General features: G+C 52.0%; 26 protein-coding genes, 2 long non-coding RNA genes and 2 other non-coding genes across 52 annotated transcripts; 17 read left to right on the forward strand and 13 right to left on the reverse strand.

Moving 5' to 3' along the window:
• Positions 1-2849: 2849 nt before the first annotated feature.
• GADD45GIP1 (GADD45G interacting protein 1) lies at positions 2850-4916 on the forward strand. Its single transcript, XM_031689788.2, has 2 exons — positions 2850-3222; positions 4556-4916. Exons 1-2 carry the CDS (start codon positions 2873-2875, stop codon positions 4872-4874), a joined length of 669 nt encoding a protein of 222 aa, XP_031545648.2. The 5' UTR covers positions 2850-2872; the 3' UTR covers positions 4875-4916.
• Positions 4917-5436: 520 nt separating this feature from the next.
• Positions 5437-10299, reverse strand: RAD23A (RAD23 homolog A, nucleotide excision repair protein). 2 transcript variants are annotated; one of them, XM_006206233.3, is made up of 9 exons: positions 10020-10299; positions 8473-8634; positions 8119-8300; positions 7925-7980; positions 7675-7802; positions 7332-7410; positions 7082-7212; positions 6278-6442; positions 5437-6197 (listed from the first exon to the last, which is right to left on the reverse strand). In XM_006206233.3, the coding sequence occupies exons 1-9, from the start codon at positions 10089-10091 to the stop codon at positions 6084-6086; spliced, it is 1089 nt and encodes a 362-aa protein (XP_006206295.1). In that variant the 5' UTR covers positions 10092-10299; the 3' UTR covers positions 5437-6083. The 2 variants fall into 2 exon arrangements, with proteins under 2 accessions (XP_006206295.1, XP_006206294.1); XM_006206232.4 differs by having other exon boundaries at positions 6015-6197; positions 7082-7215; positions 10020-10204.
• Positions 10300-11876: 1577 nt separating this feature from the next.
• On the reverse strand, positions 11877-15828 carry CALR (calreticulin). Its single transcript, XM_006206235.4, has 9 exons — positions 15655-15828; positions 15186-15287; positions 14797-15000; positions 14260-14354; positions 13961-14170; positions 13766-13879; positions 13542-13685; positions 12743-12835; positions 11877-12657 (listed from the first exon to the last, which is right to left on the reverse strand). Exons 1-9 carry the CDS (start codon positions 15743-15745, stop codon positions 12457-12459), a joined length of 1254 nt encoding a protein of 417 aa, XP_006206297.1. The 5' UTR covers positions 15746-15828; the 3' UTR covers positions 11877-12456.
• A 266-nt stretch (positions 15829-16094) lies between these two features.
• Positions 16095-26251, forward strand: FARSA (phenylalanyl-tRNA synthetase subunit alpha). Its single transcript, XM_006206236.4, is given in 15 exon segments — positions 16095-16248; positions 18761-19097; positions 21021-21158; positions 21249-21347; positions 21437-21555; positions 22493-22585; positions 22669-22797; positions 22874-22989; positions 24174-24258; positions 24350-24449; positions 24541-24709; positions 24814-24891; positions 25052-25166; positions 25859-25964; positions 25966-26251. Coding segments are annotated over 14 exon segments (1527 nt in total). The 5' UTR covers positions 16095-16248; positions 18761-18950; the 3' UTR covers positions 25999-26251.
• A 2739-nt stretch (positions 26252-28990) lies between these two features.
• On the forward strand, positions 28991-40994 carry SYCE2 (synaptonemal complex central element protein 2). 3 transcript variants are annotated; one of them, XM_015240997.3, is made up of 5 exons: positions 28991-29061; positions 29695-29810; positions 38168-38375; positions 39411-39599; positions 40688-40994. In XM_015240997.3, exons 1-5 carry the CDS (start codon positions 29047-29049, stop codon positions 40733-40735), a joined length of 576 nt encoding a protein of 191 aa, XP_015096483.1. In that variant the 5' UTR covers positions 28991-29046; the 3' UTR covers positions 40736-40994. The 3 variants fall into 3 exon arrangements, with proteins under 3 accessions (XP_015096483.1, XP_006206524.2, XP_072803687.1); XM_006206462.4 differs by having other exon boundaries at positions 38204-38375; XM_072947586.1 differs by lacking the exon at positions 28991-29061 and adding an exon at positions 29127-29305.
• GCDH (glutaryl-CoA dehydrogenase) lies at positions 40058-46377 on the reverse strand. 3 transcript variants are annotated; one of them, XM_006206237.4, is made up of 12 exons: positions 46247-46377; positions 46017-46146; positions 45892-45927; positions 45447-45590; positions 45209-45271; positions 44794-44964; positions 43875-44004; positions 43577-43793; positions 42951-43054; positions 42548-42673; positions 42045-42205; positions 40058-40603 (listed from the first exon to the last, which is right to left on the reverse strand). In XM_006206237.4, exons 2-12 carry the CDS (start codon positions 46105-46107, stop codon positions 40530-40532), a joined length of 1317 nt encoding a protein of 438 aa, XP_006206299.1. In that variant the 5' UTR covers positions 46108-46146; positions 46247-46377; the 3' UTR covers positions 40058-40529. The 3 variants fall into 3 exon arrangements, with proteins under 3 accessions (XP_006206299.1, XP_072803685.1, XP_072803684.1); XM_072947584.1 differs by having other exon boundaries at positions 46017-46164; positions 46247-46300; XM_072947583.1 differs by lacking the exon at positions 46247-46377 and having other exon boundaries at positions 46017-46219.
• A 198-nt stretch (positions 46378-46575) lies between these two features.
• Positions 46576-54064, forward strand: KLF1 (KLF transcription factor 1). Of its 2 annotated transcripts, XM_006206238.3 has the most exons (4): positions 46604-46699; positions 50458-50664; positions 51322-52162; positions 53401-54064. In XM_006206238.3, exons 2-4 carry the CDS (start codon positions 50578-50580, stop codon positions 53574-53576), a joined length of 1104 nt encoding a protein of 367 aa, XP_006206300.1. In that variant the 5' UTR covers positions 46604-46699; positions 50458-50577; the 3' UTR covers positions 53577-54064. The 2 variants fall into 2 exon arrangements, with proteins under 2 accessions (XP_072803104.1, XP_006206300.1); XM_072947003.1 differs by lacking the exon at positions 50458-50664 and having other exon boundaries at positions 46576-46699.
• Positions 54065-54709: 645 nt separating this feature from the next.
• Positions 54710-57185, forward strand: DNASE2 (deoxyribonuclease 2, lysosomal). The gene is made up of 6 exons (XM_006206239.4): positions 54710-55020; positions 55132-55312; positions 55404-55482; positions 55774-55938; positions 56034-56231; positions 56638-57185. The coding sequence occupies exons 1-6, from the start codon at positions 54926-54928 to the stop codon at positions 57021-57023; spliced, it is 1104 nt and encodes a 367-aa protein (XP_006206301.2). The 5' UTR covers positions 54710-54925; the 3' UTR covers positions 57024-57185.
• Positions 57186-57431: 246 nt separating this feature from the next.
• MAST1 (microtubule associated serine/threonine kinase 1) lies at positions 57432-82369 on the reverse strand. 2 transcript variants are annotated; one of them, XM_072947587.1, is made up of 27 exons: positions 82275-82369; positions 79307-79338; positions 77264-77352; positions 76718-76793; positions 74716-74794; positions 72597-72757; positions 72375-72450; positions 71992-72201; positions 70235-70336; positions 69973-70105; positions 69826-69893; positions 67201-67280; positions 66903-67111; positions 64584-64722; positions 64337-64469; positions 64035-64200; positions 63832-63933; positions 63531-63653; positions 62900-63009; positions 62030-62208; positions 61705-61952; positions 61165-61371; positions 60763-60992; positions 60330-60452; positions 60075-60211; positions 58869-59056; positions 57432-58770 (listed from the first exon to the last, which is right to left on the reverse strand). In XM_072947587.1, exons 1-27 carry the CDS (start codon positions 82311-82313, stop codon positions 57515-57517), a joined length of 4695 nt encoding a protein of 1564 aa, XP_072803688.1. In that variant the 5' UTR covers positions 82314-82369; the 3' UTR covers positions 57432-57514. The 2 variants fall into 2 exon arrangements, with proteins under 2 accessions (XP_072803688.1, XP_072803689.1); XM_072947588.1 differs by lacking the exons at positions 76718-76793; positions 77264-77352; positions 79307-79338; positions 82275-82369 and adding an exon at positions 76407-76460.
• Positions 82154-88560, forward strand: RTBDN (retbindin). Its single transcript, XM_072947589.1, has 6 exons — positions 82154-82192; positions 85872-86167; positions 86701-86767; positions 86881-86991; positions 87512-87608; positions 88138-88560. The coding sequence occupies exons 2-6, from the start codon at positions 85993-85995 to the stop codon at positions 88363-88365; spliced, it is 678 nt and encodes a 225-aa protein (XP_072803690.1). The 5' UTR covers positions 82154-82192; positions 85872-85992; the 3' UTR covers positions 88366-88560.
• Positions 88561-93774: 5214 nt separating this feature from the next.
• RNASEH2A (ribonuclease H2 subunit A) lies at positions 93775-97744 on the reverse strand. The gene is made up of 8 exons (XM_015240999.3): positions 97612-97744; positions 97326-97397; positions 97073-97199; positions 96891-96978; positions 95397-95534; positions 95203-95290; positions 94082-94205; positions 93775-93971 (listed from the first exon to the last, which is right to left on the reverse strand). The coding sequence occupies exons 1-8, from the start codon at positions 97736-97738 to the stop codon at positions 93836-93838; spliced, it is 900 nt and encodes a 299-aa protein (XP_015096485.1). The 5' UTR covers positions 97739-97744; the 3' UTR covers positions 93775-93835.
• Positions 97745-97898: 154 nt separating this feature from the next.
• Positions 97899-100513, reverse strand: THSD8 (thrombospondin type 1 domain containing 8). The gene is made up of 3 exons (XM_072947591.1): positions 100179-100513; positions 98862-99067; positions 97899-98036 (listed from the first exon to the last, which is right to left on the reverse strand). Exons 1-2 carry the CDS (start codon positions 100327-100329, stop codon positions 98868-98870), a joined length of 351 nt encoding a protein of 116 aa, XP_072803692.1. The 5' UTR covers positions 100330-100513; the 3' UTR covers positions 97899-98036; positions 98862-98867.
• A 25-nt stretch (positions 100514-100538) lies between these two features.
• PRDX2 (peroxiredoxin 2) lies at positions 100539-103398 on the forward strand. Its single transcript, XM_006206242.4, has 6 exons — positions 100539-100662; positions 101117-101228; positions 101324-101477; positions 102085-102207; positions 102380-102510; positions 103083-103398. The coding sequence occupies exons 2-6, from the start codon at positions 101126-101128 to the stop codon at positions 103166-103168; spliced, it is 597 nt and encodes a 198-aa protein (XP_006206304.1). The 5' UTR covers positions 100539-100662; positions 101117-101125; the 3' UTR covers positions 103169-103398.
• Positions 103399-105537: 2139 nt separating this feature from the next.
• Positions 105538-107387, reverse strand: JUNB (JunB proto-oncogene, AP-1 transcription factor subunit). The gene has a single exon (XM_006206464.4). It carries the CDS (start codon positions 107086-107088, stop codon positions 106045-106047), a length of 1044 nt encoding a protein of 347 aa, XP_006206526.2. The 5' UTR covers positions 107089-107387; the 3' UTR covers positions 105538-106044.
• Positions 107388-118276: 10889 nt separating this feature from the next.
• On the forward strand, positions 118277-128013 carry HOOK2 (hook microtubule tethering protein 2). 5 transcript variants are annotated; one of them, XM_072947593.1, is made up of 22 exons: positions 118278-118459; positions 118981-119066; positions 119136-119208; positions 120163-120213; positions 120302-120434; positions 120529-120596; positions 120953-121015; positions 121333-121413; positions 121509-121669; positions 121753-121893; positions 122890-123091; positions 123385-123495; positions 123605-123692; positions 124039-124108; positions 124774-124911; positions 125001-125088; positions 125287-125321; positions 126780-126862; positions 126944-127047; positions 127235-127345; positions 127411-127485; positions 127564-128013. In XM_072947593.1, exons 1-22 carry the CDS (start codon positions 118415-118417, stop codon positions 127711-127713), a joined length of 2157 nt encoding a protein of 718 aa, XP_072803694.1. In that variant the 5' UTR covers positions 118278-118414; the 3' UTR covers positions 127714-128013. The 5 variants fall into 5 exon arrangements, with proteins under 5 accessions (XP_072803693.1, XP_072803694.1, XP_072803695.1 ...); XM_072947594.1 differs by having other exon boundaries at positions 127414-127485; XM_072947595.1 differs by having other exon boundaries at positions 126947-127047.
• Positions 128014-129588: 1575 nt separating this feature from the next.
• Positions 129589-134530, reverse strand: BEST2 (bestrophin 2). The gene is made up of 10 exons (XM_006206245.3): positions 134408-134530; positions 133387-133637; positions 133135-133229; positions 132087-132320; positions 131846-132000; positions 131422-131499; positions 131091-131243; positions 130924-131004; positions 130593-130747; positions 129589-130115 (listed from the first exon to the last, which is right to left on the reverse strand). Exons 2-10 carry the CDS (start codon positions 133536-133538, stop codon positions 129668-129670), a joined length of 1551 nt encoding a protein of 516 aa, XP_006206307.1. The 5' UTR covers positions 133539-133637; positions 134408-134530; the 3' UTR covers positions 129589-129667.
• LOC140688456 (uncharacterized) lies at positions 130606-143581 on the forward strand. The gene is made up of 3 exons (XR_012063171.1): positions 130606-131023; positions 136212-136313; positions 143106-143581. It is a non-coding gene; the product is annotated as an uncharacterized lncRNA (long non-coding RNA).
• GET3 (guided entry of tail-anchored proteins factor 3, ATPase) lies at positions 137405-144727 on the reverse strand. Of its 2 annotated transcripts, none has more exons than XM_006206246.4 (8): positions 144601-144727; positions 143246-143453; positions 142258-142405; positions 139499-139647; positions 139257-139407; positions 138398-138505; positions 138109-138306; positions 137405-137740 (listed from the first exon to the last, which is right to left on the reverse strand). In XM_006206246.4, the coding sequence occupies exons 2-8, from the start codon at positions 143404-143406 to the stop codon at positions 137609-137611; spliced, it is 1047 nt and encodes a 348-aa protein (XP_006206308.1). In that variant the 5' UTR covers positions 143407-143453; positions 144601-144727; the 3' UTR covers positions 137405-137608. The 2 variants fall into 2 exon arrangements, with proteins under 2 accessions (XP_006206308.1, XP_072803698.1); XM_072947597.1 differs by having other exon boundaries at positions 144624-144705.
• A 137-nt stretch (positions 144728-144864) lies between these two features.
• On the forward strand, positions 144865-147981 carry TRIR (telomerase RNA component interacting RNase). Its single transcript, XM_031689536.2, has 3 exons — positions 144865-145316; positions 147186-147263; positions 147557-147981. The coding sequence occupies exons 1-3, from the start codon at positions 144966-144968 to the stop codon at positions 147662-147664; spliced, it is 537 nt and encodes a 178-aa protein (XP_031545396.1). The 5' UTR covers positions 144865-144965; the 3' UTR covers positions 147665-147981.
• A 2134-nt stretch (positions 147982-150115) lies between these two features.
• TNPO2 (transportin 2) lies at positions 150116-167011 on the forward strand. Of its 9 annotated transcripts, none has more exons than XM_072947602.1 (25): positions 150116-150137; positions 153850-153961; positions 154609-154684; positions 154767-154916; positions 156833-156939; positions 157024-157157; positions 157247-157328; positions 157402-157524; positions 157620-157738; positions 158574-158634; positions 158729-158894; positions 159099-159251; positions 160521-160746; positions 160943-161114; positions 161591-161677; positions 161756-161863; positions 161964-162122; positions 162647-162734; positions 162919-163017; positions 163592-163687; positions 164007-164112; positions 164387-164486; positions 164566-164640; positions 164751-164878; positions 164960-167011. In XM_072947602.1, the coding sequence occupies exons 2-24, from the start codon at positions 153863-153865 to the stop codon at positions 164856-164858; spliced, it is 2694 nt and encodes an 897-aa protein (XP_072803703.1). In that variant the 5' UTR covers positions 150116-150137; positions 153850-153862; the 3' UTR covers positions 164859-164878; positions 164960-167011. The 9 variants fall into 9 exon arrangements, with proteins under 9 accessions (XP_072803703.1, XP_072803702.1, XP_072803699.1 ...); XM_072947601.1 differs by lacking the exon at positions 150116-150137 and adding an exon at positions 150149-150171; XM_072947598.1 differs by lacking the exon at positions 150116-150137 and adding an exon at positions 152409-152562.
• LOC116285135 (small nucleolar RNA SNORD41) lies at positions 160801-160869 on the forward strand. The gene has a single exon (XR_004194817.1). It is a non-coding gene; the product is annotated as a small nucleolar RNA SNORD41 (small nucleolar RNA).
• Positions 162776-162850, forward strand: LOC140688550 (small nucleolar RNA ZL2). Its single transcript, XR_012063286.1, has one exon. It is a non-coding gene; the product is annotated as a small nucleolar RNA ZL2 (small nucleolar RNA).
• LOC140688458 (uncharacterized) lies at positions 166858-168412 on the reverse strand. Its single transcript, XR_012063173.1, has 2 exons — positions 167983-168412; positions 166858-167111 (listed from the first exon to the last, which is right to left on the reverse strand). It is a non-coding gene; the product is annotated as an uncharacterized lncRNA (long non-coding RNA).
• Positions 168217-173462, forward strand: FBXW9 (F-box and WD repeat domain containing 9). The gene is made up of 10 exons (XM_006206248.4): positions 168217-168703; positions 169847-169986; positions 170063-170191; positions 171150-171262; positions 171348-171439; positions 172311-172459; positions 172548-172661; positions 172791-172880; positions 172967-173032; positions 173106-173462. Exons 1-10 carry the CDS (start codon positions 168295-168297, stop codon positions 173178-173180), a joined length of 1377 nt encoding a protein of 458 aa, XP_006206310.1. The 5' UTR covers positions 168217-168294; the 3' UTR covers positions 173181-173462.
• Positions 173463-174044: 582 nt separating this feature from the next.
• On the reverse strand, positions 174045-177426 carry GNG14 (G protein subunit gamma 14). Of its 2 annotated transcripts, none has more exons than XM_031689537.2 (3): positions 177300-177426; positions 174304-174396; positions 174045-174216 (listed from the first exon to the last, which is right to left on the reverse strand). In XM_031689537.2, the coding sequence occupies exons 1-3, from the start codon at positions 177381-177383 to the stop codon at positions 174094-174096; spliced, it is 300 nt and encodes a 99-aa protein (XP_031545397.2). In that variant the 5' UTR covers positions 177384-177426; the 3' UTR covers positions 174045-174093. The 2 variants fall into 2 exon arrangements, with proteins under 2 accessions (XP_031545397.2, XP_072803708.1); XM_072947607.1 differs by having other exon boundaries at positions 174298-174396.
• Positions 177427-177912: 486 nt separating this feature from the next.
• Positions 177913-181643, forward strand: DHPS (deoxyhypusine synthase). The gene is made up of 9 exons (XM_006206250.4): positions 177913-178119; positions 178741-178905; positions 179117-179238; positions 179321-179417; positions 179499-179585; positions 180114-180219; positions 180296-180399; positions 181222-181347; positions 181432-181643. The coding sequence occupies exons 1-9, from the start codon at positions 177913-177915 to the stop codon at positions 181525-181527; spliced, it is 1110 nt and encodes a 369-aa protein (XP_006206312.1). The 3' UTR covers positions 181528-181643.
• On the reverse strand, positions 181540-185616 carry WDR83 (WD repeat domain 83). Its single transcript, XM_006206249.4, has 9 exons — positions 185293-185616; positions 185096-185216; positions 184908-185013; positions 184586-184634; positions 184377-184503; positions 183299-183366; positions 183082-183190; positions 182887-183001; positions 181540-181836 (listed from the first exon to the last, which is right to left on the reverse strand). The coding sequence occupies exons 1-9, from the start codon at positions 185393-185395 to the stop codon at positions 181687-181689; spliced, it is 948 nt and encodes a 315-aa protein (XP_006206311.1). The 5' UTR covers positions 185396-185616; the 3' UTR covers positions 181540-181686.
• Positions 185617-185681: 65 nt separating this feature from the next.
• On the forward strand, positions 185682-193812 carry WDR83OS (WD repeat domain 83 opposite strand). The gene is made up of 4 exons (XM_006206252.4): positions 185682-185838; positions 192600-192705; positions 193208-193305; positions 193398-193812. The coding sequence occupies exons 1-4, from the start codon at positions 185789-185791 to the stop codon at positions 193462-193464; spliced, it is 321 nt and encodes a 106-aa protein (XP_006206314.1). The 5' UTR covers positions 185682-185788; the 3' UTR covers positions 193465-193812.
• An 807-nt stretch (positions 193813-194619) lies between these two features.
• On the forward strand, positions 194620-208675 carry MAN2B1 (mannosidase alpha class 2B member 1). 2 transcript variants are annotated; one of them, XM_006206465.4, is made up of 24 exons: positions 194620-194848; positions 195552-195654; positions 195828-196001; positions 196353-196546; positions 197193-197325; positions 197550-197695; positions 198237-198353; positions 200831-200916; positions 201000-201120; positions 201200-201278; positions 201471-201580; positions 201825-201932; positions 202237-202353; positions 202990-203163; positions 204263-204360; positions 204443-204560; positions 205731-205849; positions 205940-206041; positions 206195-206282; positions 206461-206541; positions 206959-207186; positions 207597-207752; positions 207845-207947; positions 208435-208675. In XM_006206465.4, the coding sequence occupies exons 1-24, from the start codon at positions 194687-194689 to the stop codon at positions 208542-208544; spliced, it is 3027 nt and encodes a 1008-aa protein (XP_006206527.2). In that variant the 5' UTR covers positions 194620-194686; the 3' UTR covers positions 208545-208675. The 2 variants fall into 2 exon arrangements, with proteins under 2 accessions (XP_006206527.2, XP_015096490.2); XM_015241004.3 differs by having other exon boundaries at positions 200834-200916.
• An 11079-nt stretch (positions 208676-219754) lies between these two features.
• Positions 219755-247097, reverse strand: LOC102531786 (uncharacterized). Its single transcript, XM_031689540.2, is given in 7 exon segments — positions 219755-220024; positions 220026-221357; positions 221748-221808; positions 221999-222125; positions 242466-242510; positions 243213-243449; positions 246994-247097. Coding segments are annotated over 5 exon segments (1671 nt in total). The 5' UTR covers positions 242484-242510; positions 243213-243449; positions 246994-247097; the 3' UTR covers positions 219755-219891.
• Between the last annotated feature and the right edge of the window lie 6009 nt (positions 247098-253106).

The raw sequence follows: 253106 nt of genomic DNA on the forward strand, positions 1-253106 counted from the left end.
CATTGACAGATGACCAGATAAAGAAATTGTGGTATACTTATACAATGGAATATTATTCAGTCATAAAAAAGAATACAATACTGCCCTTTGCAGCAACATAGATAGACCTGGAGACTGTCATTCTAAGTGAAGTAAGCCAGAAAGAGAAAGAAAAATACCACATGATATTACTGACATGTGGAATCTTAAAAAAAAAAAGACACAAATGAATTTATTTACAAAACAGAGATAGACTCAAGACAGAAAACAAACTTATGGGTGGTGGGGGGAGCGGGTGCAGAGGGATAAATTGGGATTTTGGGATTTGCAGATACTAACAACTATATATAAAATAGATAAACAATAAGGACCTACTGTATAGCACAGGGAACTATATTCAATATCTTGCAGTAACCTCTAATGAGAAAGAAAATTAAAAGAAATATTTGTATGTAAAAATGAATCACTTTGCTGTACATCAAAAACTAACAGTGTATACCGACTATACTTCAATTTAATTAATTAATTAATTAATTAAAAAAATAATGCATCCTGTGACTTGGAATGTGAAAAACCTAGCTACACTGTATGTTCAATAAATCTACAGGGATCCACCTTCCCAGGAATATCTGGAAACCAAGAGGTTGAGAGAGAAAAGTTGCAAACTCATACACTCAGGATACCATTTACATAAACTATTTAAAAATAGATATATTGATACTGTTTCCAGACTCCAGATAAGAAGGGAATGCAGAAAGACTAGTCTTGGAAGAACAAGCTAATTTCAAAATAACTGTTACTCCTGAGAAGGATGGAGGGCAAGGGGGAGGGAAAGGGGTGGTACCTGCTGGTGGAGGCCTTACTGTCACTGGAGGCTTTCATAATAGAGCCCAATTTTTATTAGAAGGAATTAAATATATATATGTATATATTTATCTGAGGCAGTTCAGCCAAAGTGTGACTATTTGTTAAATCCAGATGATGACACAATGACTGTACCCTTCTGTCCTTCTGAAATAATTCACTAACACTGTAAATGAGAGTATATAAAGCAGTTCTCTAGGTTATATACAAAACTACCACCAGTGGGGGTTGAGGGGCACAGACAGGGAAGCGGAGGATGGGAGGGAGAGAGGAGTAAGACTCCTCTCTATAATCCTTTCTGTTGCTTGTATTTTCATCTTTTAAGTTGTGAAATACAATAAATCTACAGGAAAGTGTGCAACCCACACATAGACAGTTACAGACAACTGAACGAATCATTATAACTCAGCCATTGCTGAAGCCCAGATCAAGAAATAACATTGAATGGAGTCCACTTAGAGAAAAGCTAATCGAATGGAAATGCCCAGCTCAATGACCTGTCACAAAGCAAACCCCTCCCACCCTCTGCCATGTGACCACCATCCAGATGCCCCCTCATCCCCACCAGAGGTATCTTATCCTGACTCCTAGAATGATCACTGCTTGGTTTTTCTTTATCGTTTACCCCTTAAGGCATGCATCCAGAATGACACCAGGATTTTTCGACTTTGTATGAAAAGGACAATTTGTGTAAACCTTACACAAGGAAAAATGTTCCTTTATGAAAAGGAATCATTTGAGTCCTGCTTCCTTTGCTGCATAAGAAGTCTGTGAGGATCATCCACATTGTTGTGATCCGCAGTGAATGCTCTTGCAATCCCGTGTAGTATTCTGTTGGCTGAAACATCAAAATTTAGGTATCCAGTCTACTGCAGATGGACTCTGGGGTGGGTTGTTTCCAGCCTGAGACTAATTTATATGAGATATATGGTATTGCTGTGAACTGTGAACATTCTCATCCAGGTTTCCTGGTTCACTGAACAAATTGCAAGGGTTTTTTTTAGGGGGATGGGGTGATAAAATATACATGACATAAAATTTACCATTTTAATCATTTTTAACTGTACTGTTCAGTGGCATTAAGCACATTCACAATGTTGTGCAATCATCACCATCCATCTTCAGAATGTTTTCATCATCCCAAACAGAAACTGTACCTATTAAGCAAAAACTCTTATTCCCCATGTCCCTGCCCCTCCAACCACTCTATGAATTTGACTACTCTAGGGGCCTCATATAAGTGGAATCATATAATCTATGTCCTTTTCTGACTGCCTTATTTCACTCAGCATAATGTCTTTCAAGTTCATCCATGCTGTAGCATGAGTCAGAATTTCCTTCTTTTTTAAAGTGGAAATCCTTTTTAAAAAATAATGTTTAATTTCTGCATAACGATCAAACATTTTAAGATACAAAAAATTAAATTAAAAGGCATAAAGTAAATATTTACAGTAGAATTTAAAATAAAATTTCTACATAAATATCTCCAATAATAGTTACAAATTTAAATGTTTTAAACAGAAATATAAACATTTAAACGTTAAAGTTTTAAATAATTATTCAAAATTAAAATGTTAATAAAGATATTAAAATCAAACCTAAAAGCATAAAATGTTATGAACAATACTTAAACAAATGTTTAAATATTTAAATACTTTACCGTTTTAAACAGATTTAGAATATTTAAATTAAAATATAAATACGTACGACAAAAAAATTGAAATGTTACGTGAAGGTTTTAAATAAATTTTTAAATTATTGTTCAAATTTCAAACACTTAAATTTTAAACTAAAAACTAAATGCTATTTTTAAAATATAAATTAAAGAGAAGATTTTAATAAATTAACTGGTACAATAAATTTAAAATTATACGTGAAGACGTGTAAAAACTACACTACGCCGCGTCTTCTCCCTGCTTGGCACTGAGACAGCCGGGAAGCCCCTCGCGGGCCCAGGTCCCCAGCAGCCCTCAGCGCAGGCAGCGCCTTGGCCAGCCCGGCCAGCCCGCAAGGACCCCGCACGGCCAAGATGGCTGCGCCCGTGCGGCAAGCGCGCGGCCTGCTCGGGCTGGCGTCGACCCTGGGCCCCGGCTCCCGCAGCTACCGGGCGCCGCCGCCCCCGCGCCGCTCGCCGGGACCCTGCTGGCCGGACCCGGACGACCCGCTGACCCCGCGCTGGCAGCTGGGGCCACGCCATGCGGCTAAGCAGTTCGCGCGGCATGGCGCCGCCTCCGGGGTGGCCGCCGGTTCTCTGTGGCCGTCGCGGGAGCAGCTGCGTGAGCTGGAGGCTGAGGAGCGCGAATGGTACCCGAGCCTGGCGGCCATGCAGGAGTCGCTGCGGGTGCAGCAGCTGGCCGAGGAGGAGAAGCGTCAAGCCAGGTGCGTACGTGCGGTCGAGTAGGAGCGGGGCTGCAGGCCTTGGGTGGATTGTGCCCCAACAGTGCTTACTTGATCCGCCGCTTATCGCGGCGTCTGCGTGCAGTATTTATGTTCCTGCTCACCAACATGCAAAACAGACTTATGAATAACGGTTCATTTAGTCATTAATCAACAAATCTTTACTGAACGCCTGCTGTGTGCAAGACCTTGTCCCGGGTGCTGAGGACACAGCAGGGAACAAAGATTATTTCATATGGCGACTGAGAGCCATTAGGTAAATAAATTGGGTGGTGAGTGCACGCCCAAAGGCACCTTTGGTTTGGTAGGCCTCAGGCCGCTCTGTGAACTTGATGTTTAAATGTTTAAGCAGACCCCTGAATGGCCAGACATAACCATGGGAAGATCTTAGGGAGAGTATTCCTGGTTGAGGGAGCAGCTGGTGCAAAGGCCCTGGGGTATAGGAACGTGCTTTAAGGAACAGCCTGGACATCAGTGTGGCTGGGGAAGAGTTGGGGGTAATGGGGCATGGAGTCAAGGGCAAAGGTAGGACTTGGAGACAGGTCTGAAGGATTTAGACTTGAGGGAAGAATGACAGCAAGACCAGGGAGGTGGACATGCCACCACTTACTGGAGGGAGGGGCAGCCAGAGTTAGGCAGGTGTGTTCCTGGTATTTGTTCCTGTCCTCACAACAGCTCTAAGAGGAACACTCTTTATAGATGAGGAAACTCATTCTGGGAGGAAGTCACTTGTCCAGTCACCCAGGCAGTGAACAGTGGAGCTAGGATGTGACCCGTCTCTCATAAAGCCAGTTTTCCCAGCTGGATAACCATGCCAGGGGGCTTTAGTTCTTTCAGCTTCATGTTTCTAATCCTTAAAATAGGACTGTGCCTAGCACCTAAAAACTCGTAAGATTGAAGGGAAAGGTCCAACCCATTTCTTGCCTTGACTCTTGCACCTAGAACTGGGCCTGGCATACAGTGGGTGCTCAGTGACATCTGTAGGATGGAGTGAGCTGTGGGAATGGCCCCACATAATATGCAGCACTTGAATGGCTCAGCAGACAGCTTAGGGAGATGTTGGGTTGACTTGGGGTCTGCTCCTTGGGGTTACTGGGGTTTGGCTTTCTTGTGCTCAAGGCCACACACAAGTTAGTTTCTCTCGCCTACCTCTTTCTTCACCTGTCAAGGACTTTTCTTGACAGTTTTAATGGCCACCGTTAAGTTTTTCAACTTGGAGAGGCAGGATGTGGGCAAAGGCTTGGGGTGGGATGTGGATGAGGACTGCTCTGGCTGGGAGTGGCTGCCCTCACTGACTACCCTTCTACCCCTGCAGGGAGCAGCTCATTGAAGAGCGCATGGCCAAGATGCCACAGATGATTGAGAACTGGCGGCGGCAGCAGCAGGAGCGTAGGGAGAAGGAGCAAGCAGACAAGGAGCGGCGGGCCCGGCTGCAGGCTGAGGCCCAGGAGCGCCTGGGATACCACGTGGACCCGCGGAGTGCCCGCTTCCAGGAGCTGCTGCAGGACTTGGAGAAGCAGCACCGCAAGCGCCTCAAGGAGGAGAAACAAAGAAAGAAGAAGGAGGCACGAGCTGCTGCAATGGCCGCTGCTGTAGCCGAGGACCCAGCAGCCTCTGCAACACCCAGCTCTTGAGCTGTGTTCTTTCCCAGTAAAACCTGCTGCTTGATAGCCCCACCCTCAGAGAGCTGTGTCCTCTCATTACACCCCTCCCTGGGCACCCTGGTTCTTTGCCCAACACCTGGAGCCAGGGAATCCCCCACCCTTCCCTGGCTCTGCTCACTCAGGGACACTAGGCCAGGCCAACTAACTCTGGGGCTTGGGGGGAGAGAAAGGGGGATGCAATGGGGAAATAATAGAGGAGCAGATGGCAGTGGAGAAGAAGGCTTCTGTTTACCAACATTAATCTCCAGTAATTAGCCAATTACCAGGGGGGAAGTGTAGCCAAAACAGACTGTGGTGATGATGGTGGGGGGCAGGGAGAAGCAGCCCTTCCAAGGCTGAGCCAGGGCTGGGGCCCACTGCCTGGGAATGAGACAGCTTGGGGGGAGGGGGTGGAAACACTGGGTGCCACAATTTGCAGAAGCCGACAGAGCCCTCTGTCCCTTTGTGGCATGCCTGCGTCTCCTGGGTCCAACCAGCCCCCAGACCCAGACAAGCTGGAGTGGGAAGCCCCAGCAGGCACAAACCACAGGACTGGCTTTTGAAACTTTATTCACTTCAAAACCTTTATCAGAGACACGGTTCTGTTCTGGGGTGGGGGGTGGCCTTGACCTCCAGAGCAACTCTGATGTTTCCCCTTCCCCAGGTGGGACAAACCAGGCTTCCTCCTCCCCAGCAAAGGGATACAGGATGGAGGCCAGAGCCAGACCAGGGAGGGGAATCTTGGGCCTCTGAGTGCTCACCCCAGATGGAAAGATTTGGGCCACTCCAATGGAGGATCAAAGTTTACAGCTCCAGCTTCCCCTCGCCCTGGAAGAGGGCGGGGGGAGGTCTCAGGGGCTCTTTGGGGGATGGGGAAGCAAGCAGCCGCCTCTCCATCTGGCTGCAGGGAGCTGGGACAGAGGCCAAGAGGGGCCCATCTGTCACCTCCAGTCCTGCCAGCTCCTTGGAGCAGGCTGGGCTGGGGTGGGGGAAAGGGGGGACAGCTGTCTGGCCCAGGTCTTCTCAGGCCAAGATAGGAATAGGGGCCACTTTAGGAGGGGGAAATTGGGGTGGGGTTTTTTTTTTTAGGTTTTTGATTTTTTTTCCACTTCTTAAATAAACGTGAATATATATATATACTTTTTCTTTTATAAAACTTTTGTAGAAGGAGGGGTCGATGGGCGGCCTGGCCTCCTGGCATCACTCGTCATCAAAGTTCTGACTCAGGAGAAAGTTGGCAGCCAAGTTCTCATTTTTTTCACAAGCGAAGTAGGCCTGGATCACCAGGCTCTCTGGGAAGCCCAGGGCCTTCAACTGTGGGAAGATGGGCAGGTATGAGCAGGAGGTGGGGGCCCTGCCCACCCATGAGGTCACCCCGCAGCCAGGCCTCTTACCCTCTCTATAGCTTCTTTTTCCTGCGGTGTCACCTGGATGTAGTTCATCTGCGGAGCCTCTTCGCCTATTGCACCCACCTCACCCTCCACATCTGAGATGTCTGCCAGCTCCCCAGGGGGCTCATTCAACATCTGGATGAACTGCTCCTGATGCCGGCTGATTTGCTGTGAAGACGGGTGAAGGGATGCTGACCCACAGCCCTTGTCCTCCCTTCCCTAGGTCCCAATCACAGCCCTTGCTTTCTCATTCACCCAGCAGATATTTAGAGGGTGTCTATTCTGGCCAAACAGCAACAAAAATTGGGGGGTAGAAGCCTGAACCAGGAGAGACAGGCCTTCACAGAGGACCTAGAGGACCCTGTCACACCCTAGGGCCACTGCCCCTCTGCCCAGGAACCTGCAAGGGCAGGATGGAGCCCTACTGAGCACAGTGGTCCTGGGTGCTGCCATGCAACCCTATAGACAAAGATGAAGCCGACAGCTAAAATGCAGAGCCGAGTCAGAGCAAAGGACCCACAGGCTGGATGCAGACACACACTCCACCAGTTGCCAGGCTGCTCCAAGCCTCTGGCATCTTCCTCCAGAGATGGTGATGATGGTACCACCCACACCTTGCAACGTGGTTGGGAGCGTTACAAAACCACGTAGGTCATTAGGTCGCAGGGAGGCTGTCTTCCAGTCTTGCTTTCCAAGTGTAGAGACTCCTACCTACCATGCTGGGCCAGGCTCACTCTCTAGGGCTATGGTACCCACTGGGGAGGGCAGGGGGTACTGTACTGACTCACTCTGTGCCCCGGGCCATACCTGTAAAAGCTGGGGGTTCTCCTGGCCCAGCTGCTGGAGCAGAGCAGGCAGCAGCGCCGGGTTCTGCTGAATCACCTGCCGCATGTTCTGGAAGTGGGGCTGATCCCGCAGGAATTCCAGGGGGTTCTCTCCTGCTGGCAGAAGGAAGGTGTGTGGTCAGACACCAACCTGGGCTTCCTGAAGTATGGGGGAGATGAGTCAGATGCCTTGACAGCAGACACGCCACCTGCACACCTCCCAATCCACTCACCTGCTTCTGTGGCCGGCTGCTCGGACACTTGGCTTTCCTGGACAGAACCGTGTTCTGGCTCGGGGCTCCCAGGAATTCCCTGTCAGGAGTCCTATTTAGCTCAAAGCACAGACTGCCCATGGCCTCCCTCCTGCATACTCAGCCCTGGTAGGAGACAAGTGAGACCTCCGCTCTGCCCTCCACAGGCCCACCCCATTGCTCAAGTCCAGGCTCCCACAGGAAGTCCTTCCTGGCCAGAACCATAACCCAAAGTCTCTGAGAGGGAGGTTTTGACCACCCAGCAGGGCACTGAAGCCCACATGCTCCCCTGAGGACTCCCCAGGAGGCAGCGGCCCCACCTCACCGTGAGCAGATACTCCACGGCTCGGTGGGGGTTGTTGTAGCTGGCTCTCAGGGCGGCCACGACCCGCTCCCGCTCATAGCCCATAGACATGATCTCCGTCAGCATCGTCTCATACTCAGAGCCAGTCACTGTGGAGGGAGCAGCAAGAGCTGGGTCACCAAGGAGAGGGAAGGGCAGCTCCCAAGCCCTCCCACGCCCAGCTGATGGCTGGGGCACCCAGTCGTTTCTGCTCTGGGGACCACCCACCCACCTAGCGTGGAGGCCGCGTCTTCCTCTCGCCCGCTGCTACCTGAAGAGGGAACAGAGCTGCAAATTCAAGAGAGAGAAATCGGACCCTGGCTTCTGGTGGCTGGCCCTCCCCCAGGTGTGTGGAACCACAAATGTGGGTGCTGAAATGTGCTGGGAAGACAGGGCCCAAGCTGGGGCTGCTGTTCCCCACCTTACCCTGACACAGACTCTGGGGACGTCGTGGGGACTGATTCCTCCGATGGGCTCTTGTCCTCTCTGGTGGTAGGTGGGGGATGAGACATGCCTGAGGCAGGGGCTGATGGGAAGGATGTGGAAGACTCCGGGGCAGCAGTGGGTGAGGCCTCTGGGGGTACTGAGGTGCCTGGGCTAGTTTTGGCCTGTGAAAGCCAGAAAAATGGAGCAAGCATCAGTATTTCTATCTAGCCCCAACATCCCACTGCAGCTCAGCCCCACCCCGTTCATGGCTAATCTCTCTTGGACACACAGGCTCTTTGCCAGCTCCCCAGCTAATCCACCCACCCAGTGTCCCAACCAGCACTTTTCACCCACCTTGGTCACCATGACAACCACAAAGTTCTTCTCATCGATGCGATAGTCCCTGATGGGAACATCATCACTCAGGATCTTGCCAGCATAGATGAGTTTCTGTCCAGCCACCGGGAAGGCATCTCGACCCTTCTCAGCTTCTATTTTCTCCTTTAGCACTTTCACCTGAAGGGAGGGGTACACAGTCATTGCAAACCCCAAGATTCTCTCTTCCCTTCTATTTTTCTTGGGGGTGACTGCAAGACCTGAAGGCTGAGGAGCTAAGCTTCAAAATCAAGCATAGGCCATTCCACCATTCAACAAATATTCACTGAATACTTGTATTGGCCAGGGGTAGTTTTAAGCATTGAAGACTTAGCAGAAAATAAAACAATATTAAGTCCCTGGTTTCATGGACATGACACTAATTTGGAAGAAGAAAAAGCAAATATGTATTTCAGATGGTGTAAACATGATGTTAAAAAAGAAAGAAAAAAAATAGAATTACAGAACAAAAAGGAGATACAAGGGTTCCTCACTTCAAGCTGCCAACAGTGGCTTTTACTGAGAGAATCCTAAGTTGACAGTCTTATTGTAAATGTACATGTGTCACAAGTTTAATGCCTTATAACTGGGTGAAATAGTTATCATTAGCATCAATTCATATTTGAGAAGAGAGGAACAGAGAGGTCAACTAATTTGCCCAAAGTCAAACAGCTAGGCTGGTCAAAAAATCTGAGTATGTTTCTTTTTCTACAAAAGTGAACCTCAATGTCTCCCTCATGGGGGAAGTTGTGCAAAAAGTACCAAAAACATATGTTTGATAGGTCCTAAGTAGTCTCTTTTCAGCTAAAAACACAGCATCATGTTTAGACTGTGAACTCTCACTTAAGATAAATCCGAATTGAATTCCAGCTCTGCTATTCTTTCCTGTTTGGGACTGTAGCAAACTTCTTTTTTTTTTTTGGTAGCAAACTTCTTTAACCTCTAAGTTTCCACATCTGTAAAATGGGGAGACTCGGAGTCTCCAAATGACAAGCCTACTTTGCAGATTTAGTTAAGATACCACTAACGCTCAGCGACTGGTGAAGAACAAACACAGACCACTGAAACTCAAGCCGTTTTATTATCATTATCATCGTCGTTGCTGTCATCACTCGGCATATCCTGGTCACTACTCCCAGATTCAGCCACCAACGTCCTGAGGAGACGCCTACAAAGCTGGCAACTCAGAGGACCCGTCCCAGAGAAAGCGACCCGGCAGGGAATCTGAGCCTGTGGCTCCCGCGCCCCGCGAGGACGCTGATATTGGAGCCGGGGCCTGGCGGGCGCCCCGGGGGTGGGGCCTCGCCCGGAGACTGACCCAAGAGCACCGCCTGAGACACCAGGGGCTGGGCCGGGAACCGTCGGGGTTGGGGGTGGTCCGGGGAAGTAGGGCAGATTGAGGGAATGGGCAAGGCCCGTCCCCCCGCTGTCTTCCCCGTCTCTCCCATTGGGATGTCGGCCTCCCCGCCCCCACCCCAACCCCAGCACCCGTCGCTCCCGCTCCCGGGCTCCGGCCTGGCTCGCACCGTCTCATCAGGCTCCATGCGGATCTTGAAGGTCTGCTGCTGCAACGTTTTGAGTGTGATGGTGACGGCCATGGTGGGGCCCGAGCGACACGGCGGCCCCGGGATCCTCACACAACATGCAACTCACGCCGCCGCCATCTTAGCGCCCAGCCGCGCCGCACGCAGACCGCTTCCGGGGCAGGCGGTGCGCGCGCCGACCACCGGAGCACGTGACCTGCGCGCGCCCCTCTTGGCCTTCGTGAGCGTGCGCAATTGTGGCCTCGAGCGAGGCATGCGCAAACTTTGCCCCTTGGGGAGGTGGCTTCTCACTCCGCAAGCACAACCATCACGTGGCTTCCTGCGAGTGACGCCATGCCCGTCAGCGGTGACGTCATGCGGCCACAAAATGGATCCGGTGTCCCCAGTTTCGCGCCCTTAAGTTTCATTATTTGCTGACGTTGAGCAAAATTTTCATGTACATGTATCGATACTTGTATTTCTTCCATTGAATATCTTGTGTTCATTTTTTTTGCTCGTTCCAATTGAGGCTTATTCTGGTCTGCCCACTCTGACAGGAAGCCTGTCAAGCCCTGAAAAAACTATAAAGGATACTTGAAAGCTTACCAACAATTAAATATAAATCCCACACACTAAACATGTTTGGCTGTGGAAGCAGGGACACAAGGCCATCTTGTGGACCCATTCATTCGTGAGGCAAGAGCTGGATTTTTGGAATGAATCTGCAGTTCTAATTCCTAGGTCTCCCATCTCTCTGCAGCTCCTTTCCTGACCATTTGAAGTATTGAAGGAAGATGTAACTTTCTAGTCTTCCCTACATTGAATACGAAATTCCCTCCTTAAACTTTCCCTAGATACACAATCCTGGAGGCTTCCCAGAAGGCTAGGGATGGGCCACAGGCCATAGGAGGGAAGCGTGAAGTCCTATCCAAAGAACAAGAATTGAAAGGTTGGTTGGCCAAAGCAGAAGAGGGTGCTGTGGCTGACTGGATGGCGATGGGCTTATCTTCCAGTTAGTGGGTGGACTTCCCCATTCTCCAAAGTCCTCAACTGACCATGAACTTGCCTCCAAACCTGTTCTCACCATTCCCATCCAAGTAGGACACCAGGCAGTTACCTGTCACCTCTCGTGCATTACCCAATTCTAACTTGGTTCTGCTGCTTCTCCCTTCACTGCACACCGTAAGCTTCCAGAATAGGCCAGGCTTCATTGATTGTTACCTCTCCTGCAGCAAGGCACATCAGTTTCCAACTACCTGCTGGATTTAAGTGGCAGCCTCATGAAACCCAACAGAGGTGGACCCAGACCCTCTGCATTTCTGCACCTCCCCTTGAGGCCACCTTTTTCCCTTCCAAAGGTTCAAATCCCAACTTGGCCAATGAAGAACGCAGGCAAGCTAAATACCATCTCTAAACCTACTTCCTTGACTATTAAAAAAAAAAATCTTTTAACACTGGCTAGTACTAAGAAGATGTTTAAAACTCTCCAATAGCTCTATGCAATCTTGTTCCTTAATAGGTAAAAGAGGTACATATATACTAAAGAGGTTCAGTATAAAACAGTCAGTATGAGATAGTGGCTAAGGTGTGGGCTCATATCCCTGTCCCACCTCTTAAAGTCTGAACCTCAGTCTCCTCATCAAACTGGTACTAAAACCAACTCACCAGTTTTACGCAAGGACTCAAAAGAGTTAATCATGGAGTCTCTGTAACAGTACTTTTAAGTTGCTCTTTCCCACTCATTTGGGATTCTAGGGGTAAACAAGGGCCCTTGTAACCTTAAGGGACATTCAGCCAACACTTTAGTGGCTGAAAAATGAGCCTCACTTAAGTCACCTCCCACAAAAGGAGACACAGGAGGAAGACACAAAACTTAATTTAATAGAAATTTTGTTTGTAGTTCTTACATTCTCAGTATGAGCCGAGCTAGAACCCGCTGCCCTACTCAGAAGTGGCCCATTTCTGGGGGCAGGGAAGAAAGCGGGGGTGGGTCAGAGCCCAGGTCCTAAGAGCCCCATTCTTCCTCAGTGCTGAAAGTCTGGGGATACCATCCTCTTCCCCTACACCCCTCTGGGATCCAGGGAAGGCGAAAAGATGGAATCTTGGGCCTGGGGCTTCTCCTCTACACCATATCCCAATCTACCCTGAGTCCCCAAGTTGGAGGGGAACTAAGGGATCTGAGAGCAAGGGACAGGTGAAAATGTCAAATTAAGAAAGATGAAGGCCAGGGATGAGGGCTGAAGGAGAATCAGAGACAAAACACCAGTTAAAAAAAAAAAGGGGGATGGTGGGGGGACAAAACCAATATCCACCCCTAATCAGAACCCGCCTGGAAAAAAAAAAAAGTTCTCCAGTCTCATAGAGACATTATTTGGCGCGGCCTGCTCTGCAGCAGGAGCGCTCAGGCCTCAGTCCAACCCTGGAGGCGGTGGTGTGGCCCCTACAGCTCATCCTTGGCCTGGCCAGCGGCAGCATCTTCTTCCTCGTCCTCCTCCTTGTCATCCTCGTCCTCCTCGTCCTCCTCCTTGTCATCCTCATCCTCCTTGTCTGCCTCCTCCTCCTCCTTGCGCTTCTTGTCCTCCTCCTCCTCCTTTAGCCTCTGCTCTTCATCCTGCTTGTCCTTCATTTGCTTTTCTGCTGCCTGTGTGCAAACCACACACCTCAGGGCCTGGACTCCCCTGCCAGCCCTGCCCACCCCTCAGCCCAAGACTGGACCCTGGTCCCACCTTCGTCACGCCCCATGTCTCGTTGCCGAACTCCTCAGCATAGGCCTCGTCGTTGGTGATGAGGAAGTTGTCAAAGATGGTGCCAGACTTGACCTGGATAAGGCCAGGGTGGGGGAGGGTGGAAGAGTGGTCAGAGGGGGATACGTGTTGGCCTTGGCAAGGGCTCCTGCCCATGTTCCCATAACCACTACACAATGCTGCATCTAATGCTGCAGGTAAAAAACAGGCTGCCTGGGTTCAAACCCCAACTCTGCCATTTCCTGCCTATGCGATCTTAGGCTGGTGACTTCACTTCTCTGCACCTCAGTTTCTTCATCTGTAAAATGGAGTCTGACTCCCTTCTTCAAATATTTTCCCAGTACCTACTATGTGCCAGGCACCATTCGAGGTGCAGAAAGTACAGCACTGAACAGAACAAAAATTCAGTCCCTAGATGGGTAGGGAGGTATAGTTCATTGGTATAGCGTGCAATCCCCAGTGCCTCTGTTAAGGGGGAAAAAAAAATTTGGTCCCTGTGAACCTAATTTTCTAATGGGGTTATCTAATTACCGTCTAGGTTGTTAGGAGCAGTTAAATGAAGTTGGTTCCCATACAGATACTTAAAAAAGTACCAGGCACATAGTAAGTACAATTTCAATGTGGGTGCCGTAAGAACTCCACACAGATCAGGAATTTCTTCAAAAAAAAAAAAAAAAAAAAAAGCACCATTTTGGAGTCAGATCTCTCTTGTCCCTTTCCTCTTGGGTTGACCCTGAGCACTTGAGGTCCCTTAGGGCACCTCCTCTTCCCTGTGTCTCACCTGCCAGAGATCCAGGCCCAGCACAGCGAAGTTTTCATAGGCGTAGATGTTGCTATCAGGGGAGTACTCAGGGTTGTCGATCTCTGGGTGGATCCAAGTGCCCTTGTAATCCGGGTTGTCAATCTGCCGGGGCTTCCACTCACCCTGCAAAAGGGAACTGGTGGGTGAGCGGAGGGGAGTGCATTCCCCACTGTACACCATCCTGCTCAGAGCCCCAGGCTCACCTTGTACTCTGGGTTCTGAATCACTGGTGGTTCCCACTCTCCGTCCATCTCTTCATCCCAGTCCTCAGGCTTCTTAGCATCAGGGTCAGGAATGTGCTCAGGCTTGTCCCAATCCTGAAGATACACAAGGAGGTCAGAGTTGGCCCAGTCTCCTCCGCACCCTTCATGGGGGGTAGCCCCTGCCCACAAACCAACCTCAGGTTTGGAGTCTGTAGGGTCATCGATCTTGGCTCGCTCGTCCCAGTCTTCAGGCTTTGCAGCATCAGGATCCTTTATCTTCTTGGGTGGCAAGAAGTCCCAATCATCCTCCAAGGAGCCTGACTCCACCTGACTATTATCAATCTTCACCTCATAGGTATTATCGGGCCGCACAATCAGCGTGTACAGGTGTGTGAATTCATCATCCTGAAGAGAGTGGAAGTTGAGCGGCCCCGCCCACCAGACCGGTCTCTGAACCTCCCCAGACAGCCATTTGTCACCACCCCCAGGCACACCTTGCAACGGATATCCTTGTTGATTAGCACGTTCTTGCCCTTGTAGTTGAAAATGACATGAACCTTCTTGGTGCCAGGGCCACAGATGTCCGGGCCTAGGTGAGGAGCAGGTCCAATCAGAGCTGGAGGCTACCTACCATTATAGGCCCCCCAGTCCCTCTAAAAAAAGAAAACTTAGTTCTTAAAATTCAGGTCTGTAAAGCTCAAAAAAGAGAAGATCTTGTCTCTAAGGTACTGTAGGTAGACATTTAAAAAAAGAAAAAAATCAGTGCTCTGGAATTCACATTATCTTCACTTGTAGAAATGGGCAACGCCTACATAAAATCATAGAAATGACCAATCTTCAACCAATGATAAAATGCAGTTAAGTTGCTGCCAACTTCAACTATTCCCTCAGCTTCCCCTCCAAAGAAAAGCCAACCTATTTAAGCGTTTTCTGTGCTCTGAAGACCCCCTTTCAAAGGCTGTGAAGAACTTACGGGGTTTCAGATTCCCTCTAACTAATCAGAAGTCAGCACCAGGGTGGGGCCCCCTCACCAAACATTATGTTGTATTCAGAGTCTCCGTGCATGTCTGTCTGGTCCAAACCATCTGGAAATAGCTTCACATAGCCGCCCCCACAGTCGATGTTCTGCTCGTGTTTCACGGTGAACTGCACCACCAGCGTCTGACCCTTGTTGCTGAAGGGCTCGAATCTGGCCGACAGTGCATAAAACCGGGCATCCTGGCTTGTCTGCAGCCCTAGCAAGGGATGGTAGTAAGGTCAGGGCTCGGCCACAATCCCCGGGGCACCCTAAGGATGAGAGATATAGACGACTCCCGCTTCCTCCACCTGCCCTGCTCCTAGAGATACCCAAACTGTGTGGTGGCTAGGGCTTCCTCCAGGAAGTCCTCCTGGATCTGAGCACCCAACCCTGGGCTCTTACCTTTATCTTTCTCCTGGTCACCGTAGAACTTGCCGGAACTGAGAACGAATTTTCCAAAATCCGGTTTGTGCTTGGATTCAATCCAGCGATCGGTCCACCCGTCTAAAGGATGAAAGGGGCAGGTCAGCGCCGCCGTGCTGATTATCCCCCATCAAACGTCTACCAGGAGCCACAAACAGGTAGGAGCAAGAAAGGAGATTCGCCCCCCACCTCGACTGCCCCCGCCCCAACCTCTAATTTGACACCTCCGTAAGCTTAAACATCCTCGGGTGAACCCTAATTCCCGCCGCGGAAGGCCACTGCGCCCTACACGCTCCCCAGGGACGCAGAGGGAAGGATCGCCTGCAGCTCTAGTCCCTGAAGGGCCACCGTGTTGGCCCGCTGAGCAGTAATTACAGGCGACACGCAGATATGGAATGGGGGACCAGCCGCGTCGTTAGAACGGCCTCGAGGCGGGACTAGGCGTTACCTCCGTCCAGAAACTGCTCCTTGAAGTAAACCGTGGGTTCAGCGGCGGCCAGGCTGATAAGGCCGAGCAGCAGCGGCACCGGTAGCAGCATGGCGGGCCGAGGGGGCGGCGGCGGGCAAGCCCTTTAAGTCACTTCTTCAGCAGCTGCTCTGCAGTAGGGACGGACGCTGCTGCCGGCCGCGCACTTTTATACCCGACCGCCTCTCAAACCAACCTGGTCCGGCCTCTTGGCCCGCCTCCCCCACCTTAACATTGGTCTGTGAACATAGCCGTGCCTTTCCATTGGACCTTTGTCGGCTCAGCATGTTAGACTGTGCCTCGGAACGCTGGGTTCCCAGATGGCCGATTTCTATTGGCCGCAACACTGGCCAATGAAGGTCGACCACGCGTTGTGGGGGACGCCCACCGGTGGAGTGGGGGCCTGGAGCGCCTCAGGCTAGGTCATGTGACCAGACCTCGGCCCAACCCCGCCCTTGCCCGCGCGCCTCGCTAGAGATCTGGCGGTTTAAAGAACCCGCGCGAGAGCAGGTGCTACAGTGCAGAACTGGGGATCTGCCCCAGCCTCTACTCCGCTCATCCCCTCTACCAGGACGGGTAGGCAAGGTTTTCGTAGCCTTTTTCTACCCTGAATTTGGGGAACTCCTCCCACTCCGACTCTCCCCACCCACCTCCCCGCCTAGAATGGAGCAGATAGCATCCAGCCCTGAGATTAATTTCAGCCCAGCACCAGAGCCATGCAAGTCTGCTGGGAGAGTGCCGCCTCTCCTCCGTGCGGCCCCTAGTACCTTGGCAGCCTGTCAGACTGCTGCTGTGTGACCTGGGGCAAGTCACTTAGCCACTCTGAAGTCAGGGGAGTTACTGAAAAGCGAGAAGGAGCGACCCTGGCCAGCTGCTGCCCGGCAGAGATGCTGTTAAAGCTTTTAGAAATGTCCTGGGACAAGGAAAAGGAAGCCCAGACGGCTCGAAGTTGTGGCTATAGGCTGGTTGTTCCCCTTGTTAAAGCCTCTCTTTCACCCCCCACCGCCTCCTCGTCCTGTAAATGAAAGGGGTCGCTATCTTGTGGTCTCCCACAAACGGCCTGCTTTTGCAATTAAACGGCTGAGGATGAGAGGGCAGGGGGTTCCGTTGGGGAGGAAAAAAAAAAGGGACAGATGGTCGGGAAGATAAGGTTCAAGGGAGATGGGCAGGACCCTTAAGCCTAGAGCCTTCTTCTGAAGCCAAAGGCACATGACTGACAGTGACTGACACCAGCTGTCTTCCCCTAGGCTGCAAGAAGGAGGAAGGAAAGCTGGGGGTTTCCCAAACTGAGCACATAGGCCCTGGACCTGGGAAGTGGGAGTAAACTGCGGAAGCAGTGAAGGAGGGGGGTCCTAGACAAAGGGTGGGAAGGAAGTGCTTCCCCTCTAGGGGTGGGGACTTAGAAAAGGGAGGAATGAGGAGTCCTGGAGATGTTGAGGTTCTGCCCCTTCATGAGGCAGTATCCGGTATTGCCCATCCTGGTCCACAAGGACCCCCAAGTCTAGGATGACCACTCTAGGCCTTCCCCTGACCTTCTCGCCTTCCCTTCTTTCCACCATGTGTCATGGACACACGGGCTTGGTGCTGCCTGCCCACGGGTAGATACTATACCTGTCTTGTTCACCCCACCATGCCCCAGTGTCTCCTGCAGCACCTGGCACAGAACAAGCTTAAAACCTACTTGATGTGTGACAGAAGGAAGGAAAAAAAGACTCCTGTAGGAAATACATAACAAACAAAAATGAGGAAAGTGCTTTGAAGCTAAGAGGAGACTCTGAGGGATGCATTCTGAATTTTTATCAGAACCTCACTGTAGACTTAGGATCAGGGATATTAGTAACCCCATTTTCCAGGCTTAAACAACAATTGTGATGGCTAAATGAGTAAATGTTTACTGCTTGGAATAGCACCCATCACACAGTCCACACTCCGTTCAGTATCAGCAAATATGGTGTACATGTGTGGGCACTATTTCTCTTAATTCCCACAATAACCTGGGCTTGCAGACATTTCCATCCAAGCGAGAAAGCTGAGGCACAGAAAGAATTTGAAAACTTAGTATGAAAAAGGATGTATAATATTTCACTAGTACTTTTATACTGAGTGTTGAAACAATAATTTGGACATTTTAGGTTCTGTAAATTCTGATTAATTTCACCCACTTTGTTTCTAACATTGCTACTAGAAAGTGTAAAATTACATTTTTATCTCAAATAATATTTCTATAGGACAGCACTGATCTATACTATGAGTTATATCCCTGACATTGAGATTCCCAAAGCATGAGGATGAGGGGAGAAGTCAGGCTCTGGGGTATTTATAATTTCTGACACCGTCTCCACCAACTCCTTACAGTAGCTTGGGCAAGGCATATCATGCTCTAGGCCTCTATTTTCACATCCGTGAAATGGAAATTATATCACTATCTACGTCATATACTTTTGGGGAAAATAAAATAACACACCTGAAGAACTTAGCACTGGGCTGGGCACACGGGAGAATGTCCATAGAGGTTGGCTGCTACTTTGACTGTAACTATTATTAAGTGAGTACTTTTCCCGTATGTAAATAGAGTTGAGTCCCTACCCAGCCTTCCTTTGAAAATTTTAAAGTAGTTGACATTAGCAGAATGACCATCTCTGGAGCCCACCACCCACAGCCTTCCTGTGGGGTAAAAAAGAATCTTCGAGTGGGGTGGGAAGGGACAGACTGGGATTTCTAAGTCTGTAGATACCGACAGGCATATGCAAAATAGAAAAACAAGATTATACTGTGTAGCACAGGGATATATATATATAAGATCTTGTGGTAGTTCACAGCGAAAAAAAATGTGACAATGAATATATGTATCTCCATGTATAACTGAAAAATTATGCTCTACACTGGAATTTGACACAACATTCTAAAATGACTACAACTCAAGAAAAAAATGTAAAAAGAAAAAAAATCCTCGAAGGGTGTACTACTCTGGTCCAAAGAGGGGGAAGTCCAAGGTCACACAGCCTGCTGCAGGCGGGGTAGGTGAAGTTTAAAACAATGCTGTGAGTCTGTGCTTGATGGCATTAATTTGACCTCTCTGGTCAACCAGACACCACCAGTCCAGCTAGGACTGGGTCCTTAACTCGCCTGAAGTTCAAGTGACACACTCAAGATGGCGGCACTCGAGCCCTCAACGTGATACACCACAATCAAGATGGCGGCGCACGCTCCCGGCGCCGGTTCCGGTTCCGGTTGTCCTGGTCGCCGGCAGGGACACGCCGAGCGCATTGGGAGCAGCCATGGCAGACGGCCCCGTGGCAGAGGTGCTGCTGCGGCGGCTGGAGGCGGCTGATGGCGGTCTGGACAGCGCAGAACTGGCGGCCGAGCTGGGCGTGGAGCACCAGGCCGTGGTGGGCGCCGTGAAGAGCCTGCAGGCGCTGGGCGAGGTGAGCGGGGCCCGTGATGCCGGGCCTCCTAGCTTTTTCATCTGTGGGTCCCTTGCCAGGAGGGCTCGGTCTACAGGCCAAACTCTCTGAGGCCTGGATGAGGGTAATGGTATATGCGTCCAGCCGAGGGTGCGCAGGCGGAGAGTCAGGAACTTGTGACGGCCCGGGCGCACGGACTTTCCTCATATAGTAAATGTCTATTGAGGCATGATCAGTGTCAGGGAGTGGGGAGTATGCTGGTGGACAAGAAAGACGCAGTCGCTGCCTTCACGGAGATTGTAGTCTAATGGGGGATACACCCAAGTGACCAGAGTGGTGAAAGCACAGGAAACTCAGAGGTGACAGTTGACCCCGACTTGGGGATCATCCCAAAGGAGATAACAGCTGAGTCGGGTTTCTGCATTGAGGAGGAAAGTCATGGCACTTTGGGGATCGGTAGGGTGGGAAGGCAAGTGGTGAGAGAGACCAACAGAGCCAGAATTTGCAAGGCATTGTAGGTCTTTATCTCACCGAGGTACTAGGGGGCCGTGGCAGTTGCTGGAGCCACTCAGATGTGCAAACTGCCTCCATCACTCTTGGGAAGCATTGGCAGGGGCAGGACTGGAGGTGAGGGGACAAGGGCAGTGGTTGGCACATTCTCAGACTAGAGGGTGTGGTCTCTGGCTATAGGGAGGCAGCTGGAATGGAGAAAGGATTCAGGAGAAGGAATGAAATGAAATTCATGGCAAGGTAGGAGGAGCACCCACTGATGAAGTCCAGCCTTCTAACTTGAACAAGTGAAGGGTGATGAAGCCAGAGGGAGAGGATGCTGAGGGACCTGTGGCTCACCCAGGAGGCTGGATCCACGACTCAAAGAACAGATCTGGGCTGTCTATTCATCAAGCTCATGTTCTGTGTCCCACTCTAGTCTCAGCTTTATTTGTTATCCACTCTTTGATGTAACTTTAGGATGATGATGCTGTTATTATCCTCATTTTGCAGATGTGACAACTTCTGAGCACTGGTCAGACACTTGATCAGTGTCAACAGAAGGAAAAGGCTATCCTGGATTCGAAATTAGGTGCTCAGGCTGCAAAGCCTCAGGTCATCAGTGCACAAAGGAATTGAAGCTATGTTGTATGGGATGACAATACCTTGATTGAAATTGACATTTGTGTAGGTTACAGATGGTTAAGTAGTGATAATTTATTGTAGTTCAGTCTAAGAACAGTGATGGTAAAATAATAGTAGTAGTATCAGTAGTTAGAACTTATGCAGCATTTCTTGCATGCTAAGCACTCTACATCCTTTCTGTGTATTGATTTAGTGACTCCTGAAAACAACTTTCTGAGGTAGAGTCCACCACACCTTTCTCTCATAAATAAGAAATTTTGCTCAGGGAGGTTCAACAACTTTCCCAAGATTACACAGCAAGTGTAATAGGAATTAGAATGAAAGGGGAGCTAGGACCTGTGGGTCCCACCCAGCTTTGTCTTTTTCCTTGTAACCCAAGCCCATCCTCTTCGTGGAGCTTAGGGTTCCTGCGTGTAATGTGGACATACACACCCCCACTCCCGTCCTTCTCTGACACTCCAGGTACTGGGATGCAAACTTGTAAGTGTGCAGATAAATCCTTTCACCTGAGATCATAAAAATCTTTCCCAGGTTCAGAAGTGGTAGGAAGAATTTGTTCTTTGTCAGGCAGGCAACACTGTTAGTACTTTACCTCACCCTGGGAGGTGTGAATAATTTTTATCATTATCCCTAGGTCACAGAATATCAGCCCAGGCTCAGGAGGGGGAGATCACTCAGCTGGGAAATGGTGCAGTTGGGGTGTGAAGCTGGCTTCAGAGGCTGTGCTTTCAACCATGTACCCGGTGCTATGGCAGAGGGGTGCCTGGATCTGAGCCTTGTCCCTGCCTGTGTCCCCCTATTTTCCTGCAGATCATCCAGGCCGAGCTGCGCTCCACCAAGCGCTGGGAGCTTACCGCGGAGGGTGAGGAGATTGCTCGGGAGGGCAGCCATGAGGCCCGAGTGTTTCGCAGCGTCCCCTCAGAGGGCCTGCCCCAGAGCGAGCTCATGGTAGGAGCCGGTGGTGGGGAGCAGGGTCTAGAGAGGTGATGGGGTAACGGCAGCCCTTGAGCCCCCCTCACTGCAGCCTTGATCCCGTAGCGACTGCCCAGTGGCAAGGTGGGCTTCAGCAAGGCCATGTCCAACAAGTGGATCCGGGTGGATAAGAGTGCTGCTGACGGGCCCCGGGTGTTCCGAGTGGTGAGTCCCTGCCAGGGGATGGTCGAGCAGGGTGGGCAGACTGGTGGGCCCCTGGCCCTCGCGGCCCCTCATTCCCATCATCGAGGCAGGTGGACAGCGTGGAGGATGAGGTGCAGCGGCGGCTCCAGACAGTCCGGGGTGGACAGGCTGAGAAGCTGGGAGAGAAGGAGAGGAGCGAGCTCCGGAAGAGGAAGCTGCTGACTGAAGTGTGAGTGGGTGCCTCCCCCAGGTTCGCACCCGTGTCACCTGCATGGCCCTGAAGCAGGGGGAGGGGAATGCGAGCCGTCCCACCTGCCCTGGGCCATGGTGCTGTCAGTCTCCTCCCAGCTCTCCTTCACACTGTGCATGTTAGGCACACGTGCCAGGCTCATGCCAATTCAGGGCCTTTGCCTGTGCTGTGCCTTATGCCGAGAAGGATCTTCCTGCTATTTTCCAATGCAAGTTCCGACATCCAGCCTCTGCTCATGTGTCACCTTAGAGAGGCCACCCTGATACCCTTCCTCCCTTTGAATTCCATAAAAGCGCCTCACTTCTAGTCTCCATCCCTTGTGCTCTTGTTTATTTCCTTTGCAGACCTAAGCACTGTCTGAAGTTTAGTGAATGTTGGGACTCGGACAGGCTGGGGGCTCTGCCCTCACTGGGCTGACATCTCCTTTGAGCAGACGTAGCAGGAGCATGGCAGTAAAAAGAATGCAGACTGGAGTGGGGCTGCCCAGTTTCCAGCTCTGCCATGTACTAGCTGTGACTTTTACCAAGTCCCCTGATCTTTCCAGGCTTCTGTTTACTCCTCTGTAAAATGGTCCCTTTTCACAAGATTATGGGGTGATTTCAGTGGAACAGAGCCTAGCATAGATTAAATCCTTTAAACTTGACCTGTTGTTATCACTCCCAGCTATATGCTTAGTGCCTTGAACAGGACCCGGCACACAGTAGGTTCTCAGTAAATGTTTGTTCACTGAATAATCGCCAGAACATAGGGATGTAGGTGGGGGTCAAATAAGAGGATTTCAGGTGATGATAAGTGTTGGGATGAAAATACAACAGAGTGACTTAGTGGGTGATGTTGGTGTCAACATCAGATGGGAGGTCAGGGGAGACTGCTTGGAAGAGGTGACAGCATTGCCTCTCCCCTCCTCTGGCCTCAGGACTCTGAAGACCTACTGGGTGAGCAAGGGCAGTGCCTTCAGCACCAGCATCTCCAAGCAGGAGACGGAGCTGAGCCCAGAAATGATCTCCAGGTAGGGGGCAGCCCCAGGGTTGGGGGCCAATGGGGGTGGTAGGCAGCCCCGACCAGGCCCATGTATCCTGCATCTCTCCATAGTGGCTCCTGGCGGGACCGGCCCTTCAAGCCCTACAATTTCTCAGCCCACGGCGTCCTCCCTGACAGTGGCCACCTGCACCCCCTGCTCAAGGTCCGCACCCAGTTCCGGCAGATCTTCCTGGAGATGGGGTGAGCACAGGGCCCAGGGCGGGGCCAGCCCAGCTGCTGGACACAGGCAGGGCAGTCAGGCTGCATCTCCCACCAGGTTCACCGAGATGCCGACTGACAATTTCATTGAGAGCTCCTTCTGGAACTTTGATGCACTCTTCCAGCCCCAGCAGCACCCAGCACGTGACCAGCATGACACTTTCTTTCTGCAAGGTGGGTGAACCCCGCCACACCATCAGAGGTGCTCAGCCTAGGCAGAGCCTTTCTGGATGGCATACCATTTTACAGGGTAAACTCTATCCTCAGTGCGGCTAGCAAAGCCTATGTGAGCCACCATCATCAACTTCTGTGACCTCCTTCCACCTCCCTTCCTGGCTACCTCAGGGCTTTTGCTGATCTGTGCCTTCTGCCGAAAACTGTCTTCTCCCAGATCTGCATGGTGGGCTCCAGCATCAAACCTCTGCACAGGTGTCACCTCAGAGAGACCACCCTGACATGCCGTTGCCTCCCCAAGTTCTAAAATCTGCCACCACTTGTCTTCCATCTTGGTCTCTGTTTTTTCTTCCACAGCCCTTGGTACTTTCTGAAATTGAATGACTTTCCAACAAAGGTCATTGTCTTCCCCACCAGGAGGGAACGGGAGGCTGTTGGGTGCCCATTACCTGGCCAGGGACAACAGCGTCATTGTCATCACCATGGCATCCAAAACTTACTGAGCAGTCACTATCCTAATTTTCCAACCAACTATAGGAAGTAGACTGTTAACCCCCTTTTGCAAATGGGGAAATTGGGGCTCAGAGAGGGGACATCACTTACCCAGGGTTACAGCTTCTAAGTAGTAGAGTTGGGATTCAGTATCAGGCTTTTCAGACGTAGTAAAATTGTGTCTGGAAGGAAACATAAGAACTTGCACATTCAAGCAGCATATGTCACTGAGCTGCTACTGTGCGCCGAAGTCTCTGGTAAACACTTGGGTCACAGCCATGAACGGCACAGAAATCCTTGCCCTGGTGAGACCTGCATGTTCTGGTGGGGGAGACCTGACCCCTGAGGCTGGCACATGCCTGGTGTGCTGACCACTGAGCAGGGAGGCCCTGTGACTTGGGGAAACAATCAATTAGGAGTGGGAGGAAACAGGAGCAGTGAGGTAACAGGACAGCGTGCAGGGCACTCTGGGCCACAGGGAGAAATTTGGCTTTGGCTTTTTCTCCAAGTGAGATGAGAGCCATGGAAGGTTTTGGGCAGAAGAGACATGTGACTGACTCAGGTGTCCTCAGGTGCCCTCTGGCTGCTGTAGGGGTAAGGGAGGGAGCTGCACATGTCACTGTCTGTTTTCAGTGTAGTGGCTATTTGAGAAATGTTCCTTGACTGACCAGATGTTGCTCTATCCTGCCCAGATCCAGCCCAGGCCCTGCAGCTGCCAATGGACTACGTCCATCGGGTCAAGCGGACTCACTCTCAGGGTGGCTACGGCTCACTGGGGTGAGGAAGCATCAGGACTTTGGGGTGTCACAGGGAAGGAGGTTGGGGGCCCAAGAGCTATTTCATGGACTTCCTGCGTGTCTCCCTGAAGGTACAAGTACAACTGGAAGCTGGACGAGGCTCGGAAAAACCTGCTGCGCACGCACACAACATCAGCCAGCGCCCGCGCCCTCTACCGCCTGGCCCAGAAGGTGTGGCTGGGCTTGGGCAGTGCAGGGGGACGGGGGCTGTCATACTGACCTTCTCACCCACACCGGGGCCTGGCCTGCCTGTAACCCCTAGAAGCCCTTCACACCGGCCAAGTACTTCTCCATCGATCGTGTGTTCCGGAATGAGACCCTGGATGCCACACACCTGGCTGAGTTCCACCAGATTGAGGGCGTCGTGGCTGACCACGGCCTTACCCTAGGCCACCTCATGGGCGTCCTGCGGGAGTTCTTCACCAAGCTGGGTAAGCAGGCAGGCTGGGGCAGGCAGTGTTGGTGGGCAGTGGGATGATGCCTTGATCATCAGCCTTATCCTCACTGTTCTGCTTGCCTGCCTCCCCTGACCCAGGTATCACCCAGCTGCGTTTCAAGCCAACCTACAACCCCTACACCGAGCCCAGCATGGAGGTGTTCAGCTACCACCAAGGTCAGGCTAGAACCCACTACTAGGGCGGGGAAGGAGGTCTCAGGCTGCCCCACCGCTCAGCCTCAGTCCCCGTCACTGCCAAGCCCACAGCCCACCTCCCAGGCTAACTGCCAGGCCCAGTATCACCCACACGAGCCACCCCACTCTTCTGCCTCCACAGGCCTGAAGAAGTGGGTTGAGGTGGGAAACTCTGGGCTCTTCCGCCCCGAGATGCTGCTGCCCATGGGGCTCCCCGAGAATGTGTCAGTCATAGCCTGGGGCCTCTCCCTGGAGCGGTGAGTACCCAAACCCCTTTGGGTGTCTGGCTGCCTCAGTTGGGTGACTTGCCAGGCATGGGACCTGCACACTTGCAGCCCCGTCCGTTCGTTTATTTATCTGACAGACCATTAGTGAGCTCCTTCCATGTGCTTGGTCCTGTGCCATGATTACAACACACACATCTGTGTCAGGGGTGTCTGGTGGAACGGGAAGGATGATAATTAGCAAGATAAATAAGTAAGTTCAACAAATAAAGCCTAAAGTGTAGCCCAAAACAGTAACTGTTACAGAGAAAACACAGCAGAGAGAGTTAAGGAAACATAGTCAGGGAAGGCCTCATGGAGGAGATGACATCTGAACAAAGACTGGAGGTGAATGAATTGATAAGCTATGTGGTTATCTGGGGAAGGATGCTCCAGGCAGAGGGAATAGCCAGTGCTAAGGCCCTGAGGCTTAAACTTGACTGCTGTGTTTGGAGAACACTGAGGTGGCCCTTGTGGCTAGGAGTGAATGATTGAAGGCTGAGAGTGGGAGGAGATGAGGGTGGGGAGGTGACAGAGAATATTGTGCAGGGCCTTGCAGGCCCAGGGCAGGACTTGGGCTTTTACTCCAAGGAAGGTGGGAGCCCTCAGAGAGGGACTGATCAGAATAGAACATGACCTAACCTTGTGTTAAACCATGTCCATCCCATCCTCTCCCCCCACCCAAGGCCAACAATGATCAAATATGGCATCAACAATATCCGGGAGCTGGTGGGCCACAAGGTGAACCTGCAGATGGTGTACGACAGTCCCCTGTGCCGCCTGGACAACGAACGGGGGCCCCCCTCCAACACAGGAGGCCGCATGACATGAGCCACCCTGCATAGGCCGCCTTCCCCAAGACCCTGCTGCCGTTTGCATCCCTGCCAGTGACCCCTTATATTTACAAGGCCTCTGTGAGGCCATCCCCCTGCCCCTGGTATCTCCTCTTCCCCACCGGCCCCAGGGTCCCAGGGACAGGGGAGTGGGTAGCAGGTTCATTCTGTTGTCCACCTGTGAGGGTGGGCCTTGAGGGGCCCTACGGGCCAGCTGCTGGCTAATAAAGTGGGCAGTTGCACTCATCTGGTGCCTTTCCTTAGGGGTGACAGGGTGCTGAGCCCCAGATGTGGGGTGTGGTGGGTTGGAGGTCTTAGATCCTCGGGAGCTCCTGGCCCACCTAAGCCAGATCCCCCCAGGGAAGACTCGCTCCATCAAACATTTACTGATCACCTACTGGTGCCAGGCCTCTTCTAGGTGAAAGGAACAGAACTCCCTAGCCCTGTGGAAGGGTCATGTGGGAAGGGGAGGCCGAGGCGGGTGTTTGGGGCCCCCCAGGAGCCAGGATCCCCACTAACTGGGAGCCTTGGGGCATTGGTGGGCTAGGGCACATAGCAAGGTAAGCCTGTAAAGCTGCCCTTTTTTTTTTTTTTTAAAGAACGGTTTTAGGTTTATAGCAAAATTGAGCTGAAGGTACAGAAATTTCCTGTATACCCCCAGCCTTGACACATAATCACCCAGGTCCATATTTGACATGACAGTTGACGCCCCGTGTTGTACGCAGATTTAGACAAATGTATGGTGATGTGGATTCATCATTAACGGTGTCATAGTGTTTTCACTGCCCTAAAAGTCCTCTGTGCTCCACCCATTCATCCCTTTCTCCCCTTAAAAAGCTACTCTTTAAAAAAAAAATTCTCATAAGGATTTCACATGAGCCCAGAATGGAGAGATGAATGGGTAGGTTAAAGCTCCATGAATCCACCACTCACGGTGAACGGTGAGATCTCACACCCATATCTGTGAGTTGCTCCCAGCCACCATGTCACTCCACGTCTTCAAGGGCAGTGGACTTGGGGAAACATGGATGGTTTCTTAAGTAACTACAAGGCCACTCATACCCAGCGCAGTTGGTAGGCAGCTAAGGACATGGGTTTTGGTGGTCCCAGAGCCTGTAGGCACCAATCTTCCAGGGGCTCCTCACTCAAATCTTTTGCTTATTTATTTCAAATTAAATAATCCAGTCATATAGAAAAATACTCATGCAATAAGTATGCACCTCTTAAGTACCAGCGGTGTTTATGAACTGAAGGCTCGGCAGTGGGCAAAGCTGGCTCTGGCCCTTGGCTTCAGGAGCTGACACTGGTGGGTGGGGAGGCATGGAGACCTGATGAACAGACAAATACAGAAATGGAGGGAGGGGTAGAGGCCATGTTAAAAGTAAAGGCTGGAGAGGGTGAAGCATGTATAATACAAAGTATAATACAGCGATCACCCAGGAATGCACCCCTACTTCATTCAAATCTGAGCATAGATTATACTTGCTTTGAATCTTTCACTTCAGATCTATGTGACTAATAGTTTGAAGACCCTATGGGCTTGTCCTAGTTTCTTTTGCCTCCACCCCACTAAGGTTGACCTCCAGAATTTGGTATTTTATCATTCTCAGGTGTTTTTAAACCTTTGCTACTTACATGTGTTACTTTAACAAGACATAGTTTCATTTTGCATGTTTTCAAAAGTTACACAAACCCTTGCACCTAAAAATTCTGCATTTTTGTTGCCTTTTTTTTTTTTTTTTTGGTGTGTGTGTGTTGGTATGCATGCTTAAAGGTAAGTCTGAGATTTTTCTCAGTAGATAATCCTCCAATCTTCAAATCTGATGCTGGAGTAGGATGTATCTTGTTTAACTTGGAACTTTGCCACAAATTACTAATGTTAGCTACTGTTTATTAAATGTATTCCAGATGTCTATCCCTGAAGCCCTTACAATAGTCTCATGTTTTAGGTTTTATTGCCTCAGTAATAGACAAAGATGAATTTTGAGAGTGAGTGGCAGTTTTCTGATTACCCCCATTGGTAAGAGGCAGCCCAGATTCAAACCCATGTTCTCCAGAACGTTGGTGTAAAGGTGTGTGCCCTAGTGTGTGTGCCCAGGGACAGGGCTCTGCACAGAAGGGGTTGAGCAATGTGAGCAGATTCCTGCTGGCTCTATATAGAAAATATAGGTGTCCCGGAGAGGAGCCCCACCTCCTTCCCAGTCAGTTGGAATAAAGTCCAAACCTCTGGCCTTGGACCCCAGCCCAGCCCCTGTCCAGTTCTTCATCTGTCACCTACTGCCTCCCCCAATCTGCTCCCCACCAGGCCAGGCTGCTCCTCAAACATACTGAGCTTATTCGGATCTCAGGGCCGAATCACCATTTCAAGTTGTTTGCCCATTTTAAAAATGAGTTTTCTATCTTACTGAGCTGCAAGAGGTCTTTGTAGATGCTGAGCACAAGCTCTTAAATATTTTCTCCCAGTCTGTGGCTTCTCGTGTGTCAATTATTATTACCGTTTTCACTATTAATTCATTATTGTTACTATTACTATTATTATTAAGCGGTATGGGCCTAACTTTTAGGGCCAGCCCCGCCATGCTTTCAAGGAACTTCTGGTTTTGAAGTGCAGGTAACTGATTCAAGGTGGTAATTGCATAAATGTTTTCACTGAAGGCAACAGGTTGTAATCAAGGAATAGCAACGGTCAGAACTTTTTATTGGAAAGATTCCTTTGGGAGGAGCAGAGGAACTGAAACGTAAACGATGAAAGCAAGGTCAGCAGGATTCCCCTCTTACATTGGACCCTCCTGGACCCTCACACGTGTGCACACGCACACGCAGAGACCACCGGCTCCTCCCAGCTGTGAGGGCTGCGCGCGCAGCCCCTGGAGAGCCTAACCGCCGCTCAACGGCCAACCCCGCCCCGCTGCGCGCGCAAGTTCCCCTAAAGGGGCGGGGCCAGGAGTGCGCGCCTCAGCACGTGCGTGGGGGCGAGGCGTTCCAGGGGCGGGACCGGCGCGTGCGCAGTGGGCGCAAACGAGAAGGCGGGAAAAGACAGGATGGAGCGACACGGGGTACGCGGCGCTTGTTTCCTTCGCGTGGGCGGCGGTCAGACGGACAGGGAATGGCAGTGATCTCATGCTTCCCTGGCGGACCGGAGCCCGGTCGCCTGTCTCTTGCCATCGGTGGCTTCTCGTCCGGCTAGGCCCCGATTTCCTGACTGACAGACCTGGCCCTGACTAACAGACCAACTGTGTGACTGACGCGCTCAGCCCAGACGAGGACTGACTTACACGCTTGGCGCGTGGAAGGAGTAGGGTAGAGACAGACTCAGACACTCAACGCGCCTCACCCATTTCTTTTCTTCTTTTTCTCTTACCTCTTCTCCCTCCTCGAAGGATTCAAGCCGACCAACACCCCAGTTAGGAACCCAGCCCCTCCAGCGCCCCATCCGGAGCCCCTGCATTCACCCCAGCCCCTCTGGGTCTCCCCATCCCAATCCTGTACCCCTGGCACAGGGTCCCCCTACCCCACCGCCCCAGTCCTCATGGTGCTGCCCCAGCTCCACCCGTCTCTTCTGGGGGTCCCCACCATGCCGCAGAGGCACACAGGGTTGTCAAGGGTTGAAGGGGCGGGAGGTGAGGAATCTGACTACTTCTAGCCCTCCCTCCCTCCTTCGACCTCTCAATTGCTGGCTATGCTCACAGGTGGACATGCCCCACATAGAGGGCAAGGACCAGGAGCCACAGCTGTTCAGGGAGAGCAAGGAGCAGCAACAGGGCGAGGAGAACCGTGAAGAGGAGGCTGGTCGGGGACCAGCTAGGTGAGGAAGAACCAGCCCAACGGGTCCAAACAGACCCCTGAGTCCTCATTCACCCTTTTCTTCCACAAGACCCTACCAGTGTCTTCTCTTGGTGTATTTGTTGCTCATACTTGTCCAGCATCTCCCATGTGCCTGGGATATAAGTGCTGGGGACACAGCAGTGAGCTGACATTCTGGAGGAGGAGAAGGTCTATAAACTCAGAAATATACAGTAGTCAGGGGAGGGGGAGGGAAATAGGGGTAAAGCACATGCTTAACATGCATGGGGTCCTGGTTTCAATCCACAGTACCTCCATTTAAAAAAACAAAAAGAAAAAAGTAGCCAGGGGATGCTAAGTGCTATGGGGGAAAAATAGGGAGAGAGTGACAGGTGGCCAGTTTAGATCAGAGGGTCGAAGAAGGCTCCATGGAAGAGGTGACAAGTGAACCATGAGGGTAGAGACAACTATGCTACAGGCAGAGAAACAGCAGCTTCAAAGGCCCTGAGGAAGAACTATGCTAGAGCAGCCTGAGTAAGAAGGAGGTAGGCAGACAGGTAATGGGACTTTGGATGATAATTACCCATGAAAAAGTTTGGAATAGAGAAGTGACAGGAAGTGACTACAGCAGGGTGAGGTCTGTTGTTAAAGTTTTATTGGAACAGGGCTGCTTCTGCAGAGGTGAATTGTTGTAACTGAGACCATATGGCCTGAAAAACAAAAGATTCCTATCTCACCCTTTGTAGAAGTTTGTAGGCCTCTGGACTAAAGTATTAAAAGGCTCCCTCTGGCTGCCATGTAGAGAATAGATTATTGAAGGTAGGCTTGGAAGCAGGGAGGCCAGTGATAAGGCAATTGAAATAATTTAGGTGCAAGATGACTCTGACGTGGATCCCAGGTGGATCCCTGGAATTGATGAGAAGTGGTCAGATTCTGGATAGATTTAAGAAAATAGAACTAACAGAAATTGCTAATGGAGTCAATGTTGGAGTGAGAGAAAGAGCAGGGTCAGGGATGACTTTCAAAAGATGTTTTTGTCCTGCACATTAATTTACCAGATATTTATTGATAGTCTCTTTTGCCCAGGCACTGTTTTAGATGCTGGGGGTACAATAGTGAACAAATCAGAATTCCTGCTCTCTTGGAGCTGATTTTCTTTCACGTATCAGTGTGCACTTAAGGTTCCTCCATGTCTTTTCATGGCTTAATAGCTCATTTCTTTTTAATGCTGAATAATATTCCCTGTACCATGTGGTACATTTTCACAATGTACCACAGTTTATCTACTTGCCTATTAAAGGACATCTTGGTTGCTTCCAAGTTTTAGCAATTATAAATAAAGTTGCTATAAACACTCACATGCAGGTTTTGTATGGATGTAAATTTTCACCTCCTTTGGGTAAATATCAAGGACCACAATTGCTAGATCATATGGTAAGAGTGTTTTTAGTTTCATAAGAAACTGCCAAAATATATTCCAGAGTGGTTCAGCCCTTTTACATTCCTGTCCTCAGTGAACGAGAGTTCCTGTTGCTCTACATCCTCACCAACATTTGGTGTGGTCAGTGTTTTGGATTTTCCCCCATTCTAACAGGCGTGTATCAGTATCAGTGTTGTGTTGACTTACAACTTCCTGATGAGGTATGAAGTTGAACATCTTTTCATATGCTTATTTGCCATCTGTATATCTTTTTTGCTGAGATGTCTGTTCAGATCTTTTGTCCATTTTTAAGTTGGGTTGTTTGCTTTCTTATTGCTGAGTTTAAAGTGTCCTAGTATATTTTGTATATCAGTCCTTCATCAGGTATGTGTTTTGCAAAGATTTGTTCCCAATGTGGCTCTTGTCTTTTCATTCTCTTAACAGTGTCTTTTGCAGAGCAGAAGTTTTAAATTTTAATGAAGTCCAATTAACCATTTTTTTCTTTTGATATTGTGTCTAAGAAGTCACTACCAAACTCAGGGCCATCTATATTTTCTCCTATGATATCTTCCAGGAGGATTAGAGTTTTTTGTTTTACATTTAGGGCTATGATATCGATTTTGAGAGAATTTTTGTGAAAGGCGCAAGGTCTGCGTCTAACCAGTTTTTCTGCATGTGTGTGTCCAGTTGTTCCAGCACCATTTGTTACAAAGACTCTCCCTTCTCCACTGAATTTTCTTTGTTCCTTCGTCAAGGATAAGTTTACTATATGTGTGTGGGTCTATTTCTGGGCTGTCTGTTCTGGTCCATTGATATGTTGTCTATCCTTTCACCAGTACCACACTATCTGGATCACTGTAGCTTTGTAGTAAATCTTGAAATCAAATGGCATCAGTCTTCCAACTTAATTCTTCTCCTTCAGTATTGTGTTGGCTATCCTGGGTCTCTTGCCAAGCTGACTTTCTAAAAGATAGACAGTATTTTTAATGTGATTTTAACTGGTGGCAAAGTGATGTGAAGAAACAAAACAGAGAAGGAGCAACTAGAGGGACAGGGAGTTTAGTTGGAGATCTCTAAGGAGGTGACATGAGAAGGAGCCAGCCAGGAGGTACCCATGGGCCCAAACATTCCAGGCAGAGGGAGCCCCCGTTACAAGTCCCTGAGGCAGGAGTAAGCTTGGTGTGCTCACAAAACAGTGGGAAGGCCAGTGTGTCAGGCATTGTGATTGGTACTAGGGGTAACTTGGGCACATCGGACAGAAACCCTCATACCCTTCCAGTGCTCCCATCTGACTGGAAGGCATATATTGAACAAGTACTGACAGAAGAGGTCGGGGTCCTGGGAAAACATTTCCCCTGTGGTCAGCCAGCACTAAATGAGTGCCCTCGAATAGGTGATGCTAAGTCATAAGGTGACAGAGAGTCGGTGCTGAGTAAGCTTGGGTTTGGAAAGAGGAACTGAGAGAATAGCTCATGCAAAGCCCCTGCCCATGGCTTCAGGGAGCTGAAGGCAGGCCCGTGTGGCATGGGCAGGGGCGTGAGTGCAGGAGGAGGGCTCAGCAGGGACCAGGTCACGGCATTTTGTTGGCTATGAACTTGATCCTGAGGATTTTTTTTTTGTAACAGCTTTATTGAGCTGTAATTCACATACCATACAATTCACCTACTTGAAATGTACAATTCAGTTGTTTTTAGTATATTGACAGAGCTGTGCAACCATCACCACAGTCAAATTTATAACATTTTCATTGCCCTAAAAAGAATCCTTGCACCCCTTAACCATCACTGCATCTTTCCCAGTCCCTGGCAATCACAACTCTACTTTCTGTCTCTACAGATTTGCCTCTGCTGGATATTTCATATAATACTGGAGTCATACCCTTATGTGGTCCTTTGTGACTGGCTTCTTATTACTGAGTATGATGTCTTCAGGGTTCACCCATGTTGTAACATGTATCAGAACTTCAGTCCTCTATGTGGCCGAATTATATTCTATATTATGGATCTACCACATTTTATTTATCCATTCATCAGCTGATGGAAATTTGGGTTGTTTCTGCTCTTTGGCTCTTGTGAGCAATGCTGCTATGAACAGCCATGTATTAGTTTTCATTTCTCTTGGGTAGATACCTAGGAGGGTGAGAAAAGTGACATGCATTCCTGTTATAAAAAGACACTGGCTGCTTTGTGGAGAATGCGTGAGAGAGGGCATGAGTGGACCTGGGAGGGAGGTGGGAGGCTCCTGAGAGGGTGGCATCTAGCAGGGTAGATGGAGAGAAGATGCAGGGGGCAGTCATTTAGTGAGGCATGAGGAAGAGGATGAGCTGAGGTTGTCTCCCAGCTGCAGTGTGCTGGAGCCAGCTCCTCCCAGCAAGAGCCAGTTCTACTCATCTCTTCTCAACCTGGCATTTAGTGACTTCATGTTGGTAGCTTGAAATTGGCTATAGTAGGAGTCTTTGCACCATGGAAATTGGCAAACACTACAAATCAAGGCTTCCCCGCTCTCCCCACCCAGAGAGCCAGTTGCTAAATGCTTACCAGCACACTGCTGCTCCTCAATTTCTGGCTTGAGGTGGCTTGCAGCAGGTGATGGTCTCCCTGGCAGAGGTGAGAACACGGGTTCCATTTTGCCCTTGTTGAGTATGAGGTGGCCGGAGACATGCACATGAATGCGTCCAGGACAGGGTTGGACTTTCTGACTCGGAACTCAGGGTGGGGCCAGGGCTGGAGATGGGAGTCACTGTTCCAGTGAAGCACCTCACCTGGGGATAGAATGAGGCTTGGGACAGGGCCCTGGGGACTCCAGGCAAAAAGCCAGCTTTCTCTGGCCTCCCAGCTTCCTCAGTTGTAAATCAGGCCACAGGGTGGAATGGTTTCCAGGTGTGTGCTGTCAATTGGTGACCAGAAAAAAAGAAGGAAATGGCTGAAGTAGTTTGTTTGATAATGTCTTCCTGCAAGTAGCACATTTAGACCAGGATCTAAGTGGTGAGGAGACAGAAAATTGCAAATCATTCAGAGACTTCAAGGATTTCCAAAAGAGCTCTGGGCCTAGAAACAGATGGGTTAGAACCAGTGCAGGGACCAGTTAATAGATCCAGCAGCAGACTCTCAGTGACATGATTAAAATGTGAACACATTTCGGGAGAGAAAAGCAGAGGGTAAAAGGAACAGGCTCGGCAGCTTCGATTCAAACCTTCCCCCTTCCTGGCTGTACTTCAGCAAAACATCATTTTGCTCAAGCGCCAGAGATTCTGTTGTGTTTCTCCTTGAATGTTTGATTAGCTTGCCTCTCCTCCTGGGACTGCTGCCTGCGGTGGTCATAAGTGGCTGGCGGATTGTTTACTTGTATATCTGTTCGAGGCCACAGAGGGAGGGCTCCACCGGCAGGCGGCTCTGGCTCACACGCCTGCCAATCACAGCTTTACCTGGAGCGAACAGATGGTCTCTTCACTTAGACCCATTTCCTCTGCCGTTCCCGGGCCCCCTGCCAGGCTGGGCCCGGCTTGGGATCTATGTCCTAATCCTCAAAGCCGAATTACGGACTCCTTAGAAGGACAGACCATCATAGATGAGCACAGGGATGTGTTCACAGCCCCCACCCCGACCCCCCCACTGCCCAACCCAGAGCACAAGGGGCCTGCTGTGTTGGGCCAACTTCCACTCCCTGGCCTCCAGCCAGGCTTGGGCAACAGAAGCAGGTCCGGGAATGGGGGAAGCCAGTAGAGAGGACACGGTGCATTTTGTTTATTAAAGTTAATTGGTGAATGCAGGCCCAGGGAAGCCTATGATTCATTAGCATCCTGATTAATATGCAGCTGCTGAATATTAAGAAAAATGAAATAGAAAGGAATCAATCCCCAAAGGAGAGGTTGGGGGAAATCAAGCAGCTCTCTGCAGACATCTGATGCAGGCCTTTGTCCCACAACGAAATTGGAATGAGCTGAATTCAAGTGATTTTTCACCATTTGTGTAGCTGCCACAAAGACCAGTTCCAGCCTCATCCCTTGAGCCAGAGAGAGGAGTGACTTTGAACAGTTAGCAACTCAAGCAGTTTGTGAGCAATTACACAAAAAGAAGCACCGGGTTCTATCATTGATTTTAATTTCAGTATCCTTACATTGTTGGGATAACAAAGCAACTGCAGGTACAAAGTGGCTCAAGAGCAAGAATGTTACACCAGGCTCCGAGGCAGTAGTTCATTCATTTAGGTATTCCGGGAACATGAACATTTGCGATGCCTTTGGAATGAGTGCAATGCAGTCCCTGCCCTGAGCATACACGGTGACCTGGGGGGAACTGACATGTACAAACTGGCAGTGCTGTGATTAGTTAGCAAAAGTATGGTGGAGATGCTCAGAATGTTGCCTCCTGAAGTTGACAGAAAGGGAAAATCATTTCAGGTGAAGTCTGATGGGTTTGGTGTAACTGTGGAAGGTTCCAAATCACTAGGGGTGGAGGGTGAAAAGAAGTGGGGGCCAGGGCCCTGAAAAGCCTGCTGTGCTGTGCTAGGGAATTTACTTGATCCTGTGGTTGGTGGGGGCTCTTGGAGGCTGGGGAGCAGGAACAGGAGTGCAGTATCAGATTTCAGGTCTAAGGTCACTAGGGCCCAGATGAGAGTGATAGGCATGGAGTTGTAAATGGTTGTAAATGGGGGAGATGATAGGTTTGGGAGAAATAAAGGAGGTAGAAATGAGACTTTGTGACAGGATACAGAGGAACAGAGAGAAGCCAGGCTCCAGGCTGACTGCTAAGTTTCTAGTTGATAACCAGTTGGCTTTTGGTGTCATTCAAGGAAATGAGCAGGGAAGACAATATTGGGTTTGGGGGGAAATAATGTTGATGTGCAAATTTAGAGGCATTTGAGATGCCTCTGGGACAGCCAAGTGGAGAAGACCCAGAGGCAGTCAGGTGTGTTGTTGGGAGCTCGGGAGTTAGGCGTGGGCTAGCGATGGTGTTTGGGAGATGTGGAAGTCTGGATGATAATGAAAGTCCTTGCTCGTCATTCATTCATTTACTCAATGCTTTCATTATTCTTCACGTGAGGGATAGGTACTTGGGACAGCAAAATGTTTTTTAACAAGAATGCTCAGGGAGCCTTTAGTTGGTCCATTGTTTTCTACCTGACATGTCTTTGCTATAAAATGCCTGCCTCAGTCAGAGGCACACTCTCGTCTTGACAAATGCACTGAACACAAGTGTCTGGGCTTGGAGGCAGATGAACATGCATGCTTTGTGTGAAGCCAGAGGAAGGAGGCATAAATCAGAGGGAAGTTATCTTTCATTCATTCAACAAACAGTGGAGGACTAACTATGTGCTGGATGCTGGGAATGCAGAGGTAAACAGGACACAGCCCTCTGGGGAGAGAAGGGTCTTAACAGTGACAAGCACACAGTGGTAGAGATGGGCTCAGGGTCATAGCTGGCTTCTCAAAGGAGACAGTGGTCTGGGGTAGGCCTCACAGGTCAGAGAGCAAATACATGCAAAAGCCCAGGGGCAAGAAGCAATCCGGTAAGGAAAACATAAGGACCACGACACAGCCAGTGTCTCGGGCCTGAGGACCTTTGTGCAAATGAGAGCTGTGGCTATCCTGGCTCTTGTGCATCCAAGTTTCAAAGTGCTTGTATCCTGAGCCAAAAGGAAGAGCTCAGGCAGTTGGGGAAAAGCCAAGAAACATAGTTGTCTGGAGAAAGCATCTGAAAATCAGGATGTGTTTTTCTAAGTATCAGTGTCTGGCTTGCAGTCATGGCTGACTCTATGATTGTGTGTGAACCGGTGTATTGAGGAACTGCTGTATTGTCACCTCCGAGTCTCAGCCGTTCAGAGCTGGAAGCACCTCAGGGGGTAAGGAGGAAACTAAGGGCCCAGGGGAAAGCAGGATTCAGGGAGTCAGGCCACCTGGGTGCCACACCCAGCTCTGCCAGTGACTGGCTGGTGATCCTGAGAAAGTGACACAACTGCTCTGAGCCTGTGTCCTCAGCTATGGGGTAAAGATAATAGGGACAGACCCCAAAGTGTGGTCATGAGGATGTAGCAAGAAGAGGCATGTAACTTAGCATGGTATGTGGCAGATAAAGCAGGGAAATGTGGGGGAGCTTACCATAATTTTTTTCTTAATTTAAATCACCATTGGGTCTGCTGAGCAGATTGCAACTTTTTTTTACATGAACCTCATTCATAATGCGTTACCCACAATTTCCACTTTCATGTTTTTAAAGCGGAGTGAAAACTCACAGGCCTTGACAAAGCGATCTGTATACAGAATCCTTCTAGATTTTTATGTTCTTTGCCCCATATATAGTTGTCTCCCCCATACTTGATTTAATAGTTGTTTTATTAAGTTCTTTATTCATTCCATTAAGCTTTAGACAGCTGTCACTTTTTCACCATTTCACTAGCTAACAAGCTAATTGACTGACTTGCATCATTGTAGTCATGTGTACAGTGTGGGACAGACCTAACTGTCTAGGGGGGCATTTTTAAATTTTTATGTTTTAACATAACTACCTCTTGACAGGCCACCTCACCGGGTAAGAGCAGAGACATGCAGGTACACTGGCTCCAGATGGTCTGCATACTGTGAGCATTACCCAGATTTAGAAAGGGATGGAAAAAGATGCAGCAGGTTGGTGACGGGAAGATCATCTAAGAAAGCATCAAACTATTTTTAATAGTATTGATGCTTATTTCAAAGCAGCAAGTTGGCGTAATAAAACAACTGTGGGCTTTGGAGTCAGGCAGATCTCCTTGTACTGGAAACTTGGGCAGATTGTTTGTGCTTCTGGGTCTGATTTCATTTATAAGATGGGGATGCCGTCCCTGCCTCTCAGGGGTGTATATGAATGAAATAAACAAGTGTCACCCATGAGAGACACACAACACGGCTTCTCCTCCCACCATAGAGCTAATTGAGACCACTCTCAGGAGAGTTTGGCGCTGATCTCAGTTTCCTACACTTTCAGAAGTCAGGTTTCTAGCCCCTCTGTCGCCACCTCCAGTGCCAACCGCCAGCTGATGATGCTGGAAGGGAAGTCGGGACCCTTTTCCTCTCTGGACTCGAGCATTGACATCCTGAAGAAGAGGGCCCAGGAGCTGATCGAGAACATCAACGAGAGCAGGCAGAAGGACCACGCGCTCATGACCAACTTCAGAGACAGCCTCAAGATCAAGGTGCGAGATTCCTCACACTCACTGTGAAGCCCCAGTGAAGGTGGGGTGTTCCTCATGCAAAAGTGAAAGGCGGGGGTGGGGGGAAATGAAGGCAATAGCTGTCATGTTCCCTGCGTGGTGCTAGGCAATTTGCCCATTGTACTTCATTTCATCCTGACAGCAATCCTGCAGAGACAGAACCCATTTTGCAGATGCGAAAAATGAGGTTTGGAAATAACTTGCCCAAGTCCAAAAACTAGGATGAAGAGCCAAGATCCATTTGTACCCACAGCCCAGCCCCTTACTTCATGCCAGGGCTAACGGCTGTGGGAGTAGGGGGTTGAGGCATAACCTGAGTTATTACACCCATCTGTCCTCCAGAAGTCCAATGATTTGTGACAGGAGAGTAGAGGTCCCGGGACATGCCTGGGGCTTGTGTCTAACAAAGCCTGATGTTATGTTCAGATCTGATATTAATGGCTGTCCCTGATGCTTCTTCAGAATGCATAATGGGGGGGGTGCGAATATAGCTCAGTGGTAGAAAGCATGCTTAGCATGCACAAGGTCCTGGGTTCAATCCCCAGTACCTCCATTAAAAAAAAAAATACATAATGGATCCTGTGAGTGGGACAGCTTGTTGATTCTACATGTCATCTCTCAATGACAGACTGACTTTTTTCCCTTTTTATGCCCCCCATCCCTACCTACCTGGTACATAGAAAATTTAGACAGTAGAGAAAAATATAAAAAGGCAGAAAAAATATAAAAACATTCATATGATACCACCACCCAGAGCCACTTGGCTGTATGTTTTCTTCTAGTCTCTGCTCTGTGTACTTTCCTCCTAACCTGCTTGAGCTTATACTATTTACATAATTTTGCACCTTGCTTTTTAAAAAGAAAAGTTTAACCTGTAGGCAGTTTCACCTCTAGTCACTGGAGTTGTTTCTGCCACTTTTATAAGAGAAACTGCAGAAATCTTAAAGAGCCATCTAGAACAATGTCTTGTGATGCCTCTTGTTTGCTTTTCCAAAAACACACCTTATTCTTTAAAAGGTTTCAGACCTGACAGAGAAACTAGAGGAGAGGATGTATCAGATCTATAATCACCACAACAAGATCATTCAGGAAAAGCTCCAAGAGTTCACCCAGAAAATGGCAAAGATCAGTCATCTGGAAACAGAGCTCAAACAAGTGTGCCACACTGTGGAGAACGTGTACAAAGACCTGTGCGTCCAGCCTGAGGTATGACAAAACTCATGCACGTGGGCGCAGCCTGGGGAAGGAGAGTTATAGCAGCAAAGATGAAAATCAATGTCAATAGAAAGCAGGGGCATTAGCCCCGGCCGCCCTAAACCCCACAGGGGCCACCACCACCACGAAACCCTTGATGATCCCCATCTCACTTGTGACCTTGTGCTCCCCTGTCTTGTGAGAGCTGGACCATCATTTCCCATGCTGTGTGTCAGCTCTGTGGTGATAGAAAGGACAAAGTCCCCCCTGCCCTCAGCCCGGAGCCCTGGGCAGTGCCTAACCAGGTTTATTTATTACAGCCGAGCCCAGGACTCAGCCACAGACCAGATCACTCAGGAGCAGGGGAAATCCCCGCCAGGTCCCAGCCCACTTCACCACCCTGTGTTTCTTTTTCCTGTGACTGAAATAACTTTCGGTGGTTACAAGTAAATGTGTCCAACACTGTGGGGTCAAGCATGCAGACTTTATTATCTCTCCTTCCCCTTTGCTCTGCTCCAACGTCCAGCATAAGGCACTTACCCACATGAGAGGGTCAGAGGGCGCACAGTGAACTCTTGGGGTGTGTATTGGGGGGCAGTTTGCTTAGGCAGACACCAGGTGGGTCTCACAAGTTGCCTCCGTGTCACTCTCGTTCCCTCTCCCTGATACCCTGTCAAGAGAAGCTTCTGTTCCAAGGTAAGTGAGTCTGTTCCCATCCATAGTTAAAAGTGACTTGAGAAACTCAGTACAGAGAGTCCCCTCTTCTTTTTAAGGAACACATTTGAATGACTTCAAAAGGGAAATTTTGATATTTAAAAATCAGTGTCTCTCACTTCCCACCATAAGAATTGGCTCCATCTGCCACCTCTCTGGCTCAGCTCAGAGCACAGCATCTCCCTGGGAAGGAGCTTGGTACCACCCAGGCTCCCGGGTGAAGTGTGTTCACTTGCTGGCCGTGAACGCCTGGATCCCTGTGATCGCCCTTCCAAGTATCAGAGCATGAATATCATGAGTGCCTGGGAAAGATAAATGCAGAGTTGGTTTGGAGTCTTAACGGCTCACAACCTCCCTTTAAGTTCAATCTTCATGTTCCCCCACAGGCTACTATTTCGGAAGAAGAACAGACCCACAAAGATGGAGAATGCTGACAGCTGCCAGGAGAGCCCCTCTTAGTGACAGCCACCAAGGGAAGGCTTAGAGGCCCCCGTTTAGGCTATGATGAGAAAATTGTTTTTCAGAGTTCTGCAATGCATCTTGGCAAAAAACAAACAAACAAAAACCCAAAGCTCCTTGTGCCAGGCCCAAAACTGCAGGAAGTCCAGCCCCCGCCTTTGGCCCAGCTTTGGTGCTCCCACAGATTCACTCCACCCCCAACCCCACACAGTTGATTAAATGTTTCATTTTCAACCCAGCCATGCTTCCTTCGGGCAGAGGTGGAGAGAGTTGATGGGCTTTGTGGAAACGTATCAGGCCCCTCCTCACCCACAGGAGGGATGGGAGAGCAAATATGAGACAACTGCTTGTCCCATCTGACCCCCAGCATCCTGGAGCCACTGCCCCACAGCCCATCCCATGCCCTCACGTCTAGGTAACACTTTACAGCCCTCAGTGTTTGCATTTGCTTTTCCTCAGCTCCCAGGGGTGGAAGGCAGAGATCATGGCCTCCCTTTTAGGGAGCAAAATAACCGTTTTCTTGCTAAAGGTGCAAATCTGACCCTGCCCCTCCCCTGCATAAAGTCATCTGAAGATCCACCCTGCTTGTCCTCAGGGTACCTGTCCTCAGGGTCGTTCTCGCACCTGTAGGATCACCCCCCTGCTGTTTCTGGAACGTTCCATCCAGAATAGCACATGGATGCTATTTAACCATCTCTGCCCAGGGAGCTCCTACACCTCCCTCAGAGCTTAACATGGTCCCACTTCCTAAGAGATCTGAGCACCTGTTACATCTCCCTCTATTTCTGTGTGACTCACACTGGAATTGTACATCTTTTTTCTTTTTAATCATCATTTTCTTTATCTGTCCTCCCACGAGGCAAGGGGTTCTGGGCCCCATGTGAGTCACCACCAGTTGCCAGGTACAAACACCTCAGCCTGAAGATGATTTACCGCTTCTCTTTCTCACATAAAATAGGGTGCAGCTGCACTCTCACTGCCTTGCATTCACCAGCTCGCTGGGCACTGGGCCCCACTACGGGGATGCTGGAGGAAGCTGTAAGCAGGCTTCGGAACATCTCTCCTCCAGAGCATAATGGGAGAAAGGACTGGGAGTGTTTCACTTCCACAGTCCCGGTGAGCCACTCCAGATGAGGGATACAGAGTGAGATTTGCCCCATGACACCGCCAGTTGGTGATGGCTGGGAGTAGGACTTGGGCCTGCTTCCCCTCCCCTCCTTACTGCCCCTCTTCCCCAGTGAGGCCACTGTGACACTCCACCCCCTCCAGGGATCTGGCCCTCACCTTCGTAAGTGTTCACAGACTCCAGGTTCATGACATGCCGGATCACGTGATACTCGTCAGAAATCCCATTCCCCCCGAGCATGTCTCGGGCCTGGCGGGCAATGTCCAGGGCCTTCCCACAGTTATTTCTCTTTAGCAGGGAGACCATTTCTGGGGTGGCCCTGGGAACAGCACAGACAGGCAATAAGCACTGGATTACAAAGAACTGACCCTGAGCTGGGTGTCCAGGCATCCCTATGCCCTGGGCCAACCCAACTGGGGGCCAGGGGTGGGGTGGGGAGTGGTTACGGTCGCAGCAGCAGACACCAAGCTTCCAATGAGGGAGAGGCACGGTGGCCCTGGGCCATCAAGGCCAAAAGGGAGAGAGAAAGGGATGGGTCCCCACAGGCCACCAGGAGAGAAGGACTTCTCTCTCCAGGACCAACTGCCACCATGTCCAGAAGCGGCACGGGGTCCTCCTGCCACACCTCCTCCCCGTTTCTCCCCAAACACACAGCCCCTACTTGTCTTGATCCTTCAAGCGGCCAAGTCGCAGGCAGGCTTGAAGGCCCAGTGTGATCTCAGTGAGCATGTCTGCCAGCTTCTTCTGAATCAGTTGGTTCTTGGCCAGTGGGACACCAAACTGGATCCTAGGTGGACAAGGTCAGGGTAAGTATGAGGGGGGGCCCACTCCCCAGCCCCATCCCAGGGTCCCACAGGCCCAGGAAGCCTTCCCAGGCTGCCTCAGCCCCCACTCAGCTCACTCTGGCCCTGCCGCTGACTCAGCCACTCGCTGCTCAGGACTTCCTAGGCCATTTCACAGAGCGGGGAACTTAGGTCTAGTGGACAGGGGCTGGGGTGGGGGGCTTGAGATGGAACCTGAGCCCCGCCACACCCCCAGGAGTTCTCATGGCAGCCCCCACACACCTGTCCAGGGTGTACTGCCGGGCCGTGTGCAAGCAGAACTCAGCGGCTCCAAGCACGCCCCAGGTGATGCCGTAGCGGGCATTGTTTAGGCAGCCAAAGGGACCCTGTAGGGTTAAGAGGGGGCCTCAGCCCCACCAAGAGAAGCTGAGAGGCCCTGTACAGAACTCTTATGTAGGGGGAAGCCCTCTCCCCAGACACCCCAGACATGCAGTCAGTGTAAACGGGGGACTCAGGGTGGCTGTTTAAGTCACACATGGCCCTGGCACCAAAACTCATGCTCATGAAGTCTTGCTCACTGCCTGCAGACTCTGGGTTTGCACACAGTTCTACAGTTCTACCCAGCCCAGGATCTGAGTTAGATGCTTAGATCTAGGGGCTGATGTAAGGAGACAGGAAGATGCACATGCATCAAGGGATTAAGCTGGTTCAGGCCCATGTGTCCCAGGCAGAGCCAGCATGAGTGAGATGGTGGGGCAGCTTCTACACATCAATGAGCCTCTCAGAATCACTACGGTGTGGGCTCTTTGTGTGTCTGTTCCCCAGCTGGGTCCCCAGCATGGAGCCTGCCCAAGAAAAGTGAACCAGTAGGTGGCCTCATACCAGTTCCCAAGGTAGTTGCTGCTCACCGACAGACCAGATGCCTTGGGCAGCACATTCTCCTCTGGCACCTCCACATCATCCATGATAACCATACCCGTGGCTGAGGCCCGCAGAGAGAACTTGCCCTCGATCTTGGGGGCCGAGAGGCCCCGCATCCCCTTCTCTAGCAGGAAGCCCCGAATGCAACCATCTTCACACCGAGCCCACACTACAAACAAGTCAGCCACAGGCGAGTTGGTGATCCTGGAGGCGGGACAGACAGTGAGGGGTCTGGCCACCACCTACTGCCCTTGCCCACCTGCCCAAGGCACTCAGACCCCTCACCAGGTCTTGGTCCCATTGAGGGTGTAGCTCCTGCTGGATAGGTTGTGGCGGGCTCTGGTCTCCATGCTGCCAGGGTCACTCCCATGGTTGGGTTCTGTGAGCCCGAAGCAGCCCAGGAGCTCCCCCTTGGCTGCAGGTGTGAGACAGTGTCATGAAGCTGCCTGATCTCCATTCATTCCCTCTCCTGAAAATTGTCGTCCTCTCCACAAAGCCAGGCCAAGGCAGGTCTGGCCCTGCCCTCATAGCACTCCCAGGTGGTGGGGAGACAGGTCTTACCCAGGCCATAATTACAATGCCATGATGAGGAGAGGCCCCCACAGGAGTCAAGAAGGGGTTATCTAAACTGTCTTGAAGGGCAGTGAAAAGGAGTTAAGCAGAAAGAGGTGTGGAGAAGAACAGAGGGACGAGGTGTGCAAAAGCCCAGTGGTACCACTGAGAATTCCAAGTAGCTGGGAAGGAGCAGTCAGAAAAATGGCCAGAGATGAGGTGGAAAGGTCAGCAGAGGCCTGTTCACATGGGATCTCATGGACCCAGTCAGGGACTTCAGACTTTAAACTTTGGGCTGGAATGGGGAGCACAGAAAGTGAATCATGAGGGATATGATAGTGGTGAGAAAGAGGTAGAGTTAAGAGAGATCTAGGAGGAGGATGTGGGGTATGGCTCAGTAGCAGAGGGCATGCATGAGGTCCTGGGTTCAATCCCCAATAACTCCATTAACCAAAAAAAAAAAAGAGAGAGAGAGAGATCTAGCAGGATCAAACGTGGGGGTGAGGCCCACGGTCTAGCAGGGACCCTAAGTGGCCACTGGTGATATCCTTGAGGTGTGAATAGAAGGCAGGGTTGGGGGACAGCCCCACTCCTGAGTTTCAGACCACTGGGACTGTCTTCCTTCCATCAGGCTCCACAGGCAGCTGCTCACCCAGCCTGGGCAGGTACTTCTGCTGCTGCTCCTCACTGCCGTACGCGTAGATAGGGTACATGACAAGGGAGGACTGGACACTCATCGCTGATCTGTAGCCACTGTCCACCCTCTCCAGCTCTCGGGCCAGGAGCCCATAGGCCACAGATGAGACTCCAGCACAGCCATACCCTGGTTGGGGGCAGGGCAGAAACAGGGCAATGGAGGACAAAGCCCTGCCCAGCTGAGACTAGTGACTCCTAGGGCCCAAGAGACAGAGCCATATATGGGCACCTAAGGAGAACACACAAGGGTTTATTAGTTTCATCCCCTCAGCCACTTTCAGACAGAATAGCAGCCTCTCTACAGGCTGGGAAACTAGGCTCAAGGAAAGGAGGGGACTTGCTAGGACACAGTGGAGAGAAATTGACCCTACCTTTGATAGTGGAGCCCAGCACACCAAGCTCCCCCATCTCTGAGATGACCTCCCGGTGAAAAACTGCAAAGGGACAGATGCACAACTTCAGGCGCAGTCCTGGTCCACTGGAATCCCCACCCCAGGGCCAGAGGTGCCCAAAGGCCCAGCTAGAGCAGGCAGAGCTGATGTGCATGGTAGAGAGTGCAGTTCCAGTAGCAGGAAGATCTCCAGGGGGCCCACCCGCCTGCCTGGGCACCTTCGTTGCGATTGGCCAGCAGGATGCGGGGCATGAGGCGCTCCTGGCAGTAGGTGCGGAAGCTGTCCCTGATGAGGATCTCATCTGCTGTCAGCTGCTCCTCCAACAATAGCGGGTCTCTCCAGTCAAACTCTGGCCGCGAGGCTGAGGCGAAGGTGGAGGGGGTAGGACTCTACTCAAGCCCACCCAACCACCACACCCCCCTGAATCCTCAATCCTCAGTCCCACCCCTCCACCCCTCGTCTCGCTTCCAACAAATGTGGGCTGCAAACAGGACTGACAAAGTAGCCTTTTTTCGGGGAAACTCACTGCCTCAGCGCCTCTGGCCCTGTCCATGGCCCTGCCTCCCCGCCCGGGCTACCCTCGGATTCCGGGACAGAGCCCATCCGGACGGACAGTTGGGCAAGGGTCGAAGAAGACGCGCGGCGCGACGAGGGGTCCTTACACTTGGCTGTTTGGCTCTGCGTCTTCCCGCCCTTCTCTGAAAACACAGAACGGGAAAATTACCCCGGGAAAGTTCCTGAGCCTCAAGTTTCTCCCTCCCCGTCCCACCCCTGGCCCAGCACTGACCGGTCTGCGCCGCCGCTGAGCTCCATGAGCGAAGGACGCGCAGATCGGGTCCGCGGCTCAGTAGCCGCGCGTAGACGCCTCTCAGGGCCATGTGGGCAGCGAGTGGGCGAGCGCAACAACCACGGCCCACCTAGAGGAGTGGAGGCGTCTGAGCGGAGCGGCTCCCACCAGCTGCCCTAGCCCTTTGCACCCCTCGCCCCTCGCCCCTCGCCCCTCTCGCCAGTCCACACCTGAAGCCTTTCGGCTCACGGAACAGGATACAAAGCAACTGACCAAGGCTTTTGACCTCCGGCGAGGGTGGGCGGGGCAGAGGATGAATAGGGCTTGTCATTGGTTCGTCCTAGTACCCCGCTCCTTCACGGCTCTGCTTTTTAAAAGGGTTATGGCAGCCGTGCGGGTGGAAGCGGACGCGCCCAAGCCGAGGCTTGTTAGCCTCTTTTAAGGAGCAGAACAGTGACGGGGCGGAAGGCGAGTGCGCCGACCCAATTGGCCAACTGTATTCCTGCTCTGATTGGCCTTAGGATGGGGCTGGCCCACTCCTGGTTGGTCAGTAGTAGGGGGCGTGTGCAGTGGGACTCAGAAGTTAAACCAGGATACTGAGGCACGAGAAAAATGAGTCCTGGAACCCAGGAGCCCAGAACTCGACATCTCCTTTAATGGGCCGCTGTGTATGGAAGGGAGAGGTGGGTTCCAGTGGGCGATCTCAGCCCAAGCTGTCTGCCAGTCTGTCGCAGGAAGCATGTGTAGCCACATGTGACTGCGAGTGACTTGGTGTGATTCCTTGTGCTTTGTGATTCTGTGCGGTTGATTGAACCTGAGTGACTGTGTATCTGTATGTGAGTGGGACTGACTGTGACGTTGTGGGGCTGTTGACTATGGGTGGTTGTGTGCCTATGTAACTGAATGTCTTTTTGGTTTCTTGTCTAATTGTGAGCTTGTGTAATGATATTCTGTGTGGTCATGTGTCTGTGTGATACTATGTGCATGACTGTGTTTTGATGATTTTTCTCTCTGGGTTTGGCTGTTATCTTTGTGTGAATATGACTAGATATTTGTGTGTATATCTGTGCAATTGTGTATACCAGTATGTGTCAGTCTATGTGCAGTTATGTGTGATTGTGAGCTTGAGTGTGACATGAGTATATACCTGAATGAGTGGCTGTGCTCACCTAGATCACTTTTATGAGCATCTGTTTGGTGTGCTTTCGAATCTGAATGCGTCATGCTTGACTATATCTGAAAGTCCAAGACCCATTCATTTCCCAGTTGGGGAAAATAAGGCCCAGAAATCAGAATGGTCTTGCTCAGAGTCACAATGGGCCAGGTGCAGAGCAGGGACCAGTACTGGGATCCAAGCCTGCTGCTTCCCAGGACAGCCTCCTCACCACCCCACCCACCCAGAAAAACCTCTTCCCACATAGGCACTCTGGGTAGTTGTGTGTTAGAGTGTTCTGTCTCACACATCGTCTCTGGCTGAGTATGAGTATGATGAGATTGTGCCCGAATGTGATCACTAGCCTGCTTATCCCCAAGTGCCCGGGGACTAGGTGTGTTCAGACTCTTCCACTTTCTGGGCCCTTTTTGCCCTTAATATCCAAATAAAATGTTTTGAACCCTCCTTCTCATTCAGCAGGGAGTCAGCCCATCACCACCCTGAAATGTCTAGGATTCTGCATAGCTCTTATTCTGAGCACCTCCCTCTGCCTGGAGCCAATGGCCTCCCTCTTTCCATCCCTTCCTTTAGCCAAAGCTCCCTGCTCTGGAGCTGTTGTGGGTGTTGGAGTTCTCTGATGCACAGTGGGTGTAGAGAGTGATGACAGCATACACACTAGGAAACCCAAAGAGTCTCAAGCTATCTTGGAAGACCATCACCTGTACTGGCTGCATGCTCCCAAAGGCCTTATCTCCCAACCAGATGCCCCACTGCCCCTCTCTGAACCCTCATCCTCTTGCCTCACCTTTCAGAACCAAACATGCCTGTTAGTGCCTTATCCTAAATCAAGGAGACCTCTCCCCAAGAGAGACTCTGCTTTCCTATCCAGGAGACCACTCTAATTTCAACCACATAGTTTTGTTGAAGTGAAATTCACATAAAATAAAATAAACCATTTAGAATGTATAGTTCAGTGCTTGTAGTATATTCACGACGTTGTGCAATCACCATCTCTGTCTAGTCCCAGAACACTTCCATCACCCCAAAAGGAGACTTGTACCCATTAAGTAGTCACTCCCCATTTCCTTCTCCTTCCCAGCCCCGGGCAACCACTAATCTTTCTGTTTCTGTAGATTTTCCTATTCTGGACATTTCATATAAATGGAAATCACATAGCATGTGACATTTTGTGACTGGCTTCTTTTACATAGCATGTTTCAGCCATGTTGTAACATGTATTAGAACTTCATTCATTTTTATGGCAGAATAATATCCCATTGTATAGATGGACCACATTTTGTTTATCCATCCGTTAATGGACATTTGGATTGTTTCCACCTTTTGGTGATCATAACTAGTGCTACTGTGAATGTTGGTATACAAGTATTTGTTCATGTACCTGTTTCCAATTCTTTTAAGTATACACCTAGGAGTGAAACTGCTGGATCATACAGTGACTCTATGTTTAACTTTTTGACGAATCATCAAACTGTTTTCCATAGTAGCTGCACCACCAGCAGTGTGTGAAGGTTCTCATTTCTCTGCATCTCACCGACACTTGTTATTTCCTTTTTTTTTTTTTTACTAGTCATCCTAGTGGGTTTGCCAAGCTGGCTTTTACATTACATTTTTGCCCCACCTCCCCTTTTGCAGCACATAATTTTTTGTCTTTTTGTGTGATACATTTATGGTGCCCCAACTCCGGATGTGTCTGTGGTGTGACGTGCCTACATCTCGGTAAGGCTGTATGCCTTTCACTATCAGGGTGTTTAATTCCATGTTAGTGTGGATGTCTGTGTTTGGGTGCGCCCCCTATGGTTTGGCATTACTAGTTGTGCAGTTGTGTGGCTAATTACATACTGTATCAGAGACAGGTGGCTGTGACTCTGTAAGGTTGTTGGTTTTATATGGTACTGTGTGTTACTGTGTCTGTGCCTGATGTATAACTGTGTGCATGACTACATTATTGTACGCTTATGAATGTGGGTTGTATTGATGTGTTTTACACTTTTGTGTCTGAGGCTTCATCTGTGTTTGATGGGGTTGTGTAACTGCATCTATTATAGTTCTGTGACAATATATCCAGGAATTTCCGTGTATCTGTTCAGTTGTGGCTTAATTGTGTCTGTGTGATTGCGTGTGATTTGGGTAACTATGTGATTGTCAGAGCCTGATTATGACTTCTACATCTGAAGGATTGTGTGACTATAATATTGTACGACTGATGTAGTATATGGTTGTTTTCAGGCCTGGGTATTGTATGTCTGTTCATGGTCTCTATGACACACAGATATACAGTTATATGTGCAGGGACCATATGGGGTGTGTGATTTAGGGACTGGGAATTTGTGTGAGTATGTAATCACACAGTTTGTGTGTGTGTGACTATGAATTATGTGTCTGTGATGTGTGTCTCTGTCACCCACCTGGACTCCCTCAGCACCACAGTGGAGGTCTCTGGTGCAGAACCTCATATTGCTCCCCTATATTAGGTAGAATTCAAGCAGCAGCCAGGTTTCCTGCAGGTCAGGTACTTCCTGTGACCCAGTCCAGTGGTCCCATCCCACTCAGGAGTGGGGCTCACCTGCTCCCCAGCCCTCATCACACTGGAGCAGCTGTAACTGCACCAGTCTCAGCCTCCACACAGCCATACTCATGCAGCATACTCATACTTTCCCAGCCCCCACACAGCCATACTCAGGGAGGTGTCTATGGTAGACAGTGATGGCTGATTGGGGGGGGGGGTCTTTCCTGCCACTAGTCTCAGACCAGAGAGATCACAACCCAAGAAAGCTAAAACCAAGCTAATTCCCATCCCCCAGCCCTTTCACTCACTGGGGAAAGAGCCTTGGCTGTTCTGGGCCCCCACCTGATAGCAGCCTCCAACATCTGGGGAGTCTGATAATGCCTGGCTTGGCAGGGAGTTCATGCCAAGTCCCGCCATCAGCACAGTTGCTGCTGTTTACTGGGGAAGGGGAGAGCTGCAAGGCCCTGGTCAGGGGCAAGGGTCTCGAAGCTCCTTCCCAGAATCTCCATTCTGCTCGTCACTCCGCCTCCAGGACAGTAACTGAGAGCAGACCCCAAGTCTCTCCTTTGGGAACCCAGTACCTCACTCTGCCTAACCCTAGAAACCCAAACCTCAGAACCTCCAGCCCCTGAACCCCCAGCCCCTGAATATCTGATTGGCTTTGGATACAGGATCAATCTTTAAGGCTCAGCCCCAAACAGACCTCAGTGAGGTCTGTTCCCCAGAAACGGTGACCCCCGCCTTTGCCTGCCCCTTATCAGGGGCTGCAGCCAATGAGCTGAGGGCAGAGAGGAGCCCTCCAAGAGGCCATCAGAACCTCAGAGCCCACGAGGTCGCCAAGGGAGAGGAGGCCTGAGTCCCAGGGTGGGCACCAGCCAGCCATGGCTGCAGCGGAGACCGCCTTGCCCTCCATCAGCACGCTGACGGCCCTAGGCCCCTTCTCGGACACACAGGAAGACTTCCTCAAGGTGGGGTCAGGTGGGGTCTAGATGGGCTGGCTGGGGTTCCAGGCTGAGGCCACAGAGCTGGGGGATCAGGTCTGCATCTTGTCCTGGAATTCAGAGATCTGGACAGGACTGGGTGTCCTCAGTGCAAGCCACGGGTCTGAACTTAGTCTAAAAGCTTAGACTTAGTCTTCTGTCATAAAATACTGAGTCTGGGAACCAAACAACATGGGGATCTAGGCTTAGTGGGACAACCACAATTACCAGAGGGAAATGGCAGACGTATCTAGGGGACATCCAGGAATTAATCTTGGAATTAATGTTGTTGGGGGACAGGGAAGGAGAGAGAGATTCTGGGGGGGAAACTGAGGCAAGGCTGAGCCTCCCCTAGCCTTCCATTCTTGGCTCTGCCACCCCTTCCCCCATGCCTGGAATGTGGCTCCAGATAATGTAAGTCTTATCTCCTGTCTTCAGCCTGACCCGATAGACCTCTGTCCTTGGAGCTGGAGAGGGGCAGGCAGTGTGAGACAGTGGGACAGAATGACATGACAGACAAGCAAACAAGACCCCTTTACTGAGTCTCCAGCCAGTCTGCCCCATCAGGGCATCTGGCCCCCAACGCCTCTGGGCAGGGTACCTTGGTATTCACTGAAGCCTCCAGCTACGGGCTTCCTCCCACAGTGGTGGCGCACTGAAGAGGTGCAAGACTTGGGCCCAGGACCACCCGACTCCACCAGGCCACCCTTCCACGTGAGGCCTGAGTTGGAGGACACGCCCAGGGAAGAGGAAGACGACGAAAGGGACGCAGCTACCCCCTGGGACCTGGATCTCCTCTTCAACAACTTCCCGTGCCCAGAGCCGGGCGGCGCGCCCCAGATCTGCGCTCCCCAGAACTGCGCTCTGGTGCCTGAGGAGGGCCCCGGGGCGCAATTCCCACCGCCGCTCGAGACTCAGGGCGCGTATGCGGGAGGCCCAGGGCTGGTGGCTGGGCTCTTGGGTCCCGAGGAACACCCGGGCTGGGTGCGCCCGGCCCCACGAACCCCAGCCCCCGACGCCTTTGTGGGCCCTGCCATGATCCCGGCCCCGGAGCCCAAGGCGCTGCCGCTGCAGCCAATGTACCCGGGGCCGGGTGCGGGGTCCTCTAGCAACTATTTCCCGAGGACGGGGCTTTCAGTGCCTGCAGCGCCGGCCACCCCCTATGGGCTACTATCCGGGTACCCCGCGCTGTACCCGATGTCGCAGTATCAAGGGCACTTTCAGCTCTTCCGCGGGCTCCCGGCGCCAGCGCCTGGCCCCGCCACGCCCCACTCCTTCTTGAGTTGTCTAGGACCCGGGACAGCGGGTGCAGGACTCGGGGGGACCACAGGAGACCCAGGAGGGACTGCGGAAGCCGCACCGTCCAAGCGCAGTCGGCGATCGTGGGCACGCAAGAGACAGGCGGCACACACGTGCACGCACCCGGGCTGCGGCAAGAGCTACACTAAGAGCTCGCATCTGAAGGCGCATCTACGCACGCACACGGGTGAGGGGGCGGGGCCTTGGGAGCAGAGAGCGGTCGAAAAGCTGTAAACCAGGAGCAAGGGGCGGGGCTAGAGGCGAAGACCGGGCTCAGGGTGCGGACCCGTAATGCCAAAGGCGGGGCTAAAGCAAAGTCTCGGCGCAAAGGGCTGGGCAGAGGAAGCTGGGGACCCGCCTGGAATGTCAGGAGCTGGACAGGAAGCAGTGCAGAAGGAGGGAAGGGACTGAGGGAGGACCTGGAAAACCCGGGAAGCATTTCAGGGAACTGACGGTTAAAACCTGAGCCAGGGACGGGCGGAGGAGCAGAAAGCCCTGCAAGCTGTGTAGGGGGCGGGGCTAGAGGAGGGACTGCAGGGAGCGGACAGGCTTGGCATACCTGGTGCGGGGCCAAAGACATAGGGTTCAGGTGTGGGGTCAGCGGGAGTAGAGTTGGGGTTCAGGCGATGTAGCCAGTAGTATAAAGGAGGCGGAGCCAGACTGGCATACTGGAGCTCAGGAGATCGGACACAAGGGCAGAGTTAGTTTCAGGGGTCCAGACGTAGAAGTAGGTCCAGGAGAGTAATGGGAAATAGCTGGGAAACTGAGGAGGGTGGGCATAGGAGGAGAAGCTGGGTCTTTAGGAGCCGAAAACGGGCGAGAACATGGAGTAGAGGCGGGGGGGAGAAGGGATGAGGCCTATGCTAGTGGTACGCACAGAGGTTGGGGCCACATGTACAGACCTGTCCAGGGACACAAGGAGAAGGACCCAAGCCTAGCAGGGGCACAGTGTACTCACCAGAGACAGGGCCTGGAAGACCAGGTGGATTTCGGGGTTCTAGGGCCAAGGCCAGGGGTAGGATTGGGCAGCACCTTGAGGGTCCCCTAGTGCAAGGGAGGGGTTCGAACACAGGGGACACTGCCAAAGGACGAAGATTGGGGCAGCATCTGGACACAAGGCAGGGTACCAGGGCACAGGAAGTAGGGATAGTGGTGTAGAGGATGCGACTTATGTCCAGGAAATGAAAATGGGCCTGGTGCCAGCAGGTACAGAAGAAAAAGGGTCGGGGTCGCAGAGGCCAGACCTGAGTGCAGGTTCAGGCCCTCCCCGAGAGTGAATGTGCCTCCTTAAATTTCGCGACCTTGACACCTCACTTGCCTCATCCTAGTTATGGCCAAGGCTGGGCAAAAGAGTGCAGCCAGATGCAGGGGAAGACCCTGGGACCAGGGTGGGCAGTGGCGATCAAGTCTCCCTCGTCCCCCCAGGGGAGAAGCCATATGCCTGCACCTGGGATGGCTGTGGCTGGAGGTTCGCGCGCTCGGACGAGCTGACCCGTCACTACCGAAAGCACACCGGACAGCGCCCCTTCCGCTGCCAGCTCTGCCCACGCGCTTTTTCGCGCTCAGATCACCTGGCCTTGCACATGAAGCGTCATCTTTGAGCCCTGCCCTGGCACTTGGACCTTCCTAGGTACTGGAGTTGGGACAAGAGCGGATCTACATAAGATGGCTTTCCTTTGAATGAATCCTCGTCTGGACTCTTGGCCCCACACATCCACCAGAAGATCAAGGACTGGCCTATAGACTAGGGTGAACCTCCAACGGAAGCTCCCACATGTCCTTGGCCAGAGGGAGCCACACAGTCACGTATGGTCTCATAGACCCAGTGAAATAGACCTCCAAATAAACGGACTCTGATGGATACTTACATACTTCTGACAAAGAGACAGACCCTGAGAGCTGGACCATCAGACCAGCTCACAGGTTGCCTAGACAGCGGGAGGGGTTTCGGGTGAGGCTTCCCAAGGACCCTGATTCTAGAAATCTTCACTCTGTGACTCCTGAAGCTCCACAGTGACTGGCATCTGCTCTGAATGGTTATGGGTCCTGTAAAAACGCCCTCCCAGATAAAGCTTCAGTATTGGCCTGAGTTTGTGGGTTTTGGGTGCTGGAAGATGGGAGAATACTGGGGGGCCATACACACTCACATCCTCATCTCCTAAACCTGCGCAACCCTCCTCGGTCATTGCAATCCTTGTCGCCCCTCCTTTCCCCACACCAAGGTCAGATTACATCGTCCTTGTCTCCTGCCTTGAAACCCAGGGACATTCACAGGGACCGTCTTCCTCCATTTAACAGCCCTCACCCCGTCCCAGAGCCCCAGCATCCTTCACCCTGCCATGATCCAAAGTGACCCTTTGGCTAGCTCCGGCCGCGGCGAAGGCGGGGCGGGGGGCGGGTGCCGGGGAAAACATGCAGAATGAAAGGGGGAGGATCAAGAGCACAAGCGGAAGTCATGAGTTGGACCTCAGGCTGTAAGGTAGGAAAGGAAAAAATAATTCGCATCTGATCCAGAAGCAGGGAGAGGAGCGCGGTTCGGTGGAAGAATGTTGATTGGCATTAACCCGAATTGAAAGAGACGGAGGCAGGGCCTAGCGGGGGGACGTGAGCTGCGATGGGCCGTAAGTGGGCGTGGTCGGGGCCGAGTCAGAGGGTGGAGTCTATCAGGAACCAATCCTCCAGAAGCAGGAGGCGGCCGCAGGCTGGCCGGGTCGGGGGCGGGGCCTGCAGGGAGCGACTGCCCGAAAGAAAGCCCAGCCCCCGGAAGGATCCTTGACAGCATTTTCAAATCTCTGCTTCTCACCTCGCGGGCGGAGTCTCCATCCTCGTGAAGACCAGGCCTGGGTACCCAGGCGGGTTTGGGGAAGTGAAAGCCGCAAGGGGCCGGGCCTGGCCCAGCTCGTGACCCTGCGCCTCGCGGTCCCGACACTTATTTCTAGACTCCAGCCGAATGGCCGCTCTGAGCCACCTGCTATTGGCCGCGCTGCTCTGGGTTCCTGTAGGGACCCTGACCTGCTACGGGGACTCGGGGAGGCCTGTAGACTGGTGAGTGCGCGGGCACCGACCATCCACCTAGGACCGGACTGGGGATTGCTGCGCTGAAGACTGGGGTTCCTTCTCTTCTTCCTCCATTTCAGTACATTCCCCAACCTCCAGGTTCGTTGTCTACAAGCTGCCGGCCCACAGCGGACCGGGAGATGCGGCCCAGAGGGGTCTGCTCTACAAGTACTTGGACCAAGACTCAGGGGGCTGGCGCGACGGCACAGGGTCCATCAACAGCTCTATGGGGGCCGTAGGCCGCAGCCTGCTGCCGCTGTACCAAAACACCACTAGCCAGGTGAAGGGGCCCCCGGCGGAACCGGGGGTTGGACTCTAGGGTGGGCCCAACCTGGGGGAGCCTTCACATTGCCCCTGTCCATCTTCCCCAGCTCTCCTTCCTGCTCTACAATGACCAACCGCCTAAATCCAGTGGGTCTTGGGACTCTTCCAGCCGTGGGCACACTAAGGGTAAGGGCAGATTGAGGGCTGGGGAAAGGTTCTGGTTTCCCTATGCATTTCCCCAGGTAACCCCCGACCTGTATGGGGTGAGGGTGAGCTGCTCTGTTAAACCCTGGGCATCTGTTTCCTTATATCAACGTCCTTCCTCTGGACTATGAGAATTGATGGCTGCAGAAACTGAACTCAACAGTGGTCCTGACACTGCCCACATCAGCTCCTGGTCCCCTGCAGAGTTTTCCTGCTTTCTGTGCTTCTTGGGATGACTCAAGCAGTCTCTCTTAGCCACAATTTCTGGTTCAGGTGTGCTGCTCCTGGACCAAGAAGGGGGCTTCTGGCTGATCCACAGTGTTCCGAACTTCCCTCCACCTGCCTCCTCTGCTGTGTACAGCTGGCCTCCTAGTGCCGAAACCTATGGGCAGACCCTGCTCTGCGTATCTTTTCCTCTCACCGAATTCCTGGATATCAGTGAGTGGAGACAGGGAGGTAGGGTGAGTGCCTGATTACCAGCCCAGACAGAATCTTGGAACAGTCCCTTATTTTCTTCTCCTCTTGCCCTCTAGGCAGACAGCTGACCTACACCTATCCCCTGGTGTATGACCACAGGCTGAAAGAGGACTTCGCCCAGAAATTTCCCCACTTGGAAGAGGTAGTCAAGGGCCATCATGTTCCCCGGGGGCCGTGGAACAACAGTGTAACACTCACATCAAGAGCAGGAGCCACATTCCAGAGCTTTGCCAAATTTGGAAACTTTGGAGATGGTGAGGCTGAGGGTTGGAGGGCTTTTGCTCTGCAGAATGGGTGTCTGGTGTGTCCATGGCTGAGGGCAGGTCAGGGATAAGGGACTAGGATATTTTGGGGGTCAAAATCACATGAGAGGTAAACAACCCACAGACCTATGTTCAAATATTAGTTTCTGGCCATGTGATGCATGATTTAACCAAGGCCTCAGCTGACCTATCTGAAAAATGGGAATACCGATACCTACTTTAAAGGGCTGTTAGGGATGAAGTGATGCATATAAAGTGGTTAGTAAGGACTATTGTCTTAATGTTATAATTCTCCAGGTTGCCGGGAACTGACAACTGAGCTCGGAGAGGGGAAGTGGTCTAGGGAATCCCTAATAGTGACACTGACCTGCCCATTCCCTCTTTCCATCCTCCACAGACCTGTACTCTGGCTGGTTGGCAGAAGCCCTTGGAAGCAACCTGCAGGTCCAGTTCTGGCAGAAGTCTCCTGGCATCCTTCCCTCCAACTGCTCCAGGGTCCAGCACGTGCTGGATGTGACCCAGATAGCCTTCTCTGGGCCAGCTGGGCCAACCTTCAGCACCACAGAAGACCACTCCAAGTGGTGTGTAGCCCCAGAAGGGCCCTGGACTTGTGTGGGTGACATGAATCGCAACCAAAGAGAGGAGCACCGGGGTGGGGGCACACTATGTGCCCAGCTGCCTGCCCTCTGGAAGGCCTTCCAGCCTCTGGTGAAGGCCTGCAAGCCTTGTGGGGAGAAAAGCAGGGCCTTCTCTTCAGGAAGCCCAGCAGAGCACATGAGCTAAGGCTCAGGGGCCAGTTTGGACTTCAGTATGAATCTATTTAGTCCCTTCCTAGTTGTTTGGCCTTAATCATGTGCCTTAACCTGTCTGTGACTCAATCTACCCACCTGCAAAATGGGAATTATTAACACCTGACTGATTAAGGAATACAAGTAAATTGGTGAACGAGGCTGTTAAACTTTTCTTCAGGTGGGTACTGGGACTCAGAACAACACTGCAGTTTGCTGAGGGTGTGGGGGTAGCTGGAGCACAGGTGAGACAGGTGGGACCAAGGAAGGGTCCACCCAAGACTCATCTCCCATTTTTATGATAACCAGGACTGGAGTTCTGCCTCTCAACAAGCATAGAGGCAAGGGGGTGGGAACATGATATTGTGCATTACCAGGGGAGGAGAGGCAAGCTCCAGAATGCTAACACAGCACGGACATACTTTATTTATATGTGTACATATGTATACAGGCAGCTGTACAGCGCAGACCCAGTGGCTCCCTCTGCTATGGGCCTGGGGGCATGGGGCAGGGTGCCCCTTTTTTGGTTAGGCCTGCTGGGGGCACAGCTTCAGCAGGGCACAGGGAGGTCAGCCCCACCTCAGGCTTGGTCGGGACCAGGAGGGAAGCGGGTGGGGCTGGGGGCCCTGCACTGCTGGGCACATTCTTTGCTGGGGCTTGGGAGGGGGTCTGGGGCTCTGGGGAGAGCTTGGGAGAGGCAGGTTTGGAACGAGGCCCGCTCAGCGTGGTCCGCTCTTCCACTACCTCCAGCACCCAGCGCTCTCGGCCCCGGAGGGCCTCAGGTGCGGGAGGCACCAGGGGTGTAGATTCCTGTAACCCTTTGGAGTCCAAGCCCAGGGGCTGGGACGCCTCAGCCTTGGCCCCAGGCCTCACGGGCTCTACGACAATGGGCACCGGGGGCGTGCCTGCTTCGCCAGAGCTGCTGCGCCGGCCGGTCTCGTGTTCCTGCACTGGGCTCAGCGCGGCCTTGGCCACGGCCCTGGCCACCCCACCTGCGCCATCCTCTGTCTGCACGCTCTGATGTCGTGTGCCACTGGCATCCCGCTCCAGGGTCCTGCCCCCGGAGGTCGTCGGGCGGGGCGGGGTGCAGGCCTCGGTGCCACCCGGGGACTCCTTCTCCTTACTCGACGCCAGTGGCCTGGGGGCGCCCTCGGGCAGCATTGGGTCCGCGCCCAGGCTCAGGGGCGACTCCTGGCGGCCCAAGCGGCGGACAGCGACCTGCCGGGACGCGCCAGGACCCTCGGTAGGGGGCGTCTCGCCGTCCGACTCGGCGAGGCTATGCAGCGCCAGCTCGCCGTGGAAGTCCTTGCGGAAATCCGGGTGGCCCACCTCCAGGCTGTGTTTGCGCAGCGCGCCCTTCTTGTCAGCGCCCAGCGAGGCTCCCAGCTTCTCTGCTGACTGCACGCGTTTGAGGAGCGGTGAGCGCGGGGGCTCGGCACTCTTGGGGCGCGGGCGCACCACCGGTGGCGACGAATGCAGCTTGGCCGGGAAGCTCTGCGTCGTGTGCGAGCTGCCCACCGTGTGGCCTGGCAGCGGCGGTGGCGACGCCTGCGTTGGGGACGGCGTGTGCGCCAGCGGCGACAGCGGGATGTTGCCGGCCGATTTGCAGCGCGCCGATCGGTACTGGCGGTGCAGCTTCGGCGACAGGCCGTGCAGCGTGCTGGGCCGGATGTGGTGTGACGCCGACGATGCCGGAGAGTTGGGTGTGCTCGAGGCTGGAGAGCTACTCTGGGATGAGGCACCTGAGGGCAGGCAAGAGCGTGTCGAGTGCAGCGGGCACCACCAGGGCACCGCCCCGCCACCGCAAGCCTCTCGGCCCCGCGCAGGCGCACGGGCGTACCTAGGTAGGCGGAGTCAGGCGTGGAGCGGTAGCTGTGGGTGGGTGAGCGCGCCGGCAGCCCGTGGGTGGGCGAGCCTGGGAGGCTGTCGCTGGACGACAGCGAGCGGTTCAATGACGACAGCGAGCGGCTAGTGTGCAGCAGGTTCGACTGTTTCGTGATCTTGCGAAAGAGGGAGCTACGCTTCTTGCTGGAAGACAAGCAGCAGACCCTGGACCTTTGACCAGACTCCAGAACTTCCTGCTCCTCCCACTTCAGGGCCTCGAGGCACCTTGCCCTCCTGGGACCGCCCACCCTTTAGGCCCTTCCCTCTACAGCTACAATCCACCTATCAAGACTGAAAGAACTACCCTTGAGTACATCTCTCATGGCTCCTCCCACCTCAGGCTTCACCCATTCCTTTCTGACCACTCCAAGTCCAAGCTAGAAACACCATTCAAAACAGAGCCAACCTTTTCTGGCCCCGCCCACATGTCTAGCCCCTTCCCCTCCAGCTAAACTCACCAGACAGGGCAGAAAGAAATTCACTGGACTCAGCCTGGCTGGTCTCACTCAAACCCCCACGCTCTCCTTGTCCAGGCCAAACCCACTAATCAAAACAGAAAACTGTCCTGGCCCACCCACCTCTCCTAGCTCCTCCTACCTAGAAGGGAAGAAATTGTTTCTACTGGCCCAGTCTTGCCTGGGATGCTCTTCCCAGATACCAAATCTCTTCTCTCAGCCCCACTCAGTCGTCTAAATACATCCAGCAAGGCAGAATCATCTCCAGGACAGAACCCTGTTAGTCTGCTTAATCTGCTGGCTCTGCTCAACACACACCCACAAATGCTTTTCCCCCCAGCCAAGAAGATAGGCATTTTCCTTTTCTGGCTCCTCCCACTTTCCCAGCCCCTCCTCTGTCCTCTTGGGGTTTTCTTTTCTTTTCTTTTTTTTGTTTGCTTGTTTGTTTGTTTAATAGAGGTACTGGAGACTGAACTCAGGATCTCTTACATGCTAAGCATGCACTCTACCACTGAGCTATACTCAGCCCCATCCTCTTGTTGTTGTTCTTCAGTTGGTGACCCCGGCCATCTTTCCTGTGCACAACCACCTCTCCTGTGCCTGTCCCTTCTTCTGTCCTCACCTGTTCCTCTCCCACATAAGCCCTGACCAATGCTAAAAAACTGGAGTGTTCCAGCGGCCTGCCCACTGCATTTGTCTCCACTCACCTCTCCTGACCCTCCTTGGTAGAGGGACGCTTGTTCCTCCGAGCCATTTTGGCCTTGTAGCTGCTGCGCCGCGCAGGGCCAATGCGGATGGAGGTATTTTCGAACGGTGTTGTGGTCACGGCCACTTTGTTGCCACTCTGGGGGAAGCAAGGGGCAAAGTTCTCCACTGGAAGCTGCTCTAGCTCCCTGGGCTCTCCCCTACCCTTCGCCCCCACCCCCCACCCCTGCCCAGTTGACTCTCTCCCATGGAGTCACCTTAAGGATCAACTCGACGACCTCAGGATGCACCATGCCATGCACAGCCTCCCCGTTCACATGGGTGATAAGGTCTCCGGCACAGAGCCCTGCCTCCTGGGCTGGGCCCCCCTCCTCCACGTGCTGGGAACAGGACACCCCACAGGGGCAGGATTAACAGGATGGGTAACAAGGAAAGTTCCCTAAGTTTATGTGCTGGACACCCAGCTGTGCATGCATGGTAATCTTCGTAACACCTTATGAAATAACAATTATTCTCCCCAGTTTACAAATGAAGAAATTGAGGCTCAGAGAGGAAAGTGACAGAGGCGGGGTACAGAGGAGTCTCATCCAGTCTGCCTGGTTCCAGAGTCTGAGCTGTCCCTAATCCCTGGGGAGCATTCTCTCTCCATACCCCCACCGTGGAACACAGACTCCACCCATAAGTGCTCACCCAGACAATGTGGTGTACACTGTAGACATCGGAGTCACCCATATAGACACGGATGGCACGCAGTGTGAAGCCATACTTCTTGCCCGAGCGTTGGATGGTGATGGGGGAGCGGAGACCACTGACAGCCGGTGAGTAGTCCCGGCTGGGTGAAGAGTCCCGTGAGGATGGGTTGGAGGACAGAGATCGTGGGGACATGGGGCTGGCCAGGGGTGAGCTTCCATGGGGGTCCACTGCAGACACAGACCCATGGTCAAAGCTCAGGGCCAACAGACACAGCTTTCCCTGTGTCTTCTCCTCCTTCCTCCCAACTCAGAATCCCAGAGTCAATCACAGTGGACCAGAAAAATGCACTTGGCACAAATTTGGGCAGCCCCTCCCCTGCCAGGTGGGGCCCAGCTTCACCTGCAGGGATCATGACAGACAAGGCAGTGGCCGAGGCTGACTTGATAACTTTGCCCCCTGTTCTAGAAGGCCGCTTCTCTACCGTGGGGTCCCCAGACAGCTGCTGGTGCCGTGCCCGGCGCAGAACCAGGTCATTGGTGGCTCTTGGGCCTGATGGGTCCCCATCCTTCGAGGTTGGGCAGAGGTCGCCTGGGCGTGGGAGGTCAGCTGCAACAGAGCAGGTGAGTTAGGGGTCATTCCAAGGTCACAAGTTTCTTGCATGCTGTTCCTTCTGCCTGGAATGCTCTTCCTACTTCTCTCCCTGGCTGAATTGTGAGTTTCATGAGAGCAGGTGACATTTGCATCTGAAACAGCTCCTGACACAGAGAAGTGCTCAAATACATTTGTTGACTGAGCATGGAATATGGCGTTCCTCACGCTGAGACTCCCAAGTTGGAGGGTTAAGAGTACATGAGAACTTGCAGAAGCAGTACCAGGCTCATTGAACGCTCACATACGGACACTGAGGAATTGGGAAAGATGGCAGGAGGGGGCACTCACTGGCCTCAGGGTCCCCGGTGCTGGGGGTGCCATCCCCTTGAGCTGCCTCTTTAGGGGCCCGTGCATCCAGAGAGCCTGGGGGATCGGAGGTGGGCCGGGGTGGCCTGCGCAGCCGAGCTTCATCCTCGTCCTCTTGAGGGGCACTGAAGCGGCTGGGCTCCAGCAAGGCCGAGAAACGGCGGCGCGCTCCCAGCGGGGGACTGGCCTCCCCCTCCAGGAAGCTGGCCTCGGATGCCGAGAAGCGCTTGCTGCGCAAAGGGGGCGTAGTCAGAGGAGTTACTCCCCGTCGGGTCCCGCCCCCAAACCCAGCCCGGCTCCTGCTCACATCTCCGGGGAGCCCCCTCTCCAGGTCTTCTCTCGCAGGGTCAGGCCGCCTAGGCCCTCCCGCTTGCCCGACACCTTCTCCTCTGGCCCCTTGGCGCTTGGCTCCCGTTTGCTGACCCCCGCTGCTGCCACGGGGGTCTTGGGCTCATGCTGCGACAGCTGCTCCATACTACTATACACCTGCAAGGATGGGTGCGTGGTGGTGGGAGGCAAGCCGGGCCCCCAGATCCCTCCTTCGGTCCTGAAGCAATCAACTTCCCCGCTGCTGGACCGGCCAAAGTACGCTCGGCCCCAGTGAAGCCCTGGGCTTCAATTCTGGGCTGACCCCGACCATCTGCAATTCCTCAGGTTAGGCCCTATCCCATAAAATTAGGCTCCAATCTATTCTAGATCCTGCCTTATCTATGCCCTAACGAATGTACTCTCCTTCCTTCCCAGCCTCCCCAGGCCCACCCAATTACGTGTACCCTCGCCCAAGCTAGGTCCTGCACACCCCTACATGCTGCTCCTCAAAGTGACCTTGCCCAGCCTTGCCACGCCCATGCCCCGCCCCCGCTGCTCATTCTCTCCATCCCCATCCATGACTTAGCCCCGCCCCACTGTGGGTCCTTTCCACAACTGACCAGGTTCCTATTAGATTCCACCAATGCCAAAGGCCAGTACCAAGACCCCCATGCTTCCTCCCTACAAGTCTTCATCACTTCCAGATCCCCACCCCCTCAGTAACTTCCCCAGTCTGAGACCTTAGGCTTACCACACTGCTCCCCACAGCCTCAGCTCCTGCCCTCTCCAGGCACACCTCTATTCGCTACCTCAACACAGGCTCCGCCCTCCCAGGGTCTCACCCCACCTCAGCCCCGCCTTGGCCCACCTTGCTGAAGCGCGGGGAGCAGGAGGAAAACTGGCGGATCTCCACAGGCTCCTCCTCCGTCGTGTCTTCCTCATCATAAGAGTTCACGTGGTGATACCTGTCTGAGCGGGCTGGGGTGGAGGTGTGGGCCGTGACCGCGGGCACGGGTCCACTCCTGAAATCACACTCCGCGGGAGCCAGATCCTGCAGGCCCTGCCACGCCCTTGCCCCATTCTCCAATCTGATTCACGCCCCGCCCCCACGCCGGGTCCCTGCCCCCTTCGCTGAGGCTCTGTCTAGCCCCGCCCGCACAGAGGCCACACCCCCAGATCCCACCTAAGGAGCTCTTCTCCTCGGCTCCGCCTCCGCCAGCCTAAGCTTCTGCTGCATTCTGGGTCCTAGCACCGCCTGCTCACCCAGGCCCACGCCCAGTTTTAGAACTCACCCCAGGCCAGGCCCCACGCCTGCCTACCGCAAACTCGTTCCTTATCTTTATCTGAGACTCAGCCCCGCCTCTATGCCGAACCAAGACCCGCCCGACCTCAGCCCTCTCCTCTCGTCTAGGAGGCTGGTCTCCTACCCACCTGGGTCCCAGCCCAGGCCATATCCAAGTGCACCGCACCACAGGATCCCACCCTCTGTCCTCACTCACTGTCGAAATAGCTGGTGTCATCCTCGGACTCCAGGTGGGGGATGAACTCGGCCTTTTGCCTCAGCAGCCCTGTCCAATCCAGGTCTCGAAAGAAACTGTGCTGCTTCACCTCAAAGGCACCGCCTGGGGAGGAAGGGATGGAGAGGTTCAGGGAGGGAATTCTAGCGACAGCTATGGCCAGCCCAGCAGCACAGCCCCCGACTCGTTTTCTGCCCCAGGGCCACAGCTCTGGGAGCCTTGCTCTTCAACAATGACAACGGCCCCCTCAGCTCTCAGCTTCTCTGCACAGCTGACCCCTTACCTGCTCCTAGCCGGACCAGGGGGTTGGTCTGCAGGAGGCTAGATATCAGGTTCTGGGCATCCGCGGGCAGGGCTTCATCCCCCTCGGGCCACAGGATGTCGTCTGCAGAGCAAGGTGGGGCTAGGGTTCGCTTTTGGAGTCCACGAGGCCATGGGACAGCCCACGTCCCGTGCCCCCAGCCTGCCCACCGCGGAGGCACGCACCACTGATGACCTGTCCAAAGAGCTCTTCAGGTGTGTCTCCGAAGAAGGGCACACAGCCAACCAGGAACTCATAGAGAATGATGCCCATGGCCCACCAGTCCACTGGCTTGCCGTAGCCCTGGCGTAGGATGACCTCGGGTGCGATGTACTCTGGGGTCCCACACACCTGGGGGCAGGCCATCAGCCCACGCCCTGGCCGCAGAAGGGGCCTCCCGGGGAAGCAGTGCCCCCCACCAGGACCTGGGCCCCACAGTCCTGCTGGGTCACTCCACCCGCGGTGACCCCCACTCCCGCACACACACCTGTTTATCCAGGAACTCCCGGGCATCCTTCTCGATGTGGCCTTCATATAGGTTGGTGGTCAGACTCATAAGCCCCATCTTGGAGAGGCCGAAATCCGTGAGCTTGATGTGCCCCATGGAGGTGATAAGGAGGCTGCAGGCATGACCCAAGGTCTTAGAAGCCAGACCATCCACTTCACTCCTGGCCCTTCCATGCCAGGGCCTCCCAAGGGGCAAGGAAGGAGAGATGGAAAAGGTCAAGGCTCACTTGTCAGGCTTGAGGTCGCGGTGCACGATGCCATAGTTGTGCAAGTACTCAAGGGCCAGCACCGTCTCAGCGAAGTACATACGGGCCATCTCCACAGGCAGCGCCCCAATGTTCTTCAGCAGGGTAGCACAGTCCCCCCCTGGGGGGTGAAGGAATAGGCCCACGTGAAGAGGGAGGCACCCTGGCCCAAAGCTGAGCACTCCACAGGCACCAGAACACCAAGTCCTCCTCTCACATTGCCCCCATTTTACAGCTAAGGAAGACTGAGGCTCAGAGAGGGGCCTCCCTCTCCCCAGGTTGCATGGGGAATTTGCATAGGGAGTGCCTTCTACCAGGCTTTTCTTGCCCTCTTAGCCATCCTCCAAAGTCAGCCTAATCAGCCGATTTTACACAGGAGGCAATTGGAATTCAGAGAGAGGTTGGGTCATGCAGGGAATTGATGGTAGAGATAAAGTTTGGTCAGGACTGAAAATGCCTGCTTATCTACTGAGTTTGGGAGCATGGCCCTCAATCTGGAATCTGACCCTTGAGGGCCTGGGGCCTTAAAATATAGATTCCTTGCCCCCATCAGATTTACTATAAGCATCATTCATATTTTAGTCTGCCCAAGTGTGCATTTCTCCTTTTTCTTACAAGAGTCAGATTTCCTTCCAGATTTAGCAGCTGGGTCAGCATGTAACCCATGTTACTCCAATGACTGTTCCCTCCTGTAGAATGTAAACTGAGATCTGTTGCCTGGGAACCTCACTATATCAGGGCTTGTTTAGAGGGAACTCCACAGATGGGAGAGCAGAGCCAAGAGATGAAGAGATTCCTATTGACATAATTTGAGCACCTAGATGCAGCCATTCCTGAAGGTGACATTTTTTGGTCATGAGTCAATAAATTTCCTTTCCTTTTTTTTTTTTTTTCCTTGAGCCAGATTTAGCTGACTGTCAGAAACTGATGAATCTTACTCTCTGAGTATGGTCCCAAGAATCTGAATGTGGTCTCAGGTAATCCTGATTTACACTTACACTAAGAATAAAATGCCCTTGTGCCCAGGGCCTCCTTGAGCCTTATGGTCCTTGTTGCCATCCTCACTATATGAAACAACCCTATCTCTTTTGGCTTGTTTTTCTTGTTTATTGTCTGTCCACACAAACTAGAATGTTACCTCCATGAGGGAAAGGTGTGTCTGTCTGGATCTCCATTGTGCCACTAGTGCCTAGCACAGTATTAAGGTATCAAGGAGGTGATGAAGGGACATCTGTTGAGTGACTGGATGGTCAACTAAGGCTTGGAGGTGGCACAGCTTTAGCCCTGTGAGATCATGTGTGTGTCCTAATAACCATAGTACATGTGTATTTGGACAATGGATGGATTGATATTTGGGTAAATATAACCGTGGTGGATAGATAAACAGATGAAAAACATATACGTTGGTGGTTAGATGAATGGATGGATGGCAAATAGATGGATAAACTCATGGATGAACTGTGGATAAATAGATGGAGTTAGGCAGCTAGCTAGATAAAGTGAGATAGGTGCTAGAAGAGAGGTTTGAATGAATGAATAAACAAGGGTGATAAGTGGATGGATGGAAAGATGGAAGGATAGATGATGGATTAATAAATAAATAGGTATTGGTGGATAGATGGATGGCAAGTAAGTAGGTGTATAAATAGATGGATGAATGAAGGATAGATATAGAAAAAGATGGATGGATGGAACATAGATGTACAACACAAAGATAGAACCCTAACATTAACTATGGACTTCAGTTAATAATAATGTGTCAATATTGGTCCCTCAATTGTAACAAATGTACCACAATAATACAAGATGTAAATAAAAGGGGAAACTAGGGGGTAACTGGGAACTCTCTGTACTTTCCAGTCAATTTTCCTATAAACCTTAAACTGCTATAGACCAAAAATGAAGTCTATTAATTTTTAAAAATATATGTATAATCGGTAAACAGATCTATGGATGGACAAACAGACAGGTAATCAAATGGATAGATGGATGGAAGAACGGAAAAAATGGCACATAGAAAAACAGATGGATCAGCAAATGAATAGGTGAATGGAAGGATGGATGGGTGGATGGATAGATAGTTGGATGGATGTACCTATACTGAGAGAAATGAAAACAGATAAATAGATGGCTGCATAGAAATAAACAGATGGAATGAATAGTCAATGACTGGATGGATAAATGGGTGGATAAACATACAGGTGGATAGTCAATATGGTCACTGGGGCCCAGGAGGCCACCCAGCAGCCCTGACCAGTGTGCATTCCCTCATCTTCCTTGCAGCCCTGCAAGCAGCCACACCTTCCACATATTCCATGACCATGCAGAGGTGGCGACGGGTCTCAAAGGAGCAGAACATTCCGACCACAAAGGGGTTCTCAGCAAAGGTGAGGATGTCGCGCTCCACAAAGGCCTGCTGGATCTGGTTACGCAAGATCAGGTTCTGCTTGTTGATCTTCTTCATCGCAAAACGCTGCCTCGTGTCCCGGTGCCGCACCAGGTAGACCGCGCTGCAGGGGGAGAGAGCGAGGACCGGCCATCACCTCCGAGACACCCGGCCTCCGCCACCCTCCCCCCGCCAGAGCCCCGGGTGGCTCACCCGTAGGCACCATTGCTTATGAGCTTGATGGTCTCAAAGTCATTCTCCCCAGGTGGTTTCTTAGCCTTGGCACTGCGGCCCTGCAGGGAAAAGATGGAGATCACCCCATCATCATCGTGAGATTGGGACTCTCGCTATTCCATTTAACATATAGGGAAACTGAGGCACAGAAGGGGTGGGTAGGTCCTTCATCCGAGTGCCACAGTGTGGGAGTAACAAAGTCACGACTTGAACCCAAGACTCTCTGACTCTGAAGCCATATAACTAACTTCTGTCCATTAGGAAAGAAACCTACAAAATGGCTAATCACCCTAATATATAAAGAGCTCCCAGAAATCAACAACAACAAAAAACCTAACAATTAAAGAGAAAGAATATGCAAGATATGTGAACTAGAGTTAGACCTCTTAACTATGTGAAAAGATGCTGAACCTCACATATAATGACAGAAAGGCACACTAAAACTACCGAAGATACCATTTTTCACCCAGCAGATTGGCCAAAAAAAAAATTTTTTTTTCAAAAAGCTGACACATTCTGTGGGCAAGGCTGTGGGGAAACAGATACTTTTATACCTTGCTGGTACAGCCCCTATGAAAGGTACTTTGGTGTATATCAGAGTTACAAATGCATATTTCCTTTGATCCAGTTATTTCACTTTTGAATTCATGCTACAGATATGTTTGCACATGTGAAAAATGATGTATGTACTGTCTTGCTGACTGCAAGATTGGAAATAATCTATATATAGGAAATTGGTTAAATAAACACATGAGGGATATCTGTATAAAGGAATATTGTACCACTGTTTTTTTTTTTAATGAGGACTATCTCTGTATACTTATTCAGACAAGTTCTTCAAAGTATTTTATTAACTGGGAAAAAGAAAAACAAAGGATAATATATACTGTATGCTTTTGTGTAAAAAGGGGGGGATATAATCATATTTGGGGGATATATGCCTATGGGGGACAAGAGTGGGCATAAGATTTTTTGCTGTATACCTTTTTAAAAAATGATTATTTTTGTTAGGGACAAGAGATTTGTTACATAAATATTACACAAAGAGATCTATGAAATATAAAAATGCTGAACTTCTATGCTCCTAACAATGTAGCCCCCCAAAGTCTGACACAAACATTGACAAAATTACAAAGAGAAATTACTCAAACAAGGATTTAACACATCTCTCTCAGAAACTATTAGATTGATCTGGCAAAAAAAAAAAAAATGAATAGGAAGATGGAAGATTTGAATCACTCAATAAACAAGTTTGATTGAATGGAATTACATAGGATCCTACAAACAATAATTAAAGATTAAATACCTTTTTACAGTTTTAAACTTTTGAGTGATGTCATTCCATTACCTATTCAAAAAATTAAACAAATGGCATGTATAATGAGATTAAAAAATACATATATGTATATACATATAAAGGACAGATGTGTGTGTATATGAGTGCGAATTCATAGACACAGTTTGAAACAAAGTTTGCAAACTCAAATGCCTTCAGGGGCCAGGCATACCAGGTGAGGGCCATGGAAGACTGGGGTATAGGTACCCCGAATCATAGGTCAGCCTCCACTCAATGCCAGCTGGTTCCACCCCCAAGTTGTCAGAACTTCTGATTTTTCAAAAAAGGCACAAACCCAGATTTTAAGACAAAATCTTCTGATTTCTATATTTTGCCACAAGTTTTTGAAAAATACTAGGCAATTCAGAGAAAACACGTGTACAACCATCACGGACAGGCAATCCCCACTAGATACGTGAAACATCTACCAAAGTGTGGTTGGCCTCGGGGTGGGATTATAGTCATTTTCACTACACTGAGCAGTTAACCCAGAGACATTCAACCCAGTCAAAACTCCCTGCAGAGTTCCTCAAGAAATTAAACATAGAATTACTATGTGACCCAGCAATTCCTAGGTATGTACCTAAAAGAACTGAAACAGTTGTTCAAACAAGTACTCATACACAAATGTTCATAGCAGCACTATTCACACAATAACTAAAAGATGGAAACAACCAAAATGTCCATCGATGAACAATGGATAAACAAAATGACATGTATTATTCAGTCGTGAAAAGGAATGAAGTACTGATTCATGCTACAACATGGATAAACTTTACAAACATTATGTCAGACACCAAAGGCCACAGAGTGAATGATTCCATTGATATGAAATATCCAGAATCAGCAAATCCATAGAGACAGAAAACAGATCAGTGGTTGCCAGGGGCTGAGGGGGATGGGGGAATGGGGAATAACTGCTTAATGGGTCCAAGTTTTCCTTTTGGGATGATGAAAATGTTCAGGAACTCAACAGAGGTAATGGCTGCACAACATTGTGAATGTACTAAATGCCAATGAATTGTTCATTTAAAATTTGTTTAAATGGTATGCTTACTGTGTAGGTATTATGGTTACATGTATTTTACCAGGAAAAGAAAAAAGCCTATGGAGGAAGAGCCATTATTAACCCATTTTACAGATGGGGAAACTGAGGCTCAAAATGGGGACCAAGAGAGCCACCCAGACTGAGGGCAAAAAGCCAGGAGGTGAGCCCCCATCAGTCGGGCCAGAATCAGCCTGTTGTCTGCTGAGCCACCTGGCCTTACCTCTGAGAGATCGTCCTGCTCAGGTGTGTTAGAGCCACCACTGTCCTGTTCCTCCAGGTGCACCACATCTAGGAAGGGATTGAGAGTGAGCGGAGGCTGGGGTCCCAGCCAGTTCACCTACAGTCCCCTGCACCCACCAGCCAGCACCTGGAAAGGGGTCACGGGTGAGGCCCAGCTGGCGGATGATGTAGCGGGGGATGTCCGTCTTGACAAGGTGGCCCTCCTTAGCATGGCCCTCGGCTGCCTCCAGCAAGTGGTAGAACTCCTCAGGGTTGAATTCCTGAGGCAGGGAGGAGGGGTGGGGGGTGGGCTCAAGGCGAATTCTGAGGGGCTACAGCCAGCCACCGCCCCCACCCTTACCCTCTCACACCTTCCATCCCCACCCCACACCCGTGCCCAGCCCCCTCACCAAGCACTCCAGCAGCCTTGCTGGGCGGGAGATGATAATGAGCAGCTTCTTCACCAGCTGAGTGACGAAGGCCACCTCCTGGCTTTCGGAGCGTTCATAGGCCTGGGGCAGGGGGGGGGGCAGAGTGGGGGTGGGGTTCACAGGCACCTTTCCCGATGCCACCGGAATTGACATCTTTGCTGCCTTTTTTCCATTTTACAGATGAGAAAACTGAGGCCCAGGCCATATGGTAAAAATAATCATTATTGTTACTACAGCAAACACTGTCCTAAAATCTTCAATCATTCAGTTCATCTTCAAAACCACCCTATAATCCAGGACTAGTTAAAATCCCCCTACCTGGAAGTCTCTCTCCTCAGGTCCCTGGTTGGCTTCCTACTCCTCCTCCTTCAGATCTCAGCTCAGCTGTCACCTCCTCATGGAGGCCTACCCTGATTTCCCCAATTCAAAATCACACCCCATCTCCTGGCAGCACCATCAATCACCATTACTCTACTCTCATGCTCCTGTTTTCTTCTTTCTTTCTTTCTTTTTAATTAAAGTATAGTTTATTTACAATGTTGTGTTAGTTTCAGGTATACAGCAAAGTGGTTCAGTTATACATACATATTCTTTTTCAGATTCTTTTTCATTATGGATTATTACAAGATACTGACTATAGTTCCCTGCTCAGTACAGTAGGTCCTTGTTATTTATCTATTTTATATGTATAGGAATGTGTATCTGTTAATCCCATACTCCTTATTTATCCCTAACCCCCCTTCTCCTTTGGTAACCGTAAGTTTGTTTTCTAGGTCTGTGAGTCTGAGTCTGTTTCTGTTTTGTAAATAAGTTTGTTTGTATTATTTTTTTTTCAGATTCCACATATAAGTGATATCATATGATATTTATCTTTCTTTGTCTGACTTACTTCTCTCAGTATGATAATTTCTAGGTCCATCCATGTTACCCCAAATGTCATTATTTCATTCTTTTTTATGGTTGAATAATATTCCATTGTATATTTATGGTGTTCCTGTTTTCTACCAAACAGTCCACATATTAATTTATCTATCATGCCCATCAGGGTTGAGGCAACAGAGAGGCAAATGAGGCAGTCACCTTGGGCACCAAAAACCTCAGTCTTCAAAATAACTAATATTTTAATGCAGTACTTGGAAAAAACCAAAATCAATGCCAAAAAAAAATCCATGATAAGCAAAATAGCAAAATTTAAATAGGAGCAGAATCCAAAAGGGCTGTACCAAGCCATACTGGAGCTTGAATCAAAAGGAAAAGTGTGGAACAATCTCTATGTGTTTTTATGTTTTTAAAATGATTAATAGTTTCAATGAAGATATTATTATGGATGAGTTTGTTTCCATTAAAACCAGTAAAGTAGATTATAACAAATTTTGGTTTAATTATAAATAAAATATTTAAGCTTACAATAATGTTAAATTTTAACATACCTACTTTTTCAACTTTCTCAATAATTACTGTTCTGAAGGGAAAAAAAAATCACCTGCCACATCTTCGTCCCAGCCCTGACACCACCTGAGAAGTAAAGACCTGAAGGAGGTGAGGGAGGTTAAATTCCTGCTTCCTCCATCAGACCTAGAGTCTTTCCCCTCCACCCTTCAATCTTCAGCGCCACACTAGCCGCTTGGCACATGGTAGGCAACCCCCCGAATGAATGTGGGGTGAAGGAAGGGATGGAGGCACAGGGCCTGATTTGGGGGTGTAGAGACTGAGATGGAGCCTATCTGTGCACTTACGTCCTGCAGCAACTTCTCCAGATTTTCCTGCAATTCGTAAAAGTAGACAGTGGTGATGAGGCCGTCGCGGGACTTGGTCAGGCAGTCCCGGGCCAGCTCGATGATCTGATGGTGGATGAAGCTGAGTACTCCGTCGGCCAGCGGCAGCACGCTGTCAGGTTCGTAGGCGCGGGCGAAATCTCGCAGCTTCTCTTCCATCTGCGCTGTGGCCTACAGGAGGGACGGAGGCAGGGCGGGGATGCCGGCGCGGGGCTGCGCGGGGAGGCTGTGGTCGCCAAGAGCCTGTGCTGCCCGGCGCCGGCCACCAGGGGGCGCGCGGAGCTAAGGCGAGTGAGGGCTCCGGCCGCCCGACTTCCCTGCGGCCGCCCCCGGCCCCGCCTCACCTTGGGGAACCTCTCCTTGTAGACATGGTTCATCATCACTATCTCGTTGTCGTAGGAGGAGGGGGAGCGCCCGGGGCTGCGGAGAGAGAAACCCATCCTGTCCAACCCCCAACCTCCGAACTGGCAGCAGACGTCCTCACCCATCATGTTGCAAGTTGTTTATTCACGGGGACGGGGGTCTCGCAGTGCCAGCTTGGAGCGGGAGGGGGGGTGCGGACCCACCTGAGGCTCCGCGAGCGAGGCCGCACGGCAGGGGAGCGGCGGCCACCATCCTCGTCCGTGATGCTCTCCGTGCTGCCGAAGTGTTTGGAGAGGAAGTGGAGCTCGTCCACGGTGGGTTGATAGGGCAGTTGGTGCAGGCGCTCCTGGGAGGAGCAGGAAGACTGGGGGGAGGGGCGGGGCCGGGGTCAGAGCCACCGCGGTCCCCCCACTGCTTGGGACCATGGGCTGGGACTCCCGCGTCTGACAGGCCACTGAGCAAGGCCAGAATCAGGATTTGACTTATGATTTGGATCCCAAGGCCCAGCTTGGGATTCCTGGCGACAAATGGGGGGAGGTGCTCAGGGATAGACAAGGATGAGAACAGTGACACAGACAGATGTGGCTCAAGAGAGCCGCTTAAAACCTGAGTCAAGTCACAGGCCCCCTCGGGTCAGAACCCTCCATGGCTCCCACCTTACTCATGGTGCATGCCTAAGTCTTCCTCACAGCCCACCAGGTCTTGCAAGACCTGATCCTGTCTCTTTGCCAACACCTCCTCCCACTGGCCCCTTCACTTGCTCTGTTCCACCTACACAGGCCTCCTTGAAGGTCCTTGAATAAGCCACACTCCTGACTCAGGGCCTTTGCACAGACTGTTCCCTGTGCCTGGAGAACATCTACTATGGATCACTCCTCATTCAAGTCTTTGCTTAAATGTCACCCCTCAGGAGGTTTCCTCTGAATACAGACACCCATCATTCCTTCTCCCTGCCACATCTTTTTACTTCTTGCTGTACTTAGCTCCTGACTTACTACCTCTGTTTTACTTATTTGTTATTGGTATCTGCTCCTCCAGGGCAGAGACTTGGTTCTGCTTGGTCCTTGGTCATGGCCTGGTATGCAGTTGGGGCAAACACAGACTCACAGACATCAGTGGAGAAACACAAGGACATCTGCCTGATTCTTCAGGCAGTATAATCTTTTTAAACATGACATCACTCACTCCTCTGCTTAAAACTCTCTGTCTCATCATTATCTATTAAAATAATATTTTTTAAAAGATGGAATAAATGAAAAAAAAGTGGAGTGGAGGGATAGCTCAGTGGTAGAGCCTGTGCTTAGCATGCATGAGTTCCTAAGTTCAATCCCCAATACCTCCACTTTTAAAAAATGTAAAATAACCTTTTCAGTGCACATAATCTATGACCTACAGAATCATAATTTCAAGTAGTTCATACTGAGATTTTAATAAAAGGCAAAAAAAAAAAATCTCTCTATGCTTCCCACTGCATTTCAAATAAATTCTACCTCACTGCCCTGGCCAAGAAGCCCTCACATGATCAGGGCTGCTGCCTGCCTACCTCCTTTCCTCTGCTTCCAACCCAAATCTCCAGCCACACAGGCTATTTTCAACTTTCCAAATACGGAAAGTTCTCTGCTGCCTCTGGGAGTTTGCACATGCTGTTCCCTTTCCTGAAACACCGTTCCCTCCCTTCTTCCACCTGCCAAGCTCCTGCTGATCTTTTGTGTTGGCTTCTATGATGCCTCTTCCAGGAAATCTTCCTTGACCTCCCTCCAGCTGAGTCAGGTGCCTCCCCTCTGCTATTACCTTGCCTTATGCTGCCTCCATCACAGCTCCAACCACTCCAGCACCCTGTGTTGTAAATGTCTTCTTACAGATCTGTCTCCTCTCATGAGGGCTTTGTGACTCCTTGGACTCTGGCCCAGTTTGTAGAGCCCACCCACCACATAACAGTCACATGATAAATGTCTGCTGAACATCATACTGATGTATGGATGAGCTAACCAGGGAGACAGGTAGAAGGGGGGTGGCAGATGGAGATAGAGACTTTGGATATTGCAGTGGATGAGGAAATGGGCTCTGAGTGAAGGATGTGGCCTAGGCCTGGCCGGCTGCAGACACTTGGGCAAATGGCTTAGCCTTAATGTCATTATCTGTAAAATAAGTCCAAGGTGAGTAGGACTCTCCCCTCCCCCAGGAAGATATGTCATAGGTGGAGAGCCAGACCTTGGAGGGGATTGTAACTCACTAACAGGTGGACAGGTGACACCCTTGAAAAACAAGAGAAATCCAAAGGTCTCATTTAGGCCACCCACCAGCCCCGCCTGCCACACTCACCGAGACGGTGGAGCTGGGTGTGTTGGTGCCATAGCCAGACGATGGGAGTGAAGCCAGAGACCAACGACGTCCATCCGCCCTGGAACCCAGCCGATGTGCTCAAAGGCCGCCAGGCCCCACCAGTCCCCCCACTCCTCAGGGTGTGAGAGAAGCCACTGGCCATGGCCAGGGCCGGGCAGTATATCTGTGCTCTGAGATTCCTGAAGGCCCTCAGAGTCAAGGAGGTAAAGAGGAAGTCTTCCATCTGGGCACCCGGGACCTGGAGCAAATATCAGTCTCCTCTGCCCCTTCCTGTGATCCTCCTTTCCCATCATCCTCATGCCAAGCAAGCCCCCAAAGTGAAAAGCCCACCCCAGGAAGTCATCCCAGTGGGACCCCAAAACACCTCTCATGAGAAAATTCTCAGAGGAAGACCATTTGGGTCTTTTCAGAGAAGAAAATTCTCTTTCTCATACACACACACACACTGGCACACACCCCAACAGACACACTTACTCTCATGGCCACATCCACTAGTATGACTGTTACTAGCGTGGTTGAGTTCACACACTAACAGTCACACACATTCACACCACGTGTCTCAACACAGACATACGCATTCACTGTCCTATACAAGGACTCAAATATCACACGTTTCTAGGCTAACACACAATCATACACACAAAAACAGACATACACTCACATATAGACAGATGTACTTACAGAGACCTGGTACTATCACTCTGACCCCCCACACACACTCCCTCACACAATCTAGACTGTCACATTCACGTGACACACATTGATGACACCCTCACGCACACAGTCACACATTCAAAATCTCTCACAGCCGCACCCTCATTCATGCTCCCACACAAATTACACACTCACATGGCCACACACGTGGAGGGACACGCTTCCTCACATATTCACACACATTTACAACCCTACAGGTACACAGCCACACTCGTTCACCCTCACAGGCTGATGGTGCACACCCCGTAAACACGTGCAGGCCCAGGCTGCCTCACATACTGACCTCACAAACTCACAAACATCCACATCAGCACACAGATTGCACACTCACATGGACACACATTCCCCCGCACTTGACTTCTCTCTCCAGGCAGTGCCCTCGTTCAGCCTACCCGATTCCCAACTCACCCTCCATGTAGGTGACCACATTCAGCCCAGTCTTGGAGCCCTTTTCTGGCTCCCTACTGCCCTCAGCTGAATTCCATAGTCGAAGGGGCCTACCCCTACTCTCCCAAGGGAGACGTCCTCTGCCCCAGTCTCCTGTGACTCCCACACCACAGCTTTCACCAGACTTTGCAGTTGTCTAGCCTGCCTCCCCAACTCAACTCCAAGAATAAAGACGGGGTGTAGTTCACCCCATAGCCCAGCTCCCAAAATATAGCAGTTTTCAGACAACGTTTTCAGAATGAAGTTCAAAGAGAAAGAGACCTGCCCAAACACCCTGGCAACTCCCAGAATTTTTCCAAAAAACATTCAAGGAATCTCTCTGCCTCCTCAAATTTTGCCAAAGGCCCTCAGAAAGATTCATCTTAGGGACACTCCAGAAATGCACAGAGGCCCCCAGTGGGAAACGAGATTCTTCCTCTTGGGCCCTCAAGAAATAGCCGTAGGCGCCCTCCCTCACGTCGAAGAAACCAAGCCCTTCGATGGGCATCAAGCAGTCGGCGCTTGCGCACCTCATCCCCGCTTCCGTCCTGTTGCTATGGAAACGCCTGGCCTGGAGAGGTTGGCTTGGGAGACTAAGATACCCTGGTCGCAGAGCGCAAGCGCTTTCTCTCAGCAGCAAAATAAGCCCCGCCCATTCCCTGATTCTGAATAGGCGATTGGCCCCGCCTTCTTATAGTTCCCGCCCGGACGTTGGGGTATTCTGCGTGCGGGTCCCTCAAGCCCTGACTCAGGTGCAATTAGGAGGGAAACAGATGGCGGCTCAGACGGTGGGTGGGGAGGTTATGGCCAGATTTCTGGGGCCCTGGGGAGAGGGACTCACCTTCGGGAGGATGCAAAGGAGAAGTGGGCGGGGGCGTTGGGGGAGAAGTTGCGGGGGCTGTCCAGGGGACTGCTACCTGTGGTGGAAAGAGGGAGATCTTTAGGCCTGGGGTGGAAAGCAATCCCATCAGGCCTCCTGATTCTCAAAGCGAGTTCCAAACAGCAGTTTGTCCCCTCTTTATTCTAGCCCCATCCATGTATGAGTGGGCCACGCCCCCTTGGCTGTGGCCCCGCCTCTCAAAGTGTTTGGTTACCGAATCAGCCCAACCTCTCTCCAGGCCGATTCCGCCTTCTTCTGGGCTGGCCCCGCCCCTCAGATATGGCTCCTCCTTTCCGCCCCATCCCCTTTCCAATCAAGCTCCTCCTGGACCTCCGCCCACAAATGCCCGTCCCTCTGCGGACTGGCCAGGCCAACACAAAGATGGCCCCGCCTCTTGTCCAGTCCAGATTCTGTCCATCCAGACAACCCCTCCGGTGGCATGGACACACCCCTCGCCTGTGGCCACGCCTCCTCTGGCCTGGCCCACAAACCCACCACCTGTCTCACCCAGGTGTCCTGGCAGTGGGGAGTGAGGTCGCGGCAGCGTGGGCGAAGTGCTGGTCAGAATGAGGCTTTTCCGGTTGCTGGTGCGGCAGCTGCGGGAAGGCGAGGCAGGGGTCTGGATCCGGCCATAGCCCAGTGAGTTTGTGGGCCCAACCTGCTGACCTCCCATCTCAGATCCCCACCATTCTCCCATTTGTGTGTGTTTGGATGTGCCCCCAAAGGACTCCTCAGAGAACTGTGTATGAGAGGAGATGCGTATGTGGACATGTATGTCTGAGGGTCCTGCTGTGGATCACGTGTGATCGCCTACGACACAGTGTATCGGTCATGAAGTGATAGGTCTGTGTGATACCACTGGAGATACCCAGTGTCTGTGTTTTTGGGTGTGTGTGTAACATACGCTGTGTGTATTCAGGTGTGGCACCTAGAGTGTGAGTTCAGCACTGGGAGCATCCTACTGTGACATCATGTGTGACAGTTCTTGGATTTATCTTGTGTGACATGGCCTATGGCTTTGTGTGTCTATATGACACAATGTAACAGAACTTGTCCATGACTAGATGTGCCACTGTGCACTGTAAAGTATGCAGATGCATGATTTCTGCTACATGTGTCTATGTCTTTGCACAGCATCCTGAATCTGTAAGAGAAACTGTCCTTGTGTCTGAGTGTGACATTCACCATGTGTACCCACAAGTGGCATCTACTGGGTGTGAATTTAACACCCTGTGACACTGGGCACGTCTGAGCATGCCACCATGTATGACATCGATAAAAATGTGTGAAAACGTGTGATATTGTCTCTCCAACTCTGCAAGGTTCTTTTTGTCTGTTATTCTGTCCTCCGCGTGACATAGCATGTGACATACTTAGGCGATATCATGTTGTGACATTGCATGGATGTCATTGCCACACATGTGTCTCCGTGCATCTCAAATGGCATAATTATGTGTGTGGATCACCATGCAAGTGACATCTTACTGGGTGTACACTACACTGTGCCTGTGGGTTTACTTGTCTGTGTGATGCTGAGCGTACCCCTGTGTGTGCATGCCTCTGATCTGTGGTCACCATATGGCTAGGTATGCATGGTGACTCCCTGGTGTATCTGGGCTACTAGGGCTGTTGTGTGTATATGTGTGTGACATCATGTCCTGCGTGACGCTGTGTGTCACTATTTTTCGTTTGAGGCTATGTTCTTGGGGGCGGGGGTTGCTATGACAAAAGCCCCCCTTTCATTCTGCCCCTCAGGACCCCAGCTTCCAAAGGGAGATCCTCCAGCCCCTCCGTTCCCTTCACCCCCCCCCGTCGCAGTGACTGAGCATATTCGCGCGGCCAGAGCACGAGGCATGGGGGTGGGGGGAGGCCAGGCTGCGGCTATTGTTCTTAGGGTGCTAAGCCCCCCACCCTCCCCGTCTTCCCTTACCCTCACCGGGCTACCGGAGTCCACAGCGCCAGCAGACAAAGGCGCTGCAATCCCCCACAGGGCGCAGCCCCCTCCCCCCGGCGGCGGTCCTTTCTAACGTGCGGTCCCCCCCCCAGCTTCAGCCCACATTGCCCCCCATTCACCCCCATCCCTGGCAGGAAGGCGCAGCACGAGCACCTCTGGCGCAGCTGGACAGGGTGCAGCATCCCGGGCCCCGCCCTGCGGCAGCGGCCGGAGTGTGGCTTTAGGGGGAGGGCCAGGTCAGGGTCTGAGGGATCGGGGTTCTACCTCTTGGTGCGACGGAACATACTGCCGCCAGGGAAGGAGGGCATCGAGAAATTGGAAAGCGCGGTCCAGAGAGAGTCAGACATGACCCGGCGGCGGCGACATGATGGCAGGTGCGGCAGCGGCGGCGGCGCGGGGAGCAAGCGCGCGGGGCGGAGGCTGGAGCCGCAGCGGGCAGGGGAGGGCGGGGGAGGGGAGGGCCTGCGACTGCCGGCCACCAGGAGGGGGCGCTGCTGCGCACCAACGCGCGAGGCCCCGCCCGCGCGCGCGCCTGGCGCCCCAACCCGGGCTGGAGAAGGGGCGGCGAGTCCGGCGCATCTCTCCCCAGGGCTCACCTGCTGCTTTTCCGGGGCAGGGGCAAATCCTTCTGGAAGGCAAAGGAGCAAAAGGATAGAGGTCAGCAGGGACCAGCAGCCACTGCCCAAAGTCCTGTCAGCCCCGTGGAGGGGCAGATGTGGTGTGGGACATGCCCCTCATCCTCATCCTCATCCTCATCGTCATCTGCACCCTTGGCCATGAGCTGAGGGCTGGGCTCCTAGGGGAAGAGGGTACCAGAGTGAGTGATTCCTCTCCCAACCCCCAGAGACCAGCACAGGGCCCCATATAGGACTCCTGAGTTGGCCTCTCAGTGTGTTTGTGCAAATGAAACAGGAGTCTTTATTTGAAAAATATTTCTTGAGCACTTACTGTATGACAGGTCCTGTGCAAGGCATGGGGGACACAGCTGTGAATGAGACAAAAATTCCTGCCCCTTTGGGACTAGTATTTCAAGAAGGGAAGCAGAAGTCTGGACCCTTTTCTGAGAGCACTAGGGAGAGGGGGCATCACCTTCCAGCCAGTTCTGTGTCCACAGGCTAAGGTGAATAAAAAAGATTGGGTAGGGCTGGGGGTGGAAAGATTCAGGTGAGGGTTTCAAAAGCCCTTTGGTGGGGACTCCGACAAAGGAGAAATGAGGAATGTTCTAGGTTCTTTCTAGGATCTCTAATAGCAGAAAGCCCCAGGTTCGAATCTCAGCTTTGCCATTTATAACCTTGACAAATGACCTTCCAATAGTCCACGCTTTCTAGAGGATTCTGTGAGACGATGAATGGTGACTAAGGTCCTAGGAACAGGAGTTATTGTGGATGGGCATCCTGCATGACAGAAGATAGGCTAAAGGGACTCCACACTCCCATGTACAGAGGACATGGTCGGGGTCCTGCCCTCCTGAGCCTGGGTGACCAGAAATCCATGCCAGGTTTTCCCTCTGTCTTTGCAGGATCCACTTGAATGAGCCGCCCCCTTGGACCAGCCGGCTAGGCTAGGCGACCGCAATGGCCCAATCAAAAGCAAAACTGGATTTTCTGGCCACGGAGCCCGGGACTCCAGACTTGGGTACACTAGGCCTCCAAAGGTGAGCCCCAGGGGGACCCTTAAGTGCCGTCTAGAAAAGTCCTTGAATCTAGCCCCATCTGCTAACGTCCCTAAACATTCTAGGGTCGAAGAAAAGGTCGATGTGGAGCAGTAGAGGATTTAGATCCTTGGCGTCAGTGTAAACAGACACCTCCTCCATACCAGGTGCAGAGCCACTTTGCCCAACGGATTCTGCCTCTCCTCAGGATTAATGGACCGCCCTCTAGACAGGGCATTTGAATTTAGGTTGTTCTAAGGTCCCAACTGCACACAGGGTACCCTTGGGCGCTCCATGGTTTTGGGACAGCTCCTAAGGAGTTGCACCAGTGTGTGAGACTCTAAGCAGGCAGCGAAGTGGTTAACCCTGCCAAAACGGAAGAGGTTTGGGCAGGACTTTGGAGGGGTAGCTCGGCCTAGAAGAAATTTGGGGAAGGGTGGGTGGTGAGTGGGAGGATCTGAGGCTAGGGGAGGGGTCTTGCGCTGGAGGCCGAAGTCCCGCGTGGCGCTGAGCCAATGGGAGTCGGCGTCGGCCAGGGGGGCGGGGACACACCCCATGCAGGCTCCGCCCCTTTCCGCCCTCTTCTGGGGACCCGACGGCGCGGACCCAATCTGGCTTCAGCACTTGCTCTGGCCTTGTCGCAGCTCTCTCCCTTTTATCAGAACCCATTCTCCTAACCCAGCCCTGGGAAGGGGGAGAAACCAAGGAAGACCTGAAGAGCTCATCAGGGCTCTGGTTAAAAGCAAATTAGCTTTCCACCTCAGGTCTGGCTCCAGCATCATCCATATGCCTGGGAAGTGCTTTCTGCTGTCTGAAATTTCTGGACGAGGCCCTGGGTGAGGGTTTGAATCCTTTCCTTCTCTTCCCAAGCTCCAGACTAGGGATGTAGCCTGAGACCGGGCCCACTCTAGGCTTTACATAAACGCCTCCAGATTACCTAGTTCGGGACTGGGCTTCAAGGAAGCATAGAAGAACCAGTTGCCAGGCAGGACTCAGAGTGAAGCTTTGATCAATTTCCTCTCAGGGGTCAGTTTGGTGGCAACAGCCAACCCTCGTATTAACCCTTAAAAGTGCATGCTGCAGGCAGAAGAGAACTCTTCTCGGCTTCAGAATTCCCACCCATCTAGGAGGTGGGAGTTCCTGACGCCTGGATTTGTCCCCGCCTTTCCCACGCTCCACAACAAACCTCAGTATCCCACTCTGTGCAGTGGACCCATGCCTCTCGCGCCTGCGCAGCATGGAGACCAACATCTTCTAAGGCTGCAAGGAGCTAAAAATCGCTTCCGCCCACCTACAAGCTGGGCTGGACTTGAGGATCGCGGAGTGGGGGCGGGGGGAGTGTTGTAGTGGAGGGGGGTGGAATGAAGAGTGAGGAGGGAGGCTGTCTAGGTGACTGTCCAATTAGGTCAGTAGGAAGAATCCTGGTGGCCGAGCAGGTGCGTGGAGGTCGCAGGGGGTCTTCATGCTTCAGAAAGGGACTCCTGGGGTTGTGAGGGGCAAGGCTGCGGCAGAAACATGTTTACCGCTGCTGCGGCGCCGACAGCCCCGAGGGGCGCGAGCCCTGGGACAATAACTTTGCTCTGCGCCCCTTCAGCCTAGCCGGGAGCCAGGGCAAAGACCTCACACCAGCCCCCTTCCTCTCTGGCAGGCCAGGAGCCCCTCGGGCTATCCTCGAGGGGGAGCGCTAGGCTACATCCCCTCTGTCAGATCCCTGGATCTCCGGGCGGCGCCTGAGGGGCGGGGTCCCCAGCGCGGCGGGACGCGTGGCCACTGTGTTCCCCGCCGGTAGCGTCCTGAAGCCTTGCGAGTGGGCGCCTGGGCCGACCCTGGCGTAAGTTCTCCCGCCTCCTGCCCGGCCCCGCCCCAGGGTGCCAACCTCTTACCCTCCACCCGAGACCGGGGCCGCCGCGTACCTGCATCCTCCGGCGACGAATCAGGCCCGAATCGTCCATGGCGGCGGCGGCAGCGGCTTCGGCCCGGGGGAGGGAGGTGGAAGGCGGCGGCAGCGGCGACGGCGGGAGGAGGGAGGAGGGAGGGAGTGAGAAGCTGCGGGGACCGCGGCGGCGGCGGCGGCGGCGGCTGAGGGGGGGTGGCGGGGGCGGAGCGAAGTGGGGCGGACCCGGCGCCGTCACTGCGTCTGGGCACCCGAGCTTGGCCTCGGCCAAGGCTGCCCGCGCTGGGGGGAGGGGACTTGCGGGGGGAGGAGCCTCCAGGTACCCCCAGGGAAGCCAAGCTACAGAGAGACCCCTTTAAGAAGAGACACGCCAGGGGAGAGACATGCTCCTGGGTAGACTCCTAACCCAAGAAACACGCCAGGGGAGACATTCTCTGTAAGATATATTCCCTGTGCGGACACACACCCACTCCAGTGACCCCCTCAGAGACACATTCCCACAGGGAGGTAGTCTCGACGGGGAGGCCCTCTCCAATCAGGAACTCTCCTCTCACCCTGAAAATCATTCCTAAAACAGTCTCTGAGAAGTGATGCTTCTAGTCAAAAGCCTACCCTCCAAAGAAGACATAACTTCGCAGAGAAAGATCCCCATGTGTAACATTCCACGTGGGGAGCCTATTAAGTGTAACCCCAATGAAAGACCCCATAAAAGCCATATTCTTTATGGGAAATTGTCCCCACCCACAAGACCCCACATCCCAAGAGATACGTTCTTACAGAGTGACATTTGCACTGAGGAGACTCAACCGCACGGGAGATGCCTCTTCAGAAAAACATTTACATGTATATATCGCTCCCCCTTCCGAAGCAGAGCCTCCCCAGGGAACCCTGCTAGCTTCCTAGCGGTCCTCTCCCTCATCGTCAGGATTAATAAGCCAGACCAGGCTGGGCTGTATTTATAGGAACGATTAGCTAGTAGTTGGAGAGGGGGGCAGCCGAAGCGATTTTCACCACTCCCCCTCCAGTGTTCCTACTCTGAGGCCAAGTCAACTATGCTTCCCAGAGTTGGAGTGGAAAGCTTCGGAGACCTCCCCACTCCAATCCAGGCATTGGAGGGCATGGTGTGGTGGGCCTTCCCAAGGGCCTCAGCCCATAACTGTCCCAAAGGCCATAGAGGGTGAGGTCACTGGGCAGTAGCAAGCCCTGCCGGCCAACAGGACCGACCGCGAGGTCTAAGCCCGGGTGTTTCCCAGGTGCCTCTCGACTCATCTCTGCGCCTTTGCCTGTTATCTCTGTCTGTTTCTGTCTTCCTCGGCATGTTCGTGTTGCCCCTTGCCGAGTCTGTTCCTCTCACTTCTCTGTCCCAGGCCAGGGCACCGCTCTTGCCTCCCCTTCTCACGCTCACGGCCACCCCTTCTCAAGCCGGCCGCCGTGGGAGCTCTCCGTGGTGCTGATCTCGAGCCCTGCTGACCGTAGCGCGAAAATACGAGCTCAGGGTCAGGGGAGAGTAGATCAGGGGAAGAAAAATGTTGTCATGAGGCACAGCCCAGAGGCTGGACAGATCTGACCCATGAGCACCCTGGACTAGCCCAAGATGAACCGGGGGAAGGCTAGGACCACTTGGTCTTGGTTGCTGAAGCCTCCAGGACATCAGTGGGTGCCTGCAGAGGGGTCAGGAGACAATGCCTCCTGATTCGTTTACTCAACAAGTATTGAGCACCTACTGTGTGAAAACCAGTGTTCTGGCATCTGGGAGCATACGTCGGTAAAAAAGATAGACAAAAACTCTGCACTAGTCCCAGAGGAGAGGGAGAGAGATTTGTGGTAACGGTCACTGCTCACTAAAACACGTATGGACAGTCTACAAGCACAGGCACACATACACACTCTGCAAACATACACACAAACAGAATCATACCAACACATGCTCAACAGACTCATATACACCTATTCACACACTCGGCAAACACATACTCCACAAAACACACATTCTACAAATACACACACATACAAATACATACTCAGCAAACGCATATTCACATACAAACACATGTAAACATTTGCAAATATGCACTTAGCACACGCGGAGAGCCCTCTGCAAACACATGAAGAAGAATACAATCACAGATTCAGCAAACACACAAACACATATACTAGTAAACTCACATTCTGCAAATACATATGCAAACACATACTTAGAAAACACAGACATAAACACACTTAGAAAATACAGGCACACAAAAATAATACTACACTCAACAAACACAAGCACACACACACCATCCCCAAACCAAGGGAAGCTCAGCTACACACAAACTCTCATCCAAAATACAAACATGGACACACATACACACCGGAGGGATGTTTTTCTTATTGGACTTTCCCACTAGACTGTCAATTCTGTGAGGGTTGAGATTTCCATGTCTTAGCCACTACACTGCATCCCCAGAACCTGGCACACAATAGGTGCTCAATAAATGTTTCTCAAATGAATTGAGGGAATGTTTGCGTAAGACACACATTCACAGAAACTGCAAAGGAACAGACACACACATTCATATACGTTTCAGAAGGAGACACACACCCTCTCCAAACATGACAACACCTCTTTGTCCGCTCATTGTGAACATTGATGGTCAACAACCCTTATCCACTGACCTATCCACAATACTTTTGCAGGACACCCATCCTCATCGTACATCCTCCTTCCCTGTGTTATCTGACTCTTACTCAAATGGACACACTTGGCTGAGAACACGTGCAGACCTGTTTACCCAGATTTTGAACACACACACCACTCAAAAGACGCCCATAATCATACCCTCACAGAACAAACACACATACACACTCAGTACGTACACAGACACACAAGCACAGCCTCATCCAATTACACACATCCACTCCCCACACATATACAGGTTTCAAGTCATAAATTCAACATAATGGCAAACACAAGGATATATAAACACACCAGCCAGATCCTCTGGCCTTAGGTCAGCTGGAGCAGAGGGCAGGGCGATGGGAAACCCCTCCCCTGCATCAAACCACGCCCCTTTCAGCTGTCACTATTTCCTGGATTTGACCCTGAGGTGTTTCAGCAGCGCCCTAGACTCCAGTCCCGCTAACAGGTGAGGGGTGGCCAGAGCGGGCAGAGGTGGGGAGGGAACTGCTTTGTTTCCACAGACCTCCATTGTCCCCTGCCCTGGGGCCTTTGGACCCCAGCGGCAGAACCCGAATCCTGCCACAGCTAAGCTTGGCTCCAAAGGTCCAGCCCTAGGTGGCAGTCCCTAAGCCGATTGTGGGCCGAGAGAAGGTGACCATGAGAGGGGCCAGTGAGGATCAAGAGGGAGGGAGGAGACTGGACAGAAGAGAGAGAAGAATTACTGAACAGGGGGGGATTGGAATATCTGGGATGGTCCCCTTAGTTCGGAGAATGGAGCAGGGCGGGAGATCCTTCTTTGTGTTTCGGGGGAACCATGGTCAAACGGGGTGAGGGAACTTATGCCTGAAGGAATGCAGGGGATATGGTTTGATGGTGGGGGGTGCTCCTGGGTCAGAGACAGGCCTTGGTGGCCCCCTGGGATTTGAGAATCCTTGGCTATTGCCTCCTTATCAGCTTCCCATTCTCTGTTCTGCCTGGCACTGTCTCCTGGGTGTGCATCAGAAAGTTGCCACACTGAGCTACCAGAAAGGGACAGCTGAAGCTCACCCCATATCCTAGTTGACTCTTATCTCAGATGGACATGGCCTGCAGGGGTCGCACTCCACCCAGGGGCCTGGCCTGGGCCCTACAACTGACCCTGGCATGGATCCTGTTGGGGGCTTATGGAGGGAGCCACCCACTCCCAGCTAGGTCCCAGAGACACCATAGGCTGGTAGCCAATCTGGGCAAAGGCCAGCTGCACCTGGCAGGTAAGCATTCCAGACTCTGACTAACCTCTAACATCCAGAAACCCCAACTCAACCATAATGCCAAAATTTCCTTATAAGAGGGGCTTAGAGTGACCAGAGGGGGCACCTGGGTCTAGTGCTGAAGAACGATGGTTAAAGAGTATAAATTGCCTAGGTTCAAATCCCAGCTCTGCCATTTCATAGCTGTGTAGCCTGGGAAAATCAATTAACCTCTCTGGGCTTCATGTGGGCCACTAAGAAAGGGGGAGAAATAATACAGCCATTTCCTAGGGATGTTGTAAACAGGTGTATGTAAGCATATGAGAACTTATATCACTACCAGAGATGTAATAAATAAGCTGATTATGATAAGTATTATTACTTGAAACTTCATTTGCATCCCAAGCAAAGTGTCTTCAAGTTTTATGTTTGGGAGGACATATAATGGGAGTATCCCCTATTCAGGGGAACCCCAGGCCTTGATTCCCCAACCCTACCTGAGGATCCAAGACCACCACAGAAGTCCCCTTCTCCATGGCCCTCTCGTCCCTCAGAGATGGACACACCATTGGCTTTGGGCCCTGGGATCGTCCCGGAGCGCTGTGGGGAGCTGAGCCCAGGGTGAGTACAGCAACCCCCAAAATTTTCTTGTGTTCTTTGCTTCAGTTGCCCTTAGCAGGGGTAGAACCCTGGCTCATCCTGACCCATCCGGGCCTGTCTCTCCCGATGTCCAGGTGCGAATCCTTCCTGGGACACCTCCAGGTTGCCCTCCGCAGTCGCTTTCACCTGCTGCTATTGGGGGTACGCCAGACGCAGCCGCTCTGCTCAGAGCTCTGCGATGCCTGGTAGGAGAGGCGGGGCGTGAGGGGTGTGGCCTATGCTTTGGGCGGAGCCAAATGAGGGATCTGAATCTTGATCCTCTGGGTGCCTGAAGGGGCGTGGCCTGTGTCCAACGTCGCCAATGTCCTAAGGATGAGCCCTAAGATTTAGAAGCTAGGTAGAAAGGGGCGGAGCCTATGGACCTCTGCTTTAAAGACTGGCAGTACGGAGGAGTGGCCAATCTTCCAGGGAGCTCTTTTACTTTTTTACGGGGAGGGCGTCTTGATTAAACAGAGAAGCTAAAAGGGTAGGGCTGGCCGGGCTACAATAGATGGTCTGAGACTTTCAGGAAGTGACAATATCTGGGTAAGTATAGACAATGTGGGGCGGGCTGAAATCTGGAGGACGGCTTCCACAGGGGAGTGGTTCTAAGAGGGGGCCTGGATCTGGGAAAGAGACACACCCAGTGCGAAGCCTTGGAGAGCAGGAATCCTACTAGGACGTGACTACAGAGCCTTTAGCCTGCTCTCCACACACCATCTCCAGGTTTTCCACCTGTGAAAGTGATATCACCTGCAGTCCGACTTGGCTGCCACTCCTAGAAAAGAGGGGTTGCGACCTTGGCTGCACTACCTATGGGCAGGTGAGCATGGGACAAAAGAAGCAGGGAAGAGCTTGAGACTTCCTCTTGCTATGTCCTGGATTAACCCGTCTAGGTCCCAGAGTCTGGACTGGCACTTCCAAGGCCCCCTGCTCCCATTCTTCTCCCTTCCACAGCCCAGTCTCCACAGTAGGATACTCCTGTAGCCCCCTAAGGCCCACTAGGTCCAGATATGCCCTCCCAAAGGACCGTCTCCGCTCTAGGCCCGTCCACAGCTCCCCCTGGAAGGCCCAGAGGCCCGAGTCACTTTCCCCAAGGCCCCAGTTTTTTTTTTTTCTTTTTTCTACATATAGTCACCCAAGGCCCCAGTCTTAATCTGGCTCGTCCCTACCCGAGTCCCCTGGGACCCAGTACGAACTCGCCCTCTCCAGGGCCCCACCCCCACTATGGCCCTGCCCCCAGATTCCCTGGAGGACCTAGAGGCAGGACTTGCTTGCCCTAAAATCACGCACCCGCCGCCAGGGCATCTGGACTGCGCCCACTCAGGGCTTAACTCCACCCCTTTCCCCAGACTTTCGCTGATGGAGCGGAGCTTTGCCGCTCGGTTCTTGGCTACGCGCTACCAGTGGCGGATCCTGGCTCCGGTAACTGCCTCAACATTTCCATCTCGGTGCTACCGCGTTCCAGACTCGGACGATGGCCCAGGGAAATCACTTTCCGGCGGTCCCGCCGCCCTCGAACCTCGATCCTGGACGCTGCGGGCAGCGGAAGTGGCAGTGGAAGCGGCAGCGGCCCCTAGGGGGCGCGTGGCCTCGGATGGAAGATGCGCCCCTCCTCTTCACCCGACTCCCACCCCCGCCTCGCCCAGCCAATGGCACCCAGAGTTCCACTCCTCTCTCTCTGCCTTCTAGTTTCCAGAGTCCTATCCTTCCTCCTTGGGGCCCCAGAGACTCACCCCTCCCCAGGTTATTTGAAAAATAACCCAATTGTAATTCATTTTTTCCCCTCTCGCCCTTAATAAAGTCGTCAGAGCACGCAATGTAGCTACTTCTTGGGGAAAATAGGTGGGATGGATAGTTGCCAGAAACTGATAGTTGTCTTACGTCTAATCCTCAGCTCCTAAAGTTAGTAACTGATTCACACGAGCGTGTGAGTGATGGATAGCCTATATTCTGGAGTATTTGTCACAACTTGGAATATCCAGGTGACAAAAATGAGAAGAGGTCCAGAAAGAAGGACTAACAAGGGGAGCAGGTGTGCTCTCCCACTGTGTGCCACCAGTCCCACCAAGAAGCTTCCTAACTTGTACAGACCTCCAGACACCCTTAGAGACTTCCCCTCTGATTAAGCAGCCCCAATGGTGTCTGGCATAATGCCTTCTTCTTTCATTCCTCCCCTTATCCCAAATTCCATTCCTGGACCTAAAGCAAAGTATTGAACTTTTGGGTTGTAAGCACTATACTTAACCCCCCTCCTTATCCAAAGGCCCTAGGAGAGCCTGTTTCCTCACGTAGAAAACAGGGGCAATAACCCTTTTAGTTCTGTTCAATAGAGCAAGATTGATGGCTGCCTCCTTTGTCCAGGCACTGTGCTAAAACAGATCCCTGCCCTCAGGGAAGATGAAACAGCATAAGAAGTATCCCATTGGGAGAGTAGCAGACAGGTATTTTCAGGAGCAAGAGACAAACTCAACTCAAAGTGCCTTTAGCCAAGACAGTAATAAGCTTCAGGAATGGCTGTACCTAGGTTCTTAAATGATATCAGGAATCTACCTGTATTTTTTCCTTGGCTCTAGTCTGGGACAGGATCTCCCCACAGTAGCAAAGATAGACCAGCAACTCCATGATTCTAGTGATTAAAATGGGCTTATTTCTCCATAAAACCAGCCAAGTTTCTAGGGCTGGCTCTCACTGACCCAGCCTCCTCTAAGCCCAGCACCAGTAATTGACTCAAGGGGGATGTTGTGCTCTCACTGGCCTGATCTGGATTACGCTTGTACCTGAAGGCCCCTGGTGGGGTGAGTTCCAACTGAACCACATGGACCGATGATGGGGGTGTCCCCTCCAAAAGAAAGTCAGGTGCTGGAACCAGAAGGGGAAGGTGCTGACCAGGGAATGTAGAGACACTGACCACAGAAATTGGTGGTCATGACTGACTCTGTAGTACATCTACCTGGATTCACATGCCAGTTCTATTTACTCATTCTGTAACTTTGGGCATGTTGCCCAGCACTTACGAGCATCAGCTTCATCTGTAAAATGGGGATAATTGTTCCTCTCATGGGGTTGTTGGGAGAATTAAACGAGTTAACGCAAGTTGTTGTGATTATGCATCCCTGTGTAACAACTTCCAGCTTAGTGGGGCTTTTTTGTAAAACAACAATCATTATCTTTCACAGTTCTGGAGTTTGTCTGGGCTTAGCTGGGTGGTTCTCCCTCAAGGTCTCTCATGCAACTGCAGGTAGTAGCTGGGGCTGGAGTCACCTTGAAGGCTTCCTCATTCACATATCTGGTGGTTGGTACCGGCTCTTGCCTTCAACCTCAGCTGTGGCTGTCAGCCAGAATAGCTACCCGTGGCCTATCCCAGCGGCTTGGGCTTCCTCATAGCGTGGCGTTTGGGTTCCCAAGGCAAGTGTGCCAAGAAAGAGAGCCAGGTGGAAGTTGTCTCACTTTTGACCACTTAGCCTTAGAAGTCACACAATGTCACCTCTGCTTTCTGTTCACTAATATGTGTCACTAAAGGCAGCTCCTACTCAAAAGGGAGGTGTCCTAGACTCCACCTCCTAATGGGAGGGATGTCAAATAAAATGCTCAGAAAATGCCTGGCATGTAATTAACACTCAATAAATGTAGGCATCATCCATGATCACTGTTGTTGTTGATGATGTCACATATGCACTGTTATTGTGACAAGGAGGATAAGCAGGCATTCAAGGAAGAGGAGTGAGATAAGCCTTTAAAGGGTCTCCAGGCAGAGGACCAAGCCACAGCAAAGGGCATTTCAAGCAGGCCTGAAGATTTCAGGTTCTGGGAACTCCCAGCTGCTTGGTGAGCCTGGAACAAAGCATGGGAGCTGGAGTCAAATCACAGAAGGCCTTGAATGCCAGGAGTAGGTGCTGTGAGCTGATGATAAGGGGTGTGACAGCCCCAGGTTTAAGCAGGGGAAGACCCATCAGACTGACACCCTTGCCTGCCACTTGCCAGCAGGTCAGGGCAGGGCTGAGACTGGAGGTGAGGGGCACCAGTGAGCACCTTGGGACAGGAACTGAAAGATGGGCAGAGGGGGTGAATGAGAGGGAATCAGAGGAATAACCCAGAAGGCTGTCCACTTGAAACTTTCAGGTTGCTATCAACCTCATTTTAAACAAGACCCTGAGGATCTTTGGCAGGTTTGGTGTGGGACTCAAGCTCCTCATTTCTAACTCCCTGGTGAACTTGATGCTGCTGGCCTGGGAACACCACTCAGAATAGCCAGGGATCCCTAGACATGTGTTAGAAGTATTCACCAGTTACACCAGCTGCAAGAAAAGAGGGGAACATTACCAATTCTTTCTTATCTTACAAGTCAAATTCTATCAGCAGTCAGAAGGGTCTATAATTTCAAGATGAACTGTAATTCTAATAATTCTGAGGGAAAGAGGCAAGGCTGAGGTACTCCACATTCGTAGCATAGAAAAGGGCAGAACCACAAATGGAATTAGGTTCTGTAACGTTTTGCAACTACAATGATAACCACAGGCTGAGGTGTGAATAGATATTTTCAGGTGGAAAAATGGGGTAGTCAGAGCTCCTCTCCAAGGCCCGCCCTCATCACCTCCGCTCCAGGTCCTTCATGCAGCTGGGTCCTCTCATCCCGGGGTCTCTGAACTTGCTCTTCCCACTGTCTAGAACCCCCTTCACCCTCCTGTTTTCTGTTCTGCCCCCTCAACCATCAGATCTTGGCCACTCAGGTCCTCAGACCCTACAAGCCCCAGGCCAGAGCTGGCCTCTGCATGTGCACTCCAAGGGCCCTCTGGTCCTCAATGGGAAGTTTAGGACCCTTTCTGGCTGGTCAGCACTGGCTTCCCCGTGTCCAGCACAGGACATGTACACAGTGCAGAGGTGCTCTGTTATGGGCTGAATCGTACCCCCTACTCCTGCTGCCAAAAAAAAAAGAAATTTCATGTTGAAGCTCTAACCCCCAGTACCTCAGAATGTAACTATATTTAAAGATAAACCTTTAGAGTCAGTAAGTAAAATGAGGTCCTATGGGCGGGTCCTAATCCAACATGACTGGAGTCCTCACAGAGATTAGGACACAGACACACAAACAGAAGACCATGTGAAGACAGGAAGATGGCTATCTACAACCCAAGGAGAGAAGCCTCAGAAGAGACCAATGGGGTCAGCGTTGGGGGGGGGGGGCAGATGGGACACAGCTCAGTGGTAGAGCGCATGCTTAGCACATCCTGGGTTCAATCCCCAGTACTCCATTAAAATAAATAAATTTAAAAAAATCTAGCTACCCACCCCCCATAAAAATATAAAGAAAAAAAAAGAAAGCAGTCCTGTTCTGACGCCTTCATCTTGGACTTTTAGCTTCCAGAACTGTGAGGAAATTAAGTTGTATTGTTTCAGTCCCCTAGTCTATGACACTTTCCTATGACAGCTTTGGCAGACTAATACATGCTCCATGAATAATACTCCCACAATGCCCTTGGCTTCTGCCATCAGAGCATTTATTTAAAAAAACAAAAGACATTCCCTCTTCCTTTCCAGTAAAATCCCTCTGTTCAAGTCAAGGTAGTGGGGGGTGGAGTCAAGGGATGGGGATGGGAGTCTCTCCCTCCCTCCCAGGTACCTATTTTTGGCTCTTTACGCAAGGTATTCCATTCCCCTTGCCAGGGATTGCTTCAGATGTAGATGTATCCTACTTTCAGCCAGGAAGAGACAGAGTGGCTGCTTGGAGATGAGGCCTTTGGAGGTTGGGATGTGATGTCTGGGGCTGTGGCAGCCATCTTGGGACCATGAGAGGCAAAAAACAAAAACAAAAAAAAAACCTTTAACTGGCAAAATAGAAGATGGATTTAAAAAATGGTGTCTTTGATGTTGTTGAGCCACTTGACTTCCATACCTCTCATGGAGTGAGATAAACCTGTCCCAGTGCTGGCAAGACTGTGAAGGAAACAAGTGCTCACTTACATTGCTGGTGGGAGTGCCACTGAGTACAAGTCTCCACAGAGGGGAATTTGGAAATCTATCCCCAAATTACAAACCACATAGACCTTCTAACCCAGCAATCCTACCTCTGGGAATTTATCCTACAGATTAAAGTGTGAAAAATAATGGCAAACCTGTCACTCCCTGCTGTACACGTTTAACAGCAAGCTGGGGGACAACTCAATGTCTATTAAGAGATATTAAATAAACTATAGGACAGTCATGCCATGGAGGAATCTGCAGCTGTCATGGGAATGAGGAAGGTTTTTAGACACCTATTTGGAATTATCTCCAAAATATACCCAGTGAAAGGACTTATGTGCACAATCTAACGTATACTATTTCCATTTCTGTAAAAAAAAGAACCCTTCAGTTAAGATGTATCCATACGTACATTTGTAACATGCCAGGATAACTCCAGAAAGACCTAGAAGGTAGCTGCTATGGTCTGAGTATTTGTGTCCCCATCCAAATTCTTATGTTGAAATCCTACCCCCATAGAAGATGGTGTTTCGAGCGGGGCCTGAAGGAGGTGATTAGGTCATGAGTGTGGGGCTCTCACGAGTAGGATTAGGGACCCCACAGAGATTCCCCACCCCTTCCACCATGTGAGGACAGAGCAAGTCGGCAGTCTGAGACCTGGAGGAGAGCCCTCACCAAACCCCAATCATGTTCATAACCTGATCTTGGACTTCCAGCCTCCAAACTGAGCAGTAACTAGCTGTTGTTTACAAACCGCCAGGCTGTGGTATTTTGGTACAGCAGCCCCAAAAGGACAGACATCCCAGGAAGCCTACCACTGTGCTGAGAGTAGGATGGGAGGGAAGCTTCTCAACGTACTCCTTTCTAATTCTGCATTATACAAATATGTTGCACACTTTAAAAAGCAAATCAATCAATCAACCAGTGCCCATCCTTTATGTTCCAGAAGTCAGCAACTGGGTCCAGATGCAGATGGAGCATATTCCCACCCCTACATCTGGTCCCCAAGGAGAACCCCCACACTTAGGTTTCCTTCAACAATTTTAATCAAACGGGGGGGGGGAGGTAAATGGGGTACAGACTGGCAACCTAGAGAGTGGTGGCTGACTCCAGGCCGCGCTCCTGGAAGTAGCGATGGGGGAGGCGGGGGCGGGTCCGGGGGCTTTCACTGAAGTAGGACTTGATCCTCCCGAGTCCCTCCTGATCCCCTGTCTGCGAGTCCTCCCTGTGGGAGAGAGGTGGTGACACTGACCATTTCTGGGGATCAGCCCTCCCAGCCAGGGCTGAGCCCTGGCCTCTCACCCTCCTTCCTCACAGCACCTCCAGGACACCTACCATGTAACGTCTTCTGCCTCTGTCTCCAGGATGCTCTGGGCTGTGCGCCAACTGAACCGGACAAACTGGGGGAAGCCGAACACAGGGTCCACGTGCTTCCTCAACCATGCTTTTGTCTTGGGATCTGAGGGAAGGGTACGGTGAACAATGTGATAGCCCTGAGCCCTGCCATAATGATGCAGCTTCTCAGCCTGGCACCTGTGGCCTGCCACCTCATCTCAGGCCTCCTCTGGAGTCCCTGAGGCACTACCCACTGTCTGAAACACCTTCCTACCTCAGGACCTTTGCACAGGCAGTTCCCCCTGACTCTCTAACCAATAGTTGCTCAAGGTACAGTTTAGGAAGACTACCTCTGAGACACCTCCTTTACTTCTCCAAGGACAACAGGCCTTAAGCCAGCATTTGTGGATCATGAGGGACTAGGGTAATACCCATTTCTCCCTGGTAACCACGAACACAGTGGGGACAGGGAGGTCCTTGTTTGTCTTGCTTATGGACAAATTCCCAGGGCTCAGCTCTGTAGGGCACATACCAGGTACTGTTAGCACTGAACACTGCCCAATCTCTTTGGCCTGGACCAGGTTTCCTCACTTTGGCCTCACATACATTCCAACTACAGACTGGCTGGGCTGTGTCACCCAAGTGCCAGAGGGATCCTTAAATCCAGCCACTGAATCTTTGCATCTGCCCTTGTGTATCCTTGTAGGGGTGGGATGCCACGATCACTTCCACTTCACAGACAAGGAGATTGAGCCCCATAATGAAGAGAAACAATGGACTTAAGCTGGGGCCACTGGATGTGAAGCAGTATCCCCTCCCTGCTCCTTTCCCCTTAACAAATGGCCAGATACCTATGGTGGGGCTCGGTCCTTCACTGGGGCTCCAGAGACAGCAGAGGGAGGGAGGGAGAAGGGAAGACGGAGCCTGCCAGCTGGAATCCAGCTCTGCCACATGTTGGCTAAAAGTAGCCTCCAGCCACCACCACCCTGCCCCTTCTGGACCTCAGCCTCTCCTGCTACAGAACAGGGTGAGCAGAATAACTTAGAAAAGCTCAGAAGCACACCAGGCCTGCCTTTCTTAGTGTTACTGTCTCTATGTTATTGTCACTGCTGTCTGCTCACCATTGGGGTAGCCTGAGCCATAATCAGCGTCCAGGTCCTGCAGTTTTTCCACAAACTGCCAGTTCTTCACAGCCTGGTCACGGGCCACCTGCAGGCAAGACAGGCACTTGAGATCTCCCTCCCCATGAAACCACCACACCTGCCTCCTGCCCAGGGGGATGCTGGGAGCTGACCATGACCAGTGGGGGCCTAACCTTGGCACAGATACTGGCAGCGCTGACCACAGGGAAGAGGGCGTCTGCTTTGGCCTTGACTGTCACCTCAATGCCAGGAAAGCGCTGCTGAAGCCACTCCTGATATGTCTCTGGAGGCCCGACAGTGTCCACAAACACCTGCCACAGCGACAGAAATGTATTCATTGAACAACATCTGGAAAAACAACTGTGCAGGTGATCCAGTTTCAAGGCCTTTGCACTTGCTGTTCCCGCTGCGTGGAATACTCTTCTCTCAGCTGGTGCCCAGACTGTTATCTTTCTCCTGGGGTCTCAGCTCAAACATCACATCCCAAAGAGGCTTTTCCTGATCACACTATATCCATTCGACATTTATTGAAAACCTACTGCATGCCATAGTCTGCTCTAGGTGCTGGGGACACAGCAGCGAACATGCCAGACAAAAACCCCTAGCCTCATGGAGTGGACACTCTGGTGAGGGCCACAAACAAGAAACAGGATAAATAATAAAGCATAAGGGAGATCTTGAAGGGGTTACCATTTTTTAAATTTTGGGCCTGTTCAGGGAAGGTCACTGTGAACTGGTGCCATGCGAATAAAGATCTGAAAGAGATAAAGGAATGAGCTATGGAAAGATCTGGGAAAGAGTATTCTAGGCAGCGGGAACAGCTAGTGCAAAGGCCTTGAGGTGGGACCATATCAAATATGCTGAACAGGGGTACAGAGACCACATGGCTGGAACAGAGATGAGGTCAGAAAGGTAACAGGAAAAGTGATCTCCATAGCTGTTATTATTCTCAAAAATCATCTTTGTTATTTGTTTCCCAGCTGCTCGTCTCCCCTAACTTGGTCATGAACCCCTGAGGGCAGGGTCCTTGTCTGCTTCAGTTACTACATCGTCAGCTCCACATTCCAGTCCTGGACCTCAGCCACCTCCTCAGCAAGGCCTCCCTTTATACATTCTCTATCTCAAGTGCATGCATCCTTGGTATTCTTTCAAGACATTCTGTTCTTTGCCTCAGAGCACTTGATGCAATGCCAACTTACATTTCTCTCTGATGATTTAATCTCATTCCCCACTTGCCTGTGAATTTTCCTGATTTAACTTTCACTTTGATCAGAAAATTAAATGCCGAGATTTACATTTTAAAAAGACAACTGTCTGCTTCGTGGGGAACACACTGTAGGGGAGAGGGCTGGAGGAGGATGGGGCAGGCATCCAGGAGGGGAGGGTGCCCTGGGTTAGGACAGAGACTGTGGGCAGGTGAACAGATGGGGGATTTGTTCTGGACACTGAGCCTTTAAGACATGGAGACAGATGAGATGGAGGTGAGGCTGGGGGCTCCACTATGGTCCTCAGTGTGGCACACATTTAAGATAAGAAAAACAGTAGGACATCGACAGCGATAACAGATGTTCCTGAGGGACTCCAGGTATGTCTGATGCTGAATCATCCACTGCCCTTTTATACCCTAGTGAGGTGATCAAATGAGGGTAATCCAACAGTTAGCTTACCTGGGCCACTTTCACACCCTGGTCCAACGCATACCGCACCAGCTCAGTGGCTGTATCATGGGACAGGGAGTTCAGGTTGTATTTGACCCTGCGATGGGGAACAGAGCTCAGTCAACCTCGTTCCAGCCACCCATCCCTTCCAGCCCATGCTGGCTGCCCTTCCACCCCGGGGCCCCCCTCACCGCCCAAGCATGCTGGTAGAGATGAGGTTTGGAGACAGCACATCCAGTGCCCAGCCCACAAAGTCCCCGTCCTCCTCCATTTTCGCAAAGAGCCTGAACCGCTCGCTCTCCGACAGGGTCTTTGAGTCTGGGAGGAGGGTTGGGAGAGAAGGAAAGCGGCTAGTTCACCTAGTTTCTGCTCTCCCGCTCCAGCCTGTACCCGCCCCTGAATATGCCCAGGAGCCCCCCTCCCTAGATGTACCCCAGGGCTCACCTGCCACTTTCAGGGCTTCCAGATCTGCCAGGCGGGTCAGGGGGCAATAGCAGATGGCATAGACCATGGGCCCTGGGGAAGCGGAGGTCCAACAAGTGAGCCCATGAAAGTCGCCGTCCCTATTATTTCATTATCACCGCTATTTTTTGGAGCCATCACCAATGTCGTGGCCATCACCACTATTACCCCTCCCCTTCCCTGAGTCCGGTGCAATTCCGACTCCTGTTCCAGGGAAACTTGCATCCCCCTCATCACGCCCCTCCCCGACCCGGCCCTGGGGGCGCACCCAGCACAGGGCCCCGGCCCGCTTCATCGATGCCCAGTACGCAGGGCTCCTTGCGGCACACAGCGGGCACAGGTGAGTTCAGGCGACAGCGGCCCGTATTGTCTCTCTCCAGCTCGCTGAGATCCATGCTGCCTCTGCCGCCACGACCAGCCGCAGGAACGAGGTCTGCAAACAAAGGTCTTGCCGCGCGTTTTCCGCGGGCTCCGTAGCAGCGCTAGCTCTCGACCAATCGGCGCGTGGGACAAGCCCCCAACGTTCCCGCCGCCGTTGACGTTTGCGCAGCCGCCGCCGGTGCCGCTGCCGTGCTGCTTCCTGGGAATTGTAGTTCCGGGGACAAACAGCCGAGCTCTGGGTTTGGGGAACGGAGTGGGTGGGGTCGCTTTCCAAGCTTCGCCCCGGTGTCTCTGGAGCTTCGCCCGCCGGGGCTAGTGGGATGGGAGGGAAATAAAAGGGAAATTGAGGCGGGCCTTGGAGGACCCGATTCGGTCGGGGCCTAGAAGTTCAAATACCACTATACTCCTAGAATACGGTGTCTGTATCGCTGAATTCCTGTCCCCCATCGGGTTTCAGGCACTTTGTACTCGCGGTCCCTGCCACTCCACACAGTCTGAGACCCGTGGACTAGGAATCCCCGCTCCCATGGAGTTCAAACCTTCATTCTTGGAGTTCCCCAATTCCCCCTCTCTGTCGCTCATCCGGAGCGCCCCCCTCCCCTTGCCTGCTACCTACTCTCTCTCTCATTCGGGCTAAGACTCCCCGAACCAAGACCGCAGACCTCTAAAGACTCGGCTCAGAGTCTCCACCCACCACGCAGGCTCCTTCCCCCCAACTCGGGGTGCACCCCCATACCGCCCTTCTCCCTCTCTCTCCCCCATCTTAGCGAGACGCACGCCTCCTAGATTTGTCCACCGCGCTGCAGTCTCTTTCGATTCCCTGCTTTCAGCGGGGCTCACGCCCTCGGCCTGTGGATTTCTATTTCTCACCAGGGTCCCATTTCCTCCAGCTCCGTTTTCCCCTCTCCGGCCCCACAACCTTTCTTCCTTTCTCCTCGGATATCAGCGGGGCTCACATCTCCTGACTCAACTCTCCCATTCCACACTGCGATCAAGCCCCAGACTTCGTTTTCCTTTCCGGTGCCCGCTCTTACCCGCCCCCAACAGCCCTTTCCCCTCTCCCCGCCCACCCTGGGAACCCGCGGCCCCTGACTCGCCAGCCCTTCCCGCCCCACCTCCTCTGCGCCCGATTCTCACCCAGGCTCAGGGCCTCCAGCCGCAGTCGATTGGCTTGCAGGATGAACAATCTTGTTGCCGGCAGGGCCGCACCTGCACCAGATTCTCGCTGTCCATGAACACCGGGCCCGGCGCTGTGCCCAGCACCTCGCGGCTGCGCTCCTGCTTGCCCAGGTCGCAGAAACAGCGCCACTTTCCCCACGGGCCAAGGACAGAGTCTCCCAATTCTAAGGATGGAGGGCCAGGTAGAGGGGAACCTATTCCCTCCCCCTCTAGGGAGGGAGGAGGAGAAAGACACTAACACATAACAGCTGTTCACGTTTGCCAGGCTGTGCCTCTGCCAGTACCCCACCATAGATTATCTCATTTAATCTTCCCATTAGTCCCAGGTGAGGAAACTCATGGCTAGAGAGCAAGCCGCCCTTCCAAGCTCACATATCTGGTGAGTGGCCCAGAGAGACTGCAAAATAACACTTCCCACCTGTGCCTGCCTGTCCAGTTGGGAGTGTGGTACAACACACTTGGTGTCCACAATTTGAAGGTGACTCCTATCTCTTCAGGGGCGTGATCATGAGTCTGTCCAATGGACAAAGTGTCACCTGACCAGCAGCGTTGTCAGGTGGTAATTAAATGACATAACTGGCATAATGAAGGTACTTAAAGCCCCAGGCGATGTGCTCACATGTAATACAAAAACAATTATTGTGATCATTTTCAAAGCAGCTGCAACATTTATGAGAGGCTCTTTACAACTGTTCTTTTACTGATTCCTCCCTCCATAAGGCCTGAGTTGACAGGTCTTAGCCCAACTCTGGTTCACAAAGTCCTGACACCTCATGTACTCACCAAGCCTCAGCCAGACAATACTGGCCTCTTTCCATTCCCCTGTCAGGCCTTTGGCCTTGGCACTTGCTGTTCTGACTCCCTGGCGCACTCTTCCCCCTAAGTCTTCACATTTTCGTCTTTTGCTTGGCATCTGGCTGCACTGGTTATCTTTCTTCAGCCGGGCCTTCTCTGAGTTCAGAAGTTTACCTGCACCCTTCCTTCTCTATCTCCGCCCTTCCCAGTACTACCCATGACTTTAAGGGTATGTCTGCTTCGGTATTTATTGCCTGCCCGTGTCCCGTCTCCTTTGTAAGCTGCTTAAAGACAGTCTCTATCTCAATTTACAGGTGAGAAAACTAAGCCTCAGAGAAAAGTAACCAGCCAGAGGGGCGCCGCCAGTGCGCAGTTGGGCAGAGATTTGCAGTCCCTGGAGGAGGGTCTATTTGCAGCCACCTGGTGAAGTAGGAAAATGGGGCACCTTTCCGCACAGTCATACCCGCGGCCTGCGGTTACCTTTCTCCCGATGCTGCAGGCGCAGCTGCTCCCAGATGTCCCCTTCGCCCTGCTCGCCGAAGTAATGGTAGTCGGGGGAGACCTGGACAGGGGTCGCCAGCAGCAGGAGCATCAGAGGCGGCAGCAGTAGCGCCGCCCGGCTCCAGGCCATGCCCGACTCCAACCGACCCCGGCACGCTCCAAAGAGGAGCCCCGCGCGCAGTCTGCGGCGCCCCACACCACCCCCGCGGAAGGGTGCAGTGGTCTGGGCCCACGGCTCCTCGTCTCCCCCCGCGGCCCGCTGGCGCGTGGATGCGACCAGCCCCGCTTCCCCTCCCCTGCGGTTGCAGTGGACCCGACCGCCCGGCTCGTCCGCCCACCCCCCCGCCCTGCGCGTCATGGTTCGGGCCGGGCATAAAAGGCTCCGCGGCCCAGGGTGCACTTGGCGCTGAGAGAGCGAGTCCGCGCATCTGCTGCTCCGTGCGCCACGCCCTTGTCCACGCAGGTATGAACACCTCGAGTGCACCGGGCTGCCTCGATCCCCCTTGGAGCAGCCCAGGCTCCATCCAGGCCTCAGCGCTGGCTGTCTTTATTTTCCGCCCACCCTAGTGACTGCCTTTGTGCTTACGGGGAAAACCGAGGCCAGAGCCTTGGAATACAGGCCGCATCCCCAGGCTCCCCGCCCCCTGCTCGCGGCGTCTCCTGCTGGGCCGGTGGTCTTGCGCGGCCGCGCTCAGTCCGATGCACTAACAGGGGGCCGGGCGGCAGCTGTCCCGCCGCTCTTGCTGCCCAGGGGGGTGGATCTCCCAAAGTCTCAAGGCCGTGCGGACCTGGTGCCGGAGAGGGTGCAGGGCAGTGCTGCTCTGACTCAGTAACTGGGCCCAGCCCGCCTCGTGACCTTGGGGAGCGAGGACAAAGGGTCCTCCCGGGCGTACTGACCGGGAGGGGGTGGGTCTCAGCTTTCAGCCATGGCCTCAGGCAACGCGCACATCGGAAAGCACGCTCCGGAGTTCCAGGCCACCGCCGTGGTAGATGGCGCCTTCAAGGAGGTGAAGCTTTCAGACTACAGAGGTGAGGGCGATCTGGAGGGGAGCCTGGTGGGGGCGGAGCACAGGCATTAGAGGCACTGAGCCCTCACTCCTTGTCTATTCGCACCCTTCCCCCAGGGAAATACTTGGTTCTCTTTTTCTACCCGCTGGACTTCACCTTTGTCTGCCCCACGGAGATCATCGCTTTCAGTGAGCATGCTGAGGAGTTCCACAAGCTGGGCTGCGAGGTGCTGGGTGTCTCCGTCGACTCTCAGTTCACCCACCTGGCTTGGTATGAGTGGGGAGCAGCAAGGAAGGAGGGTGCAGCTAAACCTGCCCGTCTATAGGGTCAGAGCTGTGTGTTCTCGTGGCCAGTGTTCAATCTCTGTGCCTCCCTTTCGCATCTTGAAAATAATGGAAATAGTGATGTCCAAAGTCTTTAATGATAATGACAATAATTAGCATTTGGAAACTAGTCAGGAGGCCTAGAGAGTTGCAGATGTTTTATCTCACTTAGGGCAACACAGTCTCCCTCCCAAGAACTATTTCAATAAGGTGAAAACTCCAGTTCAAGAGAGTGAAGGGCTGGGCCCCAGAACACGGAGATAAAGATAGAAGGATGGGGACTAAGGCAGGTTCTCTGCCCCAAGATGCAGGCAGCCACAAGCACATGTGAAGCCATTTGCTAGAGTATTAGCTTAGTCTTCCCAGCTGGAGGAAACAGCCCCTGTACCCACTTCAGGGGGGGATGGGTGGGGCTCCCTAGGCCTTACTCCAAAGCCCCTTATCGCTCACCTCCAGCACTCCCTCTCCAGCCCTTATCACACCCAGGCCCGCATGGTGAGGACCTTGCTGTGCCAGGCATCCTGAGGTCCCAGCCCTGTCTTCTCCACCCCTAGGATCAACACCCCTCGGAAGGAGGGAGGCTTGGGCCCCCTGAACATCCCCCTGCTGGCTGATGTAACCAGAAGCTTGTCCCGTGATTATGGTGTGCTAAAGGAAGACGAGGGCATCGCATACAGGTACTGTAGCAGCCTCAGGAAGCCCCTGTCTTCAGGGTGTCAGGGTGAGGGGACCACTCTTGGGTGATGCCCTCCTTGCCCCTAACCCTGTGGCTAGCAGGAAGTCGGTACTCCCTCCCCTAGCCCTAATAGTGGGAGCCCCGGCTCCTCACTGTGAACCCTGGTATCTTAGGGGCCTCTTTATCATCGATGGCAAGGGTATCCTTCGCCAGATCACTATCAATGATTTGCCTGTGGGACGCTCCGTGGACGAGGCTCTGCGGCTGGTCCAGGCCTTCCAGTACACAGATGAGCATGGGGAAGGTGAGCAGACACACAGACATGTTCACACGTGGGTACCTATGCAGCCCCTCTGTCATGCGTGCGTACATTCATTGCCTGCTTATCACCCGTGTGGGATGGATGTGAGGGCCCCTAGAAGATTCAGCTCAAGGCCGGAAGCCAGGAAGTTTCTAGTCTGGTGGGGGAAATACCCCAATATGAGGCTGGGGAGCTGGGAGGTAATAGAAATCTATAGAAGGTATTTGAGAATGAGTGTCCCAAGGCAGGCTTTAATGTTAGTTGGATCAGAGTATCTTCTCATGTGAAGGACACAACCTGACCACAGCCAGGCCCTCGAAGTCCAGTGGGGCTGGGGCTGAGAGAGAAAGATGGGATGAAAGGAGCCAAAAAGGAAGTTAAAATGTCAGCCAGAAAATCCTGCAGCTGGGTTTGGAGGGCTTCTCATCATGCAGCATGGTCTTGGGCCTGGAACACTCGGCTCCAGGCTTTTTCTTCTGCAACTCATGCTCTTGCTTTGCCTATCTGTCCCCTCACTATGGCTCTACCTTGAATATGGCCCTTTAACCTCACATGTGCATCTCTTGTCTTTCCAGTCTGTCCTGCTGGCTGGAAGCCAGGCAGTGACACAATCAAGCCCAATGTGGACGACAGCAAGGAATATTTCTCCAAACACAACTAGGCTGGCAGACAGGTGGCAAACTTGGCTCTTGGCCCCCATCTGTGCCCCTATCTGGGTGCCTTGCGCTGACCCAGGAAAGGCCAGACCTGCCCCCCTTCAGACTCTACAGTCCATGGCCCTAAAGGGCTAGGCCAAGGCCTTCTCACGCTCCCAGCTGGGAGCTGGTGAATGGTGACCCCCTCCCAGGGCACAGGCCTAGAGGTGACCAATAAAGTGTTCGGGACAGTTAAGTCTGTGTTCGTGTGGTTTGTCCTGGTGTGGTAGCACACCACTCCCCGCCCCCTTTCTCCAGGCTCTGGTCTGGGAAACTGACTGTAGTTACTGATCTCCACCACAAGGTGGCAGTCGCACCTCACGCTCAGCGCTTACTCTTCCTCTTTTTCCTTGGCCTGAAGGCAGTTGGGGGGTGAGGAAGGTGGCGCTGTTTGCCCCTTGCAGGGGGAGCAAGTCCCAGGCTGCCTTACAACCTGAAACCTGGCTACTCAGGGCAGCACTCGCACCTTGCCAACAACCAGCTTGGGTTCAAATGCTTCTTAAGAGCTGTGATCTTCCCTGGGTCTCTTCAACAGCAAATTGGGAATAAAGACAACCAACCCACATCACTATACACGTTAAAAGGGATCTAAAAGTATGTGAAGAGCAGGGCCCTGTTAATGGTTATTAGGACCAGGTCCCTGGGGCTGAAAGAAGGTGGGGACTCAATCCTGAGAGCAGAACCAAGAGTGGGAACTTGATGTACACACACAGTCCCTCCTGCAAGTTCTGCCCCACCCCAGACTGGAAGGGCTTTCCATCTACCCCGGGAGTGGAAGGATGAGAGTTAAGCTGGAAGGCAGGTGTTAGGAGCAAGACAGTGTTAGAAGGAGTGCAGTTTGATGCTGTGCATGTTCAGGTGAGTGGCTTTACCACTCTAAGCCCCCATTTCCTTCCACAGAACAAGATTGATAAGTGTATTTAATCCATAGGCCCATTATTAATATTGCTACCCACCCTAATATGCTCCAAGGTCACTCTTCTCAGCCTTGGAGTTTTATCTACACTCCCCAAGGCCCTGCGTGGTCTTCCCTGACCTCGTCTCTCCCTGGTTCACTCCATTGCAGCACACTGGCTTCTTGCTGTTCTTTAACAGGCTGATTTGATCAGGCCACAGGAACTTTGCATGTGCCGTTCCCAATGCCCATAGAGCTGTTACTCAGGATTCTCGGGGCTCGACTTCAAATCTGAAAAATCACTTCATTAAAGGTTCATACTCCCCAACCATTCTCCAAAGCAGCTCACCTCTCCTGCCCCATCACTACTACTTTGACCAGTATTTTCTCTTCCTAGCACTTACCACCATCTCCGAATCATGTTTGCTTGTTTATTGTCTGCCCTGGTCCAGGAGTGACACCAAGGCCAGGTTGTTCAGTATTTTATAAATGAATTAATAAAGCGTCTGTTTTAACCCACCTCGCCCCTGTGGCCTGGTTTCTTGGCCTGTGTTTTCCTCTGCTGCTCTGGGGGCCTCCAGCTCCGAAGCCAACCAGACCCCCTCGGGGCTCACCAGCCTCCCTCCACCCGTCCCAGCTACCAGGGAAGCAGCCCCACGCGAGGGCGGCGGCGGCGCCCGGCGGCCCAAGCAGCCGCCCCGGCAGGACCAGACCTGGCAGTCGCCCCGCTCCAGGCCTGGCACCCGGGAGGGGAAACTGGCAGACGGGCACCGCCCTTCCTGGCGGGGGTGGGGGGACCGCCGCAGTCACGACGCGCAGGCAACTGCAACCCCCTGCCCGGGTCAGGTCAGACGGAGCGGGCGTGGGCGCGGCAGGGCCCAGGCGCCAGCCCGATGTGGGGAGGATCTGGGGTGGCTCCCAGAGCTCAGGAGCGCGGCCCGCCCACCGCGGACGCTCTGGACCCAGGCCTGGGGCTTTCCGGGCCTCGGCAGCGTTCTGCCTGGGAAAATCCCGGCCCCCTTCCCGGCGCCGCGGCCCTGCCCGGCAGAGCGGGGGAGGGGATTCCCGGAATCTGCCCAGAGACCGCCGTCGCGTCACTGGGCAGAATCGGCCCATGTTTGGACAGCGCTTCCGCTGCGTCAGCGGGGAAAGCCCCGGCGCGCGCGACTGGGCGGGGCCGCGCCCGCGCACTGCGCGCTTCGCCCCAGGCATCCCGGCCTCTGGTGCTGGCCGGCTGGACCGCGTAACCGCCCTGGACCTCCCAACCTGGAAGATGAGGGGACGCAAGAAGGGTTGGACACCTGAACTGGGGCCGCAAGATGCCTGAACAGAGCTGGCGAGGATGACACAGATACTAGAACGAGGCACAAACAGCAGTGGGGTGGGGGCCGCCCAGTACTCTTCCCTCCGCCCGCCCGGCTTGGAAAAAAAGACAACAAATTAATAAAGAACCTTTTTTTTCTTTACTTAAATAGATTCAATAAAAAGTCCGAACAACAAACGCACACACACACACAAACACATCAAAATAAACTCTTTAGATAACAAGTGCGTGTTTCTTTTCCACAGTACGTTGCAGAGGGGGAGGGCAGGGGGCGGAGGTCCCCTCCCCAGTATCCCCGCGGGCTTGAGTACCAGGCGGCGGGGCCAGCTCCGCCGCAATCGCCCCCTCCTCCCCTCCCTGTTAAATACACAAATATATTATATCCAATATGAATTGAGTCTTTCCAGCAAGAAAAAAAAAATACAAAAAACGTGGAAGGGGGGCTTGTAAACGTCGAGGTGGAAGGACTGGGCGCAGAGCGGGCGAGCAGGAGTCCAGTGTGGTTTGCGGCGCCCCCAGGTCCCAAGGCCGGTGCCCACCGCCTGCCCCCTTGCCCCATGGGAGGCGGGCGCCCAGCCGTCCAGGCTGGGGAAATGTCCGTACAGAGGGGGTAAGGGGGGCGCTCAGAAGGCGTGTCCCTTGACCCCAAGCAGCAGCTGGCAGCCGTTGCTGACGTGGGTCATGACCTTCTGTTTGAGCTGGGCCACCTGCTCCCGGAGGAGGCCGGCAGTGCTGGACAGCCCCGCGTTCTCGGCCTTGAGTGTCTTCACCTTGTCCTCCAGGCGCGCGATACGCTCCAGCTTCCGCTTCCGGCACTTAGTGGCCGCCAGCCGGTTCCGCAGCCGCTTACGCTCTACTTTGATGCGCTCCTGGTCTTCCATGTTGATGGGGGACACTGGCGGCGTGGCGTCGCGACTGCGCGCCTCAGGCACGGTCTGCGGTTCCTCCTTGAAGGTGGAGGCGCCGCGGCCCAGGCCCAGCTGCGCAGGGTGGCCACCGGCGAAGGGCGGCGCGTGTGGGAGGTAGCTGATGGTGGCCGTCGGGTATGAGCTCCCAGTGCCGACGGCGGTCCCGGCGCCTCCGGAGGGTGCAGAGGCTGGAGAATAGCTGCTGAGGTTGGTGTAGACGGGAGGCGGCTCCGGGCCGGCGTAGACACCCGCGGGCCCGGCCGGGGGACCCCCGCTGGCGCCCAGGGACACGTTGGGGGGTGTCACGTGGTTCATCTTGTGCAGGTCGTCCAGGGCTTTTACAAAGCCGTCGGCGAAGCCTTCCTGCTCCTCGGTGACGCCGCCCCCTGCGCCCCCCGCACCTCCACCGCTGCCACCCCCGCGGGGGTAAAAGTACTGTCCCGGAGGCGTGGGCGTTGTCGTGATCACGCCGTTGCTGTTGGGGACGATCAGGCGCTCCAGCTCCGATGAGGCCAGCTTGAGCGACGCGACTGTGTCTGAGCCCTGGCCGGAAAAGTAGCTGCCGCCACCGCTGCCCTCTGGGCCGGGACCCCGCGCCCCGGGTGCTTTGAGATTTCGGTAGGGGTCGGCCAGGTTGAGCGCCAGGCTGGGTTTCAGGAGTTTGTAGTCGTGTAGAGAGAGGCCGCCAGGAGTCCGGCCGTATCCCGCCGCTGCGTATGAGTCGTCGTGGTAGAAGGGCTGTTCCATTTTAGTGCACATCCGGCCGGCCCGGGCGGTCTGAGGGGGTCCCTGCGGGGCCGCCCCGGGCCTCGCTGCAGCGAGCGGCGCGCTGTCCGCGGCGGTAGCTGGACTGGGTGTCTGGACGCGGGTTCCTGGGGGCTGGCACGGGCTGGGAGAGGCCAGCGGCGGCAGTGCGCGGAAGCTCTGTGCGGCTTCTCGAGCCCCCCTACCCCTCTCTAGCACGCTCGCTTTCTTGGTGTCGCTTCCCCCTTGCTCCCTGCTCCCAGCTGGCTCCGATGCTGGCCTGGCCGCGCTCAAGGTCCCAGCCGCTCAGCCGGAGCCACAAGCCTTTATACGGCGATTGTCAGCTGCGGAAGTGCACTCCGATTGGCCGTCGCCGGAGCCAGGCCCCCGCGCCCCCCTCCTGGAGCGTGGGGAAGGGGAGGAGGCGGCTCGCGTCACTGTCAGGAAGCGCGTGTCCTTGTAAACAGCGGCCACGGGCTGGGTGGCTCGGCAAGGCTGCAGGGGGAGGGGCTCAGGGGACCCTGGGGTGCGCAACGAAGGGGGTGCTGGAGAGGTCTGAGGCACACGGAGAGAGGCTCCAGGGAAGCCGATAATTTCCCTGGAATAAGCAATGAGGGTTAGGAGGAACTGGTACAGAGCAAGTGTGTGTGGTTGCGGGGTGGTCCTGGAGGGCGCGCTGAAGGCCTGAGGGATCCAGAGTATCCCAGAGGGGCTGGAGGACTGAGAATAGACTGAGAGATCCCGCAAAGGAGAGACAGGAGAGCTAAGCAGGGTAGCCCCGGGAAGGGTAGGGTGACGCCTGACTCAGGAATTGAGTAGTGGTCCTGAGTCCAGAAGGGTTAAGGGACTGGAATTTTCACGGGAGGAACTGACCCCAGGAAAAGTGAGAAGGAGGAGAGACCAAAGGGATACACGGGAGTGGCTGGAGAACCCCACTATGCAAAAAAATGAGTAGGGGTCCTGGAGTCCCTGGGAGAGACTGAGTCCCCCACAAGTGGGAATGGGAAAGAATTGGGGGAATCTAGATATGCAGAAAGTGGGTGAGGGTCCTGGGGTATACTGAGTCAAGGAAAATGCGTGGAGTAGAAGATTGGGACACTGTCAGAGGTTGGGGGGTCACTGGGCTCACCGTTGAAGCCCCGATGAAGGATAATTAGAAAGGTCAGGGCACTCCTTCAGAGCTGAGATGACACTGACAGAGGGTGCCCGGTTGAGACATAAAAGAAGGAGGGGTCTTTGTGGATCCTGGGGACAAGGACTGATGGATCTTCCATGATCGGCACCCCTTCTCGTGAGTGACCTCTAGGTGCCTGTATACTCTGTTCCCACCTCAAAGCCCTCCCCCAGTGACCCAGGGCTTGACTGACACCGTGTTGGCTCCTGGTGCCTAGACCCAGCCCGACGGCCGGGGCGCGGTCGCCCAACCCCACTCCTTCCTTAGAAACAGGCTGGGGAAAGAGCGCTGCGGCAGGAAGTGTGGCAACAGCCCCGGGGGAAGGAGCCCGGCCCTGCCTCCGTCACTTGAATCCTACCGGACCATGCGCCCCACCCTGGGTCCAGCCGCGTTCAGAGCCTCGGAAGAGGAACCTAGGCTTGAGACCCCCAGGAGACGAGGGTGCGCCGAACACGCCCAGCTGCCGAGGCCTCCAGTCACCGACCCCCACCCAACAATGGTTCAGCCCTCGGCGCCCGCAGGCGATTGTGGAGGCTGGCGGTCCGGGGACGATTCCATTGGCCCGACAGAGGGGGACTCACGGGGAGCGGGGCCTGATCGCCTTGGCAACAGGCTGGAGTCCGCGGGCAGGACTGGGGGCGGGGCGGCCCCCGGAGTCTCTCCTCGACGCCCATATTAGGGCACAGGAAGGGGTGTGGTCAGCGCTGTCCCGGGGCCCCCAGCCTGTAGCCGGGAGCCCGGGTATCTGCCAGGTCCCAGGGCGCGCCAGGGCCCCCGGACGGCTAGTCCCGACCAGCCCCGGCCGCCGCCCCCGGGGCCCCCACGGCCGCCTGGCCCGGCCCCACCCAGCCGCTCTGGGGCTGCGTCCTGCCAGGCCCTGCCCGGCCCGACCCAGCCTGGCAGGTCCCCGCCTGCCCGCGGGCCTGGGTCGGACTTCGCCCCCGGCCCGACCCGACAGGGCGCGGAAGGGGCGGGCCAATGCCTCGAGACGACCCTGGCGCCTTGGTGGGCTGGCACGGCTGCCTTGTACCTCGAGCAGGGCGCCCTTGCTTTCTGTCAGGAGGTCTGGGGTCCTTCCCCACATTCATCCCTAGGGGCTGGGGTGCTCCCTCTTTCACTCATGTGCGTGAGAGGCCCTATTCCTGTTTTCGTGTGGGGGGGGTCTCCTCACCACTCAGAATACCTAAAGGGGGGATCCACCCCCTCATCTGAGGGCATTCCTCCCCTCCAGACAGAAGGGACCTGAAAATCCAAGGGGAGAATCTGAAAGAACCCCTCCAGAGCCCCTTCCCCAGGAATGAGTGAAGGTTTAGATGATGAGGCTTCTAGTTAGACCTAAGGTGAGACTTCCAAGCAGATAGGATATGAGCCACTAGAACCAGAGGTGAGAAGCTCAGTCTCTTCCTCTCCACTCCCCCCCACATCTTAACCTCTCTGTCTTTCTCCGAGGGAGAGAGAGAGAGAGAGACCTCTGTCTTTGGAGAGCATGAAGTTTCTTTAGGGTAGAAAGAGGCTGAGAGAGAAGGGCTAGCCAGCCTTCATAGGGCAGACACAGAACTCACCAAGTGTGGAGGGAAGGAAAATGAAAGAGGCAAAAGAGAAACTGAGCTCTGTGGGGGCAGGGGGAAGTCCAGCAGACCAGTGGCCTTGGGGAGGAAGGTCCCATGAAGAGCTGGGGGTGTCCCCATCTTTGGAGGGTCCTTGTGACCCCTGGGTACCCCCCTCCCCTCCTCTTGTTTGAACGCTCACTCCCCTCCCTCGCCCCAGGCTCAAGGGAGATTCCAGTGGCCACGGAGTCTGGCAGGCACTCTGCCAGGCCTGTGTCTCCCGCCCATGCTAATAACTGCAGCTGACATCTGGCTGGGCCCTGCGGGGGCGCAGCGGGCAGCGTTGGGGGGCTGGGCAGATCTGGCCAGAGGGCAGCATCTCAGGAAGCCAACCTGCAGGTCCCACAGGCCAGGAGGCCATAGTGAGTCAGCCCTGACCAGTGCTGAGGCTGGCCATGCCAGGGAGAGAGGTGAGGCTGGCCCAGTGAGGGCAGAGATGGAGGGCAACAACCGAGCAGGGATGTATGGGGGTGGGGGTCAGGGCTGGGAGAGATGCAGGGTAAGAGTCATGCAGACAGATGGCACTACTCAGAGACACTGAAGATAGGCAGACAGATTGAGAAACAATAATTATTATTTTAATAGCCAACACTTATATGGCTCTTACCATAGGTCAGGCACTCTTCTAAGTGGTTTACATAGAATAACTCCCTGCCTGCTTCCAACAACCCAGCAAAATGCATGCCATTTGTGTCCCCATTTAACAAACTAGAAAACTTAGTCCCAGGAAGGTAAGGAACTTGCCTGATGTTCCAACATCTGTAACTGCTGGACTTGAGATAGAACGTCAGCCACTTCTGGGTGGATAATCACAACCAGAGATGCATTTATGGAGTACCAACCATACGCCAAGCTCTGCAGACTTTTGCACAGAGGGTCTCCTTTATCCAGAGATAAATGGGGTTGGGCACAGGGCAGAGGGGTGCTGGTGTGTTTAGGGGCAGGCCAGCATGCCAGAGTAGGGTCCTGTCACTCTATGCACTCTGCATGGGAGTTTGAGCAGGGGGTGGGGATTGGACCAGTGAGGGAGGGCGGGGGCCCAGCTGAGCTGGTACAGCCGGTTCCAGGCCCCTGCCAGTCTCACCCTTGTGGCCTGGGCGCCACCCCCTCACGCCGCCCCACTGGCGCCAAGGCCAGCCTGTGAGGAGGGTGTGAGGAGAGCCCCCTCCTCCGTCTGCTCTGGGTGCCCAGACTAGCAGCTGGGTACTGCCCAGGCCTTGGGCTCCAGACCAGCCTCTGGCTGAGGAGTCTGAGCCCAGGCTTTGCTCATGCCCAGGGGCCCTGGGGCCCGGGGGACTGGATAAGGAGGAAGTTCACCCACCCCCACCCACGGGTCTCTCTGGGGCTTTTGGCCCTGGCAGGAGGGACTTCTCCTTCTTATAAATAGCCTGGTGACCCCCTCCTCCCTGGCCCTACTGGCCAGCAGGGCCCTCACCAGGAAGCTGGGCTGGGGGCTGCCTGTGAGTCAGCCAGTGGGCAGGCCAGGGCGAGAACCCACAAGTCAGAGCACCCAGGCTCCCTCGTCCCTGCCCCTGGGTGTGGACAGGCAGCTGGCAAGAAGAGGCTGAGAATCCTAGAGGCCCTCCCCCAGGAACCCCTGGCTTGCCAGCTGCTTCCCTCCCCCACCTCTGTGGTTTAGGGGGTCCCTCACCCCTCTCCTGGAGAGGAAGCTGCCTGGTTTTCTTGGAAGCAGGAAGGAGAGTCTGTCTCCTCAGGCTGACTCAGCTGGGCATGAGGGGAGTTTCCCACAAAGTTGTTTCTGTCCACCCCCCCAGCTGCTGGTGAGGTCTTGGGGGGCCTGAGCATGGCCGAGATCCTGGGTGCCCCATTGACAGGGCATGTGCTAAGGAAACAGGCCCACACCCCACTGGGACTGGGGCTGCTGAGCCAGGCCTCCTAGGGGAAGTGACAAACAACAGGGAGGGAGTGGGGGCGATGTTTGGAGAGAGGAAGCACCAGGATCTCCGGGTGGGGGTAGAGATGGGCTGGGAAGCCCAGAGCCCCAAGGCACCTCAGCATGGTCCAGAAGCACGCATGTGTGTCTGGCTAGCTGTGGGTTTGTGTGTGGCTGGCCTGTTGGGGCGTGTGAGAGTGTGTGTGAGGCCTGTCTTCTCAGGGCATGTGTCTTTGTGTTGGCCCAACCCTAGAGGGGTGTGTAGGGCCTGTCTACTTTAGGGGGGTGGGCGGCGGGGAAGGTGTGTGTGTGTGTGTGTGTGTGGTCTATGGAATAAGTTGCATGTGGCTGGCCTATATGCATACATGTAGGTTGTTTTGGAGTTCACATGGCTAACCTATTTGTGTCTGGTGTGTCTGTGTGTGTGTGTGAGGTACATGGCTTGCCTGTGTGAGGTCTGTGTGTGTGTGAGGTCTGTAGCTGGTGTGTGTCTGTGTCTGTGGCTGGTCTATGTGTGTGTGTCTATGTGGGCTCTGTGGCTGGTTGTGTGTGTGTGTGTTAGCCAACAGGTTCTGTCAGGGTGTCTCTTTGCCAGCGTGTTTATGAACGTCTGACTGTGGCCTGTCCCTGCTTCTTTATGCTGGGTGTGACTGTCTGGCCAGACCATGCCTGTGAATATGTCAGTCTGTCTGCTTACATCTGCCCAAACTGTCTGAGGGTCTGACGTGCGTGTTATCGGTGAGGGACGGTGTATCTGTAAGGCTGAGTCTTGGCATCTCTGAGTGTGGGTGGGGGCGGGGGGCTATCTGTCCTGCTGTGTACATGTCCTTCCCATCCCTCTCTCCATAGGTTGATGTTTGTCTCTCTTGCCTCTGAGTATCTTTTTGAGTTGGTGATCTTGCTAGCGTGTGTGCATGTGTGTTGCTTTCTCTTGTTGCAGGATCTGATAGTGTCTGAACATCTCTCGTGCAGCTTTCGAGGCGCTTGTGCTAAAAGTGACTGTCCTTTCTCCCTGAGTCTATCAACATACATGTGTCTTCCATTTGCATCTGACACATGGTTCTCGGTGTGTCCGTCCTGCCTGTGTCCTTCTGGCCTGTCACATTTGTCTCCAAGTGCCTGTGAGCGTGCCGCTGTCTGCCCGGCTATGTGCTTCTTGTCTGAATGTCAATGTCCTTCTGTTTGTCAGTGGGTCCATCCTGCCTGTATGCCGAGTTGATTTATCTGTGCCACACACCCCCTGCCTTTATGCTTCTGGCTTGCTGGTGTCTTTGTGTATTTGGTAGCATGTCAGTCTTGCTCTTGAGACTGCCCTGTCACTGTGTCTGTTTGACAGCTGTCTTGTCCAGATGTATGTCTGGTCCTGTCAGTGTGTCCCTGGTTGGCAGTCTCTTGGTGGCCAGGGTGACAGGGGTTGTGTGTGTGTGGACTGGCTCTCTCGGGGTGACTGTGTATTTGTACACTCCTTGCCACCCCCCCCAAGTCTGGCCACTCTGGGCCATGTTTACTCTGCCCCCAGCCGATTTCTGCCTGCCCTGCCCGGGGAGGGGCTGACCCTCCCGTCTGTCCAGCCAGCAGTCCACAGGATGTTCCCGAGACGCTGTCTCCGCCGACATCCCCTCCCTTCAGCCACCCTCGGGTCAGGACCCAGGCGTCCAGGGTGGCGGGGGTAGGGCTGCAGCATAGGGGGGGGCCTGTGGTGTGGGGGGCTTGTCAGGTCCCCAGAATAGGGTGGGGGATGGGGAGGGCGACGGGTTCAACAGGTTCCGCCTCATTCCTACCCCGCCTCTCACTTCCTGGGTGTCTGCCCCGGGCAGGGGGTGGACGGGATGAACCCCATGGCCTCATAGCGCCTGGGTGGGGCATGGCCTGCCCCACAAGGACTCGCTTCTGCTGGGCACTCTGACACCCAGGCCTGAAAGACAGGAAGAGCCTGGGTCCTTCTGCTGGCCAAGCCCCTCCCTGCTTCTGTGCCCAGCTCTAGAAACAAAGCGTCCAATCTATTATTCACTTAATCCCACAAGGCCACAATAAGCTGGTCATAATTATCCCCCATTTTCAGATGGGGAAACTGAGGCCTAGAGAGCAATGAGGGCAGAGGCAGGATTTGAACCCAACTCCGCATGCTACGCAAGACCCCCCCCAACCAAGGCAGCTCACCAACAGCCTTCCCTCCCCTCTCTAAAAATGGTACATATAGGGTGGAGTACCAACCCAGGCCCCACGAGGCCCGGCTCAAGGGGGCGCCTGGCTTGCTCTGAGTCAAAAGGGGCCCCTGGATGAATAAGAAAACGGCTTTAACCGTTTCATTGCCACGACAGGCTCTGCCAAAACTTCCTGTGGGCTGGCGGGGAGGGGCTGGGGGCTGGGTTCCCGGAGGTCTGGGGGGGTAGGCCCTGCCAATTCTGGGTGGGGGAACGCCGCTAGTGACCTTGGCAGGGGTTGGCTAAGGGAAGACACCAGACACGACCCTCGCTGGAGGGAGGGCCCCTCCCCGCGAAGCTTGAAGTCCCTACTACTTGGTTCTCAGTTCCCACTGCCTGGAAGAGGGGTCTCAGAGTCCGCAGCCCCCTCCCCAGGGTCTTGAGTCACACGCGGGGAAAGCCTCGAGGGGTGAGTCACGGGGTGGGGAAGGGGGAGAAAGGTCGGCTGCGGCCAGGGGACCCTCGGGCTATCCTGAGTCACGCAGCCCCTTCTCCAGAGACCGGGAGCGGGAAGCGCATTGTCGGGTGGACTATGGAGCTGGAGGAAGAGCGGTAAGGGGGAGGAAGCACGCGCCCGGGCCGCGCGGGAAGCTCCGGTTCCCATAGTAACTGGAGGGGTCTCTCAGCTCTCTGGCTGGGGTTCCTCCCTCGGCAGGGACGGTCCCTGCGCACTGGGGAAGCCCCCGCGCGCTCTGTCGAGGGGCCACAAGTTTCAGGTCGGGCAGGAAGGGGTTAACGGCAGCCTCCACCACCCTCCTCCAGGGTTTCACCCGCGCCCAAAGTCCCCGTGGGGGGTGGGGCCGTGTCCCGCGCGCGCCCAACCCCCGCGGCCGCCCACGCACGGACGCACGCACGCAATTAGCCCATCCCCCCGCGCTCGCAGGCATGACCGCGTCGGGCTCCACGAACGCAGCGACCCCCGTCGTGCTTCACGTCACGCACGACGCACGCGCCCCCGCAGCGCGGGGCGGAGCCCTCTGCTCTGAGAGCGGCAGGACGCGGGGCAATTTACGACGCCCCCTGAGCACATCACCGCCTCCGTTGAGCACGCTGTCTCGTGTGACTTTGACACCTCCCCAAGGTCACAAACTCTCTGATCCACAGTGTCACGCGGACACAGGATACACCTGCCACACGTTGGCACAAACCTTCACTAGTCCAACCAACCCCCCAGCGAACGCGGGCAGGGTCATGCTGTCACACACGACACACAGGTACATCTATCACATACCATTTCTGGTGGGGACACGGGGCCATCGTCATACACAGATAGGTGGCATATACAGACACTCCTATAAAGCCACAACATCAAGGTGCACACAGATAAAAGTAAGACACAAACAGATAAAAGTCTTGGACATCAGGACTCCAGCTATCACACAGCCACTCCTCTCACATGGAGATTGTAGAGGCACAGAGACACAGCAGGGAGATAGACACAGTGGTCATGCTGTCACAGGGACAAATAGGGCACGTGAAGTAAAGTAGGGTCACAGACACCACAAGTCCACACCCAGGGACACCAGATTGTCTTGGGAACATGGACAAACGAAGGGCACACATGACAGGGTCACACTTTCACAGAAAGATACATGATGGAGAGAAAGTAGGACACGGTCACATTGAAACACTACCTAAAGCCAGGTTGAGGTACTGACTGTCATACATTCACTTCTCACACAAACAATGACACAGGGAGAGAGACACAAAGCAAGGTCCCATAAAGAGAAGCATGTGCCCTAGGCCCTGACAGCACCCAAATCACCAAATCACAGACAGCCTGTTGCATAAATTCCCAGGGCCCCAAGACACACAAAGACACAGGTAGATGCAGACACACAGGCCTGTGCACACACAATCACAGACCCACCGTCTCACACCTACATAAATGTGAACACACTTTACATGGACTCAGAGACATACACACAGACATGGGGAGGGGGTCAGGATGAGAGTCCTGGCAGAATGTCAGTGTCTGGAGGGCACAGCCTGTCAGAGTTCCTCATGGCCTGGTGTCCTCCGTGAGGCTGTGGTCAGCCCTGGGGGGAGGGGCACTATCTCCCAATATGTGAACCCAGGGTCCCCATCCCAGCTCTCATGACTGGGTGTCTGTCCAGATGTGAAGGCCAGAGGGGGCGGGCGGGGGTCCAGCTGTAGCCACAGGGAGGGGCTGAGTCACTCGCTTCCCAGCAGTACAGCCCAGGCTGGGCCCAGCTGTTCCTGGAAACCAACAGGAGGGGGTGGGGTCCCCAAACCAGCTGGGGGCTGCTGGCCTAGACCCGCACTCTCTGTCCTTAATGGAGGCCCCCAGATCATACCCTAAGCTTTGGGGTTCCCTCCACGAAAAATGGGGTTTGAATCCTCCCCCTAAATAAAGGATCCCTGATTCAAAATGAGGGTTTGTGATACCTCTCATTGTTGAAGACACAAGTATCGCCCAACAGTGGGGTTTCCGGAGTCCCATAATAGGGATTGCTGCTCTTCCCTGGCAACGTAGGGAGCCCCCTTCCCTGCAAAATCAGATTCCCTGCCACCCCAAATGGAGGTTTCTGGCTCCTCCCCCAAAGTGAGGGCACCCAGACCTTCCCTTAAATCTGGGGACTTTTGGGTCCTTGAACATTAATAACACCTATAATATCAGGGTAACGTTAAGACAGTTCAACTCCATGCTCCAGATATTTTAGTTCCTCCTAAACATCAAGATCTCTGTGGGTTTTGCAAATATTGGGAACCCCACTCCAAATATTTGGCGGTCCCAGCATGTCCCCCAACATTGGGCAACTAGACCCTCTCAGAAATATTCCCAACCTCCCATCCTTGTAACAGCCTTAGTTCTGGCTCACCTTCCACTTCTACCTGGTGGCAGGGTGGCCCCAGTTCCCTCTATTGGCAGCACCCTCTCCTTGGTGGGTGAGGGAATAGGGGACCAGCGGCGGTTGTTCCCACGCCCGCCGGAAAGCAGTCCAGTCCGGAAGCCGGCACTACCGGCCCTTGTCCCCTTCCTCCCTACTCCCCCCTATTCTGCTCCCAGGGGATGGAGGCTGAAAACAACTCGGGAAGGGGATGTGGGTGTGTAGACGAGCCTCCAAGGCCCCTGCTGCGTGCGTGCGGTTTGCGCGTCTGAGTGGGCTGTAACCTGGTGTCTGGTGCTAGTGATTGTATTCCTGCGATGCAGCGGGATGTGCGGGGGTGGGGAGTGGTGGGAGCTGTTGTCATCCAGCCCAACCCTCTCGGGGCAGGGTCGCCGGAGCCAGAGTCGGGGTTGGAGTGAGCAGCTCCTCTCCCCTCAGACCTAGACCCACCTCCAAAACAGAGCCCGCCCCTCCCCCTGGGTACAGCTAATAACCTCTAATTACTGCTCATTACCTCGCCCGTCCCGCGAGGGAGGGGCTGCCGGGGAACTCAGGCGTCAGAAGGCGCAGGCTGAGGCTTTACCCCCTCCCCTAAAGTGGGATCCACCCAGAACCTCTGTTTCCTCGCCCGCGAACCGGCAATAAAAAGAGCACTTCCCACCTAGAGTCGGGTAGATTTCAACCATCTATATATTTAAATTGCTTAGCGAAGAGACTGCATACTAGGCACTCTATAAATGGTGAGTGCGATTTTATTAACTAGTATTGTTATCACTTTCTTTTACGCCCCCTCTGCTGCCCAGACAGGGTCTCAGAGTGGGCCCATCCTTTTCCCGGTAGGCTGCGTTCCTTCGGTCTGGGCGCCCCCTGGTGGGCCGTGGCGACCAGGGCGGCCTGGTTCTGGATTCTGAGGCAGGAGGAAACCGACGCAGGGCTCGGGGAGGGGAAAGTGCAGGGAAGGCTCAGTGGGAGACACATCCAGGCTATCCAAATTGTCTAATTACTCAGGACATATGTCTGGCTGACCCATCGTGCCCTCGTCTTAGAACCACACCCGTAATCTCCTTGTCCACTCTCGGGACAAGACTATCAAATCATCCACCAGGAAGACCCCTTTAGTATCCTCCGCCTCCAAGTCCATAGTGTATGTTATGGCCTGCTCCTCCCCCGTGCAGATAAAGGCTTCGATCATAATGTGGCTAGACAGCGGACTTTCTGCTGAAGGGAAGGGAAGAGAATGCGCCTGTATAATAGGGTGGAGCATCTCCGCCTCAGATGGTGAGGAATAATGGTGAGGTCTCCGCTACCCTCAAAAGAGCCGGACAAGGAGGGGCGGCAGGGCCACCCTTGGAATGCGCAAGGCTGGCCCAGACTGACCCCTAGCGGCAGGGCCGGCGCCCAACTGCTTCCCGGATCCAAGATGGCGGGACTGAAGGCCTGAGCCGGCGCCAAGAGTAGATCACGTGCCCAGGGCGGGGCCTGCGCCTAGGGGGCGGGGCGGCGCTCTAGGCCGAGCGGGAGGTCGGGGCTGCGGGCGCTCGCTGGTGGCGGATCTGGACGCGGCTGCGGTGGCGAGGCTCCGCGGCCGTGGTCGAATCCGATCGGGAGCCATGAGCGTGGACAAGGCCGAGCTATGCGGGTCTCTGCTCACCTGGGTAGGTCAGGGGTGGGGCTAGGGACAGGTGTACGCCCTCTCTTCTCTCCCGGGAGCCCCGACCTTGGCTCTGTCCACCCCTCGGACCTGGGGCTGGGAGGAGGAAGGGGTCGTCGGCCTGCCAGGCTGTTGGACTCTGGCCTGAGCACCCGTCCTGTCACGTGGCAGATTTGCGTGGAAAGAACAGGTGAGGCCCCGCCCCTTCTAGGCTGGGTCAGGTGGGGAGAGTGCACAGGTGAGCTGACCAGGTCATGTGGTGCCTGTGGGGACCAGGTGACTCCTGGTTCTGCCCTGGCCTGGTCTCGCGGCGTTTGTTGAGCAGAGGTATAGTGAGGCCACGCCCCCTTGGGAGGTCCAGGTGAGCAGAGGCCACTCCCTCGCGGAGTTGGCTTGTTGGAGCAACAGACCAGCCTTCACCTAACCGCGTGAGGTTCCTGCTGACCGGAAAAGTCTGCAAAAAGGGGAGTGGTTCGGTGGTCCCAGGCTCTGATTACACCTGTTGCACTTTCCTTTCCCCCCCAGTTGCAGACGTTCCATGTCCCGTCCCCCTGTACCAGCCCCCAGGACCTGAGCAGTGGCCTCGCAGTGGCCTATGTGCTGAACCAGATGTGAGTGGGGTTGAGGGGGAGGGTCCAAAAAGGGTTCCCCAGCAGCTCATCCCACCTTCTCGCCCCCAGAGACCCTTCCTGGTTCAACGAGGCGTGGCTCCAGGGCATCTCAGACGACCCAGGTTCCAACTGGAGGCTGAAGGTGACAGGTGGACTCATGAATGGGGAGAGAGTGGTGATGAGATGATCAGGGAAGGGTCAGTTAGACCTGTTCTGGGTAATGGACAGACAGACCTGTGTCAGGAAAAGGGGCAGATGTCTGATGACCAGCCAACTATGTATTTGTTCCTTCATGTTTCTATTAAGTAGGCCTGAGTTTGCAGCAAGGAATAACACAGACAAAAACCTGCATACAAAACATAAACATCGACTTCCAATGGCAATAAGTTCTATGAAGACAATAAAATCTGGGCCATGAGAGAAAGCAACTGGGACTGGATGGGTGGTGACTCCAGATGGGCTGATCTCCATGTGAGATCTGGAGGAATGGTGTTCCAGACGCTGGGAACAGCAAATGCAAAGGCCCTGAGTTGGGAATAAGCTTCGTGTGATCGAGGAATGGAAGGGAGGTCTGAACAGAAAGCAAGGGGGCAGGAATAGTAGATGAGATCATCAGGGGCCTGGCAGGTTGGAGCAGGGAGGTAGATTCTATTTTAAGGGCTGTGTAAAGTCAAGGAAGGATTTTAGTAGAGGAAAGACGCAAACCTGGCTTGGGCTTTAAAAAGCTCCCCCTAGCTGCCTGGAGAGGAATGGAAGGTAGGCAGCAAGAGTGGAAACTGAGACAGGGCTGGTGCAATAATCCGGGTGAGAGATGATGATGGCTAGGGTCAAAGCGTAGTGGGGCAGGTAGTGAGACATGATTGGATTCTGGGGACACGTGATTGAGATAGGTGGACAAGAAGGGCAGGCAGCCAGATAGATCACCCCTAGGAAAGGGGACATTCAGACAGAGAACGGGGCCAAACAGGATGAGATGACCAGAGATTGGGAGGTGAGGCAGAGGAAAGAGGTTGGGGTAGACACATTCAAGGTAGGGGCTGCCTGGCCTCTTCTGGGAGCCTTTGGGACCTGGACACAACTCCTTGCCCCTTCCCAGGTCAGCAATCTGAAGACAATCTTACAGAGCCTGGTAGAGTACTCCCAGGATGTGAGTAAATGTAAAGGGATTTAGGGGGTTGGGTTGGAAGGTAGGGGGTCCCTGAGCCCCTGATACCCCTTCCTTCCTCCATCCTCAGGTCCTGGGGCATCCCATTTTGGAGCAGCACCTTCCAGATGTGAGCCTCATTGGCGAGTTCTCAGACCCAGAAGAACTTGGCAAGCTGCTTCAACTGGTGTTGGGCTGTGCCATCAGTTGCGAGAAAAAGCAGGGTATGGAAGGTTAGGGGGTCCCCAGGGGAAGACCTGAGGAAATCATCTTGGTGCCCCCCACCCCTATCTCAGTCTCCCCCACCTTGATCCCCAGAGCACATCCAGAGAATCATGACACTAGAAGAATCAGTTCAGCATGTGGTGATGGAAGCCATCCAGGAGGTAGGTGGGAGGGCCCAACGTGGCAAGGAGCTTTAGGGGAGGGGACATCTCTAGGGCAGAGGCAGCCAAGCACAGGCTCTGCCCTGGTAAGGTCTAGGCTCTGGAACTCAGCTGGCCAGATTTCCCTGTCTCATGTGTCTGCCAGCTCCTCCCAGCTCTAAGTCACAACCTAGCATGCCTAAAGGACCAGGCCTCCCTGGGTGCTGGACACTTGGGGCAGCCTCTGGGCTGAGGTTATTGGGGAGAACTGGCTTTGGGAATAAAAGGATGGAGAGGTTCTTAGGCTGGACCACAGAAGCCTTGGAGGCTACCTTCAGGGGACCTGCTCATCTTATTGTCTTCCTACCCACCTCTAGCTCATGACCAAAGACACCTCTGACTCCCTGTCATCGGAGACATATGGGAACTTTGATAGTCAGGTAAGGGGTGGGATCTTGTTAAAAATCCAACTTATTACTAATTTTCAGAGTTGCCTGAGGAGAAGCTTGATTTTAAGCCTGTAAACCACTCCCATCCCCCAGGGTCCTTGCCTCTTCCCTTGCTGGGTTCCCAGGGTTCCGAATTGCCTTTCCTCCAGTCCCCTTGGGTCCCAGTCCTCTCTTCTTAGATCATGAGGGTATCTTGGCTCCCTTCTCTCTGCCCCTAGAGAACCCAGCCTCCCTTCCCCCAGGCTCCTCCCCCAGATCCCTGAGTTTCTTGCCTCTCCCCACCCTCACCCCTCCACTCCTCTGATCAGTCCCGCAGGTACTACTTCCTGAGTGAGGAGGCTGACGAGGGGGATGAGCTGCGGCAGCGCTGTCTGGACCTGGAGCGGCAGGTGGGGCCAAGGTGGGGGTCCATCGGTGCTCCTGGACAGGCTCACCTGCAAAACCCACCTCCCAGCTCCAGCTCATCTGTATGCCCTGCCCACAGCTGGTACTCCTGTCAGAGGAGAAGCAGAGCCTGGCTCAGGAAAACGCGCTGCTGAGGGAGCGGGTGGGCCGGTCGGAGGGTGAGGGTGCCACTGGCCTCACCGCCAAGAAGCTGCTGTTGCTGCAGTCCCAGCTGGAGCAGCTGCAGGAGGAGAATTTCAGGTGTGGTCGGGGGGACAGGGCCAGCAGGCCAGGGGACTGGGGCAGACACAGCACCCTCATGTGACACTCCCCCCATCCCCCAGGCTGGAGAGCAGCAGGGAGGATGAGCGTCTGCACTGTGCCGAGCTGGAACGGGAGGTCACTGAGCTGCAGCAGCGGAACCAGGCGCTGACCAGCCTGGCCCAGGAGGCGCAGGCCCTGAAGGATGAAATGGATGAGCTTCGGTGAGTGGCAGGTCCTCACTGCACACTTCCATTGCCAGAGTGCTCCTCTGCTGCCACATTACCTCTGTAACCCCAAATTCCTCGTGGGCCCCCATAATGCCCCCTAGTCTCCATAGTACCCTCCTGAACCGCCCTTCACTATCCTGGAATTCACCATGTCCTGTGGACAAACACCAAACTCCCTGGATCCATGGTGGTGCCCTTGGGGAACCCACGGTGTCCCCCTGTTATCCCACATACCATATAGCATTCCTGTGATGCCAGCATGCCCAGCCCCCTTTCCATAATGCTCCCCAGACCTCACTGCAACATTCTGGGTCCCATCATGCCCCAGGATCCCATGGTGCCTTCCAGAATCCCACAATGCAATAACCTTGATCCCTTGACTCCTTTGTCCCCCTGTCACACGACTATCTTACAACTCCACAGCATCCCTGCAACCCCAAAGTGCTTGGTAGGCTCCCGTAGCATCAACTCTCAACCTCACTGTGCCTTCTGTAGCCTCAAAGCTCCCCTGTGACCCCACAGCACCCCTGTTATGTTAAAGTGCCTAGTGAGCCCCTGCTATACCTTCAAAAACCCCATAGTGCTCTGCCCCAAATCCCCCCATTACCCCCCCATGATCCCTGCACCCACAATGCTCTTGTTGGTCCCACAGCCACCTCATGACCTGGAAGTGTCCATGGGGGCTCCTCAGACCCTCTGGGCCCCATCATTTCCCCCTGTAACCCCACAATCATTTTGTGTCCCCACAATCCCTGAGGATCGCTGATTTTGACCCTGGACTAACCATTGATGCTTAGGGGTCCCTTTATGCTCACTAATGATCCCCCAACACCACCAGGCCCCGCTGATCCCTGACCCTTATCATCTTGAACCCAAACTCTCCAAGGCTGATATGACACCTTCCCCTTCCCTGAGGACCTCACAACCAAGCTGAACCCTTGACCGCAGACCCCCGCCTCCTCTTCCCACTCGCCCCGCCCCCGTCCCCAGGCAGTCCTCAGAGCGTGCTGGGCAGCTGGAGGCTACACTGAGCAGCTGCCGGCGCCGCCTGGGCGAGCTGCGGGAGTTGCGGCGGCAGGTGCGGCAGCTGGAGGAGCGCAACGCTGGCCACGCCGAGCGCACGCGGCAGCTGGAGGATGAGCTGCGCCGGGCCGGCTCCCTGCGCGCCCAGCTAGAGGCTCAGCGGCGGCAGGTGCGAGAAGGGGCCTGGACCTGGACTGGGGTGGGGGCTCCTCCTGGCTCGTCCCGCTGACTTTGGCCCACCCTGGGCTGGGTGCTGAGCCCTTCCACCCAGAGCCCGCTCTTTTATATACAGGCCACACCCTCGAGGCCGGCCCGCTCCTCTCTAGGCCTTTAAGCCCCGCCCCCTCTCTTAAGCCCCTTCCTCCAAGTTCCTTGCAGCTGGTCCCTCTGGTCCCATCCTTTCACCTTGTACACCTGCCCCTCCTTCCCACCTTGCTGTCCTCTCCCCTCCCCTCTGTTCAGGTTCAGGAACTGCAGGGCCAGCGGCAGGAGGAGGCCATGAAAGCCGAGAAATGGCTATTCGAGTGCCGCAATCTGGAGGAAAAGTATGAGTCGGTGACGAAGGAGAAGGAGGTAAGGCTGAGGTCCCATCGTCCAAGTTCCACCCTGCCCGTCATGGCATAGCCCATTCTACAGGAGGCCGATCCTGCCTTAAGTGGCCTGTTGCACCCTGTCTCTCCAGAGGCTGTTGGCAGAGCGGGACTCCCTGCGGGAGGCCAATGAGGAGCTGCGCTGCGCCCAGATGCAGCCTCGGGGGCTGACCCAGGCCGGTGAGTTGGAGACCCATCCCGGGGGCCTGAGAGCGGGGTAGCCTGGGGACTTAACTGGCCTCGGGTGCTGTTGAGACAGACAGAAAAGGCAGTGTCCCAGGGTTTGTCTAGGCTGGGGGCAGAACTCGGCCACACTGGAGGGAGGTTAGCGTGGAGAGGTGACATGGGCTGACAGAAAGCAAGGGCTGTCCTTCAGGGTTCTGGGTGGGGCAGAGGCAAATTCAAGTCAAGCATCATGGCTCCCTGATGGCTGAAGTTGAACCCCCAAAGATGTTTCTTGAAAAGGGGACCCTAGGGATGGGGACAGAAACTGCAGCCCCCTGAAGACTTTTCTTAAATTCTCCAGACCCCTCACTGGACGCCACCTCACCAGCTGTGGAAAACTTAGCAGCCGAGATCCTACCTGCGGAGCTCAGGTATCCTGGGGTCACTCAGAGCTCTGGCCTCCCCCTGGCCTGCCAGTGCCCACCCTCAGCCCCGCCCCCAGTGCAGGTACTTACCACTAGCCAGGCCTGCTCGCCCTGGTTCCCAAGTCCTAAACAGGCTTCTAGGCTCACCCACTCCTCATTCTGCTGTTACATGGCCTGGGCTCTAGCCCTATTGGTGGCTCACCTCTCCAGGATCCATCCTTAGTACACAAATTAGGTCCAACCCATCTGTCTCCACTCCCCAGGCAAAAATCTTTTGCCCCAGCCTCACCCACATCTGTTCTGCCCCCAGGACACAGTCCTGTCCTCAGTGTATTCCGTGCTAGGTTCAGTGCCCTGTGCCTTGCCCACATGAACTCCCACTCCAGCTTTACTTATTGAAATGTCTTGCTTTCCCTCAGTCCCACATCAGTGTTCTAACCCGCTCCTGCAGCCCCGCCCTTGCCTGGCCCTACTCCTAGACCCACTTCATGGCTCCGCCCACTTTGCCCCTAGGCACAACCCCCAGTACTGTAATCCTACCCCAGGGTCTGGCTGGGCTCTTCCCCAGGGCTCTGTCCCTCTCCTAGCCCCCTCTGCCAGTCACCCTGCCAGAGCCTGGGAAGGCCTGAGGGGTGACCCATCCCCAGCCCTGCTCCATCCTCTTTCGGCAGGGAGACACTCCTGCGGCTTCAGCTGGAGAACAAGCGCCTGTGCCAGCAGGAGGCGGCCGATCGGGAGCGGCAGGAGGAGCTGCAGCGCCACCTGGAGGAGGCCAACCGTGCGCGCCACGGGCTGGAGACGCAGCACCGGTGAGGACCTACCTGGCGGTGCCCCAAGCGAGCCGCCAATGTGGGCTGAGGGCGGGCGCAAGCACTGAGCGGGCCCCCCACCCCCGCAGGCTGAACCAGCAGCAGCTGTCGGAGCTGCGGGCCCAGGTGGAGGACCTGCAGAAGGCCCTGCAAGAGCAGGGGGGCAAGACTGAGGACGTGAGTGCCCACCTCCTCCCTGCCTGGCCCTCCCTTGTGTCCCCCAGTAACCCTCCTCTCTCTCCCCTCTGCTGCCCGATGCCCCCTGAAGTCCATTGTAAGTACCTTGGGCCCAGGGTGACACCCCCTACCCTCACCCTGGGAAGAGTTTTGGACCTCTGGACCACCTACTCACCCAGTGCCTCTTTTCTCCTCCAGTCAACACTGCTGAAGAGGAAGCTGGAGGAACATCTGTAAGTCCCAGGGGGAGGGCACTCCTGGTGGGGAAAAAGGCTGAAGCAAAGGTTTGGGGATGGATTTGGCGTTGATGGGGAATATGTTTATGAGGGAGTCAGCCAAAACACAGACAGATGGGTCAGATCAAGTGGGGTCTTATAGACCAAGGAAAGGAGTATGGACTGCTTGAGAGAAACTCTGGGGAGCCACAGAGGGAATTCAACAGGGTTGTGCGACAAACTGATAGTCATTTACTTTTTGCATTGTTAAAAAAGAAACTTTTAAATAGCTATCACATTTATAGTTTGAATACCAAAATTTATACCAAGCTATACAGGAAGAAAGGGTGTACTTCTCAGTGCCCCCCTTATTGACTCAGTTTCCACTCCATTCCTATTTATTATGGAAATCTTTCCAGAGTTTTCAAAGCAAATGCAAATGAATATGAATATAGGTTTTTATTCTTATTCCTATTTATATAAAAGTTAGCATAATATGTGCTACTTTGCACTTTGCTTTCCCTACTTAATAAGATAACTGGGGAAATTCCTCCATATGAATAAATATAGGGAATACTTGTTTTTTTTAAATATAGCAGCCTTTGTCAACAGAGGTTCCACAGGGAAACTAGGCTTTACAGAAAATTATTTTCATGATTTTTCTCAGTTCTGCCAAGGATGGAATGTAGTTAGTGCCGACCCAGGGCACAGAAAGTTATTTCCTTACAGAGGATGGGTGCCTGGAGGCATTTGGCTTTAATTCTCCTGTAGAATTCTGGTCCAGAAGGGCTGGCCTATAGCATTTTTTGTAATATCATAATGTGTTCAAGTCATTCATTCTAGGTATTTGCAATTTCAAACAATGCAACAGAGTAAAACCTTGTATATGATCATTTCACTTGCGTGCAAATATATCACAAAAATGGACTGGGTGACTCAGAGGGTACGTGTTTTTGTAGTTTTAGTAGTCATAGCCAAAGGTTTGCTATTAGATGTTACACCACATTCCACGTCCAACACATGATAATAGTCTCATCTAGAAGGAGTGTTATATCTTTGAGGGTTTTGCCACCAGTGGCAGAACTGTAAAGTACTAGCTTGCATTTTCTTTTGTTATAAGAGACTTGCACTCTAGAAAGATCCTTGGCTGCAGGGTCGAGAATGGAACTGAGGAGTTGAGAGTAAGAAGAGGCTGGCGAAGGATGATGGTGCCTGGACCAGTGTGTGGGCTGTGGAATGGGGAGAAGTGGACAGATTGAGGGACTGGTCCAGGGACCACCTGAAGAGGGGAGTGGAGGGTTGTGGCTCTGATGACTGAGGGGATGGTGAGGCCAGGGCACACAGCCCCCCAGCTTGAAGTCAGGCAGAGAGGTCTGCAGGGACACTTCTGGCCATCTGGCAAGGCTTCGGCCACCACTGAGATGAAGATAAGTGGGCCCAGAGGTCAGGCTGCAGCTGTTCGTGCCCTGCCCACAGGCAGAAGCTGCACGAGGCGGATTTGGAGCTGCAGCGGAAGCGCGAATACATCGAGGAGCTGGAGCCTCCTGCAGACAGCAGCAGTGAGTGGACTCAGAGGCTGGATGGGTGAGGGGGGAGCCCTGAGCTTGGTGTGGAGCTGAGGGGCCACCTTGTTCCCCCAGCAGCCCGGCGTATTGAGGAGCTGCAGCACAGCCTGCAGAAGAAGGATGCAGACTTGCGGGCCATGGAGGAGCGGTACCGCCGCTACGTGGACAAGGCACGCACGGTGAGGATGCTAGGTGCCCCACTGGCCTCCTGCCGAAGTTACTGCCTCCCATCGGTTCCTACCTCCTGCCAGGTGGCAGTTCTCTGCCCCCTACCCCCACATCTGTCATACCTTATCACATCACAGACTTCTACAACCTGGCCTGTGAAGCCAAGCTCTCTGTGACTGTGTCTTCTCCAAACCCTAGGTCATACAGACCCTGGAACCCAAGCAGCGGCTGCCTGGGGGGGGTCCCCCAGAACTCCATGCTCTGAGGACACAAATCCAGGAGCGGAATGTCCGTATCCGGCACTTAGAGGTGAGTGTCCTTATACCTTCTCACTGCTCCCAGCACATCCAGGCCCTTGACTATTGCCTCATTAGCAGATGGACTTTGAGAAGAGTCGAAGTCAGCGGGAGCAGGAAGAAAAGCTGCTCATCAGTGCCTGGTATAATATGGTGAGTGCACTGTCACCATGTTGAAGAACTGGGGGGTCCTGTGGGCTCACCTGACCCCAACTATGCCCTTCCCTCCAGGGCATGGCTCTGCAGCAGCGAGCTGGGGAAGAGCGGGCACCTGCCCATGCCCAGTCGTTCCTGGCACAGCAACGGCTGGCCACCAATGCTCGCCGAGGACCTCTGGGACGCCTAGCATCTCTGAACATGCGCCCCACTGACAAGCACTGATGGATCTCAGGATTCTGCCACCTGCCCAGCCAGTCAGGGCATAATCCACCCTGGATTCCCCTACTCACATGGGACCTAGCATTATGCGTCAGCCAGCTGCTTAAGAGCCTTGAGATCATAACCTCTGCCCTTTGACCTCCCAGGTGGGACAAGAGTGCAGGATGGGGCGGGAGCCAGGATTGGGCCTCTTCTTTTTAGCAGTGTGATTCTTATTCTTGATTTTCTCCCTGGGATTTGTGAGCTGCTAGGGGACAAAGTGATTTTATATTTGAGAAAAATAATAAAGACTTTGGATCTGCCCCGGCTGGACTCTGGGCAGGAAGGGGAGGGAGAGAAGATGGGCGAGGTACTCAGACTACTGCTTTCAAGAAAGCCCTGGCTTTTGTTCTTACCAAAGTGTGAGTGACTAATAGCACCCAGTAGGAGGTTTGAATCATGTTTGTATCTGTGTAACCATATATGTGCATGTTGGGTTTTCAAGAAGCTTCAGACAAAGCTTCCCTACCTTAGGAAGCTGTCAATTCATTGGAGGGAGACAGATAATAAGCAAAACAGATAAAATAAAAGTTTGATATGAGAAGTGCTAAAGAACAAGAAAAAGCAGACAAAGTGATGGAGAGGCAGAAAGTGGATTTAGGAGGTGGTGATTTTTAGTAAATGGCCGGGAAAGGAGGCCTCACCAAGGAAGTGACATAATTTAAGCAGAGACTTGACATAGGTGAGGGCGGTGGCATATATTTGGGGAAGTGTGGTCCAGGTAGAGGGAATGGGATGTGCAAAGGCCCTGAGGTGAGACCTTGCTCCATGGGTTAGAGAGACAGTGAGAAGGCTATTGTAGCCAGAGTGCAGTGAGTGAGAGGAAGAGTGGGAACAATTTAGAGCAGGGAGATTGTTCAGGGCCTTATGGGAGTGTGTGGAATACTTTAGCTTTTATTCGAAGTGAAGTGGGAGCTACAGAGGGTTCTAAGCAAAGCAGCAACTGATGTGACCTGATTTAAGTGTTCATAGGCTCCCTTTGGCTTCCATGGGAGGAAGAGACTGTGGGGATGGTAGGGCCAGAGCTAAGAGACCAGAGTGTAGTTAATTAGTCGAGATGGGTGGTTGGGTGATAGTGACAGTTTTGGCCTGGGTGGAGGCCCTGGAGTAATGGGAAATGGCTGGATTCTGGATACAATTTGAAGACCAAGCTGATGGGATTTGGTACTGAGTTGATGTGGAAGGGGGATGAAAGAAAGAGACAAGTTGAAGATGACTCCCTGGGTTTGGCCTCATCTGGAAGGACAAAGCTGACAGACAGGTTGGGACAGGTGGGGATCCAATAGGGAGCTGTTTTGGGGGCATGTTATGTTGGAGATGCCCGTGAGATCCCCACGTGGAGATGTTGAGCAGGCAGTTGGCTCTCTGGGTCTAGAGTCAGGGGAGGGGTCCTGGCTGGACTTCTAAATTCAGGAGTCATCAACATATGATTAATATAAGACCTAGAGCACTGTAGGGGTATCAGAGTGCAGGGATTTGGGGCAGAGGGGTCACTTGCAGAAGCATAAATCAAGGCTGACAGGAAGAAGCTGTGGTCCTGGGACTGTAATTTGTACATTAATGAATGAGTAAAGCCAAGGGCCACCCCTACTTCAGATGGGGCCATTTCAGAGAGCAGAATTTGCAAAGAAGTGGGCAGGGCATTGCCAAATAATCTGGAGGAATTCTCAAAGCTTACTTAGCGTAATGCCTGGTAAAAGCTGAATAAAAACCACTAACATTTTGCCCTTAGTGCAGTGCCTGGCTCAGAGGAGGCGCTCCAAGCCTCTGTGCCAAACCTAAGGCTGGAGCGCAGGTAGCTGGCAGGTAAGAAGCGAGAAGGCAGAGTCCACAAGCAGCTTATGCAGACCCAAGCCACTGCTTGCGGTCGGTGTCGGGGCTTAATTCCCTGTCGTTGGGGATCCAGGGTCCAAGGGTCTCAGGACAGACTCTCCTCTTCCTCACCAATGGGGCTGGGCAGCCAAGGTGGAGCCGGCCCCCGGGACCCGGGCATTGGCACAACAGTGAAGGGCTCGGCAGGTGGCCCGGGGACGGGGGCGGGGGCAGGTGCGAGAGTGAGCGGCTCGGGGCCGGTGGAAGGCTCAGGCTCCGTCTCCCGCAGGCCTAAGTCTAGCAGCGGGTCCCCACAACCGCATTCCGGGGCCAAGCCGTCGAGGGCGCCCGCGCACGCGCAGCTGGCGGTCGTAGACGCCTCCGACACGCAGCTGTTCTTGCGGCGCAGCAAGGACAGGCGCCGGCCCAGCAGGCCTCCTGGGGCCGTGCCTGCGCCCACTGGCAGGAGGCGCTGCAGGAAGTCGCAGTGTGCTTCCACCAGCGGCGCGTCCACGCCGTCCGGCCGCTGGAACTGCATATCCTCCTTGGCCAGCCTACGGGAGAGACAGTGGGTCAACTCTGCGGCCTCACCCCTCTTCATCAACAGAGCTGGGACCGAGGCACACTGCTTTTCCTGGCTCTACCCACCCCTTTGTCCCACTTATCTCAAAAGACCTTGGCTCCTCACCCGAGAGCCTAGCCTTATCCTCTGTCTCTGGCTATGCTCAAACTCAAGCCTAAAAAGGCTCAGCTGTGGCTCTGCCGCGTGTCCTTTAGTATCACTTATGGTCCATCCAATCTTCATACACCGCAACCCTTACCTCTGCTCTCAGTTAGTGGCCGGGTCCCAGACCTTAACCCGGATCCCTGACCCCTGCCCTGTCTCAGTCCTCACAGACTTTAGCTCTTTGTCCCGAATCTCCAGGGTGTAGCTTTTAGCCTCGTCCTCGTCACCCACAGCCCTTTCGGTCAGATACTCCCCGCAGTCATGAGCCCCGCCCCCAAGAGGCCCCGCCCACCCACTGTCTTACGTGATGTCGAAGGTGGAGCCCTGGAAGGAGGGCTGCTGCATCAGGAAGGCGGTCGCGGCCGTGTAGGGGGCGCGAGCCTCGGCCGCGTCCCAGTACAGGTCCTTCTCCAGCATGACCAGGTCGTCGTACATCTCGTCCACAGCTAGCATTGACACCTGCGGGCGCGGGCACGCGGGGAAGTCTGGAGCATGGAAAAACTCTGGTACCGCAGGATGGACCTCTCAGGATGGATAGGAGTGTGGTGACCAAAGAAGGATGGTTCAGGAGCAAGGCCTGGGCTTGTCTTGGCAGCGGTGGGGCCAGGGCCGTTTTGGGACCCCAGAAGTCTCACCTGGAAGTTGCGATCGATCAGAAAGTTGGTCTCAAAGTCATCGTCATCCTCTCCGAAGGGGTTGATGAGCTGCTCAGCTACCTGAGTGGAGAGGGGAGAGGTAGGCGGGGCCCTGAGAATCCCTCTCCGCCCCACCCCTGGAGTTCTGGCCTCGGAGCCCCACCCACCTTGAGCCAGCCGGCATAGAAAAAGAACTGCAGCAGGGTGAAGATGGGCACGAACAGGTCCAAGTCGTGGTCTTTGTAGCCCTGTGCTGGATCCAGGAACTGGCGACCAATGAGGCAGGCCAGGAAGTAGCTGTACACAGCGATGGTCACCACCTGGGGGTAGGGCAGGGCAGAGTGCCAAGTCAGGGTTCTCTGGGTCTTAGGGGTCATGGAGCGACTAGGGCTAGGATTGGGAGTCACTGTGATGGGGTCTTAGATGGCCCTCAGTTTTCTCTTGAGACAAACGCACCAGGGCCTCTCACACGCGATATTAAAAGGCATGCTGGGTTACCTGGGTGTAGACGAGAGGTACACTAATCCAGTCGTAGTGAAAGAGCATCCCACACTTGCTGCGAAACACAGTCAGTTCCTGGTAGCAGATACAGGTCATGAGGGGGCCTGAATTGTGAGCTCACACATGGGGATTATGTAGGGGTACCTGGGATGGAGGTGAGTAGTTACCTGGTGGGAAGTGGGCGTGTGCTTCTAGGGACTCCAGGGAGAGTGTTTAGTGGTGAGTGTACACCTGGGGTAGGGGACACTATGCACCGAGGAGCCACCCCATAGAGATAAGTGTGCACCCGAGGGCAGCTAGATAAGTGCTTGGAATCCGCCTTGTGGGAGGTTCACGGCAGTCCGCGATGTGACACAACTCCAAGATGGGAGGGGTATATTTACCCTGGTATTTTATATGAATGACCACCTGGCGAGCCCACCTCCAGCAGCAGTTTAAGGGCGCCGTTGTCGCGGATGCGGCCCTCGCGCCGAGCCTGCGCTGCCAGGTTGGAGAACCAGATGCAGGGCACCCAATACTTGTTGTAGGATGAGTTTAGGTTCTCGAACTTCTTGCGCTCTTCGCGGGTCATAAATCCTGGAGCGGCGAGGTCGGGGGTTACTTGGCCTGCCCCCACCCAGTCCTTGCGCTCCTCCCCCTTCCCCTTTTGGCCAGAGCCTGACCTGCCTCCACTACGTGGTCTATGGTGGGGAAGCGCTTGAAGACCGCGGTGCTGACCGAGCGCAGGATAAGCACAGCAGAGAGCCCTGCGTAGCGCATGAGCGTGCGTCGGTAGAGGCGGCCACGCTCGTCCCGCCCGTGCACTGTGCCGACCACCACGCACATGAGCGGGTCGGGCATGGGCATGCATAGGTACTGGTTCCACCAGCGGTGCACCACCAGCGTCACATAGAAGCCTGCGGGAGAACCAGAAAGCCGGGAATGGGGTGAGGGCTCATTTGGGACACTAAGGCCAGAGGTGTAGGGGCCCAGGTCAAGAGAAGAGGAATGACATAGGGTCAGCATCAGGGACACGGGGTATGCTGGACACCCTGGGGGTCCAGCCCTGAGGTCAGAGGTTGGTGAAAGCTGAGTCACCCTGGCTACTTGGGTGTCACTTGGGATGGGAGACTGGGATCCTGGTATAGAGGTGGAGACCCAGGGTCCACAGGCAGGTTGTCACCAAGGCCACAGGGAGCCCTTGAGCCAGGGATGTGTGATGAGGTTGGGCACAGGGTATAAGTCAGAGAGCCTGGGGCAGGATGGTCACCCTATCCTTGTGGGCCCAGAACGGTAGGAGGAAGGCTGAGGTCACATGAAGTCACTGAGGACAGAGGGCCAGGACTTGTCAGAGAAATGCCCCTCAGGCTGAACTTGAGAGGATGGAGTCATATAGGGTCCTTGGAGGGGTCCCTGGGGCTCAGGACATGTGAGGGGAAGCAATAATAACCCCATGCATACACAGATGGGAGTCCCTGAGGTGGCCAGGGATAAGCCTGTAGATGACATGGAGCTCTCATTGGGGCATCTCAGGGGACACACTGACCAAGTGACATCCAAGGTCTTGGGAATCAGGGCCATACCTGGCATAAAGGACGCAGAATGGGGATTTGTGGGGATTGAATTTAAGAGGGGTCTCAGAAAGGAAGGAATGGGAAATCTCCAAAAGGCATGAATGACGGTGGGTTTCTCAGGATCTGGGGAATGAGGAATTCAGGAGCGCGAACGCACCGAGCACAAAAGAGACCGGGATGAGACTGGCGTACTGATCGCAGTAAATGACGAGCTTCTCGAAGTAGCGCTTCTGCTCTTGGGTCAGCACGAAGCTGTGAGGGAGGGGACGCGGGGTCACGGGCGAGCCCCAGTCCCCAGCTGAAGCTCTCTCTTCCCGCGCCCTCTCCCGGGGAGGCCTAGGGACCCTCCCCAGTACCGCCCCCCACCCCCATCCCCGGTGGGCACCTCTCCACCCGGGGGCTGCCTCACCGATAGGCGGCACTCAGCGCCATGTAGAGCCCGAGGAAACAGAGCAGCTCGCGCCACAGAAGTTTGTAGATGCTCCCGCGCCACAGCAGCAGCAGCTGCGAGAAGCCGCCGAAGCGCGCGTTCGCCACGCGGGCTGTGTACGTGACTGTCATCGCGGCCCCCGGGCCAGAGGAGCCAAAAGAGGGGGGACTGGACCGGACCTGGGCCTGTGTGCCGAGGGATGGGGGACCGGGAGGGGGCCGAGCTGGAGGCTGCGGGCGGGGGTGGAGAGCGCGGGGCCGACTCAACAACTCCGCGTCCCCTTCAGCGCCCTGCTACCTCCTCATAGGCGCCCTTGCTCAGGTTCCCGTCTCCTCCCACCTGCTCAGTCCTGCCTTAGCCCCCATCCTCCTCCCCAAGGCCCTTCTCGCAAGCCACTCCCTTCCTTGGACTTTTGGTCCCAGCGTCTTGAGCAGACCTCCCCAGGCCCTCGCCATCCATCCTCCACACCCAAGACCTTTAGGTCCACCACGTTTACCTAAGTTGCCCTCTGTCTGATCCCATACCCCTTTCCACCTACAGCCTCCCCAGCTCCCTAAATCCCCAGCGCCTCAGTTTGTAGGTTCCTGGGGCTCCAACTGACTTCCCACCCTAATTCCCCTCCCTTCAGTCCCGCTTCTGCCTTCCCTCCGCCCATTCCCCTTACCCAGTCCCTGCCCATTCCCCACCATGCACTTCCTTTTGAAGCCCTCCAAACTCCAGTCCCTGTCTCCAGGTCTCCTACAGCCTCAGGCTGGCTCCCTCTCCTGCACAGCTGCCCCAGCCTATCTCCCTCCCACTTAACTGCCCAGGCTCTGCCCAGGCTCTGCCCCTGCTCTGCCCCTTCCTTTTATTCCTGGATCCACCTTGACCTTTCCCCTGTCCATTCCCCTCTAGCCTTCTAAACCCTGCACACCCAACCCTGTGAACTCAGAGAGATTCTTGCCAGCAGGTCCACTTGTCCTCAGGGGTCCCTATTCCCCCAGGCCTGGGCTCTTCTCACCTGGTGGCTGGTGCAGGGACACTCAGGGACAGACAGGACGGGCAGGTGGCTTCAGTGTTGGGTGGGGCTGAAGCCAGATTCTGTGAGGGAGGGGGCTGGGGAGTAGGCGTGGGTGGCCCCTCCCTGGCCCTCCCCCCTCAGTTGCAGCCTCAGAATTTTGTTTGAAGAAGTCTCATCAGTTTGTTACCTGGGGGGATGGGGGTGGGGAATTCACCCTGTTCTCCCTTGCTCCTCCCTGTCCTTCTCAGTCAGTCACTGGCTGATCTAAGAAATCCTGGACAGGAGCTGGGGGAGGGGGCAGGAACCCTCTTCTTACTAGCCCCAGACATACACACACACTGCTCAGTGAGGCTGGGTCACTCGTACTCACAGGGGTGCACACAGAAACACACCATAGACCCAGACACAAATTCAGCTTTCCTCAACAGCCTCCTACAACCATGGGACCCAGCAAGCAGTGCACACTGTCATGAAGACTTCCGGAGTGACACAAGAGGCTCTTAGCCCTACTGCACCCCCCAACCAATATGCAGATATAAGGCAGATGGACCCTAACCCACCAGGCTTTCAGCTCTCAGGCACCCACCCACACAGTGCTCCAGCCATCCAGGAGGAATACAGTGGCAGGGACCCAGGAGCCCTGAATTCCTTCATGATCATACTATGTAACAAAGACACACTCAAGGCCACACAGCCAGCCAAGTACAGACCCCACCCCGACCCCAGAACTCCTTCACACAGGCAGCCACACACCGTCACGCAGAGAGGGGTAGCACACATTTATTCCCAATCTTCCCTGCACAAAAATGCACCTGTAGTCATACACCAGATGCAGGACTACCTGCCCTCAGCACAACAGCATACAATCCTGAGGTCAGAGCCGGGTCCTGGTGGTCCCTTAGATTTGCCAATATTGCAAAGACACATTCATACAACATCCACCCCTCCCCAAAGTCCCACAGACCCAGAGGGTCACATTCAGATGGATCATGCCATCACCCCTCAGGAAACTCACCTGCATTTATTTGCACATCAGTACATAAGACACACCCTTCCCAAAGCCCCCTCACTGCAGCTCGCAGGCACCCCCCCCCAGTCTCAGACTCTTTCAACACTGTCATGAACAGGCAGGCTTAGGGACACAAACCTTGTCCCCACATTTGGCATGGATACAGGACAGATGTTCTCCCTTCACAGACACACCTACAAAGGCGGCACTCTAGCCTGGCACAAGCTGTCCTCCACTCTCAACTTTGAATGCATAGCCCCGTGTGGCAAGGGGTGGAGGCTCAGGGTTCCAGCCCCAAGAGGGATGTCCTGGGGTGCCCCTGAACCTCTCAAGTCCACCCCAGCACCAGGAGTGCACATGGCTCTGCTCGACCCCACCCCAAGGTCCGGCCAGCCAGGACGCTGTGTTCCTAACGTGGCAGGTGTCTGCCCTGCCTGGGGTAATTAGGAACCAGCCCAGGCTGGCCGTCCTCAGACCCATGTCTCCGCTGTCCAGCTGCCGGACAGCCTATAAAAGGTGAAGGGTGTTGCTCCTGGCTACGGGAACTGGGGAGAGGACAGGCTTCAAGTTGATGGGCTCCATACCTGACCAGAGGCCCCTACTGCCTTGGATGTAGCCTCATGCACTGCAACCAGCTCTCCCCTCCACCCCCATGCCCATCTCCCCTCCCCCAGCTCACAGTGTCCTCACACACTTCTGATGGCTGGACCCCTGCTGGGGCGGGGGCCGGTTGCCCGGGCTAGTTCACATGCTTAATAATTGTACCAGTGAATAATAACAAACACTCCTTGGCAGGTACGTGCCTGGGGCTGTTGTAAAGGCGTTACCTACTTCATCTCGTCGAGTCCTTTACAAGCAGGACTGTGAGGTCCCTGCTCGTGTTATTCCACCATAGAGGTAGGGAAACTGAGGCTCAGATGACACACAGCCCATTCATGGCACAGCTGGGATTTGAACCCAGGAAGTTTGCCTTGGAGCCTGTGGTCCTAACATGGGCCACACTGCCATGTGTTTACAAACACCACCCTGACGTGGACGTGCCCACACCGGCTCACGTACACCCGGTGGAGTGAGGGACACGTCTAGGCTCGTGACTGGGTTCCCCTCATGCGCACACCCTGGCACGCCCAGACCCTGGGTGTGCACTGTCTGAACACCACTTCCTGACTCATGCGTGTCCTCAGGTCTCCCCTTTCAACCCCCACCCCCATCCAGCTCTGGCTTGGAACTTGCAAATCCCCAAGGTCATGCCAGTCCTGGGTCACTCAAGTCGGGATGACAGTGACTGTCCAGGAACTGGCAGAGCGAGGAGTGCAGGGGAGGTGGGTGGGAATGCTAGGTGTCTTTCAGGCTGGGTTGCTAACCCTTCCAGGGTCAGGTGAATTTGTGCCATGGCTCCCTGAACAGCCACACTAAGGTCTCCATTTCAGGAATAAAGAGACTGAAGCTCAGACATGCTGCAGGCCACTCAGAGATGGCTCTGGGGTCAGGACAGGACTTCAGGGCCCCTCCATCCTGAGTCTTTTGTCATCCTGCCCTCTAATCAGCTCCCTGTTGTAGCCCTGTGCTGGGAGGGGCTGATGCCATTCCATGGAACAGGAATGGGGGCGTGGAGACTGTTAATCCCCAGTCTGGCAGGCCCAGGCTCTGCCCAGGGCGCCCACTAATTCCCAAATCAAACAGCAGGCAGTGCTGGGCCCACTGCCGGCCTAATCCGCTCCCCACCAGCCTGGGGCTGGCCAAGGGGCCTCCCAGTTCCCACGCTCTGAGCTTTGAAAGAAGTGGGCTGATGCCCCTCTCTTCTACTCTGGGCTTTACAGCCCCAAAGGACACCCCTATCCATGCAGAGCTAGGAAAAGGCACCCCTCGACTGAAGAACCCTCCTTCTAAAATGCCTCTCTGGGTGTGACATCTTTGTGCAGTGTACAACCTGTGCATCTGTACATGGAGGTGCTAAGCCCCAGCCCCCTCTGTATAACATCCACAGTAGTTTAAGATCATTTTATTGAGAAGGGAGAGGCGGGGAGAGGTGGGGGGGAGCTCCCCCAGCCCCACCAGGGGGAAAAGACCCCCTCCCCGCCTCCCACCCCCCAAGTGGCTCCCCCTGTACTACGGGGGAACTCTGTGCAAACTCTGCCCCGGGAGGGTAAAGGGTGGGTATGAATTGGCAGCGGCTGGGGCTGGTGTTGGTGCTACTGGGCGCTAGGGGGCTTGTAGGGCTCCAGGAGGAGAGCAGAGAAGGTGTTGACCTTGTCTGCCCCCCGAACCTCATGGGGCAGCAGTGGCAGCTTCACAATATGGAAGTCTTCGTACAGGTCCTCCATCTGCAGCCGGGGCAGAGGGCAGAAGGCAGCAGTCAGGGGGCCACAGGGAGGGCTGGGGGTCTTCCAGAGTCAGGGGGAGAGTATTAGCAAGGGCTTCACAGGGTCATAGGTAGGAGTGGTGCCAGAGAGGTCAGTGACCACCGGGCTGGACTTCCCACTTCCCAGGGTCAGAGGTGCCCAGGCCAGGCCAGCCATAGTCTTTGAAGGCCAGAATCAGGTCTGAAGTGGGAGTGAAGGGCAGGGAGTTGGGGCAGAGAAATCAGAAGGTGGGGTGGAGCCAAAGGTCAGAGAATATAGTAAAAAGCCAGCAGCGCCTTGGCTTCCAGGGTCAGAGGTTTGAGGGCGAGCAGGAGGGTGAGTGTACGCACCTGGTCCAGGTACTTGGCCTGGATCTTGTGGCGGGCCTCACACATCTTGCAGGGTTTCTCAGGATCAGGGAAGACGAGCTGGTTGACGATGATGTTGTGTGTGTCAATCTTGCACTTGGCCAGCTCCTGGATCAGCCGCTCCGTCTCATACAGCGAGAGGAACTCGGCGATACACACACAGATAAAGGTTGTCTGCTCCTGCAGGGTGCCGGAGAGGACAGTGAGGGGCAGGTCTCAGCCCTGTCCCCTTCCCCGGAGCCTTTCACTGCCCTCTAGGACTGCAACTCACAGGGTCCTTGAACTGCTCGCTGACGGAACGGATGACAGGCAGCGTCTCCTCTAGCTTGGAGGCCAGCTGGTCTGCATTCATGTCTCCCAGGCCCAGCATGTTGCACATCTGTGGGGAGGATGTGTGAGGGCTCGCGGTTTACTTGTGGCCTATGACACTCCCTGCATTGGGCTCCCTGAACACCTGGGGGACGACCCCTGACACTGCTCTGTGGTTAAAGGTGTGTGCCCTTGAGCAGAGCACAGGGGTCAAACCCTAGCTAGGCCATTTCTGTGAAACTGTGGCTAGGTAGCTTGACCTCCTAGAGCCTGTTTCCCCACATGTAGAGCTGGGGCACTCTACGACACATCATGTGCTCAGAACAGTGCCTGGCACATGCTGAGTGCTCCAGAAATGTTACTACCTGAGGCCTAAGTGGGGAGCACACGTGACCAGGGTGGTGGCAGTGGTGTACAGGAGTGTAGGGGCATCCGGGTTGTCATGTCATGCCATTAATAATCCACGGGGGCACTTGCATGCTCTCTACTTGACAGAGAAGGCCCAGAGAGGTGAAGTGACTTGCTTGAAGTCACACAGCCATGTCACACCAGGTGCAGAGCATATGAACCCAGGGTATCTTGCTCTGAGATACGGCCTTTCAAGCTCTGTCTGGGGCACTCAGAGGGCAGAGACAGGGACACTGAGTGCTGTGGAGAAGGGGAGAACAGTCCCTCCCCCTCCCCTAGTGAAGATCCACCCCACCCACTGGGGAGCACTAACTGAGAAGGGTACACGGGGCAGGCCTTTGCTGCTGCACATCTAGGGAGCCGAGGGTCCATCTGACTCAAGGGACTCCTGGATGCCCTGGGGCCCTGCCTGCCTGTGAGATGAATGGGCTGATCTGGTTCTTGATCTGCATGAGGCGGCCAAGTCCCCGCTCAACAATGGTGGGGAAGTTGAGCAGCCTTAGCGTGTGGCCCGTGGGCGCCGTGTCAAACACCACCACTGAGAAGTTCATGCCCTTCACCAGCCTGCAGGAAGATCAGGGGAAATGATCAGGCCCGCTCTGCCCCCATCTCCCACCCCAGCCCCAGGAGGCCCGCGCCCTGCACCGGGCCTGACCTCATGACCTCTGCATAGCTCATGGCCTCATCGATGCCTGGGAAGGCGCTCATTGCTTCCTGCATCATCTTCTTGCCCATGCTCAGCATGTTGTCTTCCTCAAAGAACTCGTCTGGCAGCTCTGCCACGCCCAGGCTGGGGTCAATCTCCTGGGGGCCAAGGGGTCAAGACTCAGGCTGCTGTGGCTGGATTCTTCCAGCCTAGGCACGGGGCCCGAGGGAGCCTGTGGAGTGCCCTGAGCACAGCCCCTCGTCAGGTCATGGCGGGGAGACTCCAAGGTGCCAAGACCCTCCCTTGGGCACTTAAGGTCTCATGTGGTGGCACCGAATGTCAAACCCTTTCACCAGCAGGTGGAAAATCGCAAACTGTATTCAGCGCCCCAGAGGGAAGCCAAAGCCCACTGTGGGGCCTTTTCACTGGCTGTTCCCTGACCTGGGCCTGTGACCTCTTCCATATCATTCCTCTAATGTGAGTCTTCCCTGACCATCCAATCTAAGAGTGCAGCCCTGATCTCCACTGCCCTGCCTTCCTTTCTTCTTAACATCTGGCCTCTCCTCACATGGTTTACTTATCACGTTTCTTGCCTGTCTCCCTAACCAGGATGCCAGCCCCAGAAGGGCAGGGATTTTTCCATTCTTGTTCACTGCCATGTCTCCAATGCCTGCAAGTGTATGGCACATAGTAGGTCCTCCACATGGATGTAGAATCCATGAAGGGATGATCAAGCCTGGAGTCTCTGATCCATCCTGCACTCACTACCTCTCTTTCTATCTCCACCCAAGTCACCTCTTTCTGGTGACATCACTGGTCCTGTGGGGAAGCCCTCAATTCCCTGGTCTCAGAGGTCATTTCCCTGCAGAAGAATGTCTACTCATCACCACCCCTCCCAGTCACTCCCTTAATGGGTTATTCCTGGTCAGTGGGCCACCTCTGAGCTCCCACACTCCACTTCCCAACCCCAGCCTCCTCACCTCCTGTTATTCTAAACCTCTTTGGGCCACCTCATCCCCACACCCCTGTCCTCCAGTTCACTGTCAGTGTCCCTCTTGGCTGGCACCCTTATCAAGTTCAGGCTCCACAGGCTTCCTCTGTAAACACTCCCTTTTCCCTCTGTGGTTGGCAAAATCCCCAAGCTGGTCATTCCCAGATCGCTGGCACGGCTGCCCCGAGATGAATATCAGGGGAACACAGTTGACATACATCCCAAATCTGACCACCTTGCTCTCCCTTCCTGAACACTTATTTCTAAAGGGCACTTGACGAGCCGGACAATCCCCCCTGGGAGTATTTATGCCACATCTTCTTCCTCCTCAAACCCCTTCTGTCCCATCCACCCCTCACTCTTTGCTGAGGCCTCAATGAGAAAACAAAGCCACTGGCTGCCAATACCCTCGTTTCTCTCCCAGTCTCCCCACCTTTCTTCCAAGTCTCTGACCCTGGTAGAGCTCAAGTCCTGGGTCTGTATGCTGGAGAGAGCACCCCCCCCCCCCCCCCCCGGCCTGAGGCCCATCCTCTGCCCGCATCCTTACTCCCTCCTACAGCAGCACTTGTCCCTCCCAGTTGGAGCATTTGCATTGGCAAACAAACATGCTGCAGCCTTTCCTTTCTCAGAAAAGCCCTCCTTAATCCTCATTCCCTTCTCCCTCCAGCGATGGCCTCGCTCATTTCTCAGCTCCCATCAGAGTGATCGCTGTCTCCACGTCAGCTTGTCCACTCCACGCAGGCTTTTGTCCTTGTTCCCTGGGTGATCTGCTTAAAACTGAAGTACCTGCTGAAGCTGACAACTTTTCTGCTCTTGTCCTCCTGGAGCTTAGGAGCCCATACTCTCTGGCTTTCCTCCCACCTCACCAGGCTCCTTCACTTCACTTCCTCTTCCTCCAGTGGACCCTAAATACTGATGTGCCCCTGGGCTATTTCTTGGCCTCTCTGTTCTCTAACTCTCTCTTCCACTCACACAACTTTAAATAACACCCTTGGGTCAACGACTCCCAAATCAATGCCAACCTCCCCTGAGCTCTAGGCTCCCATAACTAAGTCACTGTCCTGATATCTCCACTTGGATGACCAGTGTGCACCTTGGATTCACTGTGGCCAAGTGAAATTCCTAATCTTTGCCTACAGAACCTCTTTTTCTCCCAGTCTTCCCCAACTCAGGTACCCAGGGAACCACCTAAGAGATGTACTTACTCCATTGTTTTCCCTCACCTATCACAACCAAGCAGTCAAATTGCTTTAATTCCAAAATACATCCCAAATTTGACCACTTCTTCCCCCTCCCCACCCCAAAGTTTGGGCTGCCATTATCTCTAGCCTGGTCATTGTCCCAGTCTCCTTGCTTCTTCCATCCTTGACTTACAATTCAGTCTTGCATGGTGGCTACAGGGAACTATTTGAAAAATGAATTTGGTCATGACATTACTCTGCTTCAGACAGACAGCTTCCCATTAAACTTGGAAACAAAGCTAAACTGCTCCCAGTGCCTGCAAGGTCTTACACCATGTGGTCCTGACTGATGTTTCCCTCCCCTCCCCTTGCTCACTAAGCTCCAGTTGCTCTGGCCTCTTTTCTGCTCCACAAACATTCCTCACTCATTCCCCTGTGGGTATGTTGAAAAAGGGTTGAAAGTGGAGAGACAGAGAATGTAGCATGGGCAGGACATGGTCGCTGATGCTGGGTGTTCACAGGAAAGGGCTGAAGGTGCCTTTGCCAGAGCTGGTGTGGGGGTGAGGGGGTGGGAGGCTGAGCCCTGCTGCACTCACCATGGCAAAGAGGTTGTCATAGCCTTTGACCTTGGTAGGCACCTTGGAGAACTTCTGGTCAAATGCATCGGAGATGTTGTGGGCTGGGTCGGTGGAGATGATCAGAACACTTTCCCGCCCCTTGGACAGCTGGACTGCTAGGCTGCAGCTGGGCGAGGGAAAGGTCAAAAGGTGGAGAGTGAAGGGTCAGGCTCTGGTCCCTAGGTCTGCAAGGGGAGATGAACTGTCCCTGAAGCAGGGGACCTGGATCAGCAAGGGTCTTGAGAGAATGGATAACTGTGGGATCAAGCCTCAATCCCTACAGAGGGACCCTCTCAGACCTCACGTACTGACCGGTTCAACTGGCTAGAGTGATAAGGTTCAGCTGAATGTGTTGGTCTGGCCTGATTCCTGCTTCCTTGCTGGCACAAAGTGGCATGGTCCAGCTGTCCAGCCAGCATAGCTTGACCCTGTGCCCCCTCCCTCTACGCTAAGCTACGGGATCCTCTGCATCTCCTACTAAACTCGATGGTTCAGTCCACTTATCTAGGGTAATTTGCCCCAGGGACCCCTCCCCCTCCTCCTAGATGACTGGGGTAGTCTGATCAAGTGCCCTCTTCCTCACCTTCCACCTCTTTCCCCACGTGGGCATAGAATGGCAAGGTTCATTAGACTAGGATAGTTTGCCCCGGTGCCCCTCCCTCTATTCTGAGCTCACCCTGCTACATACAGTCCACCTGACTGGGACATCTAAGTGCTCTACCGGCTGCTGTGCGCTGGCTCCAGTGTGGTTCAGCCCTTGAGTCCCAACAGGGATGGTCCACCTGAGGGTGCCGGGCCTGCATTCAGGAGGTATCTTCCATTTCCAGGTAACTTCCAGAGAGTACAACCCGGAAGATCCCGGCCCAGCCTTCTTGCCCGGCTGGTGCGGGAAGACCCGGTCCTTGGCCTCCCCTTCGCCCGGTGGTACATCCCACCCGTTTCCTAGCTCCCGCCGCAATCTCCTCACCTACAGGTGGTCTTGCCAACGCCACCCTTGCCCCCGACGAATATCCATTTAAGGCTGCGCTGCTCGATGATGTTGCTAAGCGTGGGCTCCAGCGGCTCCACATCAGGTGCATCCTCGAACTCCTCTGCCTCAACCCCCCACCCGGCCACCCCAGCCGCCATCTTGGAACCGGCTCACGTGATCAAGCGGAGCGCACCATGCAGAGCACCTACAGGGGAAATTTCCTATCACAAACCCATCAAGACTAGAAGCTTGAATTAATTTTCTCAAGGTCTAATTTTTAGGAGCTATTAGATGCTATATTTCCAATGTCCTCCCCTTCCAAGGTTCACCTTATCAGCCTCTTGTCTTTATTTTTTCAAAGACTCCCCCTGCCTAATTAACATATTGGTACGCCCCAGGTTACTCCCCTTCACGGATTGGGCCCTAACTCTCGCAGCACTCCTTTCATTGGCTACATCTTTTCTTACTTTCACCAATCACTCTCACGTCCTGGTAGCCGCCAATCTTCCCTTAGCAACCGGCCAAACACCCGTTCCATGCCCTTTCCAAGAAGTTAGATCTGAGGTCCACCCTGACCTGACTACATAGGCTCAACTTCATGTCCATCATTTTCCCCCCTATTCTCCAAATTGGGTAACTACACCGCCTCCAGGCCCGTCTCTTCTGTTATCCAATTGGCTGGAAGCCACTGGGCCCCTGACGCAAACCAATCATAAGCGAACCAATCAGTTGACTAGAGACAGACAGGTCCTGGGTCTGTAAGTGGGTTAGAGGAAGACCGACTCCAGTGTGGGCCAGGTCTGCAGATCCTTATCCGGTGAGCCCTGAGCCCCCATGCAGGGCAGGTCAGGGCAGGTCATGGCAGGGACAAATGTAACTGCGCTCCTTGTCGTAGAAAAGGTTCTATTCCCGAAAAACTCCTTCCACTTTGCTCCCTGTTAGAGCGGAGACTCGAGTTCAGCCAGCTCCCTGTTTGAACCTCTGCCCTGCGCAGGAATACATGCTGGGTCCCAGGCCCTTGGCGGACTTTAGATGGCGACTCCAGCCTAGAATTATCTCTGGCCTCTAGTACACAAAGTAATACCCTGATTTTCAGATGGGAATCCCAGCTCCATAGATCCACATGTGTTTTCATTCCCAAGTGAAAGCTCCATCCCAGAGACAGGTACCCAACCCAGAGACACCCTCATTTTTATTCTAAGGGCCCAGGGGAGATATGCCCTTGAGCTTTAGTTAAGGACCTAGGTTCCGAGGTGTCAGGTGAACCCAAAGCCTCAGACAGAGTCGTTCCCCTTACTGAGATTATCCCTGGTGCCAGAAGGGGATTCTATCCCTTAAAAGCTAATACCCACCCAGTCCCAAGAGGGAACCTCACTTCGAGAGGCAGCTACCGCCTCAGGGCCAGACGACAGTCTCGTTCCGGTGGAGACCATGTCTGCGTAACGCTTGCGGGTGTCTGGCTGGGTTATAAAAACCCGCGGGGCGGGGCGGAGCCGGGCGCGGCGGGACTGGGCGGGGCGGGGCGTCTGCCAGCTTGCGCGCAACGTCAGGCTTTACTCCTCATTCGCCCGGTCCCTCGAGCCCCGCCCCCACTGCGGACGCTTGAGGGCCAGACGGGTCTTCCCAGCATGCGTTGCTCGGGACGAGGCAAGTCAGGAGCCAAGCGCGGGGCTGGAGCGGCCTTCCCGGAGTCCTTTGCGCGGTACCTGGCGACAAAATGGCTGCCCGAGGGAGACGGGCGGAGCCTCCGAGCCGGGAGGCGCCAGGCACCGCGGGCGGCGGCGGCGGCGGGAGCCGATGGGCTGAATCGGGGCCTGGGACGTCGCCTGAGAGTGGGGATGATGAAGTGTCGGGCGCAGGTTCGAGCCCGGTGTCGGGTGGCGTAAACTTGTTTGCCAACGACGGCAGCTTCCTGGAGCTGTTCAAGCGGAAGATGGAGGAGGAGCAGCGGCAGCGGCAGGAGGAGCCGCCCCCGGGCCCGCAGCGACCCGACCAGCCGGCCACCGCCGCCGCCGCGGGTCCCGGGGATCCGAAGAGGAAGGGCGGCCCGGGCCCCACGCTCAGCTTCGTAAGGAGCCGCGGGGGTGGGGGCGGGCGCCAGGGCATTCCTTGGCAGGGGGAATCGGGCTCGAGAAAGGGGATCGGGATCCAGGTCCACCCTCTGGCCCCGATGAGGGGGCCGTCCGGGTCACCCGCTGAGGATGTGGAACCTGGATTCCCGACGAGAGAGGTCTTGGGGCAGAGGTGGGGACCCCCGGAGCCTGTCTGGGAGAACTAGGAGCTGGGGGGAATTCCACTGAAACAGCGCTCCGGGGGTGGGGAAACCAGGATGCAAGGATTCCTGTTTGAACTTTGGATGTTGGGATCATTTCCCACTATGGGGACGGGGGACAAATTAAAGTCTGGAGTGTGTCTGAGCTGTGTGGATGAGAGACTTGGGGTGCTTACTCTGTAACCCTAGACTTACTTGACTTCCCTGAGTCTCATTCGTCTAGTGTCCATTTATTGAGCACTTTACCTCGTGCTGGGCACTGTGCTAGGTGATGGATATGCCTTGTTGAACACGACAGACATCGCTGCTTTCCTGGAGCGTCTGAGCTGGCCTAACCTCATTTTCCCTGCTTGCAAAAATAGACATCATCGCATCTTCTGATGTGATTAGCACCAGGCCTGTCTTATAGGAAGGGCTAAACTAGTTGTTCTCAATAGGAGACGATTCCCCCCACCCTATCCCCACATTTGGCAAAATCTGGAGACATTTTTGGTTGTCAGAACTGGGGGAGGGGGTGCTACTGACATTTATAAGTAGAGGACAGGGATGCTGCTCATCGTCCTACAATGCCCAGAACAACCCTCCCCTGCCTCCCCCCAACGAAAAGGACGCAGTTGAGAATGTCATTACTATGAAACTGAGAAATTCTAGGCTAAAGAAGTGGCACATATATTGTCACCTCTGAGCTTGCTTTGTCTCTGGTGTTGGGAGCAAGTTCCTGTGGTGTGGAGAAAAAAAGTGTTGACCTGAGAATAACGGACTGGGGGTGGAGTTTCTTCATGTGTCAAAAATGAATGTGCAAATAGTCCTAGCAGGTCACTTAATGCCTGGTTGGGGTGGAGATGGGACGTCTGTAAAGCCTGTTGCAGTCCCTGGGGCACAAGAAACCTTCTGTCTATAGGAGAAAATAGAGGACCAGGATGAAAGTTCAGAGTTTGACTTCTGTTTGAGGAAGGGGAAGTGGCAGGACCTGGGCTAGTATGAGAACTGCGTGGAGGCCGAGTGCCCCTCTATGAGTGGGAACAGCAGTCGTTGTCACTGACTTTTTTGTTTGTTCATTGAGGGCCCATAGCGAGAGCACCCTCGAAGAGGCCAGGTTAGGTGTAGGGGAACAGTGTCGCTTGGTGGTTAAGAATTCTGCTCTGTGGCTTAGACACACCTGACCCTGAATTCAGCTCCATTGTTTGCTGTCAGCGTGATCCAGGGTGCAGGCTTCTTCTCAAAGATGTTACCTCGTCTGTACAACGGGGAGAGTTGTAACCTTCCTTCATCATAAGGTAACTGAAAGTGAAAGGGGAAAGCAAAGCACTTGGCACAGGGCTTAGCATACAGTAAGTGCTCAATAAAGGAAGCTCTTGCTGCCTGTGTGGTCCATACTAGGGGGGAGTGAGGACAGAGTTCGTCCCCACCAAAGTGGGGATTCTTCTCGCTCCCTGGGAGGGCAGCGCTGGGGCTCAGGACTGCCTGGGCATCATGGGCCCAGGGCAGGTGCTAAGAGTCGCGTGTGCTCCTCTCTGATTGCTGCGCAGGTCGGCCGGCTGGCGGAGCTGGGCGCGGCGTCGGGACGGGCCACCAGGCCGGGCTAGGAAGGTGTAGTGGGCCTCAGCGCCGCCAAGGGCGGGCCCGGCTCCTGTAACCGTTGCAGTCTTCTGTCCCTTCACCCAGGTGGGCAAGCGCAGAGGCGGGAACAAACTAGCCCTCAAGACGGGAATAGTAGCCAAGAAGCAGAAGACGGAGGATGAGGTGAGCTGGCCGGGTGTGGGGGGCTGCCCACATTGCCTTTTCCCTCCAGCCTCAGCGCCTGGCCGAGGTTCCCTGTCCCTCCCTCTTCAGTATCTGGGCCTTGTGTGGGTGTACTTGGTGGGTGAGGAGGGCGTTCAACAAAGTCCCCAGATAACTTGACTGCATATCTTTACTCAGACCTTTGGGTTGATACTGTGGGTGGGTCAGCTGTCTCAGGACATTCCTGACCCTGGTTCCTGGCCTCCCTGGCATCCCCTTCCCAACCCACTGTGTGTCTCCCCTCCCCACTACAGGTATTAACAAGTAAAGGTGATGCATGGGCCAAGTACATGGCAGAGGTGAAAAAGTACAAAGCCCACCAGTGCGGCGATGATGATAAAACTCGGCCCCTGGTGAAATGACCCCCTCCCCTGCCTGCCCACGGCCTGGGACTCTCTGCGATGTACATAACTATTTAATGCAGCGGCAGCGCGGCAGCCTTTCTCCCCCAAGGACTTATACACAAGAAGGAAACCGAGATGCTTCCCGCAGCTGCGGCCGATTCTCCAGGACTCTTTTTTACCTTGAGCACTTGCCTCCTGAGACTTCATAGAACAGTGGTTTACTGTCCCTGCTCTTCCCATCTCCTCCCTTTCTCTGGCTCTTTGGGTCTTCCTCTTCTGGCCCCCCCCCTTTAGCCATCACTTCTGGGAAGTAAAGAACTTGACTTAGTGCCGGAGCCGTGTGCTTGGTTTGCCTTCTTTGCGCTATCTAACATAAGCCCTCCCGTCTTGGCTGGTGCTGCATCTACCAAACCCTGGGTCTGGCTCAGTGAGGGAGGGATGCGGGGGTGTGGGGAAGAACAGGGGCACATCCCCTCCTGAAGGCCTGAACTCTCCTCAAGACCCACCCCTGAGTGCACCCCCACTGTTGGGTGTTTTGTTCAGTGTCTCCGCAATCCCATTGGGGCTGGGCCAAAGCTGTCAGTGTGTTTCTTCAGAAGACACTTACTGAGCACCTACTGCATGTCTGGGCTTTTCTGGGCCCTGTAGCCACTGCAGTGAACAGAAACAGACTATGCATGCTCCCTGGCCTTGTAGAAGGAAACAGACACAGACAAAAAGGGGAAGCCATTTTGTGAGGTGATTGTGAAGAAGCACAGGATAAAGGCTGCAGAGAGGGGTCTAGTTTAGCTGACATCTAATCAGGGTCCTGAGGGAGGTGAGGAAGCCAGCCTGTGTAGTGAACAGCCAGGTGAAGACAGGGACAGTGCCTGACCCTCATGGGGAACTGTGAGGAGGCCCCTGTGACTGGAGCTGGCTGAGTGAGGAGTGTAGTTGGATTATAGGCAGAACCTTGTGTGTTCAGGTGAGAACTTGGGAATTTATTTGTGAGGGAGAAGAACCCTTCGGGAAGTTTGGAGCTAAGGAGCCACATAATATGTTTTATATCTTAGCTGGATCCCTCTGGCTGAAGGGGTCTGGGCAGAACCTGGGAGATGGAGGAGATCGGGCCATGATCGGGCAAGGGGAGGTGATGGGGTGTTGACAGTGGAGGAAGTGAGGCAGGCTAAGATCTGGAGTCCAGTAGGGCTTTTCTGTCCTTCCTGCCACCTACTTGTAGTCCTTCCAGGAAAGCTAGGGTTGGCCCCACCCAGTTGCATACATGAGCAGGAGAAAGACTGCCAAGGGGCTAGTTTGTCCCACCTTGCAGAACGTGACAGTTGACATATCGGGACAGGGTGTCCTGAAGGAAGCCTGATGCCCCTAGTACCCCTCTAGTGCTCCTTGTACTTCTGTGCGTTTCTAGCCTCATTGCTCATCCTGGTGGAGCTGAAGGTTGCCTGGCTGCCTGCTCTCCATGGAGCCCACAAATGTTTTAAGATGCCCTTGCCTCCTGACCCCTTCTCAAACATATTAGACCTGGAGCAACATCTAGGCACTCCCCCCACCCCACCTTCCTAAGCACCAATGCTGAGCAGCTTGGCTCCCCTGCCCACCCCAGGGCCAGGCTCCCATCCCCCTTCCATCAGGGGAGCATCATGACTCAGAGGACCATGGTGGTCACCACCTGCCTGGGACTTGTGGAGGCAAGAGGGAAGAGGCTGAGGCAGCACCTGCCTAGCCTCACACTGCCAGATTCAGCCTGTGGGGGGTGGGGCATTCCAAATACAGAGCATCAGAACAGACAAAACTCCCTGTCCTAGTGGAGCTAACATTCTGGTTGGGAGGAAATACAAGAAACAAAACACAACAACATGAGGCTATACATTCTATGGGGAAAAAAGTATGAAAGGGGGACTGGGATGAGAGTGGGAGAGACTGCAATTTTAAGTTGGTCAGGGATGGCCTCCCTGATAAGGTGACACTTTTTCCAAGTCCTAAAGGAGGTGGGGCAGGCAGTGAAGATGGTCCTTGGAAGAGTATTCCAGGCTGAAAGAGCAGCAGGTGCAAAGAGCTAGAGCTGAAACCATGCCTGGCTTGAAGAGTGGGCAAACAGGCTTTGGAACAGGAGACATGCACCCCTCACTTCCTGCTAACACACAGGCTTGTCTGGTTTGTTTTCCACATCAGCTCGAAGGCCTACTTTCAGGATGCTGAGCTGGCCCAGGTGTGACTTTAGCTTTGAGGATGTAGTGTGGGGGAGGGGGACATAGGAAGCCAATGGAGCCACCTCTACCTCCTCCTCCTTCAAAGCCACTGACAGCCGCTGGATCTTTAAAAAGAAATGTAAGTGGGAGAAGGAAGTAGGTCACCCCTGCAGCAGCTCAGCCTCTATCCTGGAGTGTCAGGAGGCAGGAGGAGCTGATGGAATCCCAGCACCTCCCTTCACCGAACTCACCTGCCCTGACCTGGGTAAAGTCTGAAGGGGGAGAAGAATCAAGTTCAGGTTTTGGTGAGTCACACAGCCCTGGCTTCAAACTATTCTGGTACGTTAGCAGTGTGATCTTGGCTAAGTCATTCAACCCTTCTGTGGTTCAGATTCTTCATCTATAAAATAGGGACAAAATACTGAAACATCTCTAGAGTAAGTTCTGAAGTAAGGGCAATGTTCACATGGTCAATGTTAATCCTGACATTTTAAACAGCTGTTATTGCTTCTCTGGGTGAAGCAACTGGCTTCTGTTTGGGGGTGGTGTTTGAGAAATACCTTGAAACGTGGATGCAATATGATGAGATGCTTAGGCAGGGAGGCTGTTGTAAACTGAGATGTTTGTCTCCCATCTCAGATTCACGGTTGGGCATGAGCTCCTTGAGTTTCTTTTTTTGCACTGGGCGCTTCTAGTTGAGTTGAAGTAAGTTTGCCGTGCACAGGGCTGTTGTGAGAATACTGTTTGTAAAGTGACAGGCAGTAGGTGTTTAAGACATAAGGGGAAATTTTTTTTCTTTCGATTTTCGATTCAGTACTGAAATTCATCATCTGGGGAGAAGAAAGAGCACGAGGACCAATATTGTGGACCATACAGGCAGCAGAGGTCACATTATTCTGTCCCGACTCCTCTGTCTCAAGGCTTTCGCAGGGTCTCTGGAAACTTGACACATTAAAAGGAGGGAGTGAACGGGAACAAATTCTCTCCTGCATCTCTAATTCGCTCCCTACCTGACCCTTTATTTGAGGCAATCCCGCCACCCTGAGCAGAAAACTCCTACTCTTCGTACCCTCTCTCAAAAGATCCAAATCCAGTCCCAGCTCCCAACCTCATTCTTCCTTCTGCTCAACACCCGACTCCAGAGGTCTCCAGACCCCCCAGATTTGAGACTCAGAGTCAGTAAGCGAGCCGATGCGGGCGCGCGGCAGGATGGGAGGTGTAGTTCTAGGCCCCAAGGCCGCGCGAGGAAAGACCATTGCGCATGCGTAGGTGGTGGCCTTCAGCACGTGTCTGTCTCAAAGCGGTTTTCTGTCCAGCGGAGCCGGCTGGGGTGGGATCTCGAGTCTTGGAGTAGAATTTCGCTCCAGTTGACCCTTCCCAATCCCTGGCGGCCCCAGTGTTCGGCAGAAGAGGCCTTAGGTACCTGTGAACGGAGCCGGGACTGACTTTGCCAAGAGCAAGTGTATTGAAAAAGCTGTCCCCCTCCTCCAGGCAGGCGCAAGAATTGACCTGTACCTCTCCCGAGGCCAAAATGCCCCCCAGGGCAGGGCTGGGTTGTCTTTTGGAATTAGAGCCCTAGTTGATTCAGTAAATACTGGTTTAGGGAGGGGCCGAATATAGTAAAAGGACGGCCTTAAACCTCGCGGAGTAAAATCTAGGTTTTTGAAGAACAGTTTACTGCAGGTCTGGTAATGCTTAACTTGGATTATCTGTAATCCAGTGAGCTATTATACCCATTCGACGAGTGGGGAAATTTAAGCTCCGAGTGGCAGGAGTTCGCCCACATTTTCGTCTGTAGAGCCAAGACGTAGGGGGCGGGGGAAGCGGGATGCTCCAGCTCCTCCCTGTTCTACTCTGCTCTTAAGAAAAGAGGTGCCCTACTTTGTCCTCAGAAGGCGCAAGAATCACGAAGATGTCTTTCTTCATTTTCTTGCCCTTACCTAAATTTCCTGAGCTGTTAAACCTTATTCAGCTTCAGTAGAAAAAGAAGTTGGGCTTTTTGCTCTGGCGTTTATTTTACTAGTTCCTTTCGTTTAAAAATTTATATCCTCGTGGCTTTTTAAAATATCGTTTTAAAAATTGCCAAACAGTACTGGAAAATAAATAATGCAAAATGTGGCAGAGGCTTCTTTAGGAACCCAGCCCGTCTCAGGCACTCCCTTTGTCTGGCTTTCCTTTCTTTGTCTTTTGAGGTATAAAATCCACCCCAAGCTCAGTCCCCTCCGCTCTTGCGTGCACATGCTGTACTCCCAAGTACCCTCTGAATGGGAAGGTGATGGAGGGGGGCACAGTTCAATTCTTAGAAAAGGGGGGTGACAAAAGCGCAGGTGGCTCTGGCCGAGCAGTTCCTTGGTCCACCATACACCAAAAAGTCCCCACGCGCTGCTGAACTCCTGGTTCCAAGCAAAGAGCTGTCAGGCCGGCGTGAGACAGGCAGAGAAAACGAGGCGGTAGGAGGACCAGCTGGCTAGAGAGGCCAAGAGAGCAGCCAACTCTTCGTCACGTGACCTAGCCACGGCTGGGCCTGGGTCTCCCTGGTGCCAGGCCACGTGCTATGGCTGCTTCTCCCCATTGGCTCTTCTAGGCCAGTTTGAACGGCGTACGGAAGCCGCCGCGGTTCATATACGGCCGCGTTTTTTTTTTTCAATTCCCTCTTTTTGGCTCCCTCCTTTCGCGCGAGTCTCAGGAGAAGCCGCAGCTAAAGGCCCCTCTGCTGCCGCCCGAGGCCTGGTAAGTGGGCCTCACCGGGACCCCGACCGGCTCGGCCCCGGCTTGCGTCAACCTCCGCAGGGCTCCGGGCCTGCGCCGTGCGCGGCCCGAGCGTCGGGGCCGCGCCTGACCGAGAAAGGCCGAGAACCCGGTTGGGCCCGATTGGCGAGGCGGCGAGAATGGGCTGGGGCGGGGGAGGGGGGAACCGAGCCGGGCTTAGGGGGTGGGGCCTCGGAGCGGGGCTGGGTCCCCGTGCCTTGAAAATCCGGCCAGTGGGGCGGCTGGGGTCGGGCTGGAGGGGCTCTGATTGGGGGAAGCGTCTGGGGACTGCTTAGGGCCTGATTGGGGGGACGTCGTTGAGGATCGGGTGTGTGTGTGGGGGCTGTTTCGATGGGGTTAGGTTGGGTCTGATTTGGGGAGGCCGCACTGAAAAGTTGGGAGAGGGGCTTGTTGGGCCTTGATAGGGAGGGGCGTCAGACTTAGGCCTAGAAGGCTTTGCTCGGTGTGGCTGCGAGGAGTCGCTGGGATCTGTTGGAGGAAATGCCCCTGGAGGGTGTTAGGCCAGGTCTGATTGGGAGAGCTGTAGGGATCGGACGAAGGGGATTTCCAGCTCCAGGTGGTGGGGGTCTTGTACCGACTTGATTCGGGGAAGCAGCGGTGATCGGTCAGCAGGACTTAGGGTAGGGGGTTGGAGCGGTATAGGGGAAGGCTTAGTCAGATCTGATTGGGGAAGCAACAGAGACCCGTCCAGAGGGCTTCTGTAGTCGGGTAGGCGACTTGGCTGGCTCTCATTCGGAGAAGCATCCGGGACCTGTCTGAAAACTGTTTTGGGTCTGATTAAGGGGAATCGCTGAACGGTGTGCCGGCACGGGAGAGACAACGGGGGCTGGGGCGCTATCGCATTGTGGGGCAGGGCCCCTGGATGGGGAGGTGGCTGGGTCCTCCCCTAGCGGCTTCGAGGGAAGTGGAAGCCTTAGGGCTCACAGCCAGGGGCGGCCCGATGGGCCGCGATGGGACGAAAGCCCAGCCCCATCGTTGGGTGTGATGAGGATCCGCTGGGCCCCACCGCCGCCTCGCATGGCCCGCTTCCACATACCCCCGCCCGCGCTCCCGAGCCCGCGACTGCGCGGCCGTGGATAGCGCAGCTGGCGGGGACCCCGCACTTGGGCGGGCGTGGATCGGCGGCCTCCACCTGTCCTCCGAGGACGCTTCCGTCCTGCCGCGGCCACCACCACCTTCGCGGAGACAGCCCGGGACTCACACAGAGTCCTCGGGATCCAGCGCTGATCCTGGTCCCTACCCCCGCAGTTCGCCTTGCGCCATGGACTGGCAGCCAGACGAACAGGGCCTGCAGCAGGTCCTGCAGCTGCTCAAAGACTCGCAGTCGCCCAACACAGCCACGCAGCGCATCGTGCAGGATGTATCCTTCCTTCCGGGTATGGGGATACCAGGCAGACATCTGCATCTCCTGAAAGCCAGAGAGTAAGGGCTCAACTCCATAATTCCCAGACTCCTTCAGCTATGGCAGGAGCAGGCGCTGGTAGAGAATTAAGGATTAGAATTCTTGGGTCTCATTCCCAGAGGAAATGTGGTCCTGCAGGAGAGGACACTTTTACCTGGTGCTGGGCTTTAGTTTAGGTTCATGGGTAAAATTTCCTTTTTTCAATTTGTTGTTTCAAATACTATAAGTTTTGAATTATTTAAACTATTAGCAAGTTTCACTTGAAAATGTGAGTTCCCCTTTTTTTTAAAAAAAGCATGCAAGATTGGATTGCTAGTGAGCAGAACTCAGTAACAGCTGCCATCTTCAGACAGAGCCAGGTTTGCCAGCCCTCTCTTGCTCTGGCCAGATTTTCAGGAGTGGTGGGAAAGTCAGGGATGCTCCCCCACCTTCTGTTGAATCTCATGTGCCTGAAATGCTGTTATTCTGGGCATGGGGATTGACAGGTGGGGTCTCAGGAGCTGGTGCCTGGTCCCAGTAGTCAGAGGTAGTATCTGCTATGTGACAGTAACGTGACCCTGCCTGGCGAAGGCCCCTGTCTCCCAAGTCTCTTAACAACCTAGCAGAAACTCAAACAACTGAACCAGTTTCCCGACTTCAACAACTACCTGATATTCGTCCTGACCAGACTCAAGTCTGAAGGTACGCCCTCGGTGCCCCTCCACACAAGCTGGATCCCACTTTCTCCCTGATGGTCCCCTGAGCCTCAATCTTCTTCCCCTAGATGAACCAACTCGCTCTCTCAGTGGCCTCATCCTCAAGAACAATGTGAAGGCACATTACCAGAGCTTTCCACCGCCTGTGGCCGACTTCATCAAACAGGAGTGTCTCAACAACATCGGTGATGCCTCCTCGCTCATCCGAGCCACCATAGGTGAGAGAGTGCAGCGAGAGTCAGCCTGTGATGATGCCCTGTTGCTGTCCCTCTTGGCCAGGGAACTTCTCGATATGTTAAGGATATTGATTAACTGAATGCTCCAGCACTGTGGGTGGTACTGTTGCTATTGTCATTTTACAGCTGAGGATACTGAGGCACATAGATGTTAAGGGGTTTGCCTGGTAAATAGCAGAGCTCAGAAGTCCATGCTCTGAACCACCCCCTCCTGAAACAGCTGTACTTAATTCTGTGGCAGTCACTCAGTGTCCAGAATTTGGTGTTAGATCCTGAGGGTATAGCAGATTAAAATACGAGGGCTCCCTGCTGACTGTCACCAGTAATGATTTAGGTGAAACATGAGTTAGGTTAGCGCTGGAGCCTTCCTGTCTCCCAGAAGGCTGCCTGAGGAAGTTACAGAAGGATTTTCAAGCCATTTTACCTTAAGCCTTTACACTGCTGATCAACGCCAATGCTACTATTTGTTCCCAACTTACTCCCCCACCCACCCGTTTTATTGCGATATAATTGACATATAACTGATTTGCATTTTTAAAATTTAAATCTTTGTCAACTTTTAAAAATTGTCTTAGAATGGAAATTGTATATTCCTGTTTTAAATGACAAGAAGATTTATGTGCTCTAAAATGAAGGTAGCCTTAAAAATAAATGCAATAAATTCAGAAGAATAGTGTTAAATTTGAGCTAGTCACTGGGCCTATTGGAAGCACTGAACTTGGGGCCTGCTTCCTTGTTAAAAGTGACTCTTAGCCCCCTCTAAGGCCAGCAGAAGGATCTGGACTCAGCAAGCTCCTTCTAGTTGCCAGGTTCTGTTCTAAGTACTTGAGTTAAATCACTGAAGCATCCCAGTTGCCCCAGGAGACTGGGTTTTTTTTATCTCCATTGAGGCATAGAGAGGTTAGGTGGTCACACAGACAGGGACTGAGGGCTCTACTCAACAGTCTACCCACTGCGGGGAATACCTTTCCCAGCAGACATGTGAACCAGGGTCATCTGGAGTGTTGGCAGTGAAGCTTGCCCCCTGGGAAACACTGCCACCTACTGGCTTTAAGTACCATCTCTGCGCTGACATCACCCATACTCAGCTTAGCAGCCAGACTGCTTCAGGGTCCTTGCCTACTGCAAGTCATACTTGAGTTTCTTTCCCTTTTTTTTTTTTCCAAATATGTATTATTTTAAATAATGGCGGTACTGAGGATTGAACCCAGGACCTAATGCATGCTAAGCAGGCATTCTACCACTGAGCTGTACACCCACCTCTTGGGTTTCTAATAAGCAGTTCAAGTGTCCCTGAGGCCACGTGGCCCTGCCCCCTCCTTCTCCTCCTCCCACTCTCCCCCTCATTCTCTCTGCTCAGCCCCACTGGCTCCTTACCCATCTTTGAGCATACCAGACCTGCTTCTGCCCCTGGGCCTCTGTACCTGCTGTTCCCTCTGCCTGGGATGTTCTTTCCCCAGGGACCTGGATGGCTTCTCCCTCATCTCCTCAGGTCTTTGCTCAGATTATCAAGATGGTACCTGGTAAGGCCTTCTTTAGCTACCCAATTAAAAACTGCTACTCTCACCCTCAGCCCTTGCTAACCATCTTCCCTGCTTTATTTCCTCCCTTAGCTCTTGGCATCTAGCCTCCCAGGTCTTTTTGCTGATTTATCTTTACCTCAGCCTCCCTCACTAGACGGTCAGCTCCCAAGGACAGGGATTTGGGGTTTAGTACTGTGCTGTATCCCAGGTCCTGAAATACAAGGCTCAGAGGATCTCAGAAAGGGTGTGTAGGGCTTGTGAGGGTAACGTACAGAAAGTGTGCGTGCTGGTGGGGTGAGTGTGCAGCAGGGAGGGCCAGGGTGCCAGACAGGCCCGCACCCAGCCTGAGGCAGCGTCCTTTCCTGGCCGCCCCAGGCATTCTCATCACCACCATCGCTTCCAAGGGTGAGCTGCAGATGTGGCCGGAGCTGCTGCCCCAGCTGTGCAACCTGCTCAACTCGGAGGATTACAACACCTGTGAGGTATGAGATGAGCCATGGCCTGCCCAAGCAGGAGCCAGGCCTGGACCAGGACCCACGCCCACCTGCCTGCCCCTCTCCACTCAGGGAGCCTTTGGAGCCCTGCAGAAGATTTGTGAAGACTCATCCGAACTCCTGGACAGTGATGCACTCAACAGGCCCCTCAACATCATGATCCCCAAGTTCCTACAGTTCTTCAAGCACTGCAGCCCCAAGATCCGGTGGGTGCGGCTCCCCAGGGGTTTGCAGGGGGCCTGAAGCGGGCAGGACAGGTGGGGTCGGGGGTGACCCATGTGCCACTCCCTGCCAGGTCCCATGCCATCGCCTGTGTCAATCAGTTCATCATGGACCGGGCCCAGGCGCTGATGGACAACATCGACACCTTCATCGAGGTGGGCTACTGGGCTGAGGGGAGCAGGGTGAGGGCCAAGGGCCCAGCTGCAGCTGACCCCAGCTTCCCTGCAGCATTTGTTTGCCCTGGCCGTGGACGATGACCCTGAGGTGCGGAAGAATGTGTGCCGTGCGCTGGTGATGCTGCTGGAAGTGCGGATTGACAGGCTCATCCCCCACATGCACAGCATCATCCAGGTACGCATGGCCTAGGCCAGCCTGGGTGGGTGCTGCAGGGTGGGAGGCCATCCATAGCTGGACCGGGCCTTAGCCTTTCTCCTACCCCACCCTAGTACATGCTGCAGAGGACCCAGGACCACGATGAGAACGTGGCCCTTGAGGCCTGTGAGTTCTGGCTGACGCTGGCCGAGCAGCCCATCTGCAAGGAAGTCCTGGCCTCTCACCTGCTCCAGTGAGTGCTACTCCCGCCATCTGCCCACCCCAGCCTCCACCCCATGCTGTGCCTCTGCCTTCCCTTCTGGTCAGCTCCCGTGCTTGCCTCAGTCCACATCCTCTACCTCAGTTTACTTACTCTGTGTGTTTATTTTGTAAATGATGTATGTAATTTAAAAATTAGGTTAAGTTATAGGTGGAACAAAATGAAAAGTCAACAGAGGCTTTAGACATAGCTGGATCTAGGTGCTCAAAGGATGTGAAAGGCATCTGGTCTCAGATCTACTTCCTCTGTGTTGGCTTTATTCTCAGGCACAGCCTTCCTTCATGGTAGCATTCTGGCCTGCAACCTTCCAGCTTAGGAACCTCAGAGTACAGAAATTCTTTCTTGGCCAGTATCTCCAGCAAAAGTCCTAGGGATGATCCTTCTTGACCAACATGGATAACTTGCCTGTCCCCAAGTCAGTGAAGACTCTAATCAAAATCTCCCATCCCAAGCTTGTGGGCTCCAGCTGGAGGGGCTGGGTGCCCCGCCTGTTTGCGCCTTTAACCTGGCCCCATCCCAGGGAATGTTACTGCTTTACGGTGTGCTAGGGATCAGACGCTATTCCAAATTTCTCCCAGGGGTCTGGGTCAGGAGTTTTCCTGTGGAGCTAGGAGTGGTGTCAGCTCTGCCCCAGTCACAGTGGCTGAGACTAGGTTGGGATAGTAGCCATTAAGGGAAATGAACAAGCAGGTACAGTCTGCCCCTTGGCTCCTTGATGCTCCTGCCTGCACCTCTGCTCCCCTCTTCCCAGGCTGTAAGTGCCCCCCAGGGGCCCCTGCCTTCCAACTAACAGCCTCTCTCCCAACAGGTTGATCCCCATCCTGGTAAACGGGATGAAGTACTCAGAAATTGACATCATCCTGCTGAAGGTTAGTCAGGGCTGACCACCAGGCATGGGCAGGCGGGTGAGGGTGCAGGGGCTGGGGACCCCTGTGGTGCTTAGCTATCTGCCTGGCTCCACAGGGGGACGTGGAGGAGGATGAGGCCGTCCCCGACAGCGAGCAGGACATCAAGCCACGTTTCCACAAGTCACGCACAGTGACACTGCCCCATGAGGCCGAGCGGCCTGATGGCTCTGAGGACGCAGAAGATGACGATGATGACGATGCTTTGTCCGACTGGAATCTGAGTGAGTGGCCTGGATGATGGGGGGAGAAGGGCGAACTAGGGGGCAGCAAGCCCTGGGCTCCCTCTCAGGAGGTGATTAGAAGCCTACATGGAGCAAATCATGAGGATTCTAATCATGATCTCTGATCCTTGGGGGTACAGAGAGGAGGGCTGGTGGCCTGCCTGAGCCTGCCCCTCCAATTCTCCCCCTCCACCCCCACCCCAGGGAAGTGCTCAGCAGCTGCGCTGGACGTCTTGGCCAACGTCTTCCGGGAGGAACTGCTGCCCCACCTACTCCCTCTGCTCAAGGGCCTCCTCTTCCACCCTGAGTGGGTGGTCAAGGAGTCGGGCATCCTGGTGCTGGGCGCCATTGCTGAGGGTAAGTGCCCCACTGGCCTGGCTGCGCCTGACCTCTGCTCCTCCTGCTGGTGTGAGACCAAGGCTGGCCCAGATGGGGCTTGTAGGGGGTGACGCCATCCCCAAGTTCTCTCCAGAGGCTTGCTCACCCCAATCCAGACAGGTCTGGGATTTGAATCTTCTCAGCCCATGGGCCTGAAAGGAACCCCCAGATGCAGCTTTCTCTTTAATTCTCAAGGACAGGCAGTTCTGTGAGGTCGTCAGCAATAACAAGAATGGGCACTTCCCCAGCGCTTGCCCCACAGCACACAGCCCTGTCCTACGGGCTCACCACCACCTGCAGAGGTGGGTTTCTTAGATGGGGAGACGAAGGTGCAGAGAAATGTATGCCACTTCCCTTGTCACCCAAGGTGAAGCTGGGCCTCAAACCTGCTCCGGCTGCAAGGCCAGCCTGCCAGAATCAGAAGCGTGCGGTGGTGGTGTTCCCTTAAACTTCACGTGGTGTGCATGTGCTATATGGGCATGGCTTTTGGGCTCCCTTTGTCCCAGTGGGATGTATAGTGTGAATTACCAGAGGGCTTTGCAGACCTGTTACAGGTGGCACACATGACCACGTCAGCATCCAGGCCTGCCAAAACAAGCAGACAGGGCAGCAGGAGCTTTTCAAATTGTCTAAGAAAAGATTTTCTCATGATAAGTAACATATCTTATTTTAACAGAGCACATGATGTGCTACACAATGCACATGTGTATGTTAATAGACTATGTTAGGTGTTCAACATATTAATGGGAAAGGATCTAAAGAAATTGACCATAAACTGGTAAAAATAGATCTCAGGGCTTGGATTATCAGGAGGTGTGCTGTGATCTGTGTTCTGTAATGAAAAGAGAGACATGTTCATAGTTTTTTAGAAAGAGAAAATGTAAAGTAGAAAAAAAAATCACAAACAGCCAAGAAAGGTTTCCCAAAAAAGGTACTTTCTGTCCATCTGGGTTGCTGCTGCCCATAAAGCCTGAGTCACTGTGCAGCCCGGCCACCTGTGAGCGAACTAGTGATCGGATAAACACAGCACAGCCCTGGGGTGGGTGGAGCTGATGGAGGGGAGTGTCTTGCTCTGACGCTGTGTCCCACCCCAACCCTGCCTCTCACTGACTCTGTGACTGAGCCAGTTATGTAAACTCCAAACCTCAGTTTCCCCATCTGTTAGGTACAGCTGAGCTTCTCTCCAGTAGGGCAGTTGTGGCCTGGCCCAATTGGGCTCAGCCTCGCCTCTGTGCCCGGTCCTTGCAGGCTGCATGCAGGGCATGGTGCCCTACCTGCCGGAGCTGATCCCCCACCTCATCCAGTGCCTGTCGGACAAGAAGGCCCTGGTCCGCTCCATTGCCTGCTGGACGCTGAGCCGCTATGCTCACTGGGTGGTCAGCCAGCCGCCTGACATGCACCTCAAGCCTCTGATGACAGAGCTGCTCAAGCGCATCCTGGATGGCAACAAGAGGGTGCAGGAGGCGGCCTGCAGGTGACCCTCGACCCCTGGACCCACAGCCCTTACCTCTACCCCATGGCTGTCCTCTGGGAAGTGATGACACTCACGAGCCTGACCTCACGCTGATCTCTCACGTATTCGTACTGGCTGATCCCAAGTGCGCCCTCCCCGACCCTGCACAGGGCCCAGCCCCACCTGCGGCTGCCCACTAAACCCCTCCCCTCTCCAGTGCCTTCGCCACCCTGGAGGAGGAGGCCTGCACGGAGCTGGTGCCTTACCTCAGCTACATCCTGGACACCCTCGTTTTTGCCTTTGGCAAGTACCAGCACAAGAACCTACTCATCCTCTACGATGCCATCGGCACCCTGGCCGACTCTGTGGGCCACCACCTCAACCAGCCGGTGAGACCCCACAGCGGCTCCCTCCTCCCAATCCCCATTCTCCTTGGCATCCAGTGACCTGGCAGCGACCCATGTCGCATGCCAGGGACATGGCCATGACCTCGACAGGCAGACAGACAGACCCGGCCCCTGCCCTCGCCCTGCTCCCAGTCCAGCAAGGGAGACAGATAGTTATAAGACAGCATGGTAAGTGCTGTGCCGGGGGAGCTCAGGGGCCTGCGGGAACCAGGAGGTGCTGACTCGGGTTCTGATAGGGCAGGGGTAGAGCGGGTGGGTCTTGGGAGGGATGACAAAGTGAACTAGACGGGCCTGGAGGTCTGGCTGGATGGCGAGGCCTTGCAGGGCCCCATGAGCCAAAGCAAGGAGCCCAGACCTCATCGGCTAGATGACAAGCACCACTGAGTCATAGGGAGCCCTACTGGTTCCCAGGTAGCCACCCCCACCCAGGGAGCCCAAACTTCCTGCTCCCTCTCCAGGAATACATCCAGAAGCTGATGCCTCCACTGATCCAGAAGTGGAACGAGCTTAAGGATGAAGACAAGGACCTCTTTCCTCTGCTGGAGGTGGGTGAGCTCCAGGCGCTCTCCCGAGGCCCCACCCTACCCACCTGAGTTCACCTCTCCTGTCTTCCTCCCTACCAGTGCCTGTCATCAGTGGCCACCGCCCTGCAGAGTGGCTTCCTGCCCTACTGTGAGCCTGTCTACCAGCGCTGTGTCACCCTGGTGCAGAAGACGCTGGCCCAGGCCATGGTGAGCATGCCGCCACCACCACTGCCCCACAACCTGCTCCTCTGCTGCTGCCCCAGCCTGGGCCCACTCCCCTCACCCACCTGCCCCCTTCTGTGCCCAGATGTACACCCAGCACCCTGAGCAGTATGAGGCCCCTGACAAGGACTTCATGATCGTGGCACTGGATCTGCTCAGTGGCCTGGCTGAGGGCCTAGGTGGCCACGTGGAGCAGCTGGTGGCCCGCAGCAACATCATGACACTGCTCTTTCAGTGCATGCAGGTGGGTAGACCCCCTCACAGGCCTCTAACTGGACAGTGATGACAGCCATCAACCTTTGTGGGCTGCCTTGGGTGGACTCAGGTCCTTGGTTGTGCCCAAAAGATATCAGGGAGAAGGGTCCCAGTAAAGAAAAAAGCTTGTAATTATTTTAAAAAGTAATTTAAATAAGACATAACTAAAATCTCATTGAAAAAGCAAACAATGTAGAAAATTACAAAATATAAACTAGGAAATGTGAAGGCACAAGCCCCTCCAACATCATTCTCCCACCTCCTAGTGTATCAGGATGAGCAGCAGTTCCAAGTGCTCCCCTCTGTAGTGGTACCCTGAGCAAGGTGCACACACGTGCCCCCTGAGTCCTGGATGTACAAATGGGGCCTGGAGCCTGGGTGCTGGGAAGTGGCGGGGTCAGATTATGCTCCAGGGACTGCTCCCCTAGCTGCCCTGCACTGAGGGATTAGTCGGGACCCTGGCTGGTTAAGGGGAAGGAAGCCCTGCCGTGCTGACCCTGCTCTGACCCCTAGGACTCGATGCCTGAAGTCCGGCAGAGCTCCTTCGCCCTCCTAGGAGACCTCACCAAAGCCTGCTTCATCCATGTCAAGCCCTGTATTGGTAAGACACCCATTTCGACCTTACTCTGTGACCCCAGCCCTGGCCTCAAGTGATGGAGAAATGACCTGGGAGAACTGTGACCGAACTGGGATGTATTCGTACTGTCTGATGGGGCTTCCCCGCCACGTCTAGGAGCTCACCCTAGCTGGCCCTCCTGCTCAGCACCCCTCTTTCTCCCTACCAGCCGAGTTCATGCCCATTCTGGGCACCAACCTAAACCCTGAGTTCATCTCTGTCTGCAACAATGCCACCTGGGCCATTGGCGAGATCTGCATGCAGATGGGTAAGTGCCCTAGAGGTAGGCAGGTCCAGCCCCTCCTCATTCCCAGTGGGGAGGAGGGGCAGCAGCCTGACTGACTGACAGGTCCCCTCTAGAGGGCTCAGTGCTCCTTAAGGAAGGCACTAGTTGGCCAATGATGAGAGAACACCTCAGCATTTTCATCAGAGAAGGGGACAAATGGCTGAAAGGCCATCTATAATTGGCTTCTTCAAAGAGAAAGGACGGGAGGCCTATTCCTGTTGGACTATTTGCCAGCTTCCTGCCCCCGATGAAAGGTCCACTGAGATCTTTTGGGAGACTTTCTTTGACTGCATTCCTCCTTGAGTAGCAGATCCCAGCCACGGGGAGGCTGGGGCATGTGGTCTCACCTTGGTGTCCAGCAGTGACTCCAGCAGGGAAGCTTCTGGTGTTGGGAGGGTGTGGGGCTGTCTCTGGTTGGCCATGGATCCTGGGCTGCGGATCAGCTAGAGAAGGTTTTTTGCTCCCTCACCAATTGTGGTTGGCCAATGTCTGGATGCAGCTGGGGTCAGCATGGGTGGTGCGGGCTGTGAGGGGCTCTGATCAGCCCTTTCCCCAGGGGCAGAGATGCAGCCCTATGTGCAAATGGTCCTCAACAACCTGGTGGAGATCATTAACCGGCCCAACACGCCCAAGACGCTGCTGGAAAACACAGGTGGGCGCCAGGCCTGGGTCACTGTCACCCCCTTGCCCACCTCCTGGAGGTGGGGTTTCCAACTGGGAGGGTAGTTGACAGGAGGTCTTGGGAAAGAACCAAGGAGGGTGACTGGAAGGCCCTGGAATGAGGTTTTGGGAGGAGTCCCAAGGAAGATGATAGCCTTGGGGGAGACCTGGGAGATACATGGGGCAGGGAGGAGACCCTGGCTGGGCCAGGCTTGGGGGTTCAAGCAGCTGGCAGGAGCTATTCCCTTGGGGTGGGGCTGGTGCCTCCTGCCAGAGGCCCCGCCACGTACCGGGGCCGCTCGGGGTTACAGGTCGCCTGACGAGTCCCTCTGCCATTCCAGCCATCACCATCGGCCGCCTGGGCTACGTGTGCCCGCAGGAGGTGGCACCTATGCTGCAGCAGTTCATCCGGCCTTGGTGTGTGCCCACCTGTGTGGTGCCGGGCGGTGGAGAGGGTGGGACAGGCCTGACCCAGTCCCTTGCCTGTGCCCACCCAGCCCTACCCTGCCCACCCACAGATGCACGTCCCAGCCCCACCACGCCCTCATCTCCTGCTTCCCCCACTCTTCAAAGATACATGTCCTGTCCCAGCCTCGCCCCCCACTAACCCACTGCTCCCCACTGCCCCCCATGGATGTCCACCCTGCCCCAGCCCTGCTGGCTGATTTCCAACTGCTCACCTTCCCCACAGGTGCACGTCCCTCAGGAACATCAGAGACAACGAGGAGAAGGACTCGGCCTTCCGAGGCATCTGCATGATGATAGGCGTCAACCCCGGGGGCGTCGTGCAGGTTGGGGCAGCTGGGCTCTGAGGGAAGGCACTGGGGCTGGGCTCGGGCGGCCCCTCACACGGGATCCGTCACGTTTCAGGACTTTATTTTCTTCTGCGATGCTGTAGCCTCCTGGGTGAGCCCGAAGGATGACCTTCGGGACATGTTTTATAAGGTGAGGCTCCAGCTTGGTCCTGATCTAGTCTCGGGAGGTTGTGGGGTGGGGAGAGGTGGAGTTCATCGTGCTCTGCTCCGAGGCTCCCCTCACCTCCTCCCTCACTGCAGATTCTCCACGGCTTCAAAGACCAAGTTGGGGAGGAAAACTGGCAACAGTTCTCAGAGCAGTTCCCGCCACTGCTCAAGGAGAGGCTGGCTGCCTTCTACGGGGTCTAGATGAGCATCACGACTGCCAGGTGAGGAGGCCATGTGCCGAGGGCTGGCGCTGTTGTGGGAGCCAAAGGGGCACAGGCCCTGAACCCCCTTTTTCCCCACAGGTTTCTGTCTGCGTCGTCGTCAGAGGGGTTGCTGGGGAGCGCGCTGCGTCCAGAAGTCGCCGTGTCCTGGTCGAGGGGGGTTAGGGAGGAGTGAGTGGGACCCAAATCCAGACGCCTTCCCCTTCCATCTACCTGCCACACCTGGCCTATGTGGCTGGTCAGTGGGTGGGCAGCAGGGTGGGGCCTCCACACTCATCCTACAAACGGGAGGTGGGTGGGACTTCTTGGCAGCAAGAGCCCCTTGCTCTATTGGGGTCTCCTCCGGCAGCCCAGTTGGGCCAGCCATATGGGAGGGAAGAATCAACACGGCCGACCAAATCCGGCTTGGGATGAAGCAAGGGAAGGCAGGCGGGGAGGGGGTTCCTTGTAGAGACACGTACACTCACAGTACACACGTGGCCACACACATGTGCGGGCACTGCAGCCAGACAGGCTGGGCCAGCCACCCCACCATTTCCCCGACTGCATGGAGACAGTAGAATTAGTGAACCCCTGAGTTAACTCGTAAGGCCTTCCGTGTAACCTGCATCTAGAGTTTAAGAAGCTTCTGCTGTTTTGCCGGAATTGGCGGTGATTGGGGAGGGCTGGGTGGGTTGGGGACCTCCGCTGGGACCCTGGGGCGGGGGGAAGAGGATGGCCACCTTGAGGCCGCCTGGTCAGCACGTGCACGCTTTGGACCTGCTCTGCACACTTCTTGCCAGCTCTGTGGCAGCCTCAGCCAGTGCGTCCCCCTCCTTGTACCGTCCCAGCCAGAAGAGTGGGGACCACCGAAGTGGCCGGGGCTGACCAGAGGTTGCCCTTTTCCCTTCCCCTGTGCTCCAGTGACTTTGAAAGATGCTGGGCTGGGACCTTTTTCCCCTGAAGAGAGCTGAGGGCAGCCAGAGCTGCTGATAACTACTGCCTGTGTCTCTCCATAAGCAAATCCGTTTCAAAGGCAGTCTTTCTTTGCTTCTGAGAGTCCTCTTCTCAAGTTCCAGGCCTGAGTTTTAATACAAGGGCCAGGGCTGGGGTATTTAATTGATGGTGACAGAGAAGGAAGGCTTTGCCAGCAAGAAGGAAACTGAGAGCTTGGAGGAATGGAAGGGTGGTACACCCCCTAACCCTACTCTGGCCTTGGGACTTCCTGATCATTACAGCTCCCAGTAGGGCCCAAGACCCCACCAGATTGGGGCATTGATTCTAAGGAAACTTCTGGGATTGGTTGGGGATTTGGTCCCAGTGGGAAAGGCTCCCCTGGAAGAGGGGGTGTAGTTATTTCCCAGTTGGCCTCAAAACTGAAACCAGGGCCTGCAGCCCCCTTAATATTTCCCTTTTTCTCTTCTCTCCTTTTTACTTCTTTGGGGGCCCCTCCTGTGGTTTTGGGGCGTTTGACTGGATTCGTGCATACTGGGGCCTGCTCCATCCATCCATCTGGGGCCCTGGACCATACCCCTATCATAGCCCTGTGTCTTCTGTCAGACAGGGTCAGGCCCTGCCTCTATTCCTAGGGGCACTTGGTGCACATTCCATAAACTCAGCTGGTTCCCCGCTGTTAAAACTCCAGCAGGTTTCTGGAAGCCATTTGTAAAAAAAGGAAAAAAAAGAAAAAAAATTAAATACCATTTAATTTTTTGGTAATTCCAGTTCTTTGGAGCATCCTCTGCTGGGTCTTGGGGTGTGTGGATTGGCTGATGGATTGGTAACCCCTTCTTCACCCAGGATGGGGGGCTCCAACCACCTTCAGGAGAGGGGAGCCTGGTTCTAGTTATCTTTTCTTTTCTTTTTTTTTAATTAAAAAAACTATTTAATTTTTTAATTTATTTTTTGGTTGTTTTTTGCACAACGAAGTTTCAACCTCTCAACCTTTTCCCCTGCCCAGGGCTGTGGACCCTGACTGGCCTCCATCTACAGTCTCTCTCTTTCCCACATCCCTCCTTCCCCCTCATCCTCTTCTTCCTGTGGGCTCCAGGGTCTGTCCATTTGTTACCGTGCTGTGCTGGGGACTGGCGCCAAGGTGGCGTGAGATTCCACTTGTGTAGAACTTTGTTGAGTAAAGATCAGTTTCTTGTGAAATCCTTGGTCTCCATCTGGTGTCTTGTGTCTTGGGCTTTGCCAGTAGAGAAGAGACGTGGAGAGGGGCATGAGAAGCTTTAATAATAGGGATGCACAGGAACTGGGTCAGGAAATAATTGGGGGAGTGGGGAAGTATGTAAGATTAAATGTGGTAACATACATGTGCAGTCTCTGAGACATAATTACAGCTCTAGATCCTGAGCTCTCTAAAGGGGAGTCACTAGTGTTACAGTCCACGTTCAAGATCCCCATCTGCCAAAGACTAAAAACAGTGGTCAGGGGCAAGGCCTTGCAGCACTCTTAAGTTTGGCTAAGTTCACAACTCTGGATTGCTGGGTAGGTTAGAGATTTTTGTAGGAGGCTCAGCCCAGCACCAAGACTGAAGGACATACGTAGATATGCACAACAGTTAAAGCCACATGAGAAATTGCTCAGTTCTGAGGACACACAGGCCTCAGGGTAAAATCTTGTTGCAACGTAAGCACAGCTCAAGGATCAACTGCATCAACCTGGGAAAAATTTAAATGCTAACACCAACATTCGTTCAACAAGTGTGTACCTTTTAGTGAGAAGAAATAAAGCAAAACAGTGAAACAGTGATGTGTTCCATAAAGAAAAGTACAGCGGGGATGGGAGAAAACCTTACGGAACATGGTCAGTCTTACAGTAGGGTGATCTAGGAAAGTAATTTGAGCAAAAAGTCATGTGGCTATTATAAGTCAGGAGGAGGGAACAACAAGTGCTGCTTAGAGATAATATGTGTTTAATACTAGCTGGCTCAAAAGAGGCTGTTGGTAAATGAGAGGCTGTTTTTTTATCGGTAGGATTTTAGGTAATTCAGAGTTAAGCTTTCACCGAAGTCTCTGTGGTGTTAAGTGTATGTTTCTGGCTCCAGAAGGAAAGACGAGTTCGAGCCTCTAGGAGGATCAGACCAGGAAAAGGGACTTTTGTATTTCTAAAGTCAGTGTCACCTGTGAGAAGTGCCTTCGACAAGGCCGTGATTTTCAAATCAGAGCCCGCTGGCCTCTGCATCGGTACGGTCACAAATGCTTGTTTAAGAAACGCAGGAACCGGGAATCTGCATTTTCCAGCCTAAGGCCGACGCAACGAGGCCTCCAGAAAGCGGGTTTTCCGTACGCAGCCAGTTTACAGTCGAGCCGCTCGCTTCCGGGTGGCGCTGAACCGTCATTAGGCAGCGCCGGAAGTGCCCTGGCGCTGCCTAGGAGACAGGACGCGGGCTCCACGGCTGACAGGGGCGGCCCGGCCGCGCCCACTCTGTCGCCATGGAGCTGCCCCCAGGGCCGCGCGACGATCCCCGCGCCTGGGACGATGACTCGGACCCGGAGCCGGAGCCTGACCCCGACGCGCAGGCTGAGGCTTACGTGGCCCGCGTGCTCAGTCCGCCGAAACTCGGGCTGGCGCCCCCGCGTGCCCCTCCACTGCCCGCGCCTGCCGTGTCCCTTGGCGCTCTGGAGACGCGAGTCGTATCCAAGGGCCCGGCCGTGGCGGTTCCGGGCCTGCTGAGCCTTCCTCCGGAGCTGCTGCTCGAGATCTGCGCCTACCTGGACGCGCGCCTGGTGCTCCACGTCCTGCCGCGCGTGTGCCACGCGCTGCGCGACCTCGTGCGTGACCATGTTACCTGGCGGCTACGCGCGCAGCGCCGCGTACGCGCGCCCTACCCGGTGGTGGAAGGTGCGCCTGCCCGGGGACCAGGGTCGCCCGCCTAGGGCAGGCTCTAGGTGAGGCAGAAGGTACCAGGGGTGCTGTGAGCACAGCCCCTGGAGCAGACCACTTGGGTGTCCTGGCTCTGGAGAGGCTGAGGTAGTTACTGGTGGTACCAAAGTCCCTGACTTCTGAGTGGACCATGAGACAGATACTTGGGGTCCTGAGGCTGCGGAAATCTACTTGGGGAGATGTGGGTCTCTGAACTCAGGATCTAATGATATTTAGTCTTGGGGTTGACACAGGGACTTGAAGTCTCTGGCTCTCAGAATCGGTTGGGGCTGAGGGTAAGCCCAAGAATCCCCAGGTTCTAGGTCTAGATGTAAGGCAGCAAATGGTGATGCCAAATCCACTTACCCCTAGAGTCTTGACATATGTCGGGGATGAGGCAGGGACTCGGGTCCAGAGCCTATAACCCTTGAACCCAGACTAGGTTTAGAAGTTGGATCTCTGATACCAGAAATCACAGACCCTTGAGCCCAAGGTCTAACCTGAGATTTTAAGCAGGGTTTGGTGGTCATTCATCCTGTCCCAAGGTCTTTGGTCCTTGGGAGATAAGACAGCTTTGTGACCTTGAATTGATGGGACTTTCCCAAACAGCTTGATAAACATAAATGCTTGGGTCAAGGGCTTAGGTTCTACATCTTGTCAAGGCTCCCAGGTTTGGGATACTGGTTTGGGAAACGTTTCCCTGGGTCCAGTTCAGATGGCAGAGGCAGGAAGGGTCAATTTTGAAGTCCTAGCTCTTGTGACCAGCCTGAGGGTTGGGGCTGAGGTTGGCCTCAGACAGAGGTGAGACAGGACCTTAATGTCTTGAGGCTGCTATCCCCCATACTTGAGTTAGGGGATGAGGCCTGGGAAGGTGGTCCTGGGGCCCCAGTTACCCAATTTCTGGAAGCTTGGTGAGGAGTAGTCCTAGAGCTGCTCGGCAGGTGGGTGGTCCAATGGTCCCAAAGCTGGAGCCTGGGCCTCCTTGGGTTGGGAGAGATCCTTGTAGGGTTCTCTCCAAGTCTGGTTCAGGTTGTGCTCCTCGGAGGCTGGGGATGATCTTGGACAGCTGATGTGGGTGACAGGGTTCCTTCCCACTGAGGACCCTGCTATTGCATCCCACAGAGGAGGACTTTGACTGGCCGGCGGCCTGTATTGAGCTGGAGCAGCATCTGTCCCGTTGGGCAGAGGATGGACGCCGGACTGAGTACTTCTGCCTGGCCGATGGTCATTTTGCTTCCATTGACTCAGTGCTGCTGCTCCAGGTGAGGTTGGGGTGTCACGGGCCAGGGAGGGGTGGGCCAGGGTGACTCCAACAACATCACCTCCCTCCCCTCCCAGGGTGGGACACACTGCCTGTCGGGCTCCCGAGATCGCAATGTCAACTTGTGGGACCTGCGGCAGCTGGGGGTGGAGCCCAGCCGGGTTCTGGTCAAGGCCTTGGGCACCCAGAAGAACAGCACTCACAAGGTGAGGGAGTAGGAGGCTAGGCAGAGGATAGGAAGAGTGAGGCCTGAGTAGGGCAGCATGGCTAAGGCACGGGTTTTGGCACTAGACCTCATAGATTTAAATCTTACTCTGCTATTGTTAGTGCGACTTTGGGTGAGATGTATGACTTCTCTGGGCCTCAGTTTCTGCTTCTGTCCAGGGGTCAGTTGGGATGAGGACGAATGAGATGAATATGCATTAAGAACTTTGCTCAGGCTCAGGCACAGTAGGTGCTCAGTGGATGTCAGGTATACCTTGAGTTGCTCAGGGCAGGGCAGCTATGAGGCTGCTCTTGGGGATCAGATAGTTCTGAGCATGACTGTCATCTTGTGAGAGGTAGCCATGGAGGGGCATCTCCACCAGCCACTAAGGTGGGCTAGGCCGGTGGCCAAGAGCTCCGTCTTGGTGCCTAATGCTGGGTTAAATCCCCACTCTGCTACTTCCCGGCTGTGTGACCTTGGGTGAGAGACTCAACCTCTCTGTGCCCCAGTTTCATCACTTGTAGAATGGGACACATTACAGTACTCTCCTCAGAAAGTTTGGTGAGGAAAGTTTGGTGAAGTCAGTGGGGAGCTGACTGTGCCCTGTGCATTTTAGCTCCCGAGACAGGGACTTTTTAATGCGCATTTCACAGTGAGGAAACTGAGGGGAGGGTACTTGATTTGCCAGGGTCACGGAGAGGAGGCCCCATTTTTAATCACACTGTGATGTGGCCTCAAACCACTGCTGGTGCTGAGCCTCCGCAGGAATAATTCTGGAATATTATCAGGCAGGGGTGTGCTTGTCCTGGGCTCTGAAGTCAGACAGACCCACCGACCTAAGCTCTACTCTCTACTCAGTACTGACTTGCTCTGGGTTCTGGGGTCGGTTGTCTGCTTCCTCCTACCCTCAATGTTGTTATCTGTGAAATGGGGATGATCATGTGGGTCTGGTCCCATAGGGCTGGGTGTGGTCGCTGGCGGCGCTGGACCACCGAGTGTGCTCTGGCTCCTGGGACAGCACGGTGAAGCTCTGGGACATGGCAGCTGACGGGCAGCAGTTTGGCGAGATAAAGTGTGAGGGGTTCTGGGCAGGGAGGTCTGGGTGGGCAGGGCTCTATCTGGCTCCAGCCCCAGCCCGTGGTCTGTGTGTCCCCCAGGGGCAAGGCAGCCGTGCTGTGCCTGTCCTACCAGCCTGATATCCTGGTGACCGGCACCTACGACAAGAAGGTGACCGTCTACGACCCCAGAGGTGGGCTGGGGGCCCTGAGGCCTAGGTGGGGAGATCAGGGCTGCCTGGGGTCTCCAGGGTCGTCCTGGGGAAGGAGACACTTGGGCCTCACAGCCTGACTGGGGTGACAGTCACATAGCCAGAGTGGCCTGTGTTGTGCTAGGGGCCACACAGGTGTGTGTGGGCGGGTTAGGGGGCAGAGGAAGCCCTGCCTGCGTGTAGGGTTGGGTGAAGGACTGGAGGGCTCCCAGAGGAGGGGCCTCTGAGCCTGAGTACCGTGTGAGGCGGGACAGCCCTTGAGAATCCTGGCTCCCCCACTTTCTAGCTGTGCGGCCCCAGTCAAATTTGAACCTCAGTTTCCCCATTTGTCAAATCGGGATAGTAACTCCAGCTGTGTAGGGCTAACGAGAGGAGATGACAACAAGAACTTTGGTGGATTAAATGTTTACATGAGATGCCTAGAGTTCATGCTGCCCAGCACATAAACCTTTTCTGTTGTTTATTTATTTATTCGTTCTTACTTTAATTGAAGGGCTAGTATAACTTCTTCAGGCAAAGCCAGAGCTGGAGTCGGGGTGGGAGGAAGTCTCAGGCTGATCTGCAAGAGGAGGCATTTATGCTGGGACTTGCCGAGGTCTGATCTGTACTGAGAGTAGATGGGACTGGAGGAGGGAGATGGGACAGGAGGTGGAGGGGCAGGGGCCTGGGGGTCCTATGAGGCCCAGATCCAGCTGGGATGGGAGAGGAGCACCGGGGTCACCTGTGGGATGGGGGTGGGGGATGCAGACCAAGGGTTTTGCCAAGGAGGTTGGAGGCCTGGGATGCTGGGGTGGACTGGGGGTCCTCCAGGGTATCTGATATCCCCCTCCTCCCTGGCCCATTGCCCACGAAGCCGGCCCAGCCCTGCTGAAGAGCCGGCGGCTGCACTCGAGCGCGGTGCTGGCGCTGCTGGCGGACGACCGGCACATCATCTCAGGCAGCGAGGACCACACGCTGGTGGTGTTCGACCGCCGAGCCAACAGCGTCCTGCAGCGGCTGCAGGTGGGCATTCCCCAGGGACCCGGAGGGACCAGGCCTGCGGTGTGGCCGGGACTGGCCTGAGCTGCTCCATCCCATGTCCCTCCCACAGCTGGACTCCTACCTGCTCTGCATGTCCTACCAGGAGCCTCAGCTCTGGGCCGGTGATAACCAGGGCCTGCTGCACGTCTTCGCCAACCGCAACGGCTGCTTCCAGCTTGTCCGGGTCTGCCAAGGCCCCTGCTCCTGCCCAACCCTCCCTGGGCTGCCTCCCTACCTCTTAACCCCTGGGTGGCGGTGGGGACTGGCCTTGGGAGAGCCACGCCTGAGTGTCATCTGTCCTTCCCTCCCGTAGTCCTTTGATGTGGGCCACAGGTCTCAGATCACAGGGATCAAACACTCCCTGGGGGCCCTGTACACCACGTCCACCGACAAGACTATTCGGGTAAGACCCCAGGACAGTGCCCCCTCACTACCCACCCTCACCTGCCGGGAGCACACTCTTGACCTTTGCCCGTCACCCCTCACCAGGTGCATGTGCCCACAGACCCACCAAGGACCATCTGCACTCGAAGCCACCACAATGTGCTGAATGGGGTAAGGCCCTGTCCCATACACCCTGCCTGGCTGCCCAGAGCACCCCTGACTCCTCATGTCCCCACCCTCCCAGATCTGTGCTGAGGGCAACCTGGTGGTGGCTGCCTCTGGGGGCCTGTCGCTGGAGGTCTGGAGGCTGCAGGCCTGAGCTGGCGGACATGGCTGTGGATGTGGATCTGCCGGCCCGCAGGCCGTGGCCTCTGTTCTTGGGGGACCTTCCCCCATGCTGGTGCTGCCTCTGCCCCACCCCACAGGCCTAGGGCACAAGGGTCCTGGCCACGGTCGGGTGGGATCCCCAGGCTGGCTGGGGAGGTGAGGTTTGTGTTCCGGCCCACCCAGGGGGCTGCTCCCCACCCTCCGCTGTTTTTGTTATGATTTGGATGCTTGCTCTCACTTGAAAGCAAAGGAGAAATAAACCTGATATACTGGTGCTCCGGCCAGGAGTGTGAGCTTGGTGTCACCCCAGGGCTCTGCCCGAGCCTGCCTGGGGCTGCGATGCTGAGGACATCCATGTGTCTGTGAGACGGTGCATGAAAACCTAGGTGACAGCCACTGCTGTGCGAGTCTGGGTGCATTTTGGGGATCAGGTGTGCCTGCGTGTCCCCAGGGAGGTCGGTCTGGCTGTGAGTCATTACCGTATCCCTGTTTGTGTGCCCGTGAGTGTGCACATCCGTGAGGAATCGGGAGACACCTGAGGACGAGGCACCTGCCTGTATGACAGCACCTGTGTGCAAACCACATGGGTGTGGATGCGTGTGACTCATGCTGGCGTGTAGCTTAGGACTCTGACCCTAGGTGTGTGCTTGTGCAGTGGGAGGGGGGATTGGCTAATGCCAGGGCGGGGACGGGGTTGCAGGGAGGGATGTGTGTGCTCTTCTGTCCAGCATCCGGGGAGTGTGTGCCACTGTGGCCGTGGCAGGGAGGGGAGGCTGGGCCAGGTACACACCTGGCCCCCACAAGCCCAAAGTCCCCCTTTGCCCCTCACTACAGCCCGGCCAAGCCACGCCCTGAGGAGCATTCACTTCATGTTTATTGAGGCCCCCTGGGTGGTCAGGATGGGGTCATAGGATGGCGCAGGGCTTCTTCTTGAAGGGGTTGGTGGCAGCCGGGATGCCCACGAGGAAGGGGTCGCTCTTGGCCTGCTCCATGCAGAACTGCAGCAGGTCAGTGGTGGCCTTGGACATCTGCAGGCCAGCCCAGTTAGCCAGACCTGGGCTGGGCTGTCCACCCGCCACCTCCCTCGGACGTGCCCACCTCACCCTGACCTTCACCTTCACGCGATCAATGCCTGCTTCCATCCGCAGCTGCTCCATGGCCCGGCAGGCCTGCCCGATGTCGCTGCCAGTGGTCACTTTGCCAGACATCTGGGGGAGGGTGAGCAGAGCCACAGACAGCAGGCTGAACCCCAAACCCTTGGCTTCCACACCTCCTCCTGTGTGCCCTGGGGGCCGAGGGATGGGGGTGGCTGTTCCCCACCCCTGGCAGGATGACACACCTCAGTTGAGGACTCCGGCTGACTCCTGCCACTCAGTCCTCCTCCTGCAGCCCCACTCTGGCTCCCTCCTCCACTGGCCTGGCCCCTCCAACCCCCTCCTCTCCCTCCCTCACCCCTGCAGAGACTTTGAAGCCAGGGTGCTCGTGGAGTGAAATGTCACGAGCAGCAGCAGCAGCTGTGGAGGCTGAGGGGGTCCCTGCCCCAGGAGGCCCAGTGGCTGCCCTGGTGTCATGTGTCACCTTCGCTGGGGGAGTGTGGGGGCCCTGGCCTCTCACTGACCTGCTTGATCCCCTGCTAACTGGCCTCCACACTCCTCCTTTGCCAGCCTCTGCCCCTGCTCCAATATGCAGAGGTGCAGCGCAGACCCTGGTTTGGGTGCAGCGCTGCCTCTCCTCTCTCTACCTACCCTCACTGCCGAGGAATCTTATCCACAGGCGACTCAATCCCTCATGTATGTGGATGGCTTCCCCTGCCTCATCTCAGCCCCTTCCCTGATCTCAGACCCACCTGGGGACCCTCCTCCCTCCTCAGTTCATCACACCCATCTCTGGTTTGTGTCTTAGATCACTTGGCTGTACTCTGGGTCATCTTTCCCAAAATCTTCCCTCAGATTCACCACTATCCGCCCAACTGCCCTGGCTCAAATCTTTAACTCCTTCATTCCTTTCTTTCCACTATTCCTACATCTAATCCTTCCACAAGAGCCATCAGATCAACCTTCAAATTAGGTTGTTAATCTGGTCACTTCTTTTCACCCTGTTGGTAGCATCTGGGTCCATCCCTCGGCCCCTCGCAATCTCAGCTTGGCCTGGACCCAGGCAGTCGCCTGGTCTCCCCTGCCCTGCACATCCCCTACCCCTGTTCTCCTCAAGTCAGCCAGTGAGATCTGTTAAATAAATCACATTACAATGTGGATGAATCTTGAGGACATTATGCTAAGTGAAGTAAGCCAGTCACAAAACGACAGAAAGGGTATGATTCGAGGTACCTAGAGTAGTTAAATCTATAGTGACAGAAAGTAGAATGGGGTTTGTTGGGGGCTGAGGGGAGTGGGGACGGAGGTAGTGTTTGATGCGCACAAATTTTCAGTCTAGGAAGATGAAAACATCCTGGAGGTGGATGGTAGTGATGGTTGTATAACAGTGTGAATGTACTTAATGCTTCTGAACTGTGCACTTAAAAATGGTTATTGTGCAAGTTTTATGTTCTGTGTATCTTACCACAATAACAAAATTAGAGGAGGGATGTATAGCTCAGTGTAGAGCACGTGCGTAGCATGCACAAGGTCCTGGGTTCAATCTCCAGTACCTCTATTAAAATAAATAAGTAAATAAAAACTTAATTACTTCCCTGCCAAAATATAAACAAAATTGGAAACAATAAATCAGAATCTTTCAGTCCATTTTTAAAACTCTCCTACGGTTCCTATGGTTTCCCAGCCTCTTAGAATAAAATTCACCCTCCTTAGACAGCCCACAGGACCTGTCTGGTCTGGCACCTTCTGTCCTCTGTGAATTCATTTCTTCTCAACCCCTCCCTCCTTTGTTCTTCATGGATCACGCTGACATCTTTGGGTGTGTTCATCCATTTCTGCCAAAATCCCTATTTGTGCCTGACACTGTGCAGAGTAAAAGGAATAGCAGTGGAACCAGACAAAAACCCTGCCCTCACAGAGCTGCTGTGCTAGTCAGGGAGGAGCAAACAATAGCAAACAAAATATATTAAGTGCTGTGAAAGACAAAAGCAAGGTCAGAGTGAGAGCAAGTGGTCAAGGCAGGCCTCCTAGAGGCCGTGACATACGGACTGAGGCCCAGAGGAGCAGGAGCTGGGGAAGTGGGTGCCCCAGGCAAAGAGCATGGCAGCGGCATCGCCCCTTGGCCAGGAAAGAGCTTGGTGGATTCTAGAACACCTGGATATAAACAGCAAATCTTGTTGTACACCCGAAACTAATATAATGTTATTATAATATAATGTCAACTATATTTCAATTTTTAAAAAAAGAGGAAAAAGCACTTGAATTTGAGACCTATTCTGCAAGTAGAATGAGGCAGGCTGAGAGATGGATGTGGCGTGTGAGAGGAGGGGGAGACATCAGGCTCAACTCCCCTGCTAGATGAGTGGAGGGTAGGGCTGTTTGCTGAGATGTGGAAGATGCAGGAAGATCAGGGTGAGCTGGAGAGGGAACTGAGGTGGTGAGTCTGAGATCCAAGTGGGGACTGTCAGGGAGGATGTTCTGTTCCTCTAATTAAGTAGGCTCAGTTCCAGCCTCAGGGCCTTGGTATTGGCTGTTTTCTCTCCCAGTGGGGGACCGCAGGGGAATGGCCTCCCAGAGATCATCACATAGGGGGCCTTTCTTGGTCTTCTGGCCTTGGCTCAAATATCACCTCCTTGGGGGTCTTTCCCAAACCATCTCTCCCTCCAAATAAAACCACCAACTCCTCCACCCACCCCACCCCAAAGACTCTCACGTCAGTCTGTTTAAATCATAAATAGCACTTACCACTCTTACCCTTCCAGCTCCCTAAACTGTGGGCTCCAGAAGAGCAGGGTCTGCATCTTGTTCGCTGATAAATTTGCAGCACCCAGCACAGAGTCCGAAGTATAGTCTAGACTCTGTAAACTGCAGAGTGAGTGATTAAAGCAGCCCTCTCGGGACCAGACCCTATGCGTGGTGAGGAGGACCAATGAGATACAGACTCCATCCTCTAGGATCTCACAATCTTGCTGGAGTTAAAGAAATGTCAGTCCTGGATCCCATAGGAGGTCCCTTACCCAGAGAATGGTCAGGGAAGACTTCCCAGAGGAGGTGACAGCAGCAATTCCTGGATGAAAGAAGACCAAAGGATTATGCATCATGTGGAGGCTCTGGAGACTTGCAAGACACGAATGAGGATCACCATCCCATTTGACGAGAGAAGCTCAGAAGCAGAAACTATCTAATACTTCCTGAGGATTCGAATTCTGTCCAAGAAGCCATCCTCTCTCTAGAATAGCTTTGTAAGCCGTCTAAGAAGCCATCCACTTTCTAAGAGCACAGAAACGAACCGGCAAGAGCCACGCAATGCGATGGATCTCCAGCAGGCGGCAGTGAAAGTAAGAATCTTCATTCATCTGAGACTGAAAACACGCGAAACAGGAAATACCGGCTCCTCGCGGCTTCCGTATTACGGAATACAAAGCAAAGATGGCCGCGCCCTGGACTCGGGGCGTCAGCGGGTCATGTGACTATACGACTTCCGGTCCTCCTCCGGTTTTCCCCAGCCGGACGCTCTCCTGCAGAAGTGCGTGCTGGGGCTTAACGGGTTTCGATGCCGCAGGAGGCCGCAGGAGGCCGCAGGAGGCCTGGCCTGGGGCGGCTCTGATTTGAGACTGCGGCCGCAGGAGCATGGAGGGTCCCCTAGAAAGGGAGGCGCCCGCGGCGGCGCTGGCCGCCGTGTTGAAGCACAGCTCGGCTCTGCCGTCCGAGAGCGCCCAGGTCCGGGGCTACGACTTCAACCGCGGCGTGGACTACCGCGCACTGCTGGAGGCCTTCGGCACCACTGGTTTCCAGGCTACCAACTTCGGGCGCGCGGTGCAGCAAGTCAACGCTATGGTGAGGCTTGGGAGGGTTTCCGGAGTTGAGGGGGTGTGGCCTCCAGTAGCACCTTGCTGCACTTGGGGGCGGGACTTCCCTGGGAGAAGAGGGCGTGTTCTTCATCTCATACTTGGAGAGTGGTGGGGTCCCTCCTGGGCGGGATTTTCAGTGCTGGGAAACGGACGTTGCCCCCCCCCCCCGCCCCATGGTGACATCCAGTATCAGGAGTCGGTTGGGACTTATCTAGATATGGGGCGCGTTTTAGGCAGCGTGTGAGAGTTCTGGAATGGGCAGAGCCTGGGGCAAGACCTTGCGGTTGTGGGAGAACTTGGAGGACCCTATGTCAGGGCGGGACCTGAGCTTCGATTTGTCCTTCCCAGTGGGTGGAGGGGTCGGGCCTGCAAAAGTGTTGCTCTCCAATTCCTGAAAGGGGGCAGAGCCTGAGCGTGTGACCTAAGAGTTGGGCTGTGAACATGGCGGAGCCTGCATAGGGGTGTGCGTTCTCTGGTTCCAGGTAGAAGTAGTCTCATATTCCTGAGTGGGCAGGGTCTGGAGGTGGAGTCTCACTGTGAAACCACCTGGGGTCCTTGGGCTGGAGTTTGGGGCCTGACCTTAACTCAACCCTGTCTTTCCACCTAGATTGAGAAGAAACTGGAGCCGCTGTCGCAGGATGAAGACCAGCATGCAGACCTGACCCAGAGCTGCCGCCCACTCACCGGCTGCACCATTTTTCTTGGCTACACATCGAACCTCATCAGTTCAGGCATCCGGGAGACCATCCGTTACCTCGTGCAGCACAACATGGTGGGGGCCTAGTAGGGTTGTGGCCTTGGCCTCTCTGGGTCTTAACCGGCAATAAGATAATTGGTCATTTAAGTGACATGGGGAGAAATGGGTCAGTTTTATTTTGCAGCAGAGCTCCGCACAAGGGTCACTGGATGAGAGTTGAGAGTCTTGCCTGGGATGAGGGCAGGGTTCCCCTTCTTGGGCCAACCTCACTGCCTTGTGGCTGCAGGTGGACGTCTTGGTGACCACGGCTGGGGGTGTGGAGGAGGATCTCATCAAGTGCCTGGCACCTACATACCTGGGCGAGTTCAGCCTCAGGGGGAAGGAGCTACGTGAGAATGGGATCAACAGGTGAGGGGCCTCAAGTGGCTCTGGGTAGGGGAGCCAGGCTGAGGGGCCTGGGCCCTGTTGCCCACATGCCTTCTGTCCCCAGGATTGGAAACCTGCTGGTGCCCAATGACAATTACTGCAAGTTTGAGGACTGGCTGATGCCCATTCTGGACCAGATGGTGCTGGAGCAGAACACAGAGGTGAGGCTGGAGTAACCTGGGGGGCTGGCATGGTGGGAGTCAGAGGAGGTGCTGCTGGCTGAAGCTGATGTCTCCTCCTAGGGCGTGAAGTGGACACCTTCCAAGATGATCGCTCGGCTTGGCAAGGAGATAAACAACCCAGAGTCAGTGTATTACTGGGCCCAGAAGGTGAGGGGCTGGGAGGGGGCAAAGATGCCAGACTTTGGCGCGTGTTAACTTGTTTAATCTACATAGCCACCTAGGGAGTTGGTACTGTTCTCATCAGCCCCACTCCTGGATGAGAAACCTCAGAAACAAAATGGTTGGACAGTTTGTCTGAGATCTCAAAGCTACTGAGTGTGGTCCTGGTATCCTGGCTCTACTCCTAGACTACCTAGAAGCAGCTGGGGCCGTGCTTAGCATCCCCATGGGGCCTGGTATAGGGTCAGAGGCTGTGGGATCCAGCAATCAGAAAAACAACCGGAGCTGCCATTCTTTCTGTGCCAGGTACATTCTTTATGTGTACGTGTGTGTTTTCTCACACGTGCCTCCTCATCTGTGAGGGAGGTGCTACTGCTGTCCCCATTTTACAGTGAGCAACCTGAGGTCCAGAGAAGTTAAACACCCCGCCTAGAATCAGGCAGCGGGAATGCCCCCAGGCTGCCCCCCCCCCCGGGCTCTGAGCTAGAGCCGCTCTCTTGTCTTGCTCTCTTTCAGAACCACATCCCTGTGTTAAGCCCAGCACTCACAGATGGCTCGCTGGGTGACATGATCTTCTTCCATTCCTATAAGAACCCAGGCTTGGTCCTGGACATCGTTGAAGGTGAGGTGCTGGGGCTGCAGAGGAGCAGGGGAGGGGGCTGCCAGGGCCTGAGGCCTGACACAGCCCACTTTCCCAGACCTGAGGCTCATCAATACACAGGCCATCTTCGCCAAGCGCTCTGGGATGATCATTCTGGGCGGTGGCATGGTCAAGCACCACATCGCCAATGCCAACCTCATGGTGAGCAGGGACAGAGTGTGTGTAGTTCCTTTTGGGGGTGGCACTGGGCCTGCCATGCAGACAGGCCTGCGTACTAGGCCTGTGCCATGTGCGGGGGAAGCAGCCATGGACCATCCCTGCCCTCCTGGAAGTGATGTTCCAGTGAGGAGACTGACAGCAAACAGGTGACCTGCACATTAGGTGGCAGCTATTGCTGTGGAGGAAAACAAGGAAGGATGACGAGACGGTAAGAGAAAGGGGCGCTGTTCAAAAAAGGGAACCCTTCCTGGGACGTGTGACCTGTAAGCAGAGATCTTCATGGAGGTGCTCCCATGAGCCATGTGGCTATCTTGGGGGGAGATAAGAGTTCCTGGCAGAGGAACCAGTCAGTGCAAAGGTTCTGAGGTGCCTGAAATAAGTCAAGGACAGCCAGAAGGCTAGTGAAGGAGAGAGTGGGAGGAGGTGAGATGGGAGGTGACCAGCACAAAGCACAGGGCCTCGAGGGCCACTCAGGTGCTCATGGCTGCCCTCTGGCTGCTGTAGGGGGAACAAATGGTGGTACCAGGGTAGGGGCCCTAGAGAGGGGAGAGGTAGTTGGGTTTGGAGGTTTTTCTGTAGAGTTGGAGGGTTGTTGCTACCCAGCAGCAACGTTGCCCATTGTCTGTCCTGCAACCCCCAACCCCTCACACTCTGCCCAGGTGCTGACACCGGGCCCTTCCCTTGGAGTAGAGGGGCCACCAAGGGCTTCTTTTATCTGGGACACACTCTTTAGCTTGTAGCTACAGTGCCCCGCCTCGGAGTCTGTCTGACTGGCTGACCAGCCCACCCTGCCCCTACCCACAGCGGAACGGGGCTGACTATGCCGTCTACATCAACACGGCCCAGGAGTTTGATGGCTCTGACTCTGGTGCCCGGCCAGACGAAGCTGTCTCTTGGGGCAAGATCCGGGTGGACGCACAGCCTGTCAAGGTGAGTGCCGGCCAGCCAGCGGGGGTGCAGGGTCTCCCAGGCTGTGGCCATGGGTCGCACGGCTCACCTGGGTCCCCTCCACAGGTCTATGCAGATGCCTCCCTGGTCTTCCCGCTGCTTGTGGCTGAAACCTTTGCCCAGAAGGTAGATGCCTTCACACCTGAGAAGAACGAGGACTGAACACTGGATGGCTTCAGCCTCACTCCCTCCTCTATTTATTAGTGTGCAGACCCAGCCTCTCCCTACTCCTTGGTCAGCAGGAAGTCTAGAATAAAGGGTTTCAGTGGTCCTTCTCAGTCTGTGTCTTTCTTTCTGTCCTTGGTTGTGGGTCCCCTGGCTTCAGCCTGTACCACCTTCAGCCTCGTAGGCCTCTTCCCGCCAGCACTGGACGCTGCCCCCCATGGCGGTCAGCAGGCAGGGCTCGGTGGGGTGGTAGGCCAGCGACTGCACCACACCTGGCCCAACAGGCAGGGCCAGTGCTAGGGCACCCTGTGGAGTAAGGGGGTAGAGGGTAGTCGTCAGTGTGTCTCCATTTGTCCCCTTAGTTGCCTCTTCCCCGCTTTCAGCCACATGCCTCTAATTGTTTCTGAGACACTGCAAACTGAATCCGCCCCAAACTGAGTCCCTCAGTCACTTGGTCCTGCTGGGTGCTAGGCCAGACATCTCGAATGTTTCTCTTCCACCTCACATCCCTTTGTCAGTAAGTCCTCTTGGTTCTGCCCTTAGACCATGCCAGAGACTTCTCTCCACCTTCACAGCCACCACCCTGCTCTGGTCCAGTCACATTGGCTCCAAGCTTCCCTGCCCCTGCTGCCATCCACTTGACAGCCTCGCTACTCACTTCCTCCATCACCCTGCAGGCACAGCTCAACATACACAGTTCCTCTTTCCACCTGGAAAAGGTCCCTTCATGTGCCCTCCCCTTCAGGGTGACTCTTAGCCTACTGGACCCTTGAGAAGTAGGCAGAACATTGGCGCTTTCTTAGCTTCCAGAATGAGAGCTGGCCCCTCAACTCTTCAGGGCCCCCCAGTTCCTTCCCTCCTCCTCCCTCCCTGGCCAAGCCCCAGCCCTGACACCACTAATCCCCAACAGTCAGTTCCCAGCCTGACGCCCCCACCAGGTTGGGACACATCAGGGAACACAGGCCTTGAGGCTGGAAGCCACAGAGATGCTTAGAGGTAAGTCAGGTTTCCTGAACTACAGCCCCGGCTCACCTGGGATCAGATGCCACCATCAGCTCCCCCTCCCCCAGGGTCAGTCCTAGTGGCTCAGCATGGCATCCGTGGCCCTGCCTGACCTGGATCCTGCTGCTGTTGCTGCCTTCCAAAGTGCTTCTCCTCCCTGACCAATGCGTTTGGACCCCACCTCCAAGCCTTAGCACATGTGGTGCCCTTTGCGAGGAACGCCCTTCTTGCCTTGTCCTCTCACTCCTCCTTCGAGCCCCCAGTTCTAACCACACTCCCTTTTTCAGGCCCGGGAGTGACTCAGGTAAGGACAGGGCAGGCACCCCATTGTGGAGCCGGGGTGGGGAGGCTCACCTCCACCAGGTCCCAGAAGAACACCTTCCCATCCTCGGAGCAGCTGACCACATGCGTGTCGCGCTCATTCAGGCAGCAGTCCAGCTTGTACTCCTGGTTCTTGTGGCCTGTGTACCTGGGGGTGGGTGGGATCAGGGGGTGGTTTGGGGCCTTATGGGGGGATGGGGCAGGGGCCCCATGACCCCGAGGACTCACTCGCCTAGCAGCTCCCCTGTGTCCTTGTCTAGAAGCCTCAACGTGGAGTCCAGGCTGGACACCAGGGTGCACTGCCCGTCCCGGCTGAAGCAGGTGCAGGTGATGGGGCCTGGGGAGGTGGGTGGGGGAGGGATGGGCAGACAGGTCAGGCTGGGGTCTCCTGTGCTGCCTCCACCTTCCCTACCTGCCCCACAGCTGCAGCCCCAGCCCCACTCACTGCCCACATAGTCTGAGAAGAGCTGCCCCATCCTCAGGTCATAGCGCCTCACCCGGCCATCCACGGAGCTGCAAAAGAAGATGGATCCAGATGAAGCATCGACAGGGGCCAGGAGGTCCATGGCTCCAGCTTTGGTGTCCATGTACCCTCACCTGGCCAGGGTCCTAAGGGCAAGGCTGGGTGCCTACTCTTCCTGGGCACCCTTCACTGTCATGACATGCTCAGGACTGGCCGTGGAAAACACACATTGAAGAGAATTCACAAGTGGAATTCTGAGGTACCAGCTTTGAGACTCAGACCCAGGGGCCAATCAGGTGCCATTCCATCTGTTTCTTTCTTGGGGGAGGGGGGAGGGAGGAATGTATGTATGTATTTATCTATCTATTTATTTTAATGGAGGTACTGGCGATTGAACCCAGGACCTCGTGTATGCTAAGCATGTGCTCTACCACGGAGCTATACCCTCCCCCTGGTTCCATCTGTTTCTGATTTGTACTGAGCACCCTCTCTGGGCCAGTCCCCATGTGGGGCTTGGGACACAGCTGCTACCAAGCCCAGAGCACTTGCTGCCAATATGGAGCCTTGTGGACTGAGGGTAATCGTTTCCCAGAGGAGGTGATGTCTGAATTGGGACTTGAGGATGAGAAGGAGCCAACCATGTGCAGTCCAAGGGGGAATGGGTGGGAACTGGACCCGCCAACAGGTTGCCGCAGCCCAAACACGACATCCCCATGGTGGGAACAGCCCTCCCCCAGGTTGTGGCAACACTTGGTCAGTCGTGCATGGGAATTTTTGTTTTTAATTGTTTGTCTCCTGCAGCTAAAATATCAACTCTATGGGAGCAGGGACATTTCTTTATTTCCCTGACTCATTCACTGCTGTATGTATGCTCATCAACTAAAAACGTGACCTGCAGGAGGCGCTCAGATACATTCTGAGTAAGCAGTTAAAGAACGGTCCAGGCAGAGGAAGAGCAATTGCTAAAGTAGGTGCTGGGGTGGGAGCATGGATGGCAGATTTAACAGAAATGAGGCTGGGAGTGACACATGGGGAGGGACAAGGTCCTGGCCGCACTCACCCTGCCAGGACCTCATGGTCTGACACCTTCACACTGGATATGCCATCCCTGGCTTCGTCCAGGGTCTGTACTGGTTCAGGCCTCCGAGAGCGGCAGTCCCAGCAGCGGATGCTGGAATCGATAGAGCCTGTAGGGCCAGCATGAAGGTGGATCAAGTTTGGGAGGCAGAGGCAGCACCCTGGGCCCACCTGCCTAGGCTGCAGACTCACCAGACAGAATAACTGTAGCCTCTTCATTAAACTGCACTGTGTTCACCTTCTGTGAAACAGAAACTGCTGCTTAGAGAAGGCTGGATTTTGGAGGATGGGGATACAGGCAGGATTCCCAGTGCAAGTTAAAGTGAGAGAAAAGGCTAGGGGTAGAGGAGATGAAATATTTGGGGGGAACTGCAAGCCAGGGCTTGGTGAATGCGGGGCCATGTTGGGAAGGCGGAAGATCCTTGCGCTGTAATGGTAAAGGGCGTAGTCCCTGTCACAACCTACACGCAAATAGGGGTCCGTTCTAATGAGGCGCCTTCTTGCTTGCACTCACCCCTGCGTGGCCCCGGAATTTGCGCACCACCTGGCCCGATGCTACATCCCACAGCACTACCGCTTTGTCCCCGCCGCCGGAGCAGAGACTGCTGTTGTCAAAGGAGCTAAAAGGCAGAGGAAGAAAAGTCAGCGTCGACCTCCGATCCCGGCCTCAGCGCCCTGATCCCCGCCTGGCCCCCGGCTCACCCGGCCGCGTCCAGCACCTCGTAGCCGTGGCCGCTGTACGTCCGCAGCAGCGTCCCCCGCAGCGGGTTCCACAGTTTCAGGGTCTTGTCGCTGCCGCAGGTCAGACAGTAATTGCCATCCACTGGGGAACACCGGGCGGGGGTTACTGGATCGCCGACCGCGGGAGGTGGACCCGGAATGAAAATAAGGGCGCTCACCATTAAATCGCACGGCTCGCACCGCCCCCTGCCCGCAGTCCAACGTCTTCAACCGTTTCTGCGGCAGCTCCGGGGCCCGCGGCTTTGGCTCAGGGAAAGCCATTGCTCCGCGCACCCTTCCTCGCTGCCTGATTTCTGCCTGCACCGAGGATTTCCATGCGCTGGAAACTCCTGCTTGAGTGTAACCTTATTATTGTCCTCCATAGCCTACTTCCTATTTCTCACTTCCGGGTTCGAAATTTCGTTTTTTTTGGAGATAATGCTGGCAATACTGAAGCTTGCTTCCAGCTTCCTAGTTTCTTTTCCCACTTCTCATTTCTAGGAACATTTTTGGCTTCTAGTTCTCTGTCCCCTGGCTCGGGGGCGTTCCAGCCTCCGCCCGCAGGAACGGAAACACGAGGGCTGAGGGTGTTACTCTAAAAGCCACCGTTTCCACGCCGGAAGCTGTCGGAAGCTGTGACTCTCGCAGCGGAAGAGCCACGACTTCTGACTCGCTATGTCCGCGAACAATATGTCGGACCCACGGAGGCCCAACAAAGTGCTGAGGTGAGGATCCTAGTTGTCATGGTGTTAAAAAAACAAAATTCCAGTGTAAATTTTAAAGATATAATCGGCTTTATCAAATGATTCATGAATTGGGCAGCATCAATCTAGAAAGTAGAGGGGAGCTCTAAAGGGCTTCAGAAAGGGAAAGATTTTTAAAGGCAGGACAAGGAAGACATACACAGAAAAAGGGATTGTTTCCCGTTTGGGGAAAAAAGTTCTTATTAGGTGGGATTACCTCCTCTTGCCTTTAGGGGATAGCGAGGGGAGAGGGTCCATGTGACAGCCTACCTCTTTGTTACTGATCAGAAAATTCCCGACTGACCAGTTCAGACTACATTTCTGGAGGAGGCTGACGCTTCAATTAGGTTAGGTTTAATTAAGCCCCACTTTGATGGCATAGCCTAGCGTAAGTGACTCCATTTTGGGCCTGTGGTTTTCCTTTTAATAATGGCCTCTTTTCATCAGACTCTCAGCTTAACTGATAGATGTGATCAAAACTTAAGGCATTAGCACCAGTCTAAGCTACTGCCCTGAGTTTCTCGTGGTTTTTGTTGTTCTTTTGCATGGTATCTATAGGTTATGATGTTTTTGCTTAACCCTTGTGATATTCAGAGGTCCTGGCTGGCTTCAGGTTCACAGTCTTTAAGTCGGTCATTCTCTTGTTCCTTTTCTGATGTTCTAGTGTTAGGGAAAGCTTTTATTTGGTGGTTAGCGGCTGTGAACATGTATTTAAAGCTCTTGAGAGAGTACAGCACACCAGGGAGATTATTATGATGATAATCAACAGGATAATTCACAATGTTTGGAGGGCACTTTGGAGCCATGGTCCTCAGGACCCTAACCAGTCACAATTGAATATGTCAAAGAAAGATCCCATTGAAGGAGTCAACCTTCTTAAACCAACTGGCTTGCTCAGTGCTCTTATGTAATTGAGTTTCAACTTCTCTTGAAGGGTTAATCCAGGTGTAGCAGGTGGTGTTGGCCACGGCACAGACTCCTTGCTCAGCTAAAAGATAATCAAGGACTATCCTATTACAAAGCACAACTTTGGCCAGAGAAGCTAAGGATCTTTCTTAGGCTGATGGCCCTAAGTAAATTCTGAGTCATGAAATTCTCCTCATAGGTCCTTTCTAACTCAGTGATGTAAATCCAGGGGAGTTGACCAATGAAATGTCTTAGTTTACTTGTGGAAAGTTAGGGGCACAGTTAGATAAACTAAGAGGCATTCAGAGGCCCAAGGAAAATGATAATCGTCACGGACAAAGACAAACCCCTTATGGGCATAGACTATTCCCGTTAAGGAGGTACCATTAATGGATTCATTCATAGGGATTACTGCATGTGTCCATTCAAGCCAGGTGTCAGTCAGGTTTTTACAACATATGAAAGAGACTCTTCTAGCCTGAAAGTGTTATTCTAAATGACTCGCAAAGATGGGTGCTGCTGGTGAGATCTATTAGTGAGTGGGAGCAAATCTGATCTAGATTATCATCGGAATGTGCAGGTGGGTGCAAATGCACTAAGATTTTTTAAAGTTTTTTTTCGGGGGGGGGGAGGTAATTAGGTTTGTTTGTTTAAATGGAGGTATTGGGGACTGAACTCAGTACCTTGTGCATGTTAATTTAAGCACGCACTCTACCACAGAGCTATACCCTCCCCCTTGCAAATGTTCTAAGATTTACTAGGTAATTGTGTATAATTGAGTATGTACAGTTATGATTGAAGAAAGGAAAAAACAAGGCATAGGTTGTTTTGGCCGTAAGAGTTGAACTCTGTAATGTGGAGTTGTACTGAAGTGCCATTCCCTAAGGTTAGATCTGCCGAGGCTTTTACTAACCTTGTGGCTGCAGCTATAACATTAAGACAGTTGGGCTAAGCACTAGCACTGAATCCCATTGTATGCTGTGATAGGCAGCAGGCTGTGTTTATTGCTATATTCTTGTGTGAGCATTCCCCGGAAAGGTCTGATTACCTCTTTTGTGCACAAGTAAGCTGAAAAGTCTTGAACAATTAGTTAGCCCTAGGGCCTGCGGTTTTCCAGTGCTTATTTTAGTCTTACAAAAGTCTGCTCATGTTTATCTGCCAAGGAAGGGGTTCAGGGACTGAAGTTTTAGTAAGTTCATAGCATGGGGAAGCCAACAGAGAAAAATTAGGAACCCATAGTCTATGATAGCCAGTCAGATCTAGAAATCCATGAAGCTGTCCCTTAGTTGTAAGTGTAGGAAGTTCTTGGATTATCCTGATCCTTTTTGAAGATACCTGGATTCCTTCAGCACTTCATTTATGACCTAGGTCATGAACAGTATCTAGAGATAATTGTAATTTTTCCTTGGAGACTCTATATCCCTTTGTCAGTGGAAATAATCAACCAACCTATAGTAAGAATAGAAATTTATTCAGGCCAAACTGAGGACTATAGCCTGGGAGACACAGATTCAAGAAACACCTGAACTGTGTTTTGCCAGACTACAAAATGGGGGAGGCTTATATAGGCAAACACTGCAGTTACGTAGGTTGTTTGTCGAGAATTATAATTGGGGCTGGCAAGAAGTAAAAGTGATTGTTAAGCAGGGATTGGTTGGGGTCCAAAATGGTTGCACAGTCACAAGGCGAGACTTTGAGACCATAAGATTGCAGTTGGCAGCTGCTGACAGATACTATTTTGAGAATACCTGGTGGTATAAATTGAGTTTGATATTGTTCAGAATATTCACGTTCTCCGTGATGCAGGAACATGTCTGAAATTATATCCGCAGTGGCCACCCAGCTCCGTTTGGATACCTGAACCACAGTCTATCTTGTCAGAACAAAGAACAAACATCAAATATGACAGGGACACGTTCTTTCAGGTTTTAAAGAGACAGATTAGCACATACACAGTGAGTCAGCATGACCTTAGTGTCTGGGAAGGGAACCTGATTTGTAAAGGAGTTGATGTATTGGCATCATAGGAATGGGGTAATGAGGGAACATTTATCCCTATCTTCAAAATGGGCATTCTAAATAATCTGATAACTGCGTTCGTTTTGGTTTTTTTTTAATGGTTAAAGCAAATATACAATGTCTGTTTGACAGGCCACAAGACAGGCCTAAATTCTGGTTAGCATAAAGTTCAAGCCCAGTCAGATATTAGCTAGGATGACTTCCCCATACCTCAATATGTGAATATTTCTTCCATCACTTTTCTGCTAACTCTTGCCACAGATAAATGGAATCTTTTATGGATGCCTCTTTGATAACTGAGCACAGCAAGAAGTCTTTCACATATTGTAGAATAGTTGATTTCCCAGGAACTAGATCGTGCTTACATCTTGTTGGAGCACTTGGGAGAAATAAGAAGGGGCCTCAGTGAATCCTTGAGGCGTGACTGTTCAGACGTACTGTTGATTGTTTCACGTAAAGGCGTACATGTCAGCTGCTGGGGTCTGCAGCCGTGCTGAAAAAGGCTGAACAAAAGTCTACAACAGTGAACCATTGTAAGTCTGGTGAAACTTGTGACAAAAGGAGATTCCAGGTTTGGGACAGCTGGGAAACGGGGAGTAACTATCTCAACAGCTCTTAAGTGCTCGACAAATCGCTGTCCTCGCCCATTAGGTTTCCAGACTGGCAGGATCTGTGTGTTGGGCCTGATTGCCCTCTGGGAGATTAGGTCTTCTGCTGCGGTTATGAGGCCTTGTGGGCTTTCAGTTTTAGTGGGTATTGAAGTAATTGAGGGAGAGGTGTCATCATGTCTCTCTGAATCTTTATAGGCTCTGTACTTTTTATTCTCTCAATGTCAGTATTAGAAGTAACCCCCAGATTCTGGGGCACCTCAACTAAATTAGGGTACTTTTGTCGGATGTCTTCCTCTTCTATGTCAAGGACAGATCGTAAGAACATAAAATTTCCTGACCAACCTGAACCTGTCTTTTAAGGTGAGGTCTCCATTGGAACAAAATTTATTAGCCATTTTAACTTAGAGAGGAGAGCTCTGCTTCACAGGTTACCAGGGCTATGTCACACAGCAAAAAAGACTGCTTTTCAGAAAAGGGCCCAGAGTCCTTTGTACTGGTTGAGACAGAAATTCTCTCTGAACTTTAATAGATACTCCCACTAAGGAAACCGCTTTTTCACGCTGAAGGACTTGTTGTCCTATGAGAGTGGGGTTTAAAGTAGACAGTGTAGCCCAGTATCAACTAGAATTTGGCAAGGTTTCCCATTAATTTTAATTTTAGTTTCCCCTTGGCTGTTTAAGAGAATTACTGATAACAGGTTATTGGAGAGCTCCTTAGAATACTGGGTGGGGGGTAAATATGGGCACACTCAAGTTGAAGAATTTGCATAAGACCTTTGAGGACAATCTTTTCTCCAGTGGCCCAGTTGATTACATGTGGGACATTGGTCCCTGGGCCAGTGTTTTGATGGTGGACCCCGAGGAGGGCATTATTTTAGGTCTGTGGTCTTGGAGCTGTTGTAGCTGTAAGGCCAACAGCTTGGTGGGTTTTTGCCTGTGGTCGTGCTCTAAGGTCATTTCAGAGTGCTCAGCTATGGTTACTAGCTGAGTCATACTGGTGGTCTCCCATTCTGTTGTCTGCCTTTTTATCAGTCCACTAATCTCAGGAGGTAATCTATTTGCAAATAGGGCAGCCAGAGCAGGTTGGACGACTCCATTTATTATATGGAACTACAATGACATAGGAGGAGGACTTCCAAGCATGCGTTAAATTTGGCCAGATTTATCTTTGGTTTGCATGTTTGAATAATAGACCAATCAGTGGGGGTAGGGAAGACTCCAGGAATGGCTTCTAAAAGGCCAGTTACTGTTTTGTTAGCTTTTCTGGTTGAGGATCTTGAATATCACCCTCTGGGTTTTGCCATTTTGCTTTCTGCATCTGTTTTTGGGCTTCACTGGGTCCTACCAGCATGTGCACAAGCTGATAAAGACGTCGCAGCCTGGATCGGAGGCCCTGATAATGACTCTCAATTCTTCAAAAGAACTTTTGAGATTCCTCCCTAGGCTCAGTTAATTAACTTTTTTTCTTTGTTTTGGCTGGGGGCAGTAATTAGATTTATTTATTTTTAGAGGAGGTACTGGGAATTGAACCCAGGGCCTTGTGCATGCTAAGCATGCACTCTGTCACTTGAGCTACACCCTCCCGACCTCCCTAGGTTTAGGAAATGCCTTAACTTAGTTGGTCTTTGACTCTTCGTTTGGTCTTTAATCAAAGAGTGAAAGATACCCAAGGAGGTTCATCTGCAACCTCAGGTAGTCCCTTCAGAGTGGAAAGGCAGTTCAGAAAGAGAATCATTAAAATGTGAATAAAAGGAGGAGAGAGGGGAGCAACAGGAGTCACGTCAGTCCTATCCTCTTTTGTTTGAGGTCCTTCGTGTTTTTTATTTTTCATTAGCCATTTGTAATCAGTCTTTTAATGGAACTGTTTTGGAATCTTGAAGCCTTGTGGAAACTTCTGCATACCAATTAAAATAGGTATCCCTTTCTGTTTATTTAATTTGGAAACCCTCACTTTCAAGGGCACTTCTTAAATAAACAGTCTGATCTCACTGGGACATTCTCCGTAATGGCCATTTTTTTAGGTATTTACAGCTTCTGGGATTATAGTCATTAGACATAAAATAAGCAGGTGTGCTGACAGGTGGTGCACTTGACTCATTAAAGGTGAAAGCTCTTAACTCTCAGCCTTTATCTGCACAAAGCAAGACAGACAAACGTGTGTACCTGAACACTCCAGCGGTAGCCAATTACTGTGGCCTGGCCAGGAAAAAGGCCCCAAGCGCACCACCACCAGTTGTCAACGTGGAACCTGGGACCCCAAACGGGGACTGTGAACTGATTCCTGACAAATGGGGAACCACAGCTGCTGCCAGTGGTGCCCAGCTCGGAAGCTGGGGAAGGATCCCAAATGGGAAACTGCTGACCAAACCACCGGCAGTTCCCAACCAAGGGCTAGGGGTTTCCAACCAAATGCGGAACTGTGGTCTGAACCACCAGCAGCTCCCAGCGTGGAACTAGTGATACCAGACAAACAGGAAGCTGGCCGGAAAGCCAGTCAGATCGGGAGCTAGACACAAAGAGAACAGAGCTCAGAACTGACAGGAACTTACCCACAGCCCGCAGCAACAGCAAGAAAGACAGTCAACTCAAAAAAGGGTTCTTGGGTACCATGGCCTGTGTTCCTTGTTGTCTCCAAATGCCATCAGAGGTTCACTTTGGATCCTGCCACTGCCACCAAATCTGTTGAAGAAACAAAATTCAACTGAGTACGTTTTAAAGGTCTAATTGGCTCTATTGAAGGATTGATGGCTCTGGCAATGTCCTGTCTAGCAAGTAGGGGGGCTCTAATGCGCTACAGAAAGGAAAAGGTTTTTAAAGGCAGGAGAAGAATGTCATAAGCAGAAAAAAGGATTGTCTCAGATTAAGTCATCTCCCTTTTGGGGAGAAAAAGGCCTTACTAGGTGGGTAGCACTTCCTTTGGGGCCTTGGAGAGGGCCCATGTGACAGACCACCTCATTGGTGCTGACCAGAAAATTCCTGACTGACCGGTTAAGAATACATTTCCGAGGGAGGCTGAAGCTCCAAGTAGGTTAGGTATTAAGCAAGCCCTGGTTTGGTGGCATGGCCTAGCATAAGTGACTCCATTTTGGGCCTGTGGTTTTCTTTTTAACAATGAGAACAGGCCTCAGGTTGTGGGTTGGGGGCCCAGTGAAGTGCTTGCCCATCTGACGGTGGGGCTTGAGTACCCCTGACCCTGAGCCGGCCACAGGTACAAGCCCCCACCGAGCGAGTGTAACCCAGCCTTGGATGACCCGACGCCAGACTACATGAACCTGCTCGGCATGATCTTCAGCATGTGTGGCCTCATGCTTAAGGTGGGCAGGGTTGAGTTTCCTTCCATATTGCTCTGCCTGACAATGGGGCAAGGGGCGGGTTCACAATGAAGCAGGACCAGCACTGAGAGGGCAGAGCTGGGGTGATGCCAGGTAGAGAAAGCCAGAGCTGTGGGCAAAGCCAGGGGTCTGGGTCAGGGTGGCTACATAGGAAGTGAGTCTGAGGGTGGGGCCAGGCTTCAAAGCAATTTGGAGGGGACTGGTGGAGAAAAGGTGGGGTCCTTAGGGTGATTGGGGGATGTCAAGGGCCAGTCTAATTAGGCCTGAGGGGTCATGGTGGGGTCAGAGATGCAGGACAGGGAGTAAGACCGGAAATCATGAACTTGGAGTCAGCTATGGGGGGCTGGGACTGAGGGACTCTTGGGGGTCAAGGTTTGAGCTGCACCAGGTGGAACTGGGGTTGGAACCATTGCCTGGGAATGGCCTTTGTGGGGGCTCACTGGGGTGCCCCTCACTGACCTAACCCACTCATCCACCTACGCAGCTGAAGTGGTGTGCTTGGGTTGCTGTCTACTGCTCCTTTATCAGCTTTGCCAACTCCCGGAGCTCTGAGGACACTAAGCAGATGATGAGTAGCTTCATGTGAGGCTGGGCCTGGAGTGGGGGCCTCCTGGGTGAGGGGAGGGGGACCCCAAGCCTATCCATCCTGGACTGACATCTCTCTCCCATCTCAGGCTGTCCATCTCTGCCGTGGTGATGTCGTATCTGCAGAACCCTCAGCCCATGACACCCCCCTGGTGATGGCAGCCTAGAAGGATTACATCCCAGACCCCTCTATCCACCTTGCCCTCAGCCTGGCCCTTGGCTGCTCAGCTTCCTGCCCTCAGCTGAAGTCCTGGGCTCCCCTGGGTAAGGTAGTCTCATGGCCTGCAGCTGGATGGAGGGAACCTGGCCCTGGCCCTGGGATCCCACTTTTGCCGGGGCGGGGTGGGTGGGCAGAGAGGGGAATCCCCTAGGCCTACCCCTCCTGCCTTCCCTTCCCACCCTGCCTGCTGCTGGGGGAGACGCTGTCCATGTTTGTAGGTGTATCCACTCATTTTCCTGTTGAAACCAGTTAATAAAGTTTTGCATTCTGGCTGTTCTCTGTAACTTCTCTCTCCTTCTGTGTATTGTAGGTGTTCCTAGTAGGGAGAAGGGCTCCAGTTCCTCCACTCAGGCCTGGGCTGGGGGCCCCAGTCTGGAACTTTTTTGGTAGTTCATTTATTTCACAAGCCTGGAGCCTAAAGTCAGCTGCCAGAGACAGAACAGTGATCCTTGCCCTCTGGCTGCTCAGCAGATAGCCCTGCTGATCTAAGGAATCTGGGCTTTGGTTTTCTTGTCAGAGGAATGAGGTAATGTCAGCAAATAGGATGGACCTGTAGGGACTAGGAAAGACAGGAGACTGAGTTCTCGCTCACATGTCAGGCTCTCACTCCTCACCGGAAGACACCGGTATCTCTCCCAACAAGACTGGATGCCTCCCCTCCCCAGCACTGTAAGGGCAACTCCTTTACTCAACGTCTCAAACCATAGGACAGAACAGGGCCCCCATTAATCTCTGCTCCTGGCCAATCTAGGTCCCTCACGGACCTCAGCCCTGAAGGTCAAAGGAATACTGTAAGATCCTAGACATACTCCACCTCGAAGGCAAACCCAGCACCCGTAGGAAATCTGAGACCTTTACGCCCACGGGGACAATAGGGCATCCAGAGGCCACATGAGACGACTAGACGCTTAAAGTTCCTCTGGCCAAATCGGACGCACCCCGAGGGTGGGGCGCACCTTATCGCCTGTCTGCCCTCCCAGATCCCCCAGCGGTACCGCGAGGCACGGCCGCCGGGGCCTCGTGATGCTCCAGGCCGCGCCCTAGCCCCGCCCCTACCAGCGCCCATTGGCCAAAGAGGGTTCTGGGGGCGGGGCGTTGGCCCCTCCTAGCCGGGCCCGGGAACCCCCTGGAGGCAGTGTGGAGGCAGCAGAGCCATCCATGGGCGCCAACGCGCGGCCTTTGGGGGCCTGTGCTGGCGGCGGCCGGGGCGCGGCGGCGTCCCGGACGAGCTCTTGCGCGCCGTGGCTACCAATACCGCCTCTCTCCTGGCTCTTTTTGTTGTTACTGGCAGCGCCCGGCGCTTGGGCCGCGGGATACCAGGTGAGTGCGGCCCGCGAGCGGAAATGTACACTAGCGCGAGTGAAGCCCCGAGTAGGATCCGGAGGTGTGGGTGGGTCTGTTTCGTGGATGCCTAGTGAATGGTGCCAACATGACAATGTGGCCTGAGTGCATACTTTGTGTCATTGAGAGGTCTGGCTGTGCGTGTCTGAGAATGGGGCTGGTCTGTATCTGCCTGTCTGCTTCTGTGGGTCGGCTTCCTTGGACCCTGCATGCATTTACCTGTGAGGTTGGGTGTGAGGTTAGCAGCTGCATGTGTGGCGGGAAATTGTTAGAGCTGGGAGTCAACTGCTTAAAGTTCCTTCCTGGCTCCCACTTCCTGGCTACGTGACCTTGGCCAAGTCACTTCATCTCTTTGTACCTCACTGTTGTCATCTGAAAACTGGAAATAATATTGCTCCTACCCTGCAGGGTGTCTGCCCGGTATTTGTAAATGCTTCATAAACATTAGCTACTACTATTATTGCCCCAAGATGTGAATGAGAGGTGAGAAGTTGTGCCAGGTGGGAGTTGTCTGTGACACAGCTATGTGTGTCCTCCCTCAGAGGGCCTGGCTCCACCTGAGTCACCTGATTCTAGATCAAGACTTACCTTATGTCCTCCCCAACCCCCATACGGGAGCCTGCCTCTTAACCTTGGGGTTACTGACAGGGTATGTGGGTTTGTGTTTGGGGTCCCTGTGCAGACATGCCCCAGAGTGGAGCCAGACATGCTGAATGTGCACTTGGTGGCCCACACACATGATGATGTGGGCTGGCTAAAGACGGTGGACCAGTACTTTTATGGCAGTGAGTAGAGGACGGGGACTGACTCCTGGGACACCCAGAGCCCCTCTGAGCCCCTCAGATCCTTTCAGGGTCCTGGACGATAGGGTGGGGGCAATGCCCAGCTTGGACTCCTGTGTCTAGGAATGTTCCCCTTGATTTGCTGGTCCCTGACTGCCTGACTTCTGTGCCCACAGTCCAGAATGACGTCCAGCACGCTGGGGTGCAGTACATCCTAGACTCGGTCATCTCTTCCCTGCTGGTGGAGCCCACCCGCCGCTTCATCTATGTGGAAATTGCCTTCTTCTCCCGTTGGTGGCACCAGCAGACAAATGCAACACAGGAAATCGTGCGGAACCTGGTGCGCCAGGGTGAGTCTGCCTAAGGAAGTGAAAAGAGGAAGCCCAGCACAGCTTCTTTTTCAGCTACCTTGACTTCCGAGATTTTATCATGCCATGTGCAGCCTGTATGTGGCTGCACCTGCCTGAAATTTCCCCTTATTTGGAAAACTCCTATGCGTCCTGTAAGGCCCCACCTCCAGTAGGTCCTCTGGGAAGTCTGCCATGCTGAGAGGCCTTCTGTTCCATATCTCTCTACACTGGCCTGGGAGTGACCCCTCTTCTCCCAGGCCTGGGCATGCATCTTCTCATTCCCTGCATCACCAGCCCCAGCCTCATTCCTGGCCCTGACAAATGGCTTGGACTTTACCCCTCCCGGCACAGGACGCTTGGAGTTTGCCAATGGTGGCTGGGTGATGAATGATGAGGCAGCCACCCACTATGGAGCCATCATCGACCAGATGACACTTGGTCTGCGCTTCCTGGAGGACACATTTGGCAGTGACGGTCGCCCCCGTGTGGCCTGGCACATCGACCCCTTCGGCCACTCTCGGGAACAGGCCTCCCTGTTCGCACAGGTACCTCCCTGAACTCTCTTGGGCCTGCCCCTTAATTCCCTCTGACTCCTCCCCCGGCCACTCAATCTCCACCCTTCTCTGCAAGCTCATATAGACCAAACCCTGTCCTTTGGCCCTCTGGTCCCTTGAGATCCTGCCTCTTGGGTGAGCTGTGAATTCCATTTCTTTTCGGCTCTGGCCTTGGCCCTGCTGTGCCCAGCCTAGGATGACCCTACCTCGCCTCCAGTTGGCCCCTCCCTCTCCCTTGACCCCACCCCGTTTGTTATGATCCCTGCTCCTCCCCAAGCTGGGTGGCAGGTAAAGGTCTGCTGTTTCTCAGCCAGCTTCGTTACCTGTGCGGTGACCCCAACCCTTTCCCATGCTTAGGCTGTGGAAGGGGCAAGGGGAAGTGGAGGTGGGTTCTAATGTGGGACCCGCCCCCTCCTGGCTCACCCATAGTGCTTCTAACCCTTCCACGAACTTCGGAATGAACCGGAGGGCTTCCCTAGTTTCAGATCCGGTTTTTCTACCTGTGCTCTGAGGGGGCTGGCGGTTGGTGATGAGGTTGGTGATGAGGGGCTGGCGGTGTGTGATGAGAGGCTGGGCACTTACTCATCCTGCCCTCTCCTGCTCTCCAATCCCACTCCTCATCCCGCCCCTCCTCTAGATGGGCTTTGACGGCTTCTTCTTTGGGCGCCTGGATTATCAAGACAAGAAGGTGCGGAAGAAGAACCTAGAGATGGAGCAGGTGTGGCGGGCTAGTGCCAGCCTGAAGCCCCCTGCCGCCGACCTCTTCACCAGTAAGGGGGTGGCGTGGGGGGGGACAGGGCCAGCCCCAGGCTCAGAAGGGCCCTGGGCTTGTTTTTATAGTCTGCTGCCATTGTCGTGAAATTCTTAATCATTTATGAACAAGGGCTTTGTATTTGCACTTTGCGCTGGGCCCCACAAATTCTGAAGTCCATCCCTGGTAGGGCTGGCAGGTTTGGGGTGTGGGGTCACCCCTGAGCCTGATGCGGGTTTGCAGGTGTGCTCCCCAACAATTACAACCCGCCGGAGAAACTGTGCTGGGACGTACTGTGTGCCGACACCCCCTTTGTGGAGGACCCGAGCAGCCCTGAGTACAACGCCAAGGAGCTGGTCCAATACTTCCTGCAGTTGGCCACTAACCAGGTAACCCCAATGTCCAGAACCTGGTATACATGCACCAGGCCCTTCCCTCGGCCCAGCATTCCCCTCTGAGGAAGGGAGTATTCCATTCACCACCACCAGGCCCTCCTCCTGGATTTGTGTGCATTTCGATTAGAAATGCTGACCCCTTTGCCACCCCACACAACCACCATGATCAGGAGACAGCATGGCATGGTAGGCCCAAGAGAATTAATTACTCAACAGCTTGTAGTTATTTTCCTGTGTGTCCCTCTGCTCCTACGTGACACAATTCCACTCCTGCCCCTCAGGACTCTGTGCACCCACACTTTCTTTTTTTTTTTTTTTTGGTGGTAGGGGAGTTAATTAGGTTTATTTATTTATTTAATGGAGGTACTGGGGATTGAACCCAGGACCTCGTGCATGCTAAGTACGCCCTCTACCACTGAGCTAGATCCTCCCCTCTGTGTACTCACACTCTTGACCACATATCGACCAAGACACAGCTGTCCACAGGGTTGGCCCAGGACACCCTGGCTTGAGGACACCCCCATCTCACCTGCAGAGCCAGTCCTACCGCACCAACCACATTGTGATGACCATGGGCTCGGACTTCCAATATGAGAATGCCAACATGTGGTTCAAGAACCTTGACAAGCTCATCCAGCTGGTCAACGCCCAGGTGAGTGTCCCCACCCCATGGGCACGTGTGCTTGGGCCACATACACCATCTGTGGATGCTATCTTAGTTTTCTATTGCTACTTCAACAAGTTACCATAAATGTAGTGGCTTAAAACAACAGAAATCAGATTATCTTACAGTTCTCTAGGTCAGAAGTCTGACATAGGTCTCACTGGGCTATCAAGATATCTTGTCAGCAGGGCTGCGTTCCTTCTGAAAGTCCTAGGGGAAAGTCACCTTGCCTGGTCTAGCTTCTAGAGGCTGCCCACATTCCTTGGCTCATGGCCCCATCCTCTGTCTTCAAAGACAAAAACGTAGCAGCTTTCTGAGCCTGCCTCTCTTGTCACATCTCTTTGTCTCACTCGCATATCTTCTACCTCCCTCTTCAACTTTTAGAGACCCTTGTGATTACACTGGACCCACAAAATAATCCAGGATAATCTAGTTTAAGGTCAGTTGATTAGCAGCCTTCATTCTGCAGTCTTAATTCCCTTGTTCTGTGTAACCTAACATAGGCACAGGTTCTGGGGATTAGGACATGGGTATCTTTGGGTGACTGTTATTCTGCCTACTGCGGACTTGTTGATGTGGCCCCTGTAAGTTGCCTGTGGCCATGTGGGCCGGCAGTCACTCTCCCATCAGCATGGAACCGTGTCTCCCCTCTCCCATCAGTTCCATCCCCAGAGCTGCCTCCTGGCATCATCTCTATGTCCTCACCTTCCACTTGCTCCCTGACCTACTGTTTCACCAAAACCAGCTCTCAGTAACATCACCAAGTGCCTTCCAGAAGACATTTCCCAGTCCTCCCCAAGTCCCTGGTCCCTGAGGAAGCTTCAACACCTTGGCCACTTCCTCCTGCAAATACCACATTCCTGGGCTGCCAGGAGGTCACCCTCTCTAGGTTTTCTCCTGCCTGCTCCTTCCCCCACTTTATTTTACTGGAAGTGGAGTTCCTCGGTTCAAATCCTGGCTTTGCCACTTACCGGCTCCGTCACTTTGAGGAATGTTCTTAAGCACTCAGTACCTTAATTTTCTTACCTAGGAAATGGGCAGAATGGTGGTTCCCACCTGAGAGGGCTATTGATGAAAGTTTAATGAGTTTGTTTGCACAGATCAGTAGAACAGTGCCAGGTAGATAGTAAGTGTTATAGTTGTTTATTATTATTACTTGGGGGCTGGAAACCTTCTGCTTCTCCTTTAAGACCCCAGCTGCAATGTCTTCTTCTCCAGGAAGCCTTCACCAGGCCCCAGCCAGAGCTCTTGCTCTTTTCTCCCGCTCACAACAGTCCCCACAAATACCTATGATGATACTTCTAGGCTGACTGTAGCCAACTGACTACCTGTTCAGTCTCTCTCCTCTGCACTTGGTTGTGAATTCCATGAGAGCAGGGCTGGCCTCTGCTTGTGGATTGTGTCCACAATCCTAAGCATACTGAAGAATCAAGTAATTGTTTGCTGAGTGAATACAGTGTGTGTGTGTATATATGTGTGTAAATGTGTATACGAGTGTGTTTAGGGGTGTAGATGTGTGTTTGCACAAAAAGGCATGTAGTCCTATGCACTTCCTTTCATTCACTCAAGTGATTGTTTTACTTATTTTTTAACTGAAGTGTAGGTGATTTAGAGTATTGTGTTAGTTTCAGGTGTACAGCAACATGATTCAGTTATATATATATATATATATTTGATTCTTTTCCATTGTAGGTTATTATAAGATATTCAATATAGCTCCCTGTGCTATAGAGTAAATCCTTGTTACTTACCTATTTTATGTATAGTAGTTTCTGTCTGTTAATCTGATACTCCTAATTTATCCCTCTCCTGACCCTTTCCCCTTTGGTAACCATGTTTGTTCTCTATGTCTGTTCTCTCTGAGTCTGTTTTGTATGTAGATTCATTTGTATTTTTTTTAATTCCACATATAAGTGATATGTGGCATCTATCTTTCTGTGTCTGATTTACTTCACTAAGTATAATATTCTCTGGGTCATTCAAGTGTTTGTTGAACACCTCTTAAATGAGGCACAGGGGACGCAACTCGAGCAGAACAAACATCCTTTGACTCAGATGTCACCTTGTTCCTCAACCTCCTCAGTTGAAAGAGCCTCCATTCATTATAACAGTTGTGTCATTTGGCAATAACCTTACAGTGCTGAGAAATTATTCCTCCCTTATAACATCATATTCAGTTTTTCCATGAAAATTTTTAATAAAATTGGAATTAATAAAAATTTTAGTAAAATCTCAGATTTATTCTTGCATCCCTGAAACTCTTTCCAGGCTGGTCATATTTAGCTTTCGCCAACATTCATTTTCACACTTGGCTGTTGGTTTGCACTCAAATTGTGTCTTAAGGCAATCTGAGCCCCACAGATGCATGAAAGTGTGCACATGTGTATGACTATGTGTGTGTACACCTGTGGGCCGCCAGGAAGGTATGGACTCCTGAGGGCTCACACACACACCCCTCCCTGCAGCAGCAGGCCAACGGGAGCCGCGTCAATGTTCTCTACTCTACTCCCGCCTGTTACCTCTGGGAGCTGAACAAGGCCAACCTCACCTGGTATTTGGGGGAAACTGGGGGGTTTGGGGGGGTGGTAAGCCCTGTGGGTCGTGACCCTGCCCTCAATGCCTCTGCTGCTGCAGGTCGGTGAAAGAGGATGACTTCTTCCCCTATGCTGATGGGCCCCACATGTTCTGGACTGGCTTCTTTTCCAGTCGGCCCGCCCTCAAACGTTACGAGCGCCTCAGCTACAACTTCCTGCAGGTAGGTGGGTGCCAGGTTCGAGGGGGTGGCCCACGGGCCTCGCCAGGTCCTGTGCCTCAACAAACCCCCTGCCCTACAGGTGTGCAACCAGCTGGAGGTGCTGGCGGGTCCGGCAGCCAACGTGGGACCATACGGCTATGGAGACAGTGTACCCCTCAGTAGGTGTCCAGCCCGTGAGGGGATGGGGGGGTGGTGGGCTGAAGTTGGACTCCTGGCCTCGGCCGCCCCCTTGAGTCCCTTCTTAAAGCCCCTAAGAACCTAGCCTGTCCGCACGTGACTTTTCGCGTCTCCTTGGGGTCCGGGCCGAGAGTGCTGTGGAGACCCCCACTGGGCTCACCATCTGCCTACAGATGAGGCGATGGCCGTGCTCCAGCACCACGACGCGGTCAGCGGCACCTCCCGGCAGCATGTGGCCAACGACTACGCGCGCCAACTTGCGGCAGGCTGGGCGCCCTGCGAGGTGTGGGGCGGAGCCTGGGAGAGGGAGAGACAGGAAGGGGCGGGTCCTGGAAAAATAGGGGGCGGGGACAATAAGGGGCGTGGTTGAAGACTGTTTAGAAGGGCTCGTAGGGCGGGGATTGTGGGAGGGGGAGGAGAAGGGACGGGGCGGGGCCTGTGGTGGGAGGGGCAGGGACTGGCAGGGGAGAGGTTGGGGACCCTCTTGGGCTTCCTGAGCAGACCTTTTACTTTATGCGCCTCCCCAGGTTCTTCTGAGCAATGCGCTGGCGCAGCTCAGCGGCTTCAAGGAGGACTTCACGTTCTGCCGCGAGCTCAACATCAGCGTGTGTCCTCTGAGCCAGACAGCGAAGAGCGTGAGCCGGCCTGGAGCGGGAGGGGTGGGGCCGGAGGCAGGTTCCATGGTCGGTGGGTGGGACGAGAGCCGGAGAAACCTCTAGCTAGGGCTAAAAGGAGGCGGGGCTGATGGGCTCCTGAGGGGCTCAGCCGGTTGCTGATCCCTCTGGAGCGAGATCACTAGGGGTGCAGTGAAGTTGGGGCAGGACGGAGACCAGTGCACCACTCGAGGGGCTTGAATACCCAGGGACGTTGCCGCACATGGTGGGTGGGTTTGCAGAAGGTCTGCTGTGACCCATGCCTGCTTTGACCCTCCCACCCCAGTTCCAGGTGACCATTTATAACCCACTGGGACGGAAAGTGGATTGGATGGTGCGGCTGCCTGTCAGCAAACACGTTTTCCTCGTGAGGGACCCCAATGGCACAACTGTGCCCAGCGATGTGAGCCCATTCGACAAATTCGAGGAATACCATCCCCCCCACCCCCAAAACCTCCTGCTATGGGCATTTCTCCCTTCTCCCCATGGACACTTCCTCCATGGATACCTCCTTCCTCCTCTGTCTCGGGTACCCCGCCTTCATGGATACCTCCCCCCTCCATGAATACCTTCTGCCCATTACTGTCTCTTCCTCTTGATGTCTTCCCCCTCTGCCCCTTAATATCACACCCCCTTGGGAACATACCCCCTCCCATGAGTACTTTCCCCTTTCTGATATCGACCCATGAAAAAATTTCCCCTTATCCTGGAAGGCGTCTTCCCACCAACCTTTTCTTCCCCCAAGAATCTGTCTTTCCCACCCTCCCCTGTCTCAAGGATTTCTTCCCACACTTACTCCCTCACTTCTTCCCCCTCCCACAGTAGCCCCACCCTCCTAGTGGGTTTTTTCCACCTTATGAATCTTTGCAATCTTTAACTTAGAATTTCTGACGCCCCCATCCCCCCTGCCCAACACCTAATTTTTTTCTCCCCATCCCGGGACTCTTTCCCTTCCTCAAGTTTGACCTGTCCCTGTATGTGTGGCTTTATATGTGTACTCACAGCTGCTTGACTTGGTTTCCTTCCTCCCTCATCCGAGGTGGTGACGCTTCCCAGCTCAGACAGTCAGGAGCTGCTTTTCTCAGCCTCAGTGCCTGCCCTGGGCTTCAGCATCTACTCAGTAACCCAGGTGCCTGGCCAAAGGCCCCAGGCCCACAACCTCCATCCCATATTCCAGAAGCCCTCGTCCCGCGTCTTGGTCATCCAGAATGAGGTGAGACCCCATTCAGATCCCCTTCCATGCCTGGGTGGCAAATTTGAGGTGTAGCAGTGAGCTGCACGGACTCTGGGTCAGTGGGTCTTAAGTTCATGGCCTAAGGTCATCAGTCCCCCACTGGGTGTCCTCAAGTCAGTGACTGCCTTCCTTTGAGCCTCAGTGTCCTCTTGCAGGGCTGTTGTGAAGACCCAGTGTCATCATGGGTGACACCCGCCAGATATATCAAAGCTGATGGAGGGAGGGGTGTGCAAATTAAAGGAGGCATGTCAGAGACTTGAAGAAGGGAGCCGTGTGGCCATTTAGGGGAAGAGGGATCCAAGCAGACAAGGAGCAGCAGATACAAAAGCCCTCAAGTGGGAGGGTGTTGGGTGTTTGGAGAACCCAGTGTGGCTGAAGCACGGTGTTGAGGGGAGGTGGCAGGTCAGACTATGGGGGCCTTTAGGGCCTAGGGGAGGACTCTGGTTTATTGCGAAGGAACCACGGGGGAAAGAGGGTTGCATTAAGACTGTTGTGGACCCTAGCACTTTGGCCTTTTTGGGTCTCTCCTTCCATAAAAAAATGTTAAAAAATATATTTCATGATGGTATGTGTATAAACACCATGAACCACTCAGGCGTCACGATAATATATTCATTATTATTTCTTTCAAGTTTTCTTCTGATCATAAAAGAAACTGAGATTTATACATTTCCATGGGCCCTGAACGTCTTGTGAATTCTGGCACTGTGGTTCCTCTGTCCATCGCAAAAGCAGCCCCGATTCAGAGCAGATAGGCTACGATCTCACGTCTGGTGTTGCAGGCGCCCTCTGGCGGTTGTGGGGGAAAGGACTGGGGCTCGAGCATGGGAGGCGGGAGACCCTGAAGGGGCTGGCTGCACTGGCCCGAGAAGACCATGGAGGTAGTGAGAAGTGATCAGATTGAGGATAAGGTAGAAAGTGGAGCTGTTAGGATTTGCTAATAGAATCAGGTGTGAGGAGTGAGAGAGAGGAGGGAAGGGTAGGTGACTCCAGGGTTTTCTCCTGAGCCCCAGGAAGGATGAGGCTGCTGTTCACTGAAGTGATGGTCATTAATGTCTGTCCACATTTTTCTGCTCAGCACATCAGGGCTAAGTTTGACCCTGACACAGGGCTCTTGGTGGAGATGGAGAACTTGGACCAGAACCTCGTGCTGCCCATTCACCAAGCCTTCTACTGGTGAGGGAGGACCACCAGGCCAAGGAGGGGGCATGAGTGGAGCTGGGGGCCCTTATCTGACTCTCACCTGCCCTGGCCCCAGGTACAACGCCAGTATGGGTGACAACCAAAGCTCCCAGGCCTCAGGGGCCTACATCTTCAGACCCAGCCGACAGAAACCACTGCTTGTGAGCGGCTGGGCTCAAACCCACCTTGTGAAGGTCAGGGGCCAAGACTAATGAGTGGACATTTGGGGATGGCACATGTTGGGGTGTGTGTGGGGAGGATGGTGTGCCATATATAGGGTGAGGAGGAGGATTTACATCTACAACAGATAAGAAGGCTAAGGGGGGAAGGTATAGCTTTGTGGTAGAGTGCATGTCCAGCATGCATGAGGTCCTGTGTCCAATCCCTAGTACCTCCATTAAAAAAAAAAGGAATAAAAATAAAAGCCCAAGCCCCCCCCAAAAGAAAAACAAAAAAACAAAGAAAAAGGGGCAGGGGAGGGAAATAGCTCAGCGGTAAAGTGCATGCTTAGCATGCACAAGGTCCTGGGTTCAGTTCCCAGTACTTCCATTTAAAAAACAAAACAAAACAAAAAACCAGCAAAAGAAAGCAAACACTTCAGGGGAATTTTCTGAGGATCCTTCCACAGGGCTGATATTCATAGCTGGTTGTGTGACAGTCACACCATGGAAGCACACAGAAAGGCATTCACATCTGTAGTGAGTGTTAAGAGTATACATGGCTTTTGAAATTGGGGGTGGGGTGTTCCCATTTGGCCCATGAATGGGGAGAGCCAGGTGTAACTGCTTGAAGATTTCACCAAGGATCTGTGGTAGGAGGGGATTTTATCAGGGTGGATATTCGAGAGTTCACACTTGCTTAGGGCTTGGGTGAGTCTCACTTAGGGTGGGTATCTGATGGTGCTTCAGGGTTGGGAATAGGGGCTCACACTTGTGGGGTTTCCTGGGGCTTCTTGTTGATGTTTCCTCTTAGGGAGGAAATGGAGAAGGTAATGGCAGGCCTCACATGATTCTCTTGAGGTGAACTCCTGCATACCTGGGTCACTGTATTTGGACATAGTTTTACCTACTGTAACAGTTGCCCAAATTAACTGTGCCTAAAACAAGATGGAAGTTTCTTTCTATCTAACAGAAAGTCTGGGCAGGTGGGGTGATTCATTATTCATCTAGGCCCCTTCTAGCTTATTGCTCTGTCTTCCTCAGTATTCAGCTTCCACCTCATGACCCAAAATGGCTGCTCAAGCTCCAGCCATCACATTTGCATTTGAGCCAGTGGGAGAGCCAGTGGTAGGGGTGGATGTTTTCAGGGCTCACCTCTGCTCAGGTGTGGGCTTACACCTGCCCTCCACCCCTATGTGCCCACAGACAGCCTTGGTGCAGGAAGTGCACCAGAACTTCTCAGCGTGGTGTTCCCAGGTGGTCCGCCTGTACCCAGGACAGCGGCACCTGGAGCTGGAGTGGACAGTGGGGCCAATACCTGTAGGGTGAGTGGTGCAGGCTGGGACTAGGGGCCAGGGGAAGGGCAGAGTGGAGTTCAGGTGAGGCTTACAACCTTACCATCCTGTTGGGTACAGTGATGACTGGGGGAAGGAGGTCATTAGTCGCTTTGACACTGCGCTGGAGACAAAAGGACTCTTCTACACAGACAGCAACGGCCGGGAGATCCTGGAGAGGAGGTGGGGTGACTGGGGGCACCGAGGGGTGGTCTGAGGTGTGCTGGGGCCCAGGGCTGGTGGGGCATCTGCTGATCCTAAGGAGTGTGGGAGGATGAAGGGGGAGTGAAGAGCAAGTGACCTGACCCTGGGCCTGATCAACCCCCCCCACCCCAGGCGGGATTATCGACCCACCTGGAACCTGAATCAGACTGAGCCGGTGGCGGGAAACTACTATCCAGTCAACAGCCGCATTTACATCACGGTACCCATCCCTCGTTGTGCTCCCCACCTCTTCCTGACACCCCTTTAGGAGTGGGGGGTCATCTCTAATTCTTAACATCACCCAGCTGTCCTCAGCAGTCTCCACCATCCTTGTGGGGCCTACCTGGGGACTCAGGCTAGTCGGCAGTGCAGCGTCTCACTCACCCCTCCCCCACCAGGATGGGCACAAGCAGCTGACTGTGCTGACTGACCGCTCCCAGGGGGGCAGTAGCCTGAGTGACGGCTCCTTAGAGCTCATGGTGAGTGGCCCGGGCCCCATCTAAGCCAGGGTTCCCCTACCAGTTCCCCCTGCAGGACCTTGAAGCCAGTTTCTGTTGCTAGGTGCACCCCTCTGTTTGTGGTTCCCCACTAAGCTGAGACCTCCATTCCTATGTGAGAGGTTTACTCCGTGCTTTAATCCAATCCTTACCCAAGCCTCCCCTCCAGGCCCTGACTTGCCCTATCCACGTCCCCGTTAGACACTTACCTCCCTCTGTCCTAGTCCCTTGTTAGGTCGGACCCCCACTTCTACTGAGGACCCCCTACCAGATCTTCGTCCTCATCTGTTCCTCCCAATCTTGAGTTTTTCTTGAAATTCTCACATAGTTTTACCCAATTTCTGCCCTAGAAATTGGCTAGAGGGAACCCTCACCCTCTCCTGGCCACTCTCCCCGCAGGTGCACCGAAGGCTGCTGAAAGACGATGCACGCGGAGTAGGGGAGCCGCTGCTGGAGGCGGGGTCTGGGCTGTGGGTGCGAGGGCGCCACCTGGTGCTGCTGGACAAGGCCCAGTCCGCGGCCGCCGGGCACCGGTTGCAGGCGGAGAAGGAAGTCCTGGCCCCGCAAGTGGTGCTGGCCTGGGGTGGCGGCGCCCCCTACCACCCCGAAGTTGCGCCACGCACGCAGGTGAGGGGCGTGGGGCCCGCAGAAAGGGGACCTGAACGAAGCCTGGCGGAGGGGGTTGGGGGGAAGGCAGGGTTATGGGCAGGTTTTTCTAGGTTTAACCGGTAACCACCTCGCCCGCCCCTGACCCGTCCTGGGGAGGACGTAAGCTAGTGCTGTACGCTTAGCTCAGCCGGTCATCCAGGCAGCCTCCGCCGCGCTCTCTCGCCTGCTCACCTCCTCCAGCCTTGGTCCTGCCCCGCCCATCACCCTGCCTGCTTCTTCCCGGCTTTAACGCTGGTCTCCGGCCAGATCAGTCCCGCCCCAAGCCTGGCCCCGCCCCCTCATTGGCTCGGTCCTCCCCTTCCTGCCCCGCCCCCTGACCGTGTCCAAGGCCCGGCCCTCCCGACTCAGTCCCCCCTCCTCTTCCGCAGTTCTCGGGGCTACGCCGAGAGCTGCCACCCTCTGTGCATCTACTCACGTTGGCCCGCTGGGGTCCGAATACGGTGCTGCTGCGCTTAGAGCACCAGTTCGCCGTAGGAGAGGACTCTGGTCGCTGCCTGAGCTCCCCGGTGACCTTGGACTTGACGGTGAGGAGGGCAGAGGCGGGAAGAAGAAAGGAGAGAGGCGAGACGGGAAACCCGCTTTGTCCTAACTCAGCCCGCCCATCCACTGCCCGCAGGACCTGTTCTCCACTTTCACCATCACCAACCTGCAGGAAACCACGCTGGCGGCCAACCAGTTACGGGCCCACGCCAACAGGCTCCGGTGGACACCGAACACGGGTGGGGACCTGCCTGGAGACGGGGGCCGTGTGGGAGGCGTGGGAATGTTGACCAGGACGAGGTATAGAGCTCAAGCGCCTGAGTCGGTGTTCAGATCCAAATTAGGGGTTTAAGGATCAGAAGTGGGTCCAGCAAACTGGTGGTAGGACTTGAGGGTTTGAAGATGGAGTTCAGTCCCAAGAACAAGATTTGAGAGTCTCCGTGGGTGTCTAGCTCTGGGGGCAGGGGTTGGCTTGATGGTCTTTGGGGCGAGACTTGTGGATGTGAGGATGGTGGTCAAGCATGGGAGAGGGATTTGGGATCTGGGGGTGGTGTCTAGGCCCTGGGAGGCAGTGGAAGGGTCTGGGAGTGAGGCCCTGGGGACAGATTAAAGGCGGTGTGTCTGTGTTCAGGCCAAGGGGAGAGAGAATGGCAGTGGTGTGGGGTGGCATGGGATATTAAGGCAGAGGAAGTCTGCAACCCTCACTCCTCCCTTCTACCTCCCCAGGCCCCACACCCCATCGTTCTCCCCACTGGCTGGTCTCTGCCAACATCACACTGCAGCCCATGGAAATCCGTACCTTCTTGGCCTCAGTCCAATGGAAAGAGGACCGCTAGACCCGCCGGGGACAAGGTGCCCCCTTCTGAGCCTGAGCCTACTCCTCCAGGGGTGGCACAAACTCTACCCCTTCTCTTGATGCTGTTGCTACCACTAACAAAAGCCATTAAAATGCCCCTACCAAGACTCAGGTTAAGGTGTTACTGAGTGTGGGTTTTCATTTTTCAATGGAATTTATGACCCAGAAAGGTCAGCAAACCCTAGCTGACCCTTGACCTGAGGCCTTGCAGGCCTGAATCCTCACCCCAGGGTCTACGCTGTTCATACCCCACCTCACTCACCAGTTTGTTCTCCACTCCTGCTTCACTCCTTTGTCTACTCAGGCTGTGACACAGCTGTTTGAGAAGCCATCGAGGGCAGGCTTGTGCTGGACCTGGGCTGGGAAAGCCAGACATACCTTGGGGCCTTCCAGACTCTGTCTTGGGGCCCTGAGGGCAAGGAATCTGGGAGGTCCTGGGGGTGGAGGTGGAATTACCCAAAGCTGGATCTTGGACAGAAAGGCTGGAGCTGTGGGCCTCCCAGGAGACAGACAGAGGGGCTGCCATGTCCTAGTATGTTCTTAAGTCTTACAGAGGCAGGAGATCTTGGGATGAAACCTGAGATTTAGGGTTGAAAGGAGGTGGCCTATCCTCCAGTTGGCAGAGTCTGGTATGGGTCCTTTGAAGTCGTATGGGGGCGAGGAGGGCATGCCAAGCCCACCTGCAGGCCCTGTGGGGACCAGTGTTTGGATGCTTGGGCCCCTGATTGTTAGAGGTGTCTCCAGAAAATATTTGTAAGTCTCCCTTGATGGGGAACATGCATGAGCCTGGGCCAGCTTAGAACCCCTAGGCAGATCACAGATGGTCTAGGTGTTGGATGTGCCTCTTGAAAAGTTTTCTAAGTCTCCCCCTAAAATGATAGACCAGAGAGGCCCAAGGAGGGCCCCCCAGTCTAGCTGCCATCCTGCATGGGGTCCAATCACTGGATGTATCTGCCTCAAACTTTTAAGTTTCCTTCCAAAAGGGGAAGGCAGCAGAGCCAGGCAGGGTAGTCTGGGGCACGTGCCCCAGTGCCATCTGCTGTCCTTTGGGCCCCAACATAGGTGCCCACCAAAATTGCTTTTGAGTTTTCCTCTGGTGGCAGGGATCGGGCTGGGCCAAGCAGTGTGCCCCAGGGATGGCATCTCATGTCCGGTCATCCATGTGCTTTCTGAAAATATATCCAAATCCTGGGCATTGTCCAAGGAGACCCCTGGAGGTGGTCCTGGATCCTTCCTCCATCCTGCATGGAGCACAATACCGGTGCATTCCTATAAACCTCTCTAAGGTGTCCTTGGTAGTGGGGACAGGCTAGCCAGAGAGACTCAGGGTGGGCACCCAGGCCAGGCTGTGGTTCTGCACAGGTCCCAGTATTGGATTCATGACACTTGCTGGTGCCTCCTGAAAACATCCATGTCCTCATCCAAAGGGGAGGCACTGGCCTGGGCTGGACAACTTGGCCCACCCACAGGCTCAGGTGCTGTCAGTCTTGGATCTCAGTTATTGGGACACCTGAAAAGTTTATGTGACTTTCTGTGGAGGCCAGGACCAGCCTGGCCAGACATGGAGGCCCAAGGGCATGACAATCTGGTTGCTGTCCAGAGTGGGTCCCTGTTGGCAGAAGCGTCCCCCTCAAACATTTCTAAATCCTGGTCCATTGTGGACAGGCTCCGGGCCCGCTAGGGAGTTCTGGGTTGGGACCTCGGCATGCCAATGGTTTTGTGTGAGTCTCTGTCTTAGGAAGTGCCTGGCAAAAATGTTTCTAGTTCTCTCTGGTGGTATGGACAGGACTGGATGGGCCAGCATGTCCTGGGAAGTGTGACCGTGGCCTGGCTGCCATCCTTTTGTGCCCTGGTCAATGCATTCTACCCTGAGCAGGGGCACCGGCCTAGACTGGCAGAGAGGCTAGGTGAAGTCACCCAGGCCCATGGTGGCCCTGCTTCAGTGCCAGCCTTTAAGATTGCCTCCTGAAAAGATTTCTAAGTCCTCCTCACTAGGCTAGTGCCGACCCAGGCTGGGTAGGAATGCCTACGGCTTATGTTGGGCCTGGACTGAGGATGTGCCTGGGCCAAGCAGGGAGGGTGCCGCAGGTCCACCCAGTGACCCGCTTAAGGTCTGGTCACTGAAGGCACTCCCAGAAATGTTTCTAAATCCCCTTGAGAAGGCTGGACCAGCTGGGACAGCCGTGGAGGCTGAGGGGGGTGCCAGAGGCCCACTATCATTGTGCCTATGGGCCTCATTTTCAGAGGTGCCCCCTTTGTTGGTGGGGCCAGGAAGTCATCCAGAGGCAGGCACCCAGACAGGACTGTTGGCACTGTGCCTCTCGAGTTTCTGAGTCCCCCTCTGGGTGAGGGCCACTGGCCTGGGCTTAGAGGGCTCCCCAGTGCTACCTGTAGACACCTGGGTGGCCCAGTTGCTAGATCTGCTCCTCCCCCCTATTTTTCTCAATCTCCCCCCGTAGGAGCTACTGGTCCTAGCCACCCAGGGAAGCCTCAGGGAGGGTGTTCTGGCCCCACCCATGCTCACAGGTGGGCCCTATTCATCACATATGCTTCTGGAAAATGTTTCCAACTCCTCTCTAGTGAGGCAGTGACCAGGCTAGGGACCACCTTCGAGGGTAGCCAGGGCTTGGGGGGAAGTCCTGTGTGGGGATGGGTCACCAGATGTGCTTCCTGAAAATTTAACCCCTCTTGGGAGGAGGAGATTAAACTGAGATGGCCTGGGAGCCTTCTGTGCAGCCTCAGCAGCCACCTGTCCCTGTGAGTCCGGGTCATTGGGGGTGCCTCCTGAAAAATGTCTAAGTCCTCCTTGGGGGCTGAGAACAGCACTGGCCACCCAAGGAGTTCTGTGGACGGTGCTCCGGGCCCAGCAGGCCACCCTGGGCTGCTGGGGGCCGAGGGAGGTACACTGTTCGAGTGAGACCCAGAAGAGGTGGCGTGAGAAGGGGTGGGGGCAGTGTCCAGGCCAGTTGTCGGGCGCCATCTGGTGGCCGCTTTTTTTATCATCCTCGGAGCTCCGCTGCAGCGGGCGTGGGATGGACTCCCAACAGCCAAGCCCAAGGACAAGTTCCATCAACCTGGCAGCGCTGCCACACACTCCACCTCCGAACAGGCTCCTCTGATATTGTCACTGCAGTGTAGAGGAGAGTGGCATCTGGGAACTGCCCAGGTGAGCTGACTGCACACGGAGGTCCCCTCCACCAGGTGATCAGGGTATGGCGCCCTGTGCTCGGCTGCATTCCCACCTGGTGTCCGGTTGTTGGGCGTGCCTCCTGAGAATTATTCTAGGTCCCCGTCTTGAGGCCAAGATTGTGCCGGGCACTGCTGCCAGATGTGCGTCCAGAAAATTTTCTCTTTCCGAAGAAGGGACAGGGAGGCCCAGAGAGGGCCTCCAATGTCCAACTGCAGTTACACTGGGGCTTGTTTTTGGACACTCCTCCCAAAACTTTGTAAGCCTTCCTCCACTGGCAGGGACCAACCCAGGCCAAACAGAGGGGTGCAGAGGTGGGCACCTTGGACGTGGTCAGGGTCCTCAGCAGATGCTTGATCTTCTAAAGTAGCTGCTGGAAATTAAAAAAAAAACAAACAAAACCCATTGAATTGTAAGCTTTAAAGCAGTCCACTGTATAATATGTGTATTATGTCTCAATAAATCTGTTCAAATAAATAAGTATATTAAGAGTTTCCAGGTACATCCCAAATTTGCATAAATTTTATTTCTTTATTTTATAGCAGTAAAAATAAGAATTCGATTGCCTTAGGGATATTCTAGCTGTTTGCATTTCAAAGTTCTCTAGGGAAACACTAAAAAACTGATGTAAATTTCCTTGCAGTGTTTAAGAGTTTTATTGAACACACTTGATAGCTTGTGGTTGGTCTGAGAAGAGCCTGCATGCTCAGGATAGGGCTGTGTGTTCAAACTTTCAGCAGAGCCAAGTTCTCTCGAGGCCATGGGATCTTTATCTAAAGTAACAAATGTGTGGGGGTAGGGAAGGAATGGGTGGAAGCCTCAACGCTGTCAACGGTGAAGGATGAAAATGGTCAGATAATTTTTAAGTTTATAAGCAAGGGTCACAGTTCCATGAGTAGGTAGCCTCGAAGTATTATACCAAGACCCTGACTGTTCTAGTTCTAGTCTGGCCCGGCCTGGGTGCTTCTCTTGCTCTGGACTAGGGCGTCCCTCCATTTGGAAACTGGCACTTGAATTCCATGTACACACTTTTTTCCCGCTTTCAGAAGGTGCTGCAGCTTGCTATCAAGGGTAGAGAACGAATTCTAATCAAATACAAATATCCCCAGCTGGGACAAACTCCGGCCCGCGCTACCGCGGCGGCGGGGGGGGGCGGGGGCGGGGCCTTGAGAGCTGTCCAATCAGGGACCCTGCTGCGGAAGTGGGTGGGGCGACGCTCCGTAAACGGCGTGGACTCTCCTACTTCGCGTCTCAGCTGACTGACGGCGTCTGGTGGCGCTGCCGCTCGCTCTGTCGCTCTGTGACCGGCACCAGCCGCGGGAGCCGCCGTGGGAGCCGTTGGGACGACTCCGCGGGACGCAGGAGCTGGGAAATGGTGAGTGTGCGAGACTGGGTGTCCAGAGACAAGAGCTGGACGGAGCAGGCCCTGGCGGGACCCGGGCCCCCGCGCCGTCAAGTCCCGAGTTTGCAAAGCCGTGTCCGTGGGGGACGCCGCTCGGACCTCAGTCCCCTCCGGCTCGCAGCGTGGGGGGCGGGGCCAGCAGCCGCGGCCCCGGGCGTCCAGTCTGGTCACTGCGTGGGGCAACTTCGGCAACGGGGCTGGAGCCTCTGGGCAGCTCTGCGCCTGCGGCCCGTCGTCTGCCCCAGATTGTGTGGTGACCATAGGGATGGTCAACAAGGGACAGTCCCGACTCAGTCTCTGTGGTTCATGCGTGGGAGAAGCTGTGGTCTCTGGGATCCCCAGTCCTGTTTCCCTCTGAGTTTTCCAAACTCGAAGCCACAACCCTGTCCCCCTAGTCTGGCTCTTCCTAGGGCTGGCAGTAAGTGCCTGAATGTCCATTCCACGTTCTTAAACGCAGCCATTCACCCTCTGGTCACAGCATCATTATCGACTGTCCATGATGCATTTCAAACCGGCGCAGTATTTTGTTTATCATTTTCCCACAGGGCCAAGGATGGCTTTTTTAAAGATTTGTTTCTTGTCTGTGGATATTTTACAGATGAGAAAGCCAAGAATAACCACCTACATTACATGAAATCCCTGTGTCTCTCCCATCAGGATCTTTCCTATGGGAAGTCCTTTAGCTGGAAGTTCCTCTTGGGAAACTTTCATGGCTGATCTGTCATGTCAGCATTGCCCCTCTCTGGGTTTGTCACCCTGAAAAGACGTTCATTTATTTGAGCTTGTCTTTTTAAATAAACGTAAATTTTGTTTAATCAACGGAGCTTGAAAGAGAGTAGAAAATATTTTCAGAGACACAGAAAGAAGTGAATTTCAGAGAAGATAAAATACTCCAGTATTACTTTGCATTTGTTAAAAAATCCTTGTTTCTCTTTTTTCTATCCCTGAGCATGTGTTGTAAGTTTCTGAGGTCTGTTCCTTTCTTTTGGGTGATTTCATATTGAATCCCAGGGCTTAGTCTTGTAACACCTGGGAGTGTTCAAATATAAAAATTGCTTATAATTTATTGCCATGGAAATAATGATTAACTGACATCTTCATTTTTGGAAAGAGTAGATATTTATGAGATTTCTGGTTGAACTAGACAAAATGGCTTACAGTTTTCTTCTGTCCTTTCCACATAAACACTGAGTTTGAGTGAATTTGCTGGTTCTTCAGATGCTGGGTTTGAGTCATTTAACATGTCTGTGGTGGTCCAGAGCACCTCCAATGCGGAGCAAAGGCCTGTGGCCATTGACCAAAGCTAAGGCCCCCTTGAGCCTGCAAAGGGAAGTACTTGGAAGCCCAGTTGGTTCTTCCTGGGAAGCCTCCCCTGCAAGTGTCCTGTCTGCTCCACTTATGCTGAGAAAAGCTACAGCCCTGTAAAGTGGGGATGTGGATGGGGTGGGGGTGGTACCCTTTCTGGAGTTGTAACTATGGTTTTCTTGGGCCTGTTTCAGATGTTGGATTTGAGTTTGGCATCCACAGTGTAGCTGCACTCAGAGTATAATCTGTGCACATCGAGAAAGTCTGTGAAAGGAATTCTGGGTCGTGGGGAAGGGTTTGACATGCAAGGGTTTAAGGGTTTAACAGTTTTGGTCAGAACCTTAAACTGAATCCTGCTAAGAATCTCTTCACCTGTGAAAATTGAAGCCTGAGAGAGGGAAGAAAATCCATTATTCTTTAGTGAGAAGAAGGTATGTGGAGCTCCCAGAATTCATTTCTGCGGCTTCTCAGGTGTCCTCACTCTCCTTCACCAGGAAGAGTCTAGAACTTAAGCTTGGGAAGGTGTTTAACCTTCTGCATGAGGGTTTTCCTTTTTCCTCATTGGGAAACAGGATGCTTGTCTGATCTGATTTGAATGTTTGTGTTTTTTTCCTTTGGATTCCTTTATCTATTGAACACTGGGGCTTTTTAACTCTAGTTTCCCTTAGCACTTTGTATTTATTTCTTCCTTGTGGGCATGTAACATTTTTAGTTTCTTGGGCTTTGAAAATGTAAGTTGATTGAGAAATATGTGATTAAGGCAAGAAAATGTGGAACCAAATAGGATTTTTGTTCCTTTTAGGTAAGAGAACCACAAGCTGTGAGAAGTGTATTTAAATTCTCAGGTGCATTTTTCATTTTTAGATCATTTTTGTGCATGCTTGTCCCTAGAGAGCTTTGACATTTAAAAGGCTGTACTGTTCCTAAGGCAGATAAATTCCTGTTTTAATGAATGTGAGGAAAAAGCAATTGAATTTTTAACATTGATGTAAAGAGAATTACTTAAAGCTTATGCAAATCCTTGAAAATTCTACTACATTTAAGGGACTAAACCCAAATCTCTAATGAGTCAAATTTGAAATTTCCAGGCATTTTAATGGTGGCCAATTATTTAGGTAATTGTATAGAGTCTAATAATTCTGACACTAGCTTCCTGTTCTTTATGGGTTGGCCTAAGTTAGTAAGAAATCATGAGCTACATGATTTCTTCTAGAAGATTTTAGAAGGGAGTCCTACAACTAAAGCAGAGTAGTTATCAGTGTAAATGTCTGCTACTTGCTCTTTAGCTAGCTGACAAACTCATTAGAGCAATTAATTCAGCTTGCTGTGCCAACTTTGCATCTGGTAAATAAGAGCTTTCAATCATGTCCACGGTGGACGTTATTGCATATCCAGCTAGGTAATGTCCCTCTTCATCCTTTAAGTAAGCTCCATCCATAAACCAAGTAAAGTTAGCATTATTGATAGCCGTTTTTGTAAGTCATTCCTAGGTGTATGAAGATAATCAGCATATGCAGTCATGGTCATTGTCAGCCTGGGCTGCTGGAAGTAAAGTTGCAGCGTTAAGATGATTACATCAAGCCAAAGTAGTAACAGGTAGAAGAAAGCAACAATAGTCGCAAGAGGCAAGTTGACTCACAGAATAGTGCTGAGAAGGATCAGAACTCGAGATTAACCTGAGTATGGAACACAGTCAAAGGAGACCCCGTTAAGTTCTCCCCTAGCTTTGCATGAGAGCGCTGTGCTGTCGTTGACAGAGCCCTCATAAGGTGGGAGTCCTTTCGCCGCTGAACCTGGCTGCTGATTATAACATCCTGTGGCTTGGTGCTGGTCACCGTGCCTCTGAGGTAGCACCTCGACTGCGTTTCCTTTATCTTCATGCAGAAAGAGAAAACAATGGTAGTTTATAGTTAGGGTGGCCTAATTCCAGAGCCTGAGTCAGCGCAGATCTTAAGGAGTCCATAGCCTTTTCTCCTCCTTTTGTTCATGCAGTTGGGTCTGGTCAGCCAGACTTAAGGAATGCACAAATGCAAACTGGCTAAACACTGAATTAAAATAGTCTTAGGAAATCAGCTTTAATTATTCGAGAAAAGTAGGGCTTTCAGTATAGCCTTGTGGCCTAACTGTCCAGGTCTGTATGTGGGAAACCATTACTGTTAATCAAAGTAATGCAGGACTGTTGGCTTCACTCCCCACTTTTTTACACCTGCACCTAAGCAGTTCCTCAGATAGTGTTTTAAGATGCAAGATGGTGGAAATAAAAAATGATCAGTGATGACATCTTCCCTCACGCGGCCCTGACTCTCCACACACGCTCCCAGTCTCCGTATTACCTCTTATCATGTTTACTTTCCCCCACAGCCCTTATTTCTATCTTAAAAACCCAAACTGTGCCCTTTATTAATCTATTTTCCCACAAAAAGATAAGCACTAGGGCTGCAAGAACTCGTTTCACGTCTATATATCCAGAGTATATAGTGCCGTTTGTGCTAAGCTGTGTATATTTTGAGTCTACAGTGCTTAGCAGAGGAGGAATGCTGACAAATTAGTATCAAGAGCATAGTTTCTGAGCAAGAAAGGCCTCACTGGAATAGGAACTCTGCCTTGGTCCCTTGCTAGGTTTGTGTTCTTGACAGTTTACCTAAAAGCCTCACTTGACTTGAAAAGGAGGCGATACCTGATGGAAGTCCAAATCCTGTAAGACAGTGACCTTCTGGACTCCCTCTTACTGACACAGGCCACGATCATTTATGCTTTGCAGTCATCTTTATTATGATGATTCACTACACCCATCTGTGGGTTTTTTAATTGAAGTAGATATCTGTACAATCTTGTGTTAGTTTCTGGTGTACAGCATAGTGATTCAGTTGTGTGTGTGTGTGTATCTTTTTCTTTTTATACACCCCTCTATTTGAATACAGGTGTGCTCCTGGTAGTTTTTGGTAAGAAGGCACTAACAAAACCATGATTGAAGTTTTTAATTAAGAACAAATGAGAAATCCATTTCATGACAAAAATTTTAACTATGAAAAAATAACATTTGCCTGAGGAAAAATATACATGGTAAATATTGATTTAAAATGTATGATTAACTTAAAAAAATACAAAGTTGATCTAAAAATCCACAGTTGCAATGGGATGTTTCAGTATTTCCCATCAGGAAATGGAAAAGGTAATATTGGTTAGTATACAAGTTTTTTGAAAGAGCTAGTAAGAAATTTCTAAGAAAAATCTACACAAGCACTTGACAAAAATATGAATAGTTTTAAATCACATACAATTAAACATAACAGAAAATGTACTGAGGAATTATGTTCAGCTGTGAGTAACGGGACACATCCACAGTCTGATGAGAGGAAGGTGCTGACTGTCACAGGGGAGGGCTGGGTCACAGGAGTCCCTGCCCAGCACAGGGAGGTGCACACTGACGGGCTCACGTGCTTCCTTTTGACGGCACCACTGTAGCTGGCGTAGTGGGATCCGGAGCACACAGTCACCAGCGATATTAACAGAACAAAGTGTGTACTACACAAATTAGACCTTATACAAATGCAATATAGAGAAGGGGGGAGTCAGTGCTTCACAAAACATTCTCAGCCACAACAGTCTAATAAATTTGTTGCCTGGTGGACACATGAGGACTTGCAGGAAAATCCCTACTGTGACAGATCTTTGCTGTGGAACTTGTGGAGCCATCTGTGGAAACCTACAGGTCTGAGAAAATGGAAGGTACGTAGTTAGTGGTAATGAAGCTGCTCCTGACTGGCAGGGCAGAGGATCAGGAAAACGGGCTGGAAGCAGGCAGGTGTGAAACTTCTATGCATCTGTCTTTCTCTATTCCATGGTTCTGAAGACTAATAAGGCCGTCTTTGCTGTGCCTTCCAAATCTCACGCAAGTGAGGTTGGAGGTGAATTCTAACATGGAACCATGAGAATAAGGTTCTAGAAAATGTAGGTCTCAGCATTATCCATGTTGACAGAACACATTCCAGGAGACCATCTCCAGTTCTACATTCTGTTGTCCTATCATAGGTCTCCTTTCTTTTCCTTTGCAAGTATGAAGACTTATTGGTCTATTGCATACAATGTTATGAACATTAAACTGATTCATTTTTGTAATAACTTTAAAAAGTAGCTAGAAACGTGATGTTTACATTTAATCTCATGGACATGAAGCACTGTGAGAGCAGTAACCACATCAGTTATGTTCACTTATATTTCCAGCACAGGCACATAGCAGGTGCTCAATATGAATGGATGGTAATACCACTGGTTTACTTTAGTGATAGCATATAATCATGCTAATTGTATTATGGGTAAAAGATATCCTAAATAATGACATTATTAACGCGTTGTTGGGGGAAAAATGTTGCTTCAGTGCAAAGACGCTGTAGCTACAAATTTAAATCTAAAATAATTAAGCTTGTAAACAATGTAAGGTTGCTTCGTGTAACTATGCCATTGATGTCAACACAGGTCTCTTTTCTGAATGTAAAGGCTATTACCAAAATCACAGTCAGATGGAATGACAAAGAGTAAAGAGAAGAGGCATAAATAATAAGTCAAATGAGATTATACTCTATGATAGACTTTGCATACTTACAAATTTATGCCAGCTATTTATTAGCAAGGAAAATGGAATTCAGCTCTTCTGACAAAAGAAACTTGCTTTTCTAATAAGAAAAGAGGAGTATTTACAATGGGTGAAAAATATCCAATACCCACTGCTTGAAACCAATAGGAAAATCCCAACAAATACCTAAGTGTCATTATCCCACGGCCTCCTTACTTACAGAGCAATTAAAAAATTACACATTTTGGCACATTATATGATATTGGCACATTACAGTTATATTCCAGTTCACCCACAGATCCAACAGATTTCAAAATAGATAAAAACTGTAAGCTGCTGGAAGGAAAAACATTACATACTAAGCTAATGTATTACTGCTTAACGAGTACTTACAGAACTGTTTCAACTCAATGTTCATTTGCAAAATTAACAAGTAGAATCCATAGTGAGAGAACTGAGTTTCAGAATGAGCCACTGATAAAAACAATATATTTTTTAACTTTTAAAACATTTCTTTCATGTTGTAAAATTTCTGGGGTATTATATGTGACTTAATCTGCATCAGGCTTTCCCATATTACTTACATTTATAGCATTTCTCTCCAGTGGAGTTTTCACATAACTTTGAATGTATTTGTGAAGAGAAAACTGTCCTGTATTCTTCAGTTACAGTTTATCCAGTGTGCATTCTCGTGACATGTTTATGCAAGGATGTGGGCCAATTGAAGGCTTTCCCACAATGTTTACATTCAAGAAGTTTCTCTCCAGTGTGAATTCTTTCATGGCTTCTGAATGAACTGGGTCGACTAAAAGCCTTCCCACAGTCTTTACATTTATACGGTTTCTCACCAGTGTGTACTCTCATGTGTCCTCGAAAGGTTGTGCGATAAATGAAGGCTTTCCCGCACTCCTTACATTCATAGGGCTTCTCTCCAGTGTGCGTTCTTTCATGTACTTGAACATAACCAGAACAACTGAAGGCTTTACCGCATATTTTACATTCATAGGGCTTCTCTCCTGTGTGAGTTCTTTCATGTATGCGAAACGAACTGGGACAATTAAATGCTTTCCCACATTCCTTACATTTATAAGGTCCATCTCCAGTGTGTGTCATCATGTGTCTCCGAAAGCTTGTGAGAGAAACAAAGGCTTTCCCACATTCCTCACATTTATAGGGTTTCTCTCCAGTGTGAGTTCGTTCATGTATTTGCAAACCCAGAGGAGAACTGAAGGTCTTCCCACACTGCTTACATTCATAGGGTTTCTCTGCAGTGTGAGTCCTTTCATGTCTTCGAAAGGAAGTGGGACAACTGAGGGCTTTACCGCACTGCTTACATATGTAGGGTTTCTCTCCAGTGTGAGTTCTCACATGGACTTGAAAAGTGGTGAGCCAGTGGAAGGCTTTTCCACATTCTTTACATTGATAAGGTTTCTCTCCAGTGTGAGTTCTTTCATGTGTTCGAAAGGAACTGGAACAACTGAAGGCTCTACCACATATTTTACATTCATATGGCTTTTCTCCAGTGTGAGATCTCTCATGTATTCGATATGAACTGGGACAGTTGAATGCTTTCCCACAATCCTTACATTTATAAGGTCCAACTCCAGTATGTGTTATCATGTGTCTCTGAAAGCTTCCGAGAGAAATGAAGGCTTTCCCACACTCCTTACAGTCATAGGGTTTCTCTCCAGTATGAGTTCTCTCATGTTTTCGAAGAGAACTGGGACAGCTGAAGGCTTTACTACACTTTTTACATTCATAGGGCTTTTCTCCAGTGTGGGTCCTTTCATGACTTCGAAAGGAACTGGGACAACTGAGGGCTTTACCACACTGCTTACATTGATAGGGCTTCTCTCCTGTGTGAGTCCGTTCATGTGTTTGAAAGGTTTGATGATATCGAAAGGCTTTTCCACATTGTTTACACTGATAGGGTTTCTCTCCAGTGTGAGTCCGTTCATGTTTTCGAACAGACTGGCGGTATCTAAAGGATTTCCCACATTCCTTACATTTATAGGATTTCTCTATTCCATGATTACTTTCATGTTTTTGAAAAGGTTGGAGATAACTGAAGGCCTTCCCACATATCTTACATTTATAAGGCTTCTTCCCATATTCCTGGTACGTGGATGGTTTGGGTGCAGTGTGAGATTTCATGTGCCTATTAAGGGATGAACGGCTCATGAAGACTTTTCCACACACACTGCACTCCCATGCCTTTACTGCAGTGGTACTGTTCTTGTTCAGATTAAGATTTGGAAAAAGGCTGATGTTTCTTCCATCTTGACTACCTTCATTACTTTCACAGTCTCTCTCGAATGTATGACTTCTGTTAAAAAAAATCAGAAGCACACTGTTGATGATTTTTTTGCTGATTTTATAATCATTAGTAAGTATTAGTATTACATTTTTACCATTTACAGGGGAAGTGTAGGTTTTCCTGCAGTGTGTCAATTTGAAAGAAAATATACTGAATGCTCTGCAGGAAAGCACAGCCAGGGCTGTCATCACAGTGATACTCACACATGCAGTCTCTGAGTACATTTCAAAGTACTCGGGAAACAATGAACATCCACGTCACATTTAAGAAAGCATTTTGGGGAAGAATTTTCTGAGAATAAATTTGAAGCTGGACTCTTGTTTCTACTTGTTTTTAAACTTTTTTGACATAAGAAGATTCCCTTCTTGGACACTGCTTTCTGTTGTGAGTGCAACTCACCTCAGATTTCTTCCCTGGTCTTTGTACTTATCTTCAGTGTTATGGTCTTCCCATTTTCCCCCTAAAATACAGACCCCAAAAATCAGTAAATTATAGAAAAATTATTACTTCACAAGTACATGATGACCTCAGTCTACAACTGATTTATTTACTGAAGTATTCTCTTCCCCATTCGAAATCTTAGAACAACACTGATGGGCAAGGAACACTTGATCTCTAACTGACTATGTGAAGAATGTTATCATCATTACCTACTGAGGCCAGGTTCCTCAAGGTTTCCCGCATCACATCTCTGTAGAGTTTCTTCTGTGAAGGATCCAGTAAAGCCCACTCCTCCAGGGTGAAGTTCACAGCCACGTCCTCAAAGGCCACTGGGTCCTAAAACATCCCAAATATGTGCACAGGAAGATGGGCGAGATGGACAGTACTGGACTCTACAGTCCATTCATAAGTTCACATATTACACTGTCATCAAAATATTTATTCTATGACTTGGTCATCAGAATTCTTACTCTATACATAAGCACTTCCTCACAAATTTAACAGCATCATGAGTATGTGGAAATTATTTCTACATTTTTACTATGATCACTTAAAGTCACTGTTCTCTAATGGTGGGGTCCAGAGCATGTTGGAGAAATGAGAGAAATGCTGTACAAATGAAAGAAATATTTCCATTTTAAGACCATCAAATCTTTGTGAGAAAAACTCTTTCATCCCTTTTAATACCCACCGTATCACACAGCAGTCCATGAAGCACAGGGTCATGTTTGCATGAGGGTTTTTTTTAATAAAAAATTTAAAAAATGGAGGTACTAAGGATTGAGCCCAGGACCTCGTGTGTGAAAATTAAGCACAAGCTTTACCACTGAGCTATCACCCTCCCCGCTGCATGAGGTTTTAATGGAAAAAAAAACAACACAGTGAAGAACTGGAAGTTTTTTCTTCTATTCCCATCACCAAACAGAGAAGCCAGGATACCTATGGAAATCTAACTATAACTAGGCCCAGCTGGCCATACTGTCCTGAAGTACTCCAGGCTATTGGAAGAGTCAGATGCAAGTGCCTGAATCAAAATAATCTTGTGGAAAAGTATTAATTTTAACTTACTTGTAAAAACATGACAGACTCACTTATTCTTTTCTATCTCTTCCCTGTTTCACGAGGCTGGGAAGTTATCTGGAAGTTAGTGCTCAGGCATGAGAAAGAAGGCACGACAACTTTGACCTCCACAAGGTCCCTATCTGCATGGCCTCAGAGCGGCTTTGCCCTACTCTTGCCATGCACACGTGCATATACTGAGGATTAAATGCCATAAGAGCTCTTTCTGGCAAAACCGTAACAGTGCACACTGGACCTTGGGGAACCAAATAAGGATTGCAGTTTGTGAGGGAGTTCACTGAAGACCACAGTGGTCTGGTGGTGAACGTGCCCATCACTATAAAACATGAAGGGTTCAACGGTGAGATACCATGTCACACGTGTAAGAATGGCCATCATCAAAAAGACCACAAACAACAAATGTTGGCGAGAATGTGGAGAAAAGGAACCCTCCTACACTGTTGGTAGGAATGTAAATTAGTGCACTCACTATGAAAAATAGTATTGAGGGTTCTCATAAAACTAAAACCAGAACTGCCCTATGACCCAGCAATTCTACTTCTGTGTATATATCTGAAGAAAATGAAAATACTAGTTCAAAAAGATACATGCACCCCAATGTTCATAGTAGCATTATTTACAATAGCCAAAATATGGAAACAGTCATTAAGTGTCCATCAACAGATGAACTGATAAAGGTGTAGTATATATGTATAACGGAATACTTAGCCATAAAAAAAGAATGAAATTTCGCCATTTGCAACAACATGGATGGACCTGGAAAGTATTATGCTTAGTGAAGTAAGTCAGAGAAAGACATACTGTGTGATTTCACTTATATGTGGAATCTAAAAACAAAAACAAATGAATGTAACAAAATGGAAACACATTTGCAGAAAAAAACTAGTGGGTACCATTGGGAAGAGCGGAGTAAAGATAGAGGTAGGAGATGAAGAGGTACAAACTGCTATGTGTAAAATAAAGCTACAAGGGTATATTGTACAGCAGAGGGAATATAGCCAAAATTTATAATAACTTCATATGGAGTATAATCTCTCAAAATTTTGAATTACTATCTTGTACACCTGAAACTAATATAGTATTGTAAATCAACTACACCTAAAAAAAAGTCAATGGTCTATAATAACTGAAGTCAGATACTGTCATAGTGAATTAAAAAGCAACACCCAATTGTATGTTGTTTGTAAGAAAGCTGCATTCACAATAAAGACAGATGGATTAAGACTAAGGGATGGAAAAAGATACAGACAAGTGGAATATCTATATTAATGTCAGATAAAGTACAGGGATAAAGAGTGACATTACATAATGAAAAAGGGGTCAAGTCTCCAAGGAGACACAGCAATCCTTAGTGCTTCGCTGCTCAGCTATGTGGTGGCAAAATACACCAGGGCAAAATGGCTAGACCTGCAAGGAGAAACAGATGACTTCACTATTATAGTTGGATGGCAACACTCCTCTGCCAACAACTATAGGAACCAGCAGGAAGAAATTCAGGAAAGCCATAGCTGAACTGAACAGTGCCCTCAAACAACTGGACTTAAGGGGAAACCGTGGAATATTTCATCAAACAACAGCAGAATACACACTCTTCTCAAGCTTACATGGAAAATTCACAAAGATAGAACACGTTCTGGCACATGAAACGCACCTTAACCAATATGAAACAAGGGAAATCATACAAAATATACCCTCAGAACACAAGAGCATTAATTTGGAGATCAGTAATAGAAAGATACTGAAAACCCCTCAAATACTTGAAGATTAAACAACACATTTCTAAATAACCCATAGATCAAAGATGTCTCAATAATAGTTAAAATTATTTTGAATTAAATGAAAGTGAAAGTACAATTTACCAAAATATGTGGAATGCAGCAGAAACAGGGCTTAGAGGGACATTTATGGCACCGAAAGCCGTACACTTGAAGAAAGAGACCTGTAATCAATGATCGAAGCCTTTACCCTTGGAAACTAGAAAAAGAAGAGCAAATTAAACCCAAAGTAAGCACGAGAGATTTAACAATCTCTGAGAAGAAATCAATGAAATTACAAGAAATCATTGGGAAAAATCAACAAAAACTAAAAAGCTTGTTTTTGAAAAGATAAAATTCAGAAATGTCTATACATGCTGAGAAAAAAAAGACAGAAATGATTAATATGAGGAATGAAAGAGAAAATGAAAATGTAAACGCATTTGATAAAATCCAGAACCCACTTATGACAGCATCCTTGGAACAGAGAGGGGCTTCCTCTTATTGAGAAAGACCATCTACCAAAAACCTGCGATTAACATCACACTTAAAGGTGAGAAACTAGATGCTTTCCTGGTAAGATCAGGAGGCAATGATGTCCCCTCTCTCACCAGTCCTAGTCAACACAGGACAGGAAATCTAAGCTAAAACAATATACGAAAAGGAAATAAAAGGTATACAGAATAGAAAGTAGGAAATAAAACTGTCTTTTGTCACATATAACATGATTATGGAGAAAAACTCCAAGAATCAACAACAACAAAGAAAACTCCTTGAACTAATGAGAGTAGAGTAAGGTGGGGGAGAAATGAGTAATACACAAAAGTCAATTATTTCCTACAGATCCAAAAAAATATAGCCAATTCATCTTGGACAAAGGATCAAAGGCAATTCAGTGAAGAAACAAACAATGCCAGGAAAACTAGACAGCCATGTTAAAAAAAAAAAGAATCTGGACACAGATCCCATGCCTTTTGTAGAAATTCAAAATGGATCATAGATCTTATGTAAAATGCAAAGCTACAGAATTCCTAGAAGATAATCCAGGTAACCTTGGGTTTGGTGATGAGTTTTTAGATACAGCACACCAAAAGCAGGATTGATGAAAGAAAATAAAATGGTAAATTGACTTTATTTAAATGACAACTTGCTCTATGAAAGACAGGGTTAAGAGATTGAGAACACAAGCCACAGACTGAGAGAAAATCTCTGCAAACCACTTACCTGATAAAGGGCTGGTATCCAAATACCCAAAGAAGTCTTAAAAACTCAATAATACAACAAGCAACAAAATTAAAAATGGAAAAAACATAACCTAACCAATTAAGACAAAGGGATGGTAAAAGAGTGTAAGAATGACATTATTACTAGCTACTTTACAGTACTAAGATTCAAAAAAATTGAGAACAAATACTTAAGGATGGAGAAGATGTGGAACAGGAACCCTCATTCATGGCTGGTGGGAGTGGACAACCAGTATGCCTACTTTGGAAAATGGGCAGTTTCTTAAAGTTCTAAACCTGCTCTTAACCATACAATCCAGCAATCAAGCACCTCTATATTTTGTCAAATTAGCTGAAAACTTACGTTCATTTAAAAAAAACCTGTGTATGAATTTTTATAAAAGCTTTAGTCATGACTATCAAGACTTACAGGTAACAACAGGTAAATGGAAAAATAATCACTGAAACAGGAATACAATGAAATACATTCAGTGTTAAAAGGAAATGAAGAATCAAAAAGACGTGGAGAAAACTTAAAATCATATTGCTGAGTGAAAGCAGCCAGTATGACAAGGCTACACACAGCTTCGGCCGCCAGGGATCTGGGGGTAGGAGGGAGGAATGACTGAGGAGGTGGAGCACACGGGGCTTTCAGTAGCATATGTGATGAAGAAATGATGGACACAACTCATTTTACCATTGCCGAAGCCCACAGATTGTGTAACATAAGAGTCAGTACTACTGTAAATTGTAGACTTTAATGCATCAGTATTGGTTCATCAAATGTAATAAATGTACCACAGTAATATAAGATACAAAAAATAGGGCGAACTATGTGAAGGCAGAGGGTTTAAGTGGGAACTCTGTACTTTGTAATCAAGTTTTCTCTAGACCTGAAACTGCTGTAGAGAAAGGTAAAGTCTATTAGAAAAAAAAGATGAAGTAAGATGCATTAATATTTCTCCCAGATGACTGATGACTGAAAGAGGTCATCTTTCAGTCAACTGATTTGAAGTTATTTCAGTGAGCCATTATGGTTCTCTTACGAGGCCTGCACCCTGAGACTTGGAAGAGAGGGTAAAACTACACTGAATGCCTTGTTCCACAGCCCAGCACTGTGTATTCTGAGAAATGAAATGAGTGCCTTGAACTCTGACATGGATAAGCGTTTCCTGGGGAGGCCTGCACTGTGGCTTCAGTTTACGTAGAGACAAGTGTTACCTTGAGTTATGTCTTGGGTATCTGCTGGCAAGAGATTCGCAGAATTCTTTTACCACAAAGGGGTAACTTTTAACCATCCTGGGTCCAGAAACCCATGCTGATGAAGCCAGCTGCCGGTCAGTGCAAAGATGACAGCCTGATGTCTGGTCAGCTGTGGACCTGCGAGTCCCATCCTTCATCAGGATGCCCCGATTAAGGGATGAAAAGCAGCAACTCTGCCTGAGATGGATCATGTATGAATGTGGCCATGTTGTCCCTTAAAGTCTATGAACTCTCACTGCTTTTCACTCAGGGAGTCCTAAGCAGCTCCCCAGGGAGACCAGGGGGCTGGGAAGGGGGTGGCCTTCAGCGCCGCGGCACCTGGCAAGGGACTGAGGAGAGGGGAGGCTGCTCCTCCTGTAGGAAGCTTACTGCAGAGGCGCAGGTTTGGCTGTATCTTGTCTCAGGGGGTCTCCACAGGGGAGCTGGCCTCTTGGGGTGCTGTTACCAGGTCCCAAGACACAATGGGAAGCTGGATGAGGGGTCACCTGCTCAGGGCTATCTATTTTTAGCACAGCTCTGTAGGAGGTGAGAACCGCAGCTCTAACGCACACAGACCGGGGCCCCGGGCAGGTCCTCATGTCAGAAGCCTGTGGACAACATAAAGCCATCATGGGTAACTCCAGAGGCATGAGAGGAGGTCACGGAAGCCTCTACTGCGAATCCATGTCTGAGGCACTGACAGGAGAGCCTGTCCTCTGGTATTCTGACCAGAGTCCAGGGCTTTTTTGTTTTTTTGTAGGGAACTATTCAAAGTGGGTCAGTTCACAAGTAACAGCATAAATAGGCTCAAGTAAAAATTTGTCAATTTGTCAAAAATTTGTCAACAAGGAATAAGATGCCTCCACAACACCAGAAACATCTAGACAAAGTTGTAGGGACAACAGTGATTTCTTCACTGCGTCAAGGAGGAAGTGGGCCCCAGATTACCAAATAATTTTTAGGAATTTAAACAAGATGCCAGGGCCTCACGTCATATATCAGCAATGCCTGCCTGCTTTTTAGGGGCTCTTTTTGCCCATATTTTTATGTTCTGATGTCCTCAGAAAAGGATGTCACTGGTGTAATGTCCCACCTGTGCTTCTGGAGGAAGGTGGATTCAGTTCACCTCCTGCCTGCAGACTGTGTGTGTTGACAGTGGTGCTGAGTTTTGCTGAAGGGAACCAGGTAAAGGTGTATCATGTTCCTTCAGAGGTGAAGGCAACTACAGCTGAGAGGCTGTTGAAACAGGCACTGAATGGGACAGACTTAGACAAATCTTTGAGAGCAGAATGTTTACCAGTTGCTAAGTGGATGGAATCAGTAATTTCCATAATGTTGGGGACTAAGAATTGGGGCTTATTTAGTGCAACCACAGCTCAAGGTAGCTGTGATCCACTATGAGGTATTCATCCTTTCCAGGTTTGAGAACAGATCAAATAAGGCTGTTAAAAGGAGAAACAGAGGGGATTAATCATCTCACTAAATAGATTTTATTCAGTGGTTTCAATCCTTCAAAACCCCGTTTAAGACATTTTTCCAGTAAAGATATACAAATGGCCAATAAGCACATGAAAAGATGCTCAATATTGCTAATTATCAGAGGAATGCAAATCAAAACTACAATGAGGTGTCACCTCACACCAGTCACAACTGCCACCATTAAAAAGTCCACAAATGATAAATGCTATAGAGGATGTGAGGAGAAAAGGGAACCCTCCTACACTGTTGGTAGGAATGTAAATTGGTGCAGCCACTATGGAAAACTGTAGAGAGTCCTTAAAAAACTAAAAAACTAAAAATAGAGTTGCCATATGATCCAGCAATCCCACTCCTGGGAGAAAACTCTTAATTTGAAAAGATACATGCACCCCAGTGTTCATAGCAGCACTATTTACAATAGCCAAGACATGGAAGCAACCTAAATGTCCATTGACAGATGACTGGATAAAGAATTATACACCACACAGTGGAATACTACTCAAGCCATAAAAAGAATAAAATAATGCCATTTGCAGCAATATGGTCGGACCTGGAGATTATCATACTAAGAGAAGTAAGTCAGACAGAGAAAGACAAGTATCATATGGTATCACTTCTATGTGTAATTTAAAAAAAAAGACACACATGAACTTATTTACAAAAGAGAAACAGACTAACAGACATAGAAAGCAAACTTACGGTTATCAAAGGAGGGGAGGGATAAATTAGGAGTTTGGGATTAACAGATACAAACAGATTTTATTTTATATATAAAATAGATAAACAAGGTCCTACTGTAGAGCACAGGGAACTGTATTTGATAGCTTGTAATAACCTGTAATGAAAAATATGATAAAGGAGACATACATATAAAACTGAATCACTATGCTCTACACCAGAAACTAACAAAACATTGTAAAATCAATAATACTTAAAAAAAAACCCTTTTTAATTTACATTGGGCCGTATTAAGTAATTTAACTTGGGGGGAAGGTCACTGGGGGCCCATTTAGCAATATAATTTGAAAGTAGCAAAGACTGAAATTTCATTTATAATTCACTGGATCAGACCTTCTCTGCTCAGTGTGGGATATTTTAGGACAGTGGGTGATACGACCATAAAGAATCTAGGAAAGACCACAGTTCTCAGGGTTAAGGCAAAACACACCTATTTGTCTTCTATATGGTATTTAGCAATTCCCCTAAGATTATCTTGGGTTCCTTGCTTCAGTTTAGTGGGATCCCAATACGACTGTAATTTGAGACCTAGTATTGATTATCTGCATGAAGGTTTGTGGGTCAGTGCATTATAGTAGATGACAAAATTAATCCAGAAACTATGTTGCAGAGGCTAAAACAGCACCCCTGTATCTTTTCATTGTGTAAATTCTTCTGGTATATTCTGAATTTCCAATTGGGTCAAATTGTGGGCCTTTTCATTTGTCCTCTCCCTCCTGTCCTTTCCTGTTTTGTTTTTTCGGTCACTGGATATACTTCAGGCATGGAGGTATCCACTGGTATTTACAAGCTGTACTTCCAGAGAGCTTCAAATCAGTGCTGTCAGGGTGAGAGGCCCCCTCCGTGACATCTGGCTCCTTTATAAAGTATGAAGAACCTGAGCTTAAGTCAGGTCTGAAGTAATCCCTTGGCTCTGCCACAGGGGTGCCAAGGCATTGTCCCCTGTAACCTCGAAGGTCAGGATCTTTGCTGCAATAAAGATAGCAGCAGCAGAAACCTTTAAGGGCCCCAGGGAGCTCTGGAATTAGGGGTGGGGACTCAGCTGCCATCTGATGACTGCCTTTTCCCCTCTCTCTTCTCCTTTAAAGTAACTGATGTGTGAGGAACTAGCACCCAACTGGCCCAGCTCCTGCACGGGCTGCGGCCTGCCTCTCCTGTGTGCGCTGATGCTGAGTCCAATCCAGGCATCATCACAGTTTCTAACACACAGATGAATCCCAGCAAACGCATGGACCCAGGACTAACTTAAGGGGAGCTCCAACCTCATATTGCTGCTCCCAAATGCCTAAGAGTTCTTAAAACTGACAATTCTGGCCAGCTGAACATAGAACTGAGGCCTGGTAGGTAAACAGTGCAACACAGGCCAGCAGAGCTCACAACTCGAGCTCCCCAGCACCCAGCAGCCCGCAGTGCCAGCACCCATCAGAGAGGTGAGCTAGTCAGAGCCAGAGGACAGACCCGTGGGTGGTGGTCATGTCTGGACACGCTGCTCACGGTGCCAGCTGCTCTGGGCATCTGCAGGGGGTGGCTGAGGCTGCTGCCCATGCAGCACAGACACCCACTGAGAGGGGAGGACAAGGGCTGTGACTCAGACGTCTCAGGGATCAGCAGAGCCGGCCTCTCAAGCAGCTCTGAAATGGCTTCAGAATCTAGAAAGGGAGCCTGCCCTGGGTGCTCACGGTGGCTGGGGGCTGGGACTGAGGCAAAAATTCTTGTCTAAGGGCAGGGGCTTGTATGGCTGGTTTGTGTTGCCATCTGTGGAGCAGAGAAGGCCCAGACTTCTCAGCTTGTCCAGGTGGAGGCACAAGGGGAAGAGGGAGGTGAAAAAGAAACAATAGGCCCCAGATGGAGTCATGGCGTGTAGGCCCATGTCACCAAACCAAGACTTAACACCTGACCTAACTGCAGTTACAGCCTCCTCCAGAAATGTAATCTTAACCAGCCGTGAAGTTTCTGGTCCGCACCAGTGAGTAATCGGCCACAAGGGGTTTTTCTACCCCTCAAAGGAAGAGGAGACAGTCCACTCTTTCCTTATCCCTTCCCCCGCCTGCTGGGGAAGCAGGCGCTCCATTCATACAGCTCTCTACTTGCTAGATGCGATGCTGTCCGACTCACCAATCAATAAAGCCAATTAGCCCTTTAAAATGTATTTGGTTGAATTTTGCTTATTTAACAGATTGGGAGGCTTACACTGTGAGCAAACATCAAAAAAATGTGCAGTGTGAGTACTCATTACAAGGACAAAGGGGGGAAAGAAAAATACACATTTGCTTCTTTTACGATAAACACTAAAATCAAAATGCTCAAGAAATGATGAACACTGGTTATCTGGGGGTGGCTGAAGCAAGAGCACTTGAGGGACAAGGATGTCCTGGAGTGAGTCTACTTTAGATTTACAGATCTTCTCTTAACAGATTTTTGCTAATTTGTGCGTGTATTATTTAAAATTAACTGAGTAATTTGCATAAACCATATTTTTCTATTTAATAGTCTTTATTTTTAATTAACTTACTTTTGCTTTTAAATTTTTAATTTTAAATTTATTTTTTACTTTTACAGAGGAAACCATTCTAAGATTTACTCCTTTAAACACTAATACTTATAAAAGTTTAAGCCATAAAAAAATGAAAAGTTTCAAATCTCTTTCTAACTAAAATAACAAGAGAGGCATTATAGTTTCCCCTTATAGCTCGCTCTGGGGGTTATTTCAGAAATATAACATTAAGGAGAAGGTGACTTGTAAACTAGGTTCCTGCTTCTCCATTCTTTGGCCATTGAATAAGGCTGCTTCAGTCTCAAAGAAAAAAGAAGAAAAAAGAAAAAGAGATGTAAGTAACATAGAATGCAGTAGGAATTTGGGTCTAATCCATTAAATGTACTAGAATTTTCAATAATTTATGTAAGTTTTGAATAGTTTTCCTTTTATCAATTAAAGGAATTCATTTGCTTCAGCAATATTATAGCACTTAAAATTTCAAAGCTCTGTAAGAACATGCACATACAAAAATTAACCTACAAAGGTAAAAGCCACCTGAGAACTCAAATACATCCATCTCGTATCTTGAGGCTCTCCTTGCCAAAAAGGAACAAATAGTCTGCTTCCAGAATTTCTTGCTTTACTCTCAATCAACATACATTTAAACCCTGAAAACTATCAGTTTTATATACTCACACAGGAAATAATATCACATACTATTATGGAAAAATAGAGTTAAGAGCTGCAATATTAAATATATAAACATATACAAGGAAAGAAATGCAAATACTTGAATCAGTGAGACAAGCAGCCTGCTTCCCCACAGTCCAGAGGAAAACCCACCTTCCCAGACTTGAGGTCCAGATGCCCCTGTGAGGATACAACCCCTGGAGCGGGCCAGTCCCTGGTGATGGTGGGTAGGGACACCTGAGCAGCCACAGAAACGAACTCTGGAGGTTCAAACATAATGCAAGTACTCCTTCTCTAAGGCTTCGATTCTTACAAGTGAGAAAACCCCCAGCCAGACTCAATTTAAAGTTCTAACTTAAATGTACTTCCAAATTCATAACCCTTGTCCAGGAGAAAGAACTCCTGACCTTCAAAGACTTTCTCAACGTACTCAGTTTACTCTGAGTGCACCTACCCTGTGGATGCAAAGCTCAAGCCCATGTCTGGAAACAGGCCCAAAGAAACCACAGTTACAGCCTCAGAAAGGGCACCACTCCCCATCCCTCACCCACCATCACAGGTGCCTCCCCAGCTTCCCAGGGCTCTGGATCTTCTTTCACTATGAAGGCTCCTTCGTGGGTGCGAACGGGGGTGGGGGGGGGAGGACAACTGCAGGGGGCGGCTCCCCAGGAAGAACAAAACAGCTGGTCCTCCGAGTACTTCCCTTTGCAGACTCCAGGGGGCCTCAGCTTAGAAATACTGACCACAGGTCTTTGCTCCCCACTGGAGTCGCCAGGACACCACACCATTGACATTTTAAATGACACAAACCTAGTGTTTGAATGATCCAGCACAACCACTCTAATCCAGTATTTATGTGTAAAGGAGGGAAGACAATTGTAAGGCATTTTTCTAGTTCAAGAAGAAAACACAAATATCTATTTCTTTCAGAAAGTGAATGTCAGTTAATTATTTCCACGGCAAGAAATTGTTTGGAAACAATCATAAATGAAGAAAAGAAAAAAACAGATCTCAAATGTTACAGTCACTTATGGGTAGAAAAAAGGAAACAAAAGTGTTAACAAATGGAATAGTATAATAGAATTTTTTTTTTCTGAAATTCACCTTTCTTCCCCTTGGGAAATACTTTATACTCTTTCATGATCTATTGATGCAGTACATTTACAGTCATTGAAAAATGGAGACTTACAGTGAATAAAGTCACAAACTTAAGGAGGGGCAGGGCCAACCTGGGACTATGATGAAAATACAGATCACGTAGCAGTCTCCAAAGGGGAACTGCCACCCAAAGGACTCAAACAGGGTGTCTGTGCCCAGGAAAAGTCCTGGGGGAAAAGGCACAGGACTTCTATACAGTGTAGTTCCAGGTGGTTAATCTGATTTCCTTTCATGGAAAATATACATAGACAAAAAAAAATCTTTAAAAAGAGCCATCTATGGCTCTGTGGAGGAATGATAAACAATTAAAATACTGCGCAGTTTGACGTGCACCACGGAGGACAAACAGTTAATGATGAAGCTATGAACTGAAGAGGGGAAGATGGCGTTTGGGAATGTGGGGAAAGAGCTGGAAATTTAGGCATTTATTGTGAGCCCTGGGAAGAGCTAGGTGGGAGAACAGGCTCATGGATTTGTGACCCTGTTCCTCAAACATCTGGAAAAGTGAGGGAACAAGAAGCCCCCCCCCCCCGCCCTGGGACGAAAGGAGGGACTGACGACCCCACAGACCACAGCCCCTCCACCTCAGGTACCCCGAACACTGAGTCACGAATGTCCCCTGATAACCCTCTCCGTGGTCACCGCACAATCTGGAGCAGACACGGCCGCAGCATCGCGCAGAGAGGCCGCCCTGCGTCCCGACTGCCGGCCGAGCCCGCACAATCCGTGCCGCGCCCCTGGCGGACTCGGGTCCGTTGACCGCAGGGAGGCCCAGGTCCCACCGTGGCCAGTTCCAGCCAGTTCCTCCGCCCCGGTCTCCCAACACCTGGCCCCTCAACTCACCATTTTTCGGCTTCTCGGTCATCCACCCCACAACTGCCGCGGCAAGCGCAGGTCACAGCGACAGAAGATGCCGCGGAGCCACCGGAGGCCTCTAAGGGCACCGAGCCGATCTGCAGCGCGGACGCTGGGAGCGAGGGGAGATAAGCGCGTCCACGCCATCCACGCCCGTCATTGGAACGTCGCCCACACGTACGTAACTGGCGACTCCCCTGATTGGACAGCTTGCTAGGCCCCGCCCTTCCGTGCCTGAGTGACAGCAAGGCGGAGGGCGCGACTCCGCACCAACCTTGTCGGGGCAGTGGGCGGGAACTGTCCCCCACCACAGACACAGATTTGGAACAGAAGTCCGTGAGACCCTCAGGGAACCGCGACCCTTCTTCACAAACACGGACACTTAAAAGTGACCCCGCCATACGTTATGATGAGTCTGGCTCCACTTTGATCTCTGATTATTTCCTGTGGGAGACATCTGCCTATGCCTCCTACCCCCACTCACTTGGTACTTTAAAGTCCCGCCGCCTTACGAGGGCTGAAGCCTCAGATACTGAAACGTGTGAAACACTGAGGCAGAGAAACTACCAGAAAAACTTTCAATGTAATTCCTTTAGTATCTGTTGAAAGGTCAAAGAAAAAACTGAGTGAAAAAGAGGTGGTGAAGGTGTGAAGGGTAAGCAACCGTGGTCACGTATGGGGCAGGACGGAGGTGAGACCGACAGGAACATCAGGACCCTCTCACCGCTGCCCACAGGCGTTTATGAATCTTCACGATGATTCCGAGGATGTTTCTATTACTAAATCTTACCACGAAACATTTTGTATACTCCTTTCTGAATATATTTGCTGATAAAAATTGTAAAAAGTAATTAAGGCTGGAAAAGAACATATTTTGTATGTATTAGTTTGTCCTATAATGTGGCAATCTGAGTTTTCATTCACGGTTTTGGCAGCAAATACTCAGAAAGAATGGGTTACATAAATTCATTATCATATGTAGTTTTTAAAAACAAAGGGTACTGCTATGAAAAAAATCTGGAGGATTTACCAATAAAGCAAATAAATGTATTGCAATATACTTATCATGCTACCTTTTCTATAATCTGCAGAGACAGGTGGAACCTTGACCCCCATCCAAGGTGTGGTTGAGTAGTGGAGACATACACACACCCACCAGGAATGTATGAAAGTGTTAATTACTTCCCTAACTGAGGTCTCTGTGGAGAGGAGGGCAGCCCTCTCCAGCAGGTGGGAAAAGGCTTGAGAGCAAGGAATAGAGGCTGGCCTGGGTTTTTTAAATTGAGGTTAGCAGTGGGGCTAGGGTGGGAGTTCACAAGCACAGCCTTTCTTATCATCTTGTACAAATGTGGGGCCCAAGGGGAAGAAGCGGGGTAAAACTTTAAAGTTGTCAGCTATCAGATAATAAAAATACATACACTGGTCTCTGCCCCCTGTTCCTGGCACAGGGCTCCTAAAACCCGCATGAACTCCTAAGGGATGAGATCATAGGAGCATTTCTTGTTCTAATATTTGGTGTTTGACCTTGTCCCTGACACAGAGCTCCTGATACCCTTGTGAACTCCTAAGTGATAAGAGCACAAAGAGCACATATTTTTTTTCTTTTTTGTTTTTCCCCGCCCGCCCCCACATATTTTTTTTTGAAGCAACTCTGGTTGGGCTCCTGGATGGGGGCTGGTCACCAGGAAGACCAAGCCATGGTTAGGAGCGTGGAATTTTCAGCCCAATCCCTCCTCCTCCAGACAGGGGAGAGGGGCTGCAAATGGAGTTCAAAACTGATCACGCCTATGTGAGGAAGCCTCCATAAAATCCTAACACTACGGGGTAGGGAGAGCTTCAGGTTGGTCAGCACGTCCACGTACGAGGGGGGTGATGCGCCCCAACTCCACAGGGACCCTCCCCGACCTCACCCAGTGGGTCACTTCATCTGGCTGTTCACCTGCATCCTTCACCACATCCTTTAATAAACTGATGAACGTAAGTAAAGTGATTCCCTGAGTTCTCCGAGCTGATCTAGCAAATTAATCAAACCCAAGGCGGGGGTTGTGAGATCCTCTGATTTGTAGCCAAGTCAAGAGAAGTTGTGAGTAACCTGGGGACCTCCTCCTGTGACTGGCATCTGAAGTGGGGACGTGGGGGTGGGGGGATGGGCAGCCTTGCAGGGCTGAGCCCTTAACCTGTTGGATATGGTGCCACCTCCAGATAGTAGCGTCAGGATGGAGTTAAGTTGTAGGACACTCGCTGGTGTCACAAAGAATTACTTGTTGTGGGGAAAAACCCTCACACATTTGGTGACCAGCAGTGCCAGAAGTGTTCTGGGTGACAGTAAAGGAGACACACAGGAGGGAAGAACTGGGTCTTCTCTAGTCGGGGACAATACAGAGTTTTCCCAACACATCATCAGTCAAACATTTAAAAATGGAGTCAGAGACCTCTGGTTTCCAGTCTGGCAGATAAGGAGCTTAGACGGTAACAGTCCCATCCTCAACAATAAAAAGAAAACAAACTTAAAATCAGTGACTCTTCTTAGATCTATCAAAGAACTGAGGTCACAGGGCAAACCACTGTCTCCAAAATTGGAAACTGACAGAAGAGTAGCCATTTTGAAACATGCCCACAATATTCTGCTCTTAACAAGTCCTGTCCTCAAAAGACTCTTCCATTAGAGGCTAACCAGCTGGAATTTTACCAGCGCCTGCGTGACACGGCGGGAGGGAAGCAGCCAGCTTGAGTCCCTTCTGGTCCTTCTGCCCGACCTCACAGCAAATACGCGGTATGCTTTCCAAAACCATCCCAACTCTCCACCACCACCTGAGTGTCCTGCAGTTCAGTTCAGTTCTAACACAAACTGGCCAGAGTTAACACCAGACTCCGCAGCTTAAAGTTCAGTCCTTCCAGACTGCCCCCATGCCCAGCGCAGCTGCAAATGTGGGGCGGGGCCGGCTGCGCACATTTCTGCATGGCTCGCGACAAATTCCGAGGTTCCCTGCACAACACCTCATGTTTGTTAATTGGCTGGAACAACTATCAGAATTAAGGAAAGTACTTTATTATTACCGGTTTATTGTAAAAGACACGAGTCAGGGACAGCCAAATGGAAAGTGTGCACAGGGCGAAGCTGGGGGCGGGGAGCAGTGTCTCCCAGCACACTGGCAGGGTTACCAGGTCAGATCCTTCTGACTCCCAAGGTTTTGGGGTTTCAGTGGAGTTTCCTTAGGTAGGCCTGACTGATTAAACCTTTGACCACTGGTGAATAACTCAGTCTCCCGCCCCTTTCCCCTCCCCAGAGGCTGGGAACTGGGCTGGAAGTTCTATACCTCTAATCAAAGCTTGGTCTTCCTGGCGACCAGCCCCCATCCTGAAGCCCTCTAGGGGCCTTGAGCAGTTGCCTCATCAGAACATAAGATGCTCCCATCCCCCTTATCGCTCGGAAAGCCCAAGGGCTTTAGGAAGTCTTTGCTGAGAACCATGGACAAAGACCAGACGTTTTTCTTATTATACCACAGAAGGTCACAGCTCAGGGACACCGGCTCACTGAAATACTGAGACCCAATCATGGGACGAAAGAACATTTCCTCCACCCTCAACGTAACAGTGCACCAAGGAGACTCATGTTTAATGACAGTGTGAAACACTGGAAAAGCTGTATGTCTCAGAACTTATTTATATGTCTCGAAAGTACCCCAGAGGTGACGTGGGAGACAAAAGCAAGGACACCTGGAGATATCTTACCTCTGACAGCCACAGCAAATAGTCCGCATAGCCCAAATGCTAGTCAGGTCAACATGAAACCTCAGGCTAAAGGCCTGTTTACCTCAGTTCCTTTTCACAGTACATCATGTCCAGTATGCAGTAAAATATTCAAAGGCACAATAAAAGGCTTAAAAAACCACATCTTTAGGAGATAGGATATGGAAAGGAAACTGATTCAGACGTAGCAGGTATGTTGGAATTATAAGACCAGATCTGAAGGAACCCGGACCAACACGCTAAGGGCCCGCTGGCCACTACATATTCAGTCACTCCAGCTTATGGATAACTGCAGTGAACGGCAGCAGTGTTACAGGGGCGGGGGCAGGAACTGGAACCCTCTGTTCTGAGGAACCTGCACACCCACTGAAGTGATGACAGACTGTTTCTTCAGAGAGGGCGAGGTGAGTTGTCCATGTATGTTGCAAACTCATGGGCAACTACTGAAAAGTGTGTAATAAGCTAAAAGAGAACTAATGGAATCACCTAAAATGCTCAATAAAAGGTAGAGAAGGCAGAAGAAAGGTGGAAAAGGATTAAAAAGAACAAAGAACAAAGGTAACAAACAGAAAAGAGCAGCATGTGCTAGATGTTAAGCCACTATATCAATAATCACTTTAAACAATGGTCTACATACAGCACATGAAAGACAGCAACTGTCAAATGGGTAACAAAATAACGATGGTGTGTTGTCTACAACAATCAGTTTAGATACAAAGACACAGATAAATGAAAAGTAAAGGATGGTGAAAGATATACCAAGACAACACCAAACAAAAGAAAGCTGGTACAGCTGTATTAATTTCAGATAAAGCTGACTTCACAGCAAGGAAAACCCACACCGATAAAGAGGAACACTACATAATGACGAAAGTGTCAATTTTCCAAGAAGACATGGCAATACTTAGCGTCTACATGCATAACAACACACAGGCAAAATACACAAGGGAAAAAATACTAGAACTGCATGGAGAAACAGATGAATCCACCCTGACAGCTGGAGACTTCCACCTCTGCCCTCACCAGCAGGCAGAAAGTCAGGAAGCACACAGTGAAATGAAACAGCACCATCAAGCAAGTGCATTTAATTGAAATCCATGCACTACTTTATCCAGACACAGCAGAACACACATTCTTCCCCAGGTCACATGGAACACTCACCAAGACAGACCACATTCTGGAATGTGAAATTCACCTTACATTTGAAAAAAGAGCGATCTTATAAGATATGCTCACAGACCACAATGGTATTAATATTTAGAAATCAGTAACAGAGAGTTGGAAAATGCCCAAGTACTTGGAGATTAAATAACACCCTTTTAAATCACACGTGGGTCAGTAAGGGAGTGACGTCAGCAAGACGGCATAATAGCAATTTTCTACTGTCATCTCCCCACAGTGCACCGATTCCGACAATCAGCCAAGGAAGAAAGTGCCTCTGAAGTCAGGGAGCCCAGTGGAGAAGTCTGAGCACACCACGGGGCAGAAAATCCAGGAACAGACACAAGAAGGGGAAGAAGAGTTTCACTCCTCGCAAAGGTGGCGGAGCTCAAGCCCACGAGCTCCCCTGGGCCCGGGATTCCTCCCCTGGGGAAAGGGAGAGCGTGGTGAGTGAGCACCTGGCTTCCCCAGTGGGGTGGGACGCTGCCCCCAGGCTTGGTGATTTCTCGGCTCACTGAGAATACAAAGGGGATCGGGACAGCTGAGCGGCTGGAAGGCTGGGAGCAGGGGAGGGCTGCAAGGACCGCAGCAGCCGAGGCAGGGAGCTCAACGAGCCAGCCACCCACAGGCTCCCTCAGGGGCTTGCATTTCAGCCACTCGGGATGGGGTGTCTGCAGATGCTCCAGCTGGCGCATGGGCACACCCAATGCTCTGCACACCTCACTCCCCCGCCCTCGCACCCCTGGGCAGCGCCATGGATGTGCTCCAGAAGTCGTGCGCAAGCCTCTCCAGTGTCCTGCACACACGTGCACTCAGCTGGCTCAACTCAGCGGGACTGGAAGAAGACCTGAGCGTCTCCGGAGACGACCTCTCAGGAAAACAAACGGGGGCTCTCAGTGCCCCGCGTTTGTGAGGGATCAAAAGAAGGCATATGATCTTAGGAATTCTTGCTAAGGAGGGAGCAAGAATTGTAGGGCAGGCGGTCGTAGGTAAGGTCTGACAGTCTCAGAATTCCCAGCAGGGCTGACCGGTTAAACTGTTTCTTTCCCAAGGCCAGTCAGCGGAGGAAGTGACTGCTCCTTCCAATGTGAGCACAGCAGTGCAAGGAACACATGCAAGCACACACATACGGAAAAATGACACCAGAAGGAAACACAGTAATTTCCCACTAACCTATCCCAGAGATGGAGATCTACAAAAAAAAAAAAAAAAGATACAAATGAAACTTATTTACAAAACAAAGAGACTCACAGACATAGAAAACAAATTAATGGCTACCAGCGGGGAAAGGGGCTGGGAAGGGATAAAATGGGAATTCAAGATTTGCAGATACAAACTACTATATGTAAAATAGATGAACCAGTTTCTACTATATAGCATAGGGAATTATATTCAATATCTTATAGTATCCTATAATGAAAAAGAATATAAAAAGGAACATATGTATGTATATGTATGACTGAAACATGCTGTATGCCAGAAATTGATACAGCATTGTAAACTGACTATACGTCAATAAAAAAAAGAATAAAATAATGCCATTTGCAGCAACATGGAGGGACTTGGACATTATCATACTAAGTGAAGTAAGTCAGGGAAAGACAAATCATATATCACTCACATGCAGAATCTAAAAAAGTAACACAAATGAATTTATTTACTGAACAGAAAGAGACTCACAGACATAGAAAACAAACTTGTGGCTACTACAAGGGGAAGCGAAGGGGGATAAATTAGGAGTTTGGGATTAGCAGATACAAACTACAATGTATCAAATAGAGAAACAAGGTCCTACTGTGTGGCACAGGGAATTGTATTAAATATCTTGTAGTAACCTATACTGAAAAAGAACATGAAAAGAAATATACATTTATATCTATTTATATTAATATATATAACAGAATCACTATGCTGTGCTCCAGAAACTAACACTGTAAACTGACTATACATCAATTAAAAAATAAAAAATAAATAAAACATGGAAAATTACTAAGAGAAAAATCTGGGGTTAGTGGGTCTGGATAAACTGACCTAACAGGATTCTTGCTGCAGTCAGACCAGGGTGATCTCACATCACCTGGGGGATGGTGCGGGTGTAGGAACCCGATCAGGTACACAAGGGCATCAGATATAGGGAAGGTCAGGGACTCTGGTTTAACTGACTTAGCAGGATTTCTGCTAAAACTGGATTTTACCAGGAACTACACAGATGGGACCAGGACAAGGTTCAGGAGCCTGACTCAAGTTGGATCAAGCAGAGACTCACTGGTGGGGGCGGGGCCAGGGCAAGAGTTCTGCACACGGACTGGGACTTGTCTGGCTGGAATGTGAAAGCAAACTACGGACCTTCTCATCAGCTTGTCCTGTGTGGACATAAGGGGGAGGGAGAGGTGTGAGGCACAAGCTGTCAGCAAACATCAGAAAACACGGAGTCTGACTCCCCTTTACAAGAACAAACATGGGTCTGAAAAACATGCATTCATGATGGCTTGTTTTTATGTAAAGAAACACTAACAGGAAGCTCAAGAAAGGATCAAATCTGTGTATTGGCAGGTGGCTGGAGTAACAGCTCTGGAGGGGGCCAGGGTAATGTGGGCAGTGACTTTTCCTAAGTTAGGCTTTCATATCATGTTGGTTTGTTGAAAATAAGCAGAGAAAAAATATATACGCCATATTTTACTATTTAATAGTCTTTCTTTAATTTTAACTTTTGTGCACAGGAAACCACCGGTAAGATTTAATTCCTTTAAACACTAATGGTTGCCAAAGTATAAAGCATACAAAATGAAAACATTTCAAATCCTAACTAAAATGACAGAGTACATCCAAGTTTGTCCTTCCCCTGTATCTCACGTGGGGAGGGGTATTTTCAGGAATAAATAGAACACTATAATGCAACAGGGGTTTGGGTTTAGTTTTTTAAATGCTGTAGAATTTTCAAAGATTTACATAAGCTTTAATTAGCTTTCCTCACATCAATTAAAATAGGAATTCAACTGCTTTTAGCCGTTTAAATTTCAATATTCTCTAAGGACATGCACACACAGTGATGTAAAAATGAAACATGTACCTGAAGACGTAAACACATTCAAATCATATCTTGAGGTTTTCTTGCCTAAAAGGAACAAAAATTCTAGTTAGTTCTACACCTTTCTCGCCTTACTGACATCATTTCTCTCAATCAACTTACATTTTTAAACCCAAGAAATAAAAACGGTTATTTCTCACGCAGGGAATTAGTTACAAAGTGCTAAGGGAACCTAGAGCCAAATGGCTGCACTATTCAGTGGATAAAAGAACCGAGAGGAGAGAAACACAAATACTGGAATCAGCACAGATAAGTGGTCGGCGTCCCACGGGGCAGAAGCAGCCACTTTCAGAAAGTTTGACACACGCTAGGCTCTCCCGTTGAGACAGAACTGCTGGACAGGGTCAGTCCCTGGTGAAGGGGGGACCTGAGCAGCCCGGGAACCTGCCCTCCTCCTCTCCCCGGGGAGTAACGGAACCGCGCCCACTCTCAGGCCCACATTCTCACAGTGAGAAAACTCTAGCGGGACTCAGTTTAAGGTTCTGACCCAAATGAAGTCCCAAATGCATGAGTCCTAACCCAGGACACAGAACGCCTGACTGTCACGGACTTTCTCAATGTGAGCAAATTACACTGAGCGCAGCTACACTGGATGCAAAACGCCAACCTATGCCTAGAAACAGGCGGGGGAGCCACAGTCACAACCACAAGAGGGCAGCACCACACCATCGCCCCACAAACCCCTCCTGCCCGGCGCACGCGTCTCCGCAGCTGTCCCGGTCTCTGTACCTTCTCTCAGCATAGACGCTCCTCCCAGCGAGTGTGAGCAGGTGGGGCATCTGCAGGGGGAGGCGTCCCAGAAAGAACCAGCTGGGTCTTCAGGTACTTCCCTTTGCAGCCTCAAGGGGCCTTTGCTTGGGTCAGTGACCTCCACCTCTGCTGCCAGTGGCACTGCTTTGGACTACACTGATGATATTTTAAATGACACAAACCCAGTGATGGAAGAATCCAGCAACTCACACAAATCTAATGTTTATGTAGAAAGGAGGGAAGAAAACGGTAAGGCATTTTTCTAGTGCAACAGGAAAACCTGTGAGTATCTATTACTTGCAGAAATTAGTATTAATTAATTATTATTTTCATAGTAAGAAATTGTTTTATAAACAAGTATTATATTTAAACAGCTCAAGTCTAAGCCCTGGAATTGCATTTGAACACTGCCCCCTAAAGAAGACCCCCAAAGCAAAAAGAACAGACCTCAGAATAGTACTACACCTGCTCAGGGGAGGAAGAAAAGGGAAGAAAGGATTTTTAACACATTCAGTGTAATACGAGAATATATTCTTTTTTCTGAAGTTCACCTATTTCTCGCCTCTTTGGAAATATTTTACACCATCTTTCAAGCTCTACTGACTACACAGGTTTTAATTTTTTGAATAACTGAGGCTCAAATAAATGAATACATCTTTCCAGGGTGACAGGCCCACGGAGGGGCAGTGCTGACAGGACAGATAACCTAGGAACATTTCCAAAAGAGAAACTCAAAGGACTTCTCACAGATGTCTGTGCCCAGGAAAGATCCTGGGAGGAGAGGCACAAGGATTTCATGCAACAATGTAGTTCCAGGTGGTTATTCTCAGCTTTCCTCTCCTGGAAAACATCCACAGCAAACAGAAATCTTTTTAAAAAGAGCCACCTAAATTCTACCAATCACACAAAGAAAAACTTATGCCCATCCTTCTCAAACTCTTCCAAAAGACTGTGGAGAGATGGTGTGGTCATGCCCTCTTGGAGGTTGTAACTGTGGTTCCCCTGGCCTGTTTCTACACATAGGGAGGAGTTTGGCATCCCAAACTCATTCTATGAAGCCATCGTCACCCTGATACCAAAACCCGACAAAGACACTACCAAAAAAGAAAATTATATGCCAATATCTTTCATGAATATAAATGCAAAAATTCTCAGCAAAATATTAGCAAACAGAATCCAACAACACATAAAAAAGATCATACACTATGATCAAGTTGGATTCATCCCCGGGACACAAAGATGGTTCAGCATACGCAAATCAATGTGATACACCACATCAACAAAAGAAAAGACAAAAACCATGTGTTCATCTCAATAGATACAGAAAAAGCATCTGATACAGTTCAACACCCGTTTATGATAAAAATTCTTACCAAAGTGAGTACAGAGGGAACATATCTTGATGTAATAAAAGCCATTTATGACAAACCCACAGCCAACATAATACTCAATGGTGAAAAGTTGAAAGCCTTCCCACTAAAGTCTAGACCAAGACAAGGATTCTCACCACTTCTATTCAGCATAGTATTGGAAGTCCTAATCATAGCAATCAGATAAGAAGAAATAAAAGGGATCCAAATTGAAAGAGAAGAAGTAAAATTGTCACTATACATGTGGATGACATGACACTATATATAGAAAACCCTAAAGGCTCCACATAAAAACTACCAGAGCTGATAAATTCAGCAAAGCAGCAGGATGCAAGGTTAATGCATGGAAATCTGTTGCATTTCTTTACACTAACAATTAAATATCAGAAAAGTAAAAAAAAAAAAAACTCCTCTAAAATTGCATCAAAAATACTTAGGAATAAACCTGATCAAGGAGATGAAAGATTTATATGCAGAGAACTATAAAACATTAAGGAAATTAGAGATGATAAAGAAATGGAAAGATATCCCATGCTCTTGGATTGGAAGAATTAACATTGTTAAAATGGCCATACTACCCAGAGTAATCACGGATTTAATGTGATCCCTGTCAAACTATCCATGACATTTCTCACAGAACTAGAAGAAATAATCCTAAAATTATATGGAATCACAAAAGATCCAGAATTGCCAAAGGAATACTGAAGAAAAGGAACGAAGTTGGAGGCATAACCCTCCCAGACTTCAGACAATACTACAGAGAACTACAGTAATCAAAACAGCGTGGTATTGGCACAAAACAGACATGTGGATCAATGGAACAGATTAGAGTCCAGAAATAAACCCACACACCTACGGTCAATTAATCTTTGACAAAGGAGGAAAGAATATACAAAGGAGAAAAGACAGTGTCTTCAATAAGTGTTTTTGGGAAGGCTGAACAGCTGCATGTTAATCAGTGAAATTAGAACCCTCATGCAATACACAAAAATAAACTTAAAATGGCTTGAAGATTTAAATATAAGACATGACACCATAAAACCCCTAGAAGAGAACGTAAGCAAAACATTGTGTGACACAAATCGTAGCAATGTTTTTCTAGGACAGTCTACCAAGACCATAGAAATAAAAGCAAAGATAAACAAATGGGACCAAAATAAACTTATAAGCTTTTGCACAGCAAAGGAAACCATAAATAAAATTAAAAAAACAACCTATGGAATGGAAGAAAATATTTGCAAATGATGCCACTGACAAGGGCTTAATTTCCAGAATATACAAACAGCTCATACCTACTCAATAACAAAAAAACAAACAACCCAGTCCAAAAATGGGCAGAAGACCTAAACAACCATTTCTCCAGTGAAGACATTCAAATGGCCAATAGGCACATGAAAAAATGCTCAATATCGCTAAGTATCAGAGAAAGACAAATAAAAACTACAATGAAGTATTACCTCACACCGGTCCAAGGGCCATCATTAAAAAGTCCACAAATGATAAATGCTGGAGATGGTGTGGAGAAAAGGGAACCTTCCTACGCTGTTGGGAATATAGTTTGCTGCAGCCATTATGTAAAACAGTATGGAGATTCCTTAAAAAACTGAAAATAGACTTACCATATGAGCAATCCCACTCCTGGGCATATATTTGGAGGAAACTCTAATTTGAAAAGATACATGCACACCAATATTCATACCAGCACTTTATAATAGCCAAGATATGGAATCAACCTAAATGTCCATCAACATATGAGTGGATAAAGAAGTTGTGGTATGTACACAATGGAATACTACTCAGCCATAAAAAAGAATAATAATGCCATTTACAGCAACGTGGAAGGACCTGGAGATGGTCATAATAAAGTTCAGTAAGCCAAAAAGAAAAATATCATAAGACATCAGTTATATGTAGAATCTAAAAACTGACACAAATAAACTTATTTACAAAACAGAAATAGACTCACAGACATAGAAAACAAAGTTACGGTTACCATTGGGGAAAGGCGGTGGGGATGGGATAAATTGGGAGTTCAGGATTTATAGATACACACTACCACATATAAAATAAATAAACAACAAGGTTCTACTGTATAGCACAGGGACCTATATTCAATACCTTGTAATAATCTATAATGAAAAATTATATATATATATCCATCATTGAATCATTATGCTGTACACCAGAAACACAACATTCTAAATCAACTATACTTCAATTAAAAAAAAAAGCTACCCATGACTCTTTAGAAAAAGGATAAACAACTAAAATATTGGGTCTGTTTCAAATGCACCACAGAGGACAAACAGCTGATAATGATGCTGTGAAATGAAGAGAGAAAGTTGGCTTTGGGAATGAGGGAGTGATCTGGAAATTTCGGGATTTATTACCAGTCTTAGGAAGAGTTAAGCTGGGGAGGCAAGCTCCTGGATTTGAGACCCTGTTCTCCAAACGTTTGGAAAGTTCGGGAGAAAAGTGGTCCCCCTGGGAAGAAAGGAGGGACTGGGAAGCCCAGAGATCACAGATCCTCACACGCACAAACCACAGCGGCTGAGTCACAGTTGTCTCTTGGTGACCCACCCCGTGGTCACCACGCATTCTTGGGGAGACGCGGGGCTGCGGGCGCAGAGCTGCCCAGAGAGGCTCAGGGCTTAAGTCACCAGCTGCAGTGACCAGACTGGACGCCCGGAGTCCCAGCTGTCGGCCCAGCCCTACCTTGCGAACTGGAGGGGCCTGAGGTCCGAGCGGCGTCCCCTACGGCCTCTCCTCCGCAGGCTTCGCAGCTGCCAGCGCAGGGAGACTCTGGTCCCGCCCCGGCCGGTTCCGACCGTCCCTCCTCTCTGTCCTGGGACACCTGGCCCAGCGCACTCACCGTTTCCTGGCTCCTGGGGTCCTCCGGCGTCGTACGTGGACTCCCGCGGCCTGGGCAGCTCGCAGCCCGCCGGACACCGCAGCCGGCAAACCCGGGCGGTTTAAGCGCAGCTGAGGCTCGATTGCGAGCGTGGCCGGTAGCGTCCACGTGGTTCGCCGAGCGTCGCCCCACCCACCTTCTACTGCTGCGCCCCTGATTGGACGGTTGGCAAGCACCCGCCCCCTCTTCCCCTCTACCTGAGTGACAGCGGGTCAGGAGGTCACAGGATTGAGAAGAACCAGCTTCCAGGGTTCCTCGTGAACTTGTTCTTTTACCCACGTTTGCATTAATTTTTCAATGTTTTTTCGACATTTTTTAAACAACACTTGTTTCTGGCTCTAAAGGGCCAGTGGCATCTTCTTTACAGCCTTCAGAACAAAGCAGGGACGCAGGTGTGCACGGGAATTCCACAGTCAGTTTCCAGAAGAACCGGCGTCCTTGTGCAGAGCAAGAGGGGCGCCCAGGTCAGGTCAACTGGGACAAGGAGGTTTAAAGACACACACCCCCTCCGCCCCGCAAGGGGCAGTAGTTGGCACAGGCCCCCAGGCCACTTGTGGTACTGTGATCCTTTGTTACAAACACACTGAAAGAAGACTTCAGCATATGTAGTAAAGAGTCTGGCTCCATTTTTATCTTTGCTGACAGCGTTGAGGCTTCCATCCATCCCTTTTCACGCTCCACACATGTGGTACTTTGGCTAAAGAACTCCATGGCCTCCCAAGCACTTGGCTCTGGTGGGAAGTTTGAAGCCTGCAGCCCCTGCCTGGGAACAGGAACTCTTCTCCCACCAAGCAGAAGTTGTGAGATGTGTTCTTGGTTTTTGTTTGTTTTTGTTGTTTTTTTTTAATGGAGGTACTGGGGGTTGAACCCAGGGCCTTGTGCATGCTAAGCACGCACTCTACCTCTGAGCTAGACCCTCCACTGAGATATGTTCAATAGTAATCTTAGGTATACATTTTACACCAGAAGGAAATATATTTTAGTTTTTTGGGTGTGTGTCTAGAGATTTTGAAATGGCTATGGTATCCCTAAGTAATACCCAATTAGTGTTTTCACTAATGTAAGAAAAAAACAATGAAAACGTTATGGAAATTGGGATGTACCTGAAAACTCTTAATACAGTTACACACTGGTTCAAAACTTATAATGCATTTATTTATCTGAATAATTTCATTGAGATAAAATACACATAGCATACAATGCATCCCTTTAATGTGCGCAGTTCAGTGGTTTTCAGTATACTCGCAACTAATGTGCAATCAGCAGCACAGTTCTTGAACATTTCTGTCACCTCTAAAAGAAACCCTGGTAACTTTTAGGTGTCACTTCCCTATCTTCCCATCTTCCTCTTCCAAGCCTAGCCTATACACAAACGAATGAATCATTATAAAATTTTTATGGCATACAGTATTATAGCCATATTCATAATACAGTGTTACATTGTTACTTTTTTTTTTTTAAAAAAACACCTATTTGTGATCATAGGCTGATAGGCAGTATGTCCAAATTTTCTCCAATAATGAGAGAGAGGCATACTGTATGGTAAAGTAATTCTCTGAAAGCAAAGTTATAAAACGATAGGAAAACTAACACATTAATTTTATATTAAACATCACTCATACCTATGTAAAGATAGGCTACCACTTCAATATAAGCCTTGCATATGATGAATACTTGGGCAATGATGACACAAAAACATCTCATATAGTTCTCGCCACACAGTTATCAGAGTTTCACATGAAGACATTCACACACATACACAGCAGGTAAGCTGATTAGCTGTATGGCATGAGGATTATTTACTATTCAGGAAGTGGAAGTGGGTCACCGTAAAGGTCTTCATCCTTGTCTTCACACTGAGTCGCTGAAGAGGAGGAGGCACAGGAGGGGGTGGGCTTGCTCTCAGGGGTGGCACAGGTGGAGGAGGTGGAGGCGGCGGAAGGGGAGGAAGGAGAGGTGTTAATTTTATGGAAATACATTGTAATTTCTGTCTGACTCATTTGCTTATGCATTTCTCTAAAAAATGTTTCTTTATAGTACCAATTCCTCTTCCACCATTTGCTTCCAATTCTTTTCCACGTTTTGCTTCCACCAGTTTCAATGCCCATATCACAGAAGGGTCCGTGTCACAAAAGAAGTCAAAAGCCGTCTTGAATAACCCCAACTCTTAGATTGTCTAACGTCAGCTTGTTTCTGGCACCACTTCTACATCTTCTTCCTCATGATCTGGTGCTGGTTTGAACCCACTCATCTCCATTATGTCATCTTCTGTTAATTCCTCTGGTGTGGTGACTCTTCGCTCTTGAGTTTACTGGAGATCCATATATTTATTTTTTAATGGAGGTAGTAGGGATTGACCCCAGGACTTTGTATATGCTAAGCACATGCTCTACCACTGAGCTATATCCTCTCCTACCCCAGATCCGTATCTTGAAATCTTTCACCTCCCAACTTTTTTGCCATACCCACAATCTCTCATGATTTCCTTGATTTGCTCTGTCATAAGTCCTGTGAAGCCATGCACAACATTTGGACAGTTTTCTCCAGCAGGAATGCATTGTTTTGGGCTTGGTGGCTTCTGTGTTTTTTTCTATAACAATGGTGGCATCTTCAATGGTGCAATCCTTCCAGACTTTCATGATGTTCTCCCTACTGGGATTCTCTTCATAGCACTGACAACCCTTTCCATAGAGTGCCGTGTATAATGAGACTTAAAGGTCCTTATGATGGCCTGATCTAGAGGCTGAACTGGGATGTGGTGTTTGAGGGGCAAGTAGACCACTTTGATGCCTTCAATGTTGAGCTCATGGGGTTCTGGGTGGCCAGGGGCTTTGTCCAATATCAAAAGAACTTCATTTTTTATTGAAGTATAGTTGATTTAAAATGTTGTGTTAGTTTCAGATGTACAGCAAAGTGATTCAGATGTATATTTTTCCCAGATTCTTTTCCATTATAGGTTGTTACAAGACATTGAATATAGTTCCCTGTGCTATACAGTAGGTCCCTATTGCTTATCTATTTTATATATAATAGTTTCCAGACCCCAAATTTATCCCTCCCCCCTTTCCCCTTTGGTAACCATAAATTTGTTTTCTATGTCTGTGAGTCTGTTTCTGCTTTATAAATAAGTTCATCACATAACATTTTTAGATTCCACAGAAAAGTGATGTCATATGATATTTGTCTTTCTCTTTCTGGCTTATTTCACTTAGGATGATGATCTCCAGGTCCATCCATGTTGCAGCAAATGGCATTATTTCATTCTTTTTTATGGCCAAGTAGTATTCCACTGTATATGTATATAGACCACATCTTCTTTATCCAGTCATCTGTTGAAGGATATTTAAGTTGCTTCCAAATCTTGGCTATTGTACTTAGTTCTGTTATGAACACTAGGGTGCATGTATCTTTTTGAATTAGAGTTGTCATCTTTTCTAGATATATGCCCAGGATTGGGATTGTAGGATTATATGTAACTCTAGTTTTAGTTTTTAAAGGAACCTCCATACTGTTCTCCATAGTGGCCACACCAACTTACATTCCCACCAACAGCTGTAGGAGGGTTCCATTCAAAAGAACTTTAAAAGGCAGTCCCTTACTGGCAAGGTACTTTCCAGAATTGAGAGACAAAACATCAATGGAAACACTCCAGAAAAAGAGTTCTCCTTATCCAGGTCTTCTTATTGTGTATCCAAAAGACTGGCAGCTGGTGTTTCTCTACCCTTCAAGGCTTGGGGTCAACAGCTTTATGGGATTAAGGCAGTCCTGATCATAAACCCAACTGCATTTGCACAAAACAGTAGCGTGAGCCTATCCCTTCCTGCCATAAACCCTGGTGCTTGCTTCTCCTCCTCACTAATGTCCTTTGGGGTAATTTTTTTTTTTGAGCATAGGGCACTTCAGTCTGCATTAAAATCCTAATTAAACTTAAAAGCTTTTGCACAGCAAAGGAAACCATCGATAAAACGAGAAGATAACCTACAGAATGGGAGAAAATATTTGCAAACGATACGACCAACAAGGGGTTAATATCCCAAATATAAATAACTCATACAATCCTATATCAAAAAACCAAACAACCCAATCAAAAAATGGGCAGGAGACCTGAACAGACATTTTTTTCCCCAAGCAGACATACAGGTGGTTAACAGGCACATGAAAAGATACTCAGCATCACTCATTATTAGAGAAATGCAAATCAAAAACAAAATGAGGTATTACATCACCTCTTTCAGAATGGCTATCACCATAAAGTCTACAAATAACAAAGAATGTGGAAAAAAGGGAACCCTCGTACACTGTTGGTTGGAATGCAAATTGGTGCAGCCACTGTGGAAAACTGTATGGAGGATCCTCAAAAAAGCTAAAGATAGAACTACCATATGATCCAGCAATTCCACTCCTGGGTATGTATCCAGAAAAAAAAGAAAAACACTAATTTGAAAAGATATATGCAACCCAAAGTTATAGCAGTACTATTTACAGTAGCCGAGATACAGAAGCAACCCAAGTGTCCATCAGTGGATGAATGGATAAAGAAGATCTGTGTGTGTATTTATATATATATATATATATATATAAATGAAATAATACTCAGCCATAAAAAAGAATAAAACTCTGCCATTTGCAGCAATGCAGATGGGCCTAGAGAATATTATGCTTAGTGAAGTAAGTCAGATGAAGAAATACAAATACTATATGATATCACTTATATACAGAATCTAAGAAATAATGCAAATGAATGTATACAGCAACACAGAAACAGACTCACAGATACAGAAAACAAACTACTGGTTAGAGTGGGGAGGAAAGGGGGGAGGGGGCGGTTAGGGGTATGGGATTAAGAGATATAGACTGCTACACATAAAGTAGATAAGCAACAATGATATATCGTATAGCAGAGGGAATTACAGCCATTATCTTGTGATAATTAATGGAGTATAATCTGTAAAAATACTGAATCACTATGCTGTACACCTAAAACGAATATAATACTGTAAATCAACTATATCTAAACAAAAGAAAACAAAACCAACTAGTTCCCTCAGCAAGAAAGGCCTGATTTGAATAGTGGTCTGTCTTTGTTCCTTGCTAGGATGTATGTCTGACATTTTATCTAAACATATATGCCTCAGTTGACAGTGTTAAAATAACCAAAGAGAACAGTTTCATTGATCTACGCAAGTTTATTTCAAACCTCATGAAATAGTCAGTTTCCACTCTTAAGAGTCCAGAGAAGGGCAGACCAAGGAGCAAGGCTGTGAGCTTTTGTCGAGGAAGGCATTCGGGGAATAAGGGACGAGGATGTGGCTTCAGTTCACCAGCTGGGGTTGCACACCTGACCTTACATGGAACAAAGAAGTCATTACTGATTCTTGGCAGTTAGAGATCGGCTGGCTGGATACAATGTATTTCTGGTCAAGCAGAGCATTTATAGGAAGAGGAAAGTTATCTAAGTTTTGGTTTATTGATATGGCACCCCAGGCGGGAGCAGCTCCAAGTCAGGCCTAGAAATTTATTTCCACAAAATAGATAATGAAAGTATTACAGAGCCTACTAAGGAGTGAATGCACTTGTATATTATAACTAAGC

This window comes from Vicugna pacos, chromosome 22, assembly GCF_048564905.1.
Source record: "Vicugna pacos chromosome 22, VicPac4, whole genome shotgun sequence".
Lineage (NCBI taxonomy): Eukaryota > Metazoa > Chordata > Mammalia > Artiodactyla > Camelidae > Vicugna > Vicugna pacos.

What these genes read in the sequence shown, in the direction of transcription:
- WDR83 (XM_006206249.4), bottom strand. Translation starts at nt 185,395, where the DNA reads ATGGCTTTCCCTGAGCCAAAGCCGCGGGCCCCGGAGCTGCCGCAGAAA. An exon ending in GCGAGCCGTGCGATTTAATG is followed by an intron (nt 185,217 to 185,292) that starts GTGAGCGCCCTT and finishes GGTGTTCCCCAG; the next exon opens with TGGATGGCAATTACTGTCTG. An exon ending in TCTTCTGGGACCTGGTGGAG is followed by an intron (nt 181,837 to 182,886) that starts GTGAGCCTCCCC and finishes CTTACTCCACAG; the next exon opens with GGTGCCCTAGCACTGGCCCT.
- RTBDN (XM_072947589.1), top strand. Translation starts at nt 85,993, where the DNA reads ATGGACATGGCCTGCAGGGGTCGCACTCCACCCAGGGGCCTGGCCTGG. An exon ending in TGTGGGGAGCTGAGCCCAGG is followed by an intron (nt 86,768 to 86,880) that starts GTGAGTACAGCA and finishes CCCGATGTCCAG; the next exon opens with GTGCGAATCCTTCCTGGGAC. An exon ending in GCTGCACTACCTATGGGCAG is followed by an intron (nt 87,609 to 88,137) that starts GTGAGCATGGGA and finishes CCCTTTCCCCAG; the next exon opens with ACTTTCGCTGATGGAGCGGA.
- GADD45GIP1 (XM_031689788.2), top strand. Translation starts at nt 2,873, where the DNA reads ATGGCTGCGCCCGTGCGGCAAGCGCGCGGCCTGCTCGGGCTGGCGTCG. An exon ending in GAGGAGAAGCGTCAAGCCAG is followed by an intron (nt 3,223 to 4,555) that starts GTGCGTACGTGC and finishes CTACCCCTGCAG; the next exon opens with GGAGCAGCTCATTGAAGAGC.
- BEST2 (XM_006206245.3), bottom strand. Translation starts at nt 133,538, where the DNA reads ATGACAGTCACGTACACAGCCCGCGTGGCGAACGCGCGCTTCGGCGGC. An exon ending in AGACCACGTAGTGGAGGCAG is followed by an intron (nt 132,001 to 132,086) that starts GTCAGGCTCTGG and finishes TCGCCGCTCCAG; the next exon opens with GATTTATGACCCGCGAAGAG. An exon ending in GGCTCCACCTTCGACATCAC is followed by an intron (nt 130,116 to 130,592) that starts GTAAGACAGTGG and finishes TCTCTCCCGTAG; the next exon opens with GCTGGCCAAGGAGGATATGC.
- SYCE2 (XM_015240997.3), top strand. An exon ending in GAGACAGCCTCAAGATCAAG is followed by an intron (nt 38,376 to 39,410) that starts GTGCGAGATTCC and finishes ATTCTTTAAAAG; the next exon opens with GTTTCAGACCTGACAGAGAA. An exon ending in ACCTGTGCGTCCAGCCTGAG is followed by an intron (nt 39,600 to 40,687) that starts GTATGACAAAAC and finishes GTTCCCCCACAG; the next exon opens with GCTACTATTTCGGAAGAAGA.
- HOOK2 (XM_072947592.1), top strand. Translation starts at nt 118,415, where the DNA reads ATGAGCGTGGACAAGGCCGAGCTATGCGGGTCTCTGCTCACCTGG. An exon ending in GTTCCAACTGGAGGCTGAAG is followed by an intron (nt 119,209 to 120,162) that starts GTGACAGGTGGA and finishes GCCCCTTCCCAG; the next exon opens with GTCAGCAATCTGAAGACAAT. An exon ending in CTGCAGGAGGAGAATTTCAG is followed by an intron (nt 121,670 to 121,752) that starts GTGTGGTCGGGG and finishes CCCATCCCCCAG; the next exon opens with GCTGGAGAGCAGCAGGGAGG.
- DNASE2 (XM_006206239.4), top strand. Translation starts at nt 54,926, where the DNA reads ATGGCCGCTCTGAGCCACCTGCTATTGGCCGCGCTGCTCTGGGTTCCT. An exon ending in TCGGGGAGGCCTGTAGACTG is followed by an intron (nt 55,021 to 55,131) that starts GTGAGTGCGCGG and finishes CCCAACCTCCAG; the next exon opens with GTTCGTTGTCTACAAGCTGC. An exon ending in ACCAAAACACCACTAGCCAG is followed by an intron (nt 55,313 to 55,403) that starts GTGAAGGGGCCC and finishes CATCTTCCCCAG; the next exon opens with CTCTCCTTCCTGCTCTACAA.
- TNPO2 (XM_072947602.1), top strand. Translation starts at nt 153,863, where the DNA reads ATGGACTGGCAGCCAGACGAACAGGGCCTGCAGCAGGTCCTGCAGCTG. An exon ending in GACCAGACTCAAGTCTGAAG is followed by an intron (nt 154,685 to 154,766) that starts GTACGCCCTCGG and finishes TTCTTCCCCTAG; the next exon opens with ATGAACCAACTCGCTCTCTC. An exon ending in CTGGCCTCTCACCTGCTCCA is followed by an intron (nt 157,739 to 158,573) that starts GTGAGTGCTACT and finishes CTCTCCCAACAG; the next exon opens with GTTGATCCCCATCCTGGTAA.
- FBXW9 (XM_006206248.4), top strand. Translation starts at nt 168,295, where the DNA reads ATGGAGCTGCCCCCAGGGCCGCGCGACGATCCCCGCGCCTGGGACGAT. An exon ending in GCCCTACCCGGTGGTGGAAG is followed by an intron (nt 168,704 to 169,846) that starts GTGCGCCTGCCC and finishes TGCATCCCACAG; the next exon opens with AGGAGGACTTTGACTGGCCG. An exon ending in GACCGTCTACGACCCCAGAG is followed by an intron (nt 171,440 to 172,310) that starts GTGGGCTGGGGG and finishes TTGCCCACGAAG; the next exon opens with CCGGCCCAGCCCTGCTGAAG.
- RNASEH2A (XM_015240999.3), bottom strand. Translation starts at nt 97,738, where the DNA reads ATGGATCTCAGCGAGCTGGAGAGAGACAATACGGGCCGCTGTCGCCTG. An exon ending in GGAAGCCCTGAAAGTGGCAG is followed by an intron (nt 97,200 to 97,325) that starts GTGAGCCCTGGG and finishes CCCTCCTCCCAG; the next exon opens with ACTCAAAGACCCTGTCGGAG. An exon ending in TCTACCAGCATGCTTGGGCG is followed by an intron (nt 96,979 to 97,072) that starts GTGAGGGGGGCC and finishes TCCCCATCGCAG; the next exon opens with GGTCAAATACAACCTGAACT.
- MAST1 (XM_072947587.1), bottom strand. Translation starts at nt 82,313, where the DNA reads ATGGACGATTCGGGCCTGATTCGTCGCCGGAGGATGCAG. An exon ending in TCCTTTGCATCCTCCCGAAG is followed by an intron (nt 74,795 to 76,717) that starts GTGAGTCCCTCT and finishes GCTGGGTTCCAG; the next exon opens with GGCGGATGGACGTCGTTGGT. An exon ending in AGAGGGGGCTCCCCGGAGAT is followed by an intron (nt 61,953 to 62,029) that starts GTGAGCAGGAGC and finishes CCCTTTGCGCAG; the next exon opens with CAAGCGCTTCTCGGCATCCG.
- KLF1 (XM_006206238.3), top strand. Translation starts at nt 50,578, where the DNA reads ATGGCTGCAGCGGAGACCGCCTTGCCCTCCATCAGCACGCTGACGGCC. An exon ending in CACAGGAAGACTTCCTCAAG is followed by an intron (nt 50,665 to 51,321) that starts GTGGGGTCAGGT and finishes TTCCTCCCACAG; the next exon opens with TGGTGGCGCACTGAAGAGGT. An exon ending in GCATCTACGCACGCACACGG is followed by an intron (nt 52,163 to 53,400) that starts GTGAGGGGGCGG and finishes TCGTCCCCCCAG; the next exon opens with GGGAGAAGCCATATGCCTGC.
- RAD23A (XM_006206232.4), bottom strand. Translation starts at nt 10,091, where the DNA reads ATGGCCGTCACCATCACACTCAAAACGTTGCAGCAGCAGACCTTCAAG. An exon ending in TCCCCAGAGTCTGTGTCAGG is followed by an intron (nt 7,981 to 8,118) that starts GTAAGGTGGGGA and finishes TTGAATTTGCAG; the next exon opens with CTCTGTTCCCTCTTCAGGTA. An exon ending in CCGTGGAGTATCTGCTCACG is followed by an intron (nt 7,411 to 7,674) that starts GTGAGGTGGGGC and finishes GACTCCTGACAG; the next exon opens with GGAATTCCTGGGAGCCCCGA.
- TRIR (XM_031689536.2), top strand. Translation starts at nt 144,966, where the DNA reads ATGGCTGCCCGAGGGAGACGGGCGGAGCCTCCGAGCCGGGAGGCGCCA. An exon ending in CGGGCCCCACGCTCAGCTTC is followed by an intron (nt 145,317 to 147,185) that starts GTAAGGAGCCGC and finishes CCCTTCACCCAG; the next exon opens with GTGGGCAAGCGCAGAGGCGG. An exon ending in AGCAGAAGACGGAGGATGAG is followed by an intron (nt 147,264 to 147,556) that starts GTGAGCTGGCCG and finishes TCCCCACTACAG; the next exon opens with GTATTAACAAGTAAAGGTGA.
- JUNB (XM_006206464.4), bottom strand. Translation starts at nt 107,088, where the DNA reads ATGTGCACTAAAATGGAACAGCCCTTCTACCACGACGACTCATACGCA.
- GCDH (XM_006206237.4), bottom strand. Translation starts at nt 46,107, where the DNA reads ATGGCCCTGAGAGGCGTCTACGCGCGGCTACTGAGCCGCGGACCCGAT. An exon ending in CCAAGGCATCTGGTCTGTCG is followed by an intron (nt 43,055 to 43,576) that starts GTGAGCAGCAAC and finishes TTAACCCTACAG; the next exon opens with GGTCCCTTTGGCTGCCTAAA. An exon ending in CGCTTGAAGGATCAAGACAA is followed by an intron (nt 42,206 to 42,547) that starts GTAGGGGCTGTG and finishes TGCTGTTCCCAG; the next exon opens with GGCCACCCCAGAAATGGTCT.
- GNG14 (XM_072947607.1), bottom strand. Translation starts at nt 177,383, where the DNA reads ATGATGCATAATCCTTTGGTCTTCTTTCATCCAGGAATTGCTGCTGTC. An exon ending in CTTCCCTGACCATTCTCTGG is followed by an intron (nt 174,397 to 177,299) that starts GTAAGGGACCTC and finishes ACCCTCCCCCAG; the next exon opens with ATGTCTGGCAAAGTGACCAC. An exon ending in TTGATCGCGTGAAGGTGAAG is followed by an intron (nt 174,217 to 174,297) that starts GTCAGGGTGAGG and finishes GCTGGCCTGCAG; the next exon opens with ATGTCCAAGGCCACCACTGA.
- DHPS (XM_006206250.4), top strand. Translation starts at nt 177,913, where the DNA reads ATGGAGGGTCCCCTAGAAAGGGAGGCGCCCGCGGCGGCGCTGGCCGCC. An exon ending in TGTATTACTGGGCCCAGAAG is followed by an intron (nt 179,586 to 180,113) that starts GTGAGGGGCTGG and finishes GCTCTCTTTCAG; the next exon opens with AACCACATCCCTGTGTTAAG. An exon ending in TGGACGCACAGCCTGTCAAG is followed by an intron (nt 181,348 to 181,431) that starts GTGAGTGCCGGC and finishes TCCCCTCCACAG; the next exon opens with GTCTATGCAGATGCCTCCCT.
- CALR (XM_006206235.4), bottom strand. Translation starts at nt 15,745, where the DNA reads ATGCTGCTACCGGTGCCGCTGCTGCTCGGCCTTATCAGCCTGGCCGCC. An exon ending in TGACCAGGAGAAAGATAAAG is followed by an intron (nt 15,001 to 15,185) that starts GTAAGAGCCCAG and finishes ATCCCTTGCTAG; the next exon opens with GGCTGCAGACAAGCCAGGAT. An exon ending in TTCAGAACCCAGAGTACAAG is followed by an intron (nt 13,686 to 13,765) that starts GTGAGCCTGGGG and finishes TCCCTTTTGCAG; the next exon opens with GGTGAGTGGAAGCCCCGGCA.
- GET3 (XM_006206246.4), bottom strand. Translation starts at nt 143,406, where the DNA reads ATGGCGGCTGGGGTGGCCGGGTGGGGGGTTGAGGCAGAGGAGTTCGAG. An exon ending in GTTGGCAAGACCACCTGTAG is followed by an intron (nt 142,406 to 143,245) that starts GTGAGGAGATTG and finishes TCCCTCGCCCAG; the next exon opens with CTGCAGCCTAGCAGTCCAGC. An exon ending in GCGAGCAGTTCAAGGACCCT is followed by an intron (nt 138,307 to 138,397) that starts GTGAGTTGCAGT and finishes GGCACCCTGCAG; the next exon opens with GAGCAGACAACCTTTATCTG.
- THSD8 (XM_072947591.1), bottom strand. Translation starts at nt 100,329, where the DNA reads ATGGCCTGGAGCCGGGCGGCGCTACTGCTGCCGCCTCTGATGCTCCTG. An exon ending in CCTGCAGCATCGGGAGAAAG is followed by an intron (nt 99,068 to 100,178) that starts GTAACCGCAGGC and finishes CTCCATCCTTAG; the next exon opens with AATTGGGAGACTCTGTCCTT.
- PRDX2 (XM_006206242.4), top strand. Translation starts at nt 101,126, where the DNA reads ATGGCCTCAGGCAACGCGCACATCGGAAAGCACGCTCCGGAGTTCCAG. An exon ending in GACGAGGGCATCGCATACAG is followed by an intron (nt 102,208 to 102,379) that starts GTACTGTAGCAG and finishes CTGGTATCTTAG; the next exon opens with GGGCCTCTTTATCATCGATG. An exon ending in CACAGATGAGCATGGGGAAG is followed by an intron (nt 102,511 to 103,082) that starts GTGAGCAGACAC and finishes TTGTCTTTCCAG; the next exon opens with TCTGTCCTGCTGGCTGGAAG.
- MAN2B1 (XM_006206465.4), top strand. Translation starts at nt 194,687, where the DNA reads ATGGGCGCCAACGCGCGGCCTTTGGGGGCCTGTGCTGGCGGCGGCCGG. An exon ending in GGACCAGTACTTTTATGGCA is followed by an intron (nt 195,655 to 195,827) that starts GTGAGTAGAGGA and finishes CTGTGCCCACAG; the next exon opens with TCCAGAATGACGTCCAGCAC. An exon ending in CCGGTGGACACCGAACACGG is followed by an intron (nt 207,948 to 208,434) that starts GTGGGGACCTGC and finishes CTACCTCCCCAG; the next exon opens with GCCCCACACCCCATCGTTCT.
- WDR83OS (XM_006206252.4), top strand. Translation starts at nt 185,789, where the DNA reads ATGTCCGCGAACAATATGTCGGACCCACGGAGGCCCAACAAAGTGCTG. An exon ending in AGGCCCAACAAAGTGCTGAG is followed by an intron (nt 185,839 to 192,599) that starts GTGAGGATCCTA and finishes AGCCGGCCACAG; the next exon opens with GTACAAGCCCCCACCGAGCG. An exon ending in CAGATGATGAGTAGCTTCAT is followed by an intron (nt 193,306 to 193,397) that starts GTGAGGCTGGGC and finishes CTCCCATCTCAG; the next exon opens with GCTGTCCATCTCTGCCGTGG.